The 240,946-nt window shown below is 41.0% G+C and overlaps 23 protein-coding genes and 2 non-coding genes across 44 annotated transcripts in view; 11 read left to right on the top strand and 14 right to left on the bottom strand.

Annotated features, from left to right (window-relative positions):
* LOC106649350 (protein Wnt-11b-2-like) overlaps positions 1-591 on the top strand; it is an 11,858-nt gene extending 11,267 nt beyond the window's left edge. Inside the window, exon 5 of the mRNA XM_014366713.2 lies at positions 401-591. Coding sequence (XP_014222199.1) covers positions 401-575 — 175 coding nt within the window. The 3' untranslated portion in view covers positions 576-591. The remainder of the gene's footprint in view (positions 1-400) is intronic.
* An 851-nt stretch (positions 592-1,442) lies between these two features.
* On the bottom strand, positions 1,443-10,362 carry LOC106649351 (EF-hand domain-containing family member C2-like). Its single transcript, XM_014366714.2, has 7 exons — positions 10,309-10,362; positions 8,981-10,239; positions 2,999-3,141; positions 2,659-2,855; positions 2,127-2,566; positions 1,958-2,060; positions 1,443-1,889 (listed from the first exon to the last, which is right to left on the bottom strand). The coding sequence occupies exons 1-7, from the start codon at positions 10,360-10,362 to the stop codon at positions 1,734-1,736; spliced, it is 2,352 nt and encodes a 783-aa protein (XP_014222200.1). The 3' UTR covers positions 1,443-1,733.
* A 329-nt stretch (positions 10,363-10,691) lies between these two features.
* LOC106649446 (extended synaptotagmin-1) lies at positions 10,692-18,806 on the bottom strand. 6 transcript variants are annotated; one of them, XM_014366876.2, is made up of 16 exons: positions 18,155-18,806; positions 16,140-16,591; positions 15,907-16,065; positions 15,763-15,839; positions 15,603-15,669; positions 15,380-15,525; positions 15,185-15,305; positions 14,949-15,119; positions 14,424-14,509; positions 12,860-12,908; positions 12,689-12,778; positions 12,530-12,616; positions 12,130-12,441; positions 11,936-12,044; positions 11,580-11,871; positions 10,692-11,510 (listed from the first exon to the last, which is right to left on the bottom strand). In XM_014366876.2, exons 2-16 carry the CDS (start codon positions 16,566-16,568, stop codon positions 11,183-11,185), a joined length of 2,523 nt encoding a protein of 840 aa, XP_014222362.1. In that variant the 5' UTR covers positions 16,569-16,591; positions 18,155-18,806; the 3' UTR covers positions 10,692-11,182. The 6 variants fall into 6 exon arrangements, with proteins under 6 accessions (XP_014222362.1, XP_014222355.1, XP_014222360.1 ...); XM_014366869.2 differs by lacking the exon at positions 14,424-14,509 and adding an exon at positions 13,953-14,050; XM_014366874.2 differs by lacking the exon at positions 14,424-14,509 and adding an exon at positions 13,357-13,448.
* Positions 18,807-18,929: 123 nt separating this feature from the next.
* LOC106649448 (transmembrane protein 256 homolog) lies at positions 18,930-20,085 on the bottom strand. Its single transcript, XM_014366877.2, has 4 exons — positions 19,664-20,085; positions 19,360-19,519; positions 19,168-19,286; positions 18,930-19,086 (listed from the first exon to the last, which is right to left on the bottom strand). Exons 1-4 carry the CDS (start codon positions 19,751-19,753, stop codon positions 18,943-18,945), a joined length of 513 nt encoding a protein of 170 aa, XP_014222363.1. The 5' UTR covers positions 19,754-20,085; the 3' UTR covers positions 18,930-18,942.
* A 197-nt stretch (positions 20,086-20,282) lies between these two features.
* Positions 20,283-31,622, bottom strand: LOC106649370 (sodium/potassium-transporting ATPase subunit beta-2-like). The gene is made up of 6 exons (XM_014366740.2): positions 31,103-31,622; positions 23,776-24,033; positions 23,509-23,690; positions 23,030-23,131; positions 22,443-22,614; positions 20,283-22,353 (listed from the first exon to the last, which is right to left on the bottom strand). The coding sequence occupies exons 1-6, from the start codon at positions 31,272-31,274 to the stop codon at positions 22,235-22,237; spliced, it is 1,005 nt and encodes a 334-aa protein (XP_014222226.1). The 5' UTR covers positions 31,275-31,622; the 3' UTR covers positions 20,283-22,234.
* A 4,802-nt stretch (positions 31,623-36,424) lies between these two features.
* Positions 36,425-54,529, bottom strand: LOC106649378 (sodium/potassium-transporting ATPase subunit beta-2-like). Its single transcript, XM_023459165.1, has 5 exons — positions 54,322-54,529; positions 53,899-54,245; positions 37,206-37,301; positions 36,724-36,889; positions 36,425-36,538 (listed from the first exon to the last, which is right to left on the bottom strand). Exons 1-5 carry the CDS (start codon positions 54,527-54,529, stop codon positions 36,447-36,449), a joined length of 909 nt encoding a protein of 302 aa, XP_023314933.1. The 3' UTR covers positions 36,425-36,446.
* Positions 54,530-56,856: 2,327 nt separating this feature from the next.
* On the top strand, positions 56,857-77,451 carry LOC106649427 (TBC1 domain family member 24). 12 transcript variants are annotated; one of them, XM_014366834.2, is made up of 11 exons: positions 56,857-57,917; positions 66,100-66,869; positions 66,982-67,170; positions 67,256-67,380; positions 67,450-67,731; positions 67,817-68,035; positions 68,681-68,710; positions 71,687-71,773; positions 73,630-73,788; positions 73,889-74,118; positions 74,246-77,451. In XM_014366834.2, exons 2-11 carry the CDS (start codon positions 66,416-66,418, stop codon positions 74,385-74,387), a joined length of 1,917 nt encoding a protein of 638 aa, XP_014222320.1. In that variant the 5' UTR covers positions 56,857-57,917; positions 66,100-66,415; the 3' UTR covers positions 74,388-77,451. The 12 variants fall into 12 exon arrangements, with proteins under 12 accessions (XP_014222320.1, XP_023314945.1, XP_014222321.1 ...); XM_023459177.1 differs by lacking the exon at positions 71,687-71,773 and adding an exon at positions 68,533-68,598 and having other exon boundaries at positions 56,858-57,917; positions 66,100-66,868; positions 66,972-67,170; positions 74,246-74,387; XM_023459178.1 differs by lacking the exon at positions 71,687-71,773 and adding an exon at positions 68,533-68,598 and having other exon boundaries at positions 56,860-57,917; positions 74,246-74,387.
* A 2,283-nt stretch (positions 77,452-79,734) lies between these two features.
* Positions 79,735-82,016, bottom strand: LOC106649352 (SET and MYND domain-containing protein 4-like). The gene is made up of 5 exons (XM_014366715.2): positions 80,942-82,016; positions 80,576-80,877; positions 80,317-80,487; positions 80,098-80,238; positions 79,735-80,004 (listed from the first exon to the last, which is right to left on the bottom strand). The coding sequence occupies exons 1-5, from the start codon at positions 82,014-82,016 to the stop codon at positions 79,735-79,737; spliced, it is 1,959 nt and encodes a 652-aa protein (XP_014222201.1).
* A 953-nt stretch (positions 82,017-82,969) lies between these two features.
* LOC111693712 (ankyrin-1-like) lies at positions 82,970-84,276 on the top strand. The gene is made up of 2 exons (XM_023459144.1): positions 82,970-84,024; positions 84,132-84,276. Exons 1-2 carry the CDS (start codon positions 83,072-83,074, stop codon positions 84,259-84,261), a joined length of 1,083 nt encoding a protein of 360 aa, XP_023314912.1. The 5' UTR covers positions 82,970-83,071; the 3' UTR covers positions 84,262-84,276.
* Positions 84,277-86,013: 1,737 nt separating this feature from the next.
* LOC106649353 (zinc finger protein 322-like) lies at positions 86,014-87,185 on the top strand. Its single transcript, XM_014366716.1, has 3 exons — positions 86,014-86,140; positions 86,513-86,719; positions 87,142-87,185. Exons 1-3 carry the CDS (start codon positions 86,014-86,016, stop codon positions 87,183-87,185), a joined length of 378 nt encoding a protein of 125 aa, XP_014222202.1.
* Positions 87,186-105,458: 18,273 nt separating this feature from the next.
* On the top strand, positions 105,459-105,651 carry LOC111693723. The gene has a single exon (XR_002763468.1). It is a non-coding gene; the product is annotated as a U2 spliceosomal RNA (small nuclear RNA).
* Positions 105,652-111,932: 6,281 nt separating this feature from the next.
* On the top strand, positions 111,933-122,294 carry LOC106649423. Of its 2 annotated transcripts, XM_014366821.2 has the most exons (5): positions 111,933-112,259; positions 112,377-112,510; positions 116,064-116,565; positions 120,439-120,948; positions 121,023-122,294. In XM_014366821.2, exons 2-5 carry the CDS (start codon positions 112,482-112,484, stop codon positions 121,164-121,166), a joined length of 1,185 nt encoding a protein of 394 aa, XP_014222307.1. In that variant the 5' UTR covers positions 111,933-112,259; positions 112,377-112,481; the 3' UTR covers positions 121,167-122,294. The 2 variants fall into 2 exon arrangements, with proteins under 2 accessions (XP_014222307.1, XP_014222308.1); XM_014366822.1 differs by lacking the exons at positions 111,933-112,259; positions 112,377-112,510 and adding an exon at positions 114,473-114,779.
* LOC106649422 (intraflagellar transport protein 80 homolog) lies at positions 122,183-133,225 on the bottom strand. The gene is made up of 11 exons (XM_014366820.1): positions 132,888-133,225; positions 132,634-132,815; positions 132,427-132,537; positions 132,160-132,338; positions 128,180-128,407; positions 127,963-128,087; positions 124,804-125,052; positions 124,566-124,729; positions 124,299-124,496; positions 122,743-123,482; positions 122,183-122,666 (listed from the first exon to the last, which is right to left on the bottom strand). Exons 1-11 carry the CDS (start codon positions 133,223-133,225, stop codon positions 122,331-122,333), a joined length of 2,850 nt encoding a protein of 949 aa, XP_014222306.1. The 3' UTR covers positions 122,183-122,330.
* Positions 128,930-130,474, bottom strand: LOC106649424 (signal recognition particle 9 kDa protein-like). The gene is made up of 3 exons (XM_014366823.2): positions 129,992-130,474; positions 129,825-129,893; positions 128,930-129,697 (listed from the first exon to the last, which is right to left on the bottom strand). Exons 1-3 carry the CDS (start codon positions 130,061-130,063, stop codon positions 129,602-129,604), a joined length of 237 nt encoding a protein of 78 aa, XP_014222309.1. The 5' UTR covers positions 130,064-130,474; the 3' UTR covers positions 128,930-129,601.
* On the bottom strand, positions 131,187-131,258 carry Trnad-guc. Its single transcript has one exon. It is a non-coding gene; the product is annotated as a tRNA-Asp (tRNA).
* Positions 133,215-148,025, bottom strand: LOC106649421 (multiple epidermal growth factor-like domains protein 8). Of its 2 annotated transcripts, XM_014366818.2 has the most exons (24): positions 147,693-148,025; positions 146,516-146,800; positions 146,261-146,424; positions 145,906-146,183; positions 145,628-145,812; positions 144,997-145,551; positions 144,685-144,918; positions 144,312-144,599; positions 144,090-144,227; positions 143,150-144,009; positions 140,924-143,071; positions 140,068-140,856; positions 139,359-139,783; positions 138,935-139,278; positions 138,658-138,863; positions 138,303-138,582; positions 137,985-138,225; positions 137,599-137,914; positions 137,338-137,513; positions 137,007-137,266; positions 136,890-136,898; positions 136,613-136,800; positions 135,937-136,533; positions 133,215-135,864 (listed from the first exon to the last, which is right to left on the bottom strand). In XM_014366818.2, the coding sequence occupies exons 2-24, from the start codon at positions 146,715-146,717 to the stop codon at positions 135,586-135,588; spliced, it is 9,162 nt and encodes a 3,053-aa protein (XP_014222304.1). In that variant the 5' UTR covers positions 146,718-146,800; positions 147,693-148,025; the 3' UTR covers positions 133,215-135,585. The 2 variants fall into 2 exon arrangements, with proteins under 2 accessions (XP_014222304.1, XP_023314938.1); XM_023459170.1 differs by lacking the exon at positions 136,890-136,898.
* Positions 148,026-151,166: 3,141 nt separating this feature from the next.
* On the top strand, positions 151,167-153,458 carry LOC106649354 (SET and MYND domain-containing protein 4-like). The gene is made up of 5 exons (XM_014366717.2): positions 151,167-152,241; positions 152,306-152,607; positions 152,697-152,867; positions 152,949-153,089; positions 153,189-153,458. Exons 1-5 carry the CDS (start codon positions 151,167-151,169, stop codon positions 153,456-153,458), a joined length of 1,959 nt encoding a protein of 652 aa, XP_014222203.2.
* A 50-nt stretch (positions 153,459-153,508) lies between these two features.
* Positions 153,509-207,396, bottom strand: LOC106649416 (myb-like protein U). Its single transcript, XM_023459132.1, has 7 exons — positions 207,290-207,396; positions 196,251-196,371; positions 160,136-160,443; positions 155,466-156,009; positions 155,168-155,382; positions 154,436-155,099; positions 153,509-154,353 (listed from the first exon to the last, which is right to left on the bottom strand). Exons 2-7 carry the CDS (start codon positions 196,315-196,317, stop codon positions 153,812-153,814), a joined length of 2,340 nt encoding a protein of 779 aa, XP_023314900.1. The 5' UTR covers positions 196,318-196,371; positions 207,290-207,396; the 3' UTR covers positions 153,509-153,811.
* Positions 170,588-172,789, bottom strand: LOC111693708 (zinc finger protein 227-like). 2 transcript variants are annotated; one of them, XM_023459135.1, is made up of 3 exons: positions 172,665-172,789; positions 172,477-172,588; positions 170,588-172,393 (listed from the first exon to the last, which is right to left on the bottom strand). In XM_023459135.1, the coding sequence occupies exons 1-3, from the start codon at positions 172,697-172,699 to the stop codon at positions 170,588-170,590; spliced, it is 1,953 nt and encodes a 650-aa protein (XP_023314903.1). In that variant the 5' UTR covers positions 172,700-172,789. The 2 variants fall into 2 exon arrangements, with proteins under 2 accessions (XP_023314903.1, XP_023314902.1); XM_023459134.1 differs by having other exon boundaries at positions 172,670-172,789.
* On the top strand, positions 187,165-189,373 carry LOC111693710 (zinc finger protein OZF-like). The gene is made up of 3 exons (XM_023459137.1): positions 187,165-187,622; positions 187,697-187,808; positions 187,894-189,373. Exons 1-3 carry the CDS (start codon positions 187,585-187,587, stop codon positions 188,977-188,979), a joined length of 1,236 nt encoding a protein of 411 aa, XP_023314905.1. The 5' UTR covers positions 187,165-187,584; the 3' UTR covers positions 188,980-189,373.
* Positions 197,635-199,616, top strand: LOC111693703 (zinc finger protein 845-like). The gene is made up of 3 exons (XM_023459126.1): positions 197,635-197,715; positions 197,789-197,900; positions 197,968-199,616. Exons 1-3 carry the CDS (start codon positions 197,672-197,674, stop codon positions 199,444-199,446), a joined length of 1,635 nt encoding a protein of 544 aa, XP_023314894.1. The 5' UTR covers positions 197,635-197,671; the 3' UTR covers positions 199,447-199,616.
* Positions 207,397-214,861: 7,465 nt separating the features above from the next.
* On the top strand, positions 214,862-215,961 carry LOC111693702 (protein roadkill-like). The gene has a single exon (XM_023459125.1). The coding sequence runs from the start codon at positions 214,915-214,917 to the stop codon at positions 215,959-215,961; it is 1,047 nt and encodes a 348-aa protein (XP_023314893.1). The 5' UTR covers positions 214,862-214,914.
* A 333-nt stretch (positions 215,962-216,294) lies between these two features.
* LOC111693709 (speckle-type POZ protein-like) lies at positions 216,295-218,113 on the top strand. The gene has a single exon (XM_023459136.1). The coding sequence runs from the start codon at positions 216,639-216,641 to the stop codon at positions 218,106-218,108; it is 1,470 nt and encodes a 489-aa protein (XP_023314904.1). The 5' UTR covers positions 216,295-216,638; the 3' UTR covers positions 218,109-218,113.
* A 5,042-nt stretch (positions 218,114-223,155) lies between these two features.
* Positions 223,156-228,656, bottom strand: LOC111693701. Its single transcript, XM_023459124.1, has 2 exons — positions 226,832-228,656; positions 223,156-226,754 (listed from the first exon to the last, which is right to left on the bottom strand). Exons 1-2 carry the CDS (start codon positions 228,654-228,656, stop codon positions 223,156-223,158), a joined length of 5,424 nt encoding a protein of 1,807 aa, XP_023314892.1.
* Positions 228,657-237,221: 8,565 nt separating this feature from the next.
* LOC106654585 (zinc finger protein 271-like) lies at positions 237,222-238,851 on the bottom strand. The gene is made up of 2 exons (XM_014374508.1): positions 238,800-238,851; positions 237,222-238,091 (listed from the first exon to the last, which is right to left on the bottom strand). Exons 1-2 carry the CDS (start codon positions 238,849-238,851, stop codon positions 237,259-237,261), a joined length of 885 nt encoding a protein of 294 aa, XP_014229994.1. The 3' UTR covers positions 237,222-237,258.
* Positions 238,852-240,946: the final 2,095 nt, after the last annotated feature.

The raw sequence follows: 240,946 nt of genomic DNA, 5'->3' as shown, positions 1-240,946 counted from the left end.
GGGGGGGGGGGGGGCGCGACGATCAGCACCGAGGGTGTGCGCCTGTATTTTAGCACATATTACAGCCTCTCTCTCTCTCTGAGTCGGACAATCGGTTTCTAGTGCATATTTACGGGACTGCGAGAGCCACTCCGCGTTAATTACAATCTGCGCGTGTGCTCTTTCTTCTCTCCTTCTCGTCCTGCATGCGTTGAAAAAGAAACCTGTTATTTTTTCTCTGCTTTGTTTGCATCGCTTCGGGGCTCTTACGGATAACTACATTTTTTTGAGCTTATACCTTCGTATTTCTTATTCCAAAATACAATAATTACCGTATCGAATCGTGATTCGGATTTTTGACGTTCGTTTGTTTGTTCTTTTCATTTCGCCACCCACTACTGTAACACACACACAACGAAAGGCAATGCAACGCGAGCAGCGCCGGCTACGACGGCTGCGAGCACCTCTGCTGCGGCCGCGGCTACAACACCCGGGCCGAGGAGGTCCTCGAGAGATGCGACTGCAAGTACTTCAGCTGCTGCTACGTCAAGTGCAAGACCTGCCGCAACGTCATCGTCACGCACGAGTGCAATTGAATATCGCGAGCGCGTCGAGGGATGGATGTATTTTTTGAGAGAGAAAAAAAAAATTGTTCACTTATTTAATCGATGAAATTTGAATACTCGAGCATTTTTTTTTTTTTTTTTTTTAGATATCTGAGCGGAGAGACTGACGATTTTATATATATTTTTTTGTGTTATTGTTAATGTATACCCGTGATCGTTGCCACGAACGAACGTAACAATATATATTTTGTAAATAATCGTTTGTTTTTATTGTCTACGAAGTATACAGTGGCACGCTCGATTGCACTGCGTACGGAAGTTGATGTATTTTTTTTTTAAATTCGACTATATAGGCGTTTATAGTAATATAAAATAATAGACTGATCCGCAATACGAATTATTACACTGATTAAATGTATAACAGTATTAGAAGAGAGTCGGAAAAGAAAACGGAAAAGCAATGATAAATGTTATTAGAAAGAGTAAGAATCTTCAACGAGATCGGAAGATTAAAACGAGATAAAATTGACAATAAGTAGTCTACATTTTTATCGAATACATTATAAAAAAAAAAAAAAAAGAAACTAGTATATCAACGAATTGCGTGTGAGACAGATTTTTATCCGAATCACTGTGGAGTAGCTTTAGTAGTACAGTGTGCGCGTAGCAAAAACGTGTATCCTCTAACTTAGCCGTATCACAATAAGCATAATTTATATAGCTAAAAAGTCATTTTTGTATTTCTTTTCGTCCCGGATAAATCAATTTTCATGGTAGCGCCAGCTTTAGACAATATAAAATATGAAAAAAAAAATATCAAACAAATGAATAAAAACAGTAATAATATTAGTAATCGTAATAAAAAAAACATTAACGCTCGAAAGTTATGGCTGAATAGTTATCATATAATTCGTAACTAAGCCTGTAGCGCTAGAATATTTGATACAATTGTGTAAGCATTTCCGTAAACATCGTACAACGTTGTGTGTAAATAGACTCCCACTGTCACTGGCAAATGTATTATTGCGATTATCGTATTGTAAGCTCGATTGATACATGTATATTATTATTATTATATTCGAAATAAAGCATCTCGTAATTGTAGCATAAACATCGAGTTCTCTTCCTTTGCTCGAACCCGCTGTATCGATTTCATCCCGATGTTCGAACTCTATGCGTATTCTCCTTTTAGTTGTCGTTGCAGTCGCACACGCCGTCCTGCATGAGCGGCGACTCGCTCCTGGGCTGCTGCTCCTTCTCCAGATCCAGATCGCGTATGAACCAGATCCAGTCGACGATCTGGCAGTCTTTGGCACGCTCGCCGCGGGACGAGCACTTGAGTACCTGAAATTCGCACGAGTTATATGTAAGTTCTCGAACGAGGCAAGGGAAAATCGATGGTATATGAATACCTTGACGTTGACCGGTACGACGGGCGTCGGTGGATCCAATTTGACGTCGAGAAATTTCAGCAAGTCGACGTAATCGATCTCACCCGCGCAGTTCCTCTCCAGTCTGTACGCGCGAGCAACGAAGTCGTCGATTAAAAATGAAATATAAAAAATAAGAAATAAGACTCACCTGTCGAACATCAGGTGAATCAATTCTTTCTCGAGCGGCAGCCTGTTGGCCCTGATAATCTGATACAGCCTCTCGCGGCCCAGATAACCGCTCTGGCCGCGATCGAAGTGTCTGAGATCCTCGGCGAGTCGCTCGAGGCCCGACCAGTTGTCGCGCAGCAGCTCGGCGTGCACCAGGGCGCGCACGTAGTCGCGCTCGCAGGCCGCCTCCTGCCTCGGCTCGCAGTACGAGTAGCGACGCCCCAGCGTGACGATCTCGTGATCGGTCAGCAGGTCGGGGGGCGAGGAGCCGAGATACTTCCTCAGGGCGGCTTTGAGATCGCCGAGCTCGATGACGTAGCTGCCGGACTGGGGCGCGTGCTCGGTCACGAATTCCCGATAGACCGGGCGCAGCTTGTCGCGTATCTTGTTCATGATCAGGGTCGCGTTGGCTTTCGGGAACTGCACGCAACGATTTTTTTTTTTTTTTGTTTTTTTTAGTGTACTCGAGAAGAAAAGGAAAAAATGTGTACACAATACACACGATATGATACCTGACTGCTGTGGCGCTCCATGTAATTGAGGGTGTACTCGTCGGCCGACTCGATGAAGAACTTGAAGCTGTTGAGCTCGACCACCGCGCCGAGATACAGATGCTCGGCGCCGTAATATTTCGGCTTCTCGCTGCTGAACGGATCCTGGCCCGGCAGACGCATCAACATGCGCTTTTGAAACAGACTCAACGTGTGGCCTGCTCGATCGAAATCATAAACGAAATAAAGTACAAAATAATAACGAGGACGCGAACGAATGAAAAAAAAAGAGAGAGAGAGCAGCAAATTGAACGCGATCGTTGTGCCGCGAGAGACGAAGAGAAAGAAAGAGATACGATACCTGTTTTTTTACAACTGACTTCGCTAATTGCGATCGTGCCGTCGAACAAGTACAGCGAAATGACGAAGCAGCGATCGTCGTTGGCGGCTACGTCGCTTATCATCTTGGCCCCGAATCGCAGGATGCGATTGTCGTTGGATTGACTGTGGAACGAGTATATTTTTTTTATATAATACATAATAATCAAGTAACAGGGGTAAGTGCGAGTAAGCGAAAACATTTGATTCAAGCAAGTCTAGTTTTTTTTTTTTTTAGTTCGAGACAAGTATTCAATTTTTTTTTACATCTTCCTAGAGGAGGCTTTGTGATAGGCTTCAAAACGATTTTTTAAATTTGTAAACTATAATATGGGAAAAAAGTGTCAAGAGGTGTACATCATCAAAGGAAGTCACCGTGCCGTCGTGAATGCGGTTGACGAAATCAATTATAGACTCGTTTGATAGTGTATGAGTAGTAGTCGTCGTCGCACAATTTTACATTTCAATCAACAATTAAATTCTACGTTCAGCGATCGTCTCGGCATTCGATTATTTCTGTATTTTTTAATACGAGGTACTAGATTAAGCGTGAAGAAAAAGATGAGCACCATACAATACTCGTTGAGCGAAAAAAGGGGAAAAGAAAGGAGAGGTAAATGCAGAAGATTTTTCAAAATGTTGCATCTAATATCTTGTTTAATCTAAAAAAGAAAAAAAGAATAAATGAAGAAAGATCAGATTCTTTACTAGATAAAACACCGATAATAGCCTGATGATTAAAAAATGACTATTCAAAATATTATAAAAACATTACATTTAATCAACTTAATTTTGGCGATTTTCTGATTTAAATGACTTGGAATTAACAGTTTAATTGTTTCAAACAATTTAGACCAGTTTTTAAGTAATTTCAATATTATAATACAACTTCGAGACTCTACCACTAGAGGGCGAGTAAATTAATTTTGTAAATCCGCAAGAGGCAAAGGCAAAAGAATGGTATAACTTATACCATCGATATACCTTATATATCTATAGTGTACTACTAATGGCAAAAAAGTGTAATATCAAATGCCTATGTAAAAAAACGTTACACTTTTATTTGGACAATGATGTATCCAATTCTACTAACTTTCTTATGTCTGAGAAACTTGTTTGTAGGCCAAAAAACTAGCCACAAAATGTCTATTATATCTGCGAAGGATGTGAAAACATATTTGTTAACCTGTTTAAATTTTAAATGAAATAAGTCACTACATAAACCGCAGGGTACGTATAACCTTTCAAGTTTGAATAAACGTAGTGAAAAATTTATGTTCCATACCGCATACATTTGCGTTGATTCAGAACATATGACGATGTTTTACACTGATATTATCAGATTCGGTGAAAATATAAATTTTATAGAAAATATTTTTCAATTCGGAGAAAGATAAACATGTCAGCTAAAGTTTGGATAGATATTAGCAGCAATAAAGATTATTTGAATTCAGCTAAAACTGTATGGGAAACAAATTTCACCTGGATTACTAGAATTATGAAGATTACCTTTTTATACCCTTTCCAAAAAAGAAGCATACAAATAATTGGGAATATTTTTCTTAGTTTGTATTTATTGATCACATTAGCTCTGCTGGTAAGTGTTTGAATGATTTCACTGATAGCATGATGTTTTAAATAAATCATATTTTATTTAGATCTTGAAAATTATCAAAATAATAAAAGAAAACCAAAAACTGAACACAACTATTATTGAATGTATATTTCAAGTAATATGTTTTTTTATCATAATATTTAGTTACTTGCGCATAGTAGTATGCAAAGAAAAGGTAATTAATATGTATGATGAATATAAAGCGAATAATTACATTCGAAGTCAATAAAAAAATTGAAATTTAATTTTTAATTTTAAGGTTCATATTTGGTCGGTAATGATAATTCGAATGTGTCACACAAATTCTCAAGTAACCCAAGCGATTATGTTCGAAACAATGAAGAGAGGATACCGTATTAGCACTTTTTTAGCAGGTTAACAACAAGATTTATCACATCGCGTTTTGGATAATTTATTTATTTACACATTTTCAGTGGTGATAATGATTTTATGCACTAGCTTTGGAGCATCACCCGTAGCTATTCCGTCCTTTTTGAACTGGGCACTACCAGGCAATAAGACTTATGAAAAATCGCTACCAATGCATACAGAATTTTTGAGCGAAGAAAAATTCTTTTATCAAAATTTCTCAGTCCAGCTTACAACATTATTTATTTATGGTTTATTAATGAGCGCGATAAATGCTTTTCAATGTATTGGTGTGGCATACGTCATTGGCGAAATTCGTGTATTGGAGTACGCGATAACTAGAAAAAATGGCCTTACGTTAAAGGGATCGTGTTAAAAGTTTAAATTCAAAAATTGCTATATAAATCGAAATAGTGGAACTTTTTTGTGATAGTAAAATATGTTCATTCTAAACCAAAAAATTTCTTGACCAAAAAAGCTTCTACCCAAGCTCTGGAATACCAATTAGATTACTTGAAAATCGTTAGAAAAGTACTTTCACCCACTTGAGCAGAGCAGAATTTAAAAAAAAGTTTGCATCTCTCCCAAGAGCTTAAATAAGGCATTTAGTGTTAATATAATATTGATTTCTTCCAAAATTGACTTGTACATAAAGTTGTACCCAATTTGTCCAAATTCAGCTCCTCCGCTCAAGTGGATGAGGGTACTTTTCTGAAGATATTCACACCCCATCGATCAATATTGATGAAGAACCCTTTTCAAGATCATGCCGCAAGTGATTTATAACACAAAATTTAGTATTATGAAAAAAGTGATGTAATTGGTATTTCAGAACTTCGGCAGAATTTGTTTTGTCCATCAGATGTAGAATAAACATATTTTACTATTACAAAAAAAAATTTCCACTATTTCAATTTATATAGGCTATCTTTAGCTGAAGCTGAATTTAAACTTTTAACACAGGTCAATCGCCTTAAATAAGATTTTAAAGATCGATAATTTTTTTATAGGTATCTATTACATAAAATGAAATTAGATTACAAATTCAAAATTTTTATTCATAAAAACGAAGAAAAAAAATGGATTTTTGAACAGCTCCAAAATTTTGTTGAAATACATCAAATTTGTATCGAGTAAGTGTAGTTAATTGCAAAGGCTTTTGTAAATTGATAACTCATATCCCCATGAATTCTAGATTATTCAATATGGTTCTAGATGTAAGTAACGTTATGATATTTGTTATATTAATTGGAGCAAGTTGTACTATTGTCTTGACGGCTACCTCGGTATGCTCGAAATCATTTGATAGATCATTGAATTATTGAATTACTAAAATAGAAAAAGAATATAAATTCCTGTTTTTAGATGGTAATATTAATGGAAACAGATATGTCAGCGGCAGTAAAAATGTTTTTTGCGTTTTGTATTATTATAAGTACTATAACTTTAACTTGTATACCAAGTCAACTGTTGAAGAATGCAAGTGACGATCTGTTTTATACCTGGTGACCTTTTCAAATAATTTTTTTTAATTTTATTTATTTTAACATTTCAATTCAATAAATAACTATTGCTTTCAAGCTACGAAACGAATCTACAAAGTTACCCTACGGAAGTGCGAAAGATGTTATTGTTCATAATGTTAAGGGTTATGAAACCTTTTGTTTTAACTGCTGGGCCAACCATAGAATTAAATTTAGAAAACTGCAGCACCGTGAGCTTTTTATTTATTCATTGTACATGATATTTTTTGAGCGATTTAATGATTGTACAAACTATTGTTTCCAGGTAATCAAAACTTCGATGTCTTATGCCGCAGCCTTCAGAACTTTTTACACTTCGTTATGACTTTTTTCTCTCTAACTCAATCTGTTTGTATTATTTGAATTTGATGTTCTTAGTTATGTATCACTTTAGTTTCTCAATATAAAAATTTTCATTCATTTTTTCATTGATGTTTCATCGGTTTAGTTAATTAATTTTTGGATCATAAGTGACAACTTCACTTATACCGTTTGAAATTTGATAATTTAAGCATTAAATTCATGTTTTCCCATTGGTATGAGTTTAAAAATCAGCACACAATCATGGGTTTTTCTGACATTATTACCATATCGATTTACACCAAAGGACACTAGGTACTCTTATGCCTAGCTAGTTAGAGACTCAATCTGTGCCAAACTATTATCTTTTTATAATGGCATAAATTAGAATATCAGCACACAAGGCCAACATTTTTTACAAATCTATTTGTACTTAAAAATACATCACCACGCTAAAACGGCGTAAAATTCCGTTTTTTGAGCTCGTTATCGATGTATCTTTCAGACTTTTGAAGGGCATAAGTTAGAAAATTAGCACCTATTATCGGTCACTACCTGTCGGTCTAATTACGAAGATCGAGAGTGATTCCGAACTTCTGGAAGAGATTATTATCAATTAAGTTTATTCGCGCCGACCGGTCCAAATTCGTTTTCCCCACCGTGGATCACTTCGAAGACGTACACGAATGCATGGCGAGATGTAATCTGTGGAGGCTTCCGAAATGCGCCATGGCGTGCAACGCTCCGATTGTCGTCGATCGACTGGAGAAGAGAGGCTACAAGCCGAACCGAAGCGACGTCATGACGATCATGAATTTTTTCGCCGAGCACTAGCTGTTTGAGAGATCGTTGGGTCTCGAGGAGTCCTCGTTGGACCATCGACCGAGCAAAAGCGGAAATGGTCGTTCCGGGGCTCTCTCTCTCTACGATCTGATCCGGCTGCGACCCGAGGAGGCGGCAAAATGACTCACGTTCGAGGACTACAAAAAGTTCGGCCTAGAAGGTTGGTTGTGCATTTACCCCAAAGAGTTCAGCAAAAATGGCGCTCTGAATCGGTGCGAAAAAATGTCGAAAGCATCGTCGAGGCTATACGAGACAAAGCTCATTGTGTGATTGAAAGTTCGTGTTCATTATTTTTAATATTTTATTCAAATAAATAAATTAAAAAAAAGAAAATAGTTTTGATTTCCTTATTGGCGAGCGCACGATCACTCGAAGCAAAAAAATCTTAAATTATGTATTCATTATTATATCCATGCACACAGCGCATCTGAAAACTTTCAAATGCTCGCGTTCTCTCGACTCGACTTCAACTCTATCGTCGAGCTTATAAAACTTGAAAAAAAATCATGGCACCCGCAGTGTCAAATTCGTATCATATAAATACATTCATTCCCCGACGGAAAAAAATCGTTCAAGAAAAAGTAAAAGTAGTAACTCAAACCATCATATTAAATTGTAAAATGTAATAAAATGTAATAAAATGTAAAAAAATGTAAAATTACTAGCTATTTCGGACAGTCAATGCATCAAAAAATGCATAATAAAATCACATGTTTTTACACTTTTTTACATTTTCCTCTTTATGCTATCTGCGTGTGGTCGCATCGACCGCAGCAAGTGATTTTCGTAAAAAAAAATGTATTAATTTTTATGAATAAATTAAGACAAATTATGACGGATATGAATATAAACCAAATTCCGTCATCTCAGTACTCCCCAGTACATCTATTATGATGTTATAAGGCTTTCTGCTGCATAAGAGTGAGTTCACTTTTTTCACGAGAATCACTTGCTGCGGTCAATTCGACCACATGCGGGCTTGACTGGAATTTTTAACTCATAAGTAAAAATTGTAACATTTAAAATTATTATTATAGAATTTTGTTTTTTCACACTTTTTTACTTTTTCCGTGTAACTTTAATGAGCTTGAATTCATAGGGTTTTCATCTTTCTTATTATAGGTAAACTAATGTAATAAACTGTAATAAAAGTATCACATGTCCGAAATCGTTAGTAATCTTACATTTTTTTACACTTTTTTACTTTTTATTACAGTTTACAACATTATTATGCACTTTATTAAAAAAAAAATTCCGCTGTAATTACATAAAATAACACCGTGAAAACGAAAGAAAAAAGGGGGAGAGCACTGACTTTTCGTATCTGTAGTACTTGTCGGTGCTGTACTTGGGCCTCTTGGGCACGGCCTTGAAGCAATTGCCCAGCGAGTCCTCGTACGTCCCGTAGCCGTTGTAGGGCGGTATGTACCACTCGCGCTCGCCGACGCATCCTCCCTTCCTCCCCTTTGCTTCGTCGTCGGGCCTCGGCTTGGGCGTGAAATCCTCCAGCCCGTACTTGACCCTGTAGTACTGCCTGGTGTAGTCGTCCATGTCCGTGAGCACGACGAGTCTGCCGTAGACGTTGAGCTGGGCGCCCAGCTGCAGATCGCACTCCTCGTAGTATCCCTCCAGAGCACCTTGGCAGGAATCGTTGGTCGACCAAGACTTGTCGGCCACGTAGTAGCTGCGTCGGGTGCTCTCGCCGAGGACGTTGAGCAGAGTGAGCTCCTCGTGATGGCCGATCGGCGGCATCTCGCGAAAGAAGCGAGGCACCTTGACGCGCTTGACGAGGAGGGAGCGGCCGCCGCCGCCGCCCGGCAGATTCTCGACTATCTCCATGGTGCCGTCGGCCAGGTAGAACAGTATCTCGAGGTCGTGCACGTAGCCGTAGAGACTGTCCCGGTCGTCCCAGTAGCCGTAGAAGCGCAGTATCTTGCCGTCGTACTTGAGAAAGTCGCCGAGCTTGTCGTGCTTCTTCGGGCAATTGGCAGCCGCTGCCGTTACTGCCGCCGCTGGTCGTGGCCTCGCCAAATCGTCGACCGGATTCTTGGGCGGCTCGAACGGATCCGGCACGGCTATGCCCATCCGATTGAGAAAACGCCTCGTGAACGGATCGCAGTCGTAGATCGTGTAGCGCCTGCCGTAGATCACCGGCTGCTCGCCGATATTGAGATCGAGTATGTCGTGGTAGCGATAGTGCACCGGATCCGGGAGTGGCACCCGCTGACGGCGCACGAGCACGCCCTGCTCGAGGCCGCTGTTGTCCGTCGAGGGCTCGCTTATTTTGAGGGTGCCGTCCTCGAGGAAGAAGCCGATCGTGACGTAGCGCACGCGACGCGCCGTGCGGCCCTCCCACAGCAGCTCCTCGAAGTAGGCCTTGAACTGGAGCCGCTGGCCGTCGAGCTCGAGCCAGGCGACCCTGGGCAGCTCCTCGCCCCAGGCGTATAATGCCGGATAGCGGCTGCTGCTGCCCGAGGCGGAGGAGGAGGATCGGTTGGGCTTGTCGGCGAGATAGTAGACGTCGCCGTGGATGCGGTCGAAGTGTTGCGCCCGGTGGAAGTGAGTTTTACCGATCTGATGATCGCGTTTGATTTATGATGAAAGCGGTTGGTGTGTATATCGATAGTTTTTGAATCAACTCACGTCATCGTTAAAGTTGAATCCCGGCAGGCAGGGCAGTTTCGGCTTCTTGTACATACTCGCGACGAGTGGGCGTTGGAAAAAAAATTAAATACAAAAAAAAGTCAAATCTACGATTCCACGTGCTCACATTGCGGCGTTATCTCCGCGCGCCCTATCATACACTGCACTTTACAAAAAAAACAACAACAACAACAAACGTCATAACCCAAGTTTGGACACTGACGAGAGAAAAGCTCTCCGATACACGCTTAGCTCCCCGCCGCATAGGGTCTATTTATCGAGGTTACCTTGGTTATCTTATTACGTATATGGGAAGTGCGCTCGATCGATAAGGCGCACTTGGTCGTGAGGGAGAAGGAATCAAAGATTAATAGAGAGTAAAATTACTTTTTGTGTCTCGAAGACAATTTATAAATAATTGAGCTTTACATTCCTTACGTACAATGTATTATACGTACATTTCTGTATAATATAACGTGAAAAAATCGGTATTACAGACATGATTAATGTAATAACTTTCATTTCGTTTCATTACATTAGTATATCGTTGAAATTTGTTCGCCCACAATACAGACTTTCTATGAAAGAGTAAATAAGCTATTTTTTAAATAAAAAATAAATGGCATCGTCGGTATCGTTGAGAAACAAAATGTAACAATGTTTAACAATCGGTAAACATCCTTTTTTTTCTTTTTAATTATCACACGCTTATCGAAACTCGTCGTTTCGATCCTAAATTTTTGTATAGCACCATATCGTGTTGCGCGTCGTCGAAGCAAACGAATCTCTCCGTCAGAATGTAGCATTAAACGGAGAGGAATATAAACAAAATCTCGAACGAGTCTTGTGAAGAAAAAAAAATGCACACAAGCATTTAATCCTTGGACTCCGGCTGCAGATCGTACCAGGCCGTGTTGGCCTGCGTGAAGTCCAGCTCGGACAGCTTGATAAGTACCTGGCCCATGCAGTTGCTGCCGGTCGACAGCCAACCCTTCTGCGTGCACACGGACAGCTCGAGGGTGCGCGTGTTGATGTCGCCCTGCGACACGATGTACTCGAACTGCTCGTCGAAGGTCGGACTGCAGTTGTCCTTCATCACGGCCGTCTTGCGCTTCGTCTCCTTGTGCTTGTCCGGCAGCAGGTAGAGCTTCACGTAGGGATCCGGTATGTTGGACGGATCGTGCGACGGCAGCGGTAGATTGCTGCGGCGGTGAAAGAAACGAGAAAATAATAACGCTGACAATGATCGACGCCCGTGTTTGCATACTCACGCGACTTTGTGAACGACGACGAAGAGCTTCTGCCTGGCGAGGCTGTACTTGAGCGTCAGCTGGACGCGGCCGAGCCTCGACTCGCCGGCGTACGACGTGACGCTGGGATTTCGCTTGAACACGCTGCTGGTTTGACTGCGCACGGACGATTGGCGCGGCATGGCCGACACGGACTCGGCGCTTTCGCGAAGCATGGGATCTTCGACTCCCAGGTCAGTCTCGGCTACGGCGCTGCTGATCGAGCTCTGTATCGAGTCCTTGGACTGTTGCCTCTTGAGCGGGCTGTCGGGTACTGAAGATCAAAGTTGGCAGGATTAAAACGTGGAGATCGAAAAAATTGAGAATGCAAAAATTACCATTGCTGGATATCGACGATTCTTGTCGTTCGATCTTTTTGTTGAGACTCTGTATGTCGTCGATATCCTCGTCGTCCGACGTTACTTCCGGCTGCTCGTACTTCAAAATCTATAAAACCCACAAAACGATCCCTCAAGCAACAAAGTCGACGAAAAACGATCATCGCTCGTAAAAAACATCATCCATCTTTTACCCTCAGCTTCATGGTGAGCAGCACCTTGCTGTCCACCCCGCTCATCTGCAGATCGAACGGCTGCATCTTCAGCTCCATGCTGTCCATGGCCAGCAGCGCCGACAGATTGTAGGTCATGCTGCCTATCGCCTGGGCGCTCTTCTCGTCGCTGACCTTGACGTGGAGCGTGGCGGTCTCGGGATTGCCGACGAGCAGCGTGAAGCCCTGCTCCCAGACGGGATTGCTGCTGCGCAACAGAGTGCCCGTGCGCTCGACCTTGCCGCCCACGCTCGCCTCGAGATACGAGTCGGGCTGCTTGCTGCCTTTGAGGCACTGCCGTTGGGGCGAAGATTTAGGCGGTTACGTATAGGTACTCGAAAAGAAAAAAAAATGTTCGAAGCAATGGTCGACTGTGACTTACGGGTAAATTTTTGGCGGAGTCGACGTAGAGAATGAGCAAGGCGGTGCTCATCGAGGTGACTCGCAACTCTTGTGTTTCTTTCAAAGCCTAAAAGCAAAAAAAAGTAGTTTAAATAACATCGAGACAATTTGTTTTTATGAAAATTATGCGTATACTTACGGCTGACAAATCGGCCGGATTCGTCGTGAGCTGAAGCCAAGTCAAGCGAAGATGGACCATACCGTGTTTAGCCAGCTCCAGCGATATCCACTGCAATCGCAATTATCCGATCAGCAATTTCGCGTAATGTACATATATAGGGGCTGAATTAAAAATTCTGTGTCAACTCACGGTATCGATCATTCCTTTCTTCTTTACGCGGCTCACCTCGATCGTGGCTCTGTTCGCAGATCATAAGTCAAAATTTTAGTGAATCGTGTAAAGATCTGAATCGTGATTGAGTGAATGGGTTACTCGATGAGAATAAAGTTATTAGAGTGGATGTGTGTTTCATTCGATTAACCCGGATATTCGTTAACGACAATAAGCTCTTTATTATTTTGTAAATTAATTGCATTAATGTAACAAATAAGCGACTACTTTAAAATCAAGCAATTTTCTATTAATCAACTATGAAACTCGTGCTCAAATAAAACTATTACATTAGAACAAATTAACAAAGCAATTAAAACAATAAAAAAAAAGGATTCATTAATAAATATCAGCGAGAAAGCTCGTTTTATTTTCAGCAACGGATGACTTTAAAAAAAAAAGAGATATAGACAAGGATCTAGATTATCAATGATTAATCGTTCGTGTTAATTGATTATTTATTATTTAATTAATACCTGCCGAGCGATTCGTCGTGTTTCGTGTTGTCTTTGTCATAGAGTTCAGCGACCAGCTCGTGGCGATACGAAACGCTCTGCTCCATTATGCACTGTCACCCCCATAATTATAATGCACACAGACAGATGGACGGAGAGAGGAGGAGAGAGAGATAGAGTAAGTAAAGTTAAGTATAAGTGAGCGAGTGAGTAGTTATTATACAAAGCCGCTTTACAGATTAGTCGATATAATAATGCGCACATATCAGGAGAGTATGTGTCACAAAGGGACTAGTATATTGGGTATAAGTTACTTTTTTTCTTCTTTTTTTTTTTTGTTGAATCGTTAAAAGGAATCGCTAATTCGTTATGCTCTTAAAAACGATTATTATTAAGCGCCTCCCCCCATCTCCTCGTGTTCTTTGACCGGGTTGCGGAAATGATATTATGTATACGTTGTTAGGGTATCGGCCGGGATTTTTCGTCAATAATTCAGTTACATGCTTTTACTCTCATTATGTCATTCGACGAGGATTATCGGCAAAAAGTTCAAACGCCACTCGAAATCACAGTTTTGTAGTTTTTTTTTTTTTTGTTTCATAATTTTTTATTACTACCTGCCCAGAAAGTCATCACCTTGCACGCCCGGCACGTTTGGGTCCCAATCCCAAATCGACAATTCGACCTCTTGTCTACAAACGCTATGAATATGAGCCTGCGTTCATGACGTAATAAAATTTTTTTTTGTTTTCGATCCACACATAATACATGTAAAGCTGTATTGAGCTTTTGAACCACTATTTTTTTGCTATCTTTTTTTTAAATTCAATATAATATTTAAAGCGTACCTACCCATTGATAAAATTAATAAGTATTGGTTTAAAAGTTATAACATAAAGTAAAAAAGTCAACCCACAACCATGACACGCATAAACACCGACAAAAAACAAGCATGCAAAGCAGCACTGCGAACATTGAATCGTTTGCAATATTTCTCTTAATTTAAAATGTAATAAAAATAAATTAAATAGACTATTATGAGCGAAAAAAAAAATTAATGAGAAGGGACATTGATAGCCATATCATACCTGCCAAGATTCTCATTTTTTTTGGTATCATCAAAGTCCCACAGATGAACTGTAAGCTGTTGAGCTATGGCCGATGAGATGACACTCTATATTAATGCAGACAACACAACACACATTCGTACGAAAAAAAGTTGAACTTGCTTTAGAGTTGTAAATTGTGAAATTTTTTTTTTATAATGAACTTAGTTTACCATAACTTCAACCAATAATTAATTTAGAATATTCAAATACTATAATGCGAAAAACTTGAAAGTTTTGTGCAAGAAAAAAAAACATTTAGATGATTAGATTGACTCAAGAAGAAAAAAATTAGTGAAGAGTACGAGAAAATGAATATTAAAAATTGTTTTGTTAATTAGTACTCTTCATTTGATATAATTTTCGAAGAATAAAACCCCATACGATTAAACATGAATTTTACCGAATCTTGTTCGATATTGATAAAATCATTATTAAAATTTAATTTAAATTTTCAAATTGAAAGCTCATGCATTAAAAACGCAGTTGAACTTAAAAGACTTTTACCTCGCACCAGTAATCCCATTTAGGATCTACTGTATTATCTATTGTCTTGGTTCTGAATTCCTGCGCTCCAACTGTGATCACGGCATAGGGATCAGATTTTCCTTTTCCCAACATTCCAATATCTTTTTTCATAAGGTGTTTGGCTTGAACTACGTGAATACGAAGAACACCCTTGAAAAGCAATTGGAAAATTTTAATTCTGTATGAGGCAGAAGAAAAAGGGTGATAAAACATACTTCAGGATCAGGGCATTTTATCATTTCTGCTGGTATTTCATCAGTAAGTGGCACTATAATTTTATTTGGCAAAACAGCAATAGCAGCAACTTGTTCAGTTATTATTTTACGAAGAATATCACTGTAAATTAAGAATATATGTTAAAGATTTATTTTAAAACAGGTTTTTAAAAGTAAAACGAAAAAAGTATAAACCTGAGTCCAGGAAGATCAAGAACATCAGCTACACCAACCAAATTGAAATCAACCACTGGCACATTTAAAAAAAAAGCTTGAACACCACCGACAATAGGCATGATTGGGATGAGTGGTTTCAAGGTAACACGTAGCATTCCTCGAAGCTAAAATTAACAATTATTAGTACATAATTTTGTTCGCAATAATAAAAATGTATAAAATTCATAGATTTTTAAATTACCTGAAAGTCTTTTATTCCTGCCTTAAAAGTTCCCATTGTAAAAGTTATGTCACAGTCTCCAGCGTACCTAGAAATTTTATTAAAGAGTTTTTAACATTATAAAGGATTTAACACTTGCAATAATGCCGAACTAACAAATAATTTAATGAATAAAACTTACATTACATCCATATCTAATACAATTTCATTTCTTGAAGTATGTTTGTCATAAACCTTGACTCCATTGATTTTGGGGGGCTAAAATTACAGAGCTTATAAGTAAATTGTGAACTTCTAAAATATTTATCAATTAATCAAAACTTACAATTCTACCCAATACTATCCTGTCAAAACGAAAATCTTTTCCTATGCCAGGAATTTTTTTCTGATAATCTACCAAACGCTCAGCTATGGCATCTTGGATGATAGTTTTACATAGATCCCTACCAAAATGATTGATGCTTGGCCACGCTTTGTACAAAATCTGAAATTGTTACATATTCAAATGTAAAAATAATGAATCTATAATAGCACCCATGTGTGAAGTAGAAAACTTACCCCGTTAAGCCATTCTGCTCTGTCATAATCAGGAAAATAAACCCACGTTGGTAAGTCATCGATCCTATTCTCTATTATTATTCTATCTTTACATAAAGCTGTAGCTTGAGCTGTCATTCTTTTCAAGTCTCCATCTTTCTTTCTTTCTCCTTTCAATACAGCGTAAGCGATTGGAGGAATGAGCCATGCAAAGTTCAATTGCATGTATCCCATTCCCCAAATGACTCCTACGGTTGCCAATTTGAAAAACAGAGATTTCGACAGCGAACCGAAGGTCATGTAAGGCCAAGAAGTTGGTTTCTCTTCCACCCCTTGATCTCCATTATTGTCTTGTTCGATTATACCAGTTGCCAGCGACATGAGAGCAGCAGTCGTCCAAGCTTTTGGGCTCGTACCGTTCTCCTGCTTAATACCATTCTCCTTTTCCATTTTCAATTTGAATCAAAGACAGTCTGAAATAAAGCACATTATAGCAGCATTACACGAGGCACGAAGGTCGAATAAATTTCAAGCGATGCATTTGCAAAATTCCAGCCAGCAACAGGATACCATAAATAACATTCAAATGAAGAATGGATCGTCCCGCGATCAAACGCCCTTCGATAATCGCCCAAAGCCATTCGTATTGTCAAGCGGGAATCGGGTCGAATCAATACGGCGGTGGCATCGCGTTGTTGTTGCGGCGTGTATTACAGTATTATGACAAATTGCGATAAACCGCGGCTCGCCAATAACGCGGCTGATAAGATCGTAATCGTTCATCGCGTAATAATATCGAAAATCCGCCTCGTTATCCAACTTGACCCATTATTAACTGTCGCGAATTTCATTGAAATTTCAATCGTATATCGATAAAAAGTTTTCCGTCGTCGCGGCCACCCGGCTACTGTCTCGCGGTATATAACTGTGTCAAACTCTCCCCAACTCTTGAGATAACGACAACACAGTAGCAGCACGGGAATCCTAAATTCGGTCCAGCTTCAAGCGCCGGCCAGTGCTGCGAAGCGCGTGGCGCGGGAATGACTCGAAGAACAGAGATCATTTCCAATTTTAGAATCGTCGCATCGACACAGCGAGACGCAAACGAGACGTAAATTCGTCTTTTAACAGAGCATTACAACATTCGTGCACAACATATGAATAAGCATAATAATGAGAATTAGCAATCACGTAATCGAAATCGAGTTATAGCTGTTGTAGCCGTGGAACGAGGCCTTGATCGCGCGTCACATTGCACGCGGCCGCGCGTATAGGTATAATAATATAAAAATATCGTAATAACAACGCATCGATCCCGATCTAAGTTAAAGAGAGAAATTCGAGAGTTTTCGTACGGTAAAAAAACACTCACTTTTATAACGAGTATAGGATACATTTCGTGCTTGCGCTGAATGTTTATATCGCGTTTTGCACGGTGCGTGTGTGTAAAGCGCCCGGCCTCACTCACTCTCTCTGCATCTACATGCTTTGTCGCGTGCGTAGGCGCGGTAATAATAGCCCGGTGTGCACAATGGCATACACACATATACGCACCGTTTGAAGCAGGAAAAAAGTACTTACGGCTAATGAAAAAAGTGTAGGTCTATACCTTATATATCGCACCGAATGATCTCCTTCGCGAAGGAATGACACACACAGAGTAAACAACAACGCGTGCAGCTATAGGAAGAATGGGATTTAAAACTCGGCGTTCATACTATATTTACGACCTTGGCGGCGAGAATTATGATGACCTCATATTGTAAAGCGCTATCCGCGAGTAGCTAGCTCCTCGTTGTCGTCGTCGTAGTATAATATTTGTCTATATATAGAGGAGAGTATTGCAATTTGTTGTTTTTTACGACTGCATATTATACGGATGTGTACTGTGCGGCCCCGCGCGACACGATGAATAATGCGCGATGCGTCGATTTTTCAAAACAGGCCTCGTGCTGCTGCTGCTGTGTTTGTGTCATTGACGAATTCCGAGCGCGTATAACAAATTCGAACGGTAAATATCGATGTGATGTACGTACCACATGCGAAATTTCGCAAGGTGCCGGCTGCTGCTGCTACTTCCGCGGTGCAGCTCGCCGATGTATCTGTATATAGGTATATAATAACGATGGAAAACTCAGATGCACAATGCCACAGTATACGCACACGCGAGTTTTGAAATACCGCTGGCCACTGATACACTTCTGCTGCGCGAAATCTCGATACTGTCGATTTTTTAAAGCCAACGAGTTGATAAACTCGAAGCTTTGTTCTCGAATCGCCGAGAGCGCGGAAAAAATGGCAAAAATTTTCTTACGCAGCGTCTTCTCGTCGTCCGTCGTGTGTTGCTGCTGCCGCCACTGCCGCTTTAGACCGCCGACGCCGCGCATCAGCGAATGTTTCATACATAGCATCTGGATATGTACAAAAGCTGCGGATTTGTACTGCGGTAAGTTTTTGCGATCGTGTATTGCGTGTATACCTATGTGTATAGCACTTGGCAATTGGAGCAGCAGATGTTCGGTCAGCTGATATGCTCGCTGCGTATACCGACCGAGTGATCGTAACGTAGAAAATGATCGTGTGCGGGTAGGGTACAACGTAAATTTTGCGAGACTGCTGGCAGATTTTTTTTTGTAACAAATAAAATCTTTTTATTTTGGCTTTGAAATCTTAAAATTTTTAAAATAAAAATATATTTTCATACTTCCATTCGTAAACTTCTTTTGTCGTAGATTAACCTTTTTTTTAATTGTCACAAACGTAACTTAAAACTGTACACATTAAATACATTTGATCTATCTCTAATTTTTCTTTTCTCGCTCTCTTACAGTATCATACCCAACCAGCCAAAGATGAGACATGTGCCACCGATGGGAGTCAGTTTACTGTAAGATTTATCACCGGTAAATGCGTAATAGTAGCAGGTACCACAGAATAATATTATTCCAGAAGTCATGAACGTGCCAGCCTGAAATTAAAGATTCATAATTACAAATGTTTCATGTCAGTCAGGCAGATTTTTCTTTATTTCCAGTGAATTAATCCTTACCACCAGTGGCATCCTGCTCATAGGCATACCGATGAAAGCCAATGTGTGAATAAAATGATACCTTGAAGCTGTCTCGAAAACCCTTCTCAGTTCGTGTCCATTTTCATTTTTATAAGTCTCTGTTGAATAAAACATTTCAATGAAAATCTCTTTCACTACTGTTAAATTTTAGCAGTTCAACGAAATACGTACTGTGAGATCCATACGCTCCCAAAATCACTGCTGCTGCACCACTCAGAGCAGCTATTCGAATGAAAGGTCCAGTGGAATGTGCCATTTGCCACAATGGTTCGGGTGGTAATATCTTGACTGTTTCAACAGGCTTTGGTCTTAATCCTAGATAATCTATCACCTGCAGAAATAACAATTAATGAGAAATCAATGATAGAATAGTATTTGTTATGCTTCAGTTTTTCCAAACATTGATTAGGCTATCAGCAGGTAGTCAATTATTCAACTTTAGGTGCAGACTTTCATAACATAAGCTTGTACTCACCCCATTAGTTACAGATTTACCCATGTGCAAGGTATTGGAGCTGATCGGATTTGTGAAAAGCACATAGTTCAACGCATCTTGAAATCCCATTTTGACCGATGAATCTGGGCAAACGTCAAGTATCTATACGATAACGAGGCTAACAGCTAGTGACTGTGTATAATTTTGGCTTATAAGGTAACTAGTGGTGAAACAAACTCGCGAACTTTTCGGTCGACTGTTTTTTTCTCTACGTCGAGCGCACGCTTTCAAACGTTATCATGTGAATGCTTGGAAACAAACGACGAGACCAGACAGCAGCATCCACTTCGCTGGCGAAGATTATCTTTTGTTTTGGACCAGCTTATAACGCATGCACACACGATTTCTCCCGAGCTGTCTGCCTATATTTATGACAATGTTTTGGTACAGCCTGGAATTGACCGCGCGCGCAGATCGATCAAGCAGAAAACTACGCAGATACCAGACGACGCAAGCGCAGATACAGACGGGATTCGCGATTCGCGAAAATTTCGCGCGCCCGATACGATTTCGATTTTTTTAAGCGCGAAAAATTCGCGCGCGTCGTCGTCGTTCGGAGACGAGAGGGAAGGAATGAGATTGAAATGATTTTTCGATAACCGTGATAATTGTTCAATATATTTTCACAACATATATTATATATTTACATTTACGTAAGGCGGCCATGTCTCAGTGAATGAATACATCGTCGGGTGCAGTTTTTCTTTTTTTTAAGAAAAAAAAAAATTCAATAAATAAATCGTACTCGATAATTTACAACCGCATCGACGATGACAGTTAATGAGGCAATATAAACTCTCACTTCTCCTACATATCATCTGGCATATATATCTTGCTTCTTTTTTCTTTCCGTTTGTTTTCGATTTATAAATCTAACAAACTCGTATATCAATATATATTATCATGCGATTAAAACTTTAAAATTATATATAATATATTATTATACACACAATAACTCGATATATAAATTAGGTTCGTTTTTTTCTCGATTTCGCTACGAATCCAGCCGTAGAAAATAATTCTCATGCATACGAGCATTTGTCTCTCTGTATCGTAATTACGATGCGTAGAATTTATCATTCTACATTATTTTAATAAACTTTCGTTGGCTTCTTTGTTTTTTTTTTGTATATTCTGTTAAGTTACGATCAAACATTTGCACTGCCTACGAGTATAAACATTTGTCCATGCAAAAAGAAAATCACATCCGCAGTGATGAATTTAGGAAATCGCGATTTACAATCGTCGCGCGAGAAAAAATAAAATACAACCTTTTCTTTGCGATTAACGGTGAAAAATATAAATGTAGCTTCGTAAAAGTTATTATCTTTTTTTTTTAAGTACGGCGAAGAAAAACAGAAGTTGATGCAGTCATTTTCCTTTCACATAAACGATCGGACAAAATGAAGAGAAAAAAAAAATTAATAATAAATCCGAGCACAATAAAGATTATCACATGATCTTTTTGCGTGTGAAAAATTCGCGCAATATTCGCGACTTATCTACATAAACGCACTTTGTTGCCCATTTTACAACAAATCGACAGGTACAATTATTCATTAATATAACTCGCGCGAGGAGAAACCGATACTTTTTTCACTTTTACTCGATTAATTTTCTTCGAAAATAAATGACAATATCGCGTCGACGACGGATACGTAGAAAGGACAATATTTTAAACAGACATAAAGTTATGCAGGTTCGATATCAGATACGGAAGCATTTAAAAATCTGCTTAAAAAGAATCTTAAACATTAATGAGATTCCATCGCAGTGTGTGTGTGTGTGTGATAGGATTGTTCGTATTAAAAAATAAAACGAAAAAAAATACACATATCAATTTCACTCTCGCCTGTTTAAATATTGTCTTAGAAAAAAAATAATAATAATAATAAAAATAATAAATAACAACGATATTATGCGTCCGAAATAAATTTTCTGCCTATCGGGAAGTAGATTCACATTAATATAAATAAATACGATATTTATACATGCCATCATCTAGTTTTCGTATCATCCGTTGATGCAATTATAATAATACTATAAAAAAAAACTCGCACTTCTTCGTCGATTACACTTCTTGCTCCCTTTTTTTTTCTCATGACACACTACTCATTTTGACTGTTTTTCAATGAGAGGCACACTCACACACGTGTCTGATTATTATGCTCTTCTGTATCTCGCAATTGTATACCGATAAATTTGATTATCGTACCTTTCATCGCGTCATTCATAACGTAACATTATTATAAATTCATACGTAATCTACATAGGATTTGCTTTACATTATCTATATTTCCTTTAATTTCTTCGTTTATAACGTTTTTCTTTCCTTCTTACTCTTTTTTCGCTAAAAATTTTGATGTACAAACGCCTTCTCTCTCTCTCTCTCCCGTGTTGCTGCGTTTATACGCTTTTGCCGATTTTTTTATTTTTCCTTTTTTTTTTTTTTTTACAGCGTGGCTATTTTCGTTGTCGTTGTTGGTACGTACGTACACACGCGTACAGTATAATAGGATATAATGCCACAGCGGGACGCGCGCAGACAATTTACGCTTTGTTATCGATCTGAAGCTCGAAATGAACGGCTCCGATCTTCTCGTTTCTCTTCGACTCGTACTTGATGTTTTTCGCCCAGGCGCGGCACTCGATGTAAATAATTTCGTCGTCTGTGACAAAAAGGAAAAGGAGAAAAAATTAGAGACTGTAAATTTTCGAAGAGACTACGGGTGAATGTGTTTTGTCTTTTATCTCTTACTCTTTGGACGCTTGAAGTGGACCGCGACCAGCGGGCTCAGGTACTCGTCGTCGTTGACGTATGGGTAATAGTAGCCGGGGAAGCCCCTGGATTTGGGATAATACTCGATTTCGCCGATGTGCTCCTTGTCGACCTGCTTCTCGCCGGCGCACGACACCCATATCGTGTTCAGCTGGAAAATTTTTTCGCACCGATTCAGTATGTTATTTCAATTTTTTTTACCTTTTACGCGCCCCGAAATAGCAATCAATTCATTAAGATCAATTCGGTAGTGGACGCTATACCCTCAAATTTGATACCTACGCAGACTAGGCCTGAATGCAGGATTATTTTTTATTAAAACCGCAAAAATATGACAATCATCGTTTAGATGCTCCGACTCAATTAGGTAAAATAATTTCTCGCGAGTTTTCCAAGAGAATACGTATGAAAGTTTCCAACAATCGCGGCTTTAATAAAAAAATGATTCTGCATTCAGGCCTAGCCTGCGTAGGTATCAAATTTAAGGGTATAGCGTACACCAGTATCTTATTATTGACTCGGAAACAGTGAGAAAATAGTCGAGGAAAAAAGTAATTGTCCAGTACCTGCTCTTTCGGTGCCTTCTTGATGTGCTCCTTGAGATCTTCGGGCATGTCCTCCGGCAATTCCGACGCGTTGTTGTAAAATTCCGGCTGCCAGTCGTAAATCTACGAGACACAGAAAGACAAATTCATTAATTTTGTGTCGTTAATGAAATAGAACACCCCCGTCTTTCGCGGATCAACAAGTGAATCAATACACGAACTTTCCAAATGGTTAAAATAACGAGTTTTCTTTTTTTGCGCCTTCCTTGCGTCAACGAAGGACTGAACGAAGTGAATAATTTAAAAAAAGAAGGAGAAAAAAAAACCCAAGTCTATAGCGTAATCTTTACGAGCGGGGCGGAGCTTAATTCCATACTACACCCTCGCCGTCGACATCGATTTTCCATCCGGGGTTAATAAAGAAAAGGAAAAGAAATAGGCAGGAGAGTGTCCTGCGGTGTGTCTCTTTTATTTATTTTTTTTTTTTTTTGCTCACTCACCCTATTGAGCTTGATGAAGATGCAGGGCGAGGAATTGTTGAAGCCGTAGCTGTTGGCCCGGGAGCAGGGGCCCCAGTCGTTGATGTCGACGGCGCAGACCTTGTTGGGCTCGGGCGGCCTCTGATAGTCGCAGATCATCTGCGTGCGGCCCTCGAACGGCAGCATCGACTTGTTGTGATACTCTGTACGAAGAAAAAAAAAAAAAAAAAGAAAATTAACGTCCGACGAAGAAAAACAGGGTCGAATCAACTACATGTACACGCGTACTTTCGAGGAAGTTATCGAGCGAGTCGACGTACTCCCTGATGGCCGTGGAGTTGTCCGATGCGTACCAGAGCAGCGATCTCTGCTCGGCGTCGTGGGGCATCGGTCGGAAGCCCAGGCCCGGATTCGTGCCTATTATGCTGTCTCTCAGAGTGTAGGTGGGCCGGTGCTTGTCGATGGACGCCATCAGTCCGCAGTAACAAATGCCGCAGAGCAGCGCCAGAACGCTGTAGAACACGAGGTAGAAGAGCCCGACGATACCTGCGCAAAAGGAAGAGAGAAATTAGCAAAAAAAAAAAAAAAAAGAGCTGACTAGATCTTTGCCAATTTTGCACACGCAACGGCGGTATAACAGTAGCGATTCTCTTCAAAGTGGAAAAAGGGATAATAGTTGGTACATCACAACGGATATAATAAACGTCGAATGTGTCGCTCACTATACGACAATTATAAAAGCGCATGTGTGCGTATCATATACAATCCGCAAGTTGTGGTGTCGTTACTCTTGATTAAAAACAATCAAATGGCAGAGCTGCTGCTATACTGCCACACATGCGTCGTGTCGGGCATAAAAGCCTACGACGGATGATTGAACCCGGGGGCAGATACGCAGCGCAACATCGTATTATTGAGATAATTCAATGGAGGCTTTAATAAAGCGCGCAACAAGTGTGATTCAATTTTCTCTCTCTAAAGCAAATCGCTTTAGTCGTTGTGTACCATCATTTTAGTGTTTGTGTGTGTGTCTGCACAATAATAAACAAAGAGTTGAATTGAAGCGATTCTTCGTGTTACCCTTTTTTTTCTAATTCGGATCGTTCGCAGCGATGAATCCGAGAGCTTAACAAGCGACTCGATCCGATGCTTGATATAATAGCATACGAAAGTTCTCTATTATACATGCCCCTGTTGTAATATCGCAATAATAATAAAAGTTAAAAAGCCGGGATCGTTTATACTTATTATAATGTTAAACCACGCGTGTGATTCGACAACGGAGATAAGGAGCCGAGAGCCTCGTTTATCACCTCCGATGTATATAGTGAAAAGAGTAATTTCTCGGAGGTGTAATGAGCTCACCCACGCACGAATCACAACCGGATCGAGATGCAGTTTCGTCCGGATTTTTTTTTACAGGTTTTTTTGTTTTTCGATCGTTCGGCATCGCTGTTATAATTGTTCGTGTACAACGATGTTTGCCAATTGGCGCGAGGCGTGCAATGCATCACGATGTATATCGCGTTTAACGTAGCGCGGCTCGTCTTTGGATGTCGCACGAGTCGCTCGTTACATCATCTATGTTAATATCGTGTACGACGATTGTGGGACATTTGTAAAAAAAAAAAAAAACTAATAATAAAGAGTCGAGCTCGTTAGCGGTTAATCATTGCGGAAGTCGTCTGCGTATTACAGAGATGCATTCGTGTATGCCGCCGACTTAACGTCTGTGTGTGCTTTGATAATCGACGTTTGTTTTCGTTGTTAAAAATCGGATTAGATGTGTAGTACGAGGCTCTTTTCGGAGCATTCGTGAGTGTATGAGTGACTTTCGGACATTTTTGAGAAATTTAGAAAACTAAATGGAAAGGTGTGTTTATGGGAGAAACATCTGCAACTGTGCTTCATAGCGTAAGCCCGAAGTATTGCCGGAATCTTCGTTGTGCTTTTATATTCCAATTATTCATTTTTGAACGTTCAAAGTTCCAAATCTTCCTATGATTTACAAGACTCAATGATGCCTTTAAAAAGAGTTGATTAAATGCTTCGAACGGACGTACGAAATGAAAGTTTTTACTTCGTTCAAGATGAAAATATTTTCACTCATTGCTTCTCGATCTAAAGTATCTATTTTGATACAAAATATTGCAATAGTTTTGGAATTTTTATTTTTGAGAAAAATGCAACGTTCACGATGATTGGCGTTTGTTATTAAAAAAAAAATAATATTTTTGTTTGTACAAGACATCGTTAAATAACTGTTGGGATTTATTCATTTCGACGCGCCGATGTGCGCTCAAACGATCGATCCTCAAACAAGCAAGTAAATTAATTTCAATTATTTAATACCAATTAAAAGCAGTTATTATTGTCCAAAATTATATCATCTCATACCTAATTAAGCATTTGACGAAGGAAAAAATGTATCGTACCCCATCGACTCTTTCACGCGCTTACGCTTTTTATTGCACGCGGGCCTCTCTACGTGTGTCTCTTATCCGATTTCCAAAACCGATCTCGATCGAGCCGGAGACCTCGCGTTCCATACCTATCCGCTATTTACCGGTGTAGCTTAGAAAAAACTAAAGCAAAAAAAAAAAGATGATCCGAATACCGTTGAATCATCGCGTACGGCACACACACACACACACACAGTTCTCCCAAAAATCACAACTCGCGAGCGCGACGTCGTCTCCTCCTTCGCGTTTCTAATCGCCGAAAGAAAAAAAAAAGATCGTTCGATACGATCGATTTCACGTACGTACATTTAGCTGGCAGGCTGGCAAAATTATATCGTACAGTTTTCTTTTCGAGCTTCGAGCCGAGCGAGCCCAACCTTGAGCAGACTAACTAATATACATGCGTAATTGAAACGTTCACGCTTTGCATTATCGCGAGCGAGCGAGCGCGTGCTTACGATATATATTAGATGCATATTGTATACGCGTGCACAGGCCAGCCGAGTGCTGCGAGTCTGCGTGTGTATTGACATCTCAATTTGCATTGTTTTACTGAAAAAAAAAGAGGATGAAGTAGACGAAGACGAAAGAAAACGTCATCTTTCGCGTTAGAAATTACACAAAATTGCATCGTACCCGTAAAGTCTCTCTCTCTCTTTCGAGCACATTGATAAAGTAAGATCGACGCTCGACACGCACCGACAAATGATCCGCGAGCACGTGCGTCGTCTCGTATGTACCTATATCCACACAACTCGATGCATTCTTTTCAAATTTCGCGCACTCTTATACTAGCACTCATATATAAGTGAAAAAAAATCGCGCTCGGCTTTTGCCGCGTTCAAGGTCGCGGTTGCAATGTGTAAATACACGAGTCAAGTTTTTCCATCCATAATAAAAGCGCGTGCGCATGTATGTATATCGGCAGCTCCTTAATGAGTTTGCTCTCTTCGCCTACGTATACACATACATTCATATACATATATGCAAGTGCACTTTCTATGATTATCGTACGTGTGGCACGAGTCGGGCGCGCAACGACGACGACGACGACGATGATTTGTTTTACATCGCGTTGCAATCGCGGTGCGGTTTTATTATCCTCTCCCGACAATTACAACTGATCATGCCGCGAACGGATGGCATTATAATTGATCTCTGTCTCTCTCCTATTAAGGCAAGAGATTTGCATGCCTTACACACGAGCGAGCGATAATCAATCGAGGAAAATGTAATAACGATTAGTTTCTTTTATTTTTTTTTTCGTCTCGTACGGAATCGCTAGTAGTGTTTAAAGTCGCTGCCGTTGCGCATACGCATCCAAATAGTACACACACACAATTGCAATGGGATTAAATGCGATCGTGCTCGCGCGCGAAGCTAACGAGCTCACGTGTCTATATAATCCATTATGTTACTCGCGTGCACTTATCATCGCGCAGACACACACAGGAAGCAGCAGCGCAGCGTTACACACAACCGAGGATTATTTTTTTTTTCTCTCTCCTTACGCGCGCTCGAAAAGTTGTATTGTATATATAGAAAAAAATAGAGGAAAAAAATAAATATTTAATCAAATAAACACGATCACGGCCGTATGTAAAGATAAAGCCTTCGATTCGTGTATACGTAAATGTGTGTGTGTCTATGTAATGAAAAAAAAAAAAAATCACTAAGCTCCGTGCCACTGGATCGTGTGTGTAGCAGCGCAAACCGCTAGGAATCCTCGTTCGTCTGTGTCTATACGATATTACGCGTGTCATTAAGAGCTCAAGAGTAGTTGTTTGCTCTCCTTTTTTTTTGCAGCAGTGGCGGCAAATTAATTAAGACGATCGAGTTATACACATTATGAATTCAATAAAGATGAAAAAAAAAAATGTATATAATAATTCCAGAATCTATCTTTTTTTTTTCTTCTCCTCCGTTTCCTCTTCTTCATCATTGTCGTCGTCGTCGTCGTGACTCTTTTGCGCAATCGGCTTTCAGGTGCGTGGAATATTTCGCTCGCCTCGCCAACTGCTCCAGCTTGTATCCGTGCGTAAAAAACTTTTTTTTCGCTCGAGCGATAGATTGCCGATTTCGGTGCCGTATACCGTACACGGAGCCCGAGTGTACAATAACGCGCGTGCGTGCGTTATACTTTTGGGTGCGATGTTTGAACGACACACCAACGTCATAGATACTAGTTCTTCTCTCGAGCAAATAATGTATTCCAATTTTTGCGCCAGCGATATATACGATACGCGATTATACGCGGAGACTATCGCGCGATGTATCGTATACGAATATTAAATAGGTAAATAGGAGCGCGCAAAAACGAAATAGCGGCTCTTCTCTCGAGAAATTCGATTCGCGATCGGTATTACAATATTACGATCTATATTAATACGAGCATATAGGCGTTGTGAGAATTAAAAATCATTTTACTCGGCGCGAATATATATATATATATATTGTCAGTCACTCAAGACAGCAAGAGCAGCAGCAGCAGAAACAGCAACGGCAGCAGTAACAGGTGTCATTGACACACTTATAATCTATTTACTTTTGTACATATTACACACTCGTACACACGAGCGCAACACACGGACACATATACTTAAATAATATATACTATAGAAAACCAGACAAAACTAGTCGGAGAGAGAGAGAGAGAGATGCACGACGACGACGGCGTGCAAAATACTTATATAGCGCGCACACGCGTGCTTAAAATGCTTTATGGTCCAAAATTGCCCCGCTCGAAGTACGGCTTGTTTCGTGCGTGTGTGTGTGGCTTATCGGATTCAAGCATCGGAGAGAGAGAGAGAAAAAAAACAGTCGAGCGGACGAGTAGAATAGAGTAGAGTAGAGTAGAGAGTAAGAGAGAGAAAGTGAGCCCCGGTAATTGAAACATAAAATCAGGCTTTGTGCTCCGATCAACGAAAATAACGAAAAAAAAAATAAATAACGATGATAAATAAAACGCATTGATGCGCTCGTCCTGTGAGAGGCGAGTAGTACATACAATCACGTCTAGATACGGCCCTTACTTATTTGTAATGTCGCATATATGTGTACACGTTTTAAAGCTATACAATACAGTAGTAAGGAAGGAATGCCCTATACATATAATACGCGCGATAGGATTCTATTTACCGATCGCGTGCGTACATGTATATACGTACGAATATATATATGTGCGCGCAAAGAGAGATAAAGAAAGGAGATAATAATGTATATAGTTTAATCTGCGCGAGATATTAGGCAAATAAGCCGCGCGCGTATGTGTGACTCGAGCCGTATATATATATATAATCGCGAGAGAGAAACGTGTTACGAGCCTATACTACTAATACTTAACGCTGCTCGCGCGATAGTTGCTGAATTTTTTTTTGCTTCTCTCCTTTTTTTTTCACGCCGATACGTGTATATTATGTACACCGAGGTAGAGTCGTCGTCGAGCCAAGCGAGAAAAAAAAATATTACTCATGTTATTATGCGCAGCGCGGCGAGGCTCGAGGACGAGGGACAGGAAAAATAATGAGTAACGAGAGGAGAGGAAGAAAATATCGGCGATGAAAATTGAATCAAGATCGAGTGCGGATTATAACTTTTTTTTCTTGCATCCGATTTATACCGGTCACGCGCGCGCATTATACGTAAATAATAACCAAAGTTGTATACCGGTGCACTTCGTACGTGCCGCCGTATTACATATAGTTACGAAGAAAATTAGCGAGAAATTCAACGATAAAACCGAGGCACAAACGCCGTGAATCGCGCACGGCGGGAGATCGGTGCGAAAAATAACACGAAGAAAAAGAAGAAGAAGAAGAAGGAAAAAAGCTCGTAACTAGGTGTCGCGCGTTGCTCGCTCGGACGACAAGAAGAAGAAGAAGAAAAAAACGAGGCAGAAAATGTCAATGCGACGATCCACTGCTAATTGTTCGCGACGACGATAACGCGTTTGTGCAGAAAAGAATGACACTTTTTTTTTGGTATATATGTGTGTGTGTGTGTGTGTGACCCCCCACCGGGGGGCGTGGGTTACCCACGTGCGCGCCTCGCACATATACACATTGCATTATTATTATTATTATTATTATTATCATATGCATGCGAGTAAACGCGTTCACGTAATGTACGTGTATTTACAAACGATCGCAGCCGCAGACGCGAGTCGAATCGAGAATACATTATGTATACTCATTATTTATGTCGCACAGATTGCACAAAAAAGGAAAGAAAAAAAAGGTAAATAAACAACGACGATTGCCATTGAACACGCGCGAATGCAAAAATAACCTGCGCAACCACTTTCTTCTTATTACTTCTCTTCTGTCGCACGCAAATTTTTACAAAAAAAAATCGGTATCGGTAAAATTCCACCGCGATAATCCGATCCGTGCAAATGTCATCGTCGGAACTGGATGCGACCGAAAAAAAATGAAATTTCAAAAAAAAAAAAAGAAAAAAAATTAATAACAAAACCGAAAAAACCTCGAGCTTCTCGCTCGCGCGCGTGCACGTATGATATACGAAAGAGCGAAACAGACAGAAACCGGGAGGAAATCAGTCGCGCGCTGTGTGTGCATTTGCGCTCGCGACGATATCTCGCACCGCAAATGCACACACGCGCGCGCGCAAGTATTACTGGTTCTCGCGGCGCTCTTTATCTCTCTCTCTCGCTGACTCGCACGCTGCTGCTGCTGCTCCCTTGCTCTTGAGAAATCCCAATTTTTTTTCGCGTCTTTAAAAAAAAAATCATAAAATAAAAGAGACAGAGAGACAAGAAAATATGTGTGTCTGTGTATCGGTGAAGGCTCCTCTCTCGGCACAATGAGCACGTGGTCATTTATTTCGTACGATACATATACAGCTCCGATTTTAACGCGTGTACACGACGCTGGTATTGCCAATCAGCTGTTTTCCTTTGAGAGTTTGCTCGTTTGCAAATACGCACACGGTATACATCGATGTATAGGTACGCGTGTGTACGTGAATTACGTGCAAAGCACAAACGTTTCGCTTTACAATAGACATCGGTATACACGAGCTAATATCATAAGTACACACAGACAGAGTCGGTTGACACGAATATACATAAAAAAAAAAAAAAAATGTGTACTACACGCACAATCACGATCACGATCGCGTATTGCTCTTCTTACCCCATCGTTTCTTCGTGTGGCCGAACACGGTGCCCTTCCGCGGATTGTAGAGCCAGTCCTGGACCATCTTCCAGCCCGTCCGCTCGTCGGGCTGCCGGTAATACTGATCGAACTCATAGGTATTGGTGCTGGTCTTCTTGCCCTTCTTGAAGCTCGTGATGCTGCTGCTCATGATGATGCCGTTGTTGTTATTTTATTAGTTGAAACTCTCCTAATCGATCGCACTGGCAGTTTTTTTTTTCTCTACTTATCTCTGATAATCACGCGCGAGCTATCCGGTTGTATTTATTATTTAGCACGCACACCGATGTATATATGTAAACACACGCGCGTATATGAAAAAAAAAATATGTTCAAGGGGAAAAGGGAGGGTTGGAATTTTTTTGTGGTCTAATTAATATATCGATCTATGTATATCGTTGGTAATAACGATGCCGATACGACGACGACGACGACGACGACTCACTCACTCGCGGGGCAGCACGACGCGTTGCGTGTGTGCTGTGTCATCGACGGCGAACGAGCGCGCACTGAACGCAGCGGCTAGTCGCTCGCGCGCCTATATATATCTATATACGGCATATGTATCAAAAACGTGTCTGTGTGTGTGTGCCGAGAGACGACGATATGCTTATAAGCAGCCAGTCAGGCGCTCGTGTATATGTATATGTATTCGGAGCGGCTTTTCGTCCCCGTGTATAAGAAAGCCGGGCGCGCATAAAGTGTGTGTGTGCGTGCGCGTAATAGAGAGCGAGAGAGAAGCTTTTTCTGCGTCTAATTCGTCACTCACGCAGATGCGAGAGAAGAAGAGGAAGACACCACCCCCACCGGAGCGCCGAGCGCGTGAACGGGGGCTCATATACAGAGAGTAGAAAGAATAGATTTCCAACCAAATCCAGCTAAATCAATCTAGTTCGATCTCGAATTCTTTTTTTTTGTCTTTTCTGCTCATCTGCTCTTTTTCACACGCGCAAGCGCGAATAACGTTCGATAGGCCTCGGAGTTTTGAAATGTGTCTATAATGTGTCAAAAGGCGTGAAATCGCTGGCAATTTTGCGCTACATATATATTATTTAATAATTCGCGCGCGCGAAGCGTGTAACAATACGAATACGGAGCCGACGAGGCTCCTTATCTCGATAAATTCTTTGGGTTTTCTTCGGCGCGCTGCTGCTGCCGTATTGTATTATGTAGGCGTAACGCGCAGGTATATCGATGTGTATTTTTTTTTCTCATTCGTCGCATCTCTTGTTTGACGTTATAACGTCAGCGATTGAAACGAAGACCCAACTAACTGTATCGAAAAAAACCCAACGCAAAACTGATAAATACAGGGATACGGTGTGACAATACCTGACCTGTTGAGAAGCATATAGTATTCGAACTTTTCATCTAAAATTATAAAAAATAATGACAAATTAAATTGTATATGTTGACAATGGAAGATTTGTAAAATTCCCTTAAAGATGTTTTGTACGTCTAAAGAGATTTTGAAAAAGATCCGCAGCCAATTTATCATATTGTGTAAATCATCATTTACGCACAATATTTTTAATAACTAAAATCATACATAAATAACAAAATTTAAAGGAAAATTTCTATTGGAAATTGAATCTAGTTTAAATTTGAAATTAAATATGAGGCCAGTAATTGGTCTATAGTCAGTTTGCGTTAATATCCGGTCACTTTTTAATACTATATCGACGCTGCCCTCAAAGAGCGGCACGTTTATATGTTAATTCAAAAGGAAACGGGCTACTTTTCATGGACAGCCTCGATATAATTTCGATTGTTTTATTTACAAAAAAAAAAACATTTTGTAATGCAAAAGTGCATTTATTTAATGACAATCAACTCGACTTTACGTATCGCATAAGTCAATTCTAAATACCTCTGAGCGTTCATAAGACTCAAATAAAAGTGTCCGAGTATCGGTACATTTATCGCATCCCTCGTCGATCGCACAAATATTCATCCACGCGATTGCTTTGAATACAGTCCCACGAAACTTCTCTTACACTGATCGCAGAAAATAAAAGTTGATTTTCTTCCTCTTCCTCTCGGCGCATCTCTCGTCGTCGATACTTAAATTTTTCACGCATTCGTTCTAGTCTGGCTCGTGTGTGTGAGCAACGTTAACGAACCACCCCCCGCAGACCACTGACTTCAGGGTGGTTTTTTTTTTTCGTCGCTGCGTAGCAAAAGTATTGATTTTCCCATAAACTTATATATGAAAATAATTCGCGCTATCTCTCGGTTAAGGTGGCCGTCCGTCGCGCCGTAAGGGTTTTTATATATCACGTGCGTGTATTACAGGACGATACGAGCTTGGCGACTCACGCGCACGCACTAAGACTCTATGGACTCGGGCAAAAAGGGAGAGGGACGCACGAGATTTCGATATATATACACCATTAACCAACGTCCGTTGTTTTCTCGCTCAAATTGTCGAGGAAACTCGTTCCTGCTGCTCCTCGTATGCTGTATATATCATTGCCGCCGATGGGGTGCGTATCCCATGCCCAGGATATTTTGCAGGGGGCGAGGGAGGACAGTTGGTTTTTCCCGCACCGCTCCTTTCTATCAGGAGAGACACAAAAGTAAGTCCAAAAGTTTGGGACTCGAGCTTGCATCTGCGATGCGACTAATTAAAACGAAGCTTCTCGATGTCTGTATAGAGCTTTTGCATATGTATGGTACTTTCGTCGCGGTTCGTCATTTCCATCCGATCTTACGCTCGTTTGCTGTGTGCGCCCGTTGCGATCGAGAGCTGCGGCTTATTAATACAAAGTTATAAATACGACAAAGACCGCCGAGCAATACGAGGAACGGAGGATAAACAATGGGGAAAAAGCTCCGCCCGCACTTGAAGCTTCTCGTGGCGCCTTGTACACAACTGTCGGCGCGAGCCATTACATAATGAAGCTTCGAGGTCCCCTCCTCTTCTCCCTCTCGTTTTCCCTCCTTGCATTATTACACAGCGGCGCAGGATTATACCCTACACTTATAACGTCGAACCGTCGAGTGCTCCTCGACGACGATCCGCACCCATGTGTGTATACTCGTGCATATCGTCGTGATACGAGCGTCGAGGTACGTACGCGCGAATAAAAACGTGACACACGGGGCCGCAGCGGCTATTGTAATTCATCCGCGCCGATGTGTGTGCGTATACACATACTGCTAAATTAGAGGCGAGTTTGCGATCGGTAGTAGCGTTATCGGCGTTCGATAGATATAAGCGTACGTGTGTGTGTGTGTGTGTGCGTACGTTTGACGTCACGCACCCGTGTACCTATATTACGCGCGTCTGTTAACATTGCGAAAGCCGCAAAAATCGCGTACAGTTTCTTTAGTCATTGAAAAACCGCAAAACCACCTGTAAGCCGCTCGAACCGGCCAAATATACGCGTCTCCGCTCGCGTTAATTTTTTAAAATGTTTATTAGCAAAGATTCGTTTATGCGTATATATTTTGACACGGAGCGCAGAGGCGGATCGGCATACGTGCATACGGTATAATATACTCGTGCGTATGCGATACTGCGAGCTTATGTGTGTGCGCATATACGCGTATCGTATACGGGCAATTCTACTACAAAAATATCGCAGCGAATCAGTCCACGAAATCAGTGATCGTTGTTTTTTCCGAATGTCCTAGTAGAGGCAGCAAGAAGTGTCTGATAGTACATTCGGAAAGGTGAAGATTGTTTCTATCTAGATGGATCCTGATAATAAAGAGAGTATAGTATGTGTTTTTTGGGCTGGTAATAACTACTCTGAACCATTTAAAACTATCTATCCTATACACATAAGTGGATTTTCGTTGCAATGATACAGAAAATAAAAAAGCATTCCTATTCGTGAAAATCGATTGGAACGATATCGCTGTAAAGACAGCCCAATTTTGTTTCATTTTTCTTCTTTTCAATTTATCCATCGATTAGAACTAATATAAAAGGTAATTTCATTTTACAGAGAAACTTTTCTCACTGACGTTGTAGATTTTAACACGATAAAAAGAACGTTGCACAGTTTTTATGTCTTATGAAATAACAACAAAACTCGAAACGATTGCCAAACCAAAGAAATAAAAAAACGAGCTTTTGATAAGTACATTCGATTTTCACGAGGATAACACCAATTTTTCTTCCAATTTACGAAAGGGGTTAAAAGGTGTCTCGACCTCTCGACGAAGCTGGAAAATATTTTCAAAAAAACAAAATTGTTTACATTTTTTTCTCTCTCTACTTCTCTTTCTCTCGACCTTTGATATTAGTCAACGCAGATTTTTTTATAGAATTGCTCATATACACCTTCTACCACTATTATCCGGATTGCACCGGTTCACCCGCCCGGTTCTCTCTCTCTAGCGCCTGCCTCTTCGATATGCATGTGTACGTGTGTATGTGTTTTATATATATACACATTACATTATTCGACTTATATATACGGCAGCGAGAGATAGAAAAAGAAAGAGAGAAAGAGAGAGAGAGAGAGAGAAGATATCGCCTCTCTGTATGTATGTCTTTCTATATACGGCCGTAAGATCGCGTTACGGAAACTCTAAGCGATTTTTCACATCTGTATGCTCGTCGTTTTCCAGCTTGCGTATATGTACGAGCGAAAAACAAAAATGCGACGCAGCTGTGTCACCTACAGCTACGAGAGATAACTTCTAATTTTTTTTCTCCTCTTTTTTTTTTTACACATCGGTTTTATCAATTAATAATATATCGCGTGGGAGAACTCAGAAGTGCATCCGCGCGCACGACGACGACGACGACGACGACGATCGAAAGCGTCGGATTTCGCCGAGACTTTGTGTACAGCGATCCGTTATCTCGCTTGTAAGCGCAGCACAAGCCGTTTGATATCGGAAACATTGCATAACTCTTTCGGTGTGCGGTTGCTCGTGTATATATAAAAAAAAATATATCATTATTATATCGTACACATTTTTTATGTATCGACGAACAGAAACAACGGAGGAGAGAAAAAGAATGCATCGTTGTCACAACGATCTCCATGTGGCGATATAAAAAAAAAATAAGACGAAGGAGAAAGATCTCCGCTTGAATTCATGATCATCGTGTGTACGTCGTCCTTAACTTTTGTTGACGTGCGATCGGAGATTCGGATTACAAGGAAACTGAGGATTGATATCAGTTAGTTTTGTTACTCATCTATTATATTAATTCAAACTGCAATGAAAATACACATTACTATTATAAATGATATTTTACGGATACGCATAATGCCGGGGGGTTCTTCATTCAAGTTCATACAACCCCCTGAAAAAAAAACCTCGTTGTTCCTGTAGTCGCGTCGTCTTCATGACCGCATCACACCTTGATGAGCATGCGGAAGCGAAATTTGAAACTCCTGTCGATGTTGTGCGCCCAGGTCGTGCAGTCGATGTTTATCAGCTCGTTCACTGAATGGGAGCGAAAGAAGCCAACGATTAGTATATGATAAATACTGTACAGGAGGAGGAGAGCTGCGAGGCGCAACAAATTTACAAACAACAAATGTTTTTTTTCAATTCAATTCGATAACGATCGAATGTATAAGATACTCGATCGGGTATCGGTCAATCGGTATTGTCGTCGAAAATTATACCTGCGGGCCGTCTGAACTTGAGCGCCACCATCGGCGACAGGTAGTCCGGATGGCCGTCGTACGGGAAGTACTGGACGGGGAATCCCGGCCCCGGCAGATACTCGATCTCGCCCATGTGCAGCATGTCCTCGAAGCTCGTGCCGTTGCACGACAGCCACACGTGCGGCTGCGGAGAAATGAAAAATAATAAAAATAAAAAAAAACAACAACGATGTATTACGCGTACCGATTGGATTTATCAAGGCCGAAATGCATAACGCGGCTTATTTTCTTAATAAAAAAGAGAGAGAGAAAAAAAAACTTTTTTATACGGTGAAAAATAAAGGCAGATCGGCTGCCACGGCCAATGCTCGGCAATCTTATCGCGTGTACGATACATACGTAACGCTGTTGCGCTGTTTACCGGCACACGCCGGTCAATGGAGAATTGCGCGCCGGTAAATAATTAATACATCATACACATGCGTGTATGTGCCCCGTACCTTATCGGATTTTCGTACGACTTGCTTGAGCCAATCGGGCATGTCGCTGGGCAGCTGTGAGGCTTGAGTGTAGAAGATCGGCACCCCCTTCAGGACCTGTGGAAGAATTGCCATGTTTTAAAAAAAAGGGATGAAGAAGCAACACTGTGCGGGAATCCGAAAAATTATTCGAGATTTAGACCCGCAGTTATAAACATTTATTAATGAGCGATTCTGTTAAAAAAAATCCAAGATTCGAGGATAAAATAGCGATTGTAATTTTTGCCACTCGACGCGTACAATGGAAGTTGACGATTATTCATTGAGATCACAGAAAAGGAAGAAAAAGTGAGAAAAATGAAAATTTGTATAGGTATTTTATAGGTATTCTATTCATAGCTATTTTTGCAGTCCAGAGAACGAAAAATTGCAATCGCCTGTTTTTAATGAACGAAATCAATTGAAACTTTTTTCTCACTTTCTCGTTGGGTTTAGGCATCAGATAACTGAAGAAAAATTTTCCTAGGGTTCGAAAAAAAAACCAATTAAATGGTATAATTTTTGACAAATGTTAAACTGCACTAATAAAAAATCCTTTTATAGAAAATTGACAAGCTAAATAGTGGTATAGCGTAATGGTGTCCAAGGTCGCGAAAAAAGGCCCAGGGTATGTGTAATTAGAGGCCAAGGCCGTTATTTATTGATAATTTAAAGCTGAAAAACATTATTTTTAATAACATTGGAGGAATTTGATGATATTATTTTAAATTAATGATTTTATTAATTATTAACAAATCCATATTGGGTTTTACGTCTTCACATTCAACAACTATTTCCACTTCGTTATCAAGTTTACTACTACTCTTAAAAGGGTTGTTGAACACTGAAAATCTTCAAAAGCAACATTACTTCAAGCGAAACTTTTTTTCCTCGCGTCACTCGTGATTGTTCGGCGTTCGACAGTGCCGAAAGTCTATTATAGTCTGCTCCGTCGTTTCAGCTGTTGCATACGCAAAGGAGTTTGACACACGTGACACGCGGCTAATGCTTACTCAACGCTACTGTCGTGCCAACTGTGTTTAGTTCCTTCTCTCCCACAGTCTCTTGCCTCGCTCTATCCACAGTGCGTGTTCACGAGAGTTTTTCGCGCGAACAACGACGCATCGTAGCTCGCCGATGTCGGAATAGAGGTTACGTATGTAAAAAGAAGGATCGACTTCGGTTAGTGATTCTCGCGAAAAAGTGACGAATACTGCGTATTTAATAAGCGACTGCGTGCGTTGCGTGTTAAAACTGTGTGAGTGCGTAGTAAAATGTACCATCTTATCGAAAGCGACGACGACGACTCCGAAGCAATAGACCAATATAGCTCGGTAAGATTGCAAAGCTTACGAGAAACGATAGATTGGGAGATCGAAGAGGAACGACGCGAATTTCTGCGTCAACTTTATCCCATAGTCAAAGATTGGGAAGGCCAACTTCCCGATCTTCGGGATATTTTTGGGCGCGACGAGATAGATTGGCTTCTCTCGGAGTCCGTCGAGTCCGAGTTGGGGCCACTCGTGCAATTTGTGATCAGGACCGGCTACAAGGACAAGCCCGACCTCGACAGATACGGCAAACCCGTGTCGCGTCGCACGACACCGATCCATCGCGCGGCCAGACTCGACTACGACCGCATGGTACGCGAACTGTTCAAGATATACGACAGATTCGACGCGAACCACGTCGACGAGTCCGGCTTCACCCACTTCCACGCGGCCTGCGGATCTTGCTCCGCCAGAGTCGTCAAGAGATTCCTCGGACGCGGCCAAGATCCCAACGGCGTTGTGCCCGAGACGGGCGACTCGCCGCTGCACTTGGCCCTGGATCGCGGCAACGAGGACGCGGCCGAGGCGCTGCTGTCGAACGGCGCCGAGCCGAACTCGACCAACCGTCTGGGATCGACGCCTATGCACCTCATTGCCAAGGGGACCTTTTACGACAGCTGCGTGGATCGATTCTTCGAGATCTGCGACGAGACGAAGCGGCAGGTGCGGATCGATGCCCGGGATAATCGAGGCAGGACACCGCTGTTCGTGGCCGTGTCGAATCTCATGCCGCGCACGGTCGACGTACTGTTGAAACGCGGAGCCGACGTGTCCGGCTTCGTTTTCCCCACCGAGAGCGACTTCGACGAGAGATCTCCACCGACTTTTCTCGATAATTGGGACGACTTTAGATTGAGACTGGCGTCCGGCGCGCTGTGCATCGTCGAGCTTCTCGAGAAAAGGGGATACGAGCCGAACCAGAGCGACGCTCTGATCGTCATGAAATTTTTCGCCAAACACAAGATGTTCGAGAAGCGGGAGGATATCGAGAAAAGTTGGTACGACGAGGAGTTCGCGGAAGAAGCGGAAGACATATTCATAGACTCGGACGTGTCGCTGGACGACCTGATACGGACGTCGCCCGAAGAGGCCACGAAACGAGTCAGACTCTTGGACTTGTTCGCGTTCGCCAGTGCCGGTGACTCTTGCTGCTTCCCCGACGAACAGCTTCACGAGGCTTGTCTCTTGCATCTGTGCGAAAAACTATCGAGGACATTTTTCCGACGATGGACGCTGGGTTTTTTTCTGGAGCTGACGCGGAACCTACTGCCGATTCTCTGCTGCGAGATGATCATCGACAATCTGATGAACGAGGATTTGTGTCATATTTGCTTGGCAACTGAAAGCCAAATTCATGAAGACAGTGTAAAAAAATGTCATAGCGAAAGACCTGCGGGGGCCAGGAAAGCTCCGAAAATGCTACAAATTGAACGGTGAAGATTGTGAATGTTCTTGTTCTGTTATGAAATTGATAAAAGGAGCGAACGAGTTGACAATTTATGACATATTTGCTTGGTTACTACAGTCCAAAGCTCATGATTGCCGGGCGCATATTATCGGGGATTTTCATGTCAGGTGTTATTTAATCTTGCAAACTTTCTATATCATTCAAATAAAAAATTTTAAAAAATGAATTCTTGAATTGCTTAGATTTTCATTTATTTTTTTACCAAAAAATAAATCTCAAATGGACCAAAATACCCCACATACTTTTATTTAACCTGTTTAATTTCTTGAAGAAAAAAATCATAATAAGCATTATTTATACCTTTGAACAATTTTCAATAGCAAGTAGAACGCTAGTGGACACCAACATTTTTTTTACACAGGATCAATTTACCCGATGTTTTTTCAGTGAGCTCGATGTTGCCTGATGAGAATTTATTTGGAAGTACTTGAATTGTTTCGAATATTATAAAGTGTTATATGAACAGATTAATCAGTAACTTGCTTGTAAACAATATGATCAAAAACAATTTTGACATTATCCCTCGAAAAACTGATCGCATTTATTGTAAAAACAAATGAGTTTAAATATTGTCTTCCTCGATGAAACAAGTCATAATATCAAACAGATAAATTTTGATCATTTAATTTCTGTAGTACCAAATAGAAAAATCCTTCGTTCAATTTAGGTTACAAAATGGATAAAAAGAAAAAGAAATCTGAAGTAGTTGTCTCGAAAGATAACTCAAGTGAACACGACATTGTTGTTTCGGACGACAAACAATACATTAGTGACATTTGTCATGAGGATCAGAAAAATTACGCATGTGATCAGTGTGACGAGAAATTCGAGTTCCGGACTCATTTGAGTAGACACCAAATATCAGTACACAATAGCTGCAAAGATTTTGCATGCGGCAATTGTGAGAAGAAATTTGTAAAACAATCGAGTTTGTTTACGCATCAAAAATTAGTACACAAGGATCGAAAAGATTTCTCATGTAAAAAATGCGAGAGGAAATTTGAAAATAAGTCAAATTTACTCAAGCATAGAAGGATATTCCACGAAGTTTTCAAAGATTATTTGTGTGAAATGTGTGCGAAGAGATTCGAAAATAAACGGAGTTTGCTCTGGCACATAAAGAGAGCACACGATGGTGGCAAAGATTTTGCATGTGGTAAGTGCGAGAAAGATTTTGGCACTCAAGGATATTTGATAAAACACCATAAAATAGTTCACGAAGGTCGCAAAGATCACGCTTGTGACAAATGCGAGAAGAAATTTGGGGATCAAAGCAATTTGAGAAAACACCAAAAAACAGTTCATGAGGGTCGTAGAGATTTTGTATGTGACAAATGCGATAAAACATTTGCACACAAATGGATTTTACTTTTACACCAAAAGATAGTACACGACGGCCACAAAGATTACGCATGCAATAAGTGCGAGAAGAAATTTGGATATAAATCAGATGCGATTATGCACCTAAGGACAGTTCACGAAGGTCGAAAAAATTACACATGTGACAAATGTGAGAAGAAATTTGGATATAAATCGGATTTGTCAAAGCATGTAAAGGCAGTCCACGAAGGTCGCAAAGATTTCGCATGTGACCATTGCGAAAAGAAATTTACACAAAAACCGAGTTTACTCAAACACCTAAAGACGATACATGAAAATCGGAAAGATTACGCATGTGAAAAATGCGAGAAGAAATTTGGGGAACGAGGCAATTTGATTAAGCACCAAAAAATAGTCCATGAAGGTCGTCGAGATTTCGCATGCAACCATTGCGAAAAGAAATTTACACAAAAACTGAGTTTACTCAAACACCTAAAGACGATACATGAAAATCGGAAAGATTACGCATGTGAAAAATGCGAGAAGAAATTTGGACGTAAAGAGCATTTGCTTCTCCACCAAAAAGCAGTCCACGAAGGTCGCAAAGATCACATATGCGACAAATGCGAGAAGGCATTTTCAACAAAATCACATTTTCTTTATCATCAAAGGTCATTTCACGAAGGTCGTAAAAATTACTCGTGTGACAAATGCGAGAAAAAATATGGGGATTTAAGCAATTTTAGAAGACACCAAAAAATAGTCCATGAAGGTCGGAAAGATTTTGCATGTGACAAGTGTGCAAAGAAATTTGGGCATAAACACAACTTGCGCATTCACGAAAAAACAGTCCATGAAAGTCGCAAGGATTATTCATGCGACAAATGCGAGAAGAAATTTGGACACAAATATAGTTTGCTTTTACACCAAAAGAAAGTACACGTGGGTCAAAATGATTACGCGTGTGTGAGAAAAAATGATGATTGACATTTGTAAATATGTATAGAAATTTATGTAGATGTTTTCCTGAAATTTAAATAAAAATTTTGCTTGAATGATTGTGTCACCGAACCTCCGGCGTTATTACACCTTTGTACATTTAGTGCTAATCAACAAACTTCGTGTCACTTTTTGGCTATTTGGTTCCTTTAGCTCTTCATGCAACGATCAGTCCGGGGTTTTTTTCACGTTTTGCTTGGAATAATAAATAGGGCGATTATTTAGTTGGCTATGGGACTTTTGATAAACTTTAAGGAATGACACGTGACCCTGAATCAATCAAACATGCGTTAGGGAAAGATTTTGATGAATTTACTGCCAGGCACTGATTATTTTTGCTCAGCGAGACGTGATCGGTTATAACAATAAATTTTTACCTAAAATACCAACGTGGAAACCTATTAATAATTTAATTAAAAATCAAAAAATTTATTTTTTTCTCGAAAATTAGTAAAAGCTCACGTAATCGTTTTTGGTTCGACTGTAACAATCAGAAGATTATTCTGGTATTATTATTATTGTGGAAATTGTTATTTTTTAGTTTTGTGAAAGTAATAAAGGAGCGAAAAAGTTTACAATTTATGATTTTTATTTGCTTGGCTGTTACGGACCAAAGTGCTTTATTGCAAGAAGAATATTACCGCGGATTTGCATGTCAGGTGTTATTCAATCTTGCAAATTTTCTATATCATTCAAATAAATAAATTTTTGTTGAGTTTGTTGTGTTTTTGGAAAGCTTAGTTTTTTGAAGAAAAAAATCATAATAACCATTATTTACACCATTGATTAATTTTTAATAAAAAAATGAATTCTTGAATTGCTTAGATTTTCATTTATTTTTTTACCAAATAATAAATCTCAAATAGCCCAAAACTCAATTTGAACTGAAAGAAAAACCCCGACCTGACCCAAAATTTTCGGGTATCCGCACATACTTTTATTTAACCTGTTTAATTTCTTGAAGGAGAAAATCATAATAAGCATAATTTATACCTTTGAACAATTTTCAGTACCAAGTAGAACGCTAGTAGACACCAACATTTGTTTACTAGGGTGGTTCGCTTTTGCAAAAATGTTCAAAATCGCGTATACGTCATGACGATTCTGAAAGTTCAAGTCTTTACGAAAAGAAAGCCGGGTTCAGAACCTAAAAAAAGTGTCGGGAACCGGTGTCGATCGATTTTTGAAGTTTAAAAACGTGGTCCAAAATAGGAGCAAAATCGGTCAACCATTCAATTTATTTCAAACTGTGTTTCGAGAGTAAAAATAATATCGACAATACATTTTCTTACGTATTTTTGTCTGTAGAATCGAATGCCGTAGTCAGTTTTGCTCTACGACTTCGTTTTCATCAGTAAAAATGTACTTTTTTGATTTTTTTTTTCGCTTAAAAATCCAAAAATCGACTTTGCAACGTTTAAAAATGAACAGAAAAAATCTTCGAAAATTTTTGACTCTACCAAAATTTAGGATTTTTTGTGACGAATCCAACCGTATAAATTAGTATATGCTTTAAAATTGTTTTCATTCATAAAAATGCAAATTTTCGATTTTTTTTGGCTGAATTTGACGAAAAATCTCGAAAACGCGCCCTTTTTGAGAGAAAGTGCTCTTAAAAAATCCCGCTGCAACATTTTTTTCGTATTTTTTGCTGTAAAATTGAATGACGTTGTGATTTTGGTCCTAAAACATTGTTTTAGAGAAAAACGATTTTTTTTCGAAAACATCTCGTTTTCGAGATTTTTCGTCAAATTCAGCCAAAAAAATCGAAAATTTGCATTTTTATGAATGAAAATAATTTTAAAGCATATACTAATTTATACGGTTGGATTCGTCACAAAAAATCCTAAATTTTGGTAGAGTCAAAAATTTTCGAAGATTTTTTCTGTTCATTTTTAAACGTTGCAAAGTCGATTTTTGGATTTTTAAGCGAAAAAAAAAATCAAAAAAGTACATTTTTACTGATGAAAACGAAGTCATAGAGCAAAACTGACTACGGCATTCGATTCTATTTTTACTCTCGAAACACATTTTGAAATAAATTGAATGGTTGACCGATTTTCCTCCTATTTTGGACCACGTTTTTAAACTTCAAAAATCGATCGACACCGGTTCCCGACACTTTTTTTAGGTTCTGAACCCGGCTTTCTTTTCGTAAAGACTTGAATTTTCAGAATCGCCATGACGTATACGCGATTTTGAACATTTTTGCAAAAGCGAACCACCCTATTGTTTACACAGGATCAATTTACCCGATGATTTTTCAGTGAGCTCGATGTTGCCTGATGAGAATTTATTTGGAAGTACTTGAATTGTTTCAAATATTATAATGTATTATATGAACCGATTAATCAGTAACTTGCTTGTAAACAATAATGATCAAAAACAATTTTGACATTATCCCTCGAAAAACTGATCGTATATATTGTAAAAACAAATTAGTTTAAATATTGTCTTCCTCGATGAAACAAGTCATAATATTAAACAGATGAATTTTTATCATTTAATTTCTGTAGTACCAAATAAAAAAATCCATCGTTCAATTAAGACTACAAAATGGATAAAAATGAAAAGATATCCGAAGAAATGGTCTCGAAAGATAACTCAAGTGAATACGAAATTGTTTTATCTGACAACAAACAACACGTTTGTGATATTAACCAGGAGGCATTCACACTAGAATCAAGTATGATAGCACACCGGGACACTATTCACAATAATCAGAAAAATTATAAATGTGACAAGTGCGAAAAGATATTCGAGTTTCGAAGTCATTTGAGTAGACACCAAATATTAGTATACAAAGGCCGCAACGATTTTGCATGTGACAGGTGTGAGAAAAAATTTGGGAAAAAATCTAGTTTGTTTACGCATCAAAAATTAGTACATAAAAATGGTGACGATTTAACGTGCAACAAGTGCGAGAAAAAATTTGAAAATAAATCAATTTTACTCAAGCACAAAAAAATATTCCACGAAGTTTTTAAAGATTACTTATGCGAAAAATGTGCGAAGAGATTCGAAAATAAACGTAGTTTGCTCTTGCACATAAAGAGAGCACACGATGGTGGCAAAGATTTTGCATGTGGTAAGAGCGAGAAAGATTGTGGGATTCAAGGACTTTTGATAAAACACCATAAAACAGTCCACGAAGGTCGCAAAGATTTTGCATGTGACAAGTACGAGAACAAATTAAGGAATGTATCGCATTTGCTGGAGCATCGAAAAACAGTCCTAAAAGGTCACAAAGATCACATATGCGACAAGTGTGAGAAGAAATTTGGAAGAAAATGGAATTTGGTTCAGCATCAAAAGGCTGTTCACGAAGGTCGACAAGATTTCGCATGCAACATGTGTGAGAAGAAATTTAGATACAAACATACTTTACTCTTGCACATAAAAATAATACACGAAGGACGCAAAGATTTTGCGTGCGACAAGTGTGAGAAAAAATATAGACAAAAATCGTATTTGATCGATCACCAAAATACAGTCCACGAAGGTCGAAAAGATTATGCATGCGAAAAGTGCGAGAAGAAATTTGGATATAGATCAGATGCGTTTATGCACCTCAGGACAGTTCACGAAGGTCGCAAAGATTACGGATGTCACAAATGTGAAAAGAAATTTGGATATAAATCGGATTTGTCAAAGCATGTAAAGGCAGTCCACGACGGTCGCAAAGATTTCGCATGTGACCATTGCGAAAAGAAATTTACACAAAAACCGAGTTTACTCAAACACCTAAAGACGATACATGAAAATCGGAAAGATTACGCATGTGAAAAATGCGAGAAGAAATTTGGGGAACGAGGCAATTTGATTAAGCACCAAAAAATAGTCCATGAAGGTCGTCGAGATTTCGCATGCAACCATTGCGAAAAGAAATTTACACAAAAACCGAGTTTACTCAAACACCTAAAGACGATACATGAAAATCGGAAAGATTACGCCTGTGACAAATGCGAGAAGAAATTTGGGGAACGAGGCAATTTGATCAAGCACCAAAAAATAGTCCATGAAGGTCGTCGAGATTTCGCATGTGATTGGTGCGAGAAGAAATTTGGACGTAAAGAGCATTTGCTTGTCCACCAAAGAACAGTACACGAAGGTTAGAAAGATTTCGCATGTGACAGGTGCGAGAAGAAATTTGGACACAAATATAGTTTGCTTTTACACCAAAAGAAAGTACACGTGGGTCAAAATGATTACGCGTGTGTGAGAAAAAATGATGATTGACATTTGCAAATATGTATAGAAACTTATATAGATGTTTCCCTAAAATTTTAATAAAAATTTTACTACAACAATTGTGTCACTGGACCTCCGGCGTTATTACACCTTTGTACAGTTACTGCTAATCACTAATCTTCGTGTCACTTTTTGGCTATTTAGTTACTTTAGCTCTTCACGCGATGATCAGTCCAGAGTTTTGTCACGTATTGCTTGGAATTGTAAATGGGGTTATCATTCAGTTGGCTATTGAACTTTTGATAAACTTTAAGGAATGACACGTGACCCTGAATCAATCAAACATGCGTTAGGGAAAGATTTTGATAAATTTACTGCCAGACACTGATTATTTCTGCTCAGCAAGACGTGATCGGTTTTTTCTTATAGGAGCCTACGTGGTAACCTATTAATAATTTAATTAATTAAAAATCAAAAAATATATGTTTTCTATTTTTCCAAAATTAGTCAAAGCTCTCGTAATCGTTTTCGATTCGTCTGGAACAGTCAGAAAATTATTCTGGTTTATTATTATGGTGGAAATTGTTATGTCTTAGTCTTGTGAAAGTAATCAAAGGAACAAAAAAGTTTATGATTTATAGTTTATATTTGCTTGGCTAATACGGACCAAAGCGTATAATTACGAGAAGAATATTACAAGGGAAGTTTATGTCTGGCGTTATTTTATTTTGCGAATTTTATAAATCATTCAAATAAATAAATCTTTGTTGAGTTTTTGGAAGAAAAAAATCATAATAAGCATTATTTACACCTTTGATTAATTTTTAATAGCAAGTGGATCATCAAAATTCTCTCCATCGGTCACCAAAATTTTTTATTATAAATGTGTATAAAGATCTTTTTACTCGACGTTTTATGTGTGAACTCGATATTGACTATTGGGATTTGGTTTGGAAGTTCGTTGTTTCAAATATCTTACAAATTTGTATAAATAGATTAATTGGTGCCTTAACTGTAAACAATATGATCATGAACGATTTGTACAATGTCTCTTGGCACTTTGATCATGTTTACAGTAAAAACAAATAAGTTGAAATGTTGTCTTTTCCGATCAAACTAGCCATGAAAACCAAATAGATAAATTTTACTCGTTCAATTTCTGTGGCAATAAATAGAAGGACCCGACATTGATATTAGGCACAAAAATGGACAAAGGTAAGAATAAATTTGAGCAAGTTGTCTCTAGCAACAATTTAAGTGATCGAGCCATTATTGTTTCAGACGACAAAAAATACGTTTGTGATATTTGCCACGAGGCATTTACACTAGAATCAAAAATGATAACACATCGAGACGCAATTCACAATGATCAAAAATATTATGCGTGTGATAAGTGCGAAGAGATATTCGAGTTCCGAAGTCATTTGAGTAGACACCAAATATCGGTACACAAAGGCCGCAAAGATTTTTCATGCGATCAGCGCGAGAAGAAATTTGAAAATAAATCGAGTTTGTTTACGCATCAAAAATTAGTACACAAAAGTCGCGAGGATTTGACGTGCAAAAAATGCGAGAAGAAATTTGAAAGTAAATCAACTTTACTCAAACACAATAAGATATTCCACGAAGTTTTTAAAGATTATTTATGCGAAAAATGTGCGAAGAGATTCGAAAGTAAACATACTTTGCTTTCACATATAAATGCAGTTCATGAGGCTTGCAAAGATCACATATGCGACAAATGCCAAAAGAAATTTACACTAAAAAAGAATCTATCCCAACACCAAAAGACAGTACACGAAGATCGCAGAGATTACGCATGTGACAAATGCCAGAAGAAGTTTGGAAAAAAATCGGATTTATTAAAGCACCAAAGGACGGTCCACGAAGGTCGTAAAGATTTTGCATGCGACAAGTGCGAAAAGAAGTTCGGGTGTAAACGGTATCTGCTAATTCACCAAAGGACGGTCCACGAAGGTCGCAAAGATTTCGCATGCGCCAATTGCGAGAAGGTATTTGGAATGAAATCGAATTTGCTAATCCATTTAAAGACTGTACACGAAGGTCTCAAAGATTTTGCATGTAATAAGTGTGAAAAATTATATGCACAAAGATCAGGTTTGTTCTACCACCAAAAGACAGTACACGAAGGACGAAGAGATTTTGCATGTGACAAATGCGAAAAGAAATTTAGACAAACATCGCATTTGCTTCGGCACCAAAAGACAGTACACGAAGGTCAGAAAGATTTTGCATGTGACAAGTGCGAAAAAAAATTTGGAGAAAAATGGATTATGATTCAGCACCAAAAAACAGTCCACGAAGGTCGCAAAGATTACACATGCGACAAGTGTGAGAAGAAATTTACACAAAAATCGACTCTGCTTTCCCACCAAAAGATAGTACACGATGGTTGCAAAGATTACTCATGTGACAAATGCGAGCTTAAATTTGGAGAAAAATCAAAATTAGCCAGACATCAAAAGACAGTCCACAAAGATCACAAAGGTCATATATGCGACAAGTGTGAGAAGAAGTTTGGACGAAAATGGATTTTGGTTCAGCATCAAAAGACTGTACACGATGGTCGAAAAGATTTTACATGTGACAGTTGTGAGAAAAAATTTGGGTGTAAATCCGCCTTGATCAGACACCAAAACACTTTCCATGAAGGTCGCAAAGATTACTCATGCGAAAAGTGTGAGAAGAAATTCGGACAAAAACATAATTTGCTAACCCACGTAAAGACAATACATGACGGTCGCAAAGATTTCTCATGCGACAAGTGCGAAAAGAAATTTACAGAAAAAAAGAGTTTGTTCGTACACGTAAAGACCATTCATGAGGGTCGTAAAGATTATGCATGTGACCAATGCGAAAAGAAATTTGGGATTCAAAGCAATTTGATAATACACCATAAAACAGTCCACGAAGGTCGGAAAGATTACGAATGCGACAAATGCGAGAAGAAATTTGGATACAAACCGCATTTGCACATTCACCAAAAAACAGTCCACGAGGGTCGTAAAGATTTCTCGTGTAGCAAGTGCGAAAAGAAATTTGGACAAAAATGGATTTTGGTTCAGCATCAAAAGACTGTCCACGACGGTCGACAGGATTTCGCATGTGACCATTGCGAAAAGAAATTTGGGCATAAACACAACTTGCGCGTTCACGAAAAAACGGTCCATGAAAGTCGCAAGGATTATGCATGCGACGAATGTGAGAAGAAATACGGACAAAAAATAGATTTGTTTCGGCACCAAAAGAGAGTACACATAGGTCAAAATGATAACGCGTGTGTGAGAAGAAATGATGAGTGACAATTTTAAATATGTATAGATACTTATATAGATGTTTCCCCACAATTTCTATAAAAATTTTTTCCCAATGATTGTGTCACCGAACCTCGGGACACTAATTATATTATTACAAGTTTGTTCGCTGAGTGCTAATCATTAATCTCTATGTCACCTTGTGTCTACTTAGTTCCTTTAGCTCTACATATTAAATTTAAATAAATTTACTGATGGACTCTAATTATTTCTACTAAGAATGACGCGACCGTTCGTAACATTACTTTTTTTTTACCTAAAATAGCAACGTGGAACATTTAAAATTATTTTCAACCAAAAAATTTTTTTCAAATTCTCCAAAGGTAGTAAAAACTCTAGTAATCGTTTTTCGATTCGACCGAAATAATCGCAAGGTTATTTTGGTATTATCATTGTGGATATTTATATTATTAGTCTTGTTATAAAAATAATAAGAAGAGCAAAAAAGTTCATGATTTATGGTTTATATTTAATAATAAGGATTTAATTACTCATTTTTTTTCTTTTTGTGAACTCGACGTTGTCTGATGAGAGTTTATTTAAAAGTACTCAAATTGTTTTAAATATAAGAAGTTGTGTAAACAGATTAATCGGTAACTTGCTTGTATACAATATGATCATAAATGATTTTGACATATCACCTTGTTACGCTGATCATATTTATTGTAAAACAAATTAATTTAACTGTAGCCTTTCTCGACGAAGCAAGCCACAACACCAAACAAATATATTTTACACAGTCATTTGAACAGAAAAATCCATCCGTAGAATTTAGGCTACAAAATGGATAAAAGTAAGAAAAAATTTGAGCAAGTTGTCTCTAGCAACAATTTAAGTGAACAAGATATGGTTTTTTCTGACGACAAACAACACGTTTGTGATATTTGCCAGGAGGAATTTACACAAGAATCAAGCATGATAGCACACCGAGACACAAATCACAATAATCAGAAAAATTATAAATGTGACAAGTGCGATGAGAAATTTGAGTTCCGATGTCATTTGATTAGGCACCAAATATTAGTACACAAAGGCCGCAACGATTTTGCATGTGACAGCTGTGAGAAGAAATTTGAAAATAAATCGAGTTTGTTTACGCATCAAAAATTTGTACACAAAAGTCGCGAAGATTTGACGTGCAAAAAATGCGAGAAGAAATTTAAAAATAAATCAACTTTACTCAAACACAATAAGATATTCCACGAAGTTTTTAGAGATTATTTGTGTGAAAGGTGCGCGAAGAGATTCGGAAGTAAATATACTTTGCTCTCACATATAAAAGCAGTTCATGAGGCTTGCAAAGATTACTTATGCGACAAGTGTGGAGAAAATTTTAGAAAAAAATCGAGTTTGCTCCTTCACCTAAAGACAGGACACAACGTCTTCAAAGATTACTTATGTGATCATTGCGGGAAGAAATTTGAAATTGAAAGAAATTTGCGCATGCACATAACAAAAGTCCATGAAGGTCGCCAAGATCACGCTTGTGACAAATGCGAGAAGAAATTCGGGCATAAACAGAACTTGCGCACTCACCAAAAAACAGTCCATGAGGGTCGCAGAGATTTTGTATGTGACAAATGCGAGCAGAAGTTTGAGAGTAAATCACATTTGTTCAAGCACCAAAAGACAGTCCACGAAAGTTGTAAAGATTACGTATGTGACAAGTGCCAGAAGAAATTTGGAAAAAAATCAAATTTGCTAATCCATTTAAAGATTGTACACGAAGGTCTCAAAGATTTTGCATGTAATAAGAGTGAAAAATTATATACACAAAGATCAGGTTTGTTTTACCACCAAAAGACAGTACACGAAGGACGAAGAGATTTTGCATGCGATAAGTGTGAGAAGAAATTTGGGGATGTGAGCAATTTCAGAAGACACCAAAGGACTCTACACGAAGGTCGAAGAGATTTTGCGTGCGACAGATGCGAGAAGAAATATGGACAAAAGGCACATTTGATTACGCACCAAAGGACAGTACACGACGGTTGCAAAGATTTTGCATGTGACAAGTGCCAAAAGAAATTAGGGAGTAAATCATATTTGTTCAAACATCAAAGGACAGTCCATGATGGTCGAAGAGATTTCGCGTGTGACAGATGTGAGAAGAAGTTTGGGTACAAATCATATTTGCTCATCCACCAAAAGACAACACACGAAGGTCGTAAAGATTTCGCATGTGATAAATGCGAGAAGAAATTTGGATATAAAAGTACTTTGCTTTTACACAAAAAATTATTTCACGAAGGTCGCAAAGATTATCCATGCGACAATTGCGAAAAGAAATTTGGAAGAAAATGGATTTTGGTTCAGCATCAAAAGACAGTGCATGAAGGTCGTGAAGATTACGCATGCGACAAGTGCGAGAAGAAATTTGGACAAAAAATGCAATTGATTAGGCACCTAAGAATAGTCCATGAAGGTCGTAAAGATTACGCATGCGACAAGTGCGAAAAGAAATTTACAGAAAAAAAGAGTTTGTTCGTACACGTAAAGACCATTCATGAGGGTCGTAAAGATTACGCATGTGATAAATGCGAAAAAAAATTTGGACAAAAAATACATTTGTTTCTCCACCAAAAAACCGTTCACGAAGGTCAGAAAGATTACGCGTGCGACAAATGTGAGAAAAAATTTGCACGAAAATCTTATTTGCTCTTACACCAAAAGACAGTGCACGAAGGATGCAAAGATTTGGCATGCGAGAAATGCGAGAAAATATTTATAAAAAAATCACATTTGCTTGTCCACCTAAAGACAGTACACGAAGGTCGTAAAGATTTTGCATGCGACAAGTGCAAAAAGAAGTTCGGGTGTAAACGGTATCTGCTAATCCACCAAAAAATAGTCCACGAAGGTCGCAAAGATTATGCATGCGACAATTGCGAGAAGAAATTCGGACGCAAATCGATTTTGATCATGCATCAAAAGGTAGTACACGAAGGTCGCAAAAATTTCGCATGTGACAAATGCCAGAAGAAGTTTGGAAAAAAATCGGATTTATTAAAGCACCAAAGGACGGTCCACGAAGGTCGTAAAGATTTTGCATGCGACAAGTGCGAAAAGAAGTTCGGGTGTAAACGGTATCTGCTAATCCACCAAAGGACGGTCCACGAAGGTCGCAAAGATTATGCATGCGACAATTGCGAGAAGAAATTCGGACGCAAATCGATTTTGATCGTGCATCAGATGAGAGTACACATAGGTAAAAATAATTATAGGTGCGAGAAAAAATGATAATTGACAATTGTAAATTTGCGTAGATACTTATTAGAAATGTTTCCCTAAAATTTCAATAAAAAATCATACGTTTTTACACTTAGTGCTAATCACTATCGCCGTGCCATTTTTTGGCTACTTGGTTCCTCTAGTTGTTCATACAACTACAGGCATGCAACAATCCAGGGTTTTTTCCATTTTTGCTTGGAACTGTAAATGGGGCGATCATTTAATTGGCTATTGGACTTTTGATAAACCTCACGAAATGACACGTTACCCCGAATCGATCAAACATGCGTTAGTGAAAGATTTTGATAAATTTATTGACGGACTCTAATTATATCTGCTAAGAGCTAACAATCAATTTTTATCTAAAAAAATACCAACGCGGAAACCAATTAATAATTCAATTTAAATCAAAACTTTTTTTAAAAATTCCTCCAAAATTAGTAAAATTTCTCGTAATCGTCTTCATATTGCGCGAGCGGCAAATGAAAGTTTGCGTGAGAGGCGGCACTTTTTCTAATCCGCCACTGCGGACAAACATTCAACTCCAGGTAGGTCGAAACTGACCCGAAAATTTTCAGATCCTAGTTTTCCCGGTTCAATCAATCATTTGCATGTAGTTAATCCAAATAGATCACATAAGGGGTATTCTCAATTGTTGTGTAAGCTCATTGAATTCTCACAAAAAAATCTTTGATCTGTTCAACATCTCGGTCAATACTTCTCTACCTCAAAGTCATCGCGAATGATTTTTTTCTCCTCGCGCGATCTTCGCAAAAAGTACGTAAAACGAATATAAATACTTTATTGAACTTGATGTAGACGCAGGGATCGACGATGGGCGGCGCGTATCCGTAGGGCGACTTGGAGCAGGCCCCGAGCTTGGCCAGATCGAAGTAGCACGGCTTGGTCGGCTCCTCCTGAATACTTCCACCACCAGCACTGTCCTTCTTCGCGGGGTCGCGCAGCACCCGCTCGTCGCACTCGAGCTCGTACTTATCCTTGGGCGCTTGGCGATACTCGCCGAGCATGTCCCTCACCGCGATTACGTAGCTCTTGGCCCTGCTCTTGCGCTGGGCCGTCGACTCGCTGACCAGGATCAGCGGCGGATTCGCACGGGCCATTATGTCGTCCGGCTTGACGCTGATGCCTGCGCGGGATACCGTGTGAATGATCCCACATATAGAAAAACAACGATCAACGTGTCGAGCTGGGGAATTACTCACTCGAGGACAGGTAATCGATCTCGTAGCCCGAGCCAAGCCAGAGCCTCGCCGTCGCCTTGTTGTAGGTGTAGACCGGGCCGTCGTACGACTGCACGTACTTGAGCGTCGCCCAGAGCTGCAGGAAGAAGGCGGCGAACAGCACGCCGTAGAAGCACAGGTAGAACAGGCCGACGTTGGCTGCTTTCGTCGTCGTCGTTGCAAAGGACATTTCGTGCGTAATCGATCGAGAAAGAGTGAAGAAAACGAAAAGAAAAGAAAAAAAATTTGCATCGTCGAGCGTCTCATACCCCACTCTCGGCCGGTGCGGTCGAGGAAAGCTCGCTGCTCGCGATCCCAGACGAAGACCTTGAAGCTCTCCCACCTGCCGAGCTCGGGCTTGGGCTTGCGGCTGCGATAGTACTCCGAGTCGTGTCTCAGCATCATTTTCCTGCGCTCTCGATAAAAAAACTTCCTCACTTAACCTATATATAACAAGATTTTGTTGATGAATTTTCGTGGTTAAATTTCGTGTTATTCTGGATCCACGTGATGTTTTATTTTGCCCAAAACGTTACGACGAAAGCTCCCGCACTCCGATCTCCGGCGACGGGGCAACGATCTCTGCTTTATTTACGAACTGTAATACGTACCGATTTTGCAGATGCGCGACTCTATAGTACTTTGCAGACGATCTCTACTTTATCGTTTACCGCCGTATTTGCAACGCGAAATAGAGAGAGGTCAGCACCTACCGGGATCGGCGAGCTCGATCAATTTTTAGGAAATAACACACGAAATTAACGAGACGATGCGTAATGATGAGTGTCTGGAAGTCGATGTTGACATAAGAGTTAAATTAAAAAAGTGTAATAACTCAATTCAACATTTTTGATAAGCTTGTTTGTCGATTAAAGAAAGAATACTTTTTTGTTGTTTCGATTGATTCATTTCGAATCTATTTCGAATTCGTTCTAATCGTGGGAACTCGAATCCATTATCAGGTGTTTATGATGTTTCAAATCGATTTCTAAAAGCAGCGTGAATCAAGTACGCCCGATTCGGGCTACCTCCTCGGTAATAATGCAGTCCTAGTCTCGAGTGTCGTTACGATTTTTTCACTTTTACGAGAAACGACGACGATAAGAAGGCAGCTTTACAACCGAATAATGTTGTTTTGACGCATGGATTTTCTCAAAATCGACCTCGAATCTCGACTCATATATATTTTTATTATCTTCGCAATTGCGCGATCCGGGCTTATCTATCGGACGCTCGAGTCTGTAATTTCGTCTACCGCGCGAGTCGTCTAGAAAATGAAATTTCGGAAAAATTAAGCGCAAAAAACGTTCTTCCCATCGAGAGCTTTATTTTTTTTTTCTCACACGCCGAATCGATCTTTGATCGATCGATTACCGAGTAATCAACGGGGGATCGTAGCTTTACTTTTTTTTTTTCGTTGTTTGTCCAATTAATTAAAAAGCTGTTCATGAAAAAAAAATCACGATTTATGCCGATGCACGCGCGACGGGTGTGCGCCGCGAGTAAATCAGAGATAAGAACCAAGCCGCTGGGTAATTAATAGACGACGAATACTCGTACCCATAAACCTCATTATCGCCTTGTTGCGGGGCCAGTTATTCAAACAGAAAAAAAAAAGATAAGTATTTGTACTCGAGTTGACGCATACGTCGAATCGAGATTTCACGTGTTTGTTCTCTCACGATTCTTTTCTTTCTTCCTCTTCGGGCGCGAAAACGAATCCAAAAAGTATTGTCCCTCCGCAAGTCGAGCTTTTCTCAGTCGCGCCCTCGCGACTTTATGCCGTTCTCTCTTTTATCGATGTATATAAACGCAGTACACAGAGAGAAAGCTATAGAGAGGGAAGGCGCACGCGCGAATCGTTAAGCTCGATTTGCAATGAAAACGCGCGCGAAATGCAGCTCTTTATTTACGTATACTTTTTCCACCCTTTGTTGCTTGCAAATTTTTTTCCTTTTCGTTTCGTAAATTCGAATTATTATTTTCCACAATATTTTTGATCGAGTAACGAAAGGGACAACGTCGTCAGCGTTCGCACGTGCATTTCGTCGATATAACGTTTCACGCCCTTATCCGCAAAAAAAAACACGCGCAGAGTGCGAACAGCTGTGCGTCACGTGCCTGTGTGTGTGTGTGTGTGTGTGTACGCGTTGTGTTGGGTCGTGCGTACATGGTCGACGAAAACAGAGTCATGCACACCGACTTGACGTTTTTTTTTTCTTCTTAGGTATTATTTACTGCTCCTGCCTCGGGCACTATAGGCACCCATATACTATTTCAGCAGAGTTTACTAATGCAGGCATAGCTCCCGCAGCGATATACCCTGGAGTTTCATACAGCTATTCAAGTTCGTTGATACTTTTCAACATTACGTATAGCAACGATGTAATAATCGCGGGTAGCAGCCGCAGAGCGAATCCGCCGCCGTGGGTGCGCGCACGAGAGCAGTAGTACATTACAGTCCAGCGCTCAGAGCAGCAGCACTGCGAGAAGAGAGAGAGCCTACAATATCGCACACACACATATACCTATACCTATATACAGCTCGACTCTGCGCCTATTAGAGCGAGTTTTCGCAGTAATAGCGCAGCAACGAACGCGACAAGAAGCTCTCGCTCGAGCCTCAGCAGCATACACATTACACATACGTATATAATATAAAGGAGTCGTGTGTCGTGCAGTCGAGTCGCGCGACCGAAAACACGAAATAACAGCAGCGTATATATAGCTTGATTCGAAGCCTATCGATAAAATACATAGCGCAGCACACACACACACACACTCGAGAGGAGCAACAACAACAATAATAATAATTGCTCGTGTGTGCATAGGCTGTGTATTAGCTCTCTGGTGCGCGCGTGCGTGTATGTGTCTCTCTCTCTCTCTCTCTCGTTTCTGCCCAGTGAGTGTGCGAGTGCGTGCGATCCCCGCCTGTGTCAGTGTGCGCGTGTGTATAATACATTGCAATAACTATATCGCGCCTATATATAGGCAAGTGGATATATAGAGCCCACTGCTCTCTTATATACAACACTCGGCTCCACAGTCAGCAGCAGCAGTTCTCTCACACTTTGGCTACACATACACACATCTACCTATATACTCATCGTCGTACACAGCAGCGATCGCGGGGCAGCAGCAGCAGCAGCAGCAGCTCTGAAAAGCGCGTGATACACATTATATACATATAGTAACACACACAGACATATACACGACAGAGAAGAGAATCACCACAGACCCATCGGTGTACTCTAACTCTTTTGGCACGCACAGTAGCAGTCGCATCACATTGTACAAATAGGCAGGCTATATAATACTAACGCACGCACACCACCACCACCACCAACCGCATCTTCGTGGAAAAACGGAAGAAAAAAAAGTTGCACGCGAGTTAAAGCAGCAAGTTTTGGAAGACGTGCGAGAGAAGAAGAAGTAAAAAAGAGTGCTAAAATATACAGTTTTTGAGCTCTCCGAGTTGCATCGATATAGATATATATATACCGTCGTCGTCGCGCAGACACACACACACATGCAAAAGTACGTGTGCGCGAGTCTTCATGTATAATTCCCAGCAAAAAGTGAGTAAGATTACGTTAATTTCTTTCTTTTCCTTTTTTTTCGTTGTAAAAAGTGGGTAGATTTAGATTCGGTGTGAATGCATCGTCGTCATCCACAAGTGCGAGTGCGTGCGTTATATACAGTGTGCGAATCTGTCGATCCCATATAGTCTCTCTCTCTTTCTCGAGTTGAGATCTGTACGTCTTTCTCTCTCTCTCTCTCTCTCTCTCTATCTTCGCAATTGTAAGCTGTGCTCGTGTGTGTGTGTGTGTGTGTGTGTTAGTGTGCAGAAAGAATCGTATCACGTACGTGCAGTAGATATATACATATATGCGCGCGAGAAACTCAGATGTGTGCTCTCATCTCTCTCCGTGTCCTGTACCAGTGTGTCTGTGTGTGTGTGTGTGTGTGTAATTCTGTTGTTGTCGCCTGTATACGATTGGCACATGTAGGATCATCGCGAGTGAGTGTGTGCGATAATACAGTGTCCACCGATGTGCCCATCGTCGGGTGATATTATTAGCAAGTGTATATGGCCTTTTAATTACGCAAACTAATAATCGCGCGTGTGCATGTGTGCGTGATACATGTCACGTCTATATATCGCACCATCGTGTATCAGCACACGAGTGTGATCGTCGCGCGAATATCAACGAAGAAAGCAGCAGTAGCAAGTATAAGCGTAGGGCCCTGCTGATGACGATGATGATGATGATCGCAAACGGAGCTCCTCCTATAATAATATCTCTCGCAGTTTTATAATACACATATATAGAGCAGTAGCAGTCGTCGTATATTTGCCTTTTGCCGAGGCAGCTATCCTATACCCAAGTGTGTGTGTGTTCGTGTGTGTTCGTGTGCACGCAGTTACAATGTATCGTCGTTTCGCTGCTCCGAGCGCAGAAAATACAGTAGTGTTAGTGCGTGGTAAGAACGTCTGCGTAAAATTTATTTTTTCCTTCTTTCTTTCGCGCGAAAGGTACCTTTATCGCGTTTAATTATTTCACGTCGCATCGTTGCGAAGAATTGAAAAAAAAATGGAGAAGAGTCAGTGTCAGTGATACGAGCGTCCATATATACCTTAACGCAGAGACGGTATATAGTGGCATTTTGCTCGTCGTCGTCGTCGTGTAGTGTGCGTGTGTTGCTAGTGGTGTGCCTCGTGCTGCTCCGGAGCTGCTTCTCGACGTTCTCCGATCCCCCCGCTTCGAGACGACAGAGACACGCACGTCCAAGACAACGACGACGAGTTTTTCCTCTTTTCCTTTTTGCGTATATATACGCGTAATACTCGCGCGAGATAGCGATCGGCAAATTTTCTATATGTATGAGTCGTGTGTGCGTATATAATATAAATAATATAAACGTAAGAGTCGCAACTTTGGTCAGGCGACGACGACTGCGGTGGCCTCTGATATACGAGTGCGATTATTCGTATAGACTTGTAACTCGCATATATAGAGCAACAATAATCGTGAATCTTGTCCGTGACTCTTGTCTCTCCGTGCGTGCGAGAGCGATTTTTCCCTCTCCGTATACACACACACGCGTATACTCGATGCTCGTTAATCTTGCGTTAATGTCCGATCGCCGTTACAGTCAGGTAAGAGAGACAATGAATTATAATATCATATCTCGCAATACGAGGGGGCGAGGCGCGCGGGCCCACTGTATAACCGAAAAAAAGGGGGGAAAAAACGAACGATACTCCAAAATTCGCGTGTCTTTTTTTTCTGCTAGCTACACTCGCACTACTATATTTACTAGTGCAATCTTCTTTGTTCTCTTCGGCTAGCCGCGCGCACGCGTTCGCCTCTCCGAATTCTACACTTTATGACTTATTTGTCGACCCGAAACGTCGATCGTCGTCAGCCGTATATTTACACGAAACGTTGCTCTGCTTCGAAAATTCCACTTGTTATGTGCTATATAGGGTACAGGTTGATTCCGATGTGCGTTTATAAGAAGAAAAATAAAGATGGTAAACTACGCAGACCTTCATGAATGTATGTACTTATATACAACTTGCGAGTGTCATGCGGCAAAGTTCAAATGTAGAAATGTCATCGTCGGCTCTATATATAATACATATGAATGATATAGGTGACGACGACTATAGGTGTCATCTGTTCGTATATATACATATAAGTAATGAAATATATCGAGCGAAAATAAGTCAAGTGGCTCGCTCCAAACGTGTATATGTACGTATACGCGCGAGTCTGTGTTACACGAGACGATACGTCAAACCCACGAAATCTCCGCGAGCCTTGATACACCCAACATTCGTTCTAAATTTTCTCCCTTTTACCCAATATATACCAAGGCTAGAAAACGAGCAGAGATCACACCTGACTGCAGTGCACCGCTCGCGAGTAAAAACGAACGTATGTATAGAGAGAAAAAAAAAAGATAGTCACGCGACTACGCGTGTCGTGTGTGTACGCATGGCGCACAAAATGACGTGTACGTATATATACGAGAGATAAAATATGCCATGCGCTGATACAGTACGCGATATAGCTCATGGAGCGAGAGGTGCAACGTTCGTGCGTCGTCTCGAGGTGAAAGCTAGACGGAGATAGCGAATGGAAAAAATGATGTATCTCAATTCGAATGGTACCAACGATATATGTATACATTTTCTGATTGTAATGTATATCCGTCGGCTAATGACGGATGTACAATTCAATCGATGTAACGAAAAGTAAATACGAGTCGTATCGTCGTCGCGTATTTAAAATAATGTTGCACTGCACCTGCGCGCAATCGTTTGTATGTGTGTGACACATAGCTTCTTCGTATAAAGCTTTATACATTATACGCGATGCACCCCCTGCGCGCCGCCTGTCTCTTTGGTAATCGATTATTAGGTTAAAGCGATTAAAAGCAAGTAAAAAAAAAGAGTGAGAGACATCAACGTTTACCCTCGGTCTAAACAACTCGTATTGTATATAAATTGTCTCTCACGGCGTTGGCGATGGAAGTAAAGGAGAGCGAATATACATAAGATCGCGCCCATTTACCATCGATTTTACGCTCGCTCGCGAGCCATTGTAAAAATCCTCGGAGTATACCCCGTGCCTATGTAGTACACACGTATAAATGTGAAATGTTACCATGATATAATGGACAGCACATAGCGGTACGAGCTCGTGCTTGACCCTCAGCCACCCCCCTCGCGTACATATACATATTATGTAGTTCACGTACGTCTGTCTATCTGCCTCGAGAAAGAAAGAGAATATCGTGTGTCAAATCTTGACCCCTTGTATATAGGGTTCCAATCTTCATTTTCCACGTCGTCGTCTTCTTCTTTTCTCTCTCATCTTTTTTTCCGAGTATTTATGCGAGTGATGGACGATATACATTTTCACGCTCATCACGCGCGCGCGCGTTTCGACGATCTTGTGCGGCGGCGACGGGGGCTGTATATAATACATCGTTGCGGAATTCCGGAACGATATCACGTCGTGTTCTCGTGGTTATATTATAGGCGCCTCCAGCCCTGTCATGCACGCGTCGGCGAGATCCGATCGCAAAATCGATCCCCCTGTCACCCCCTAGCTCCATGTATCTATAATATAGCCACGAGCCATCGCAAGTCCGAGAAGAGAGAGCTTTCCAGACGATCGACGAAAAATTGTGTTATCGGCTCGCGTTGTCGGATGCGAATCTCTAACTATCTCCGTATCTTCTCTCATCTGCGTACGTGCGTTCTCTCTCGCATACAGACTATAACTATACACGCTCGGGCGCGTGGCGCAATAATTAGGTAAAAATTCGTGACACGCGCTTCGTCTCATCTCTCTCGCATATATATCAACATCGTTATAATATAGTCTATATCGTCGGCCGATGCTCCAGAATTCGAAATTTTTCTGGAGCAGCGAGTTTATTATTACACTATAAGCAGCAGTAGCAGACGGTGTATACAATACAGGTTGTCGCGCGCGAGCTTCTGTATATGTATGTATATAACACATTCATTCGGTGACACCGCTGCTACTCTGCCCCTCGCGGAACACGCGGAGGAGAGTAGAGGGAGCGTCGCGCGCGAGTTTGCTTACATTCTGCCTACAGTGCGGGTATATGTATAGGTGGTGGTGAGCATAACGTTATATAGCACAAGTCGCTTGTCTGAGTGTGTGTGCCGAGCGCACATGACGATCGATTGACTCCTGTTAAACACACATTCGTTCTCGCGCGCGCGCGAGACACACACAGTAGAGGCGATCGAAAGTGTCACATGTGTGCGCGCGTGTGTGTGTGTGTGTGTGTGGAGTTATTATAACGCCGATGCACGCATGTGTATATACGCGATGAAAGCTACTGCTGCTTCGCCTTGCACGGGGGAGGTAAAATTTTCTTCTTTTTTTTTTCTTTTTTCTTCGTCATTATTATTATTATATACGAAGCTTGCGCGCCTCGACGACGACGACGAGTTGCAGCTATACAATACTACATACACGCGGCCGCGATGTTTATATATCGAGGAAAAATCAATCTCGTACCTATACAGGTACTTACTATATATACCGAAGATGATGTGTCTTCTTGACGTTCAGTTTAGCCGCTATATTGTATACCGACGTCGTGTGGAGCGTACGGGTCACACTGCACACAGCACATGTGCTTTTCGCGCGCGTCAACGTCGTCGTCGTCGTCGTCGTGCGAGATATCATAATGTCACTGTGTCATGATCTCTTTCTCTCTCTCTCTCTGTAAGGCGGCCGTGTGCCGTCTATATAGCATACGCTCGTATACACAGCATGAATAGAGAGGTATGAATCGAACGTATACCATTCGTATTGTGCGAAACGTTATTTTCGGAGTTTTTCTCGAATCGTCTACATACTACACGAGCCAATATTGCTAAACGTTTTTGCGCTTCGCTCGCTGTCCGCAGACGAGTCGAAGATGAACGATATATTAATACACGACTCCGTTTTTATATATACCTATATATATTTTGTGCGCTAATGTAGTAAACGTCGCGCGAGGATGCGCACATGTCTGCGCCTTTTCACATACTATACGAGGGGGGGTGGTGAACCTGTACGAACTCGCACGCGCTCGTCTCAGCTCTTCATTGGCTTTTTTGCTCTCCTCCGTTCTATCTCTCTCTCTCTCTCTCTCTCTCGCTCACCTTTTTTGCATTGTTGTGAGTCTATACACGCGACGACTTCGCAGACACACAATATTATACCTGTATCGGAGCACAAAGCTCACTTACTCTCGAGCAACGAACGCTTATTGTATACGCGAGCGGCTCTCCCGAGATATTATCGCTCTCCACTTTTAGCGCAACGCGTGAGTGTGTAAATGTTGATATCGTACACAATACGAGTGTTATTGTTATTATTATATACACATGTGCGCGGAGTGTGCGTGTGTGTACGTGTGTGTCATGACTACTGCAGCAGCAACACGCGAGAGCGAGACCGCTGACAAGTAACAAAACAATAACAACAAACGAGGTTTTTGAACCGAACGCGACGCTGGTATAATTCCTCGATATACCTATATATATACAATGTAAAATGTATTTCTGCTCGTTCGGAGTAGGTGATTTGTGTTTTCGACAAGCCAAGAAGAGATGATGCAATTTTTTCTTTTTGCATTATAATACAACACTGTGTGTGTGCGCGCGCGCGCGCCGCAATTAATTCCTCTCTTTCCGCTCTCTGCCGCTGAAAAATCGTGCCGTATTAATAATGCAACAACAAAAACGAAAAAAAAGGTGTACAGGCTTGTGTGTCGAGATACGATGCGCTCGCGTGTGTGTGTCTATGTGCGCGCGACTGTTGTTTGTGCACATGCTATTTTCGTCTCGTGTGAATAACTGCGGCGCGCGGGGTCAACGAATGCTTTAAACGCAAAATCATTAGTTAAACATAATAAACATCTATACGTGTGTGCTAATGTGTGTGTGTTGTGTGATTGTGTGCGGAGGTTTTCTTACAAGTCCACGAAGACACGTGTAAGTGTGAAATCGAGTTACCTGTCGTCGACAGGCGACGTTCTTTCTCGCTCGCACACACGTACGTACCACACGTTGACGTTGATGACGACGACGATTCGAGTTGCGACTTTTTTTTTCGCACGCGTTTATAGCTGGTAAACATTTTTCATCGACGTTGTAAAATAAATTGGCCGATGCTAAACAGACGCTTCGGTGGAAATTATTCGTGTTTCTCTCTCGGGTTTACATGGGAATTTTTGTATAATTAGCGTACAAAATGTAGTTGTGCAAAGAATCATCATCGCTTACCAAAGTAATGCAATTAGTACACGTAATTCTGCAAATTGTGATTCAGATGTCGAGCTTTTTACAAGGAAATTCGTTGATGTAGCATGCGATGCACTCTACCCAACATGCTCGTGTGGCATCATGTGATTTGGAAAGCTGCCATCTAAACATCTGATCTCTCTTGTGCGTCAAGTGAGGCATTACTCGAATGTTTTTGCTCCGTGTGTAAATTCACTGCAAAGTTTAGCATTTTGGAAAATACAAAGAGAGCTTCGGGAGTAATTCGAAAGAACCGATTCGAATGTATTGCTCTGTAAAAGCTCGAGTACGGTTGAATTCTTGTAGTTGGTAATGCTTAGCTCGCAACATGATTCTTCGATATTTTGTTTTGTGTAACGGTAAATAACTCTGCTAGAAATATTTATACTCTCGAGTGGTTCGAATGGTAACACTGTCGAGATAATATTATCTGGTAAGCGCATTGTGCACATTAAGACCGATCGCTCGTCTATAGCCTCGTAAAATAATTGTAAATCAGAGATCTAAAATCAGCGATTTAAAAGCTTTCGAGCAAAACAACGTTGAATTTCAAAATACAAAAACAATTGATTGAAATTATTGATCGATACTCGAGCACACTTTCGATGTGTCAATGTTTAATCTTCATTATCACAAAAGTTGATCTTTGCGCTCGCGTGAATGAAAAAGGTTAATGCGTCATCTGCACATTTTTATTAAAAATAGTCTTCTTTTAATTGTACGTGAAAATTCATCAATATTACTCATTTTCTAATGAATAATGATCGACTTTATCGAAAGAGTGTGTGGGTGCCTATACGTATACTATTGTGGACTCGAATAGCATTGTTATCACATTTTATTGCTCTCGCGCATGGGCAATAATACAAAAAAAAATGCGTTATCTCTTTCCTTGAAGGAAAACTACTATATAAGCGAGGCCAATGTCTCGAGAATAAATTGCATTGTTTACGGCTGCGTTGGGACGGTTTTAGACAAAACACGCGTGCTATACACGAATTATACACTTCCAAACGTGAATATTGACTCTTTTACAAAAAGAAAAGAAAGGCATAATTGTCGGCAAACACAAGAGAGAACATCGATGCTCGACGTTTGTATAAATACACGTATATGTACAGAGATGGCTTTGAACAGCTACGTAAATAATTGTAAGCATCGATCAATCAAGCGCAGCGATTTATCGCCGCTCCATAATTCGCCATTAATTAAGCCGTCGCGCCCCGCGGAGGAGAGCTTCCGTGCGCCGCTGTCAAATGGCGCGCGATTAGCAGCGCAAAAACTGCCGACTAACGTCGTCGTGCGTTCATATGGACAGCCCCCCTCGATGGTCTAGTCGCTCTTTCAGCATCCCAAAGTTTCGGCATCGTCGCAGAGGGATTATGTAGGCTCGAATACGTATAATTTATACAGCACTCGCGCGTCACTGTACCGCTACTACTACTGGCTATTACTGCTGCTGATGACGATGACGCGAGTCTCTGCCGTATATGTGTGTGCGTTAGGATATGATCTTTTTCGCGTTCGCCTCATCATCATCATCATCGTCGTCGTCGTCATAATCTGCGGGGGCACATTAATTCGATCGGAGATTGTAAGCGAGCGAGAACTGCTCTTCTAGGCTGCTACAACCTTGCTTCGCTCTTGATATTATGTAGCTTCGTCGTCGTCGTCGACGCCGCTTACAAAAGACGATTTATCACAATTCTTGGCGATTACGATAACGACGATAAACCCTATTTTTACATCAATGCGTTCACGTTGATGTGTCTGTGTCTGTGTCTGTCCGACCTATGTATATATTTACCGAATGCGTGTGTGTCTGTATGTGTGCTGCATGGGGGGAAAAACACAAACCGCCTATATATATTTATTCGCTAACTTTTTCCTTCTCGCTTTCTTTTTCGCAGATGTACGCTGAAAGTTCGAAGGAAATTACGTAAAGTATCTGTCGTCAAAATGCCTCCCGCCTGGAGCTTCGATAATCCAGGAGCAGCTCCCTAAAAGCTCGCTTCGGAGAGCTTCCAACAAATAAGCAAAAAAATAAAAGGCCAGTGCTGTATCGACCGAGCAAACACTTTGGACATCACACACACACACAGCTAGAGGAATCTTCATTTTAAAAAAAGCAAAAAATTAAACAAACAAAAAAAAATAGAAAAAAAAAACTTGAAAAAAAAAATCACTCAAAAAAAGTCAGTGCGACGCCGTGGCGTCGTTTGAAACATGCTCGTAACGCCGTTTCCCAGCTCGATAGACAATAATCAGCAGCAGCCGTCGCAGGAGAACAACGAGTTGATCGAAGGAGACGGCAGCATGATGAACAAGCAGCCACAGAACAAGACAGCCGGCGGCTTGGCTAACAACGAGGTCGGAGTCGGCGAGGACGACAAGCACCAGGAGCCGTTTCCGCCCCACGTCGACGTCGAGAACATCGTGATACTCTCCGAGTCGCCGAGCAGCAAGCGCCAGACCCTCAAGACGTTCGCCGAGGTGCAGGCGCTGCTGCAGGCGGACAAGGTGCGCGAGGTCAAGCTGATTCTACGAGAGAACGCCTGGCCGCTCAACAACGGCATCCGGCGGCAGCTCTGGCCCGCCCTCATCAGCCAGCACGCCAGCGTCAACAAGGCCATCGAGGGTTACTACTGGGAGATGGTCTGCCAGGTGCTGGGAACAAGTGGTAAGTATTTGATGCCGATGCGGGCAGTAAGGGGGGAGTAGGGGGGACGATGAGCTTTGCCATACTTTTTTTAAAAAATTACATCCAACTATGGACAAAAACGAACTCGCAGAGATACCGGAGAACTCGATCATGCTGCCGCCGTTCGTCGACAGCTCCCATTGCCTGTCCTACAATCTGACGCGCCGGGGCAGGAGCGTCGCCGACAGGATCGTCTCCATACTGGGATTCGCCTGCCCGGACATCACTTACAGCCCGTGGTTGTATCCCATAACCGCGATTTTATTGCATTTTTTGACGGGTAAGAGAGAGAGAGAGAGAAGAGAAGAAGCGAGAGCTTTTAATTCAGAAAACTAATGATTCGAATGATTTTTTTTTTTTTACAGAGGAGCAGTGTTACAATTGCATACAATATTTAATAGGATCTAAGAAGAAAATGTTTATCACACAAACCAAGCTCGTTTACGAATGCACATGGAAAACGGTCGAACAAATTACCAAAAAACATGTGGTACGTGTCAACGAAACAAGTTCAAGTTCTCGAGAAAACGTCTTTATTTTTTTTTCTCTCTCTATTTAGAAATCGGCTGCGATGCATTTGACCAGACACCTCTCGGGCTCTCGAGCCGAGAGAATCTACATGGACTGGATCTGGTGGATTCTGCAGCTGTTGCCGTTTCAACATCTAGTCAGAGTTATGGACTGTTTTTTGCACGAGGGCATCAAGGTCTTCTATAGGGTAGCGATGGCGATCATTTTGCTGTTTTACAAGTACTCGTCGAATCAGGATTCTGAGTGGATGGCCGAGATTAATAAGCACGGCGTGGATCAGGCCCTCTCAAAGTTCTGCCGGCAGATGCCTGTAAGTATACACGAATCGATATGGATACCTGTGCGGTTGGATTTTGTAACGAATCGTTCGCGCGTGTGTTTTTTTTTCCCAACAGGTATCGCCGGCAAAATTTCTGAAAACTGCATTCGGCATTCGGAATCTGACCTCGAATTACATATCGCGGGTGTTTATAAGCACCGAAATGAATCTCCGTAGCCGTTACGCCATGACCGGATCCAACTCGCTGGTCAAGTCGCGATCCACCGACACCCTGCCGACCAGCCAGTCGCAGATGAACATCCAGATGATGTCTCACACTCTCACGATTCGCGAGGTAAGTGAAGTCTCGCGTCTGGGGATTCTTATCCCTCTATATATATTTTTTTTTATTAAACTTCGTTCTGCCCTTGAAAAAGAGTTTTTTTTTATATATACATTGGTGAAAGAAAATACTACTAACGTAGAGAGCAGAACAATAACTACTTAGTTTGGCCAAACAAGAACTTTTTTTTGTATCATTTGTATTTAACTCCTAATTAGTTTCTATTTTTTTTTTTACACTCTTTGTACTTTTATTTTTTATCTTTACTTACCAAAGTGAATAATAACAATGGTGTAAGGTTATATATAAACGTGATTGACCTTCAAAGTATTTCACAGTTTTAACAAATTTATGGTTTCTATTTTATATACATGGTTGCTTCATACAAATCCGCACGTTTCTTTAAAAAAAAAACTAAGTAGACGACCGTAATAAGACCGAATTTGTTTTTTATTTTTTTTACTAACCTATTTTTTCCTTTTTCTTTTTATTTTGTTTTATATTCCAAGGCGAGAGAATTTATAGAATCTATGATGGAGAAGCCGAATCAGATTTTCTCGTATGCATCCATAAACGTATTTTTTTTATTCTTTATCTATTTTTTTTCAACTTTTTCAACGTCTACCACCGATTTTCAAATGTTCACTTATTTTTCAGCAAGAATGTGAAGACTCTTACAAAGACAGGGTATCGTATGATTATCTTTTTGGAAAATGTGCCGTTTCGTTTCATGTGCTATCACCTACTACTACTACTACTTACATTTTATTTCATTTTATTTTTTTACTTTTTGAATCCTTTTTACAAGTACATTCAAAAGAAAGGCAAAAAACATTTTACTTTTGCGCGTGTTTTCAAAACTCTCTGCCCGCATGGCAGCGTGTTACTTGCGTTGCTCCTTTTTTTTTAACTGTCTTACGGCTTCATTTTTACATCTATACTGTGCCATGGAAATGCGCTAAACATTAATACAAAAAAAAAAAAAAAAAACGCCGCGCTGTGCCTGCAGCTGCTACCATTTCACTTTTAAAATTAAAAAAGTGGTTTTATTCTTCGTGTGGCATTTTTTTGTCGATCGATATTCTCATGGCGACATTCGCTTTTTGGTACATATATATTTTTTTCACGACATTTCCCAACGAAATGACGAAGAAAATCATACTACGTGAAATATACGTGTCCCGAGAGGTAACAAAAAAAAAAAGAACGATTACATTTTCACACCTCATATCCCATCCGTCGCGCCGCATCATCGATATTTGTACACGTTTTGTATTTTGATTTCCAACAATTTCTATATGATATCTCATCGTCGTATCGCGTTCAAATATTAAATGTTTGCTCCGAACAAATGGCGAACGCGTGCGCGTGTACCATAATTCTTTATTCTTCTTCTTCTCTTTTATTTCTCTCTAAATTCGCGATATCAGTCGGGTTCGGAATGAACAACGATTTACGATTTGCTTTTCCGTCGCGTCCGGCTTTTGAGAATTTTTTTTCTCTCTCTCTCTCTCTCTCTCTCTTTCACGGTGACATCACACAAGACTTCATCCAACACGCACACGCTCTTTTTCACTCTCACTCCACTCATTCTACCTCTTTTTTTCTCTCTCTCTCTCTCTGTTGGCGTGCACGTCAACTCAGGCACATGAGATGCGGCGGCTCTCGCGTGAATCCGTCGCGCGAAATCTCGTGACCGCGCACGGCTGCTATATAATATAAAATACACACATTCGAAGTATATATATGTATACATACACGAGCACACGCGGCGCGCGGCATTAGCGAGAGAATGCAAGACTACTACCTACTACCACTACTATGCTACTAAACTAGAGATCTATTTTCGCCTCGTTGCGTGTGAATCAACCGCGCGCGCTCGTCGAATTGTGTCAACATTGGCACGACCGGCTTCTTCGGCTCGCGAGAGGGAATGTATAATTAAGAATTACGATGCGATTTTGTGTTTTCTACCTCTTTCTCTATCTTGCGTTGATGCTTTGTTGTTGTCATTTTTTTCTTTCTATTTAATTTTCGTCGATATCGCATGGACGAGATGCGAACGCGCGTGACAGCATTCGACGAGCGGTAGAGCTTTTTCGTTTGACTAATTTTTTTTTTTATATTTAAAAACAAATGGGTGAATAACTAACGAATAACTTTGATGTTTGGCTTCCGATTGCTAATATTGGTGATTAACTAAGCGTGTGTGTTTGTGTTTGTGTCCGTGCGAAGGTATTAACTCTTTTAACGCTTCCGTTGTATTGGCTCTCTCTCTTTCTCGCTATAATTTTTTTTCTTCTCTCCAAGGCAGAAGCTTGCAAAGCTCGGATAAATTTTTCAAATGTTTTTCTTCGGTTTGCAAAAGAAAAAAAGAAAAAAAATAAAAAAACGACGAGAAAAGTATCGAATCGCGTGCATGTATAATGTATATCTCTTCGCAAACATCGCGGTGGGCGTCTATTTTCGTTCTTACGTCGATCGCCGAGAAATCCCACATAAGTTCGTGTGCTGCTGTTGCTGCTGACCGAGTATATAATACAGAAATAGATTTTACACAAAGCAAAATGTATGTACGTATATATACCTGGCCTGTCTTATCGAAGGCAATGAATTTTCTTCGGCTCTCTGGACAAGCTCTCGCCTCTATGGCGAATCAAAGGGGTGTTGGGTTGGGCAGGGTTTACATTATGTTTTTTTTTTACTCCTCTCTCTTTTCGTATATACGCGCGCCTGCTGAGAATTTCAATTTCAAGCGCAGGTGAAAGAAAGACAGACAGCCTACTTGATGTTTTTTTTTTTTTTTTGCAAATACCGGTATAGCTTTTATTATTCTTGGTCAATTTGTTTTGAGCGCTCTTACGCAACCGAGTGTGCTCCTTCTATTTTTTTTGCCTTCTCTCTCGTTTGTTTTAACAAAATTTCGTGCAAATTTTTTCGAGTTGGTTGGCCCCTCAAGCTCTCGGGGGCCGCGAAATCATTGACCACTGAGTCATTCTTCATTTATTGTAACATCTCTACTTTCCCGAATCGTTTCCCGCTAATAATTCTTCGAACATGAATTTTACGTTTTAACCTTGAGCGATGGTTTTCACTTGTTATATATATATATATTTTTTCCTACATACATTATGAATTCGTCGCTTCTGAAAGTTGATGTACTCGATGTTTGTTTATTCTCCAATTATAAAATATAAAATAAATCCTCCGAGCGCTTATACCATGTGCGTATTTTGATATACATAAGTAAGCGAATCATAATTAATATTAAAAAGAAAAAAAAACTCTATGACTGAACTCAATTAACAATAGCTCATAAGAATATATGAAAATATATCTATTTTACAGTACTAAATTTTTTTTTAATATTTCTGTGTGTTTTGCTGCATTCCCGACAATTACCTAATGGATTACCAAAAAAAAAAAAAAAAAAACAAACCAAAATATATCAATCATGCAACCGAAAAATACCAATCGAAAAAACAAAAAAAAAAACAATGTAACGAATTATGTGTCTTCTTCGACTTCTTCTTGCATTGTTGTGTGTGTGCGCGCGCCTCCGCCTGCACCTCTACTCTTCTTCTCTGCGCTGCGCATAAACTACCCTCTGCGTCGCACAACAACTGTCGTTGTGTGTGTCTCTCGCATTGAATTGATAAACAGGGCGCCCACAGTCCCGGACCACGCGCCCAATCCCTGGGCGTTTATCCCATACAAAACATTAAATCGCAGATATGCGATCAGCCCGATGTAAGTATAAACGATCGATTATTAAAAAACCAAAAAAAAAAAAATTTAAACCACATTGTCCGCCAAAAATTGTGTACATACATTATATAGATTTTTTTTCCTCGTTCTTACTACCATAATCTATATATACACCTTAAACATTTATATTAGTATAATTGTGTTAGATCCCGAAATTATTTTTTAGTAGATTACCTACTTTATTATTTTCACGTTGTTATATTACTCATCTAGAATAGATAGGCCATTCGACCATATATATACAGCATTGACATTGTAGGCCTTTGAATTTTTGTGCCTGCGTTTGCATTTTAAAACAATTGTCAGCGTAGTTTTTTTGATTGTTTTGTACTTTTGCTGTTTTTGATTGCTCTCTCTCTCTCCCACAGCAGCTGTGTTTTCGCCTTCGAAAGACAATCGTATATAAGCTCGCTCGAAACGTTCGGTATCATCATCGTCGTCGTCATTATTATTTTTTTCCTTTCTTCTCTCTCTTAATTAAATATTAACTCGGTCGATATTGGCTCTCGACAAATAAGCCATCATCATCGAGTTTGGTCAATTTCAATAATTCGCCTCCGCGCGATGTTTATTTTCATTCGACATTCATCGTGTGCATCATCGTGCATCATCGTCGTCGTACGTACACCGGCGGCGTGCGGCCATCCTACCCTTTTCGTAGATTTGTATATTTATTGGAAATCATACGCACACGTATATATGTACGTTCTCGTTGATCGCGTAAGCAAACTTGTTTTTTATAAGGTAAAAAAACGATATCTCACTCTCTCTCTCTATTGCTCGCGCGTCACACGCTCGATTGGCTTTTACACGCACCGCATACGTGTAGCATTATTAATAATACTTTAACCATCGATTACATAACATTCGTCATCTCTCTCATCGGCGTGCTGCTATACATATTTACTGCATCGTTGCTTTTTTTTTGTTACCTTTTGGGCATGGTATTTTTTTTTTCTAATTATAAATAATAAATAATCTTGCACACACACACGCGCGTAGTACAGCGCACAGCTTTGGCATAATATTAATCGCAATTATAAACCAGTAGAATACACCTCTTATTTATATATAAATGTGTAACACAAATCTGTCTTTATTTTTATCATCGCACTCGCACACGCGTGTGTACATCATTTATACGTCGGATTTATTTCACGTTGCGTGTGTGTGCATATTATAACACACTCATCGAGTAGCTGCCGATTGATCAAAAAGCCGACTATACTACTCGATGATCTACTCGTATCATGCTAATGAGATCGCCGCCAGAGCGCTTAATAACAGATTACCCGCGAGCAATTTGCATTTATTAATACGAGTGTTAATTAATTGACGTTTATCGCGATACACGATCGCGGCGTTAGACGTCAACACACACTCTCTCTCTTTTTCTCGTGTATTTTGGATTTATTAGCTTGTATTTCCATTAATAACGTAAAAGAAAAAAAGTCTCTTTTGCTCTCACTCTGACTCTCTTGAACGAGCGAAAAATTTCACATTTTTCCACGCTCGTTCGGTCGTCGAACGACAATTTATTTTATTATTATTTATTTTTTTTTTTTTTTTGCTGAAATTCGCGCGCTTGGCTGTCGATCATTCTTATGGAGCTTTCAACGATAAAACATGAAATAAACATTTTTTTTTTTAAGTTTGACTCGTTTGTTAAGCTTCATCTCGTCTTTCTCTCTCTTTTTTTTTTTTTCTCTCTCTCTCTATCTCCATCTCTATCACACTATCTTTTGCGTGTACACCATCATCTTTGTCACGACGAAATATTAAAGAGAAAAAAAAAACTCGTTTTTGTCTGTTTTCCATTGGGGGATTCCGCCAAGCAGCTCTTCACCCTGTGGTCCTGGTTGCCCGTAAGAATTACCATGTACCAGCCGGTCCTTTTGTATACGACTGAAGAACACGGCTGTTCGCTGACAACGTTCTACGTTCGTGTAGAAAAATACGAGCCAACCCTCATGATGATCAAGACTTGTAACAATGAGGTGAGCAGCGGCAGCGACCTTGATTCAAGCTCTCGCGATGTGCAGCATTGTCTTATTTTAATTATTTTTTTTCTTTTTTTTTGCATTGCGTTTATTACAGGTTTTTGGTGCGTATTGTTCGACCCGCTGGTGCGAGAGAAATTTGAAGGACGACAAGGGCAACAGACAGGCCTACTTCGGCACGGGTGAGACATTCCTGTTCAGTCTATATCCCGAGAGAGCGAAGTACGCCTGGGTCGGCATGGACACGGCCCACAGCGATTCCAAAGTCGATCATTCGGCCGAGCTGTTCATGGCGGCCGACGCGAAGATGTTAACCATCGGCGGTGGGTGAGTGTCTCTCTCTCTCTCTCTTAATTTTCCACGTCACACGACGCACACGCGGTGTAATCGATACCCCGATCATCGTTATTATTCTATTTTTTTTTTAACTTTTTTTTCCACTTGCTTTTCGCAGCGAGGGTCAAGCAATATGGATGGACGAGAACATCAGGTACGGCAAAACGGATCGCTGCTCCACGTTCAACAATCCGCCGCTGTGTGCGAGCGGCGACTTTGAGATACGCGTCCTCGAGGTCTATGGTTTTCACGGCGCTTAAAATTGAGCGAGCGAAAAGATTTAAAGAAAAAAAACAAACAAACAAACTAAGCAGCAGTAGTAGAAACAATGAAGTTATAGGAACAAAAACAAAATAAATAGAAAACAAAAATGAACGGCAGCATTATTAATAATAATTAAAGAAAAAAAAAAGAGTAACGAGTATTCGATTTCCTTACTGCCATTACGAGCGTCTCTCTCTATATAATATACTGTATGTATCTATATGCGTGTATAACGAACATATAATCTATTTTTCTGCTCTCACTCAGCAATTTACATTTAGAAGATACACTCGAAAATATTGATAAATATATACATTTGTATATATTCCAATTGTCGTTAGGTTCGTTACGATTTTTTTTCATTAAACCAAATGTTGAACTTTCTCGTTATCGAAGAAAAAAAGAAAGAAAGAAAAAATCGATGAGAGAGAAACAATCCCTCGTTCGCCTAATGATTAGCTATTTTTTATTAAAACAAAAAACAAAACATATATATGATGTGTAAATGCCTTGCTATCAAAGCTATTGCCCATCGATTCGTGAGAATCTTCGATTATAAAAATTAGACGTATAGGTACTCGAAAGCAAAGAAAAAAACTTACACACGGTTTCGTTACAATTACAACACGAACGTAGAGAGACCAAGATTTGCACGAATGAGTAATTTTTATTGAATCGCCATTGTAATTATTTTACAATGACAAAGTTAAAAGAGCAACCAAATTTTGTTTTCTTCTGCGTAAAAAGAGAATACTTGATTGTTTTTCATCCGTTGAATAGAACGGCACGAGGCCTATATACAGATTCGAATGAACAAATATGTATTCATATAGTCTATTTTCTATAAATATATATTGTATATTACAATTGTGTTTGTCCTTGTTGACATATATTCGGAAAGAATACATGAATGAAAAAAAAATGCTTTATACAAATTAAATCAACAAAAATATGTGTACAGAGGCTAACGGCCGGTCGCTAGTACTCTGTGCCATGAAAAATATGTTGATAGTCGCGTAAAAAAATCTGTTATTATCGACATTAATTGTTTGTAATATCTGACAATAACAATTATAAAAATGACACAACAAAATAGATTTTTGATCAAAACACACGTAGTTGAATGATTCTTTGTGTATCTTTTTTGTACCCTCTACTTGAAAAAAATGAAAAACGAACGATATGATTCAATAGTGAGATTACTTAAAAAATTGTTGAATCAGAGATTTAAGATAATTCATTTAAAACCATTGTGTAAATATTATATTTAATCGTGTCTGTTTATAATTTATAAAAATGCATTGATATTTGTACAAACGCGAGTTGTTTCATAGCGATTTATTTATCATTTAGGCTTGTTATATTTATATTGTAGCTTTACGTCGATGTTAGTAAAAAAATGTTTAAGTTTGTTTTTTATATTGTAACAAGTCTCTCTTTCCTGTGTATATATTATAAATATTTTATCGTATTATGAACTAGGCGAACGTAAACTATCGGAAATAATGTAATTTGGTAGTTGGTGCTGGCGCACGCGAGTCTGTGAGAGAAAGAAAGAAAAAATGGAAGACTAGTCGAATGACATCTCATCAGTTTCATTCTATATATGATAAATTAATTAATTACGAACGATACATGTATTTTGCATACACGTTTCTATATATTGTCGTAGAGTTCAGACAAAATAAAGTGGCTGGCACCACCGCAAAGAAAAAGCGATCAAAATTTTCGTTTTAGAAAAAAAATATAAATATATATAAACATATATGTATTTTTTCAACAATTTTAAGCTTCGCAAAATAAGCATTATTACTATTTTTTCTCGCACATATAACTGAGCATATGAACATACAAAATACACACGGATATGATCAGATAAAGCGCATGTATATCTAACCATGAAAGTATTTCTAAACTATAAAAGATGTCGAATAAATTATCATGACCCCAAGTGTAGTATTATGTAGTAGCAAATGAGAGAGGACTGAAAATGTCACATGACTATTATATTTATATAAAACAACAAATCATCGATAATTCGTTTGCTTGAATGCTGTAAATTATATAAGAAAAGATATAGCAAACTTTTAGTTGTCTTCTATGATAAAAAAAATATGTTTTTACCAAAGTGTGCGTAAGACATGAGAGCTTACGTGTGCGCACTACACTCACAAAACGGTATTGTTGAATAAAAAGCACGTTATGCAGTATGATTGAACAATACGAATGATTTTATGTCTATAACAAACGCTGTATAGATTACAAATCGAATATCGAAAAGTTTTAAATAGTTGTTAAAGAAAAATCGAAAAAATGCATGAAAAAACCCAAATCAATTGTTGAAGCATTATTTAAACTTAGAGAAAAAAGATTAGATTGCATTAGAAATAGAGAGTGCACGAATAATCCTGTGCGCGTAACGATGCATATCATAACAGTCACGCCGAGCGTGAAACGAATCATTCGATGTTTTTGTGCAATTACAGTTCACATCCGAGAGCAAATTAACTGTAATAAATCTTTGTAGACTTATATAAAAAGTAGAGATGCAAATAAAAGTTGAATTTATAATGTCTGTTGAACACGTGAGATGCGTTTGTTTTTTTTCTTGCGAGGAAAAAAGCGCGTATTTAGCATAATACAAATACTTAGTTGGTACTCTTGTGTTATTACAATGGATCTCATGTTATAAAATATTAATTTACGAAAAAGAAACAGAATGCAGTTAAAATAATGCAATAGAATTTCAGTTTAGAGGAAAAATCCTTTTTTCAAGCAATACCTACTACTGCTACTACTACTACTACTACTACTACAACTATTACTACTACTATTTTTGAGATTGAAAGCGTCGATAAAAATAACGCAGAGTATCAACGCTTTCTTTTTTCGAAAAAACCTCTGTACAAATTCAAAGATAATTTAATTACTTTTACTGCGTGCAAGTGTAATTGCCTGATGTCAATTGTAAAAAGATTGAGTTTAAGTATGTATCAATTCATATTAATCGCAAATAACGAACTAGAACAATTAAAAGTGAGTCTTTTAAGCTATACTATACATTTATTGTTCGTTGATTAATTTTTTTTGTACAGTTTAGCATTTAATATTAGTTTTTGTACTGGAGTCAAGAGCTGATGCCGTTATTTTTTAATGGTATTTTTTGATAAAATTATGTTTTAGCTATTCATATAAAAGTATTAATGATACATTTATTTCTATGTGTTAAATGCAACTCCTCTTTTTCAACCAATCTCTGTATTATAATTTACAGTTCCATAAAGTTAAGTTTATTTTGTTCTCTAAGTGCAACATCATAAAAAATCATTAATATTTTTAAAAAATACGCGGTACTCAGTCTTGAAAATGTAAGATTTATTCTGTAGCCGTTGAAGCTTACTTTTTAAATTGATGTAAAACTTGACATCGTAAGCTTAATGAAAAAAAATTATGGAAGATTTCGATAAAACTTGAGCGTCGAAGTTATTTAAGTAAAAAAAATCAATGAATTTTATTATCATACAAGTCCAATCGTTTTTGTAAAAACTCTACATTTTAACGAAAGAAATTTAGAGAATAGTCGCCAATTCTAAACAATTCATTATAATCATTAAAACCAATTAATAGACTGCAATATTGTTTATTTAGTGAAGTCTTGATTGAGCAGTAAAAAAAGAAGAAATACCGTACACAGTTTTAACTGGTTTATATTTATACTGATGAAAGACAAATTGAACGAAATCAGACGATATTTTATATCAAGGCAATACATGTGACTAAAAAAAAGTTATAGAAGCTACGAATCATACATAAATCTTGCATTGTCAATTTGTATCTATATCGGATGAAAAAGAAAAATAACCGAAAATTAAACTGATTAACAATGCGCTCTAAGAAACCTTCTTGAGTGCATCGCGTTTGAAGGTTTCGAAAATGAAGAAAAAACAAGTAAATCAGTCGTACGTATCTTCACGAGCATGAAGTTGCTGTATGAGGCTTTAATTAAAAAGCCTAAAAAAATATATATATGTGAGTTATGAAAAATGTGACATACGCTGGAAGGTATTACATATATATTTATATTTAAACGAAACAAGATGTGAATATATACAAATATGACATTAAATATATACATTATATGAAAAGAAAATAAATATATGCTATGCGAATAAGAGAATACTTGAATGGAATGTTTCTCCGAGCTTTCCGTGTGTATAAAAAAAATGAAGAAAAATAAGAAAAAATAAGAAACTAAATGTTATAAAAAGAAAAACAATTGCATCGACAGTTGTGTACCTATACTGTTTCCTCAGATCAAAGTTGTTGCCTGATTATTAATATATTATTGTTTAATATTAATTGCCTACATGATATACACTACCGTCATATCATTGTCGTTGTCATAGATATTAGATAATTATTGAGCGATTAAAAAATACAAATCCTTGTTAAAACAATCGAATTCAAGTTATTTACTTCGTCATTTATTCCTTGACACTTCGTAATCCATCACAATATTGTTTTTCAAATTACATTTTCTCGTGATGCCACCATGTGTAGCAAAACGATACGATTAACTTACTTAATCGAATCAAATGTTTAAAGCTTTCCATTTTTTTTATTCTACGATTTGATTTACAGATTTCCTATGTCCCGGTAATGGGGAATCATTTGATATTTTGTCATTGACTTATCGTGTCCTCGAGCGTTCACACATACGTATTAAAATTGGGAGTGAGGCACGTTGGATATAAAGACTTCTTAGAGTCACAAACTTATTCATACGACCAGCGCTCTTGCCTTTGCATCAAGTCTTTGCAACGTGTAACCGGTGTAAATTTTTTCAGCTCGCACGTACAATATTCGTTTTGGATCGATTAAGTATTAGCGACAAATGTGAAGAAAATTTAATTTCAATGAAAGAGAGAAAAAAATCTCAGATAGTTATTGGGACAGGAGCTAATTGATACTGGCAGCAGCAGCAGCAGCAGTAAGACGCGGGCTCAGCGAGGTTCAAGCTTGCAATTAGTATGGGACAGGCGTTCGAAAAGGTGTCCCTCGCACGCAGGTAAGGTCGCCCCGCACACTTGACACTCTATATCTATTTATAAAGTGCACTGTGTCGCGTTGTGTATTTTAATACGAGCGAAATTATCCAACACGACTCGTAATGTAATTTTTCTGTCTCTTTTTTCTCGCTTTTGCGTTATTGGGCACATTGCGAGTAGTCGTCGGTGGCGTCGTTATGAGCGGTTATGCGATCGGCTTGTTTGTGTGTGTGTGAGTGGGTATGTGCAATATATGTGCATGGATTGGACTGATAGTACTAACTATTCATTTTTTTTATGTTAAGAATGGAATATAATCGAATTGATTTCCATAGGTGTACCAGAAACATTGGCGAAATTGCTCAAGCATGTCCGTTAGTTCTCTGCTGGGTTCTCGGGTTATCGCGTTCACTCTCGAGATTGAATCGATGTAAGTCTGCAGTATTTCCACCTTGTCATCGGTGTAATACTCCAGACCCAATTTCGTGATGGCCCGTTCCCATCTCTTGCTTCGGACAACGGCTCGAACGACCTCCAAACATTTATTCTTTTCAGGTACGAGCGACTGGAAAGATGAATGAAAAAATGTACCCATTCAATTGTTTATTTTCAAATTCAATGACAGGTAATTGAACAAATAATAAAGAAATAAACATACAATGATGGACGGTAGATCGTCGATCAGTGGCCAATTGCCTTCGCAGGCCTCGCATGTACAAGTGAAAAAGTAAGGCGCTAATTTTTTTCTTCTTTGTTCGATCGGTGTACCAGGAAAACGACAGCCGTAATCTTCAACCAACTATAATAAATTGTAATTAATTGAGGTAATAATCGAAAATTTTTTTTCTTTTTATAAGGGATTCATTCGTTATTATACCTCGACACCTTCGTCGATTGCTTTAAGTGCGTAAACAGCTTGATAAACTCGATTGTCCTTGATGAAGGAGCACCTGGCGACGTTGGGGTTGCAGCTGTGATTCAACAGGCTCACGACGGGCCCGAGCATTCCACCGATTGGAAAATACTCGAAATCTCGATACTCGTTGAACTGTGATAATTAACAAAAAACAGTCGATTTTAAAAACTCCGGTCACGTACAACCAAAAATATTTATGTCTACAAAATAGTTGTCCTACCAAAGCCCCGTTGACTTGAAGCTGCATGTAATGTTGGACGATGAGTTTACCGACGAACAGAGCCTCACGACTGTCGTACAGCTCAGCCACGATATCCTCATCCCCTTGGCGCATCGATCCTGAGCCGCCAAAAATCGGCGTCAGCTTGAGCAGATAATAGAGAATCAGTGCCGAGCTCAGTGACAATTGAACCCGCTCGTGGCGATCCCTCCTACGGTCCGAGTGGCTCAGCAGACTGTAGCAGGCCCGATATCGATCGCTCCGGTAAACGCCGTCCTTGGAGAAGCTCTTGGCCAGGTAGTCTGCAAAATTCCGGAATTTCATAGTTTCATTTAGCTTTAAAATATGAAAAAAAATAGTAATTACCTTCGCACTTGGCGATATTCTTTGTTTCTCTCCTCAACTTGATGACACCCCCAAACTCCTTCACAGCCTTGATGGTCAACTTGAGCGCGAATATCATCGTGTCGTTCATCGACATGGCCAACAGGTGAGCCCTGACTTGACACTCGTAGTCGTGGTACTCGAGCCAAGCTCGAGTTTTGCACTCGTCCGAGCAGTAGAGGGCCGAGACACACGAGTCGCAGGCCACACTATGCCACAATCTCGCGAGGCAATGGGAGCAGTGGCTGTAGATCCTCTTGGTGGCCAGACACGAGGCGTAGGGGGGCTCAAGCACCAAAAGCTCACCAGGTCGGATCGTCCTCGTGGCGACGAGATGTCGTCCCCTCGACGCTGCGTCGTATTCGAGATCGATGGCCGTCGAGCAGTTGTCCAGCTGGGGGTGTCTGTCCCCGTCTCCCAAGGCCAGATCCAGACGCTGCAGCTGTCGTTTGTGAGACTCTGGCGTCTCGTAGTCGGGATCTCGGGTCGCCGCGTCGATCCTCTCCTCCAGACGTCGCTTCTTGCGGTCCGTCAGCTGGACCTTCTCCAGCCACAGCCTCGCCTCCTCCGCCACTGCGTCGGCCTCCTCCGGTCTGCCCATCTTCTTCAGCTGTTTGGCCTTTCGGCGCAGCAGATTCGCCCTGAGATGCTCCGGGTAGCCGATCCCCAGAGCCAAATCGATGTCCTTGACGCAGTCCTGGGGTTTGTTCAGCCTCAGCAGTGCCGTCGATCGATTTCCGTAGGCTCGGGCGAGTTCGGGTGACTTGGGCGGGGCTCGGGCGACGCTTCGCTGATACATGTCCAGGGCGGCAAACCACTCCTCGTCTCGGCAACCGGCCCCGAGCATCAGTCGATCGGCCCGACGCCTCAGATTTTCGCTCGTCTCGGCCGACTTGGCCTCACTGTGGACGTGATCCAGTGGGATGCCGCCGAAATTGGCCTGTAGGCTTTTCAGCACTAGTCGCACTCGTTGATCGTAGCCACGGACATCGTCGAGGGCCTCCACCAGATCGTCGAGTTTCAGCAAGGAGCACAGATGCTGAGGTAGGAAGGCCATGATGATTTCTTGTCGATTATTCGCACAAACTCGAACGATATAAGGGTAAATAATTTAACGGACTAAACACTTTTGAGAATGACGGGTTACAAGTGTCGTACAGTAGGCGATGCGACTGCGAATCGACTGCTGCGATGTTAGTCGCGTTCGAAATTTCGCGGCCGACGTCAACGTACATTTTCAAAAATAGCCCGTTGGAACGTCCGTCCAACGATTCAGGTTTCACGCTGACTCGATGCTCATGATTTCCATTATTTGTGTACTTGAGTTTGTGATTTTGTCGTTCTAGCGTAAGCGCGATAATCTTAGAAGCATATAGGAGTGAGGACAAGACGGAGTCTTTGGTGCGTTTTGAGTGTCGAGATTCTGTTGTCTGCTCGTTCGCGTCTGCTGCCGGCGGAGTTTCAAATCATGCAGTTACTGCCTCGGCGCTCGTAGTCATGATATTGTAAGGCCTATTCCCGCCTACGGTGCAGTTGTCTCTGTCGCGCTTACTCATCTTGTTCTTATACGCTCATGCTGTCACCCGTGCCATGTGCGTGTTCATACGATTTGCTCGGCATCAAAGCAACGACACATCGTAGTTAGTAGTTAGCAGTTGGCAGCGATCATTAGTGTATCCGTACTTTGTAGTCAGTTCAGGTTATGTATCAATTTATATGATGTCTAGACTCATAATGCAAAATTTCATTTCGAATTAACAAAATTTCGAATTGCGATGTCGTTCGAATTATCGAAATAAATTAACATTAAATTTTCATCGAAAACGCGAATAACAGAGCTTGAACTCGAATCACCAAAGTTTTACTTGTATACGAAGCCGTGTGAGCTGGGCATGATATAACTTATAACACATAGATTGTCCCCTTCCCCGTGTCCCCCCCTTCCAATCCATGCTTCGTCCACGTGTTCAGTTTCTGCGTCGATCGATGTGCTGTCAGTCCAGGCGAAGGCGTCGCAAAGAGAGCAGTATACTAGAAAGCTAGTATCGACCGAACCGAGTGATTTTTGTGAAAAAAATCCCGTGTTCGCGCGCGGACAAACGAGAGATAGTCATGTCGTCCGACGACGTATCCGAAAAAAGTATCCACGTCGATGGAAAAAAATTGCAAGAACTCGAGAGCCTGCGCGAAACGATCGCTAATTGGCAGTCCCAGAGGCAGCGACGCCAATTCATCCGTCGACTTTGGCCTCTGATCGAGAATTGGAATAGCGGACTACCGGACCTCCGAAACGTCTTTCGAAGGGAAGAAGTGGATCTTCTTCTCCAGGACGCCGTGTACTGCATGGGCGGCAAACAGAGATATCGTCCAGGTGCCGGATTCATCGAGTTCGTGGCTCGCGCGGGCTACAAGGACGAGCCCGAGCTTGACAAAGACAGCGGCGAGCCAGTCAGGAATCGCACCACCGCGATACATCGCGCGTCTCTGCGCAGGTTGCCCAACAAGATCGTCGTGCTCCGCGAGCTCTTCAAAATATACGACAGCTACGATCACACGGACAAGTACGGTCTCACGCACTTCCACGCGGCCTGCAGGCACGGCCTCGTCGACGTGGTCGAGAAATTTCTGGAGCGCGGCCGCAACGCCGATTACCTCGGGCCAGGAACCAGGGATTCGCCGCTGCACTTGGCACTGAGACACGATCACAGGGACATGGTCGCGATGCTGCTGAGGTGGCGCGTGAATCCCAACGTAGTCGGCAATTGCCGAGCGACTCCTCTGCACGTCGTTGCCAAAAGTTGCTTCGACGCGGCGGACTTCGCGAGGGAATTCTTCGAGATCTACGACGGCACGGAGCAGAAGCTGCTGGTCGACATACGCGACGAGTTCGGCCGGACACCGTTGCACTTGGCTCTCCAGCGGAAGAACAGGCGGATGGCCAAATTGCTGCTGCGCAGAGGCGCCGATCCGTCTCTGGCCTCCAAGGCCGGAACCACGCCTCTGCACATCGTCTGCGTGAACAGCTACGACGACGACGGCTTCAGGGACGAATTCTTCGAGATCGTCGAGAACGAGCTCGGACTGGCGCTGCGTTGCGATACGGTGCTGCACGAGGCCCTTTATCGCGGCAGAATCGACTCGTTCGAGTTCCTGCCGAGCAGGGGCGCCTGCCCGAACGCGGCCAACCGCGACGGACGCACCGTTCTGCACGCGTTATGCGACGGGAATCGCGACGAGGTGGAACTGCTGGGTCGATTGTTCGAGCTCAGCCGCTACGGGGTGCGGATAGACGCCAGGGATAGGTTCGGCAATACGGCGCTTCACTTGGCCGCGAGGTCGCATCATCGAGGCTCGCTCGAGCTGCTGCTGGACAGAGGCGCCGATCCCAGTTTGGTCAACGAGGCCGGCTGGACGCTACTGCACCAGGTCTGCTGGTGGCACAGGGACGACGTCGAGCTGCTGAAAACGTTGCTCGAGCTCGAGGTGTTGCCCATCGACGCTCGGACGGCCGTGACCCGTAACACGGCCTTGCACATGGCGCTCGTGCAGTGCGGACGCTCGAACAATCGGAGGGTGCTCGAGTTGCTGCTTAGTTGGGGCGCCGATCCGAACGCCGCCAACGATAAAGGAGAGACCCCGCTGCACTTGATCTGCCGCAGACGACGCGACGACGATCTGGTGAAGTTCTTCTGCGAGATCAGCGAGACGATCGACGATCGGGCGGTGCGACTCGATGTCCGGGATGACACGGGCCGTACGCCGCTCGAAGAGGCCATGGCCAATACTCTGCCGCGCGCCGTCGAGTTTCTGCTGAACGAAGGCGCTCATCTGTCCGGCTTCGTGTTTCGACCGGTTTTCCGTCTGTCGGCTTTGAGCTATCTCGACGGGGACGCGGTGCCGAGATTCGACGAGAAGCGCCACGATTTCAAATTGAGACTGGCCTCCGGGACCATGATGGTCCTCGAGCGTCTCGAGAACGTCGGATACGAGCTGGACCGAAGCGACGCCCTCAAGATCATGGCGTTCTTCTCGAAGCACGGATTGTTGTTGTTGGACGAGTCGGAGGAGGAGGATTGGTACGACGACAAGAGATTCGAGCGCGACGCCAAAAGAATCGTCGTCCAGCCGAGCCTGTCGCTCTACGAGTTGACTCAATTACCGGCCGGAGAGGCGGAGAAACGACTCGACTTCGCGGACTACTTCGAACTGGCGCAATCGAAAAGATTGAACGAGCTCCGCCCGAGGCATGTCGATCCTTGCGCTCGGCATCTGTGCGAGAAACTGTCGAGACGATTTTTCTCGAGCTGGGCACTGGATGCTTTCGTGGAGCTGATACGCTGCAGACTGCCGATTCTTTGCTGCAGGATGATCGTTGAGAATTTGACGAATGAGGATTTGTGGCGTGTCTGCTTGGCGGCTACGGAACAAGATTCGTAATTGCAATGAGAGTTTTTGTCGTCGATTGTTTAAATATGTATAGTATTTTACATATAATTTAAATAAATGAAGTGGAAAAAATGAGCTTTAATATTTCCATTGATAAATACACAATCATTGGAATTAAAAGATGTTAAATTGTATATTCATTACCATGGCAACTCATTGAGACCAAAGTTGTCTATACACAGTATAAAGTACATGGGTGGCGAATTGTGGATTACGCCCATCTCGAATAATACATTATTTTATAATTTATGAAATATTGTATAAGGATCCACTATTGACTTGATATGAAAAGAATTGTTGTGAAGTATATTCGGTCTTAAAAGTTCAAAAAAATTCCTCAAAGCTATCGTCACCAAATGAGAGTTTTGAATTGTTTCAAATGTTAAAAGTATAATGTATGAACAGATAAATCGATAACTTAATAGTAAACAACATGATTATAAACAATTTTGACATCGTTCCTAGACACGCTGATTCTATTTATAGTGGAAATAAATTAGTTTGAATGTTGTCTTTCTCGATGAAGCTACACCATACAGATAGATTATACTCATTAAATTTACAAGGCACTAAATAGAAAGGATCCAACGTTTAATTTAAGCACCAAAATGGATAAAACTAAGAAATCCAAAGTAGTTATTTCGGAAAATAATTTAAGTGAACGCGACATCGTAGTTTCGAATGACAAACAACACATCTGTGATATTTGTCAGGAGGAATTTACCCTAGAATCAAGTATGATAACACACCGAGACACAAATCACAATAATCAGAAAAATTTCGCATGTGACGAGTGCGAAATGAAATTTGAATTCCGAAGTCATTTGAGTAGACACCAAATATCAATACACAAAGGCCACAACGATTTTGCATGTGATCAGTGCAAGAAGAAATTTGTGAAAAAATCGAGTTTATTTACGCATCAAAAATTAGTACACAAGAATCGCAAAAATTTCACATGTAACAAGTGCAACAGAAAATTTGAAAATAAATCAACTTTACTCAAGCACAATAAGGTATTCCACGAAGTTTTCAAAGATTATTTGTGTGAAAAGTGTGCCAAGAGATTTGGAAATAAACATAATTTGCTCTTGCATATAAAAACAGTCCATGAGCGTTGCAAGGATTACGACTTGAAAGTCTTCAAAAATTACTTATGTGACACCTGTGGAAAGAAATTTGCAAGTAAGCAAAGTTTAGTCTTGCACATGACAACAGTCCATGAGGGTCGCAAAGATTACATATGCAGCATTTGTGAAAAGAAATTTGGACGAAAATCAGATTTGCTAACCCACATAAAAACGGTCCATGAAAGTCAGAGAGATCACGCATGCGACAAATGCGAGAAAAAATTTGGACGAAAATCGGATTTGTTGAAGCACCAAAGGGTAGTCCACGAAGGTCGCAAAGATTACATATGCGACAATTGCGAGAAAAAATTTGGACAAAAACTAGATTTGTTTCGGCACCAACAGACAGTACACGAAGGTCGTAAAGATCATGCATGCAATAAGTGCATGAAAACATTTGGACAAAAATCGAATTTACTTTTACACCAAAGAACAGTTCACGAAGGTCGCAAAGATTACCCATGCAACAAGTGCGAGAAGAAATTTGGACACAAAATGCCATTGATTAGACACCAAAAGACAATACACGAGGGTCGCAGAGATTATGCTTGTGATAAGTGCGAGAGAAAATTTGGACAAACGATACATCTTTTGTATCACCAACAGGCGGTCCACGAGGCTCGCAAAGACTACGCATGCGACGAGTGTGAGCTTAAATTCGGAGAAAAATCAAGATTAACCAGACATCAAAAAACAGTCCACGACGGATGCCAAGATTTTGCGTGCGACAAGTGCGAGAAAAAATTCAGTCAAAAAGGAAATTTGCTTGTTCACCTTAAAGCAGTCCATGAAGGTCGGAAAGATTTCTCATGCGACAAGTGCGAAAAGAAATTTACAGAAAAAAAGAGTTTGTTCGTACACGTAAGGACCATTCATGAGGGTCGAAAAGATTACACATGCGACAAGTGCGAGAGGAAATTTGGACAAAAATCGAATTTACTTAGACACCAAGAAAAAGTTCACGAAGATCGTAAAGATTAGACATGGGACAAATTCAAGAAAAAGTTTGGACTTTTGCGAGAGAAAATTTGAATGTAAATCAGATTTTTGGAAGCACCAAATGACAGTTCAAGTTTAAATTGAAACCGAAAATTAGTCTTTAGAATTTTCAGAAAGTACCTATTGGACAGTTCTTGAAGTTTATTAATATTCTCAAGTGATAAATATGCGCATTTGCATCATTTTTACGTCAGATGATAATCCAGTTTTTATTAACAATTAGTTCATTATACAAATTTTTCGAACGCATTGCAGACATATGCTTGAAACACTTCCTTTTTAAATAGCTTGTAACCCATTAGTGAAATAATGAAAAATATTGATTTTTCTGAACAATTAATAAAAAAACTTTTATGGATGTCCGAGTATAAGCATTTTTAAAGTTGAAATAAAAATTGTGTCAATACAGTGTCTTTTTCGAACCTCGGGCTATCGACTATTATTACACCTTCGTTTAAATATGTAGTATTTTACAAATTATTCAAATAAATGACGTTGAAAAAATGAGCTTTAATATTTCTATAAATAAAAATACACAATCATTTTATTTAAATGATCTTAAATCGAGTATTCATTACCATGACACCTAATTGAGACCAAAGTTGTCTATACAGTACATTAGTCGATGGTGAATTGTGGATTACGCCAATCACGATATGGCGTGGAAGCAGCAGTGGATAAGGATGGTAAATTTCAGAATGAATAATAAATTATTTTATAATTTATGACATATTGTATTGAGATCTAGTATTGACATGATATGAAAAGAATTGTTGTGAAGTATATTCGGTTAAAAAATTCCTCAAAGTAATCATCACTAAATTAGGGTTCTAAATTGTTTCAAATGTTGTAAGAATATGGGAGAGCAGGGTGTGTCGGCATATGAGGTAAATTTACAAAATTGTGTATATCTCTTTATCAATGATTTGAACCGAGATGGTGCCATTACATAAAAATAGTACATATTATGGTGCTAGCACTACTGCTACTATTATCTCTATACAATTTAGTGATACAGAGAAATATGCATTTTTGCCAACTTACCTCACATGCCAACACACCCTTCTCTCCCCTAATGTATGAACAGATAAATCGATAACATAATAGGAATAAACAATATGATGATAAACAATTTTAAGCTACTAGTGATATATAATATGTACTATGATATGGTTTAAATTTTATGCTTAACAACTTATCACAAACAGCTGATAGCGTACGATCTAGTGCACCGACTTTTGCTGAAGTAAAATTTTAATTAACGACCACAAGTGATTATCATCAAGGCGAGCCTGTCGCTCACGGAAAAACAAAACGACTACCCTCGCGGAATACCTTGAACTGGCGCAATCGGAAAAATTGAACAAGATCCGCCCAGGGTAATTCGATCCGTGCGCTCGGCATCTGTGCGAGAAACTGTCGAGACGATTTTTTTTCGAGCTGGGCACTGGATGCTTTCGTGGAGTTGATACCCTGCAGACTGCCGCTTCTTTGCTGCAAGATGATCGTTGAGAATTTGACGAATGAGGATTTGTGGCGGGTTTGCTTGGCGGCTACGGAACAAGATTCGTAATTGCAATGAGAGTTTTTGTCGTCGATTTTTTAAATATGTATAGTATTTTACATATATTTTAAATAAATCAAGTGGGAAAAAATGAGCTTTGATATTTCCATTGATAAATACACAATCATTGGAATTAAAAGATGTTAAATTGTACATTCATTACCATGGCAACTCATTGAGACCAAAGTTGTCTATGCACAGTATAAAGTACATGGGTAGCGAATTGTGGATTACGATAATCTCGAATAATACATTTTTTTATAATTTATAACATATTGTATAAGGATCCACTATTGACTTGATATGAAAAGAATTGTTGTGAAGTATATTCGGTTTTAAAAGTTCAAAAAAATTTCTCAAAGCTATCGTCACCAAATTAGAGTTTTAAATTGTTTCAAATGTTAAAAGTATAATGTATGAACAGATAAATCGATAACTTAATAGTAAACAACATGATTATAAACAATTTTGACATCGTTCCTAGACACGCTGATTGTATTTATAGTGAAAATAAATTAGTTTGAATGTTGTCTTTCTCAATGAAGCTACACCATACAGATAGATTATACTCATTAAATTTCCAAGGCCCTAAATAGGAAGGATCCAACGTTTAATTTAAGCACCAAATTGGATAAAACTAAGAAATCCGAAGTAGTTACCTCGGAAAATAATTTAAGTGAACACGACATCGTAGTTTCGAATGACAAACAACACATCTGTGATATTTGTCAGGAGGAATTGACACTAGAATCAAGTATGATAGCACACCAAGACACAATTCACAATGATAAAAAAAATTTCGTATGTGACGAGTGCAAAATGAAATTTGAGTTCCGAAGTCATTTGAGTAGACATCAAATATCAGTACACAAGAGCCACAAAGATTTTGCATGCGACAATTGCGGGAAGAAATTTTTAAAAAAATCGAGTTTGTTTACGCATCAAAAATTAGTACATAAAGATCGCGAAGATTTGACGTGCAGAAAATGCGAGAAGAAATTTGAAAGTAAATCAACTTTACTCAAACACAATAAGATATTTCACGAAGTTTTCAAAGATTATTTGTGTGAAAAGTGTGCGAAGAGATTCGGAAATAAACAGAGCTTGCTCCTGCACATTAAGACAGTCCATGAGCATTGCAAGGATTACGACTTGAAAGTCTTCAAAAGTTACGCATGCGATAAGTGCGAAAAAAAATTTGGACGAAAAATGCCACTGATTAGGCACCAAAAGACAATACACGAGGGTCGAAAAGATTGCGTATGCGATAAGTGTGAACAGAAATTTACACAAAAACAGAGTCTGCTCTCCCACCAAAAGATAGTACACGGTGGTTGCATGATAGATTACTCATGTGACAAATGCGAGAAGAAATTTGGACGAAAATGGATTTTGGTTCAGCATCAAGAGACAGTCCACGAAGGTCAGAAAAATTACGAATGCGACAGTTGCGAGAAGAAATTTGGACGAAAATCGGATTTACTTTTACACCAAAAGATAGTCCATGAAGGTCGAAAAGATTACGCATGTGACAAATGTGAGAAGAAATTTGGAAAAAAATCGGATTTATTAAAGCACCAAAGGACGGTCCACGAAGGTCGTAAAGATTTTGCATGCAACATTTGCGAGAAGAAATTTGGCCGTAAATATCGTTTGCTCATCCATCAGAAGACAGTACACGAAGCTCGCAAAGATTACGTATGCGACGAGTGTAAGCATAAATTCGGAGAAAAATCAAAATTAACCACACATCAAAAAACAGTCCACGACGGATGCAAAGATTTCGTGTGCGACAAGTGCGAGAAAAAATTTAGTGATAAAGGAAATTTGCTTGTTCATCTTAAAACAGTCCACGAAGGTCGGAAAGATTTCTCATGCGGCAAGTGCGAAGGGAAATTTGGACGAAATTGGACTTTACTTAAACACCAAGAAACAGTTCACGAAGCTCGCAAAGATTTTGCATGCGACAAGTGCGAGAAAAAATTTGGGGAGCAAAGCAATTTGATGAGACACCAAAAAATAGTCCATGAAGGTCGAAAAGATTTCGCATGTGACCATTGCGAAAAGAAATTTGGACAAAGATCGCATTTGCTCAGACACCAAGAAACAGTTCACGAAGATCGTAAAGATTAGACATGGGAAAAATTCAAGAAAAAATTTAGATAAATATGGAATTTAATAAGAGCGAAAAGAAATGGGCGATTCAAGGCCAATTGAATCGACATCAATAAACGATGCTCCTCATCTGAAAAGACTACGAATGTGACCTTTGCGATAGAAAATTTGGATGAAAATCAGATTTTTCGAAGCACCAAATGACAGTCCAAGTTTAAATTGACACCGAAAATCAGTCTTTAGAAATTTCAGAAACTACCTACTGGACAGTTTTTGAAGTTTATTAAGATTCTTAAGCGATAAATATGCGCATTTGCATCATTTTTACGTCAGATGATAATCCAGTTTTTGCCAATAATTTGTTCATTATACAAATTTTTCGAACGCATTGCAGTCATATGCTTGAAACACTTCCTTTTTTAATAGCTTGTAAACCATCAGTGAAATAATGAAAAATATCGATTTTTTTGAACAATTATAAATTTATAAAGAAACTTTTATGGATGTTCGAGTATGAGTTTTTCAAAATTGGAGAAAAAATGTTGTCAATATGATTGTACCTTTTTTTTAACCTTCGGCTATCGACTATTATTGCACCTCCGTTCAGTGTTGCCGTACTTTATTTTTTAAGCCTTATAGGTCATATCATCAAACTGGCATAAAAGGTATCTTAAATCAATTCATTGATCATGGGCAAAGGGTCGATCAGGGAGTGCGCCAATATATTGGCTTTCCAGCCCTCTATAGGTTAACCAGACGACTGCTAATTGCTACTGTTCGGGCACTTTTTTGGTCATGCAACTATTACCTGATTTTTTCTCCGCCCTTAAGCTCCGCCCGAGGCATCTCGATCCGTGCACTTGGCATCTGTGCGGGAAACTTTCGAGACGATTTTTCTCGAGCTGGGCGCTGGATGCTTTCATGGAGCTGATACGCTGCAGACTGCCGATTCTTTGCTGCAAGATGATCGTTGAGAATTTGACGAATGAGGATTTGTGGCGTGTCTGCTTGGCGGCAAAGGAGCAAAATTCGTGATGGCAATGCGCATGTCTGTCGTCAATTTTTTGAATATGTATAGTATTTTACATATAATTTAAATTAATGATGTAGAAAAAATGAGCTTTAATATTTCTTATTTCTATAGATAAAAAACACAATCATTTGAATTAATAGATGTTAAATTGCATATTCATTACCATAACACCTCATTGAGACCAGAAGGGTCTATACCTAGTACATGAGTCGATGGCGAATTTAGATTACGCCAATCACGCTATGGCATGGAGGCAGCAGTGAATTGGGATGGTAACTTTCAGAATAAATAGTACATTAATAATACATTATTTTATAATTCATTAAAAACCTTTTTCAAAGTATATTAAGTTTTAAAAGTTTGAAAAATTTCTCGAAGAAATCATCAGCAAGTTAAAGTTAATATAATGTATTAAGTAAGAATAATGTGTAAACGGATAAATCGGTAAGTTAATTGTGAACAATATAATCATAAACGATTTTAAGCTATTCCCTCAACTTGCTGATCATGTATTTATAGTAAAAACCAATTAGTTTGAATGTTATTCTTTTCGGTGAGACACGTAATAACATTGAATGATAAAGTTTACTCATTCAACTTTCGTGTCATTAAATAGAAAAATCCAACGTTTTATTTAGGCACCAAAATGGATAGAAATGAGAAGATATCCAAAGAAGTTGTCTCAAAAGATAATTTAAATGATCACGAAATTGATTTCTTTGACAACAAACAACACGTTTGTGATATTTGCCAGCAGGCATTTACTCTAGAATCAAGTATGATAACACACCGAGACACAAATCACAGTGATAAAAAAAATTTCGCATGTGATCTGTTAAGAATAAACTGTTTTCCTTGTATATGTATAAGTCGATATCTGTGTATGTATGTAGTATAATTATTATTGTGTAACACGATGTGTATTTAAACGTAAGTTGTAAGCAGGCGAGTGTCTGTGCGTATTGATCAGCGGTGTCTCGCGGACACCAAGAGCGTATAGCGACAATAGCGATTTTAACCATTATTAAATCTAATTTATAAGCAAGCCTCGTGTACGTTTCAAGTATATTTTAAACCCTAATCAAATCATTTAACAGATCAGTGTGACGAGAAATTCGAGTTCCGAAGTCATTTGAGTAGACACTAAATATTAGAACACAAAGGCCGCATAGATTTTGCATGCGACAATTGTGAAAAGAAATTTGTGAAAAAATCGAGTTTATTTACGCATCAAAAATAAGTACATAAAAAAATTAGTACATTTGAAAACAAATCAACTTTACTTAAACACAAAAAAATATTCCACGAAGTTTTTAAAGAATATTTATGTGAAAGGTGCGCCAAAAGATTCGTAAGTAAACATAATATGCTCTTCCATATAAAAACAGTCCACGAGGGTCGCAAAGACTACGCATGCGACAAATGCGATAGAAAATTCGGACAAAAAGTACAATTGCTTTTTCACCAGCAAACAGTCCACGAAGGTCGCAAAGATTACATATGCATTATTTGTGAAAATAAATTTGGACAACAATCGGATCTGCTAAAACACCAAAGGGCAGTTCACGATGATCGAAAAGACTTTGCATGCGGTAAGTGCAAAAGAAAATTTGGATATAAATCAGATTTGTTGAAGCACCAAAAGATAGTACACGAAGGTCGCAGAGATTACCCATGCGACAAATGCGAGAAGAAATTTGGACAAAAAATACATTTGTTTCGGCACCAAGAGACAGTACACGAACGTCGCAAAGATTATGCATGTGATAAGTGCGAGAAGAAATTTGGATGGAAACCGAGTCTGCTCTTACACCAAAAGACAGCCCACGGCGGTTGCAAAGATTACTCATGTGACAAATGCGAGAAAAAATTTTGGGAACGAGGCAATTTTAGAAGACACCAGAGAATAGTCCATGAAGGTCGGAAAGATTACGAATGCGATCAGTGCGAGAAGAAGTTTGGGCATAAACAGAACTTGCGCACTCACCAAAAAACAGTCCATGAAGGCCACAAGGATTATGCATGTGACAAGTGTGAGAATAAGTTTTCACAAAAATCTTATTTGCTCTACCACCAACAGACAGTACACGACGGTCGTAAAGATTTTGCGTGCGACAAATGCGAGCAGAAATTTGGACGAAAACAGCATTTACACGTCCACCTTACACGGCACGATTGCGAAAAGTGATGATGAGTGACAATTGTAAATATGTTAATAGATCTAAGTACATACGCTATTCTTATATTACAATAAAAATTAAGTTGAAATAATTTTGTATTACCTGCACTTCGGACGTTTAATTATTATTGCACCTTTTTACTGTATCGATGTGTTGTGTTTTCAGATTTCGCGTAATACTGATTAATATACGATTTTCAATCATTTGCTTACATTTACGATCGTAAACAATTTCTATATAGTTCCTCGATACACACAGATCAGGTTTACAGTAAAAACAAGTTAGTTTGAATGTTGTCCTTCCCGATGAAACGAGCCATAATACGAAAAGATAAATTATAGTCGTTAAATTTTTCATAGTACTAAATAGAAAGGATCCAACGTTTAATTTAGTCACGAAAATGGATGAAATTAAGAAATCTGAAGAAGTTGTCTCAAGTGAACCCGACGTCGTAGTTTCGAACGACGAACAACACATTTCTGACATTTGTCAGATCGAATTTACACTAGAATCAAAAATGATAACACATCGAGACATGATTCACTATGATCAGAAAATTTACGCATGTGACAAATGCGAACAGAAATTTGAGTTCCGAAGTCATTTGAGTAGACACCAAATATCAGTACACAAAGGCCGCAAAGATTTTTCATGCGACCAATGCGAGAAGACATTTGTGAAAAAATCGAGTTTATTTACGCACCAAAAATTAGTTCATAAAGATCGCGAAAATTTGACGTGCAAAAAGTGCGAAAAGAAATTCGAGAATAAATCAACTTTAATCAAACACAATAAAATATTCCACGAAGTTTTTAAAGATTATTTATGTGAAAGGTGCGCCAAGAGATTTGGAAATAAACGTAATTTGCTCTTGCATATAAAAACAGTCCATGAGGCTTGCAAAGATCTCACTTCTGATCAGCTTAAGAAAAAATTTGGATTAAAATCGGATTTGATCAGACACCAAAAAACAGTTCATAAAGTTCGTAAAGATTTCGCACGTTATGAGTGTGAAAAATTATATGCTCAAAGATCAGGTTTGTTCTACCACCAAAAGACAGTACACGAAGCACGAAGAGATTTTGCATGTGACAAATGCGAAAAGAAATTTAGACAAACATCGCATTTGCTTCGGCACCAAAAAAAAGTACACGAAAGTCGCACAGATTACCCATGCGACAATTGCGAAAAGAAATTTGGAAGAAAATGGATTTTGGTTCAGCATCAAAAGACAGTCCACGAAGGTCGCAAAGATTACGCATGCGACAAGTGCGAGAAAAAATTTGGACTGAAACTCGATTTGATCAGACACCAAAAGACAGTACACGAAGGTCGCAGAGATTACGCATGCGATAAGTGTGAGAAGAAATTTACACAAAAATCGACTCTGCTTTCCCACCAAAAGATAGTACACGGTGGTTGCAAAGATTACTCATGTGACAAATGCGAGCTTAAATTTGGAGAAAAATCAAAATTAGCCAGACATCAAAAGACAGTCCACGACGGATGCAAAAATTTTGCGTGCGACAAGTGCGAGAAAAAATTTAGTCAGAAAGGAAATTTGCTAATTCACCAGAAAGCAGTCCATGAAGGTCGGAAAGATTTCTCATGTGAGAAGTGCGAAAGGAAGTTTGGACGAAAGTCGACTTTGCTTCGACACCAAGAAACAGTTCACGAAGGTCGCAAAGATTTTGCATGCGAAAAGTGTGCGAATAAGTTTTCACAAAAATTTAATTTGCTCTACCACCAAATGACAGTCCATGAGGGTCGGAAGGATTACGCTTGTGACAAATGCGACAAAACATTTGCATACAAATGGACTTTACTTTCACACCAAAATACAGTACACGGCGGTTGCAAAGATTACGCATGCGATAATTGCGAGAAGAAATTTGGACACAGGTCAAATTTGATCAGACATCAAGAAATAGTCCATGAAGGTCGTAAAGATTATGCATGCAACATTTGCGAAAAGAAATTTTCACAAAAAATTAAATTGCTCGACCACCAACAGATAGTACACGACGGTCGTAAAGATTTTGCGTGCGACAAATGCGAGCAGAAATTTGGACGAAAACAGCATTTACACGTCCACCTTACACGGCACGATCGCGAAAAGTAATGATGATTGACAATTGTAAATATGTATAGATATTAGTGCATAATATGTTATACTAATATTTCAATAAAAATTACGCTGAAATAATTATGTATTACCTGAACTTCGGACGTTTAATTATTATTGCACTTTTGTACTGTATCGATGTGTTGTGTTTTCAGATTTCGCGTACTACTAATTAATATACGATTTTCAATCATTTTTTAGATATTATATTCCTATATCTGTTCATGCAACCATCGGCCAAAAACTTTTATCACGTCTTGTTTGGAACTCTTGTTTGGATTTGGGAAAGGTTTCAGTTGGCTACTCGATTTTTGATAAACCTGATTATGTAATAATATCGCGACTCTGTATTTATCAAATACGCACTACTGGAAAATGTTGATTAATTTGCTGACGAATTTATTATTTTTGCTACTATAGACGTGACTGGAACCAGATCGAACAATATGGTTTATCTTAAAAAACCAATGTAGAACCATTTATCAATTTAATTATAACTAAAATAATGTTTTTTTAAATTTTTTGTGTGGTGCGGCCCTTTTTCTAATCCGACATTGGTCCTTATGCACATATTGGAACAATTCTCAGTCGTATCGAAAAAATCCAGCGTTGACAGAACCGAATGACTGCATTAATTGCGTGGTCGTTCAGCAAAATAATGAAAAAAGAGAAAAAAGGAAATAATGAACACCCTGCTGAAAGAGAGGAGGAAATTTTAGTAGTCCTTATCACTGGCGGCTTATGGAGCACGGCAATAACGCCATGATGTAGAGGCGGCAAATTTCGGAATAAATGTCTACATTTTTTATTATACACGTGTGTAAGGATCTATTTGATCGAGGGGTGTTTTTTGGAGTACTTGGTTTTGTAAAGCCAAAACCTCCTCGAAAAAGTCGTCGCCAAGTTTGATGGTTCGAATATTGTAAGGAAAATGTGTAAACAGATGAATCGGTACCAAAATTGTAAATATGATCATAAACGATTTCTATATAGTTCCTCGATACACATAGATCATGTTCACAGTAAAGACAAATTAGTTTGAATGTCGTCTTCCCAGATCAAACAAGCCATAATACGAAAAGATAAATTATAGTCGTTACATTTTTCGTAGTACTAAATAGAAAGGATCTAACGTTAAATTTAGTCACGAAAATGGATAAAATTAAGAAATCAGAAGAAGTTGTCTCAAGTGAACCCGACGTCGTTGTTTCGAACGACAAACAACACATTTCTGACATTTGTCAGATCGAATTTACACTAGAATCAAAAATGATAACACATCGAGACACGATTCACAATGATCAGAAAATTTACGCATGTGACAAGTGCGAAATGAAATTTGAGTTCCGAAGCCATTTGAGTAGACATCAAATATCAGTACACAAGAGCCACAAAGATTTTGTATGCGACAATTGCGGGAAGAAATTTGTAAAAAAATCGAGTTTGTTTACGCATCAAAAATTAGTACATAAAGATCGCGAAGATTTGACGTGCAGAAAATGCGAGAAGAAATTTGAAAGTAAATCAGCTTCACTCAAACACAATAAGATATTTCACGAAGTTTTCAAAGATTATTTATGCGAAAGGTGCGCGAAGAGATTTGGAAATAAACGAAGTTTGCTCTTACATGTAAAGACAGTGCACGATAAGGGCGATAAGAAATTCGAACGAAATTTGAAATTGATAAGACATCAAAGGACAGTCCACGAAGGTCAGAAAGATCTTGAATATGACAAGTGCGAACAGAAATTTACACAAAAACAGAGTCTGCCCTCCCACCAAAAGATAGTTCACGGTGGTTGCAAAGATTACTCATGTGACAAATGCGAGAGGAAATTTGGACATAACTTTAATTTACTCAGTCACCAAAAGATAGTTCATGAAGGTCGAAAAGATTACGCATGTGACAAATGTGAGAAGAAATTTGGATATAAATCGGATTTGTCAAAGCATGTAAAGGTAGTCCACGAAGGTTGCAAAGATTACTCATGTGACAAATGCGAGCTTAAATTTGGAGAAAAATCAAAATTAGCCAGACATCAAAAGACAGTCCACGACGGATGCAAAAATTTTGCGTGCGACAAGTGCGAGAAAAAATTTAGTCAGAAAGGAAATTTGCTAATTCACCAGAAAGCAGTCCATGAAGGTCGGAAAGATTTCTCATGTGAGAAGTGCGAAAGGATGTTTGGACGAAAGTCGACTTTGCTTCGACACCATGAAACAGTTCACGAAGGTCGCAAAGATTTTGCATGTGACAAGTGTGAGAATAAGTTTTCACAAAAATTTAATTTGCTCTACCACCAAATGACAGTCCATGAGGGTCGGAAGGATTACGCTTGTGACAAATGCGACAAAACATTTGCATACAAATGGACTTTACTTTCACACCAAAATACAGTACACGGCGGTTGCAAAGATTACGCATGCGATAATTGCGAGAAGAAATTTGGACACAGGTCAAATTTGATCAGACATCAAGAAATAGTCCATGAAGGTCGTAAAGATTATGCATGCAACATTTGCGAAAAGAAATTTTCACAAAAATCTTATTTGCTCTACCACCAACAGACAGTACACGACGGTCGTAAAGATTTTGCGTGCGACAAATGCGAGCAGAAATTTGGACGAAAACAGCATTTACACGTCCACCTTACACGGCACGATAGCGAAAAGTAATGATGAGTGACAATTGTATGTTATTAGATATGTTAAGGAGGTACCTGCGCGATTAGAATTACTGAAGAGATTTTGATAAAACTTCACCGATAGTTAGACATTTATACAATAATGATTCCCCGAAAATTTAAAAACGTTTAGTTAGTTATGAGAAAAGTTATGCGAGTTACAATTTTGCGTTTTTAACATGGGCCTTATGGGAAATTCAAGATATTTGAAAAATTACTGAAGAGATCTTGATGAAATTTTGCATGCTCGTAGAAATAATAATTTAATAATGTATGAAAAAAACTCTGATTAGTTTGGTTAGCTGTGAGCTGAGATATAAACAAATTAAGCATCATGTCTAGTGACTTTGATCGTCGAAAGCAAGCGCGCGCGATACACGTTCATAACCTCACTATTCAAATTTCGTAAAGTGCACGAAAATTACATAAGATTATTTACTGATTAGCTTTGTATTATTTAAATAATAAGATAAGATTATAAAGAGCCAAAAAAGAACATTTATTTTACTATACATATAATAAACATTTATTAAACATTTTCACATCGAAAAATCATCATCATCGCCTCTTGTCATAGCAGCGCAGCAGACGATGTGACTTAGGACAACTGTGTCGCTCAACACACTTTTGTCCCTAAAAAAAACCCTAGGCTAGCTCGACGCAGGTACCTCCTTAATAGATATAAGTACATACGCTATTCTTATATTACAATAAAAATTAAGTTGAAATAATTATGTATTACCTGAACTTCGGGCGTTTAATTATTATTGCACTTTTTTACTTTACCGATGTGTTGTGTTTTCAGATTTCGCATACTACTAATTAATGTACGATTTTCAATCATTTTTTGGATATTATATTCCTATATCTGTTCATGCAACCATCGGCCAAAAATTTTTATCACTTCTTGTTTGGAACTCTGATTTGGGAAAGGTTTCAGTTGGCTACTCGAATTTTGATAAACCTGATTATGTAATAATATCGCGACTCTGTATTTATCAAATACGCACTACTGGAAAATGTTGATTAATTTGCTGAAGAATTTATTATTTTTGCTACTATAGACGTGACTGGAACTAGATCGAACAATGTGGTTTATCTTAAAAAACCAATGAAGAACCATTTACTAATTTAATTTTAACCAAAATAATGTTTTTTAAATTTTTTGTGTGGTGCTGCCCTTTTTCTAATCTGACATTGGTCCTTATGCAAATATTGGAACAATTCTCAGTCGTATCGAAAAAATCCAGCGTTGACAGAACCGAATGACTGCATTAATTGCTTGGTCGTTCAGCAAAATAATGAAAAAAGGGGAAAAAGGAAATAATGAACACCCTGCTGAAAGAGAGGAGGAAATTTTAGTAGTCCTTATCACTGGCGGATTATGGAGCACGGCAATAACGCCATGATGTGGAGGCGGCAAATTTCGGAATAAATGTCTACATTTTTTATTATACACGTGTGTAAGGATCTATTTGATCGAGGGGTGTTTTTTGGAGTACTTGGTTTTGTAAAGCCAAAAATTCCTCGAAAAAGTCGTCGCCAAGTTTGATGGTTCGAATATTATAAGGAAAATGTGTAAACAGATGAATCGGTACCCCAATTGTAAATATGATCATAAACGATTTCTATATAGTTCCTCGATACACATAGATCAGGTTTACAGTAAAAACAAGTTAGTTTGAATGTCGTCTTCCCAGATCAAACAAGCTATAATACGAAAAGATAAATTATAGTCGTTAAATTTTTCGTAGAACTAAATAGAAAGGATTCAACGTTTAATTTAGTCACGAAAATGGATAAAATTAAGAAATCAGAAGAAGTTGTCTCAAGTGAACCCGACGTCGTAGTTTCGAACGACAAACAACACATTTCTGACATTTGTCAGATCGTATTTACACTAGAATCAAAAATGATAACACATCGAGACACGATTCACAATGATCAAAAAATTTACGGATGTGACAAGTGCGAAATGAAATTCGAGTTCCGAAGTCATTTAAGTAGACACCAAATATCAGTACACAAGAGCCACAAAGATTTTGTATGCGACAATTGCGGGAAGAAATTTGTAAAAAAATCGAGTTTGTTTACGCATCAAAAATTAGTACACAAAAGTCGCGAAGATTTGACGTGCAGAAAATGCGAGAAGAAATTTGAAAGTCAATCAACTTTACTCAAACACAATAAGATATTCCACGAAGTTTTTAAAGATTACTTATGCGAAAAATGTGCGAAGAGATTCGGAAGTAAACATACTTTGCTCTCACATATAAAAGCAGTTCATGAGGGTTGCAAAGATTACTTATGTGACAAGTGCGGAGAGAAATTTAGAAAAAAATCGAGTTTGTTCTTTCACCTAAAGACAGGACACAACGTCTTCAAAGATTACTTATGTGATCATTGCGGGAAGAAACTTGAAAATGAAAGAAATTTGCGCATGCACATAACAACAGTCCATGAAGGTCTCAAAGATTTTGCGTGCGACAAGTGTGAGAAAAAATATAGACAAAAATCGTATTTGATCGATCACCAAAATACAGTCCACGAAGGTCGCACAGATTACACATGCGATGAGTGTGAGAAGAAATTTACACAAAAATCGAATCTGCTTTCCCACCAAAAGACAGTACACGGCGGTTGCAAAGATTACTCATGTGACAAATGCGAAAAGAAATTTGGACGAAAATGGATTTTGTTTCAGCATCAAGAGACAGTCCACGAAGGTCGGAAAAATTACGAATGCGACAGTTGCGAGAAGAAATTTGGACGAAAATCGGATTTACTTTTACACCAAAAGATAGTCCATGAGGGTCGTAAAGATTTTGCATGCGACAAATGTGAGGAGAAATTTGGATATAAACAGCATTTGCTTGTCCACCAAAAGACAGTACACGAAGGTCGGAAAGATTACGCATGCGATAAATGCGAGAAGAAATACGGACTCAAATGGATTTTGCTTGTACATCAAAAGACTGTACACGAAGGTCGGAAAGATTTTGTATGTGACAAGTGTAAGAAAAAATTTGGACAAAAATCGCATTTGTTTCGGCACCAAAAGACAGTACACGAAGGTCGCACAGATTACGCATGCGATAAGTGTGAGAAGAAATTTTCACAAAACTCGAATCTGCTTTCTCACCAAAAGATAGTACACGCCGGTTGCAAAGATTACTCGTGTGACAAATGCGAGCATAAATTCGGAGAAAAATCAAAATTAGCCAAACATCAAAAGACAGTCCATGAAGGTCGGAAAGATTTCTCATGCGACAAGTGCGAAAAGAAATTTACAGAAAAAAAGAGTTTGTTCAAACACGTAAAGACCATTCATGAGGGTCGGAAAGATTACATATGCGACAAGTGTGAAAGCAAATTTGGACAAAAATCGAGTTTACTTAGACACCAAGAAGCAGTTCACGAAGATCGTAAAGATTAGACATGGGACAAATTCAAGAAAAAATTTGGATAAATATGGCATTTAATAAGAGCGAAAAGAAATGTGCGATTCAAGGCTAATTGAATCGACATCAATAAATGATGCTCCTTATATGAAAAGACTACGCATGTGACCTTTGGCGATATAAAATTTGGATGTAAATCAGATTTTTTGAAACACCAGTTGACAATCCAAGTTTAAGTTGACACCGAAAATCATTTATATAATTCTCAGGAACTACGTACCGGACAGTTCTCGAAGTTTATTAAGATTCTTTAGTGATAAATATTTGCACCATTTTCACGTCAAATGATAATCCAGTTTTTATTAATAATTTGTTCATTATACCAATTTTTCGAACGCATTGCAGTCATATGTTCCTTCACAATGTTCCTTCGAAAAAAAAAAAACAGAAAAAAAGTTATTCGTTTTGGTACGGAGGGATTTCATAACGCGCATGGAGCTCCGCTAAATATTTTTTCGACAAATTCGAGTGATCTCTCGCTGGTCCGTTTAAGTTACTTTCCAATTATATAATTTGTATATTTGCGCGATCGAATCGTCGTCAAAGCGTGTGTGTATGTGTATATAATCGTTTCTCACGATCCACCTTTAAAATCTATCGATCGAAATTTTATACTTGAATATAAGAAACGTTAAAGTGCGCTGTAACGAAACTGAATGCAAAATAAAATTATCGAAAACTTCGAAACTCGAGAGCGACTCAATGCATACACTGGAGGGCGCTTTGAGAGCGCATCGCTGCACAGTATACTATAGATACTGTATATGTAAGGTACAAACATTAAAGATCTTTCATAGAAACGTTTTCATCGGTTGGCAACGCGCAAGAAGCATGTCTTTGAATATAAAGCTCGTAATCGAAACCTTTCGAGCTGTATGTGCGCGCGCGGGTTAACGTAACTTCTTTGATCTCGCGAGCGAAAAATGTCGAGCTTCATCAATATTTAATATTTTTTCTTCATCTTAGTGAAAAAAAAAAAAATATTATTTATCGTGAAAGCTTCAGCGATAGCTAATAAGTATATACTAAGAGGTAATGTTTTTTTTTTCGGTTACAAATTATGCATCAACGAGCTTTTTCCGTAATTCGTATACGAGGTCGACTCCGAGAATTTGCTCTTTAAAAACAATTATCGACCGTTTCATCAAGTAAACAAATAAGTATCTTCGACTCGAGTAGATATAAAAATAAAAACGAGCGAAGAACGTTGCGCACGTGCAACCCAACTGTCACCGTTCCGCGACTGACTCGCATATCGGTCAATTTCGAATACCTAATCCATCTCGCGTAAAGCCCGCTTATAGCAATCGGTAAGTATACATCTTCCTGTTTAAGTCGTATTCAATGCGAGAAGTATACGTACGCATTTAAATATAAGAAAAAAAAAAACGGAGAGAAAGAGAGAAAGTAAGTAGTACCGTAAAGTGGGAAATGGAGTCGACGTCATTGGGGCGCATCTCTCTACCCTCGCGCTCGTGAGACTCGAGGATATCTTCCTTCGCGTGTATACAAACGAGCAATTCCACGATTTACCGGCCAAATTTTTTAATAGAAACGCGTCCAATTTTTTATTCAATTGGACCCTTGTAACCATCGTTGGTTGTTGTTCTTGCAGGGATAGAAAGTTATAAAAATGAGTCAATCATTACAATTCTATTAGGAAAAAGCACGTTTTTTTGACATTTAACAGTGTTTAATATGTCCGCAATCACTGCTCTCACTCTCTACTCGACTTAATCACTTAAAAATTTAAGGAAAAATCCTAGTAATACGAGCAAATAAATTACACTTGAAAGGTACTGCGCGCCAAAAATGAAGATTTTACATTTGAATTTTCTTTTAATTTTATACATAACATGAAGCAAACTTTTTCTTTAATGAATATTATTTGAAACATTTAAAGTTGAGTCATTCAATTTTATATTCCATATAAGTTCTCAAATGTTTCAGATAATGTTTTAGGTATCATAATATAACACGAGCCATTTGAAAATGATTCACTGAAACTTCAAAAAATAATATATTTTTCTCTTGAATTATAATTAAAATAATACATTTTTGTTAAACACAATTCAATACGTGGAGCAGGCATTCGAATATCGACATTTCCGCGGCTAATGAATCTTGAACTTGCCAAAGGCATGCGCGCGCACTAATGACCTCTTGCAGACTTTTTCAAAAGCAAAAATCTACTTTATCGATCTAAAAATGAAATAATATCCTGCAGTGACAAACATATATAGTAAGCTGAATTAACATTGTTACTTAACTTTATGAGTTATGAAAAATTCGAGAAGTGCATGGAAAATTCAAGTACTCGTGCGCACGAGTCGATTACACCGCTTTAACAATTTCAATAATTTAAAATGTAACTTTTTTATTGAAGTAATGAATTTAAAACTAAATAATAAATAAATGCACGAAGAAATGTAAGAACCATAGCAATACAGAGTCTTTAATGCGAGAAAGTTTATATCGCGTTTTTCGGTGACTCGCTACCGCTCGAGCGTTTAACGTGCGATTTATATCGTAGTATTTTTAATTCAAGAAATATATTTTATGTACGTGGCTGAATAACAGCAGCTGTAGCAGTACAGCAGACGTGTGTAGTGTGTACAGCAAGAAACAAGCAGCCGGAGAGAGGGAAACCCATACGCTCGCCGGCGCCGAGCTTCGGATTCCACCGCTAGAGGTCATAATTCAATCCAAACGTAAAAAATTAAAGTTCTGTAGTTAAATGTGACTAAAAACTAAGCATCAGCATCGCTTCTCGGCCTTTTGGCTAAGATCAAAGTGTAGTATCTGTTCTTATTAGCTTGATATCTAATACGAAGCCTATATGGCTTCTAGCATATCGAACTGATTTTTGAAACTCGGCATGGCGCCTGGGGCTTGCTCCGGCCTTGCCACGGGTCTTCTCTGCATTGCAGTACCGCAGAGTTAGGCCCAATAATCTCAATACAAACATAATTAACAGCTCTAGAAACTGTGTTAAACACAGGACTTTTCGAAATGTGTAAATAATTTACACCGGCGTCCGAAAAAAGTCGAAAAATCGACCGCACGAGGTCCACATCGACTTTACGCCTATACGTGTTTTTTGAACAAGTAAATGCCTGGTGTTAATGTCGTATAGTGTCTTTGGTAGATACATTATAACAGTCTTTTTTCAGATATTCACGAAGTCGTCACTTTACCCAAGAATTTATTTGCCTGCGTAGCATAACCGCGCGCCCGTATATACTCTACGTATTAAAGTTTATTAATACACCTGCTTCTAATTAGTTCACACTTTAGTGAAATAATAAATAAATAATATTACAATAAAACCCAAATACTCCTCTTTACAAATATTAAATAATACATTACACTTACGAATGCGCGAAGTGAGTGATTCTCAATGAATTCAGTTTGATGCCCGAGCGTAGCGAGGGTTCAAACTGGATTCGTTGACAATCACTCACTTCGCGCATTCGTAAGTGTAATGTATTATTTAATATTTGTAAAGAGGAGTATTTGGGTTTTATTGTAATATTATTTATTTATTATTTCACTAAAGTGTGAACTAATTAGAAGCAGGTGTATTAATAAACTTTAATACGTAGAGTATATACGGGCGCGCGCTTATGCTACGCAGGCAAATAAATTCTTGGGTAAAGTGGCTACTTCGTGACGATATGTAAAAAGCCCATTATAATTTCTCCTTATTCCTATTATAGTTTTTCAGAAAAATATAATGTAACGCGCGGACATATTCCGTACTACGCTTCATATAATATTTCCATGCGTACCCCTGGAATTTGCACGGCCCAAGATCTTGGGATTGACCGCGTGTGTTACCGCCGCCGCTGTTGCTGCCGCCGAAAAGCGTACAGCAACTACATGCTCGAGCATGCGACTGCATGATTGTGCCGCTACGTTTTTCGGCAGCAGCAGCAGTGGCGGGGGTAACGCACGCGGTCAATCCCAAGATCTTGTGCCGTGCAAATACCAGGGGTACGCAATACGCATGGAAATATTACATGAAGCGTAGTACGAAATATGTCCATGCGTAGCGCTTCGGAAACATTTTTCTCTCCGAGTAGAACCCTACACGCTTGTATCAATTTGTTTTGCTGCGTATCACGGGTCGATGTCAAAATTGTTTACGTTTGTACTGCTTACAAATAAGAGACGGATTCGTCTGTTTATATGTTGTCCTTCCTCTTTTAATAGCTTATAACCCATCAGTGAAAAAAATGAAAAATATTGATTTTTCTGAACAATTATAAATTTATAAAGAAACTTTTATGGATGTACGAGTGTAAGCTTTTTCAAAATTGAAATAAAAATTGTATCAATATGATTGTGTCTTTTTTGAACTTCGGGTTATCAACTGTTATTATACACCTTCTTTCACTTTTGTGCAGGTGCTTCATTTTTTAACCATACTATTGCTAATTACTACACTTCGTGCATTTATTTTATTTATTTAGTGATGCTTAGCTGATAGTTATTTTATGGCTCGTCTGCAACTTTGAATGGGGCAAGTGTTAATTGACTATTGTTTTTTTTTATAGACGTTGGGTAATGATGTGAGACCCCTAGACCTCTTGTTTTTTTTAAAAATAAGAATAATTTACGGACATTTGAATTTCAGATTGCCTCAACACAACTACACAGCTAGTTCAAAAACATCTTATTTTTTTGTACGCATAAAATTCAAACGAACGTTGTACTCTTATTAGATTGTCATCCATATAATCTATATAGATTCAGACCTTTTAAGGTGGCTAGTCAGTAATCATAACAATAGTACAGCGAGGCGTATATGTCTGTCTCTTTCTCGCATTAGACAGGCAACCGTTCGCACTATTCAAAATCAATGATTTTGCGCACATTTTGTTTAATTACTCATTAGTTAGTTCGATAAGGGGTAATTTTTAATACACGAATCGAAAGGTAGTGACTTGAAGCATAACATACTCGTTTTTAGTTAAGATCTGTTGTTTAACAAAAAAGTTATGGCATAAAATGTATGAAAATATGATGGCCTCCCATAAGAGCCCATGTTAAATTTGCTATTTTCAACGGCTTCGTTTTCAAAAATTAGTTCGAACCCATGCTGAAATTTCTACAGCATATCAAGGGCACTTTAAATGACATTTCTGCAAAGTTTCATAAACATCTGTTGTCGACCCATTTTACTGACTAGCCTCCTTAAATCCGAACGCAATTCTATAGCAAAGTCGAAATTCAGCCCGCTGCGAGTCTCCGCGCGAGCCACGCGATGATCTACACAATTAACACGAAGTCGCCGTTCCTACAGGATTCTCCCGACGGACAGAATTTTGTAATTTGTTTCGATATCGTCGAAAATTTTGTACTGACACTTGAAAATGTTATAGTGCATATCGATGTAGAATTTGCTCGGGAATTAAATGGCGTGAAACTGTGTGCTCCTTGCATTTAGGCGTACAGACGAACGGCGCATATAAATACACGAATATAAACATTATAAAATGCATTACACATGCGTCGAGTAATTGGGTATATCTAATTGCAACACAAATGCGATGCATTCGAACACCCGCGTGTGCTCCGACTCTCGCGGCCTGAGATTACGTCATGTTTTCTTCCTTCGCCACATACACCTACAAAACATTTCTCTTTTATCCGTCACGGCTATACTCGAAAATAAATGGAGACAAGGTAGTGACAATTCTTTGCGCTCGTGGCTTTTTGAGTCCTTAGTAACCATTATTATGGTCTGTTGAATGAAACTGTCACGGCAATGGGATATCCTTCGCGACAAAAATCGGTATGTAAAGTCAATTGACCGAGATTCGAAGGGTCCTCATCAGTGGCGGATTATGGAGCACGCAAATAACGACATGGTGTGGGGGTGGCAAATTTTGGAATAAGTATCTACATTTTTCATTATACATGTGTGTAAGAATTTATTTAATCGATTTTTTTCACGTGAACTCAATGTTGTCTGTGGGGTTTTTTTTGGAGTACTTCGTTTCGTTAAGCTAAAAATTACTCGAAAAAATCGTCACTAATTTATCGTTTTAAATTGTTTCAAATGTCGTAAGAATAATGAATATGAACAGATAAATTCGGTGCCTTAATTGTAAATAATAATATTATAATTGAAGACTAATACATAACTTATCATGTTTACATTAAAAACAAATTAGTTTGAACGTTGTCCTTCCTGGTGAAACACGTAATAACATCGAAAGATAAACTTTACTTATTCAATTTCCATTGTAATAAATAAAAACTAACTAAATTATTCAATTTAGGCAAAGAAATGGATAAAAGTGAGAAGAAATCCGAGAACCTTGTCCCTAAAGATAATTCAAGTGAACACGACATTGTTTTCTTTGACGACAAACGACACGTTTGTGACATTTGTCATGAGGAATTTACACTGGAATCGAGCATGATAACGCACCGAAACACAATTCACAATGGACAAAACAAGTACGTATGTGATCAGTGTGACGAGAAATTCGAGTTCCGAAGTCATTTGAGTAGACACCAAATATTAGTACACAAGAGCCGCAAAGATTTTTCATGCGACCAGTGTGAGAAGAAATTTGTGAAAAAATCGAGTTTATTTACGCACCAAAAATTAGTTCATAAAGATCGCGAAAATTTGACGTGCAAAAAGTGCGAAAAGAAATTTGAAAGTAAATCAACTTTACTCAAACACAATAAGATATTCCACGAAGTTTTTAAAGATTATTTGTGTGAAAAGTGCGCCAAAAGATTCGGAAGTAAACATAATTTGCTCTTGCATATAAAAACAGTTCATGAGGGATGCAAAGATTTCACTTCTGATCAGAATGAGAAGAAATTTAGATCAACACCGAATTTGATTAAGCACCAAAAAGCAGTTCATGATGGCTATAAAGAATATTCATGTGATAATCGCGCGAAAAAATTTGGATTAAAATCGGATTTGATCAGACACCAAAAAACAGTCAATGAAGTTCTGAAAGGTTTCGCAAGTAATAAGTGTGAAAAGGTAAATACACAAAAACCAGGTTTGTTGTGCCATCAAAAGACAGTTCTCGAAAGTCGCCGCGATTACCCATGCGATAAGTGCGAGAAGAAATTTGTACGAAAACAGCATTTGCTTTTGCACCGAAAGACAGTCCACGAGGGTCGTAAAGATTTTGCATGCGACAAATGCGAGAAGAAATTTGGACAAAAATCGCATTTGATTGACCACCAAAAGATAGTACACGAAGGTCGCAAAGATTATCCATGCGACAATTGCGAAAAGAAATTTGGACAAAAAACACATTTGTTTCGGCACCAAGAGACAGTACACGAAGGTTGCAAAAATTACGCATGCGATAAGTGCGAGAAGAAGTTTGGGCATAAACCGAATCTACTTTCCCACCAAAAGACAGTACACGGCGGTTGCAAAGATTACTCATGTGACGAATGCGAGAAAAAATTTGGGGATCGAAGCAATTTTAGAAAACACCAAAGAATAGTCCATGAAGGTCAGAAAGATTACGGATGCGATAAGTGTGAGAAGAAGTTTGGGCATAAACAGAACTTGCGTATTCACCAAATAACAGTCCATGAGGGTCAGAAAAATTACGAATGCGACAAGTGCGAGAATAAATTTGGAAGGAAATCACATTTGCTCAATCACCAAAAAATAGTCCACGAAGGTCAAAAAGATTACGCGTGCAATAAATGCGAGGAAAAATTTGGACAAATATCTTCCATGCTCTCCCACCAAAAAACAGTACACAAGCGCTGCAAAGATTACGCATGCGACGAATGCGAGAAGAAATTTACACATAAGTCATCTTTGCTTTTTCACAAAAGAACAATCCATGAAGGTCGGAAAAATTACGCATGTGACAATTGTGAGAAGAAATTTGGGAAAAAATCGAAATTACTTTTACACCAACAAACAGTCCACGAAGGCCGCAAAGATTATGTATGTTACAATTGCGAAAAGAAATTTGGACAAAAATCGGATTTCGTAAATCACCAGAGGACAATTCACGAACGTCGAAAAGATTTAGCGTGCGATAATTGTGAGAAGAAATATGGACGAATGTCGCATTTGCTTTTCCACCAACGAACAGTCCACGAAGGCCGCAAAGATTATGTATGTTATAATTGTGAAAAGAAATTTGGACAAAAATCGGATTTGGTAAGGCACCAAATGGCAGTCCACGGCGGTCGCAAAGATTACTCATGTGACAAATGCGAGAAAAAATATGGGGATTTAAGCAATTTTAGAAGACACCAAAAAATAGTCCATGAAGGTCGCAAAGATTACGGATGCGATAAGTGTGAGAAGAAATTTGGATATAAATGGACTTTGCTTTTACACAAAAAGGCAATACACGAAGGTCGCCTAGATTAAGCATGGCACAATTGCGAAAAGTAATGATGATTGACAATTGTAAATATGTATACATATTAGTACATAATATGTTATACTAATATTTCAATAAAAATTACGCTGAAATAATTATGTATTACCTGAACTTCGGACGTTCAATTATTATTGCACCTTTGTACTTTATCGATGTGGTGTGTTTTCAGATTTCGCGTACTACTAATTAATGTACGATTTCTAATCATTTTTTGGCTATTTGGTTTCTGTAGTTGTTCATGCAACCATCAGCCATTTAATAATTTAATTTAAACCAAAAAATGTTTTCTAAATATATGCTATTATATGTGCTATTAATAACTAATAGCTTGATCAAAAGAATTATAGAATATTTCAAAATGATTTTTGTAACGTTTCTGTAATACTCCAATTCATTATAATCAATTAATAGATGGCAGTATTGTTTCTTTAGTGAAGTCTTAATTGAGTAGCAAAAAAACGGAGAAATACTGTACACAGTTTTAACTGGTTTATATTTATACTGATGAAAGACAAATTGAACGAAATCAGTCGATATTTTGCATCAAGGCAATATATGTGACTATAAAAAATTTATAGGAGTTACGAATCATACATAAATCTTGTATTATCAATTTATATCTATATCGGATGAAAAAATAAACGAAAATTAAACTGATTAGAATGAGAAAATCAACTGAGAAGAGAAAAATACGAGAAGAATTGGAAATACTTGAATGAAAGCTTCGAGCTTTTTATTTGTACAAAATATATACAATTATTATAAAAAACAACAATTGCATCGCCGATTATGTACTGAAGCTGCTTCTTCAAACAAAAGTTGTTGTCTGATTATTTGCCAACATAATGTACGCTACTATAATATCATTGTCATTATCACAGATATTACATAATTATAGAGCTATTAAAAATCATAATCCTCGTTAATACAATCGAGTTTAAGAAAACTACTTCATCATTTATTTCTTCCCATTCAGGAATCCATTATATTGTCTTGCCATACGTATAACGACGCGAAGAAATAGCTATATACTATTTGGGCCATGCTTTTCATTTTTCTCATTTCACGACCGAACCAACAGATGTCCCGTGTCGGTGGTAACGAGAAATCGTCCGAATTTTGTTTACTATTGACTTATCGTCTCCTCGGCCGCTCGCACGCGTAAGTATCGTAAAAATTTGCAGATATCTATCATCCTAGCGTCGTTATACGCGTAAATGCATCTATAGATTCAACTTCTGTTTTTTTTGTTTGTTTCAATTTCATTGATTCTCGAAGGCCACACCCGCACACGTACCACAAGCCCCAGAGCTCGGACGACGTCGACCATCGTGACGGATTGAATAAGGGACACACGGTGTTTTTTTTCTGTTTTTGTTGGAAATGGATCATCGACGCTTGTTACTCGCACGGTAAAGATCATTATTTTCAATCAATCGAACTTTTTTCCAACTCTTCTGCTCGATGACTATAAACTCGTATAGCTGAGCGCTGATACACAGAGACTAATTTTGTTTACCTTATCACGTAAGTCCATCGAATAAGTCGTCTAATACGACCGCTCTGTATTACAGTCGATCGAACCGTCACGATATTCTCGCGATTTTGCAATGCATCTTGCGGTCGCGCGGATCTATTACAATGCACTTCGCTCGCTGCGTAAACGATCAATTAATTAGACACGCGTTATAGTTTCCGTAAACGGAGTAAATTACCGCCCTTGTCCCAGAAAAGATCCAACGTTCTCGAGGATGATTATTGTAATATTTCTTCATATCATCCCAGTCGTGGCCGGCTGTGACGGATTATACGGATCGACTTATCGAAAATCTCCCGCGAGCATCCAAAAATTCGAAAATCGTTGGCCTCGCGTATCATACTGACTATCGTATACGAGCGAATTTTTTTGCTAAACAGCGTATCGACGTCGCGCGCAACGACACGATCGTCAACGATCGGCGGCACTCGTCGCAAAAAAAGGAAAAAAGAAAAGAGAGGTGCCGAGTAAAAAAATGACAAGAGAAGCACACGTATCCATGCGTACATGCGAAGGCGATTAGAACGACGTCGATCACTCACTCATCTCCTCGCGTACATCTTTTTTCCCGTTCTGAATGTGATGTACTCGTCTCGCGAGTCAATTGACAATTGCGGGGAAAAAAGTCGCTCTTTTTTTTCATACTCTTCTCTCTCTCTCGTAGCTCGCGGTTGCATTACTGCGTCGCGCTGCGGAATTTGAAAATTCACACACACGATCGTATACGCGCTTTGATATTTCCGGGGACGCGTAACACACACACAGCGACGAGGAATTCATAAAATGCAGCGTTAAAAAAAAATTAAAGTAATGAAAAAAAACGACGAAGAAGAAATTTATCATCGTCGACGACGTGTATATACGCGCGACAATACGCGTTACGATATCGCGAGGTGCTTTGACCGTCGTCGTCGTCATCGCGGCTTTGTAATTTTCTTATGCTTCTTCTTTTTTTTTTTTAGAACTCTTACTCACTTTTCGCGGGCACTCGATAAAGAAAAGCAAGAGAGAGAGAGAGAGAGAGAATACAAGTATCAACATCGGCGATAATATGGTTTTTCGATGACGTTGGTTCGCAATATAACGTCATACAGTATAGGACACGAAGAAATTTTCGACCTCATTTTTCCGAGTAATACGTAATCCTGCAAAGTATTATCGCGCTCGCGCGCGCCCACCGCACACCACACACATATGCGACAGATGTTCTTCGGCACGCGCGCGTTAGATAATATTTGTTATGGATCGATTAATAATTATTAGCGAAAAGTAGGAAGGAAAAAAAATTGTGTGTGTGTGTGAGAGAGAAAGAGGAAAGAATATTTATTATATCGTTATCAGCCGCGCAGGGGCCGATCGATAATAATCGACGATAGCAGCAGCAGCAGCAGCAGCGAGACGCGGGCTCGTTGGCCGAGGTTCATCGAGCTCGAGCGAATTAGTATGGGACAGGCGTTAGAGAAGATGTCCCTCGCACGCAGGTAAGGTCGCGGCTATACTTGTATCAAAAGTGCACGCCGTGTGTGTCATTCAAAAAAAAAAAAAAAAACAAAGAATATATGCCAACCAAATTATCCAACACGACTCGCGATGTAATTTCTCTCTATCTCTCCTGTTTTTTTTCGCGTTTGCGTTATTAGGTTGCAAGTCGGCGGCGGCGGCAACGTGCATGAGTCGTACGCGCGGGGCAATGCGATCGGAGAGCTCGTTCGTGTACGTGTGTATGCAATATATGTAAGTGCGTGTGTGGCTTTGACTGCTTCTGCTGCTGCTGCTGCTGCTGCGGCGATCGCTTCCTATATGTAATACCTGTCCGCAGTCGCGCGCCAACTGTCAACTCGTTTAAATGCGCATCGATCCGCGCGATCGACGCGAGGCTAAATACATACGTATATAAATATACACATGCGTGTATCATATATATTGTTTGAAAATTAAACGAGCGGATCGTTGGAAAATTGCTCTTTGTGCTCGATTGATTTATATGTTGTGTATAGGATATATAATATTGTGCGTGTGTGTGCTTATTCGACTACTGTGCACTCGTGATTGTGTCTCTGTTATCAAGTTCATTTATGGCGAGTTAAAATGTTTCTGTGTAGTTTAAAGTGTCCCTTTCGACGAGACAAGTCGCTGTAATCAAGGTATTTTGCCGATCTTTTGTTCATCGATACTCGGCCCGCGATATTTTTTGTCTTTTTATTTTGTTCAAAACTTTGTTTTCTTTCCAATTTTCATTACCAATGAGCATTAAAGCTCGACGTTGTTGTGGTTTATTGTATCCATTACCGTACCGTCGAGCTTATTGCCAATAACGGTAGGAAAAAAAAAGGAAAATATGTGTTTCCGACGTATTTTTTACGCGCCGTAACACACACTCGATGCATGAGACCGTTTATAATAAGAGAATTACCGCGTGTGTGCGAGCGCACGTTAAACAGCGCTAGGTATAAATACAATAATAACTCGTGTACAGTAATAAAAACGACGATTAACATAAAATATTAGCGTCACGCCGCGCGTCTGTGTGCAGTAGTTACGATACTTTGTTGTCGCTATATATTTTTTCTACTTATTATTTGTATTTATTTTTCTACTTGTTACTCGCATCTTTTTCGCAGCACGTTTTGGTTCCGTCGGCCTTATAAGAACGAAAAGCGCGTTTAGACAAATTTACGATACGTCTGGCGATATATGTAGAGCAATGAATTTTAATTCAATCGCCTGGCTTATCTGGCATTGAACGATGGCTTTTGAAGAAAAGGCTTGTGCATTTTACGCATACGTGTAGCGTCTACCATATCAACATTTTATATATTTTAAAAAATTAGAACGGGAAAAATCATTATGTTCATAGTAATCAAAAAAATAGTCAGAAATTCAGAACAAAAATTATTCTTTCATAAAAAACTTTTAAGTACAGTCACCTCCCCAGTGATTGAAAACGCACCATCGAATGAAACTTTATTTATAAATTAATATAATTTAATTATACTGAACTAATTCATCGGTAGTGAAATTTTATAATATAATTGAGCATTAATACTAAATATTTCAATAGTTTTTAACAACTTTCTGAATACATTATCATTAATTAAATGACTCTGAAAATGGTTTCATTTACTGGTACATCGTGTATTTTTCCCTTTTTTTTATTAATGAAAGTTGAAAGTAAACATTCTGCAAAAATTCTATTTACTAGAGAAAGACATTTACTATTATAATCCATTTGAATAATAACCTTCGATTTATTAAAAACGTTTATTTGAGCTAAATTTAAGTAAACTTTTTTGAAACCTTTCATTTACTGGGTAGGTGACTCTATATCTTTTAAATTCACAGTACAAAATTATGATAACAACAATTACTCAAAAAAATAAAGTACTCAAAATTTCTCTTTATTTCCCTACGATCACCCCCAAAAAAAGGAGCTCCCGACGCCGCAGCACGATGTCTCTGATCGACGTGCAGGAGGGCGTCGTGCTGTCGTCGCGTCGCCAATCCTCGCAGATGATGATGAACGTCACGCCGTCGCCACCTCGCATCAACGTGATCTCGCCGAGCGGCGGCTCGCCCTCGCCCACCACACCGTCGCCGTCGCAACGTCAGCAACGCGATCGCAACGACTCGACGTCGAGCACGACCTCGATCCTGGCCTCGGCGAGCTCGGCGGCGGGCAAGGATAGCGGCGAGATGACGCCCTATCGGCTTACCCAGCGCATCGTCGAGGACAATTTCAGGCACGAGTCGTTGTTGTACGACACCCCGACGACGAGCGGCAACAACGGCGACGGTGGCAATAGACGCGGCAGCTTTCTCAATATCGACAGCGCGCGCAGACGGCTGAGCAACGTCGGCGACGCCGTCAGTCGCAAGATCTCGTGCACGATCGGCTGGAAGACATCCAACGTCGACACGATCGTCCAGGAGGTCAGTTTCTATTTATAATTGTAATAATGTAATAATATAATACACCCACTCGCGCGCGGCCTCGAGAGCGCACAAAAGTGACATTGGAGTGTAAAAAGAAAAAAAAACGTTCTTATCGAATTGGTATATGGGTGAATCCACTGAACGTGGACGCTTTTGTGATACTGCAATATTTCTATATGCTTCCATCGATGTTGCGCAACGGAATATAGGCACGGCAAGTGTCTTGGAATATTTTATTCACTTAGTTATTAGGAAACTTTTTATGAAAATTATCATTGAGAATATAATTATTATTAAGTACGTTGTAGTCAATGGCAGGTTTCGGCGCGGGGGCTACATTGTTCGGTATGAACATTGAAATATTTTATTATACGTGTGTATAAGGATCTATTCAAGGGATGTTTTTATGTGATCTCGATTTTGTCTGTCGGAAATTTATTTGAAAGTACTTAATTTTAAAATTTTCCAAATATTCCTTGAAGAAATTGTTACCGAGTTAAAATTTTAAACCGTTACAAATATTGCTAGAATAACTTATATTAACAGACAATTAGGTACCTTGGTTGTAAACAATACGATTATAATTGATGACTGATACGTAACTGATCATATTTACATTAAAAACAAATTAGTTTCAATTTGTCTTTCCCGATGAAACAAGGCATAATACCAAAAGATAAATTATACTCGTTCAATTTCCGTAGTACTAAATAGAAAGATCCATCGTTTAATTTAGACGTCAAAATGGATGAAATTAAGAAATCAGAAAAAGTTGTCTCAAAAGATAACTCAAGTGAACCCCACGTCGTTGTTTCGGACGACAAACAATACATCTGTGACATTTGTCATGAGGCATTTACACTAGAATCAAGTATGATGGCACACCGCGACACAACTCACAATTATCAAAAAAATTATAAATGTGACAAGTGCGATCAGAAATTCGAGTTCCGAAGTCATTTGAGTAGACACCACATATCAGTGCACAAAGGCCCTAAAAATTCAGCATGTGACCAGTGCGAGAAGAAATTTGTGAAAAAATCGAGTTTATTTACGCACCAAAAATTGGTCCACAAAAATAACAAAGATTTCACATGCAACAAGTGCGAGAAAAAATTTGAGAACAAATCCACTTTACTTAGGCACGAAAAAATATTCCACGAAGTTTTCAAAGATTACTTATGTGAAATCTGCGCGAAAAGATTTGATCGCAAAAAAAATTTGCTCTTGCACATAAAGGCAGTACATGACGGTCGCAAAGATTATGCATGCGAAAAGTGCGAAAAGAAATTTGGAAGAAAATGGAGTTTGATTCAGCATCAAGAGACAGTCCACGAAGATCGCAAAGATTACACATGTGACAAGTGCGAGAAGAAATTTGGACATCACTGTAATTTACTCAGTCACCAAAGGACAGTCCATGAAGGTCAGAAAGATTATGAATGCGACAAGTGCGAAAAGAAATTTGGACGTAAACTGCATTTGCTTTTGCACCAAAAGACAGTCCACGATGGTCGCAAAGATTATGCTTGTGATAAGTGTGAGAAGAAATTTGGAAGAAAATCAGATTTGTTGATGCACCAAAAGGTAGTCCATGAAGGTCGCAAAGATTACGCTTGTGACAAATGCGAGAAGAAATTTGGGCATAAACAGAACTGGCGCAATCACCAAAAAACAGTCCATGAGGGTCGCAGAGATTTTGTATGTGACAAATGCGATAAAACTTTTGCATACAAATGGATTTTACTTTCACACCGAAAGACATTACACGACGGTCGCAAAGATTACCCTTGCGACAATTGCAAGACAGTATTTGGAAATAAATTTAATTATCTTTTGCACCAAAAGACTGTCCACGAAGGTCGGAAAGATTACGCGTGCGACAAGTGCGTGAAGAAATTTGGACGAAAATCAGATTTGTCCAGGCACAAAAAGATAATACACGAAGGTCGAAAAGATTTCACATGCGACGAGTGTGAGCAAAAATTTTGGCTAAAAACAGATTTGCTCTTGCACACATCAACGGTCCATGAGGGTCGCAAAGATTACTCATGCGATAAGTGTGAGAAGAAATTTGGACACAGGTCAAATTTGATCAGACATCAAGAAATAGTCCATGAAGGTCGTAAAGATTATGCATGCGACAAGTGCGAGAAGAAATTTGCAGTAAAATCCAATTTGCTAACCCACACAAGGGCAGTACATGACGGTTGCAAAGATTACTCGTGTGACAAGTGCGAGAAGAAATTTAGATATAAACCGGGTTTGGTCAGCCACCAAAGGACTATCCATGAAGATCAGAAAAATTATGCGTGCGACAAGTGCGAGAAAAAATTTAGAACTAAATCAGCAGTGTCCAGGCATCAAACGATCATCCACGAAGGTCGCAAAGATTTTGCATGCGATCAATGCGAAAAAAAATTTGGACAAAAGGCACATTTGATTAAGCACCAAAGGACAATACACGAGGGTCGCAAAGATTACACATGCACGTAATGCAATATGACATTTGTAGTTAAATCAAATTTACTCTTGCACCTAACAATAGTCCACGAAGGTTGCAAAGATTCCGCATGCGACAAAAGCGAGAAAAAATTCTGACGAAAGGGACATTCACTCCTGCGCCAAAAGAAAATACACCAAGGCGATACAATTGCGAGAAGAAATGATGATTGACAATTGTTAATATTCATAGATACTCAAGTACAAAATTGCAATAAATATGCTGCTGAAATGATTGATTCTTTTCAAATCTCTTTTTCACATCCTATTTTGAGCTGTGAATGGCGTGATGATTGAAGGAGGCTAGTCAGTAAAATGGGTTGACAACAGATGTTTATGAAACTTTGCAGAAATGTCATTTAAAGTGCCCTTGATATGCTGTAGAAATTTCAGCATGGGTTATCGAACTAATTTTTGAGAACGAAGCCGTTGAAAATAGCAAATTTAACATAGGCTCTTATGAGAGGCCACCATAATTTCATACATTTTACGCCATAACTTTTTTATTAAACAACAGATCTTAACCAAAAACGAGTATGTTATGCTTCTAGTCACTACCTTTCGATTAGTATGTTAAAAATTACCCCTTATCGAAGTAACCAAAAAGTAATTAAACAAAATGTGCGCAAAATCATTGATTTCGAATAGTGCGAGCGGTTGCCTGCCTAATGCGAGAAAGAGACAGACATATACGTCTCGCTACACTATTGTTGTGATTACTGACTAGCCACCTTAATAAGCTATTAAATTTTTGATAAACCTTACGTTATAATATCGTGATCCTAAATTTATTAAACTTATGCAAAAGTGAAAGATTGTGATGAACTTGCTGACCGACTAATTATTATCGCTAAAAGAAGCGTGATCGATAGTAAAAATAAGTTTTTATCAAAAGTAATCAACGTAGAAACCATTTCATAAGTTAATTTAAACCAATAAATGTTGTCTAAATTTCTCGTCAAAATCAGTAAAAGTTCTAAGTACTTTTATCAACCCAAAATATTATATTGAAGTTCTTCTAATTGCGTTAGCGGCAATCGTATAAGTTAATATAAAACTGTCCCACAGTATCACAAAAGCGACCAAGTTCCGTGGATTTGCCCACGTATATTCCGAAAGAGTTAATCGAGGTCGTCGCGCGGTGCACACATCTCCTTTTTCAAGTATTAAATATAAATTAACGTTCGGCTGTGAATTTATGCTCTTCGCGCGCGAGTCGGTCGGTTCCTTCTTCTTCTCCTTTTTTATGCCCACGGTATAACTCGTTTTTTACACGCTCGAATCGATCGTCGCGGTCGAGTGTTCATTCAACTCTGAGATCGATCGAATCGAGAAAAATAATAATGATAGTAATGTGTCTCCACACAGGGCGTCGCTCTGTGCAAGTACTACGTGCGCAATCGGCTGAAGCGCTCGGGCCTGCTGACGCGCAAGATCGGCCTGCGACGCACGACCTCGTCCAAGCTCGTGGTCGAGTCCAATCACACAGCGGCCGCCTCGGCCGCCACGGGCAACGGCCACTCGGCCTCGACCATATGGTCCGCCCACCAGATGGTCCCCGAGCTCGCCGCTCTCGGCGCCGAGCTCGAGAAGATGTATCCGGAGCTGTACGACCGCGTCGGCCGACAGATCGGCTGCGTCCAATTCACCAGCAAGCAGCGAGTCGGGGACGCCCTGGGCGACGTGGTGCGCGAGCTCATGCAGCGCGCGGGCGGCTGCAACTGGTCCAAGATCGTGGCGATCTACGCGGTGGCCGGCGGACTGGCCTGCGACTGCGTCAGGCAGGGCAATCCGGACTTTCTCGACGCCATCTACGAGGCCATGGAGAACGTCATCGAGGAGTACATCGCGCCCTGGATACTGATACGAGGCGGATGGGTGAGTTATACACGAGAGAGTTTTATAACTTTATTTTCTGACATTTTTAATCTCGTTCGCTTCGATTATTACAGAGCGACTTGTCGGCCAAATGCAAAACCGAGCCCCACTGGGATCCCGAAAAGTCCACCTACGCGATAACGATCGGCTTGATGATAGTCTGCGTCACGCTCGTGATATTCATTCTGGTCTTGATCGTGAGACTGTTTTTTCTGTGATTTCCTTACTTCTTCGGTTTTTTTATTATTGTTGTTGTTGTAACGTATCGAAGAACGAAGCTATATTTTCTACAGGACGATAAACTTAAGATATCTATTTTGTAAGTCATGAAAAGTATTATACATTCTTGTAGTTGAAGAAAGATTTTTATGTGTCAGGCCACATATTATTTGCCAATACAATACGAGTATTTTCTTACGATATTTATTACATTTTTTCAACTCAGAAAAATGTAACATATACGTAATAAAATTCCACGATTCTTAACCATTGACGATCTTTGAAACAAAGTGCTAACGCTTACTCAACGATCTTTTAATTCTCTTAAGCCGAGCGAAATAAAAAATCTTGAGGTGTTGGAAGCTCCGAAATATATGTACCATTTGACAAATAAACGACGCCGAGTGTTGATAAATGTAAATAAAGAGAGTACTAATTTATAAGTTTAAATTTTATTCATTACAATCCCGAGCATGCGCAACCACAATATCCTCGAAAATTCATATAAATAAATACGCGTGTAAACAGCGAGCAACGCCTGAATCGGTCAGTCGGTCGATAGATCGCGAGCCGTCAACGTGCCATACGAAAAGCAGTCAAAATGAACAACACGATCAACCTCTCGCGGGTGTACCAGGAGCCCGCGGAGACGACGGCCGATCGGCTCCGCGAGAGCTTCATGGCGGAGGCCGATCACGACAACATACTGATGGGCCACTACAACGTCGACCGAGTGAACAAGTCCTCGTTCGGGCAGAGTTTGGAGGAGGGCGAGACTTGGACGCTCTACTACGTATTTTTCTCCCTGCTGATTACGTTCATCAGTGCGCTGCACACGCGCTGGGTGCGCGACGACGAGATAGAGAGAAGACGCGCGAGACGCGCGGAGCGCCAGAATTGATCGACGACGCCCCCCCACGATCGTGTGTAATTGTGATGGTGAATTTTTTATTTTATACTCGTGACCATGTGTAGCGTATTTTAAAATGTCAAATCCGAAATAAGACTCATCGGATATCGTTCGACTAATAGTGTATTATTTACATTTGCGTCTCTTACTTGTACATATTACAACTTGTAACTGTATATATGTTCTATATATATAAATTTTTATATACACACACAAACACACATGACTTTTGTATAATTTCTCTCCCTTTCTCTCAATCTTCGGGTGTGACGGATTTGCGTCTGGTCGGCTCTGCGTCGTGATGATTGTTCGTTGGCTTCTTGCTCGCTTCACCTTTCTTGTCTCGCGCTGCTCTCTCCTTCTTCGTCGTTCTCTCCTTTTCCGACTTGTTGTCGGTTTTCTCGCCGCTGCTGACCCTCTCCTCCTTGCTAACAGCGGCTCTCTCGCTGTCGATGATTTTTTCCTCCCTCGAGCTCTTCTCCCGTCTGGAGCTTCTCTCGGCCGGCGGCGGATTGGTCTCGGCTTTGTCGCCGTCGCCGCCGCCGCCCTTGGCCTTCTCGCGCTCGAGCTTTTCCTTCTCTCTAGCCTCCTTCAAAAAAATTTATAAATGAAAATTACATCTTGAACTTGAAAAAAAAAAAAAAAGAAAAGCTATAAAATCTTACTCTCTTGGCCGCGTGGGCCTTGGCTATGTTGGCTTGCACAGCCAGAAAGCTCTGATTGACCTCCTTCTTGTCCAGCGCCTCGAGGTAACGCTTCCTCGCCTCGAGCACCTCCGACAGCAGCTTCTTGTGCTTTATGGCCAGCTTCAGAGCTCTGCCCCAGTTGTACATCTCCACGTTGATCCTGATGGCCTCGGGCACCAATCCGTTCTGCAGCAGTATACCCTCGGCCGCGAGCAGATCCCCGGCCAACAGGGCCATCTCCGCCAGTCGCTCCATCTCGCCGGGTATCGCCTTGATGTAGCGTATGTAGTCGACCTTGTCGTAGCGCGAGATAGCGGCGCAGGCCTCCTCGGCGATGCTCAGCTGCTTGCCGTCGATGGCCATCACGGCCATGCACGTCCACAGGGTCTCGTTGTCCTGGACGAGGCGACACAGCGAGATGGCCTCCTCCCATTTGCCGCGGAGCACGTGGCCATGCAGCTGGCCGAAGAACCGATAGAACGAGCCCGAGACGAGGGCGCCGTCGCCCCGGCGCACCCTCACCTGGCCCTGCTGGGCCCCCACGATGGTCGCGTGCTTGCCGTACTCGGCGTTGTCGCGATCCAGCCGAGTCTTGCGTATGATCTTGCGATCGCTGTAGTGCACGCAGCTCGGGCAGAGCCAGACCGATAGGGTGGAGTCGAGCATGCCCGCGAGCACGTTGGCGTCCGTCGCCCAGGCTATGTTCTGGGCCATCACGGCTATACACACGTAGATCGATGGAAAAACGAGAAACGAATCTTGAATGTCTGAATTTTTTTTTAAATAAAGCGCACACCGAGAAAAAAAATTCATCGATTCAATGAAAATTTAATTGAATACAATCTATGAAATAATTTCATTGAAATAATGAATTTTTATTTCATCCAACAAAATATGAGATTGTTTAACGAAAGTTTCATGAAACGTTGGTAAAAACAATTAAATATTTTGTTGGATGAAATAAAAATTCATTATTTCAATGAAATTATTTCATAGATTGTATTCAATTAAATTTTCATTGAATCGATGAATTTTTTTTCTCAGTGTATAATAATGTTGTGGACTGTTATAAAAAGTAAAAAAGTGTAAAAAATTGTAAGATTACTAACGATTTCGGACGTGTGATACGTTTTTCTACACTTTTATACTTTTTATTACAGTTTATTACATTTGTTTACCTATAATTAGAGAGATGAAAACCCTATGAATTCAAGCTGATTACAGTTATATGGAGAAAGTAAAAAAGTGCGAGAAAACAAAATTCCATAACAATAATTTTAAATGTTACAATTTTTACTTATGAGTTAAAAATTCCAGTCAAGCCCGCATGTGATCGAATTGACCGCAGCAAGTGAAGACAGCAAAAAGTGTAATAAAGTGTAAAAAAAATGTGATTTTATGCTGCCTTTACATTTTTTTACATTTTATTACATTTTACAATTTAATACGATGATTTGAGTTGCTACTTTTACTTTTCCTTGAACGATTTTTTTCCATCGGGGATGTATTATACGTGAGAGAGCGAGAGAGCTTACCGATTTTACAAACTCGACCGAAGCCCGTGGCTCGGATCGAGATGAGAAACAGATCTCGATTGGCGTCGATCAAGGCCAGCTGACGATCGGCCACCTCGCCCACGTAGTTCAGCGCCAGCGCCAATACTTCCTGGCCGTGAGTGTAGGGCTGGCCCTCCGTTATCGGCTTCTTCGGCGTTATCTCGAGCACGTGCAGTACTAATTTTCGAGAGAAAAAATTTTCTTATTTTTCATTCAAAAACGATCGTCATCGATTGTTCTGCGTACGTTTGTAATTGCTCTGGTCGCGAACGACGATCGTGTCCGAGCAGACCGAGACGCTGGGCGCGTACAGAGGCTCCATCGTTTGGCCCTTCCACTTGGGCACGCCGACCTGTCTGCCCTGATAATTGTACAGGGTGATCGCGCTCCACTCGATCAGCAAAAAGTGCCTGCGAAGAAGAAGAAGAAAAAAAAGAGTAAAAATACGACAATGCAAAATTTTTCTAATTGGGCACGCACTCACTTATTGGACAGCACGACGGCCGAGACCGAGCCGTTCTTCAGCTCGAATATGATCGGCGTGTTCCAGTTCTTGACGGAGTAGACGTGGCACTGGCTGGGGGTGACGGCGACCAGATGCTCGAAGCCGAACTCCATCTGCACGACCCGGTCGCCGATGTCCAGCGTCTCGTCGATGTCCGTGCCCAGCTCCTGGATTCTGATGGCTTTGCGCTTGATCAGGGTGGCCTCGTAATTCTTGTACTCGAGCTTTCTACATTATTTGGATTGAGATTGATGTAAAAGTAATGTCTGTGTTTGCTTTTGCATGAATGTTTTTTTCCAGTTTGAGTATAAAAAAAAATAAATAAATAAACCGATGCTGACAAATTAATTTTCAACGTAGATCTCATGTGAAAGCACCTCAAAGGCTAGTTACAGAGCACGCCCATCATGCCTTGGTGTGGGGGCGGCAAATTTTGGCATGAATATTAAAATATTTTATTATACATGTGTATAAAGATCTATTCAGGAGATATATTTATGTGAGCTTTTTGTCCCCCTGAAGTTTTATTCTATTTGCAAGTACTTAATTTTAGAAGGTACGAAAATTCTTACTAGAATAATTTATAAATAGTAAATAAGTACCTTAGATGTAAATAATAAAATTATAATTCATGACTGATACATAACTGATCATGTTTACATTGAAAACAAATTAGTTTCAATTTTGTCTTTCCCGATGAAACAAGCCATACCAAAAGATAAATTATACTCGTCGTCCGTAGTACTAAATAGAAAGAATCCAACGTTTAATTTAGTCACGAAAATGGATAAAATTAAGAAATCAGAAGAAGTTGTCTCAAGTGAACCCGACGTCGTTGTTTCGAACGACAAACAACACATCTGTGACATTTGTCAGGATGAATTTACACTGGAATCGAGCTTGATAACACACCGAGACACAATTCACAATGGACAAAAAAATTTCGCATGTGACAAATGCGAACAGAAATTTGAGTTCCGAAGTCATTTGAGTAGACACCAAATATCAGTACACAAAGGCCGCAAAGATTTTTCATGCGACCAATGCGAGAAGACATTTGTGAAAAAATCGAGTTTATTTACGCACCAAAAACTAGTTCATAAAGATCGCGAAAATTTGACGTGCAAAAAGTGCGAAAAGAAATTCGAGAATAAATCAACTTTAATCAAGCACAAAAAAATATTCCACGAAGTTTTTAAAGATTATTTATGTGAAAGGTGCGCCAAAAGATTCGGCAGTAAACATAATTTGCTCTTGCATATAAAAACAGTCCATGATGGCTATAAAGAATACTCATGTGATAATCGCACGAAAAAATTTGGATTAAAATCGGATTTGATCGGACACCAAAAAAAAGGCCATGAAGGTCGCAAAGATTACATATGCAGCATTTGTGAAAAGAAATTTAGACAAAAATCGGATCTGCTAAAGCATCAAAGGGCAGTTCACGAAAATCGAAAAGACTTTGCATGCGGTAAGTGCGAAAGAAAATTTGGATATAAATCAGTTCTGTTGAAACACCAAAAGATAGTACACGAAGGTCGCAGAGATTACCTATGCGACAAGTGCGAGAAGAAATTTGGACAAAAATCGCATTTGATTGACCACCAAAAAATAGTACACGAATGTCGCAAAGATTATCCATGCGACAATTGCGAAAAGAAATTTGGACAAAAATCGGATTTATTAAAGCACCAAAGGATGGTCCACGAAAGTCGTGAATATTACGCATGTGACAAGTGCGAAAAGAAATTTACACAAAAAATGCCATTGATTAGGCATCAAACGAAAATACACGAGGGTCGCAGAGATTACCCATGCGGCAAATGCGAGAAGAAATTTGGTCAAAAAATACATTTGTTTCAGCACCAAAAGACAGTACACGAAGGTCGTAAAGATTATGCATGCGATAAGTGCGAAAAGAAATTTACACAAAAACCGAATCTGCTTTCCCACCAAAAGTTAGTTCACAAAGGTCAGAAAAATTATGCATGCGACAAGTGTGAAAAGAGATTTGGAATCAAACAAGATTTGGTCAGACATCAAAACATAATCCACGAGGGTCGAAAAGATTTCGCATGCGAGCTGTGCGAGAAGAAATTTGGACAAAAAAATCATTTACGCCTCCACCAAAAAACAGTACACGAAGGACGAAGAGATTTTGCGTGCGACAAATGCGAAAAAAAATTTGGGGATAGAAGCAATTTCACAAAGCATCAACAGATAATACACGAAGGTCGTAAAGATTTCGGATGTGACAAGTGCGAGAAGAAATTTGGACGAAAATCGACTTTACTTTTGCACCAAATGACAGTCCACGGCGGTCGCAAAGATTATGTATGTTACAATTGCGAAAAAAAATTTGGACGAAAATCGGATTTGGTAAATCACCACAAGACAATTCACGAACGTCGAAAAGATTTAGCGTGCGATAATTGTGAGAAGAAATATGGACGAATATCACATTTGCTTTTCCACCAACGAATAGTCCACGAAGGCCGCAAAGATTATGTATGTTATAATTGCGAAAAGAAATTTGGACAAAAATCGGATTTGGTAAGGCACCAAATGACAGTCCACGGCGGTCGCAAAGATTACTCATGTGACAAATGCGAGAAAAAATATGGGGATTTAAGCAATTTTAGAAGACACCAAAAAATAGTCCATGAAGGTCGCAAAGATTTCGGATGTGACAAGTGCGAGAAGAAATTTGGACGAAAATTTACTTTACTTTTGCACCAAAAGCTAGTTCACGATGGTCGCAAAGACTACTCGTGCGACAAATGCGAGAAAAAATTTGGACACAAGGCAAATTTTTTGAAGCACGATAGAACAATCCACAAAGATTGCAAAGATTAAGCATGCTGAAATTGCGAGAAGAAATGATGATTGGCAATTGTATATTGTGTGTTGCTTTTGCACGAATGTTTTTTGCAGTTTGAAAGAAAAATAAATAAATAAATAAACCAGTGATGACAAATTGGATCTCACGAGAGAGTACCTCAGATGAAATCCAGTATCGATTACTTTCATTTGCAATTTATGATTTAACATTGAATCTAGATTAAACTTAAAATTGTTTCGAACAGTGTACTACAGTGATTAAAATATATTACAATGAAAAATGGCTTTTCTTACTTCTGGATCGTGTGAGCGACGAGGATACTGCCGTTGCTGCAGGCCAATACCACCTGAGTGCCGTCGTTCGACCAGGCGATACTGTAAATGCTGCCGGCTTGAAGTTTTTCCGTCGAATGCGACCACTACGCGATAACACCGAAAAAAAGAAAAAAACAATCACAGATCGATTCCCCTGATTAATTAAGATTTCTTTCGAGCGGCATTACGAACTCACGCCAACTTTGTCGCAGAGCTTCAACGTGTTGAACGAGCCGACGGCGAAGTGACTGCCGGAGAAGCACCAGCTGACCGAGGTCACCGGGTGATCGCCGCCCATGCTGGTGTAAAGAAGATTTCCGCTCGGGTCCCAGAGCTTGTAGCGGCAGTCCTCGCCGCCCGAGACGATGAGACCGTGAAATTGATTCCAGCTCACGGCGATTATCAGGCCGTCGTGTCCCTGCCACTGTGAGAAAGATTCGGAACATTTACTTGGGATTTTTGGCTACCTTCCGTTGTAAAATATTTTGTAGTAAAGGAGACCTTTGAAATAAGTTATACAGATATTTAGACATGTATGTAAATACGGAGTCTATTCTATTTTCTAAATTTATTGATATTTTTCTTCATCTTGGCACTTGCGGGTAATAGATGTGCCATCTACAAGTAATTACGTAACTACAAAGGAATTAGTAGGTTCTTTAATTTTTGGGATTCTCATATATCATTAAAGTTGTATAACTTGAAAAAAAATCATACTCGCACAAAAAGTTATTCAAATATGTTAAATTAGAATGCACAAGTACATTTATTCAATTTCTACTAAAGCTTTTGACTTTCAATACGTATTAATCCAATAAACATCCCAATTTTTAATGTCAATTTGTTGTTTGGAGATTTGATAAATAAAATTTCCAAAATGTTAAGCTTATAAATATTTTTTATTTGTTTTCAACTTATTCTCATAAGAGAATTTCTAAAAACAAATTGTTCTATTAAATGATTTCAAGATGTTGCTATGATTATCATAGCAAGTACATTATTAATACATAATGACTTGGTGATACATCAAGTAATTTTTAATGAAATTTATAATAAATAAATAACAATATACCACAACAAAAAATCTAATGACAAAAAAACTAACAATATTTTCCTGAAATATCAGAAGTTTTAACATGTTCCACAATTTATAAAAAAAAAATATTCTCAAAGGCATTTAGCATCGCTATAAACTTTGTGAAATATTCAACAAAATAGGCTGAAGTATTGTACAGAGCCATTGTTTATAATTGACACATAAATTTTCTTGCAAAAGTATACATTTTTCTCTATTCTAATTTTACATCTATCGAATTGAAAGTATTCTTTTGTGACAATTTATCTGTAGAAAGAGATCTATCTACAATGGATGTTCTATGCAATATCTTCTATGAAGATCCTAATTGATACATACTGGATGTAAAATGACTTCATCGTATTGGTAACAAACTTCTAACATGACACAGATTCAACTTTCAAGTAGGATATTAGAAAAGTGTTTACACATCAGAAGAAGCATTACAGCGACACAACTTTTCTTTGCACAAAAAATGGATGATCATCAGTTTTTTATGTACAAAATTACACTTTATTTACACTTTATTTACAAATTGACACTTTAGTTGTCTTTGGATGCCATGTGTCGCATCAAGTTTTTAATAAACTTTTCCATTTTCTTCACGTCTTGGGCAACTTCAGTCTTGTATTGTAGACACTATAAAACCCAAATGATACATTTAAAAGATTACAAATATGTTATGACAAATAAAACAAACTTATTATGCTTGCAAAGATGTGCAAAGCAGTTTAGGTTATGCTCCAAATAAAGCGGGTATGCTTACCGTTTTGTCGTCGGTGATCTTGAAGTCGAGAACTCCTTTTTGATGGCAGTACTTCATCGTGTACCTCGTCTAAATAAACGACAAAAAAAAAAATGTTGAAAATTTAATTCATCAAAAGCAGCGGGTGTAAAAAATCACTTGCACTGTCACTTTTAGCATTTATTTACCTTCATCGGATTCTGCAAGTACAGGCGTTCGGCGACCTTTTCGAATTCCTCCCACGAGCTCGAGTAGGTCATTTTGTATCGGTAAGATTGGATTTATGCACCGTTAATTAGAAAATCTGCGCGGTGTGCAATCTGCTGAATGTGTACACGAATACGAGGCTCGCGTACGACTTGTCATGTTGTCTCGAAAATCGCCGAGCGGCGTGGATAACGAACACATCGTCTGCAGTATGTGGCGCCACGCGGTTGCCGCCGTAGTAGCGTGGATAAGCGCGCGATCTGCGTAAAATAAAATACGACTGCGAGCAAAAGTCACCGCTACCTAATTCTATTTAAACAATTGTGAAATGCTGTTTTGTCGAGGCAAATTTGTTTCAATCGTCATTCGAGGCTAGTGAATTCTATTTTCTTACTCATGGTGAAGTAAGCGCATGCAGTTCGTTGGATTGCTTTTCTGTACAACCGATAATGAAATAGTATATTTCTCAACGGGTGCACATATGGTTTTTTAGCAAAACGAGGGATTATAGCACGAGCCGAAGGCGAGTGCTGTAACGAGTTTTGTTAAAAAACCATATCTGCACCAGTTTGAGATACTATTTATACGAGAGCCTAAAATTAGCGGCAAAGTTGCGTATTTTAAGTTAGAGTGGGAAAAATTAAATTATAAAAATACATTTCGCACGCTACTACCTATCACAGAGATCTATTGAACTTACAAAAGTATCTCGTTATTTAGCGTGTCCTACGCGAAAGTTCGGTTTTACAATTAATTGTCGTATTAGATTTACCTCTGTTGAATTCAAATTAATGAAGCGAAATCATCTATCCATGCAAATGCTCATCTACTATGCAAAAAACCATATATGATATAGTCGTCGAAGCCTAATATACAATATCGGTACGAGAATATACAAGTCGTCGAAGTCTAATATACAATTTTTTCTTTATATTGCTACTTGCGGGTACTAGATGCGCTATCTATAGGTAATTTTGTAACTAAAAGCAATTTAGTCTTCTCAGTTCATGTGTCGGAGAGAAACCCCATAGCGTAACGATGGACTAAAATCTTGTTGACATCTCGTCTCGGATATACCAAGCGACCGGGTAAAGAGCTCTTAATCGTGGCTGTCGTCGCTCTAGGCGTTAGAAACGCCAAAACTAGGTAAAATGTGAAAATAAACGACAAAAAAATCTCTCCAGCGGGGAATCGAACCCCGGTCTCCCGCGTGACAGGCGGGGATACTGACCACTATACTACTGAAGATTCATATATTTTTTGGAGTCGTCAGACCATACATACTGTACAATTACGACTCCAAATTATTCGGAGCAAAAGCGACTCCGAAAAAACGGAGAAATCGCTTTTTCGAAAAATTCGGAGCAATTGCGGTTCAGCCAAATTTGGAGCAACTACGACTCCGAATTATTTGGAGTAAAAGAGACTTCGAAAAATCGGAGCAAACGGAGCCATTTCGTAAAATTCGGAGTAAAAGCGACCCCGAAAAAAACGGAGCAAACGGAGCAACTGCGACTCAGCTGAATTCAGAGCCACTACCGCTCCGTAGTCGAATTTTATACAAAATATATTGCTAATTGACTTTCAACAAGTATCTAATTATTACTTATATTTAGGAGTCATTTTACTAGATAAAGAATTAAAAATTTTCCAAAAATATGATAAATTATTGTTGAACAATTGATAAGAATATTGTATATTTTTAAAAACATTTTTGTGTCACAACGTTTTAATTATAGTCTAGAATTGAACATTTATCGTCTGACTAGATGACAAAACGTTCATTTTCTGAAAAACTTGTAGCACGAAATTTTATCGAGACACGTTGACCGATCTTTACCTTAAAAAATAGAAACAATCATGCATATTTTACCGGAAGTCTAATTCATTTTATCGTATAATATTTTCTTATTGTACACTAAAAAAAAATATCAAAATTATTGGGTTATATTTTGCTGCTAACTTTTAAAAATTCTTCTGCTTTAGCAACAAAATATCTTTTTCTGATTTTCAGATGTCCATTTTTTCTGGATCTACCCATAAGATTTTTTTCAGTGTGTAATTTTATTATTAACGTAAAAAGTTAAAAATGTGTCGGACTGATCTATCACTTTGTCCTCAAAGGTCAGGCAATACGATAATTACGTACTTTTAAAGGCTTCGAAGTCGACGTCAAAGATTGGATGAGCAGAAACGGGCCCTGGGCGTACAGAATCATGGAATTGTCGGGGCTCCAAGCGGCGGCCAGCACCGGCTGGTTGCCTCTCACCACCGTCGAGCGTAACATGCCGCTGCGCGACCATACCTTCAGCAAACCGTCTTCACCGGCTGTAATTTAAAAAAAAAAGTAGTCACGAATAAAGGCCTCGCACAGCTGGATAAATAAATAATATCGTAATCGTTGCCCCATACTGACCAGTTAGCAGAGCCGTGCCGTCGTAGCTCCATTTGCCGCAAATCGTCGCCCCCGCGTGAGCCGACACGGATTTCTCGATTTTGCCCGTTTTACTCACCAAGTGATATCTTCCTGTGTTCCGTGGGGAGAATAAAGAACCGCATCGATTAGATAATTAAAAATAAAATATTCCACTTCGAAAAGTAATTCGGATAGTGAAAACAATACCGTCGTCGGTGGTGATGAGTAGGACGTCCTGCGAGAGCTTTTTCAGCGCGCCCGAGCCCGGCTGCACGGGACGCGAGTGGCACTGCATGTCCGTGGGATAAAAATCGTCGGGCAGCTCGGCCACGACTCTCGAGGCGAGCATGCCGCCGTCGAATTTCCAGGAGACCAGCTGGTGATCGTCGCTGTGTCGTTCGACGCAATTAGCAATGAGAAAACGATACGGAGCAATGATTTGTATTTTGTATTGTACTAACCCGCAAGAAAATATTTCGTCCGACGCGTTCCACACGACGCAGGTGACCATCTTCGTGTGGCACTTGGGGCCCTTTTGCAGTATCTTGAAACGCATTTTATCGAATTTATTTTTTTGTGCAAGTTTAATTCGCTGATTGGGTCGAGTCGCTCGAGCGAATGCGTCTCGCGAGGTAAGAAATTTAATATACAACAATGAATGCAGCACAGTAGCAGCCGATGCTCGCTGATCTCCATGGCGACTCGTACCGCACAACAATTTGAATCGTTTGAATTTCTGTCGCGCGTGTGCGTGTGCGAGGTGAAAAATGATATGCGCAATCACAATGTATTTCTTCATTTTTTTTTCTTTATTGATTGTAGAATTTTTCAATTATCTCGTTCCTCGGTACAACGTGTGTAACTTATCGCAGTAAAAGTAAAAGATTTTTTTTTCGTTTTGCGTTACATATATAAGTCAAAAATAAATTTAACGTACTGTACAACTTTTCTTTAAAATTGTATACATATACATTTCATATATTTATATTCTTATACGACATGACATTTCTGTGCGCGAGTTAAAATTTCTTACATGTGATGTGTAAATTATTATGTACAACTCAATTGTGTTATTATTATTACCCATGCTAATGATAAACAGTTACATTTTTCTTGTAGTTGCTATACTGAAAGATTTATGGGTATTTGATTAAAAGAATAAAAGTATATTTCATAAATTACATATAGATATTCAATGTTGATATCCAAAAAATGTAATCACAATCGTTTGCTCTTGCTAATCTTATGCATGTAGATAATAAATCGTCCTGGAGTCTCGATAATATAAGATTATGTCTCTAACGATTGACACACAAAGATCATCATCGGTTAAAATCTTTCAACATTCGGAAAATATATCTCGCGTCTTACATGTTTGTCTCTTTCTCTCTAAAGCCCCTCGGGTCTCTACTTATACCTAATTATCGAATCAACATAACAGTTAAAAAAAATTATAATTCAGCCTTATATTTTTCATTCCTATAATATACATTTAATTGTATCATATAAAACTACAGCGAATTTCTTTCACATTTTGATGATGTAATTATTCGATCGAGACTCCTGGGTGTATATTTTAACGATTACAATTTTTTTTTTTTAATAACATCGCCGAATATTGTCGTTCATTTTCACACAATGCATAACATTGGACGTTTTGCGTAATTAATGATTATGTTTCTTTCGTGCAAACGTATTACCCGAGATATTGCTATAATCAAATAAATGCTATTCATAAAGCATTACTATTTTAATAGTAATTGTTATTCGAAAAGATCGTATATTATATGTACATAAAATAATTACAACAATTCATTATTTTAAAAGTGACATTACGGCGCTTCTAAAAATTCAAATTAAAAATGGTACTTGATACCAATTATATAAAACTTATCGACTTGTGAATACTCCTGATTACAATATATTTTACAATATAAATTTATTTTCTCTCCAAGTTTCGTAAGTTAGTTTCTTCAGAAGTTAGTAATTGATGGTTTGCAGTTACAGATTTATAGACAACTTTAAAAACATGCTATGACTAATTAGTGGAATGCGTTTTTTTTAAATAATGGCAGTCAGTCATATACAAGTTATTGACTTCTTGTAAGAAAAAGCGTTTTAATTATTGCACAATAGATCAATCAATAAGCCAACACATTTATTTAGCTATAGATATAGTATCTGGTAAGTTAGTTAGGAAAACGTATTTTTAAAATTGCATGAATACTTTACTAATACTGTTAGTTAAAGAACTATCGATATCATCACTGTACAAGCTCTTTTTGTCAGATTATGAATCACTTTTTTCCCAATTTTAATACTATGTAGTGTTTGGCTAATTTTTTCATGAACATGAATACCCTGTCTATGATGGGTCTCAGTCAGTGCTCGTTCATACATGGTTTGCATTGAGTGGTAACTACAAAGTAAAAATTTTTATTTAAATTAACAAAGAGAAGAGTGTTAGAGAAAAAAAAGTGAGAGGAACAACAATTCGCGAGAGAGCAGATTCACAAGTTGAATGGATGAAAACAAATCGAAAGATAAACGCCGAGTACATTTGTCTAAATTTTTTGTAAAATTATCTAACGTTTCAACAGTCTTGTCATGGAATGATGTGAGATGCTTTTAGCTCTAAATAAATTTTTAAATCTTATAGACGACGGGGACTACTTATATAAAATTTACATAAAAGTTCATTTACAGTTTTTTTCCCATTTCAAAAATAATTATTGTGCAAGTTCGATCAGCGAAAAATTACAATTGTATTATTCACAATTTATCTTTTGGATACACGGTACTACTTTCTTTTGTATTTATAAATTAATAATGACAAGTATCTTATCCCCAGTACATCTTAATCACAAAAAGTATCGATTTTAAACTTTACAAAAAAGTATTTCGTATTATATACAGATATGTTACAACTAATGTGCGATGAGAACAAATAAAATTTAAGCTTAATGCAAATTCCATAGCATACGCACCGACTCTTAGCACCAGCAAAACGTTTATACTTTTAACAAACTTTGCCTTGAATAATAGGAATTCATAAGTAATTCTTTTTTTCAAAAATAATTATAAATTTATAACTGCACATTTCGCTGACCAAACTTTAGCCTAATCATAGATAACACGCGTGTCAGCAAGGGTCATTTATTAGTTAAGCGCGTGACTATTTCGGCGACGTAGGAACACGCGGCTGTTGGCCGGATAGACCCTTGTGAGGAAAATGAGCGAGCTGCCGAGTGTCAACTTGACCGGTGCTCGAGCACCACCAGGTAACTTAATGAAGACCGTAGCGACAGCTGCAACTCCGTCGTCGGTCGGTTCCACTGCGACTGGCCGTACGTCGCTGTGGAAATTAACGATTTTATTTCGTCGGCCCTTGCGATGCGGTGAATTAGGACTACACTCGCTTTGGTTTGCCGATGATCCCTGAAAATAGACATTTAATAAGTTAGTAACAATTTTTTTTAAGAATTAAGAAAGATACCAAAGAATACGTACTTCTCTCTCATAAAGAATTGTTGCCGAGGCAAATGGTCTTTTGGCCATGTGCAACATCTCAACAACGTGCCTTCTTCTAGCTCTTCTAACATCGGCTGCTTGTTTCGTTTTCCAGGCAACTACGCAAGCTGCCAAGAATAAGAAGAAGCACGAGAAAAACACCGAGAAGAAGACAAAGAGATCTATGTGCAGCTGATCCTGACGGAAGAATATCATGCCGTACGCGGCACGTTTCGACGCATCAGTAGCCCAAGTGGGTTCGATAGCTCGTAATGCTATGTGAAATTTCGTTTGGCCAAGTTCGTGTTTGTCTTGCGGTAAAGTAAGTACGAGACGGTTGCTCAGATTTCGCACGAATAAAAACGTGTTGATTTCTTCGATCGTGATGTAAGTTGCAAAATCGTCTGCCCACCGTTCCATTACAGTGTACTCGAAACTTGGATTGCGCACGGATTCGCTGCCATTTGACATCAGATGATAGGAACTGTAAGGATAATAGTCGACCTTGCGATTTCGCATGCGTACGCCGCCAGGTCCGATATCGTCGGGCCAGTTATCGCGATCTTTGCGCCATTTGAATTTTTCGTCCAACTCGATCTAAAAAAAATTTTCCTTATAAATCACACCGAAACTCTAATGAGCAAAAGGTAATAAACATTTTTATAAGATTTATTACCTCTTGAAAACCAGTTGACGAATTCATTGTAACCACGAACGTATCGTCTCGTGGACTCAAAAAAAGATCTATTGCGCCTTGAGTAACATCGACCATTATTCGGATATCGACGTTCATAAATCGAGGTTGTATCATGTAAAATACCGATTGTCCTGGGTTCAATGGTTTTGGCTTTATTTTACACTCATCTAAAAGAAAAAAAATGTAACTTTAAAAATTGTATCGAAAAATTATTGAAACAACCATTTTCACATGTCTATTTTCAAAAGTTACAAACCATAGGGTCCTCCAGTTACAAAAACGCGGCATAAAGTTAATAATTAATAAGAATCATTTTTTTATAAGAAAAGATATCAATATGATCATAAATAAATTTAAAAAGTCAAATACATACCTATGAGCTTGGAATCGAAGCACATCTTGTTGTCGACAGTAACAGTTTTATAGCACTGATGACCCATCGTAGGCGTGCCGGCGTAATTTTCTTTGCACTTGCTGCATTGCACCATCCAACAAGGTGTAAAACCAGAATTTCCCCCTTTCGATGTTCCAGATGCACAAGCTGATTCAGTAAGACTTTCGGTATTATTTCTGCAATCGCAATTTTCTCCTGTCACTGGATCACACGTTGAACCGTGTCCATGGCATTCACACCTGAAATCAACGATTTATGTTATTTTCAACTTATTAGTTAAGAAAACATCAAATTTATTCAAGTAAATTACGGTCGGCAAACATCACGCAAATCTTCAGATCCCCTAAAGTAACCAGTGACACACTCGCCGCACTTATCACCTCGGGTATTATTCGCACAAATGATACATTTTGCCTTAGAAACAGGCCCTGCGCCAAGTTGCTTTTCCAGCAGTTCAATTGGCATTTTATCGAGAGAAGTTGGATCCTAAGAATTTAGCAAAAAAATATTACACAATTTTGTTGCAAAAAAGTTGATAAAACCTGTTGATGAAAATTTCTTGTAAACTAACCGGCACAGTTCTGTTCTCATCGATGCATATGTGAGTGTGTCCGTTGCAATATTCGAGGCAAGGCACACACTGCCCGTTGTCAGTGGGATTGCCAACGTAAAGTGGTTTACATTTATCACATTGAGGTCCTATCGTGTTGTTGTGGCATTCGATGCATTCGTCAAGTTTATCCGGCCCTTTGCAGTCGCTGTGACCGTTGCACTGGCACTGGATCGAACAGTTGCGTCCGACGTAGCCAAAATCGCATTGGCAAACGTCGGGCTCGACGCACGTGCCTCTGACGCAACCCTGAGTGCACATGGGGACGCAGGTCGTTCTGCAATAAAATTATAATCGGTAAGAAAACGATTCGATAATTTTCACTCTCGAAAATAGCATAAATTTACCTCGTGTATTTATCGTTCGAAGAATATATCTTTTCCGCTTTATATCCTTCACCACACATGCATTTAAAGCCTTTTTCCCAATCTTCGCATCTTTCGCTTTTCGGTGAGCAAGTATGATGGCCATTTTCACACTCGTTTTCAGGGGGGCAGCGCATGTAATTCCACGAGAATTTCAATGGTTCGCTTTGCAGTATGGTGGCATTGTTGTACGGCAAAGTTTCCATTGATGACGCTTTCGAGCCTTGAGTAGAATAATAAAAATTTATTAATGTCAGAACTATTATGTAAAAATTCATTTAAATTAATGTCGACTCTCACCATGCTCGATACGCGCAAACTGTTGTTGGTACAGCATTTCACAAGTACCACCAGCTGGATGCTCAGGGGGTTCTTCCTTCGAGCCTTCCGTACAAATGCCTTGTCCGGTGATGTTCGCCGAGTCCAGCGAACACCATCCGCAACGCGTTAGTTCCAAGCAAGTACTGCATTGTTTGAAGGTCGAGCAAGGTTCTGGACAATGGTCCATGTCGGTGTGTCGTAAAACAAGACCGCAAACTCCACCAGCACAGTATAATGGTTGATACGATGGGGATATACACTGAAAGTTAAGGTGTTTTTGTGAAAAATTGCAGTTATATTTAAATGAAATTCATATTTGCTTCTTATATCATACTTCATTGAGAGTCGTGGACCATCGGCATTCCTTCCAGCCGCCCTCAGCACCGGTTCCGGACAAGCAGCTTTTACAATCCTTGTGTTCAGAACACCTTTTCTCACACTGGCCACTTGTCATCTTTATGCTAGAGCGGGTAAAAATGTCTTCGGGTACGCAATTCCAATCGTAAACTGGTTCAGCGGTTAACTTTAAACCTAGCTCAGCTATAACAGAAATAAAAAAAAATTAATAATACTAATTTTAAAATTGTCGCATTGACATCAAGTTAACTTACGAGTTTTTAAAACTTGTCTCGTCCAAACGCAATTGTCGACGGTATTTTTGCATTTTTCGCAATCGCTAGCTGGACACAAGCGCTCGGTGCAGTCATTGACATCTTTGAAGCTCTTTTTCCAAGGCTTGCACTTGTTCGCCTCTTCGCAGCTTCGATCGGCTGGAATGCACTTGCCGTGACAGTCTATGCACCATTTGCAGACGGGCTCTCTCTCGTGATAGTAGGGCCACTCTGCCAAGCAATCGGTGCAGGTTTTGAAACTCTCGCACTTACGATTCATCATCCATTCTTGATTGCAGAAGATGCCGTTGGAGCGATGAGCTTTCGTCACGTTAACTTCGCACCTAAAGACAAACAGCAGTATTACATATCGGTATTCTTCGAATAGAAATGATTTTTTCCACGGTTCGTATTTCATTCTTACCTTTCGTCGCGACGCAGCGACTCTTCGTTCGAGAAGCAGTAAGCTAGGTTTTCACCGGATATCGTGGTGACAGAACAGAACGAGCAACCGTAGTACTTTCGACACGTGATCTTGTCCGTCCAGAGATTGCACAGATCCTCGGGTATGTGAATGAGCGTGACGTGACTCTTGATGCCGCCGTCGAAGCCACCCACGACGTAGACGGCGTTGCTCTCGGGTTCGGCGTGGGTCATGGCGTGCGCGTAAGCCGGCGGCGGTGGACTGCCGATGATTTCCATGTCCTTGGTGATCAGGCGTATCCACAGATTGCACGAGTACTTGTAAGCGATGAGCGAGTCCGTGGTGTTGTGAGGATTCTGACGACCGCCGAAAATCACCATGTACTCGTCCGTGGTTACGGCGGAATGGAGGAAACGCGCTTGAGGCTGCGTGGAAAAAGTAAAGCACATTTAGTAAACGATTGTGAAAATTAAAAAACTAAAAACATGAAAAAATGTTTAAAAATCTAGAAAAATTGTAGTTCAAGCAAGTCGAAAAGATTAAAAAAGTGATGCAAAAATTTGACAGCATCGCTGAATAAGATTTACGCGCGTACAGAATTTTCAAATCAAAACAAACGTAAAAAATTCCCAAAATGAAAATTCAACCGAAGATAAAGACTCTGAAGTTTCAATTCAAAAATGCATAGAAAAATTATAGAGGTACTCACGAGTGCCGTACTATCAAAGCCATCGTCGTCAAACGGTGGCAGCACCGACCACGTTTTGGTATCGAAGTTCAGAGCGTAAAGTTTGTTGGATATGAAAGTTCGGTTGATGGCGTAGGTGTAGCCACCGAAAACGTAGAAGCTGTTGGACTTGGCGTGGAACACGGTCGAGTGTCCGTAAACGCCCAGAGGGCCGTTGCCCGTGGTCGGCACCGTGTTCCAGCGCTCCTTCTCGAGATTGAACTGCCACACCGTGTCCAGATAGCCGTACTTCGGACTGAAGCCACCGATGAGCACCAAGCTCTCGGACTCGCTGCCGTCTCGGTACAGCGTGAGCGTGTGACCGGCCAGCGCGGGTGGCTCCCGCTTGTCGGACGACTCGTCGACTATCAGCGTCCAACGCTGATTCTGCAGGCCGAACTTCCAGAAGTCGCCGAGAGTGTTGTTTGTCAGACCCTGCACGCCCTCCTCTTTCATGGACAAGCCGCCGTAGACGTAGATCTGCTGGCGACTGTGAACGATCTCGGCGGCGTGGAAGTATCGGCCCTGGGGCATGGAGAACTCGGACGTCGATTCGACCGTCACCGGCATCCACGTGCTGTTTTTCGTGTCGAACAGTCGAATGTCGTTGAGAGGTCCGCGACTCAGCGAGTAGCCACCGAACATCCAGAGCGAGCCGCGCCGATCCGCTACCAGACTGTGCCCGAAACGCGGCAGAGTTTTGCGCAAGTGATCCATCTTATCGGTAAGATACTCGCTGTTGAAGAGTTCCGTAAAAACAAGCTGGTGTTCCTGCGAGAAGAAATTATATTCAATAGTAAAAATTTTATATTAAAAAAACGAAAGAAAATGAACATACTTTGATAGGTATAGAACAATCTCGGCCTCCGAAACCTGCAGTGCAGACGCAGTGTCCGTACTCTTTGTCGCATTCGCCTTGCTTCTTCGCGGACGAGCAGTTTTTCGGGCACAGCTCGATGTCGCAATCGATACCGACGAAGCCGGATCTGCATAAGCAATTACCGGCTCGACACTCGCGATTCGCCGGGCAATTGTCGCAGGTCAGTACGAGATAGCTGGCGTTAAAACCCTCGTGCTCGTAGAGCTGCTTGTAATGCACGGTGAGAAAGCCGGACTTGGCCTCGACCGTCACCGGATAGTCGGTGCTCTCGGTGCAGTAGACGCCGATCAGCTGGCTCTGATGGCCGTTGCTGCTCGACACGAAGCCCGGCAAACCGTCGTACACGTAGACGCTGTTTTCCTGGCAGCTGACGTTGATATCGTCGTGGATGGTGAACTGTATGACGCTCTGCGGCGCGCTCGGCGTCATCGACTTGCTCGACAGATCCGTCTTGGGCGTGACGATCCAGAGACACTCGCGAGTCGGCGCGCTGGCCAGATTGTTCTCCCAGATGTTGAAGCGCGAGTGCCGACTGCCGAGTCCCTGGCGGCGGCCGTTGCCCTCGCCCTCCAGCATGCTGCGCGACCTGCAGCCGTAGTAGCACATGCCGCCCAGCCGCGGATCGCCGTAGTAGCCCTTCTGGCAGAGCTCGCAGCGGTCACCCTCGGTGTTGTCGCGACAGAAGCAGACGCCGGTGCGCCGGTCGCAGGTGCCGAGCTCGACGTCGTCGTGCTCGTTGCAGTCGCACTTGCGGCAGCCGAGGCTGCTCGTGGCGTTGCCGTAGCTGCCGGCCTTGCACTCGTGGCAGAACTCGCCCTCGGTCCAGTTCTGGCACTCGTCGCAGTGGCCCGGGCCCCGCGCGCAGGTCGAGTGATTGTGACAGCCGCAATTGACGCTGCAGTCCGGCCCCGTCCAGCCGAGATCGCACTCGCACCTGTAGTCGGGCGCCTCGCTGCAGAAGCCGTGCACGCACTTCTCGTAGCAGGTCTTGACGCAGTTCTCCTTGCCGTCGCCGTTGAAGCCGCGCTTGCACTGGCAGCTGAAGCTGCCGTGGGTGTTGGTGCACTCGGCGTTCGCGTGGCAGTCGTGCAGCTCGAGCACGCACTCGTCCACGTCCGGGCACTGGGCGTAGGCCCAGCCGGCCTTGTCGCCCGCGATGCTCTTGTTCCAGTGGTCGTTGATGGCCTGGCTGCAGTTGCGCGCGTGATTGAAGTCGCCCTGCACGCAGGTGCCCGTGATCGGATTCTCGAGGCTGTAGCACCAGCCGCAGCTCAGCGACTGGATGCAGTTCGAGCAGTTGATGTGGCGGCTGCAGCTCTTGCACTGATCGGCGCTGCCGCCGATGGTGGTGGTGACGCCGTTGCGAGACGTGACCCCGACGAGGCCGGCTTGGTCGGTCCACTCGCGACACTGGCCGAACTGATACTCGGACGTGTAGACGGAAAAGGAGAAGCACTCCTGGGTCGCCTCGCACCAGACGCAGCGGCCGCGCTCGTCCAGGCACTGGGTGCAGTTGCTGCGCTGACGACAGGGTATCGGGCACTCCTGCAGGCTCACCACGGCCGTCTGCAGGCGACCTATGCGAGCGCATCTGGCCTCGTCCGTCCACCACTCGCAGATGCCGGTCTGCACGCAGGACTCGCACGATATGAAGTTCGAGCAATTGGCGCAGGTGAACGGCGTGATCGTGAGGTAGTGCCACTCCAGGGTGGTTTTGCCGCTCTCGTCGGACTCGACCTCGAACACGCAGCTCGCGGTCTCGTTGACCGTGCGCGACATGCACCGATTGTTGACCTCGCACCAGCCGCAGGCCGAATCGGTGAGGCAGTGCAAGCAATTCTTGTACTGCTCGCAGGAGCCGTTCTGATAGGGCTCGAGATATTCGAAGGTGAAAACTTTGGCGTTCTCGCCGGGTCGATTGTGGATGATTTCCATTTTTCTCGGATGCGAGTAGCTCGTAGTTGTGATCATTCGTTTGGATTCGAAATCCAAGAGGTAACGGCCACCAGAAAACGAAGTTACTTCCGCATCGTCGGAGTCTTCTGTTGTTGGCATTCTTACAGGAATACATTTTGGGGCTTCAGCTGACGAATTTGCAACCAAAATCTGTAAAAAAAATACATAAGTTATTATATTTAATATATTTAAAAATAGGAAAAATACATTATGAATCATAAAACCTACCAAATCACTGGTGTCGTTATTTCTCGAAATTTTCAACGTCGCGCTGTTGTAACTCACGCAGATCTTCAATTCCTCCCTGATACCCCAAATATTATGCGGCAGTCTGAGAAAACCAATCAGTCTCGCGATCATCTCTCCTCCCAACGACGTCTCGGTTTTCGGGCCCTGCATCGAGGGCACATTAAAGTCCACCGTGGTCGCGTTGACGATCGCGACCGAGTCCGGTTGGCTGAAATTCACGGGCGGCTTGTACTTGAGAAAAGTCAGTCCGGGTCTGCGATCCATCTCGCGACACTCGTTGACCCGCGTGACCTCCGTGCCTTTGGTGCCCCACCAGCCGGGTATCTGCGAGGGCGTGTCGTCGCGCAAGCCGCACACGCCGTAATTGTCGTCCTGATGGTGGCATCGGGCGTTCTGCACGCACCAGGTGCAGGTGCCGAGGCTGAATTTGTTGGATACGGACGAGCGGCCGCGCGAATTGGTGCCCCAGCCGCCGCCCGGTTGGCCGTGAATCAGACACGAGTGGCAGTCGCCGAGAGCGGGACAGACTCCGGGACATCGGCTGGTCTGCAAGTTCGTGGTGCAGTTGCTCACGACGGTGCGACCGTAGCAGCTCTCGTCGGTCGAGCACCAGCCGCATTCCGGATTGGCGGCGCACTCGAACAAGCTCTTGTGTCGAGAACAATATTGCTCCGGCTCGAGGGGATCGCTGTCGGCCGGTGCCAGCGTAGGCGGCAGCGTGTAAGCTAGTAAATCGGCATTGACGTTTCCGTGATATCCGCCGACGATCAATAAGGTATTACCGTCCCTGACATCTGCTGCGTGACCAAAGACTCCCTGCTGTTTTGGATATTGCGAATCTGAAGGAAAATCATTGAATCAAAGTCAATTGGCCAATTTCAAAATAATCCTCAATATATGACTTAAAAATGTTGCTTACCTCGATCGCTGGCATTCAGCACGTCTTGACTCACCCAAGCGTGACAGCCTAGATGATACAGATACATTTGATTATCGTAGCATATCTCTTCTTTATTGTGTCTGTGAGAATATCCTCCAAATACGACGAGATAATTGCCTGCAAGCGTTCATTGACAACATTGTAACGAGGAAAAAAGTATTTGTTTCTCTAATCATCGTTGAAGAGAAATGAGCGACTCACCAATTATGTTACAAGTATGAAATGCTCGCTCTCGCGGAACGTAAGTGTCGCGCGAGTGCCCCCGCGGATAATGGATTTCCGACCAGACCCGATGATCCAACTGAAAGGCGAACATGCGGTCGGAGAGTTTGCTGAAGCGAGCAACGCTCGCGATGACCCCGCCGTAAATAAGCAGCGAGTTCGTCGCTTTGTGATAGACAGTTGAATGAGCCACGAGCCTCACGTCTAATTGTTTTCCACCGCGAGGTCGAACTTCCTGCCATTTTTCTGTACTTGCCGTTGCGTCAGCTGCAGCGTTTCAATTTGCATTATGTAATACGCGCATTATCTCAATTGTTACAATAATTTTCTTTTCTTTTTTATTCATACTTACATAGGTTCAATTTGATTTTGTAAAGATTCGAAGAGAACACGCCGTCTTCTGTACTACCACCGAATAAATAAATATAATCTTCGGCTAATGTAAGCGTGTGCCTAGTCAATCTTGGCGGATAAAAAGGTGAATTTTTAGCGCGCAACGTCCACATAGATTTATTTACGTTGTAATACCACAGCTCGTTCGAGAGAATTCCCTCCTGTAATTTTCCGCCGTATATGACAAAACCACCTGATAAACATAAAATCATATTTATTCAAGCTCTTATCGACAGAGTCACAAGCGCGAATTTAATTACGACCAATTTACCTTTGTATTTACAAGCCGCATGCCCGTAGCGCGCGGCTGGTTTTGGAAGCTCCTCGAGGTTTGGCTCTGTCGATTCATCTTTTATTGGCAAGCGAGTACTGTATTCCAAGTCCAAGTTATCTTGAAGAAATGTGTTTTCATCTGGAGGACTTTCTCCGTCCCATTTTTCATTATTATTAATGCTGGAAATTGATTCTGATTGTTCGAAACGTTCATCTTTTTCCGAATCCCTTTTATGCCTACTATGCATTGGTCGAATTTTTCTTGTATGCTTTTTTCTTTCGAAAACATCATGAACATCAATATTGGCTTTTGATAATTGCGGTTTCTTTTCAGTTTCACTTTCTGAATTATGATTCAAGTCTTTCCATCCTGATTCGGATTCACCATTTATACTTTTATCTTTCAAAGAAGAAGTATTGTTTAAACTTAATAGAAGTTTCCAAAATATTGATGTAGGAGGGAGCCCATATTCTTTGTGGGCTCCAGTACCCATTTGTTCTAATTCTCTGGCAATTAACAATGGATCTAAATATTCATCAAAAGTTGTACCCTCTAAAATAAATAATATTTAACAGTGTTTCAATGTAATGAATAATTTTAAAATTAATTATAGAATTATTTTATGTACCTAACACATGACCATCTTCATCTTCCCAATGACTTTTGGAAAAACGATAAATTTCTAAATCACTCAATACATAATTGAGATTGTACCCTCCAAAAACATATAAAGAATCTACTTCACTAATATAGACAGCTGTGTGAGCAGCTCTAGGAGTCATACCACTTTCAGAATGAGCTAGCCAATGCCATCTAGAAAAAATTATTCAAAATTATTAAAATTTGAAAATATTTAATAAATATAATTGAACTTCTATTAGATGTATATTTAGAATTATTATTTACCTATTTCCTTCTGGGGTATATTTTTGTAGCGAACATGCCTGTCCAGAATAACCATTATGACATTCGCAATGCTTTGATCCACAAACACCACCAATTCCACAATTATTAGGGCAAAGTGGTCGAGAACAATCTCTACCTCCCCAATAATTTTCGCAAAAGCAAACATTTTTTATACATTTACCCCGATTTGTACAATTGTTTGGACAATCCGAAACAGAAAATTCTGCATTAAATCCATCCAAAACATAATTTGTATCACTGTACAATAAAATTAACATCTGCAAAAATACATAGTTTCAAATAAAAAAACCATAGTTTGACACATTTGAAATAACTATTTGAAACAGTTACTTACATATCCTGAAGAGGCTATAACTTGTTGCGGTTCTGTTTTACCACTAAAACTACCTAATAAAGGAGATTTAAAAGAATCTCCATCATAAACAAATATATAATCATAACTACATTCTGTACCCATTGTTCGAAAAGTTAATGTTATAAACTGATGAGTGTTTTTGGCTGAAAGCAATTAATTATTTTGATAAATAATTTTTTATGTACATATTAAAGATCAGAAATGAATAATGCAAGTTAAAATTACTAATGTTACCTTTGATGAGCCATTCGCAATGTGAATCCTGTGTGTAATTTAAGCCTTTGGGTCCATCGCTGATAACTCCCCAAGGCTCCGTAAAGATTTTTCTTGTTTTGTCGCATGGCACTAGCTTGGACGATTGAGGTACCAAATGCAGGCCCTTCAGCAAGCTGCTCCAGGTAGCAATCCATAATGCTGTCGTAATCACCCAACCCATCACACTGCCACCGAATTTACTAGACTACTTGACTGGATTATAATCATCACGACAGTTCACCTGCAAGTGCTTCACTGATTCACCTGTAAAGTATCGTTCAGAATTAAAGTTTGCACACGCTGTTCATTGATTAAAAGAATTCACTCGAGTAATGTTTCCAGCTGCTCGAACATCTTTTTTTAAACTCGAATACGCGAGTTTAAATTTTACATTTTTACATTCAGGTGTAAATCACGAGATAAAACATTTGTTTAACGAGCTGTGAAATTGCAGCTACGCGTCCGCGTGCACGCATGATATACATGTAAAATAAACAAGGCTGCAACAAAACAAGGACAGCACAACAAAAGCGTATACACAAATCAATGCTAGAACACCGACTATATATTGACAATGACAGCAGCTCTAGGTTCGTGTACCTCGGCTCGAGCTGTTGCGCGACAATCATAAACACTCATTTGTCGAACGCACACTTGAATATGTCACTCTCTCTCTCGGCGTACCTATACTACAACGTCGTATACAATCGTATCGATCAACGAAACTCCGCATTCTCTCCGTTTATAATGAGCATCGAGACGTCGAAAAAAAAACGAGGCGAGAGTGTTATACCAAGAATAAACACAGCTCCGTCTTATCTCGCGTTAATTTCTGAGGAACGATTTATCTCTGATCTATATGATCTTGGGCAAATGTTTGCCCCGCGTGTCATCGGAGCGCGCGTATCAGACGAAAATTATTAAGCCTCTCTACCTCGGTGGTGCGTTTATCAAGTGCACACACAGTGTTCGCGTATCACATAACCTTGAAATCTCCATAAAAATATCGAGTAACGCGGGGGACATGTATAAGAACTGCTGCGCCTGCCACTTGAGAGTCGCACTCGAATCAGCTGCTGCTACCGAATCCGTCACCCAGTAATATGCACTGTCTCATAAGAGTGACACATCGAAAAGATCACACAACAAAAATTACCACTGCGTATTCGATCATTCGTTTCTGCTGCGCTCATATCCGAACCCTCGTAAACAAACTCGTCAAATCACCGTGAAACGCATCCTCGCCGTGTAGAGACAGAGATATGATGCAGCTGCTGCTTCGGCGTCCGTCAGTGCACTGCACCCGCTGCTGCTGCTGCTGCTTCTCGAGGAGGAATAGCCGTGCAACGCTCCGCTCCGTTTTTTTTTTTTCGAATAAAATAATACAAAACAATGCAACTCGAGACACGCGTGCACTCGGTTCGATTCGCGACTTCGCTGCACTGCACACTTTTTATTGTTGTTGTTTCTTATATATCATTACGCTCTCGATAAGTCATAATCTCGCAGTGTTGTGGTGTGTTTGCCAGTGCGCGCGCTGCGCCTCTCGCTGAACCTCGGAGCTAACTCGAAGCGCGCAAGATTTTTCACACTGCATTCGTGAGTGTGTGTGTGTGTGTGTATGTGTGTGTGTGTGCACCACAAGGCAAGGAGCTGCTGCTGCCTCATGCAGCAGTCGGCGCGATATAGAGGAGGGAGAGAAAGAGAGCGATGTACTCTGCACGCTTGTTGTTGTGTATACACATCGACGACTCGCAGAGAGTTGCAGAATTTCAGCGATGAAATTTTGTCGAGCGTCACGATGATTACCCCTTTTTTTCGAGACAAAAATTTTTCTCGGATAACGGAGAATTTCCAGACCTTTCCATGTAACTATATAGCCGTAGACTGACTGAGAACCGTAGCGAAAATAGTATTTGGAGAACCGAAAATAATTATTTGTTCATGTATGGACCGCTGCAGCTATGAAGACGCCGTTTCACGTCAAAGCCGTCCATTGATTCGACTTTTTTTTCTTTTTCCTTTTTAACGTTTTTTTGTTTTTGTAGTGGTAAATTGCAAATGCCCCGAATTTTAAACAGATGATTTTGCCTAAAAAAAATGTAATAAATAAAAGAAAAAAAATTTGTTCATAAGTAAGTATAGCAGAAGAGAGCAAATGAAAGAAATTATTCGAATGGATTGAACAATCTGTAACTTTTAATAACACCAGCATTGTAAATAACAAAACAAATATTCATTATACCAACACTATTAGTCTAGTTTCTGCTTTTTTGAAGCTTTTCGAACCCTCGTGGTTCTCTTGTTATTACATTTTATTACATTGTCCTCATGAATTGTGCTTTCAGCTGCCAAGCAAATATTCCACAAGTCTTCATTCATTAGATTTTCAATGATTATCTCACAGCAAAGTATTGGCAGTCGGTTATGCGTCAGCTCCAAGAATGGCTCCAGTGCCCATTCCCGGAAAAACCTTTTTGACATTTTCTCGCATAGATGCAAAATACAAACCTCTTCATACTCTTCGTCGAGGTCGCACTCAAAATCACCCACTGCCCCGTGCTCAAAATAATCCTCAAATGTGAGTCGTTTTTCAGCCTCTTCGGGTCTTAAGTGAATCAGATCGTAGAGCGACAGGATCCGTTTTTCATCCCATGTCTTTTTTGCTTCTCTCGATACTTCGTCGTCTTCAGAATCACAGCCTAATTCGTCGGCGAGCCACATTCTTGGATATATCCATGGCTCTTTCGCTTCTTTCGCGAACTCCTCGTCGTTGAAACATTTTTCAACGTCCGTTGACTTTTCGAACATTTTGTACTTGACGAAAAATTTCATGATAGTCATGGCGTCACTTCGCTCCATTTGATATCCTCTTTTCTCAAGATGTTCGACGACGCCCAGAGCCCCGGACGCCAGTCTCAATCTAAAATCATCCCATCTCGTCTCCAGCCACGGTTTCGACCTGAAGTCATTCTCAGCTGGGAAAACGAATTTAGACAAATCAGCGCCACGATCTAAGAGCACGCCGACCATATGCGGCAGAAAATTCGACACAGCTATAAACAGAGGTGTCCGACCTCGATTGTCGAGAGGGTCGATCGGCACCAGATGATTTTTTTTTTCGCAGGTCTTGAAAAAGAAGTCCACCACGTTGTCATCGTCTAATTTGTTGGCAATCATGTGCAGAGGTGTCAATCCCTTTGCATTGACTAAATTGGGATCTGCGCCGTTTTTTAGTAGCATCTCAAACACCTCCTCTTGGTTGTAATCCAGAGCTAAGTGCAGAGGCGAATCACCTGTTTTTGGCACGACGCAATTGGGATCTTGCCCAAGCTTGAGAAATTTCTGGACGACTTGGCCACAGCCATACTTGCAGGCTGCGTGAAAATGTGAAAATCCAGATTCGTCGGTGTAGTTGACGTCGAACCTGTTATATATTTTGAAAAGTTTACTGGCGAAAAAACTACCTATTCCAAGGTGCAGGGCAGTGGTACGACGCAACAGTGGCTTGCTGTTTTCATCGAGCTCGGGCTCGTCTTGATAGTCGGTCCTGGTAAAAAAATCGATGAAACGATCTGCTCTGCGTCTACTCTTAACTGATTTGGTTGATGCGAACTCCTTGAGAATCAAATCAATTTCTTGATTTCGAAAAACTTCACGGAGATTTGGAAATTGTCCCTCCCAACGTTTGATTAAGGAATTTAGCGAACGGAGAAATTCACGTCGATTTTCCTTAATTTCCCAATTGACACTTTCTCGTAGGCTCTTCAATTTTGCCAAGTTAAGTTGACCCTGATGATCGAATTCGTCGTCAGACATTTTTCAGCTCGCTCACGGATCAAAAACACAACCACGCAGTTACACAATCGCTTATAATTTAAATTATTTTTCACTTTTTTTCTCGAGAATCACTAGATGCAAACGATCTCCTTTTTTAAGTAACTTGTACTGACTATAAGATGCACTACGATGTGATCTGTGTCAACTGCGAACTACAAGTTACGACGTGTCGTTGTTTTGATGGCGAGCAACTCATATGAACACGCACAAATAACAGAATAGGGCAAAACAATTAAGTGCAGTGACACGGTAGAAAGAACATACTCGATCTACGAACACATGACTGCGAGCGCTACTACAGTACAGCCGTGTGCGGCGTGTTGTGCAACTCTGCCGGCAGGCAGATGCGAAACAGAATCTGGACATCCATGAGCATCGACGAATTACGATTTACAATTCAAAACGCGCTAAAGATTCTGCCTCGCTCTCACTCCTCGTAGAGACCCTATATGCTTCTGAGATTATCGCGCTTAGGCTAAAAAAAGGGCACGACTTGACCTTGAACGACAAAATCACCAATTCAAGTACACAAATAATCGAAATTATGAGCATCGAATCAGCACGAATCCTGAATCGTTGGTCGGACGTTCCAACGAGCTATTTTTGAAAATGTACGTTGGTATCGGCCGCGAACTTTCGAACGCGACCAACATCGCAGCAGTCGATTCGCAGTCGCATCGCCTACTGTACGACACTTGTAACCCCCCGTCATTCTCAAAAGTGTTTAGTCCGTTAAATTATTTACCCTTATATCGTTCGAGTTTGTGCGAATAATCGACAAGAAATCATCATGGCCTTCCTACCTCAGCATCTGTGCTCCCTGCTGAAACTCGACGATCTGGTGGAGGCCCTCGACGATGTCCGTGGCTACGATCAACGAGTGCGACTAGTGCTGAAAAGCCTACAGGCCAATTTCGGCGGCATTCCACTGGATCACGTCCAGAGTGAGGCCAAGTCGGCCGAGACGAGCGAAAATCTGAGGCGTCGGGCCGATCGACTGATGCTCGGGGCCGGTTGCCGAGACGAGGAGTGGTTTGCCGCCCTGGACATGTATCAGCGAAGCGTCGCCCGAGCCCCGCCCAAGTCACCCGAACTCGCCCGAGCCTACGGAAATCGATCGACGGCACTGCTGAGACTGAACAAACCCCAGGACTGCGTCAAGGACATCGATCTGGCCCTGGGGATCGGCTACCCGGAGCATCTCAGGGCGAATCTGCTGCGCCGAAAGGCCAAACAGCTGAAGAAGATGGGCAGACGGGAGGAGGCCGACGCAGTGGCGGAGGAGGCGAGGCTGTGGCTGGACAAGGTCCAGCTGATGGACCGCAAGAAGCGACGTCTGGAGGAGAGAATCGACGCGGCGACCCGAGATCCCGACTACGAGACGCCAGAGTCTCACAAACGACAGCTGCAGCGTCTGGATCTGGCCTTGGACGACGGGGAGAGACACCCCCAGCTGGACAACTGCTCGACGGCCGTCGATCTCGATTACGACGCAGCCTCGAGGGGACGACATCTCGTCGCCACGAGGACGATTCGACCTGGTGAGCTTTTGGTTTTGGAGCCCGCCTACGCCTCGTGTCTGGCCACCAAGAGGATCTACAGCCACTGCTCCCATTGCCTCGCGAGATTGTGGCATAGCGTGGCCTGCGACTCGTGTGTCTCGGCCCTCTACTGCTCGGACGAGTGCAAAACTCGAGCTTGGCTCGAGTACCACGACTACGAGTGTCAAGTCAGGGCTCACCTGTTGGCCATGTCGATGAACGACACGATGATATTCGCGCTCAAGTTGACCATCAAAGCCGTGAAGGAGTTTGGGGGTGTCATCAAGTTAAGGCGAGAAACAAAGGATATCGCCAAGTGCGAAGGTAATTACTACTTTTTTTCATATTTTAAAGCCAAGTTGAACAATGAAATCTCGGAATTTTGCAGACTACCTGGCCAAGAGCTTCTCCAAGGACGGCGTTTACCGGAGCGATCGATATCGGGCTTGCTACAGTCTGCTGAGCCACTCGGACCGTAGGAGGGATCGCCACGAGCGGGTGCAATTATCACTGAGCTCGGCACTGATTCTCCATTATCTGCTCAAGCTGACGCCGATTTTTTGCGGCTTAGGATCGATGCGCCAAGGGGATGAGGATATCGTGGCTGAGCTGTACGACAGTCGTGAGGCTCTGTTCGTCGGTAGGCTCATCGTCCAGCATTACATGCAGCTTCAGATCAACGGGGCTTTGGTATGACAACTATTTTGTAGACATTAATATTTTTGGTTGTACGAGGCCGGAGTTTTTAAAATCGACTGTTTTTTTGTAAATTATCACAGTTCAACGAGTATCGAGACTTTGAGTACTTTCCAATAGGCGGAATGCTCGGGCCCGTCATGAGCCTGTTGAATCACAGCTGCAACCCCAACGTCGCCAGGTGCTCCTTCATCAAGGACAAACGAATTTATCAAGCTGTTTACGCACTTAAAGCAATCGACGAAGGTGTCGAGGTATAATAACGAATGAATCCCTTATAATAATAAGAAAAAAATTTTTCGATTATTACCTCAATTAATTACAATTTATTATAGTTGGTTGAAGATTACGGCTGTCGTTTTCCTGGTACACCGATCGAACAAAGAAGAAAAAAATTAGCGCCTTACTTTTTCACTTGTACATGCGAGGCCTGCGAAGGCAATTGGCCACTGATCGACGATCTACCGTCCATCATTGTATGTTTATTTCTTTATTATTTTTTCAATTACCTGTCATTAAATTTGAAAATAAACAAGAACATAAGAATAGTTACATTTTTTCATTCATTTCTATAGTCGCTCGTACCTGAAAAGAATAAATGTTTGGAGGTCGTTCGAGCCGTTGTTCGAAGCAAGAGATGGGAACGGGCTATTACGAAATTGGGTCTGGAGTATTACACCGATGACAAGATGGAAATACTGCAGACTTACATCGATTCAATCTCGAGAGTGAACGCGATAACCCGAGAACCCAGCAGAGAATTAACGGACATGCTTGAGCAATTTCGTCAATGTTTCTGGTACATCTATGGAAATCAATTCGATTATATTCCATTTTTATCGTGAAAATGAAAGACAAATAGTTACACAGATTATTTTGGATTTCTTGGAAATCGTAATGTATATTATTAGTCGGTGAATTCGATAAATACAATTAAATACTCTTTTTATATTTCAAATCGATGACAATCGATCACTATCTATCTAAGATATTCATTATTTGCATAACGTGGAACATTACATGCTCATCTTTATACATAATTCATTTAAGATAATTTAAAAATAACAATACGATCAAACGCAATTTGTACAATTTGATTACAACTACATACGATAGATTCAATAATACACGCGCACGCATTTGCAAAACTATAATATCTCACTCTCAGTTAATTGTTCATTTTATTATTTTCTCATGTTCACAAGAAACCGTGTGCAGCGACGGCCGCCGGTATGAAACCCTCGCGGCCGTCCTTGGCGCGCACTCGGTATCTGCCGTCGGCGTCGGGCCGATGCTCGCCCAGCAGCAGTACCACCTCGCCCTTGTTCACGCTCAAAGCGTCCGTTGCTGACGACACCTGATCGAATCGCGTGGGCTGCTGCTGCTGTTGCTGCTGCTGCTCGGCTTGGTAATTTTCTCGCACGAGCAGCAACGTGTGCAAGAGCCTCTTCTGTTGCTGTAGTTGCTGCTGGCTACCGCTGCTGGTGGCGATCTTTTTTTTCGATGCGCCGCTACTGCGGCTACCACTGCCGATTTCACTGGGGCATCGCGAGGCCGTTGTCGACGTGCTCGGTGTACCCGACGACGAGGACAGCGACGACGTAGTCGATGACGTCGACTTTGGATTCCGACTCGGTATGGCCGACTGCGGCCGGCGCTGTCGTAACGCCGACGAGGCCGATTTTCGCCCTCCGCACTCGGAACGCGTGTCCTGCAGCTTCTCCATGTCCGTTAGATTACCTACGAAAAAATTGAAGCAAACGCGTCATTATCGGTCGTTCCAACGATCAGCAAACGAGGAAGTTACAACGCAAATAATTACCCAACGGTCGTGGAAAAACGTCGGTAGGATCGTCCCAGCAGTGCTGTCTCCTGCTGGTGGCGCCCGACGTCGACGTCGAAGCGGACGACGACGCTGACGCCGACGCCGACGACTGGGGCAGTATGCCGAGCGGCAGGCAGGCCGTGTAATTGACGTAGCCCTCCTGGCCGTGGGCCGTCTGCACGTACAGCCAGGCCTGATTCTTGAAGACGGCGTTGACGACGCAGCCGAGCGGCAGCGCGAGCTCGGCCTGGGTGCCGCCCTGCGTCTGGTACAGGGTCGTCGGGAAGGTGAGCACCACGGGCACGTTGGCCGGCTGCTCGATCGACGCCTTGGTGAGGAACGAGTCGAGGTCGGCGATCGCGTAGCAGCCGAACTTGGACTTGGAGCGCTTTTTTCGCCGGTTGTGTCTACCGACGCTGCTGCTGCTGTTGCTGCTCGTCGACGCTGTCGTCGTCGTCGTCGTCTTCGTCGTTTTGTTGTTGATGTTACCGTTGTCGCGAGCATTGAGATTCGGCTCGGAAATCGCTCGCTTGACTTTGTCGTCGTGGCTGGCGATGGCTTCGTTGCCGCCCTTGGCAATGATTTCGTAGATGTTCTTGCTCGCGTTGGCGGCGGCCCGCTTCTCTAACTCGTAATCTTTGGCTGCGACGTTCTCGAAACACTATACGAAAAACAAGTTCAATTATACATTTCATAAATAAGATTCATTCTTTAATTCGTTGTGCTTACCGTTTCCACAACTTCGATGTTGTCTATCCTATTGAGCGCCGCCGCGTCGACAGCGTTCGGCATACGATTCTCCTTGTTGTCTCCGGCGTTGTTCCTCGCTCGCTCGGCCGCGGCGGCTTTCTTCGCGTTTTTCATACTCTTCAGGCTCTTGACGCTTTTCACGCTTTTCACGCTGCGTCGGAACATGCGCTCCTTCTCGACCTCGCGTTCCTTAACTACAAACAAATAAAAGTCGTCGAATGAAATTGTTGTCTCGATGCATTATTCATGAAATTTAATTATCGTTCTCTAAACTCACCAGCTGCTCGTTGACGATTGACCAGCTCCTTCTGCGTGTGAATCTCGGCGCGAACGTCCTGCACCCGTTGACTGTTGCTCAGAGAAAACTTGCACTCGGTGAGCTCCATCGAGTTCGCGTAGATCAAATCGTTGTTGTTGTTATTATTATTCTTGCTACTACTGTTGTTGTTGTCGTGATGATTGTGATAATGATTGTGAAAACTATGTTGATACTGCTGCTGATGCTGATGTTGTTGCTGAAGATGAGGCTGATCTCGCAGCACCCAAGTCAGCGATATCTTCGGCCTGAGAAGGCCAAGACTGCTCGATTTCTGTCCCATGCCGACGTTTTCGCGTATATTTTCCTCGTTATTCCGTTCACCGCTGCGGCAATTCTTGTCGCTACTTGTGTCGCTCGGTGAAATCGTTTCTGTATCTATCGGTGCTGCTGCCGATGCTGCAGCTGTCGCTGCTACGGGCAGAATCGTTACGTCGGCGTTGGCCGGCTCCGGGCAGTCCGCCACCAAGTCCACCGTCTGTACCGTACTCCCATCTTCCTGCAACTGTGTGAAAAAACAACAAAATATAATAATTATTAAAAAAATTCGGATTCGTTAAGGATCAAGCATCCGTGCAAGCGTTAATAAGAAAAGAGCCTCGGCGTATCGAGTTCCTTGGCAAAGTAACTGCGAAATCGCACCCCCGCACACGTATGCACGCGTACTACACGTGTAAACTGCATTCACATACGCGATGTATTTTACACGAGCTCGCGAAGTCACGCGAAGTATATAATAATCGCGAACGACGTGCGCGAGAGTCGGCGAACTGCAAATATGCGGCGAAACCGCAACGAAGAAAAGTAAAAAAAAAAACACGTTAATCGGGGTCGAGCACACGTCGGCTTCGTTACTTCTCAAAAACTTCGAAAAGTCGTATTACGGAAAGAAGAAAACGTCACAATAAATGCACTTCGTTCGTGTGTACATGTGACGTGTGCCGGAGATCTCTCTCTCATTCGAGAGAACTTGATTTTTCGAAGCACACATACCTTTCGCGAGCGAAAAAAGCCATTAAGTTTGAAGTCTCGCGCTCGCGATATTATGTTATGCACTTGGCAGTCGCTCGCGCGGTGCATTAATAATAATCGCGTTGCCCACGTGTGTTAAAGTATACACATATAAATGTACGAGTGAACGTTTTATTGTGGCTTTGATCGAGGCAAAGTACATATCGCGCGCGATACACACACACACACACACACACACGTGCTAATGTCTTCTTCTTCTTCTTATTTATTTATTTATTTTTTTTTTCGGCGAAAGGTAGAGAAGAAGAAAGAGAGTGAGATCTCAAAGTCGTACTTCGCGGCTCGCGCGATAAAAACTTAATTGCGTATTATCGCATACATCCGAATGCAGCAGCATCAGCATCAGCAATAATAACAATAATAATAATAATCATCACAATAACGTAAGTAAGCTCAGACAGACACGTGCTTGAATATGAAGTACGTATTCGATTTTTTTTCTTCTGACTTTGGCGAGATAATATGTATACGTGCTGTTAAGTTGCCATCTTTCTCTCTCTCTCTCTCTCTCTTACTGCCTCTGTCTCGCGCGTGCAAACTGCAAAGAAAGAGAAGTCGAGAGAGAAAGAGATGAAGTTTCGTTCTCTCGTCTCGTCTCGCGCGAGGCATTTAATGCGAAGTTTAAATTGGTGAAACGAATATAACGCGGAAGTTGTAATCTCTCCCTTCTCTCTGCATGTGTCATGCCGGGAAGAGAAGAGATATTTAAACTTGCCACTTGGCTCACGAGCAAAAAGTGAAGTTTTAACGAAGTATCTAATTATACGAGTGTAAAAAAGTTCGTATACAACTATACTTGGATTTTTCGTAATTGAAATTCAGAAAAATGAGCAAAACATAGATTTACCCCATTCATCCAAAGCTCGCTCGCGATTGTAATTATGAAAATGTTTAATGGTCGCACGAAATCACGTATATGCCAAGCTGCGTATAGTTGTGAATACAGCTCGCGCGCACGGGATAAACTAACGGGGCAAAACGGAAAAGGTAAGAAATGGCATACACAGAGATAGATATATGTATATGTGTACACGGCGGAGAGGGGTTTATCCGTGCTAATGAAATTCTCAAGATGGATATCGGGTGAAAAGTGAGCAGCGGCAGCCGAAGCTGAACTCGAAGCGCTGCACCGAGAGAAGATATACAGAAGCATTTGTATTATAAGCTCGTACACGATCCTCTCTCGTCGCGCATATATATATATGTATGTAGGTACGGGCTCGCGCTTGACGATCTTATCTGCAGATGCTGCTGCTGCTGTTGCCGCTGCACACTGCAGACAGACACAGAGAGAGAGAGTAGAGTCGTATTATTTTGCCCTCTCGCGAGACTCGTGGTATTATAGAATGCGACTCGAACCCTCTCGGTGTATGATAGATGCAGGGACAGCGCGCGCGAGAGTATACGAAACGGGATAATAATTCAAAAATTTTATTCTCGCGGATATTGTGTTGTGTATATAAATGTTGAACAGCTCACCCCCCTTAGATCTCCACGCGTTTATTAATTGTATCGTCGATGTATACTCGATCTTCTTCCTTATTTTTTCTCGCTTAACGGATGCTCGTGTTTTTTGCATAGGTACATACATTTTTCCATCTATCTCCATTCTATCGGAGCGAAGCGGATGTACTTTTGCCGTCAATAATACGCGACGATATAAGAAAAAGGTATAATATCGATCTTGCAATTAAGCCGGGCGCGAAAGACGATTGTTGCGACTTTTCTCAAGCGCTCGAGCCCTTATTATACACGATTGTCAGTCGGTAACGGGCGATTATCGGTAACCGGCTTGTGCGCAAGGGTGCGGATGATCCTCGAGGATAGCGACTCTTCCTTTTTTTTTTATTAATAAAATACTCGTGCGCGCGATTTGCCGATATTTTTAGAACTTTAGGTACACTCTTGGCGTTATTGGCGTCTCTCGTTTTAGTAGGACACTTGGAAAATATAATAAGCCGCGAGCTCGCGTCGATATTACTTATATATACGCGAACACATTTACGCGTTTTCATATCGCTGCACGGAGCGACGCGATGAAATTCTCCCTTTCGTTGGCGCGTAGATGCATATTATAATATGTATATATATAGCGCACGATTAAACGCGTTTTCTTTTCTCTCTCGCTCTGCGCTCCTCGAGTATTATAATATCTTATTAACACTCGGCGCGCGCGCGAGAGCAAAATCCCTTCGCTAAAAGCCCTCTCTTGTCGCGTCTTTAAGCAATATATATATACAATGTATATATAAATGCAACGTGTGTATGTATACGTTATAAGCATCTCCGATCGGCGGCGGCGGCGCGGAGCCAGACGATATCCTATTTTTTTATTTTTATTTTTATTTTTATTCTTCTTATCGACAACGGCGCTTGGATGTAATTCCGATTACGGCAGCTCGCAGACAAGTAGTTCATCGCTATATACAGTGAAGTGTACGCGTCTGAGTGTGTGTAAGTGTGCATTATATATATATATAGAAAAACATAATAATATATATCGTACAGACACACACGTACACATTCTTGCGAAGATGATGATGATGATGATGATGATGATGATGATGATGATGATGATGATGCAGAACCAGTTTTAACGCGAATTACCTCTGCCCTTTTCTCCGCGCGTATATATATTTTATATATTATAACACACATCCGCGTGTGCTCGAGCACACCGCACACGTGTATGTATACTATACGCCGCAGACACTCATGCACACTCACACAATCACAGGGAGCATCTCTAGAGAAAGAGAAAGAGCGAAAAAAAGAAGAAATACTGTGGGCGGCTTCAGCGAGCGAGAGACTCGCGAACTTCATATAACGTATACGCGCGCGGGATGATTTGTGCTTTTAACCGAGGGCCGACCCCGTGCATAAACACACACACATATACACACAGACAGACGTAAGAGAAAGAGCACATCGCGTGTTTTGCGCGTTATGTTACACGCGAGTGTACGGCTGCTCATATATAGCCACATACGTGTGTATTATATAGTACGCGTTGCATGATGCAGCATCGTGCCTATTCGCGTGCAGGTACAGAGCGCATAGAGTATCCTCGCGAGAAAGAAACATTCGTATGTATACGAACATAATATGCAGCATGACGATACACCGAACGCCCCCCCTGAGATGGGGTTCGAAAAATATTCCAATTTTTAACTGGCACTAGATTTTTTGGTTTAATAATTTATGAATATTTCCATATAGCACACAGCGTATTTGTTATCTGCCTCGTTGTTGTTGAATATCGTATACCGAGTGGATTTTTTTTTCTTCTCTTCGTCTTTCCAAGACGAGATTTTTATTAAAAGAGGCGCGAGCTGAGAGCAAAAAAAAATAATCCAGAGCAGCAGGGCAGGTGTCTGAGCCCGCGTCTGCATTATACATGTATATTGCAGCACGAAACTTTTTGTATACACGTATAGCCCTCTCGTCCGGCTATACGGTGCAGAATACGAGAAATTAGTTTTTGGCTTACACACACACACGCCCGTATACGCAGACAGCAAAGAATATTATATTCATCCTACGCGGCCGAGGCTCAAATTGAAAACTTTCCACGCGTCCGTTGCGTTGTTTAATAATACCTTGATATCGAGCCGATCGGCCTCGTTATTCGTCGTTGCGCCGCAGATAGAGGAGGAGGTGGTGGTGCTGCTCTGGTGGCTGTTGGCAGTCGGGCTGGTGCATAGGGCCGTTGGGTTCTGCTCGATGCCGCAGCCGTTGCCTTTGCCGTTGCCCTGCTGCAGCAGCAGCCGAGACAGTCCCAAGGCCGACGACGAGTCCTTATCGACTGCGGCGGTCGATCGTCTCGCGATGCCGCCGTTGGACGACGATGTGCTGCCGCCGGTCGCCGTCGTCGACTTTTGCCAAGAGTAGCGACGCTTCAGATCTCCTGCAATGCAATAAATGAAACAAATTAAATATACCATTTTTAGTGAGTTATGCAATTCGATTTCGTCGTTGACTGTACTATTATCGTGTTAAAGCGTAAAAACTAGCGCGAGGATCGAGTTCGCGGAGACGCGCGTTTTTTTCGCGCGCGAACCAAACGTTAATTGTTTATGCGTAGACGCGCGCACTTCTATTACGGTGAAACTGGTCACGCACGGCTGCAATTTTTTTTATAACTCTCCATCGCATTACGTACGTATCTTATATCGACAATTTCGAGCGCCCGAGTTCTTGCGTACGGATACACGTGGCAGCAGCATAGAACTGTCCTAAATTTTTTGCCCTCGATCCCCTGCTCTTTCCTCTCTCGGACGCGCGTCTCTGGCCTGCGTCATTACCGAAAAAAAAATTAGTCGCGTGGAGTTCGCATGCAGGAGATACCGAGAAACGCTCGTGGCGAAGAGAACGTTTAAAATTAAAGAATTTTCAACATCAGCCGTTGATGCGTAAGTATATTGTGAAGGATACGATTAAAATCAATTCAAGTCGATTAAATCAAAAAGTTCATGTTTTATTTATTAATAACAGTTTCAGGCAGATCTTTGCCGGCAGCCGCCAAGCAGATACGCCACAGATCCTCGTTCGGCAGATACTCGACGATCATCTCGCAGCAGAGACTCGGCAGTCGTTGACTCGTCGTCTGCAGCTCCAGGAAAGAATTCAGCGCCCATCGTCGACAAAATCTTCGCATGATGATCTCGCTCAGGCGCGTGGCACAAGCCTCGCTTGGCCATCCGGGAGCGTACCAATAGCTGATCAACTTATCTACGTTACTAATTATTTTGTCCAAGTACTCCTTGGGCATGGGTACTCTTGGCACCTCTTTCACTGGTAATCGTATCAGGTCGTAGAGCGTCAGATCCGGATTGATCATTATCTCTTTCGCTTCTTTCACGAACTCCTCGTCTTCGTACCACGAGGATCGTTCGGTATCCGATGACTTCTCGAAAAATCCGTGCTTGGCGAACGACGACATGATCGTCAGAGCGTCGCTTCGGTCCAGCTCGTATCCTCTTTTCTCCAGGCACTCGACGACACCCATAGCACCGGTCGCAAGTCTCAACTTGAATGCAAGAGATGCTCGTGGATATCCTTGATTAAATCTCTCGTCGAACTGACTCTCGGTGGGAAAGACGAATTTGGACAGATCGGCGCCACGATCCACGAGTAGATCTATCATACTCGGCGCGAAATTCGCCACGGCCAATCGCAGCGGTGTCCAACCCAACTTGTCCACGGCGTCGACTCGCACCTGCAGCCGTTTTTCGTCGCAGGTCTCGAAGAACAGCTTCAAGTTTACGTCGCCGCCGAGGAGCGTCACGCACAACGAGTGCAGCGGCGTCCGTCCTCGATCGTTGGCCAGATTTGGATTGGCGCCATTCTTCAGCATTACCTCGAACAAACCTCCGGAGTCTATGGCGACGTGCAGCGGCGCGTTGCCCATCCTGTCCTGGGCATCCATGTGCACCGACCGATTCGTTTCTGCGCTGACCTCGAAGAACGAGTACAGCGAGTCTTCGTCGCGGTGCTCGTAGCCGAGAACGTGCACGGGCGTCCATCCCTTGGCGTTGGCTAAGTTTGCATTCGCGCCGCGTCTCAGTAGCAATTCCATCACCTCCGTGTGGTCGTCTTCTAAGGCTAGATGCAGCGGCGAATCGCCCCTTATTAGCTCGACGCAATTGGGATTCTGGCCGTGTTCGAGAAATTTCTCGACGAGGTCGCGATAGCCGAACTCGCAGGCCACATGAAGATGCGTGAGTCCATTCTTGTCGGTGTAGTTCACGTCGCATCGGTCGTATATTTCGAACAGCATGCGGGTGAGGTCGTGGCGTTCGCCGTGACACAGGTGGACGGCCGTCTGGCGATTCACCAGTGGCTTGCCCGCCGCGTTGTCGACCTCGGGCTCGTCCTTGTATCCGCAAGCGAGCACGAAGCTGAGTACATCCCTCCCAGCTCTCCTGCTTGTCTCGGTGACGCACATCTTGAGCAGCCAGTCCATCTCTCCACGACGAAACATTCTTCGAAGATCCGGATAAGGTCCCGTCCAATCTCCGATCAAGGAACAAAGTCTAGGAATGAGTCCGCCTCGACTTTCATCAATCTCAGCAGTGACCATTTGACGGATATCCTTCATCTTTAGCAGGTTCAGGGCTATCTTATGGTGATACGCGTATTCGGAATCGTAGTCGTACAGGCCTTCGCCTCGGGCACTGGCGTCGCCGAAATATGCGTCGGACTCGTTGTTGGACATTTTTCGCGTTATCACTCACACGCACGCAACACAATACACAGACAGTCGAATTAATGAAGTATTGTTTTCTCTTGATAACTCGCTGCAGTCAATTAGATCTTGATTTTGGGTGTTCACGCTGCGGCGTCGGAAACTCGTGTGTGCGAGCTTCGACGCGTCGTTGTTTGATTCAATATAGCCGTTACAAATGTCCGTAGCAGAAGCGAATACGAACCGACTTCGAGCATCGGCCAATCACAGCGCACAACTATACGAAGTCTACGATCGTCGCGCTCCTCGCTTGTTCTTTTTCACGGAAATCACAACGCCTAACATCGTCCCACGCATGAAAAAGTTTTCACATAAAAAAAACAACTTAGCTTACAGCTAATCGTCGTCATCGCGCGGGACGAAATAACTTCATTCGCTATTAGATAGGACGCACGTCGCGGTCTTAATACCGCGTGCGTACACGTAAAATGTAAAACAACAACGACGCACCTACGCAAAAACGAAAACACGTAGAAAATGATAAGATCGCGCACGCGTGTGTGTGTTAGGGTACGTATGTTGTTGGGGCTGATGTAACGCTAAGCACACGGCAACGAACGACGACGACGACAAAAAAAGTTATCCATCGAAGCGAGAAAAGAATTTTAAAATGCAACACGCGCGGCTGATCTTTTTATTCTTTCTCTTCTCGTATAGCCTCGGCGTATATTATATATGTACCGTACGGACTATCTTCTCAATAATTCATAAATGAGAGAGAGAGAGAGAGAGAGAGAGAGAAGAGAGATGGCTGCGAGCGCGCGAGAGTAATATGGATGAGGGAAAAAGGGACTCGCTCGTCGACGGAGCAACAGCAGCAGCAGCATCACATCTTGCTCACCTGTTTTTATCCGCATTCGCTTGCATCGCAGCCGCCGCGACGAAGACGTCTTAACTTCGCGACTTCGACGACTGCCTATACATCATAATAATCTTATAAATGTGTGTTGTGGTGCGGTGCGCGTATATAGTAGTATATGTAGTACGCGTTGCAATTCAGCCTGCACTCACACATACGAACATCCTATGTGTGTGTGTGTGTATTGGCATCTTTGGAATGAAACACTCACGCGCGCGCGCGCACGCGTGTAAAGAAGAAGACGTCTGACTTGGTCATCTTCGCGTTTCAACGCGTCCGAGAGAGACGAGAAAAAAAATCGTATAGAGGGTATCGAAAGAAAAGAGTTTTCGCGAGAATTTACAGTTTGAAGAGCTACTTTTTTTTCTTACATTTCTACTTGTAATGCGCATCGAACGCCTACGCATTCGTTACACTCGACGATTACTCTCATATACACGTTTTGGATATTATCTTTTTTTATCTCAGTTCGTATATCTGCGGGCGCACTTCGGATATAGCTATATAGCGCGGGGGTGCCAATAAATAATGTCTAGTTACGGTTACGTTACATGCAATACGTCTCTTCGAGCGTTGAGATAATATACGACCTTTCGTAATTTATCGTACCACCAATTTATACATTTCAAAACGCATACACGCGTGTACGTGTATGTGTATTATATATTTGCTTCTGCAGCCAGTCGAAGATTTCGCGCGCTTCGAGAGCTTCGGGGTAGTTGGACAGAACGAAAAAGAAAGTCATCATCGTTGTTATTATTATTTCTTTCCGTAGCTGCTGCAGGTACACGCATATATACATGTAAAAAGGTATGCGTGCATACGTAAACGTTACTTTGAGGCTAAAAACGTTTTCGTACGGTAACCCCCCCCCCCCCCNCCCCCCCCCTGGAAAACGGTACAGACATAAAAGTTGATGCCGCTGCTGCAGGTATATAAACTGCAGCAGCAGTTACAACGTGTACTTTGGCGCGCACGAGCTGTTGCTGCCGCTGCTGCGAGCTTGAATAGGATCTCTAATGATAAAGTATCAACTATCCACCGTACACGGGAGGAGGAACTCGTTCGCGGGGTATTTCCAATAGCGATTCGCAAAAAAAAAAACGGAGAAAGATCCGCAGGGAAATATGAATGGATAATGAATATTTATCCGATTTCCGAGAGCTCGTTATCCCAATTAGACCCGAGAGAGGGAGGCTGAATAAATAAGTTTTCAGCGCGCGTTGTTGTCCGACTCGTATAACGTCCTGAAGCGCGCGAGTATAAGCACGAAATCGACGCGGACGGAATTTAATACGCGCGAGTTTATATGTATACAGTAGTTTATACGGAATTGAGATTCGGGCGAGAATGAGAGAGAGGCGAGACGAGACGCGGCAGGACCACCCCGGCCCTCGACGAGTTAAGGTTTTTCGGAAACAGAGAGAAAGACGGAGAGGGCCATTATGTTGTATATATAACGCGTTCATGTGTGTCTGTTTGTCCGCATGCGCGTGTGAGTGAGAATCACGACATCTGTCAAAGAGCAGCAGCAGCGATCCTTGAGCGGTATTATAAAGTTTTTCGGGGCCAAAATTTGCCTTGGGTGCTCATTAATCTTGGAAAAAGCGTCAGTGGGCCGCAACGATAATGACGACGGTGGTGGGGTTTGATCATCATACTTTTGCCGGCTCTTAATAGCCGTTTTGGATTGTTATTACTCCTTTTTCCCAGCCTTAATTTGTTTTTTTCGTCAACTCTTTCGGAGCGTAAACAAACTCGCGTAATCTCCGATTTATTCTCACGAATCATATTATAGCCTTGCGTAAAGAAAATCAAACTTACAAATCAAACTGTGTACTACACCCGTGGACTCCGTTCTAATATAATTTTATACACCAATTCACTCACTGCATCACAAGTACACTTTTATACGTATATCGTCGAAGCACTTCTAAACATATAATGGCAATACTGCTGCACACTTTGGAGGAAAACCTGTTGAGCTTGCGCTCACGATCTCTCTCTGTGCGTATATCACTCGCCGCTGTCTTGTATCACTCTGCTTATATATCCGATCGAACTTTAACACCGCGCAAGCCTCGAGTAAATGTTCATATCACCTCTTGTCGTCGGCTGCCCGAGTGTTTATCGTCTATGTACGATTCTGCTGATGCTGTGCACTGTATAGATCTCGACACACGACACAACGATTACACAAAAAATAAGGGGAGCAGAGCGACTTTGACGACGAGTTCGCAAATCGGCCACACGCGCACACAAACACACACTTTAGAAGAGCTGCTGCGAAACTAGAAAATGTTTGCCGCTGCTGCGGGAGAGAGAAAGGAGTATATTATACTGCACTTGTATACGAGTAAGATCTCCTCGGCTCTCAGCTGCGTGCAGCACCCAAGCAGTGCGCTGTGTTCCGTGCGGCCGGGCTGTTGTGCAGTGTGCGGCAGCAACCTGCCGGGCAGGTGCCGCGAGACTAGACTAAAGGTAAAATAACATTATGCGAGGAGGGTATCATGTGTATTGCGCGCACGACGGCCTTTTCTCTCTCTCTCTCTCTCTCTCTCTGCTGCTGCTGCTCTGCCTCTTTGCGCTTCGTCTCTTCCCTTCTTCTTCTTCTTCTTCTTCTTCTCGTCTCGAGCTCTCCTTTCTTATGTGTGTGTACGCAATATATATATATATATATATATATGTAACACGCACACATACAGAGAGGCCTAGGAGAGAAATCGGACATTGGTCGGCGCGGTGCAGCGCTTCCCGCGTAAAATCCCTTTACCCAGCGCCAATCTCTCCGTATAGCCTTTTATGTTGTATACGCAAAGAGAGGGCCAGCTCTGCTGCGGCTCTTTCCATCCCATCCCATCCCATCTCTCTCTTTCTTCCTTCGTGTCTGTGTGTAATTTTACTTCAAAAGAGCAATCCGCGCGCGCGCTCGCGCTTCAGCCGAGGCTTGACCCTGTTCTCTCGACTCTTTTCTGCGCAGCGCAGGGCAGCGCAGGGAGAGAATAAACGCAACGCGGAGAGAAGGAGGAGGATCGCGCGTCTCTTATCGCGCAACGTTTTTATACTTCGATTTTACCTTCTTCTTTACTCGCGCGCTGCAGCAGAGAATCCTCAATTACCCGCTAACTCTACGTCGTGTGCATACACACGTATATATACTGCACCGATTGACAATGAGTGAAGTTCGACGTCGTGTATATAAGCCGCGACTCCCCGTTTTTCGAGATTATATACATACGAAGACCTGCTACCATATAACTTCGAGTTAAAGAAGAAGCTTTTCCGACTCGTTCAACCGGTGCAGCGGCCGACGACGACGACGAGTGCAAATTATATTCCCTTTCGCGGCCGCGTTGTTGTTGAAGCGCTGTTTAATTTGTTTCTTCGAAGTTAACGTCCTGCTTGTGTGTGTGTGTGTGTGTGCGCCAGCTTATAACATATAAACACAATTTGCGCAAAGAAACTAATTTCACCGAGATCGTGGCGGCGGCGGTGGCTGGCTGGTTGGCTGGCTTCTTGAATGGCGTGCGAGAATGCCCATTAATTTTACGAGCGAAGAGAGTACTTTTTTATTTCAATTTCATCTACCCCCTGAGAGAGAGAGAGAGAGAGAGAGAGAGAGTCCATCAATTACAACTTCAAGTTTTTGACTCGCGCGTGAATCTTCGTTCTCGGCTGCACTTCAGCTGCTGATGCCTTTTGCTGCGTCACACAATATGCGTTCGTGTGTGTGTGTGTATACGAGACGAACTTCACAGCACGGCACACATCTATAAAAGGCTATAATCAAGATCGAATCTTCGAGCTTCTTTTTATGATTATTTATATTCTTTTTTTTCGCCTGTTACTTCTTTCGCTCTTGGCGTCCACGCGATCAGCTCCGCGCAGCTAACCGAAGAGTCGTCTAATCATTTCTCGCATCTGTCGTGTTTTTGTCCTCGTATAAAGAAAAAATGTGTAAAAACATGGCTGAAACTTGGACGAGTCGTGAACTCGGCGCTTCATTGCGGCAGATACGCATCGTGTGCGTTGCATATACACAAATGTTAATAAATGCGATTACGAGACGAATCCCGGAAACATCGACGATTTCCATTTTTTTTCTTTTTTTTATACTTCAACGTCGCATCGTTCACACACAAATTTATTATAAATGAGCAGCAGTAACGTACGTAACGTATATACGTGCGGGACGTTTTCGGAGCGATCCGCGACGATACAATAAGACGAGTAATAAACTAAACCAAAAAAATGTACAATAATAATCATAATGGTAATTGTAATCACGCGCGCGTGTGTGTATATACGGCAGAAAGATCCGAAACGAGATACTCTCCGCATTGCAGAAGTTGCAACTCGAGCAGCTTGTATATATACGCGCATGTATATATGCACGCCATACGTTGACGCTGAAATTTTGTCACAATATTCGAGAATCGTGAAAATCGATACTTTATGCAGTGGCGCGCGAACGGCATGTGTTTGCTTATATTATACGTTATATAGGATAAGTACAGCACAGACGAGTGCAGATTCAAAAACGAGCCTCGCACATATATAAACACGTACGTTATTATATTTATATTATTATTATTATATATATTATATTGTGTGTACGCGACGCGAATGTAAAATGTTCAATTTCCATGATAATTCGAGTCGAGGAAACGCATCGGATCTCCAGCTCTCGTCGTCCTCGTCGTCGTCGTTTACCCAGAACTCGTCAAAAATATAATAATGATAATCTCGAGCGTCGTTTGCAACTGCCGCCGCCGCCGCCGCCGCCGCCCTTGTGAAAGAATAGTAAACATTTGCGCTGTGGCGCAAAGATTACGCTCGGGCTTTTTAAAAAAACAAAAGGCCAACCCAAAAAAAACCGCCCATCTTAATGAATAATCTAACAAGCCGTGTTTTCTCTCTCTTCTTTATTTTTTTTTCTCTCTCTCTCTCTCTTTCTCGATTTATACTTGTGTTAAGCCGCGGCGAGAAATACAAGAGAGAGAGAGAGAGAGGTAGAAAGAGAGGCCGGGAGAAATCTTACTTACTTTTTTATTCCTCCTTCGACGTCGCGCTCGACAAAGCGTATATATATAGCAACAGGTAAATGAGAGAAGGCCGGTAAGTATATGAAGAAGGTCAAATAAAGAGAGAGAGAAGGTGGACCGTACGACCTTTAACCTTCCTGAGAACTTTTACGTTCGTATATATATAGATGCACACACACGGTATATATGCGCTTGCCTCGGGGCACACAATATAAAACAACAACGAAAAAAAAAAGAAAAGTTTTGAAAAAAAAAGAGGAACAAGCAAAGAAGATCGCAGAGGCGAAGGAAAGAAACTTTTTGAGGCCTGGCCCCGGAATTAAATTGCTATATACAATACACACGCGCGCACGGCTATATGGAAGGTCAGATCGATCGGTTCTTTTCGCACGCGTTAATCCTCGTGCGCGTATATATAATGCGCACACGGGCGCAGTCGGTGTGAATTTTTGGAGCAATATACCATATGATGGGTGTGGGCTCCCCGATCGCTCCGGCTCTTTTATAATACCTCGGAACGTCGTAATTGTGTGTCTGTGTCTATGTGTGTGTGTGTGTGTGTACGTTCGCGTGCGCTGCTGCGCTGCATCGCGCGCGAGAAGATGAGAAAAGAAACGCGGACTCTCTCGCGGGCGCGCATTCCTTCGCGCTCGGGTATACGTCGGCGCGCAGTTCGTTGAACGTCTCTATATATGTATACCTATACGTGTAAAAGCGCGGAAAAAAATGTACTTGTGCATTATAAATACACACACAGGAGGAAAAAAATGAACAATCGAACGAGAGAATAAAAATGTATCTCGCGGATTAAAGAGAGAGAGGAAAAAGATTTAAAAGTAAAATAAAATAAGGGCAGTGAGAGAGACGAGACGAAATGATGAAGTTTTTATACGGCACTCGTCAAAAAGGGACGTATTATGTACGGCGAAGTTTCGTTCCACATATATACATACATAATATATAAATTAATTAAATCCCCTTTTTGGAGCGTCGTATTATATAGTCGTCGTCGTCGTCGTCGCGTTGCTCGAAATTTCATCACTTCATAAAACGCTCAGACAAATTGGCGCCCCCCTTTTATAAGATGCTCACGGGCATTAATAAATATACCCGCGTTATACACACACACACACACATTTAACGTTCGCGCGCGTGTGTGTGTGTGTTTTATGCAATGTCGAAAAATGTTCCGGATACGTTTAATGACACCAGCAGGACGCGCGCGCCGCGAATATGTCAATGCGTTCCGCGTGCTCGATCGTCGTCCCTTCCTTGCACTTCTTCGTGGTCGTTGTTTTTTTTTCTTCGCTTCGCCGCTACGAGACCCCGCGGGTGGTCCTTTAATCTCTTCGCCGTTTCTCGACACTCTAATTATTGTCGCGGAGTATAAAGATCCTTAGAAAGCAGGCGGCACCGCGTGGAAGTGGCTAGTCCGTTCTCTCCTTTTTTTTTCTACGTTTGTTCGTTCGTTTCCTACTTCGTTCGAAAAAAAATTGTCCTCGTTGAGGCGCCTAGGATCGAGGATTCGGCTTTCGAGATTTTAAAAAGGTAAATGCGTCACTGCTGGCGAGACGGTTTTTCATAGACTCATTTATATCTTAGTTATTTGATAGATTAAAAAGTTTGGTAATGATTCAGTTCTCATGGACGAACACAGGTTACAGCAATTAGGGCTCATGAAGAGAGCTTAAAAGTTACTGTATAGCAACATAAAAATGATATCTACTTGTGGGTTTCAATGTTTTATTAGATTATTATAAATAAAAATTTTCTTTGTTTTCCTCTAGAAATTTATTGATATTTCACCAACTCAAACATCTTTTTTATGAACAATATAACAACAAATGAAAAAGTTTATATTAAATTAGTTTTCTGAATATGTTCATCAAATTTTGTAAGCTTATCGAGTTGAAATGAGTGAGTGATGCATCGAATCAACGTGGGCTTTAAGTTTACCCTTCTGTACATATTTCTTTCCGCATATATCGCACGAATTCATCATACCATTATGGATAGCAGTGATATGGATTTTGAGGTAACCTTTTTGTGAAAATATCTTTCCACATAAATCACATTCATGAGTGACACCGTTGTGCACTGCATCGAAATGGGTTTTCAGATTACCTGTGTATGCAAATGTCTTGCCGCATGTATCACATGAATGTCTGGCACAATTATGCGCTGATTGAATGTGCCTAGTAAGATTCCTCTTATGTTTAAACGTCTTTTTGCACACATAACACGCATGACTGATACCATTATGAACCGCATCGATGTGAACTTGGAGACTATACTTAGTCGTGAATTTCGATTCACACGTGTCACATGCATACGTGATACCTTTGTGTACCGAATCGGTGTGGATTTTGAGATTAAACTTTTGTTTGAACGTCTTTCCGCACGTATCACATGCATGTGTGGCCCCATTGTGCATCGTATCAATGTGCCTTTTGGCATTACTTTTATCTGAGAACTTCTTTCCGCATACATCACATTCATGAGTGACACCGTTGTGCACTGCATCGAAATGGGTTTTGAGACTATCCGTTTGTGCAAATGTCTTGCCGCATATATCACATCCATGTCTGATACGATTATGCTCTGATTGAACGTGCCTAGTCAGATTATTCTTATGTTTAAACGTCTTTTTGCACACATAACACGCATGACTGATACCATTATGAACCGCATCGATGTGAGCTTGGAGATTACTCTTAACGGTGAATTTCGATTCACATACTTCGCATGCATGTGTGACACCCTTGTGCATTGCATCGATGTGGATTTTAAGATAACCCCTGCTGTTGTAATCTTTTCCACAAATATCACATACGTGTCGTGTACCATTGTGCATCGAATCTATGTGGATTTGGAGATAACGTTTTTGTGAAAATGTCTTGCTGCAAATATCACATTCATGTACGATTTTATCATGCACCGTATCGATGTGAATTTTTAGATTACCGCTGGTGGAGAATTTCTTTTTACATACATCACAAGTATGTGTGACACCATTGTGCGCCACATCGGTGTGTCTCTTGAGATCACTCTTACCTGCGTACTTTTTTCCGCAAATATCGCATGAATATCTTAGACCATTGTGCGCGATATCGATGTGTTTCTTGAGATCACCCTTCTGTGAGTACTTCTTTTCGCAAATATCACATGGATACTTGATACCATTATGCACGGCATCAATGTGGACTTTAAGATTACTTTTGAATGAAAATTTCTTGCCGCATACATCACACTCATGTTTGATACCACTGTGCATCGAGTCGATATGTTTTTTGAGATTACTATTTGTTGAGCTCTTGTTTTCGCATACACCAAAAGTGGGCGAGGTATCACGATGAGCCGGATCGATGTGTTTTTTGAGGTTATGATCTTCGTTGAGTTTTTTTGTAATTCTTCTCTTTTTATTCTGTTCAACAGATTTACGGTCGAACTTCAAATTCGATTCTCCTACTACATTATCAACAAATTCTTGTTTAACTTCACCCTCGGGTTTTATTTTAATGTTGTCTTGAGTTGTATTACCATCGATATCTTTGACATTCCGCAAGTGATTTTGAAAATCATTCTCAGATTTTTTAACTTTTAATAAATTAATATTGGGCTTCACATCTTGACATTCAAAAACTATTTTCATTTTGTCATCAAGATCGCTTTCATAATTTTTGTCACATTTTCGAAAGGTGTGGGTCTGTTGAAAAAGTAAAGATAAGTGTAAGACATCTCATTGAAAAACAACTACAATACGAGAGACTTATAATTATCAACACTTACTGAATTTTGTTCAAGTAATGGCAAGAGTTGGAAATTTTTGAGATCTGGTTTCTCATCAGTTACGTCCCAATCATTCTCGATAAGCGACATATCAGTAGGTTCATCTTTCACTCTGAAATAACACACAATCAGATCAAGTGTTTTGTTGAAATATTTTTACGATTTCATTCTCATAAATCTAAAATTACCTGACATCACGATCAAGTGTATCACTGGATTCCATATTTGTTTCATTCAATTTCGTCAACAGTTAACCTCTCTGCGATGATCGAGCGAACTATGCACGCCTGATGCCACACGCGAAAACTGACGATGTACACCGAGATCTGCCGTAGTGCTCGTTCTGTTGTTTGCGTCGCGCGTCGACTGCTCGACCTCTCCGTGTATGCGTGTGTGTGTCCCTATAACACAGTGCTTTGCGCATAAGCTCGCGCTTTTGTCCTACAAGCGAACCCAGCTCTGCGCTCTTCGCACAGTTTTTTCGTGCGTATCTCAAATTTCGCATAATAAAATTTCGAATTAATCAACTTGAGTGAAGCAAAACTAAGTGAAAAATGGCGTCATGTACCTCATGCCTAATGAATATAGTAAACGTTTTTCCATCAATGATATATTATTATGGAAAAATGACATTAAAAAATGATTTCTAATGATTTTCGAAGCGCACCGAGGTATACAGCTGAAAAGTAATGAGATCCATTCGGATTTATACATCTCAGATACACGCGCTATACTTTTGATGGAGAGTTTGAAAGCCACGAGTGCAAGACCCCCATAATACGAACACACACACACATATACATTTACATTTACGCGAAAAGCCATCCGGCAAGTTGGCACGCGGTGTATTTATATCAGCGCGCGGCGGTGTTTTTTCGCCAAGTGGCGCGCGCTCCATAAGCGTATATATATACGTATGGTACTTGTCATTCGCGTACCGGTTTTTCGCTGCCGATATACCGCGATCGTTTACGTACATACATAGGTACGCGTATATACGCGATCGAGCTATATTTTCATTCAGAAATGGCCTTTTTGATTAATCGACTGCGTCGAAGCTTCGCGCGCGGCTAAGTAGCCTCGGCAATTTTTGCTCATTACCCTCCTCGGAGCGAGTGCGTCGATTTTTGTCCTCGATATATGTAAAAATAAAAAAAAAATTATCGCAGACTAGTTCGCCTATTTATCGAATGTCTCTCGTGATACGGCGGCAGCAGTAGCCGCGTGGACGTGTCCATGTGGCAAATGCGCTACAAGCGGGCGCGCGTCGATGGCAATCGATTATTCCTAATGCACCGATTAATAACGATACCACCGACTTTTTCTCGATTCGCGCATCGAGTCTTACGCAACGTAAACCGAGCAGCGGGACGCGAGTGAATATTAAATTTGTTTTTTTTCTCTGTCTCTCTCTTTCATATCTTTAAGTTTTTTTTCTTCCAAATTAAAAGCTTCGATACACTCGTACGCGTATAAGCAGGATCTCGATGAGTTGCAACTGATAAAGGCGCGTGAAAAAAAAAAAATATGTACAGTCGCGGTGCAGGGTTACGAAAAATGAAAGTGACCGATCAGCGGAGACCCGCAAAGAGAAAAACCCCAGGCAGAGGCTTGCTTGTATCGACGTGAATCATTTAATTACACGTACACACACACGTACACAAAGTATATGTGTGTGAGTCCGTTCACGAGAGAGCGAGATTTTAATTAAACAATATTTTTCCCTTTAACTCGCTACGCGCACACACACATGGTATTTAAATTCGCGCGAGAATCCAGATTCGAATTATAGATTAATTCGGATCCTTTACCCCTTCTTTTTCTTTTTTTCCTTCTTCGTCGTCGTCGTAATCAGGAGTCCCTTTTGGGCAGTGTATAAACGATAAATAATATACTTGATAGCCGTGTCGAGCTTGGGTTACGACACTCTGCCTCACGCTCGGCCGAGCTATAAATACATTATACAACACAACACGCATCAAACTCGGAAGTTGGTCAAGATCGTTGGTTAATTTTCTTCTTTTCAGTTTTTTTTTTTCATTTCATGGGCACTTGATTACCGAAAAAGGATCTTCAATTGAATTTTCAACCTTGAGAGTACCTAAAAAAATAAGCATACGTCGAACGCTGCACCTCTCGAATCGAAGAAATTTCACGAGCGCAACCACCGCCCACGCTCCTATGGGTGGTTTTTCGCAACTCTGCCGATTTCCATAAGTATAGGCTCGATCGCGATGCGCAAGGCAAAAACTGCAACTGCAAAAGATCGGAGACTCCGCGTGCATTATTGATGATGATCTCGAGAAAGAATATGCTATATGTAGCGATCGTTAATCGATCGGGTGAAAAGAAACTCGCGCAGGCGCGCATTTATTTATTTATTTTTTTCTTACCCCTTTTTGTTGCTCGAGTATCCGCGTGTCCAAAAGTGTATGTACATTACGCGCTGCATCGGAGCGAAGTCGAGCGAAGTTCGTGCACGATGATCGAGTGTGTATACGAGAGCGCGACAAAGAGTCGATCGTGAGATGAGATAGATGCGTGTAAGGACGTAACGAAAAGACTGCACGAGACAATTTGTTTTTTGTACATTTTTTAAAACTTATTATTGAGCTCGCGAGCTTCCTCTTTCGTTTCATCTATTTACAGTTTACATCGTGTTGATAATGTACAGGGGGGATAGGTTATACATACATCCAAAACTATACATGACTATGTATTGTTTCATCTATTTACAGTTTACATCGTGTTGATAATGTACAGGGGGGGATAGGTTATACATACATCCAAAACTATACATGACTATGTACCAATCGTACATAAAGCAGTTTCTTTGCAGACCACAGAGCCGCGCTCTTTCAAAGTAATCATAGCAATTCGCTTCCTCAGCTTTCGTATCAACGAACGCGAACACACGCCGAAGCGGTCGATACGAGTCGTCGACTTCTTCTTCGCTTCTTGAACCACCGGCTTCTCGTTCCGTTTGGGCTGCGGAATTACGGCGGAGTGGTCCATCCTCGGCGACGCCTCGTCGTTCTCGTAGTATCGCCTCCTCGTCGCGGATCCGTTCTCGATCCGCAGAGTAGTAGCGCGGAATAACGGCCTCGTCGCCTCTCGTAGCTCGCCCCGATCGGCCCGATCGAGGGCCAGGGCGATGGGCACCAGGCTGCCACGGAGGCGGCAGCCGAGCTCGAGTAAAATCTTACCCGCGCAATCGACGGAGCTCGCGTCGTACCAGTAACGAAGTCTCTGGGACTGGCGCAGCGCGCGACGATTCCTCCTGGCCGCGGCTAGGCTGCGCCGGAGGCTCGACAGCTGGCCCGGCGAGTGGCCCCAGGTGCCGCGGAAGGTGGTCCTCGGATACTCGGCCGACGACTCGATCTCGATCGTCGTCGGGCCTTTCTCCGTCTTCTCGAGGGCACCGCGATTCCGTCGCGAGTTCCAGAGCAGCTCCAGCACGTAGTCGGTGATCGCTTGATCGGCCGGTGCCAACGTCGTCTCCTCGCAGTCGCCGGAGCTCCACTTTGGATAACGGTCGCCGTCGACGATGATGTACTTCTCGTGGAGTACGACGCTTGGACTCGCTTCTTCTACGCTGCTCATGACTCGTTTTTTCTCGTTCGCCTGTTTTTCCTCTCTACTACTCGACGCGAATACTACGCGACCTACAGGCTTGGGCGAACTTTGCACGACTGGCGAGAGACTTCGACCGTTGCCCGTATAGCTATTGTTGATATTCGAGAATCGACGCTGATTGTTATTGTTCCCGTACGTACTCGTAAGTCGTTGATTTTGCGTTCAATTAAAAATCCAAGCCATAGATTTACCATCGGCAACATTTTCATTCGTTAATTTCTTCTGAAAATCGCCTTTCTCAAACGGATAACATCGATCGAAAATAAAATCAAAGCCAACGAAAAAGAGAGATCGAGGAAAGAAAGAAGGAAATTAGCGAGAGCACGTGTAATCGAGTAATCGAGTAAAAGGAGTAAAATACAGGAAACGGCCCCCTAAAGCCTCGTATATATATACTGCATAAGGGGCATAAAATGTATCGAGAGTCGATTTATATTCATTAGAAGATTAATTGATCGATTACACGGACTCGATGTGTGCGCGCGCGCTTATATGTGCATGCGCGACGCAGTCCGGTTAACGGCCGCGCGCACTAACTTATTATATTATTATATACACGTATGTATAATACGTAAACGCGCACAAAGTAATTAATGACGATTTTTGCACTTTTGCAATGAGCCACGCGCGCGCGCGCCGACTAATCGCTTCGTTTTAAAGATATTTTCGCTCGTTTTATATCGATATGCTTATAATAGTCTCTTTTTCTCGAATGTTAATGTATACAAATTCTCGCGCTCCTGATTTATGAAGGAAAAGAAAGAGTATACGTACGTACGCGAAAAAGCAGTAAACTTGGTTTTAATTCACGATTAAAAAAGAAAGAGAGAAGAAACGTCTCGATACAACGATTTTTCTTCCTATGCTCCTATCGGCGTATTATAAACGCGTGGGCATCGAAGTTTTACGCGTGAAATCTCCATCCGCGCGATATAATTTAAACGCTATTATATGCACACACGCGCGTTACGTCAGACGGAAAATTTTCTCTCCAAGCGAAATGCCTGGAATTCACGCCTGGGCCTTATGGCGCGCGTATTATAATATTATATACGCACGCGCACCTGTTTACAAATTTCGCGCTGCACGCGAGAGCTATACATATATAAAAGAGAGAGATATATTGTATACTCACACACTGCCGAGTGCAGCGCGGCCAATCGCAGTCCTTTTTCGTACCTTCTTTTTTTTTCATTGCTTTTATGCACACACTCACACATTCATCGAACACTTTCTCCGCGACGCGTTGGGTGCGCTGTATCTTATTATGTACACTCGAGTTGGCGATTCGTTTTCATCAACAGCTGGATGATACGCGCGCGAGAGAGGCTTTTGACGCGCGTCCCGCACGAGGTTCGCTGGCGGATTTTTTTTGCTTTTTTTTGTATACACCTATTTGGCCTCTTTTTTGTGCGCGCCTCTTATGTACGCGCGATATGGGCTTTGCAAATTATTGCATAGACGCGGAGCTGCTATTAATCGGTATATTTACAGCTTAGATAGAAACTTTATCGATAAAAATATAATTATCGAATATCGCATGGAACTTTCTCGTGTCCATGTAAAACCGAGATCGTTTATACGAGCCCGCGTACAAATATAAACTCGGTATTAATTTTATTGGTTGCGTCAAAAAAGTTTCAGTCGCTCTATTCATTCACGAGCTGTTGAATATAATATTTATATAGCCTTCGATATAATTCCCTAACTTCGTTACTTTGCATTGGGATTTCTCCGTAAATAGAATATAGCCATCTCGCGGTCGATCGCAGTATCTTATGAGTCGGTATTGTATACAATGAAGATAGAATTTTCGGTCAAATTCTTCTCGTTTTAACTGAAAAATTGCTCGTAAATTTAACTTTTAAGGCATCCAAACGATTCTGATTTGTTCGTTGCTTCCGAGCTTTCGTTTGCATATAGATTTCCATATGGAAAATCTATATGAATTCTCGTTTGGAAAATCTACACAGGTTTTGTTATATAAATATGCGCGCTTATTTTTCGCAAGTAAATCTTTTTCGTTTTTCACTCGGTTAATTAGAACCAAAATTTTGATTTTTACAATTGCCAATGACGAAACTTGAAACAAAATGCAAAGAAAATATGCGAGTATTATCGAGAAACGAAGATGACTAGTTTTATCTTGTAATACTTATACGCAATTATTTACTGAGAAGTCAGTCCAATACGTACGCAAAGTACCGCGAGATGGCTTCATTCTACTTTTCGAGAAATCCCAATACAAAGTAACCAAGTTTAAAAATTATATAGACGGAAGTTAGTACAGTAATATGATTATATAGCATCCTATTTCACACGCTGCCCGACAAAACGAGAAAATTCAGTCCATCGATAATTAAGACACGATTATAATATATGTAGCCGCACGGCGCGGCGAACTCGTAATATTTTACGCGCATTATTTCGAGCTCTCGCGGTCTTTCTTTTGCTTCCTCTCTCTCTCTCTCTCTCTTCGAGAACTCGAGAAATTATTTATAAACTCCGTGCGTATATAGTCTTAATCAGTGCGAGAAATCAGCAACCTTGCGCTTCGTATAATGTGTCCTGCGCCTTCATACATCATCGTACGGAACCTATATATATGCGTTTCAGGCCGGCGCACGGGTACCTACCTACATTTTTATATCTCACGTACGGCAGTGGTGTACCGTGAGTATATCAAGGAGGATTTGCCAGGGCGAGAGAGAGAAAAGAGAGAAAAGAGGAGTAAAATGAAAAACGATCGCGTGCCGAGCCTGTGACACTTTGCCTCTAATTCAACGTTGCCGTGCTGCGCTATACAAGAACGATATGTTGTTACACGTGTAGCAGGCAGCGCACATACCGATACGCGTACGTCATTCATTGTGATACACATTACGAGGATACGTATTTGCATGGTGTATGCACGAGTATACTGTAGCTGATAATTTTCCGGGGATTGTGGATTGCCGCGGGATGCGGTATAAAATTATTAGACTAGTTCTCCGAGTTGAGAATCCTCGAAATTACTGGCTAAGATGTCGATTGGTATCTTCGTCACTTGACGCGTAGAGTGTAATTGACGTTGATAATTTTAACAACGATATATTAAGTTATACAGATACATTATCCCCTCGTTTTGTGTATTTCAAACGATTCGTTTTAGGTCAATATTTGACAAAATCGTTTTATCCGCAAACCAATACGCAAATTTTTCTTCGTATCTCGCTTGGCAATACGCGCACGCAAAGGTCGTTTTCTTTCAAATTCATGTCCAGTTTACATGAATATACGTAGGAAAGTGAAGAAAAAAAATTTTCCTAACGTTGAAAGATATACAATAATTAAGACAACAATAGATTTGTCAATAAATCCACAACTATCAGAATTATCCAGAAACTTTGATTATGAACAAAGTAGAGCTATTAAAAGACGTTGACTGAGCAATATATAAATATAGAAATCTGTGTCTGACTGTAAACAATAGCAAGAAGCAATCATGATGTAGCCTTCTAATAACTGAAAATAATTGACTATTAAATTAGTTCAAGAGTTGCTTTTGTGCCCTACGTAATATCCTACGTACATTTGACTCATTGAATTTCATAGTATAGATGGAATGATCCTTCTTTCATATAAATGTAAAAAGAGATCTTAAATTGTGCAAATAAATCAAGTGAAGGCAAGAGACACTCTCGCATCATCGAAAAAAATACGTTTGCGTAATTTTTCAGGCAATTTCAAGATAAAGAGATAAAAAATGATTAGGTCCAGTGACACAATTAACGATGCACAAAAAGAATGTGAACGGAAGGAAGGTACTATAGATATCGCATCCAAAAGATACCAACGAAAATCTGGATATAAATTACGATTGCTCACCTATAAAAATACGGTACATTTAGTAAAAATTCGCATATGTTATAAAGACCCCAATAGTAAATATTTCGCATGTGACAAGTGTGAGAAAAAATTTGGGTTCAAATCAGATTTGTCCAGACACCAAAAAGAAGTCCACGAAAGTCCCAAAGATTATGTATGTGACCAATGTGAGAAGAAATTTGCAAATAAGCGAAGTTTAGTCTTGCACGTGACAACAATCCATGAGGGTCGCAAAGATTACGCGTGCGACAAATGCGAGAAGAAATTTGGGGATAAAAGCAATTTCATAAAGCATCAAAAGATAATACACGAAGGTCATAAAGATTACGCATGCGACAAGTGCGAGAAGAAATTTGGATCTAAACAGTATTTGCTTCTCCACCAAAAGACAGTACACGAAGGTCGGAAAGATTTTGCATGCCACCAATGCGAGAAGAAATTTACACAAAAACCGGGGTTACTCATCCACCTAAAGATAGTACATGAAGGTCGGAAAGATTACGCATGTGACAAATGCGAGAAGAAATTTGGATATAAATATCGTTTGCTCTCCCATCAAAAGATAGACCACGAAGGACGTAAAGATTACGCATGTGATAAGTGCGTGAAACAATTTAGACAAAAATCAAATTTGTTGAAGCACCAAAGGACAGTACACGAAGGTCGGAAAGATTACACATGCGACAAGTGCGAGAAAAAATTTGGACATAAAATCAGCTTATCTAGGCACCAAAGAACAGTTCACGAAGGTTGTAAAGATCATATATGCGATAAGTGCGAGAAGAAATTTGGGGAACGAGGCAATTTGATAAAACACCAAAAAGCAGTCCACCAAGGTCGTAAAGATTAGGCATGCGACAGATGCGAGAAAAAATTTACAGAAAAAAGGGCTTATTTAGACATATGAAGAAAATCCACGAAGGTCAAAAAGATTACGCATGCGAAAGGTGTGAAAAAAAAATTCGGACAAAAATCGCATTGATTATACCATCAAAGGATGATACACGAGGATCGCAAAGATTTTGCATGCGACAAATGCGAGAAAGAATTTGGACTCGACGATAATTCGCTTCTCCAACAAAAAAAAGTTCAAAAATGGGATCGAAAATAATCATAGATCAACTGTATAATTTGCATGAAAATTTAAATATAACAAGTGAATAAACTGACACAAAAGTATATGAAAATTATACCATTTGTTCGATTAATAATATTCCTGACATTCTCCATTTATCGAAACTTGGGATGCGGCAAAAAATTATTAGACGAGTTCTCCGAGTTGAGAATCCTCGAAATTACTGGCTAAGATGTCGATTGAAATCTTCGTCACTTGACGCTTAGAGTGTAATTGACGTTGATAATTTTAACAACGATATATTAAGTTATACTGATACATTATCCCTTCCTTTTGTGTATTTTAAACGATTCGTTTTAGGTCAATATTTGACAAAATCGTTTTATCCGCAAACCAATACGCAAATTTTTCTTCGTATCTCGCTTGGCAATACGCGCGCACGAAGGGCGGTCTCGAAGCGCCATTCAAATTCGTGTCCAGTTTACATCAATATACAAAGAAAAGTCGAGAAAGAAAATTTTTTAACGTTGTATTTATTACGTTGAAAGATGACATAATTGAGACAACAATCGATTTGTCAATCAATCCACGTCCATCAGAATCTTACAGAAAATTTACTTATGAACAAAGTAGGGCTGTTGAGAGATGATGATTGAGCAATATGTAAATAGAAAAATCAGTGTCTGACAGTAAACAATAGAAATAAGCAATGATATAGCCTTCTAATAACTGGAAATTTTAATTGACTATTAAATTAGTTCAAGAGTTGCTTTTGTGCCCTACGTAATATCCTACGTACATTTGACTCATTAAATTTCATAGTACGTTTGCGTAATTTTTCAGACGATATTCAAGAAAAAGAGATAAAAGATGATTAGGTCCAGTGATAAAATTAACGATGCACAAAAAGAATGTGAACGTGAAGAAGGTACCAAAGATATCGCATCCAAAAGATACCAACGAAAATCTGGATATAAATTACGATTGCTCACCTATAAAAATACGGTACATTTAGTAAAAATTCGCATATGTTATAAAGACCCCAATAGTAAATATTTCGCATGTGACAAGTGTGAGAAGAAATTCGGGTTCAAATCAGATTTGTCCAGACACCAAAAAGAAGTCCACGAAAGTCCCAAAGATTATGTATGTGACCAATGTGAGAAGAAATTCGTAAATAAGCGAAATTTAGTCTTGCACGTGACAACACTCCACGAGGGCCGCAAAGATTACCAATGCGATAAGTGCGAGAAGAAATTTAGATATAAACAGCATTTGCTTGTCCACCAAAGGACAGTTCACGAAGGTCGGAAAGATTTTGCATGCGATAAGTGCGAGAAGAAATTTGGACAAAAATCAGATTTGTTCAAGCACAAAAATACAGTACACGAAAATCGCAAAGATTTCGCTTGCGACAGGTGCGAGAAAAAATTTGGAAAAAAGTCAGATTTGTTCAGGCACGAAAAGGCAGTACACGAATGTCGTAAAGATTTCGGATGTGAAAGGTGCGAGAAGAAATGTACACTTAAATGTAATTTGATCGTTCACCAAAAGACAGTTCACGAAGGTCGAAAATATTTTGCATGCGACAAGTGCGAGAAGAAATTTGGATATAAATATGGTTTGTTCGTGCACCAAAGGACAGTTCACGAAGGTCGCAAAGATTACATATGCGACAAGTGCGAGAAAAAATTTGGACAAAAATCAAATTTGTTGAAGCACCAAAGGACAGTCCACAAAAATCGCAAAGATTTCGCTTGCGACAGGTGCGAGAAAAAATTTGGAAAAAAGGCAGATTTGTTCAGGCACGAAAAGGCAGTACACGAATGTCGTAAAGATTTCGGATGTGACAAGTGCGAAAAGAAATTTGGACTCAAATGGAATTTGCTTTTGCACCAAAAGACTGTACACGAAGGTCGCAAAGATTACCCATGCAACAAGTGTGAAAAGAAATTTGGATACCAATCGAAATTGGTTGGACACCAAAAGACAGTCCACGAAGGTCGTAAAGATTACGCATGCGACAAGTGCGAGAAAAAATTTGGACAAAGATCGAGTTTGCTCTACCACCACAGGACAGTCCACGAAGGCCGCAAAGATTATGTATGTTACAATTGCGAAAAGAAATTTGGGGAACGAGGCAATTTGATAAAACACCAAAAAGCAGTCCACGAAGGTCGTAAAGATTAGGCATGTACAGGTGCGTGAAGAAATTTACAGAAAAAAGGGTTTATTCAGACATATGAAGAAAATCCACGAAGGTCAAAAAGATTACGCATGTGACAGGTGTGAAAAAAAATTCGGACAATAATCGCATTGATTAAACCGTCAAAGGATGATACACGAGGGTCGCAAAGATTTTGCATGCGACAGATGCGAGAAAGAATTTGGACTCGACGATAATTCGCTTCTCCAACAAAAAAAAGTTCAAAAGTGGGATCGAAAATAATCATAGATCAACTGTATAATTTGCATGAAAATTTGAATTGAATAAACTGACACAAAAGTGTATGAAAATTATACCATTTGTTCGATTAATAATATTCCTGACATTCTCCATTTATCGAAACTTGGGATGCGGTATAAAATTATTAGACGAGTTCTCAGAGTTGAAAACCCTCGAAATTACAGGCTAAAATTTCGATTGAAATCTTCTTCACTTGACGCGTAGTGTGTAATTGACGTTGATAATTGTAAAACTAAGACGTGGTCGGGAAACAATCGACTGAAATATAAATATTAATTTTTTTGAATTGTTACGACAAGTGTGAAAAATGGCTCAACTACTTCAATATTTTTATCTTCGCGATTAAGTATTAGCCAAATGTAAAACTCCCGTTTCCTTTAAAACATAATTGATAAAAAAAAAATTAGCTAAGTAAGTTTCACGTTGTCTTCCTCTTTGCTCGTGTCAAACGTATTTGAATCTTCGCCTATTTCGGTCTGTCTTTTTCCTTCTCGTGCGCATGTGTGTCACGTGTACGTAGACAGCGATTAGAAAGTAAATTAGATCGTAGTAAATTAGAAAGTGAGCGTTTGGGTTTGAACACGTGCCAGGTATATAGTCAGACGGTGCTCGTTACAACGTCTTCGCGGTGTCAAGTGATTTTCGTTGAAAAAATTAATCACATCTCAAATCGTAAATGTGATAATTGTGCGCGAATGCCCAGAGAAATGTCCGACTTTTACGAAGCCTGTACCGAAGCTCTACATCGAGCATACCGTTATGGCACCACCGGAGATCCCGGTAAACGTACGGGAGATTTTCGAAATAAACTGAAGCTAATAGCATTGCGAGAAATGGTCAGTTGGGAGGTCGGAGAAAACCTGAATGGATTTTTCCGTCAACTTTTTGCCTCGATCGACGATTGGACGGACCAATTGCCGAATCTCCGGGACATTTTTCTGCCGAAAGAAATCGAGTACGTTCTTTTGGCTACCATGAAACACATGAGGCGGCGCTTTGGTTATCATCAACGATTACGATTGGTCAAGTTCGTGGCCGACAGCGGCTACAGGTACGAGCCGAACCTGGACGAAATCGGCAGGCCCGTGAAGTTTCACACCACACCGATACATCGCGTAGACAGGTTATTGACCTGCCCGGAGAGCACCCGGACGATGATACGCGAGCTATTGAGAATATACCAGTCGAACGTGAACTACACCAGCGAGGTGGACGACCTGAGCCACTTCCACGTGGTCTGCGAGTGGGGCTTGGAGGACGCGGTCGAGAAATTCCTCGACATCGGCTGCCATCCGAATTGTATCAGCGGAAAAGTCTGCCCGCGTTATCTGCCCCTGATCTTCGCCGTGTCTCGCGGCCAGCTGGGCGTAGCGGCGTTACTGCTGAGACGCGGCGCCCATCCGACTATGGCCACCGCGAACGGATGGACTGCGCTGCACCAGATCTGCGGCACGCGTCGCCGCAGTCGACCTTGCCAGGCTATCGAATTGGCGAAGATGTTGTTCGAAATCAGCGAGGAAAAGCAACTGAGGGTGGATGTCGACGCCCGGGACGTACGCGGCCGGACACCGCTCTTCCTGGCTGTGAGCCGGAAGAACTGGATGTTGGTGGAGTTGCTGCTGAAGAGAGGCGCCGATACGAGTTTACCTCTGTACGCGATTTGCAAAATACCCAGCTACGATGACGCGGGAACATTGTTGAGGAAATTCTTTATAAGATGCCTCAAAGTTAAACGAGAAGTGGAGATCGACGCCCGGAACGAGCACGGTGAAACACCGCTGCAGTTGGCCGTGGCGAATCTCATGTCGCAGGCGGTCGACGTACTTCTGGATCGCGGAGCCGATCTGACAAAATTGAGTTTTCCCACCGAGCACGACTTTTTCCACAATTTTAGACCTGATTCAGATATCGAGATGGGTTCGAACGTGATACTAGCGGCCAGGGCGATGGTCGTCCTCGATAGCCTCGAGGACAAAGGCTTCGTGCTGGAACTGAGCGAAGCGCTGGCGATCATGAAACTTTTCGCTCGTCACGAAATGTTCGAAGCAGCGCGGAACGTCGACGACGACAATTTGCCATACGATTCGGAAGAGTTCCGGAGCCAAGCGAGAGAGTTGATGATGGGCGAGGAGAGTGCAGTGTCGCTTTACTATGCGATGCACTCGCCACCCCGAGAGTCGGCGAGATTAATCGCAGCTTTGGATTACGACGCGCATCCGTACGACTTGTGGTGGCCATCCAAATGGCGTAGAGACGATTGTTTCAGGCATCTGTGCGAGAGACTGTCGAGACGATTTTTCCGCGACTGGGCCCTGGAGTGTTTTATGATACTTATACATTACCGACTGCCGCTCGAGTGCTGCGAATCGATCGTAGACGGGCTGATGAACGAAGATTTGTACCATATTTGCCTGGCAGTCGCAGGTCTTAAAGGACAGTAAAAAATATGTACTGTAAAAAAATTTATAAACAAAAGTTTCTTGAAGGCTAAAAGATTGTGAAGATTTTTTGTCAAAAATCAAAAGGAACAAAAATGAAATGTAAAAAGTCGAATACATTGATTTTCCTAGTATCAAATTTTTAGTGCTTTATTCATTTTAGGTTTTTTTTGAACCCTGAAATTTTTTCTTGTTAAAATCGTTGAAATTTAAAATATCAATCCACCTTTGATTAACTATTTAGCTGTGATATAGTAATGAAATCAAATATATTGCGACAACTATTCAACATAATTAAAATTTTTATTTTTCAAACTACAAATCCACGGTAAGTTTGTAATACAAAAATTAATAATATCATTGATAAGAATCATAGTAAACTCAACTTTACTCAAATTCAAAACTTTCGCCACGACATATTCTGATGAAAATTTACAATACAACTTAAATGAAAATATTTATAACTATTATTCGCTCAAAAAAATCTTGTGAAAATTATAGACTACATGATATTGTAAGGTTCGTATGAAATGTTATCGTCATGTACGAGGTAATCGATATCAACTTTAAGGCCTGTTTAAATTTATTTATCGCTATAACAACACGATTTAACTATTAACAGCGCTTGAAAATTCATTTGAATATGGTAGCACTCGAGAGCCCAAGGACCAATGCGCGCCATCCACTGTCTCACTGCGTAACGCACGTGTTGGAGGCTGACTCGTTCGGAAAATCTAATCTACTTTCTAAAATATAGCCCAGGATTATTGCGAGTATCTTTATGTTGTTATTGAGAGAAAAATCTACATGTAACAATTAAATCAACACACACACACATCAGCTCGATGCGCATCAAATCGATGATATCAAGTTGGCCGTGAGATCGTTTTTTTGTCAGGAATTTTTTTCTTCGTCACTCGTATTTAGTCAATATTGCATTTTTCGGGGACTACGAATAACACCATTTTCTGTCACTTTTTGCGAGAAATCGATCGACCGAGTCAGAGTTATCGTATCGTTTATAGATTTCAAACGATAACGTTAGCTCTTTTTGGCAGGTCCCCGAACGTGCCGCTGCTCTCGTCCATCATATAATACTTGCCATTCGAAGCGCGACACGCTGAGCGGTAAGGAAAATTGTTACCGTTCATTGGACACGAGTTACGTACAGTCAGAACGAATTTGTTTTGCTTCGTTCGCGTGGATACAACTTCGAAATTTCATAACAATAAAGTATCAATACCAATATTCGCGTTATCTAGTAATTACATTTGAACGATTTGTAATGATATATCTTTCATCGCAGAGCCGCGATGAAAAATCATTACTACCCTTTTGCAACGAATTAAATTAAAGCTACGCAAAAAGATTGGCGGGAAGCGATGTATCGTTCTCGCTAAATATTTTGTGTCCGCACGTCAGTTTGACGGTAAACAGTCGTCCGTGTAAGGTAGCGCTATTATACGGCACGCTGTGCGTTACATGCGCGCGGATAGCATCGAACGCGCGACGTAAACAACGCAACGCGGCACGAGCACAGTACACGTCTCAGTGTTCATCGTCGGTTCGTGATAGTTAGCTCGATCGTCGCGGAGAGGTTGTTCGTTTGTGAAATTCCAGGTGAAATGATGGATTCCCATCCACTATTGAACTGTTTTGACAGGTAATCTTCATCTTTTTGAGACTTGAATATCATAAACCGTAGCGATATATATAACCCTAATGAAAATATTTCAGTGTGATACAAGAGCCCAGCGATGTGTTACTCGGTGGAATTAATTACGAAATGATCGACGAAAAGTTCGATCTCGAAAACTTCCAACTCTCACCACATCTGCTGGACGATTCGGTAAGTGTTGATAAGTGACTCGTATTTTGTAATTTGTATGGTTGTTTTTTGTGCAAATTCTTACGTAGCTATGATTTTTCAACAGATGGATACGCTTCTAAGATGCGACGAAAATCTTGATTATGAACTTTTTAATGATATGGAAATCGTTTTCGAATGCGAAGACTTTAAATATAACGTGGGTTTATCAGCAGTTGAAAAAAGTGACGACGATTCTCTAAATCACTTGCGGAATGTGAAAGATAGCGATGCCAATACTGAAACTAAAAGCGTGATTCAAATAAAAACCCCGAGTGAAATAAATCAAGAATTCGTCAGTGACGGCCGTACAAAAGAATCGAATTTCAACTCGGCCAAAAAGACGAATGGCGAACTTAACCTCAAAACGCAAATCGGTTCGTTGCACCACAACGCCACAACGACCAACGAGTGCGAATTATGCGGGAGAAAATTCGCGAACAAGAGCAATCTGAACAAGCACGTGAAATCGCTGCATCGCGGCGTCACCCACGCGTGCGACACGTGCGGCAAGGAGTTCTCGCTGCGCGGCAATCTCAAGGCCCACGTGGACGGTGTGCACCGGGGCGTCACCCACGCCTGCGACATCTGCGGCAAGTCGTTCTCGCAGAGCACCAATCTCAAGAATCACATCGCGGCTGCGCACCAGGGCCGGCGCTACGTGTGCCAAGTCTGCGGCAAGGATTACAAGAGCCGGGGTTATCTCAAGACCCACGTGGAAACGGTGCACAGGGGCGTCCAGCACGCCTGCGATCGTTGCCCCAAGTCTTACTCGCTCAAGAGCAATCTCAAGAAGCACCAGGACTCGGTGCACGGCGGCGTCCGGCACGCGTGCCAAGTCTGCGGAAGGATGTTCTCGCGCAGGAGTTATCTCAAGGTCCACGTGGATACGGTGCACAGTGACGCCGCGCACGAGTGCGACGTTTGCGACAAGAGATTCACGACCAAGGGAAATCTCAAGAAGCACAGAGACGCGGCGCACAACGGCGTCAGCAGCGCGTGCGATCTGTGCGGAAAGACGTTTACGCAAAAAATTTCCCTCCAAGTACACGTGAAAGCGGTGCACAATGGTGTCAGTCACGCGTGCGATACTTGCGGCAAGAAATTCCCAACGAAGAATCATCTCAAATCCCACATCGATAGGATGCATTGATAAAATCACCCCCGTGCATAGGATCGTCAAAAAAATCATATTGATACGGTGCATCGCGATGTGTTGCACATGCATGCTATTACACGCTAAAAGATGTTTAAACGTAAGAAGCGGTGTGTAATTGTGTAAAAACTCATATCGATGCAGTGTAAAAAGAAACCAGATATACATGTGATATTCGCGGAGCGAAATACATAACGAAGAGGTATATTAATCTTAACTCAGAGCATCGCTCACGCTTTACAACTTCATGAACGTGAAAAATTTAATTAACACGTTCAGAAATCTAATTTGATACTTTTCATTTATAATAAATATAATCAGTTCCTACGATGACATTATGTAGAAAACAATGTTCAAGTGTGAAAAAAATAAATACATTTTTGGATCTTAATGGAGCGCATTATTGATTATAAAGCCAATAAAATGTTATACCCCTAAAGTTGATGCCGATTTCAAAATTGTAGTATTTTTCAAACTTGCTTTGTTCTGTAATTTATTGTTTCGTGTTTATTTATACATCCGTTTATACAAGAACCGAGTCGCTTCAAAATCTCTTACGCTATTTAACAAATCAATTCTTGACGTGGAATTTTTTACGACTGGGATGAATCCTTGATAAAAGAGCGGGAGCATTAAACACCTCAATTTTCCAAGTATTGATAAATGGAAAATGTTAGGATTGTATGGATTGATATTAATCGAAAAAATGGTAAAATTTTTATTTATTTCATGTCAGTTCATTTAATTGTTATATTTAGATTTTTGTACAAACTGTACAGTTGATTTTTAGCAATCTTATTTCCGTAAAAATTGATAATGATATACTTGAGTCAAAAGATTGAATAACACATAATAATTGATGCATTAACGCTAAATAAAGGTCAGAGTCTTTTCATTTTAAAATAGTCTTATCGCAATCAAAAACAAGAAATTCTTTGAGGTTTTCGCGAATAATATTTCGTTGCATATCATTCTCCGCAGTTGCGAATGATGAGGTGTTCTCACGAACTTCATGGACTATGTTTTGCTGTCCACTCAATTTTGTCGGAACCTCAGATTCATTTTTGCATTTTTCGTGTTCACAATCTTTTTGATCTTCGTGAACTGTTTTTTGGTGGAGAAGCGAATTACCGTCGAGTCCAAATTTTCTCTCGCACTTATCGGATTCGTAATCTTTCTGATCTTCGTGCAATGTTCTTTGGTGCCTAGATAAGCTGATTTTATGTAAAAATTTTTTCTCGCACTTGTCGCATGTGTAATCTTTCCAACCTTCGTGTACTGTCCTTTGGTGCTTTAACAAATTTGATTTTTGTCTAAATTTTTTCACGCACTTATCACATGCGTAATCTTTACGTCCTTCGTGGTCTATCTTTTGATGGGAGAGCAAATTAGATTTTTGTGCAAATTTCTTCTCGCACTTGTCGCATGCGTAATCTTTACGACGTTCATGTACTGTCTTTTGGTGCCGAAACAAATCTGTTTTTTGTCCAAATTTCTTCTCGCACTTGTCGCATTGGTAATCTTTGCGACCTTCGTGGATTGTCTCTATATGTCTGAATAAACCCTTTTTTTCTGTAAATTTTTTCTCGCACCTGTCGCATGCAAAATCTTTACGACATTCGTGTACTGCCTTTTTGTGCCTGAACAAATCTGACTTTTGTCCAAATTTTTTCTCGCACCGGTTGCAAGCGAAATCTTTGCGATTTTCGTGGACTGTTTTTTGGTGCTGAATCAAATGTGCCTTTTGTCCAAATTTATTTTCGCAATTGTAACATACATAATCTTTGCGGCCTTCGTGGACTGTCCTGTGGTGGTAGAGCAAACTCGATCTTTGTCCAAATTTCTTTTCACACTTGTCGCATGGGTAATCTTTGCGACCTTCGTGGACTGTCCTGTGGTGGTAAAACAAATATGATTTTCGTCCAAATTTCTTCTCGCACTCGTCGCACGCATAATCTTTGCGACCCTCATGGATTGTTGTCACGTGCAAGACTAAACTTAGCTTATTTGCAAATTTCTTCTCACATTGGTCACATACATAATCTTTGGGACTTTCGTGGACTTCTTTTTGGTGTCTGGACAAATCTGATTTGAACCCGAATTTCTTCTCACACTTGTCACATGCGAAATATTTACTATTGGGGTCTTTATAACATATGCGAATTTTTACTAAATGTACCGTATTTTTATAGGTGAGCAATCGTAATTTATATCCAGATTTTCGTTGGTATCTTTTGGATGCGATATCTATAGTACCTTCCTCCCGTTCACAATCTTTTCGTGCATCGTTAATTGTGTCACTGGACCTAATCATCTTTTATCTCTTTTTCTTGAATATCGTCTGAAATATTACGCAAACGTACTATGAAATTCAATGAGTCAAATGTACGTAGGATAATACGTAGGGCACAAAAGCAACTCTTGAACTAATTTAATAGACAATTATTTTCAGTTATTAGAAGGCTACATCATGATTGCTTATTTCTATTGTTTACTGTCAGACACAGATTTCTCTATTTACATATTGCTCAATCATCATCTCTCAACAGCCCTACTTTGTTCATAAGTAAATTTTCTGTAAGATTCTGATGGTCGTGGATTTGTTGGCAAATCGATTGTTGTCTCAATTATGTCATCTTTCCACGTAATAAATACAACGTAAGAAAAAATTTTCTCTCTCGACTTTTCGTCGTATACTCAAGTAAACTTGATACGAATTTGAAGGAGAACAGCCTTTGCGCGCGCGTATTGCCAAGCGAGATACGAAGAAAAATAAGCGCATTTGTTTGCGAATAAAAACCATATTTACGTTTTTCTCCCTATGAAAACTTTTTTTCAATACACGATCGCTTCGGAACGCAATACTCGTACATACACATTGTATCGCGAGAAAGAGAGACTGGGCTGGCAAGAGGAAAAAAAAATCGCGTAAACATCGAGGAGGTTGGCACCGGAATATGGCGCATGCGTTTATATATATACGGGAATCGACGCCGAGCGCACTTACAATGTAGTATACATTGTAACGAGAGCTCGCGCGCGCAAAGAGTTTATAAGCGAGGCATCCTCTCCTCCTCCCTCTCGAGAGCATGTATGTACACGGTATGTCCGCAGCGCGCACTCGATAATAAGTCACAGGATAGGAAAATAATTTCTATAATCAAGTCCTATGGAAGCTCACTTCATTACTCTTACGTGCATTATAGTTCGCGAAAAGTGTACACACACACACACACGGACAATACATAAGTGCACTGCAGCAGCAGCATCCCGTGCGGTGTACATAATACAGCTACTCGCGCGCAATTTGCTCCTCGAGAGTAAATAGCAGCAAATAGGGGGATTGCTCTTGAGGTCTTCTCTGCCCGCGTGTGTGTGTGTGTGTGTGTGTGTGTGCGTTTTATAATATACTCGCTGCCTCGCGAGCTCGCTGCGCGCGCGATTAATCGTACATTATGTTGTATACATATATAGAAGCGGGAGCAGGCTAACGCATCCAACACGTGTAACGCAGATATAAACTATTTTCACCGTCATTATCAAATACGAGAAGAGCTGCGAGAATAATAATAACGACGGCAGTGAAAAAGGACGAAGGAATAGAAGACGCGACGCACAGGCGCATACCACCGTGCCCCGCGCGAGATCGCGTAATCATGGGGCCTCGCGCACGAGTGTATAGTAGGTATGTACGTGTAAACTCGCTCGAGAACTCGGTACGGGGAGCAGTATAATAATCGAATATAATAACGTTTCGGGATTTTCTTTTTTCCATTTTTGCCGTATCGCGGCCGCGAAAATGTATCGCGCACTGCAAACACGATACTACATTATAGCGCAGTTGTCGCGCGGAAGCTGTTTGAGATAACTGCGGCAGTTGCAACGATCGCGTAAATCATTGGCTTTTGAATGCGACAATTCTTTTTTCTTCACGGAAAAATAGAAGATACGCGATCTTTGGGTGTGTGTGTCTGTGTGCGTTGCGATGGTGCAGTATATACGTACTTAAAAACCTCCCTATTTGCGAATCGAGAAAAGGGGCAATAAAACTGTTAATTTGTATGGCGCTGCAGCGGCGCAGCACACATGTTCCCACGGCGCTGGGCGCTATACATATAGCAGCGGGCAGCAGCAGCAGCAGCAGCAGCTGAGAGTGACCTCCACTCTCGGGCAGGTATAAGAGCATATAAGAGGAGATGTACCACCTTAGCCACACGCTCTTATACATGTGTAGTATACCTATGTATGCGTACGCCCCAGAGAATACATCCTCGCGTCGTTGCAACTTGCAGCAGGCCCCGTACGTTGCGCTGTTAATGCGGTGCGCTCAGAAACGAGCCGAAACTGTATTATTTAGAAGTAAAAAGGAGAGAAAAAAAAATCGAGCGAATAACGCGAGAGTTGATAAAGATAATTACGTGGGGTGGTAAAAGAAAGATGAAGCAGGGGAGAGGGGGAGGGGACGGTTTCGAAATTTTTGAGAATTCGAAAGGCCCAATTTATATCGCGTTTATTTATACCCGTCTGTCTGTGTGCGCGTGCGCGCATATAAGCACGCGGCGAATCGGTGCTTCTCGGATAATCGGTTAATTAGCCGATTTCTAATGAGATTAATTGAAGAAATTGATACCGGTTTTGCGCGCGCGTACTACGGGCGATATACAGCTAAACCCGTGTAAATCTAGATTCTTCGAATGTGCGTTTCCTTTCTTTTTTTTTCTCCCCTTCGGCACGCGATGCGGTTTTGCCGAGGCGCAATACTTATATACGATGGTATTAATAGGAGCAAAATCGGTGCGATCCGTATATACACGACCCAATTAAGCGAGTTATGAGTTTTGAGGCCGTTTCGGTGAGAAGCTACTATTATTGTATTATAATGCGACGAAAATACTTCGTGTCGAAGTGTCGATACGCGTATATGGACGTAAAAATTTGTAAAAGGAACGGAAAGGGGAAGCCTATGTATGTATCGATTGCTCCGTGAATGGTATTGGTATGCGTTCGTATATTGACGCCCGACACGATACATCCGTGGACACGGCATATAGTGAAACGCATCTTTTGAAATTGTTTTCTGGCAGCTGCTGCTGCACACCCCCGAATTACATGCAGAATGCAGAGAAGAATGAAACTTTTAACATAAATACAGTCGAGCAACGGAAAAAAGGGATTAGAGCGGCAGAGGAAATGTATATAATGTACATGCCAGTACACAAATACGTAATAACGAGTTTGTAATAAGAGAAAATTGCGAATGCGCGGCGCGGCGGTGTGCAGGCTACTGTTTGGCTCGCGCGAGCGAGCGTGTGCGAAAAAGCTCAATTGCGGAATTTCAAATATTCGAGTCCGAGACGTGGCGCGCGTCGACTATTATTGTGTGTGTATGTATAGCTATATAGGAAAGAGCGGCAAATGTGCGCCAGGTATTTCAACGACGTGCCACTGCCGTTGCTGCTGCTGCAGCTAGCTGCAGCTACACTATTGCCATAGTTGCGCGCAGTTTTAAAGCAGAGAAACACCCGAGAAACGCTCATATACGCGGGATACGCGAGGCATCAGCAGCAGCGCATATTAAAAAAAAAATATGTATATAATATCCAACTTATTTAATCGGGCGATAAAGCCGCGATGTATCTTGGCGGGAGGGCTGCGCGCAAAAAAATAAAATAAAATGAATTGAACGCGCCGTATTCAACGGTATCGTAATACGTATATTACGCCGAGCTAGAGAGCATTAATACAAATAAATTATGACGTGCGTAGTGTAATTTTGCGAGACGTTTATAAAGGTATATATACAAAACGATCCTAATTATCGCGCAGTTTGTTTCCTTTCGCGCGATGATCGTTACTGTTACTATTATGTATATAAAGAGACGAATCTATATACACGGGAGTCTTCCGCTGTGCGTTTGATAATTAAAGAAACATTACGAAACGCATCCGAATCGGTGTACGATCTTGATTATTTGTATATATTATACACGTACACGGCGCGAGGCGTAAATTTTTCCCCCCTCGACTCTATATACTACTTATATGCCACTCCGTCTTCGTCGTCCCTTTTGGCGCGGGTGATATATCGAAAAAGGGGAGAAAAGAGAAAAAGAAAAGTTCTAGAGTTAAAAAAATAAAACAAACAAACAAATGAACAAACGATCTCTCGAAAAACGGATGTGTAAGCTCAGCGGCGCGTTACGGAAAAAAAAGTCACTGCAGTTCCAGCAACACACAACTATTGTATACAAACACATCGCGCTAATTGCTATCTCGCACCCATCTCGTCGTCGTCGTCGTCGCCGCGAAGTGACGACACCAGGCCACGCATGCAGCTGACAACGACTGTACGACGACGATGGCGTTTTCGGATAAGAATCGAATTAGTTCGAGAAAAAAAAGGGCAAACACATGAACAAAAGGCTCTTCACTTCGGGAAGTTGTCGCTTCGTCGCCCGTATTATAATGATCATAATAAATTATTTCGTCGTATATAAGCTATGTATGTATATTGTATATATCCGCAGTACGTCCCTTAAAGCTGCGCACCGTTAAGGAATTTCTTTCGTCGATTTTTGTATTAAACTCCTATATAAATGCCATACACACACGTATAATGGCACACAGGAACCGCATGACCGACAGTCCGCGCTACATAATACGGACGTATATCTATATAGAGGACTTTGACTGACAGCCCGGCGGCGGCAGCTATGCGACTGTATATAAACACGAGCGCGGAGACTTGAACGAGCGGCGTATCGCGCGAGCTTTCTATGTATAAAGCCCGCGAAATATATCAGGTATAAAAGTGTGTGTGCGCTTTGCTCATACGATACGTGAGCCCGGCGCGAGCTCGCTTATATACCTTTTCTCTCTAATAGAATTGTATGTAAACCCACACACACAGACACGTCGCTTGTGTAGAACCAAATGTGTGTGTGTGTGTGTGTGTGTGTGTGTGTGGGTATGCGCATGGATCCGTATTCAATCTTCTCGCGGCCTGTATATACTAACGGTTCTTACGATAGGTGCAACGCGCACACGTGTGTATCCGAGAGACTTTATATAAACGGCGATTCCGTATACCGATCGCGATCTCTTTGATGAATTCAAACGAGCCTCGAATAATCGACACACATCCTTTCGTGGTATAGTTATCGCGAGTTATCTTCCACGAAGAAAAGCTGCGCTTATCCTTTGATATAATAATAATATAGAAGTTCAGCCGCGATATTATTATTACGACGATATATATATTTACGTACCATTCGGAGCGACTTGCTTGAAAAATCTGATGAACATGGCTGCGAAGTTGTGTGTGTGTATCCCCATACGCGTGATCGACGAGATGCGTGTGCGCCAACTTCGTCTCTGTCTATCCTCGACCTGCGAAACACGTATATATACACCAATATAATATGAGAACACGTGTAAAAACTTCGTTTTTAGTACCGTCGTAAAATATGTATATGCGCAGCTGTATAATCTACTTCTGTTTCGTGCGTAAATCAAAGAGACTAAGATCCTCGCACACCTCGGACACGACTACTACTACTGCTATATTGACTATGCTCGAAACCGAAGGATATAAGAGAGCTGAAAGAACAAAGCTGCAGGTATATGTATGCGAGGAGGATCGTGAAAAATGATCGGCTGTCGTTGCCTATTAGTAAAATAAAAAAAAAAGAAATGAAAGAATACGAGAGAGAGCGAGAAGGCGAGGGCCGTGCGATATATATATACATCGAGCGTAATTATCAGGGCCAAAAGATTAGTTATGTGTGCCACGGTCAGGAGCAGTCAACGAACAGCTCATAATTCAATGTCCTGTTAGGCACCTTTTTTTTTACCTCCTTTCCTTCCTTTTTTTATTTTTACTCATCTCTCTTCTCTTCTCTCTCTCTCTCTCTCGAACTACATCGAAGGACACGATTTCGTTGATTTTTATCACGCACAGGGCCCCATGCGCGCTACACATATATCGTATGAGCGTAGCGGCGTTTCGCACGTTGTAAATTTTCGTCCCTCTCTCGCTCTCTCTCGTCCCCGTGAATGCGCCCGTGTCCGCGTATATATACGTTTGCGGTAACATCGAACTCTCGTCGCTGCTCCGAACGAGAGAGCCGTGTGTGTGTCACCCGTATAAGCATTGTACACACGTCGTCGGGCGTTAAAGGCTTCCTTCGTTATTTTCACGCGACTCGTGTGTGTGTGTGCGCGCGCTGCACCAAACATGTGGCGAGACGGGATTTTGCACTTTGTGCGCAGCGGTACATAAAAATTTTTCGTCCTCGCTCGGCCCCCGGGTAATTGTATACATTAGTATATATTTAAATAATTGATTGTGCTGCGCTGCGGCGCTCGAGATGCGCAGCAGAAGAAGAGAGAGCGAGCTTAAAGAGGCTTATTAATGACACATTATGCGCCCGAGCGCATTTGTAGCCGCCCGCGTGAGGTAGCATGATTATTTGTATAGTTACTATAGTTTTATTTCATTTTTGGTTTTTAAATTTTAAAATTTAAAATTATAATTATTCATTCGGTAGATCTGTAAAGTTATTTCTTCGACTTGCTGTCGCTTTGTTTACATCTAGTTTGTACTAAACATAAATAATATTGATTTCAATTCATTGGCTTGATGTGTGTAACACTGTTACAGAACGATCAATCGCCAATAAAACTCTAAATGAGAAGCATGGATTCCCGTAGTATTTTCAATAGTGCCTTGAGGTAATTTTCCATTTTACGAGAATGGAATTATAAAAATATTATAACGGAATACTCAATCATAAAATTATTTCAGAATAAAAAAGGAACCCATCGACGAGTGGCTTCCCGAAAATAATTATGATATAATTGACAAGAAACCCAATGTCAACGGTGGTCAGCACGTCGGATTTCCGTTAAATGATTCGGTAAGTAATGAGAATTACATATTATTCATACGATGAACATTTCGCATAACGTAAAATTTTATTACAGGAGTTTCGAAAATATGACGATAACAATAAAATTAAGCATGACGAAGTGCATATCGAGTTTGAGTGTAAAGTCGAGAAGCTCGACACGGATTCATTAGCATTGAAGAAAATTGAAGATTATTCTCCAAATAATTTGCAAGATGTAAAATATGATTTTGAACCCCAGAAAGTAATAAAAATAGAAAATGTGTCAAGAGTGAAGGAAGAAATGAATTTGAATTTCGATCGTGAATTCGGCGAGCCAAATGAAAAAGAAAGCGATAGAAAAGATTCTAACTACAAACACGGGACCCATTCATGTAACACACGTGGCCAAACATTTTCACGCCGAAATAGCCTCAAAATCCACACCGATTCTGTGCACAAAGGTATCACGTATGCATGTGACATGTGTGAATCGAAATTCACGGCTAAGCATAATCTCCAAGCTCACATCGATGCGGTTCATAATGGTATCAGTCATGCGTGTTATGTGTGCAAAAAGACGTTTAAACATAAGAATAATCTGACTAGGCACGTTCAATCAGAGCATAATCGTGTCAGACATTCATGTGACATATGCGGCAAGACATTTGCACAAACGGGTAGTCTCAAAACCCATTTCGATGCAGTGCACAACGGTGTCACTCATGAATGTGATATATGCGGAAAATCGTTTGCCCAGAAAGGTCGTCTCAAAATCCATATCACTGCTATCCATAATGGTATGATGAATTCGTGCGATATATGCGGAAATAAGTACTCAGAAAAGGGCCATCTCAAGAGACACATCGATTTTGCGCATCATAAAATCTTACATGAATGTGATCGTTGTGGAAAGAAATTTTCAGCCAAGAATAGTCTAAAAATACACGTCGATACCGCGCACAATGGTCTTAAATATGAATGCGATATTTGCAGAAAAAAGTACTCAGGTAAGAGTGATCTCAAGAAACACATCGATGTGGCGCACAATGGTGTCACACATACTTGTGATATATGTAAAAAGAAATTCTCCACCACCAGTAATCTAAAAAAACACATCGATGCGGTGCACAACGGTGTCAGACATGCATGCGATATATGTGGTAAGACATTTTCACAAAAACAACGTCTCCAAATCCACATCGATTCGGTGCACAACGGCGTCACCTACTCATGTGGTATTTGCGGGAAGAAATTCTCAAAGAAAAGTAACCTCTGCTGCCACGTCAATGCGTTTCATAAAGGTACTAGATATACATGTGATACATGTGAATTAAAATTTACAAGCAAGAGTAATCTAAGAGTCCACATCAGGGCAAAGCATATTGGTTCCAACTATGCATGTCAATTCTGTGAAAGAAAATATAAATATCGATCTACTCTAAATAAACACGTCAAATCGGCGCACAATCATAATACCTTTGAATGCGAGAAATGTGGGAAGACATTCGGACGAAAAGGAAATCTCGAAGCTCACATCGGCATGGCGCACCGCTCAAGCTTCATGACCAAATAAATTCATAAAACTTATACTCAATTGTGTAAAAATTGTACTTGCTTATGACTTATTTGAAAATTTTCATTTATAATAATTTTATCTTTTTTTACGCTACGTTATCTCAATACATAAACGCAATTTCTAATCGAGTTTGTGAAAGAAATCAATAAATTGTGGTCGACTAAAAACACGAGCTACCTACTTATAAATCAATCTAAATATACAATTTTTTCAATGTAACCCCGGAGGAATACGCTGTGCGAACCGCATAAAAATTTGTCGCCTACAACGCCATTTCTCCATTACGAAAATTACGCAATTACGATGGACGCTCGCATACAATATAGCGTACGGACGATATCGTCGAGAACGTGCGAGACGCGCCAAAGTCCGAGCGACGTATGTTAATTTTCGCGCGCTCGAACTTCCGTCAAGATGTAAAATTAGTTTACTCATTAGTATCATCCCACACTACGCGTGAACTCGCGCGGCAGCGCCGGTATGTATATATCTCGCGCACACGCATGCACATTTTGCACGTATAATACCCGCAACATACACACATGCAGCTGCCATCTCTTTTCTCTCGGCGCGAGCGCGCGCGGCAACTAATTAACGCAAGAAGAAGCTGTGCGCGTGTGTGTATGTTATATAGCTCCTCTATACCGTACGTTCGAGTAGTGTTGGAAGACATAAAAAAGGGAGAAAGAAAGAATGAAAAAAAAAAACAACAAAAAGTCGAATGGATGTATACTTAGGCGCTCCGCGGTACCGGGTAACGAGAAAAATTTAAGGGCACGTCGAACGCATCCGTCCGTCTGCTGTAAACGCGGACGATGATAGGGAAAATATCAGCGACGAATAAACACGTACGCAGACACCCACTACTACGATCGCCGTGTAATTACTCGATGCCGTATAATCTAGCGGGTGAAATGCGTCTGTGCGTGTGCGTAAAGGCACTTTGCAACTGCGCGGCGATATCGCTCGTGATTTATATACGGACTGGCTCGCTGACGATTTTCCCTTTACATTATACGGGTGTCTATGTACTCGCGTACACGCGTACAGCTCGAGCATCTACACGAATGCATTTGTATTTCAATTTTTCTTCTTTCGCGAGATGGAGAGCACATAATATACTTGATCGAATGTATTACGTAAACCTTTGATAATCGCTCGATGTACCGCGGGGTAATAGAGCGATGATGTTGCACATCGCTCTCGGTAAAGGGCAGAAGATAGAGAGATAGAAAAGAAAATAAAAAGCTGAAAAAAAAAACAATAAACGAGCTCGCTCTAGATTAATCGGACGCGATAAGTAAACCTCGTACATGAGCGCGTTTACACGCGCGGATACATACACATAGGTATGGCGAGTAGCGGATGAAATTTTATTTTCCGATTGTTGTGATTTTATTTCGCTCGTGCACACGCATATACACGTGTGTGAAACACGCGTAGAGCCGCGTGTACACCGCTTCGAAATGAAAACGCGCTTAATACCATACTCGCGTAAGTATATATCCGGAACAAAAAGGAGAACAATTTTTTACTTAATTGCAAATTTTCACAGAGAGAGAGAGAGATAGCTGCAGGTATACGCGCGATCTAGATCGATGCTTGTACAGTTAAATGGCAATTACTTGCCGATCGCTTCGCGCATAATGTGGCATTATAAATGAACTGGTAATTTATAAGATATTAAATAGAAACGACGTGTCACCTTCGTTTTCGATCCCCCGAACGACGATATAAACGAGAGAAAGAGGCAACGACAACGAATGTTTATAAAGAATCGACGACGCCGCGGCTAATCGACTATATAACGGCACTTGACGCGCGCAACGAAACCGAAAAATCGGTCGTACAGGTATCTCCGACATTGTGTGAGAAATGCGGGCAGTGAATCGCGACGTTATGTTATACAGTTGGGTTCCACATTGTACATCGACGACGACGACAGGCGTGTGACAGGTTATCGCCGGCACTTATCCTCTTTTTCGAGTCGAATGAGAGAAAAAAAGGACTGATTTCTCAATAAATGCTGCTACATCTGCCTATCGTAAGTCAGCATACGGCGAAGCGTAAAAAAAAATTCTACTACGATTGATTCCTTAAAAATATCTTGAATTTTTCTCCCATATTATCCCTTTGTTTTGTGTATCTTGAAGGATTCGCTGTAGGTAAATATTTGACCGAATCGTTTTATCCGTAAATAAACACGCTTTTATTTCTTCGCATCTCGCTTGGCAATACGCGCGCGCAAAGGTCGTTTTCTTTCAAATTCATGTCCAGTTTACATGAATATACGTAGGAAAGTGAAGAAAGAAAATTTTCCTAACGTTGAAAGATATACAATAATTAAGACAACAATAGATTTGTCAACAAATCCACAACTATCAGAATTTTCCAGAAACTTTGATTATGATCAAAGTAGAGCTATTAAAAGACGTTGACTGAGCAATATATAAATATAGAAATCTGTGTCTGACTGTAAACAATAGCAATAAGCAATCATGATGTAGCCTTCCAATAACTGAAAATAATTGACTATCAAATTAGTTCAAGAGTTGCTTTTGTGCCCTACGTATTATCCTACGTACATTTGATTCATTGAATTTCATAGTACGTTTGCGTAATTTTTCAGACGATATTCAAGAAAAAGAGATAAAAGATGATTAGATCCAGTGACGCAATTAACGATGCACAAAAAGAATGTGAACGTGAAGAAGGTACCAAAGATATCGCATCCAAAAGATACCAACGAAAATCTGGATATAAATTACGATTGCTCACCTATAAAAATACGGTACATTTAGTAAAAATTCGCATATGTTATAAAGATCCCAATAGTAAATATTTCGCATGTGACAAGTGTGAGAAGAAATTCGGGTTCAAATCAGATTTGTCCAGACACCAAAAAGAAGTCCACGAAAGTCCCAAAGATTATGTATGTGACCAATGTGAGAAGAAATTTGTAAATAAGCGAAATTTAGTCTTGCACGTGACAACAATCCATGAGGGTCGCAAAGATTATGCGTGCGACGAGTGCGAGAAGAAATTTGGACGAAAATCATATTTGTTTTACCACCACAGGACAGTCCACGAAGGCCGTAAAGATTACGCATGCGGCAAGTGCGAGAAGAAATTTGGACAAAGATCGGGTTTGCTTTACCATCAAAGAACAGTACACGAAGATCGCAAAGATTACGCGTGTGACAAGTGCGATAAGAAATATGGACTAAAACATGTACTGAACAGACATCAAAAAACTGTCCACGAAGGTCCCAAAGATTATGCATGCGACCAATGTGAGAAGAAATTTGCAAATAAACAAAATTTAGTCTTGCACGTGACAACAATCCATGAGGGTCGCAAAGATTATGCGTGCGACAAATGCGAGAAGAAATTTGGACAAAAATCACATTTGTTTTACCACCAAAGGACAGTCCACGAAGCTCGCAAAGATTTCGCATGCAACAAGTGCGAAAAGAAATTTGGACAAAAATCATATTTAATAAAGCACCAAAAGGTAGTACACGAAGGTCGCAAAAATCTTGCATGCGACCAATGTGAGAAGAACTATGCAAGTAAGCAAAATTTAGACTGGCACATGACAACAATCCATGAGGGTCGCAAAAATTATGCGTGCGACAAATGCGATGAAAAATATGGACTAAAACGTATATTGCTCAAACACCAAAAGACAGTCCACGAATGTCGCAAAGATTACACATGCGACAGGTGCGAAAAGAAATTTACAGAAAAAACGGGTTTGTTCGTACACATAAAGACCATTCATGAGGGTCGGAAAGATTACACATGCGACAAGTGCGAGAAAAAATTTGGACAAAAATCAAATTTGTTGAAGCACCAAAGGACAGTACACGAAGGGCACAAAGATTATGTATGCAGCAAGTGTGAAAAGAAATTTGTGCACAAACGAAACTTGCGCATTCACGAAAAGACAGTCCATGTGGGTTGTAAGGTTTATACATGCGACGATTGTGAGAAGAAATTTGGGCATAAAATCAACTTATCTAGGCACTATAGATCAGTGCACAAAAGTCAGGAAGATTACAAATTCGACAAGTGCGAGAGAAAATTTGAACTCGATGATAATTCGCTTCTCCGCCACAACAAAGGTCATGAAGGTCAAAAAGATTGTGAACACAAAAAGTGCAAAAATGAATCTGAGGTTCCGACAAAATTGAGTGGACAGCAAAACATAGTCCACGAAAACCTCAAAGAATTTCTTATTTTTGATTGCGATAAAACTATTTTAAAATGAAAAGACTTTGACTTTTACTGAGAGTTAGTTGATCAATTATTACATGTAATTCCAACTGTCAAAATCGATTTTCAAGCCCTTGACTCAAGAATACAATTATCAATTTTTACCAAAGTGGGATTGAAAATAATCATAGGTAAACTGTAAATTTTGCGAAAAATATAATTATAACAATTCAATAAACTGACACAAAAGTGTATGAAAATTATACCATTTTTTCGATTAATATCATTCCTGACATCTCCATAAATAGAAACTTAAAAAATGAAGTTTTTCTTTACTATAATAACCAATCACTTAGAAGACATACATACATAAATGTACCAAGACTTGTCAGCCTATTATTCTTTGTAGAATCAGCATACAAAAAATATCTAGGACTCTCGTGTCATTAATATATTAATCTGGTATATATTTTGAACTATCAGTAATCTCTTGCTTCTTATTGATACTTTAAGGGGACACATACACCTTAAACTCAAAAATTTTGATTTTGATTTTGTACTGAGATACAGCTGTTTCCGTGAGCCTTTTTCCTATACTTTAAGTGCTAAATTTTTTCTTCTTTTGCCTTTTCTGGCGAGTAATGTTTTTGGTCATCTATCGTAACTTTCAGAGGGTACCGATTAAGCTTCAGCACCAGGGTTGCGTAAACTTCTTTAGAACATCAATGTTTACGGTTACTACCTCGGATGAGACCATTGATGTTCTGGTGCTGAAGCTTGATCGGTACCCTCTAAAAGTTACGATAGATGACCAAAAACACTACTCGCCAGAAAACGCAAAAGAAGAAAAAATTTAACACGTAAAGTATAGGAAAAAGGCTCATGGCAACAGCTGTAACTCAATGCAAAATCAAAATTTTTTTGAGTTTAACCCATTAACGACCAAAATGCTTGATTTTTTTGTTGGTTTTCGCAGCGATTTTTTTTGTAGTTTTAGACCTTAAAAAAATTTCGCAGGACCTATATCGATGTAAAATTTAATGCCCTTTCAGAAACTGAGCGCAAAATTTTGATTTTTTGCGTAATAAAAAAGTTATAGCTACTTAAACAAAAAAAAACGTAAAAATTTTTGCAAAAAATCGAGTTTTCGATTTTTTTTCGCCATGTTACCGGTAAGGAATCACGATATAAATATGATCAGGGGTGATCACGACTATCAAAGTATCTCAGAGAATTTTTATGGAATTTTCGAACCATTACTTCAAACAAAAAATAACTCATATTCATATAAAACATGACCCATTTTTACTCGAAAACTATTGAATTTAGAGAAAAAGTGCACAGAACGAAGATTTGAAAAGTGGTTCAAAAATTCCACAAAAAATCTCTGAGATACTTTGATAGTCGTGATCACCCCTGATCATATTTATATCGTGATTCCTTACCGGTAACATGGCGAAAAAAAATCGAAAACTCGATTTTTTGCAAAAATTTTTACGTTTTTTTTTGTTTAAGTAGCTATAACTTTTTTATTACGCAAAAAATCAAAATTTTGCGCTCAGTTTCTGAAAGGGCATTAAATTTTACATCGAAATAGGTCCCTGCGAAATTTTTTTAAGGTCTAAAACTACAAAAAAAATCGCAGCGAAAACCAACAAAAAAATCAAGCATTTTGGTCGTTAATGGGTTAAGGTGTATTCGTCCCCTTAACGTCTGAATTGAACGTTCTCCGACAAATTTTTTAATAATGTACATCAACTTAAAATTGTTCAAAATTTTTTCACATGTCATCTCTTTCGTAAAGTTGTACGTACTGACGAACACGTGGTCAGAATTGTCAAAAAATTAACATATCTAACGAATATATATTCGATCAAAGCCATAATTGTAAATTCGAAGAAAAAGTAATCAGATCCGAACAATGTGCTAAATTCATTTCTCCAGGATTTCGGTAGCGCTGTTTGCGCTAAAGTTTTAAAAACTTCCTCACAAATAACTCTTGCACCGACCGCGAAAATCATCTTCTAATCTCTCTTTTCCTCTATACAAAATCTGTGTAATAAATCGCGATCTCGTGTATATTGCACATCGGCACATCTTATACAGGCCGAGGCGTAACGAGAACTATTTAAGTTAACATTATTACGTATTTATATATATACCCTCGCGCGATGAATAATTCAACGACGGAGAATGATAAAAAAAAAAAATTAATCTTCCTCGTCGAAATTATATCACAGCCACTTAACGGACGGATCGAATAATCTTTCGCAGCTCGTATACGTATCGTATAATAACGCGCGCGTGTACATGTGTCACGCATGTACCTCTCTCTACATATATATACACACGTACTCTCGGTGCATCGCGCGGAGGCCTCATTATAACTAAATATTATTATCCCGCGCTCGCGATTTAATAAGTTCAACGTATTCCGCGCACCGGATAATTTTCCCTCTGTGCGTACCGTATATATACGCACTATACGTACGCGCCATATAATACGGGGCATAAATTAACGTTTAAGCGTTTGTTTATCTTGTGTGTGCGTGTACACACATACGAGCGCCTCGCGCAACACCTAATACGTTTTATTTGTCACTACATATATATGCATAGCTCGAGCGAATAACGTACAGAAAAAAAAAGGAGAAGTCTGGATCGTTGACTGTCTATTATATAAAAAATCCCTCGAACGACCTGTGATCCTCGAAAAAAAATAATAAAAAAATCATAATAACGAGGATATAACCGAGAGAGCTCGTTATTGGATGTATGTATAATTGCAGGCCAGTACTTGGGCATACCTTCACGCTCGCGCTCGCTTCGCGGAGTATAATATGTCCTGCGCGCCGATTAATAGACTACTATACATATAGCGTACAGCATAACATTTACCGAAGACGAAGCTCTCGTATCACGAGAAAATTTCGATTAAGAATTTTCCAGGTATATACAGCACGTGAAGACCTGTGTTGCGTGGGAGGGAGGATCGCGATCGGAGCTATAATATACGCTATACGCGCGGCTAAACGTATACGCGGCGAGATTAAATTGAATCCGAGAGTCGTTTACTCGGGTCGAATGGAAAATTGCGCGCGCACATATATGTGCCGAGTGCGCGGATACAACGTATCATTATACGAGCTTAATATTTAACGCGTGTGCCTGTACGATCAGGTACGCCCATTTATTGGCTATTTTCATTAGGAGCATTAGATTGAAACATCAGTTTGGCGGCGGTGCCAACGGGACGCGATAAATATGAATCATTCCGCTGATTATGCGGACCTTTTTTCTCCCCGGCGTTAAATTGAAAAATTATTTTAGGATCGCGAGTCGTAATTGATTGCAGTGTGCGCGCGGCTGCGTACTAAGATCGGACCCAGCGCAACACATTTTTTATATATTATTATTATTTATATTTTGTAAAGCTCGCGAGTGCGTAACCGGTAGAGCGAGCGCATTGTAAAAATTAGAATGAAGTGTCTCGACGAGGCGGTAAATTTCGTCAATTTACTTCGCCGATTCGTTCGATGGAAATATGGCGTTTTGGTCGAGTCCTTAAAAAAAATATCAAAGAAAAGATAAAAGATCAAAGAAAATAATGAAACTAAAAAACCTTCTTCCTTGACGTTGTTCTTCTCGCTTGCCTCCTATTTCTCCATAAAATTTAGCTCGTATTTGAGTACATAATGCGCATCGAAATAAAATCATTTTCGTTACCGTTACTATATACACACACAACACACACACACACACAGGCGCTTGTGGACGAGAGCTTATATTATAGCTCCGGCATGCCATTGAATTTTACGCTGCGCTACTGCACACAGGCCGGTAACCCTCATTAAAGTCACAAAAAAATACGCGGAGCCTGGGAGAGAAAGAGAGAAAAAGAGGCAAAAATAAAACAATTTGCAGCTTCATTCGACATTATGTGCATTATATATATTTTTTATATTATACATGGGTAGATCTAGAAATAAAATGCAGTTTCGTTAACTAAAAAAGGTGAATTTTTTTTTTGCTTTTTTAATGATATTTTACCATATAAGAAACTTTTAACGTCAGCTTTTTTAAATTCATTAAATTAAAAATATTGGTATAATACACAATATAAAATAGAATACAAAAAATTACACATACGTGCACAATCGATTGAGGTTTTTGGAATGAAAAAGAATAATTAATTAATGAAAAAAGCTAACAAGAAGCCGGTAAATAAGATACTAGATTTGTCGTCCTCTCAAACAAAAAAGTGATAAAAAAATATCTATCTTCAAATTTCATGTTCACGTGTTTTTTTTTCATCCCTAGGACTCCTAGGAACAAATTTGCGGGGGTCCGGGCACCTGGGCGAGCAAAAAAAATTTCACCTTTTTTTGTTAACGAAACTACATTGTTTATTTTAAATTTGTCCATATACGGGTATACGCGTGAGTGTGTATAAACTCGGAGTGTGTATATGGAGGAAAAAGAGAGCTCCATAATCGAGCGAACGAATCGTCTTCCGAAGCGTTAAGCGAAACGCCATGCAAAACGTCGACCCCGGCCGCGTGTACAGCCAGAAAAAAAAACAAATGAAAAAAAATAAAATAAAATAAAAAGATCGCCGAAAAGAAAAAAAGAAGGGAAAAGAACTGCCAGGCGGGCGCGAGAAGACGAATGTCGAAGATCGAATTTTCAGTGTCTGGCGGTGTACACAAGGTGTGCGTATATGCGCGTGCGTCTGTGTAAAAGAGAGAGAGAGAGAGAGAGAAAGAGTCTCGATTTCGAGAGACGCGCGAGCGAGGCGCACATGCAACTCGATATCTTTCGGGATTTTTGTTGCTCGGCTGGTGTGTAAGTGTTGTTGTATGTATACACACGTACACACGCGCATACACAGACACGTATTATATAGAGTTCGCGCGGAAACCGACGAGTCTGCGGTCTCAATCCGCTCGAAGGTCTGTTGTTGCTGTTAAAAGAAACTATGTACCTTTCAAGCCGGTACATCGTATCTATTTTTATGCGATTTTTTGTTGTTGTTGTTGCAGCAACCTTTCGTTTGTTTTCCCTCTTTCTTATCTTTCTTTTTGTTGTAATTTATCGAAATGAATAGGAAATCGTTACTTCAAAGTCTGCTACAAGATCGACCATTTCATGAATTATTTTTTCTAATGCAACATTTCTTTTTAACTAAGCAATATGATACCTTCCCCCGTTTGCTACTCTAGACTTTTCAAATAAATACAAACAAAGATGCTTTGTACCCAAACATTAATTATTAAATTCTATATCAAGTAATGTAATAAAGAGTCATCGTAAAATTTATGTTGTAAAGCAAGATTAAACTATGTAATATAAATTTTATATTTTTCAGTAGGACGATTTGCAGCAATAATATTCAAATAATAAAAAAGAAGTTAACTTATATTTTATGTAGTAATTTGCTACTTAGGTTTATAGAAATCTAGCGCGCTCGTTGCATTCGATAAAACAAAGCCAAAAGTTTATAAATGCGAAAAAAAAAACGCAAAAAAATTATGGCAGACTACTGAACTGTAGTGCCGGTGGTCTGGGAACCATGGGAAATGAACCTCGGCCCGACCCCCCTTTAATTTGGAAAGCGCGGAAGTCGAGGACGGTACGATTTAAAGGGCATCGACCGAGCGGACCCCGACGCGGACACCCCTCGGTGAAGAGGGGGCCGCGCGGGGCGCATACGGGAGCCGATTAATGTGCCGGTTTTATTCACTCCATATGTAAAGTTACAACGTATATGTTTTTCGGCGATATCATCGATCGAGCCTACACGAGGCGGTCGAAAACACTTACTACGCATACACGCTCAAGACAACAGTCCCGATGGTGGAGGCGCGAGCCCGGCTTATATAGTAAGCTTGGCAATTTTCTCGCCACTTGCGGGTACCGGCTCGACGACATCTGGCGGTGGAGGCGCGCGGAGGTAACGTCGGTATCGTACGATACTACGTATGCAGCGTGCAGCTGAGCTGCGCGTCGTCTGCTCGACGCGCGACGCCTATGTAGCAGTCTGTCATGCGCACGACGCAGCGCGCACGAAAAATTCAACTCGTCTGTGTGTATACCGCGTGCAATCGATGCGGTCGCGATTGTACGTTAAAAGTTTTTATGTTTTCATCGAGCGAGAGAACATCGTTCGCGACTTCTCGAAACGATAATTCGTTTGTTCCGAGGCTGATACATGAATAGAGATTAAAAAAATTTAAGTGTCTTTTGCGCTCGATATTGAAACGCACGACGACGCGCGCATGCGAGCACGAACGAGCTGGAAAAAAAAGCTAGAGGAGGAGCCGAGTAGTTATCTTATCGAAAAAATAAATTGTTTATCGTTTTAAGCTTTTGATTATACACACGTATAGCTTCTTCTTTCTCTCTTTCTCTTGGCTTCTACATCGACATTATTATTTTATATATAACGTACCTTGTCCAGCGCGTGCAATAATTTAATAGCGCCGCGCAAAAGCCGAGCTCTAGCTTATATCGTTATATTCGTTATTATTATATAAAGTATAAAACGCGCTGCTCCATGAGGTAAGACTCTGCGTGGAGTCATAAAAAGTCTCCGCTATATATACAGAGGCCTGTGTACGATCGTTTTACCTCGGAATCGTGGAAAATTCATCTCCGGCGATTCGCTCGTAACGAGCACAACGACGGAAAGAGAATATAGGTAGAAGGAGAAGGAGAAAAAAAACAAAAAACTGTTGCACCTCTTTCCGATGCAATAAATTCGCAATAAATAAATTTCCAGGAGGAAACGATGGTGACCGCGAGATCGAGCCGCCTGAACTCTGAGAAAAATTCTTCGGTAGCGTGGTGAAAAAAAAACAACAATAACGAAACACAGCGTATACGTTCGCGCGTACAATGGTGAATGCGGCCTTTTCGGGGGAGCGAGCGGCAATGATAAATCGTGTCGATCCGCGTGCATACGTAATAATACAAGCCTGCAGCGACATCATGGTACGTGCGCATGAATCGCAAATGTGTCCTGACTGCGTGCACGTATACGATCGGTTCAGTCGCAAAACGTTGGTTTTCGTGTACTACGTGGTGGACAATTTTTTTTTCTTCCTCATTTTTGTGTGTTTTTTCGGGGTGACGGACGCGCCAAGCGTCGTCGTCGTCGTCGTCTTGCCGTCACGCCGTGTTACATGTATAGCGCGGGTGAACCGGTAAATTTTTGTGTGCCGATGGGCATTGGACACATATAACAGAGACAGCAGTACACACGCGTGTCACTCGCGATCAGCCACAGCTCTTGTGGTTAACGTATTTTTTTATACGCTATAAGAATCGAGAGAAATATTCAAGAGGGGAAAAAAAAGAGTCGACTACATTTTTCTCTCTCTCTTTCGAACGAGCGAACGGAGAAATTGTCACGCATCGACATTACACAAATTTAATGTAAAGGTTCGAAAATATAAACAACAACATACATCTTACTAGAGACGTCTAATATCGTGTGTTTATTATGTAAATATACAGCTACCGTCGGTCAGTGCAGATCGTCGTATGTTTAGGTCTGTTACTGCTGCTGCTCTGCACGCGAGCCGAAGCTCGTTTTCTCGCGCTCCTCGGCACTTCTCTTATCTCTCGACATATAGTTGTGCATAGGTCTATACGGCAACCACTGCATATATACAGCAGTAATCGTAGTTATATTAGCGGGCTCGTGTCCGCGTCTTGTGTGTGTGTGGGTATATAAATGGCATACATATATCGCAGCTGGCCAGTACACGTAACACAGCTCAGCCAGCAGCAGCCGGTCTATATGAAAACTCAATTCTGTCGAGCGACTTGCATAGTATATAAGGCACGGGTTAGATTTGTAGGTGGTTGTGTGCGCGCAATGCACACATTTATAAAACCGAGATCGTGACTGGCGTCTGTGTGTATATGTAAGTGTGCACAGAGGGACATTCTCACGCGTACACCACATAATATAACACACGTCCGTACGAAGTCGACGCGCGATTTTTCACATATCCGAGCCCGCGCGTATCCTATATAATACGTCTGAGCCGGGCACGCGGTTGAAGTTGGATTAATTAGCTCTCAAAGGTGACGCGCTGATTAAAGTCGAGAGCTATACGTATACACGCGCTTATGAGGCAGCAATAGAATATGCATGCGCGGCGTTGAATACTTGCTTAATGCGATATGCTATTTGCGGGCACAAAAATCGCCTATAAACGAATAATGTAATTGGAATGTGCCTCAGTTTAGAACAATATGATGCTGCTGCTATGCGCATATAATATGCAAGCTAAACAAAGCGGCCAACCTATATACAAGTCGCCCGATCGCGTCTATTAATTTCGGATCCTATTGTTATTGTCGATCGTCTGTATGAAAAAAATTCTTCACATAATAAATACAGTGAAGCTTCCCGCTAACAACCAATACTGGTCATTAAATTGCTCATACATAGTCCCGGCAAAGCTATCATATTGGAAAGTAAAAGATTTCGCAGGGCGCAGCACCTATCGTTCGATGCGTGTGCGTCCGGTCCGCGATTTACGAATGACCTTACAGTCTCGCGTGTAGCGGCTGTGTACCTTTTGGCGCACTTTAGCCACGGATCGTTGCTGCGTTCAGCCGCTAACTCTTGAACTTATCTCAGTCTCAGTGTCGTGCAAAACTAAAACATACGTGCGTGTCTCCTTTGTGTTGAATATCGCTAAAAGTTTCAGTTGATCAAGCTGTAATTAGATTCTACTACAAGCTGTCACGTATTCAAGTCAAAATGGCATCAAAAAAACGTGTGAGGGCTTCTACTACAGTCGTTTCGGATACGTGCGTTTATACATGGACGATTAAGAATTATACTTTGATAAAATCAAAAGTTGGAGAAAAAATAGAATCCCCGAGATTTAGCGTTGGTAACGATGAAAAAAAATACTTCAATTTGGAATTATACCCTGCAGGTGATCGTGCGGAAAAGACGGGATCGTTTATCGTTGGTCTTATTTTCAAAGGAACTAATTCAAAAAATAAACCGGATTAACTCATATGTAGGGCCACGATATCAGTTATTACAGATAAAAAAGTCGCCATTCAGCATACGATACATGAAGAATTTGAGAGAAATTCAGGCTGGAATGCGAACTTTCATGAAGTGAAAAATATTAATAAATTGATTTCTTCCAAGAATACTCTGACTATTGAATGTGAATTAGAAGTTTTCAAGCAATGTTTTTACAATGAGATTGAGTCTTATGATGAATCTGACGCACAGAAAGATGAGAATTTTGATAAAGCGAGACTTAACTTGTCATATCCCAGTGAAGAATTCAGTGATGTCAAGTTATCAACTTCTAATGGAAAAACTATCAAAGCACACAAAATAATACTTGCATCTGCCAGTCCAGTATTTAAGGCCATGTTTACCCATGACATGTTGGAAAATAAAAACAATACCATCAAGATAACTGACATTTCTCACAATATTTTAGTTGAATTGATGCGATACATCTACACAGGTCAAATTGAAGTTAACAAAACAGATATGGTTCTTCAGCTTTTAGCAGTGGCAGAAAAGTACCAAATATCTCATTTGAAAATTAAGTGTGAAAAAGTATTATGTGCTGTATTATCTACTGAAGATGCAGTTGAGTTTCTAGCATATGCTCATAAATATAATGCAAAGCATTTAGAAAAGGCAGTATTAAAGTTTGTCAATGCTCACCCACGATCACTTGACTCAGAGCAACTTAATAGAATATCTGATCCTGACGTACTAATCAAAATAACACATTCATTAAGAGAATCAATAACAAGATGGAAACATTGATTAAAATCAGTGTAGATACACATAGGATTGTGTGGAAGAGTTTAGCTAATTAATTTGATTTTTTGCAACTTCATTATTTCTAAAATATGATTTATAGAATCATAAAAAAACTGTTTAATTTGCAAAAATCCATGAATGATAATTTGAAAAGCGTTCCTAATATATTTGTTTCGTTAAGCTAAAAACATTTTTAAGCTGTATAGCCTTTGCAATTTAATCACAAATTTTTCTACATTTTATATATTTCAATATATGGTTCATTGCATAGAAAGTACTTGATAAAGAATTTTCTGTAATGCTAGTATGATTTAATAATAACACTACTTTGAATGTAATTTGAAATTTTGTCATTATATAAATAATGTACATCAATAAATATTCTCAAATTGCTGTTTAAACTAATTTTCTGGTTCCATTTATCATTTCATTCAAGTTCAACCAATGATATGATTTGTGAGAGCTTATTTAATATTAGTAATAATCTGAGAAAAAATTATGAGTAGTTTTTCATGCTGGTCTACTTCGCTGGTTTTATCATCACAATTATATAGATAGAATATTAAATCGATTAATTAAGCTTTTTGATGCTTTTTCTCATCCAAATAGGTCTAACCTGCCAATACTGTATCATATTATCTCAATTTAATACCGATATATAGATAAACAAGTCTGCAGCCGCATCCAAGTTCAGTTATATCCTATCCTATCATTCGCCCTAAAATTTAGACTCGGAAATATCATTCTACATGTTGTGACGCGTATAATTTTATGCTTCTCTTACACCGATGCTACTTGCGTAGATACACATACGCGTCTAAATACAGAAAAATTGCCTAAACGATTATACGAATATTATGTAATTGAAATGTGCCCCTGTTAAATAATACGATGCTGCTGCTACACGCGTGCATACAATACAATGCAGTATATTTTGGACTATACGTATGATATAATGCTGTGCGTTTTGACGTCTCTTCCGCATGCAAGTCCCGAGCGAGTCACGCTTCAAAACGTGAAAAATTAAAGGCATGCGAGACGCGCCGCAAAACATAAAGTAACGATGATATGTTTCATGGATCATGATTATTGCCGAAAAGTATCATATACTTTCGTCACTCGAGCCAAACTGTCGCTTCTTACACGAAAACAAAGGCAAATCTAACCACACTCCCACGCGAGTGGCGACTAGCGAGCCGATATCATTTTAAGCGAGATACACATACCGTATCTCGCAATATAGATTCACATACCGTATAAGCTATACTTTTGAGCGCTCTGTACTTTTTACCGCGTAAGTGTCCTCAATTCCCGTATAGACACGTAAGTACGTAACGTCGCTTAGTTCGGCCACTGGAAAGTGGCATCAACTCGTGTTCTTTTTCAAGTAATAAGATTCTATAAGCCATCACGTATTTATTAAAATGTCATCAAAACAACATATGAAGGCTTCTACGACAGTCGCTTCGGCTGAGACCGTTTATACATGGACGATTAAGAATTATCGTTTAATAAAATGTAAAGTTGGAGAAAACATAGAATCCCCAAAATTTAGTGTTGGAAGTGATAATAAAGTATATTTCAATTTGGAATTATTCCCTGAAGGTCAATGTGCGGAAGTTGAAGGATTATTCAATTCTCTTTATCTTACTTATCTGAAAACTGATTCAACGAAGATACTAGATAAACTCATATGTAAAAGTACAATATCAGTTATTAGAGATAAAAAAGTTGTTACTGAACTGAAAGTACATGAAGATTATCTGAAAACTAATTCCTGGGGTAGAACGAAATTTTATGATCTTAATAAGATTGACGATTTAATTTCCCTGAAGAACACTGTAACTTTTCGATGTGAACTAGAAATTTTTACTGAATATATTAACAATGAAAATGAGACTGATAACGAGACTGAAGATGAGAATTTTGAAGAAAAGAAATTCAACTTGCCATTTCCCAGTGAAGAACTCAGTGATATTGAGTTGTCAACTTCTGATAAAAAAACTATAAGGGCACACAAATTTGTACTCGCTATGATCAGCCCAGTATTTAGAGCGATGTTTACCCATGACATGTTGGAAACTAAAAACAATACCATCAAGATAATTGATACTTCTCACAATATTCTAGTTGAAATGTTGCGATTCATGTATACAGGTGAGATTGAAATTAACGAAACAGATATGATTCTGCAGCTTTTAGCAGTGGCTGATAAATACCAAATTGATAATTTGAAAATCAAGTGTGGAAAATTGTTATATGCTGAATTATCTACTGAAAATGCAATTGAGTTTTTAACATCTGCTAACAAATATAATGCGATGCACTTGGAAAATAAAGTATTGAAGTTTGTTACTGCTCATCCGCAATTACTTGATTCAGAACAACTAAAGATAGCTGATCCTGCTTTACTACTCAAAATAGTATATTCATTGAGAGAAGCATTATTAACAAAACAGAAGAAACCTTGATCAGACTGTGTATAGGACCAAATATAGGATTAAGTGTAAGAAGCATTTAGCTAATAAATTTGAAATTTTACCACTTTGTTATTTCTGAGGTACAATTTATAAAATCATGCTGAAACTGTTTAATTTTCAAGAAGTAATTAACAGGGATATAAGAAGCATTTTGTAATATATTCATTTTGTTGAACTAAATATTCTATAAGCACTAAGTTTTATTCCACATATAATTTTGTAATTTTGCCAATCATTAATCAAAACTTCTTTTATAGTTGATATATTATAATATTCTTATATAGTTGATTCAATACATGGTTTATTGCATAGTAAGCGTTTGATAAAGAATTTGTTTGTTACACTAAACTTATAAGTTTATATTTTCAATTTAATTTGTAATATTGTCATCATATAAATGAAGTACATCAATAAATATTTTCAAATCACTGTTGAAACTAATTTTCTAATTTGATTCATCATTTCATTCTAGTCGAACCAATGATCTGATGTGTGAGTACATATTAATATTAGCTACCCCCCTAGATTAATGATGATATGTTCCATGGACCATGATTATTGCTGACTGCTGAGAAGTATCACATACTTTCGTTATTTGAGCTGAGCTGTTGTTTCTTACAAACACAAAGGCAAATTTAAATCCCATCCCTACGAGAGTGGCGAGTCCGATGTTATTTGCACTTTTTAGCAAGAGACAATATGTAAACTCAGAGTCGCGATTAAACGTATTCGTAATTAGAGTAGCTATATTTGTGGGAGCTGTTGCTGTAATTTTTGGGGCGCTAAAGGTGTTTACTTCCGGTTTAGCCACGGAACAGCTTCGCTTAGTTTCGTCTGTAGCCACTAATATTTTTACTCTCTTAGTGCATAGGCTGGCTGCAAGAGAACTGGCGCTAGCAACATGCTCTTTTATGAAGTTGTCCAAACATTACGCCGTGGCGGCCACGCAAGAAGTAGCAATATTTTCTTTCCGAACTTTCGTGAGTGCACGTGTGGCATCTCTTGATGTGAAATCTATAACAGTTTTAGTTGATCAAGTAATAAAATTATATAAGTTATCACGTGTTCAAGCCAATATGCCATCAACTCAACGAATAAAGAGCACTACTATAGTTCATACGGACAAGTGCATTTATACATGGACAATAAAGAATTACAGTTTGTTAGAACTGGAGGTAGGAGAACCAATATTATCCAATGATTTTATCGTTGGAAGTGATTATGGTAAACATTGCTTCAATTTGGAATTATACCCTAATGGCAATAGTGAAAATCAGGGATTTGTTACTATATATCTTTGTTACATAGGAAGTGACTTAGAAGCAAAACAAGAAGAATTAATGTGTAAATACAAGCTAACAGCTATCAGAAATGGAAAAGTCATCAAAACTTTCATCTACGATGTAGATTTTGCAAAGATGACAAGCATGGGCCTAAGAATTCTTGAAGAGAAAAATATTGACAGATTAATTACTTCTAAGGATACTGTAACTTTTAAATGTGAGTTAGACATTTTCAAGGGCTTTTTACATAATGGCAATGAAACTGACAATGAAACTGACCATGAAACTGACAATGAAACTGAAGATGAGATTATTGATAAAAAGAAATTCAAGTTGGCATTTCCTTGTGAAGAATTCAGTGATGTCAAATTGAGAACTTCTGATAAATTTATCATACCTGCACACAAATTTGTACTTGCTACGGTCAGTCCAGTATTTAGAGCCATGTTTACCCATGACATGTTGGAAACTAAAAACAATACCATTGAGATAACTGAAACTTCTCACAATATTTTAATTGAAATGTTGAGATACATTTACACAGGTGAGATTGAAATTGACAAAACAGATATGATTCAGCAGCTATTAATAGCAGCTGATAAGTATGAAATTGATGATTTAAAAATTGAGTGTGGAAAACTATTATATGCTAAATTAACAACTGAAAATGCAATTGAGTTTCTAATATTAGCTTATACATGTAATGCAGAACGTTTAGAAAATAAACTATTGAGGTTTCTTACTACAAACACAAAGTTACTTGATTCAGAACTACTAAAGACAGCTGATCCTGCTCTACTACTCAAAATAACACATTCATTAAGAGAAAAATTAACAGGGCAGACGACACTTTGACAGAAACCAGACTAATTAGATGTAGGAAATAATACTGAAATTGTTGAATTTGTAAAAAGTAATCAATGTTGATATAAGAAGTATTTTATATTATATTAATTTTGTTGAACTAAAATCGTTTTAAGCAGTTGCATGTATTTGATTTCAGATATTGTTTGTAATCTTACAAACTGATCATCACAACTTTTTTATTGTTGATGATTAAATACATGGTTTATTGAAAAAAAGCTTTTAATAAAGAATTTTCTTTGTAACGCTAAATGTATAAGCTTATTTAAACATTATTTTCAATTTAATTTGTAATATTGTCATCATGCAAATGAAATATATCAATAAATGTTTTCAAATCACTACTGAAGCTAACTTTCTGATTTGATTTATCATTTCATTCTGATAAAAATGTTCAATCAGTAATCCTTTGCGTATGAGCGTGTATTAGTTAAACTAAGAAAAACTATGAGTAGTTCTTTGTGTTAGCCTATTTCAGCGGTGATAAATATAATTATGAAACATCATAAGGAACAAAAAAAATTAATCAGTCCATAAAGAAAGTGAAAGATGATCTGTCGAGTGTTCATCATATACTGCAATTGTCCATAATCTAGCTTATGTACAATAGCCGTGGAAGGGTAACATTAGAGAGCCAATTAATAGTGGCACAATATCACAGAGTTGAAATCTAGGGTGGTATACGATCTCTCCCATACCTAACGCTCTATGCATGTGACTATCTCTCTTGCTGCGGTAACGCATCCGTAAAACAATAATTACACCTGTACTGCAGGTATGTACATGGTCTACTCGTATATTTAAGCTTATTACGAGCGTGTACACAAACGATATATATTTATGTATGCATGTGTGTATGTGTGTGTGTGTGTGTGTGTGTATAACAGCAATAAATTTCGAGAGCGATCGCTCGCGCGCTGCTATATTAAAACAAACAAACAACCACCTAAGAGAGTACGCATATACATTTACATATTGGCCTACGAACGTGTCAACAATATTCACAGCCTTCATGACGTCCCAGGATATATATTAATATAATATACCTCGCTCTTGCCTAATATTAATCTTCATTATGAGCGAATTCGATTTGCTCTCTCTCTCTCTCGCTGCTTTGCGCGACGTCGCCACGCTTACCCCGTGCTACACGAATAAAAAAAAATAATAATGAAATTGCCACAATTGTCGTCGCGCGCATTTATGCGTTGTATACATTTACTGCGCGCCCGAGAGAGAGAGAGAGAGAGAGAGATGCGTGAAAATTTATAATTTATTATTAGTATATCCTCGGACCTCGACGTAATGCATTGCGCACACACACAAGTGCGTGAGAGACACTCGTTACATAGGCAGCTGTGGACAGCAGCAGGTAGACGCACATATACACACACACACGTATATCTGATTGGAATCGCCGATTTATGCCTTTTACCGCGCGGGTTTGTTATAATACAAAAGTATCGTATCCTATACCTAAATACCTCCGGTGTTTCGACGCATCTCGTGTCTTTGTGCCATTTCGACGAGCGGGAGGAGACAGCGGCTCTTATCCGCGCGCGAGCCATATAATTTAGTACTTATTTGGATCTTACACACACACATACACACCGGCATACGTATAGCATGAAGTTCGCACGAATTCGAGAATGCATTAATTATCGTGCGTATAGCGAAACAAAGAATCCGGCAGCGTATAACGATCGGTAATGATCGTTACGCGAATTCAATGCTACGCGTATAAATATATATATGATCGGTATATACGTGAGTGCAGAATAAAATAATATAATTGCCGATCTCTCGCTCGCGCGATCGCAGGCGAAAATTAATGTCATTATAACGTTGAATGCTTTATGGATCGTGTGCGCTCGAGACTGCGATGTTACACACATTGTGATTGCGGCCGCATACACAAGCTTGAGAGAGAATCCGATCTGTTGTATATACGCGCTCGACTTGTATCGTACGATGATACGCGAGCCGAGTGCGCAGCTGCCGAGTCGAGGCAGCAGCAGCAGCAGCAGTGCCCAAGGGCTGATCGAAGTTTATATTCTTTATTCGCGCCCCTGCACGTGTACGCGCGGCGCATCGATTTATAAACACACACAATATATATTCGCACATCTCAACGGATCCCTGAAGTTTTACGTATTATATATGAGCTATTCTATGAAAAATCTTGCGAATTCGAGGCTATATTTTCGATTGAAATTGTTGCCCCTTGTAGCGTGTAATTGAAATTTCCAAAATAATTCGACATTATTCTCTTACTTTCTTCGTGACTTTGGTAAATGATCTAATTCCGATGGAATAAGAAAAATTAGAGCGAGCGAAGCGCGCTAAAAAGTGACTGACATTTTTGCATTGACATTAACTTAAATGATTTAAAATTTTATTGATGCTGCATGTTCTTACAAAAATTTATTGATTTTTTCAAAATTTGAATAATATTTTTACATAATAAGATAAGATTGGAGGAACTTATGATACTTATCATGTATGAAAATGTTTAAATCAATCTTCCGAGCATGTTACCGATATCATCAAGTTGTAATGTGCGAGTAATGCATTATGAGTCAATGTTGGCTATAATACTCTCTACTTGTGCTTGAACGTCTTTCCGCACATATCACGATTGGATTATACCATTATGCATTGCATTCATGTGGAATTTGAGATTATACTTTTTTGAGAATTTCTTTCCGCAAAGATCACACGTGTAAATTGGCAATATTATGTACTGATTTAATGTGAGTTTTAAGATGGCCCTTTGTTGAGAATTTTTTTCCGCATGTATTGCATGTATGTCTGATACCATTATGATTCGCCCTGATGTGAACTTGGAGACTACTCTTAGTTGTGAATTTTTTCCCGCAGTTTCCACATGTATTATAACGGGATGTTGATCCTTAGGATCCGTGGGACGTAGGAGCAGATTAGGTTCAGCTGAGGGAATAGTCGTGCTTGTTCATTTTATTATAAATCGATTTATTTACTATTACAGCTAAGGACACACAAAATAATTAAAATGAAATCAGGCAATGGCCTGTGCGAATAGACAAAGCAATAGATCAAGTTGGCTCATACCAAAGATATAATACGCGTGCACGACTATGATCTCGGCGAGCCGCCGCTCCGCTGAGTGCGCGAAGAGAGAGAGATTGCTTTTTAAGTCGAACAGGTACTTACAATTGGCAGCCGGCCTCTCGGGATGGCTCGCTTGGCACCCTCGTATCGTAAGGCACTTGCACAAAAAACCGTGTCTCGACTTGTACTTCAATTTGCAATCGCGAATTTACAATCAATTAATCAGGCCAGCGTATGCCTATTAACATGGTACGCGGTATCACAGCTCGTAACAGTCTCCGCTCGCGGCCCTTCAATCATCGGCGCGAGCCTCGAAAATCTCTCTCCCCTCTCTCATCGCACACCAACGGCGCCGCGACCCGTCGATCGACGATCCGTCGTGCTAAAATAACATCATATAATATTTATCTTTATTATACTTAATAACAATTGCTGAGAGAGAGTCTAACGAATAATATATTCGTTACACCCCCCCTCCAGACGCAGGGTAGCCTCGGCGTACCTGCTCGACCATGACCTCTCTCTCGTGGCAATTGCACTTCGTGGTGTTATCGCCTTTTATTTGTATAGGCTAATGCCCTACTATCCTACTCGCTACGAAAGGGGAACTACAAAAGGCGTGACAAACCCTATCTTTCATTAATGATCTCTTTATTAAACATAGGTTCTTAAATTACAACAAAAAATATTTTCGTGCCTATTACATTCGGCAATCTCGCTTAAAAAAAAAAAAGGAACAGGGTTAGGTTGTCTTTGTTTTTCTCTTTCCTGATTACACACCTAGCCAATATTACATAATGTTAAATATTACTTTTATCAAAACAACAAAAAACTAAAGAAATAGAATAAATTAAATTATGAGGCTAATAGCCCAAGAAAAAACAAAAAGGTTTACAAAAAAAACACAGATTATTTTCAGGCTTCAGCCTACTCTTCTTCCTCTTCTTTTTCTCGCTTTTCCTTCTTCGGCCCAGTCGGACCTCCAGCCGCTACTTCACGCTTCCGCTGTGGCTCGAAGTAGTGCACTTCTTTGCGGGGGCACTCTGCTGCTCTTCTTACTCCTAGGCAGCCGCATACCGAGCACACGTATAAATTCCCGTGCAAAGAGTGCGTCGGCTTACGGGTCGCCACTTCAGCGAAACTAACCTCTTTGAGTGAATCCTCATAGGCCCTTGTAGCCGCCAACAGCGCCGCCCTGGCTTTGGCCGAGGTCTCCTCCAATTTCCTCTTCGCCTGTTCGGCCCTGATCTGCTTTCTTTTTAGCTCGGCGATCTGGGACTCACGCGTCTCCCGCTCCTCTCTTCGGCGTACGATGACTCGCCACGCTGCATCGCGTTCTTGTTTGTATGAGTCCGTCTTCCATGACCACTCACCGGCCAATTTCAGGCCTTCTTCTCCAAAGCGTTGTAGGAAATTGTCGAATTCGGCCAATGCGTTCTTTTCTTCGGCACGAACGTCCAGGTAACGGGCTCGGGCCGAGACCAATTTCTTCTCCACTTCGGTCCACGCCTCTGCAATGTCTGAATCGGCTCCGGGCTCTTGTTTTACTCCCAACTGCACAAAGGCTTGGCTTACTGCCTCGACATTTCCAGTTTCTTCGGCCTTTCCGCCTCCTTCGTTTGCTGCCGCCTGGCTTTCTGCCACCTTGCCGTCGGCCTGATCGCTTACATCGTCGTTTGGGCTTTCTTGCCCAATGAGTTCTGGGACCTCGACGTTATCTACGTCACTTTGGACGTCGGCCTTCTTTTCCGCCATTGTCCCTTGTCCGTTTGACTTGTTGTCCGACATAGCTTATCCTCTGCCTTTTTTTTTCCACTGTTACTTTTCACCGTTACGTGTGTCGAGCGTCACTGCTGCGATGAGACTGCCTACCGCCACCGCATGCACGCCGCTCGCCGGCTCGTTGTAGAGTTCTTTTTTTCCTCTACGGTGGCGCTGCGTTGCGTCGCTCTCACAGCTGTGCCACTGTGTCGCCTTCGCTGGCTACTGCACATTCTTTGGCTGTTGCCTTTTTTCTCGCGGCCGCACGTGTGATTCGCCGATTCGTCATCTCGTCGCCTTGATGCTTGCCAGGCTCACTATCGCTATCTTCGGCTGTCTCGCTCTGTTCGCTCGACATCTTCGTGCCTTCGCCTGCTTTCGTAATTGGTTTACGGCCGGTTATCTTGTTCGGCTCTTTTTGCCTCACAACCAATGCACGTGTTATCCGCGACCTAGGCCCTTTTTCAATTTGGCTTTCTTGCGGTCTCGCTATCTGCTTTTCTTCTTCTGCTTGTTCTTGAAGTCTTGCATCTTGATGCATTTCTTCTGGGCTCTCCTGAATTTCGGCCTGTTCGTCCTCGTCATCGGACGCGATCTCACCATCATCTTGCTCGAACTCCTCGCTGCTTCCGTGAAATCGCTTCAAATCTTTCACATGCGTCGGGCCTACTGGTACTCCTTGACGATCAGCCAATTCATATACGTTCGTGCCAACTTTGGCCGTGATAATTAAAGGGCCATAAAACTTCGGCGCAAGCTTCGCAGCTATTTGATTTGCGGCGCTCGACAAAATTCTGTTTCGGCGTAATACTAATTCTCCGACCTGCAAATCAACTTCTCTATGCTTTTTATTGTAGTATTTTGCCTGCTTCTCTTGAGCTCTTTTGATCCTTTCATTTATGGTGTTGTAAAACTCATGTACTTTGGCCAGATGATCTTTCCATTTGTCTTGTGCCTCTTCATCGATATTTTCGGCTCCTTCTTGTTCCTCACGGAAACGTAGACTGTTTGCGATTCTCGGCTGTCGGCCAAAGTTCAGGAAAGCTGGGCTTGCACCCGTCGAATCTTGGACCGCAGTATTATACGCAAACGTAATTTCGGCAACATTTTCGTCCCAGTTCGAATGTTTATCTTCAAGATACGATACTATCATCGTTTTAACTGTTCGATTGACCCTTTCGACGCTATTGCTCTGTGGATGATATGCGGGTACAAAGAGTTGTTTGACCCCGTTCTTTTCTAAGAATTGGGTCATGACCTCGTTCTTGAACTCGGTTCCATTATCTGTGAGTAGTATCTCTGGGGCCCCGAACCTCATAAAGATTCGGCCGTAAAGCTTCTGCGTAATTGTCGGTCCGTTGGCCTTTTTGATGGCGATGCATTCGATATACCTCGTGAACATGTCCATGAAAATCAACAAATATTTATTTCCTTTTCGACTGCGTGGGAACGGGCCTGTAATATCGGCCGCGACCATCTCCCACGGTCGAGTAATTCGGCGTTGGCCCATAAGACCTCCTGGAACTAACTGCTCAACTTTACATTGCTGGCAGATAAAACATTCCTTTACATAGTTTTCGACGTCTTTTTGCATACTCGGCCAATAATACAAGGCAGCCACCCGCAAGTACGTTTTTCGTCGGCCAAGATGCCCTGCCGTAAGTTCTTCATGTGCTTCAAATAAGGCCTCAGCCCTTTTCTCTCGTGGCAGGACAAGTTTCCACGTCTCTTCTTCGTCGATCAAAGGTTCCAGTGCTTTGTCGGCATTATACTTGTATAACTTTCGGCCCACGATTTTCCAGTTTGGATATGATTCAGGCTCCTTTTCAACGGCCTCGTACATTTTATTGTACCACTTATCTTCGCTTTCGCTTTTCACCTCGAACGCAGCAATCTCCGCGGCTGGCTCTTCATGCATTCTTGACAGTGCATCCGGCACGTGATTCAAAGCTCCAGGCCTATATTCTACCTGTATGTCGTGATCTTGCAATTCGAGTGACCATCTGGCTAGTCGGCCTGATGGATTCTGAAGTTTCTGCAGCCATTTCAAGCTCTGATGATCGGTTAATACCTTGAATCTATATCCTTCGATATACGGCCTAAATTTTCTTACGGCCCACAATACCGCTAAACATTCGCGCTCCGTCACCGAATAATTTCTTTCCGCAGGTGACATCGTGCGACTGGCGAATTCGAGCACTCGCTCCTCGCCCTCGAGTACTTGCGTCAACACGGCGCCGATCCCTGTGTCGCTTGCGTCCGTGTGTATCGTAAATACATCATCTCCAGGCACTGGCCGTGCAAGCATTGGAGCTGAAGCGATCATCGTCTTCAATTTTTCAAATGCTTCAATTTGCTCTTCGGCCCAAGTAAATTTTGTCTCTTTCCGCGTCAACCCAGTCAGCGGCTCCGCGATCGTAGCAAAGTTGTCAATGAATTTCCTGTACCAAGAAGCTGCTCCGAGGAACGTTCGGAGTTGCTTCAATGTTTTAGGCGTTGGAAAATTAATAATCGGCTCAATTTTCTCTGGATCGGGCCGATACCCATCTCGATCGACCAACACGCCGAGGTATTTGACTTCTTGGCAGCAAAAATGGCTTTTCTCTCTGTTGATAGTGAGTCCTGCCTGGGTAAGTCTTGTGAGCACGTCTGCTAGTACCTCTTTGTGCTGTTCAAACGTATCTGTTGCGATGATGATATCGTCCAGATACGCAAATGCGTATGGCTCAAGATCTGGGCCGATTATACTGTCCATCAACGATTGGAACGTCGCTGGGGCCCCGGCAAGGCCGAATGCCATCCTCACCCACTCGTACAGGCCACGGCCTGGTACTGCAAACGCGGTGAGATGCCTATGTTCTTCTTTAATTCGAACTTGGTGATACGCCTGTGACAAATCCAAAGTCGTAATGTACCTTGCTGTACGTAATTTTCGCAAGATGCTATCCATATTCGGTATTGGCCTCGCGCTTACTTTCGTCACAGCGTTAAGTTTGCGATAATCAACGCAAAATCTATATTTGCCATTTGCCTTCTTCACCATTACAACTGGGCTCGCCCAGCTGCTTTTCGAGGGCTTGACAATGCCTTGCCTTATCATGTTGTCCAGCTGCTCGTACATGATATCTTCGAGCTTTTTCGACACTGGGTAACATCTCTGTTTTATAGGCCGTTGGCACGTTACTTCAATTTCATGCTCTATCAGATCCGTACATCCAATCAGCGAGCTCTCGTCGTTGACTGGTAGGCATCGAGCTAGAATTTCTTCTAATTCTTTTTCTTCGTCGGGCGTCGGGCCTTCTAAACCAATGGCCGTCAGCCCCGCTGTACTCGAATTATTGCAATCAAACTCAACATTACAGACTTTTACCTTATTGAAATATAATTCATGCGTTCGCGGGTCAACCATCGCGTAAAACAATACGTGCCAGTCAGCACCAAGCACGCAGTCGTAGTCCAACGAGTTGGCCATGAACACTACTAGTTCTCTCGTCTTATTGGCTACCTTGATTCGTATCTTAGCTTGTGCTGTCAATCTGATTAATTGGCCGTCAGCTCCTGTGATTGACGTCCCAGAACATGGCACAACTTCGATGCCCATGTGTGTCGCCACTTGTAGGCCGACCGGCCCAAAACACGTACGCGATGCTCCGCTATCGATGAGGGCTCTTATCTTAAATTCTCCAACTTCTGCTACCGTCCACCAGCGTGGGTGAGGTGGCAGTGGTGCTCTATGGTCTAAATTTTCGCCTTGAAACGACGAACACTCGCTTAAAGAATCCTCTTGGCCTACGATAAATTTCGTCGGTTCGGCCTTCTGGTTCGAGGTCTCTGCGAGAGGGGCAATAGCGACCTCGCCTACTTGCTCCCCTTCTCGTTTCCCGAGCACGCTGGGCAGGTGGCCCAAATGTAGCCTGGCCAGGCACAACCGTGACAATATGCTTTTGCCGACGGCCCTGGCTCTCTGTCCTTATTTTCCTCCGATTTCGGCTTGATTCTGTTGGCGAACGATTTCAGCTTGGCATAACTTTTATTTCCTCTGTTCGGATTTCTGGCTTCAGTCGACGGCTCTCTCTGCGTGTCTCTGGCACTTTCTTCTTTCGATGTATTCGAGCCCTTGGCCTCCAAGGCTTCAAGCCTCTGTGTGATCTTCTCCAGGATGTCTAGGCTTCTGTCATTTATTTCCGGCGTTGGCTGTTTCTGAGCCATTGCCGCTACAGCGATCTTTTTGCTTGGCGCGCTATCTTCTTTCTTACGTGCCTTGCATGCAAATTCACTCCAGAAAACTTCCTCTGGTGGCGGCGGTTCTTTGTACGACTGTTCGTCTTTCAGAATCCTCTCCTGGGTTCTGGCCAATTCGACCAGTCTGTCAACGCTTGTCACTCGCTCACGTGGTACTAATTTCTTTAGCTCCGGCCGCATATTTTGGTATAGCTGCTCCAATTGTTGTTCCGGCGTCCATTTGCCTTCAATTTGGTTCATGAGGCCGTGGGCACAAATAATGTACTCAGCCACCGGCTCTGCGCTTCCTTGTGTGCGAGTGGACACTTCTGTCTGTAAGCGTTCTTGAAAATATTGCGTGACACCAAAGAATCTTCGGGCGCTCGCGCAAAACGCTGGCCAGTCTTGCCAAGAGTTTTTATAATTTCTATACCATCGCAACGCTGTCCCTGTGAGCAGCTCGGACATTGATCCCAGCACTTCCGCTTCCGACAGCCTGGCTGAATCCATACACTCTTTTATTCGACGTAGAAATTCCTCGACGTCCATGCCGCTCGAGCCATTGAACTTGACATTCCACGACCTTACCGTCTTTCCGAGGTCCGCCGATGTATACGTATTACTAGGCCTCCGGCCGTCTGCAGCGTTCTGTATTGGCCTGTCTTGCCGCTCTACGTGCATCGGATTATGCGGGAGGTCTTCCTGATCTTGCCGAATGCCGACTTTGCTGGTATCTGCACTATGGACGGTTGACTCCATCGACGGTTGAAAATACTCATGGATATCGTATGTGTCGTTCAAATGTACTCTTCTATTGTTTGCGTTGCAGTTGCCAGTTGATGACAGTATTCCCGTCTTACCCGGTGCCGGATTCGAGTTTATCCGCGTGCTGCTGGCTACTTCATTCATCTGCCTATGCAACATTTCTTTCACTTCCATGCATTCGATTGCAGTTTTGCGGATCTCTTTCAGTTCCTTGGCCGTGGCCGATATCATGCTGTCTAGGTACGTCGTTGCCTCTCGAGGTAAATAAATTATCTGCCCATCTGGTTTTGTCCAGGGCTCCAGTGCCATGTCTTCTGCGCCTTCTGGAGGAGATTGAGTTGCCGTCGAGTTCTTCTTTGCTTCAGCCTCTTGCTTGGCCGCTTCAGCCAACCTAGTTCTTTCTTGTTCGCCGACTCGTGCGACGAATGCGTCGCGCTTATTCATCCTCATGGCTTTCAATTCTTCTTTATCTAAGGTTTCGTAGCCCTCCTTCATAATAAAATCTGATTCGGTGTATTCACCTGCTACATGCTTCAAAAACCTACAATAATTATCGATCGCGTGGCCCGCATCTTTCAGCTCGAGTTCATCATACGCCTCCATCATTTGGGACGTTGATAACGTTCTTAAATACTCGGTTAAGTCGTATGACACGTCGGCTACTGTGATGTTTGCCAGAGTCTCATTCATTGACTTCGAGGCCATTTTAAATAAAAAAATAATAAAAGAATTTACAAGACCCAGGAAAAACAAGTCGACCTTTACACTACGGCTCGAGCCGAGGAAGGCACCGGCCCCACGATCTTACAATTTTCCAAATTCGTAGATTAATAATAACATTAGGGGTAGATATTACTACTAGCCGCTTTGCCAACTCGTTCAAATTTGCCGCTTACTAGATCGTTGTCAATTTCGATACCCTAGGCCGCAGCCGCGTATTTTCGATCGTCTGCCGAAATCAGAGTCTTTCGGACAATAACCCGAAGTATACATATACTATCATATACGGCCCGAATAAACACTCTTTGCCGCGACAATGTTTACGTTTTTCGGTGCTTTAACTCGTATATGGGAGAACTGTTACCGCTGCTCGCTACCTATCTCGCGCGTCTGTTTACACCTCGATCTCGGACTATTCCAAATTTCGCGCTCGCTTTTTCACAGTCGCTCGCTTCAATGACCGTTACCATTAATTTTTATGCCTATAAACTATCCTCAACCTATCTACTAATCACGTATTAACGTTTTTCTAGTTGGGCGCCATTTTATAACGGGATGTTGATCCTTTGGATCCGTGGGACGTAGGAGCAGATTAGGTTCAGCTGAGGGAATAGTCGTGCTTGTTCATTTTATTATAAATCGATTTATTTAATGTTACAGCTAAGGACACACAAAATAATTAAAATGAAATCAGGCAATGGCCTGTGCGAATAGATAAAGCAATAGATCAAGTTGGCTCATGCCAAATATAATACGCGTGCACGACTATGATCTCGGCGAGCCGCCGCTCCGCTGAGTGCGCGAAGAGAGAGAGATTGCTTTTTAAGTCGAACAGGTACTTACAATTGGCAGTCGGCCTCTCGGGATGGCTCGCTTGGCACCCTCGTATCGTAAGGCACTTGCACAAAAAAACCGTGTCTCGACTTGTACTTCAATTTGCAATCGCGAATTTACAATTAATTAATCAGGCCAGCGTATGCCTATTAACAAGGTACGCGGTATCACAGCTCGTAACAGTCTCCGCTCGCGGCCCTTCAATCCTCGGCGCGAGCCTCGAAAATCCCTCTCCCCTCTCTCATCGCACACCAACGGCGCCGCGACTCGCCGATCGACGATCCGTCGTGCTAAAATAACATCATATAATATTTATCATTACTATACTTAATAACAATTGCTGAGAGAGAGTCTAACGAATAATATATTCGTTACAATATTATAAGCGCTCGTGAATCTATATCAGCCGGGGCGCCATGAGCTCTTTGGGTATATATATGTTGCTCGTCGTTTTATGCGTTATATACATATACATCAGTAATATTGACGTTACACATTGAAGAACTTGCGAGCTTGCGGTGCTTGATGTGTTGGGGGGAGAGAGAGAGAGAATCGACTTATGAAAGTCAAGTATCTGCATGATGCTGTGTAATAATATAGGTACTCGCGTGAAAGTGTCAAAAGCTCTAGAGTGAGCGTGGAAGAGCTAAGCTAAGTAATCGAAGAATACGAAAGTAAATCGTTTAGCCGATGAAATGAGTTGCATCGTTCAAAGGTCTGTGTATAGTTATCGAGCGAAGGTTAATTAAATTAAAACACGAGAAGATTCGGTTCTTTACAAATTAATGAATTTGTATTTCGAATTTATTTATTTGCATAATATTGAAAATATGCAATGCTGAACGACACCAGAGGTAAAAAAAAATACTGCAAATACGCGTATCGGTATCACGAGCTTTCGCCACACATCTTGGGTCTTTCATTTTCCTCGCCGTCCTCGTGACTCGGATCTTCGATCGCCAAGCAAATATTGGCCAAATCTCGGTTCGCCAACGAGTCGTCGTCGATGATCATTTCGCAGCAGAGAACGGGCAGCCGGTAGCGCGTCAGCTGCGTAAAAAATTCCAGCGCGCAGACCCGAAAGAATCCTCTCGACATTATCTCGTTGAGGCGCGCCGTGCACGTCATCTCGAATTTTGGAAAGAGTCTCGGCAGCTTGCGCGACAGAAAGAACTTGAAGTAGTCCCGGCAGGTGAGCAGTTTCGCCGCCCTGCTCGGCTGCGTACGGACCAGGTCGTAGAGCGACAAGTCGCCGCGTATCGTCGTCTCCTTGGCTCTGCTCCTGAATTCCTCGTCGTTGTCGAGGAGCTCGAGATGACGCCGACTCGTCGACTCGAACACTCGGTGCTTGGCGAACAGCTTGACGATCGTCAGGGCGTCCGAGAGGTAGAGCGCGTAGCCGCCTTTCTGCGCCAGGCACTCGATGCAGGCCAGTGCGCCCGACACCAGTCTCAATTTCAGATGAGCCGACGAGGCCGTGGAGCGCCACACTCGCAAGCTCTCGTCGAAGTGATTCTCGCTGGGAAAAACGAAATTATCCAGATCAGCGCCGCGAGTCAAGAGATCGTCGACCAATCGCGGCTGGAGTCTGGACACGGCCCGGTGCATCGGGCTCAATCCCTCGGCGTCGGCCAAATTCGGATCGGCGTCTCTCTTCAACAGCAGTCGTACCACCGAGTCCTGATCGCCGATCAGAGCCAAGTGCAGCGGCGGATCGACACTGCCTCGAACCGGAAGGCAGCAATTGGGATCCTGGCCGAGCTCGAGAAATCGCTTGACGACGTCGACGTAGCCCAACTTGCAGGCCGCGTGGAAATGCGTGAAGCCGGACTCCGCGACGTAATTCACGTCGAATTTGTCGTATATCTTGAAAAGCTCGCGGATCACGTTTATAGGCACTACTTTCTTGATGAGAAAATCGCGTCCGGCTGCGATGTGCACAGCTGTGGTTCGACGCAATATTGGCTTGCCATTGTCTCTGTCTGTGTCGGGCTCGTCCCTGTAGCCCGTCCTGATTATAAAATTGACTAGTGGAACTAGCTCTGTGAAATAGGAACAGGAGGTGGATATGGACTTTACGGACTCCGCGAGAAGCCAATCGATCTTTTCCTTTCCAAAAATGTCACGAAGATTGGGTAGTGGACCGTTCCAATATCTGATCAGAGGGTAAAGTTGACGGAGTAAGCTGTGTCGATCCTCTTCGATCGTCCAGATCAAGCGGTTCATTAAATCCGTCAAACGTGTCGCGTCGTTGGCCATAGTTTCACACACTTTCCACGCAATTAATGTGGTTTATGCAAGTTAAAATACTCGTTTTTCCTCGCGAGAATCACCGAGTCTCAAAGTCGACGGAACTTTCTATCATTATTCTGTGGTGTCGTAACGTCTACTGACTCTATTCACTGATAACGGGGGTACACCATGATTTATGTATGGGTATAAACAAACACGTGCGCGTCGTTTGACCGAGAAATCCGAACGGACGAACACACACACACACACACAAACACAGTCCGAGCGAAGAAATTTCGAGCTCGCAAGAGAGAAGCAGAATTACCCGTGGTTACTTTGAACGTCGGAAAATTAGAATGATAAAATAAGTATGTAAGCCATCAAGCTCTTATAATAAAAGTGAAGAAATCATTTAATTTTGTTTGCTCCAAATTATTATTTCTAGAAATGAGCGTCCAGTGTCGCGTACGCGCTACGCACTTCGGTACGCAGAAGTCACTGTCGCTGCAAAGAATGTCATTGTTTTGCTCGTTTGGTTAATCATCTTCATTGCTTTTATTCAATTGTAGAAATGGTTAAAATACGAATTAAAACACAAGAAAATTTAAGTTTGAGCAGATTCATTAATTCAATGTTTGTTAATTATGTGTGTTAGTAACATGGAAAATCCGCGAACATTTTATAACACCAATCGGAAAAATAAAATATTACAAATATAGGATTATCGCTATCGCGATCTTTGGCCTGCAGTCGCTGAGAAAATATACAACAAATCAACATATTTCTTTTATAAATTTCATAAACTTTCATACATTTCATATAAGCTTTTGGGAGCTTTCTTTTATAAATTTCATCAACTTTCATACAGTTCATAGAAGCTTTTTCGAGCTTCTTTGGCCTTCTTAGGTCTTCTCCTAAAAAATTCTATACCGATTGTTGGTACCTTTTTACTAACGTCCTCTTGATTTCGTCCCGCGGCCGCCAAGCAAATGTGCCACAAGTCCTCGTTCACCAGGCTCTCGACGATTATATCGCAGCAAAGAATCGGCAGCCGGTAGTGCGTCAGCACCAGAAAAGAATCCAAGGCCCAGCGCCGAAAAAATCCTCTCGACACCTGCTCGCACAGATGCCTCTCGTACGTTTCTTTGGTCCTGTCGTACCTCCAATCGATGGATTTGGCGATCCTCGAGTAGTCCATGTAAGTGACCAGTTTCTCGGCCTGTTTGGGTCGCAACTGGACCAGGTCGTAGAGCGACAGATTCTGGTTTGTCGTTGCTGCCGCTTCTTCTTTCGCTTCGCTCTTCGATTTTTCGATCTTCGGAAAGATCTTGATCTTTGCCGCTTCTCTCGCGAACGGCTCGTCGTCGTACCAGAATTCGTCGAAGTACGCCGACTTCTCGAACCATCCGTACTCGGCGAATATCGTCATTATCGTCAGTGCGTCGTTACGGTTCAGCTCGTATCCTCGCTTCTCGAGACGTTCGACGGCGGCCAAAGCCCTGCAAGCTAGTCCAAATTTATAGCCAACTTCTTCGCGTTGGCTCACTTTTACGCAACTATCGAAGTGTTCCTTGGAGGGAAAAACGAACGTAGACAGATCGGCGCCATGATCCACGAGCAAGTCGACCAATCGCGGCAAGAGTCTCGCCACGGCGAATTGCAGCGGTGTCCAACCCCACCTGTCCTCGGCGTCGATCAGCACCGGCTGATTTTTCTCGTCGTTGATCTTGAAAAATAGCTCCACCAATCCGAGGACGTCGTCCCTCATGCAAACGATGTGCAGAGGAGTGTATCCCCTCGAATCGACCGCGTTCGAATCCGCCCCGTGTCTCAGCAGTAGCTCGGACGCCCCCCTGAAGCCGTAGTCCAGAGCTAAGTGTAGGGGCGTGTTACCTCTGCTGTCCCGGGCATCGATCCGGAGCGGCTGCTCGAGCTCGTCGACGATCTCGAAGAATAACTTCGCCGAGCAACTGTCGTCGTCTCTCTTACAAACGACGTGCAAAAGCGTCGATCCGTCTTTTTTGATCACCAGGTCTGGATCGGCGCCGTTTTGCAACAGCAATCGTACCACCGACTCGTGATGACCGAACAACGCCAACTGCAGCGGCGAATCGACGACCGAGCTCGAGCTCGACTCTGCCGATGGGTGGCAGTTCGGGTCCTGGCCGTGCTCGAGAAATTTCTGGACGATCTCGACGTAGCCGAATTTGCAGGCCACATGAAAATGTGTGAATCCGTACTCGTCGCTGTAGTTCAAGTCGAACCGGTCGTATATCTTGAAAAACTCGAGGACCGAAACACGAATGTCACGCGCGTTGCGTCTGGACGCCCGATGCAGCGGTGTGGTGCGACGCAATGTTAACTCGCCGTATTCGTCCTCGGGCTCGTCTTTGTAGCCCGTCTTGATGATAAACTCGACGAGCGGAGTGAACTCCATCAGGTAGTCGTTGCGATTCGTGAACTTTACCGACTCCGCGAGAAGCCATTCGATCTCCTCCTTTTCGAAGATGTCACGAAGGTTAGGTAGTCGACCCTTCCAATGTCTGATCAGCGGGTACATCTGACGAAGTAACCTGTATCGATCCTCTTCGATCGTCCAGTTGGCGTTGTCTCGCAGATTTCTCAATTTCATCAGACATTTCGTGTCGTCGGCCATTTTTTCACACTCATAAATACAAACTTTTTGCGAGATTCACTAGATGCGGTTGACACGATTTTTCTTTGTTATTCACTACGTGTTTATCTCAACGTAAATAAACTATTCACTGTAACGCACCATGATATATTATTATGGGAACAAAATAAAAAAAAACGAGAGCTCCGTGTTGCAGTTTGCACGAACTCGGCAGCGCGAATAGACGTTACAGTATGAATCGCGCGTTCTATCTCGCGAGCCAACGGCCAATCACTGCTGGGTCTTCTTTGGCTTGCTCCAAACTGACACCACAACAAAACTCCGTCACTGCAGAGAACATAATAATGTATACGAGTTTTTCACGGAAACGAACGCTTAGCAAGCGCCGCGACTTTATGTTTACACGTCTCGTGCATTGACCTATATATAGGCGGTCGGTGGCGTCGAACGAGAAATTCGGAGCATAGTAATTTAGAGAAACGAACGAATAAAATTAAAACATAAGAAAATGAATGAAATCAATGATTTTTTTTTATTTATTTGATCAGTATGGCAGATCTGCTACATTTTATTACACCAAACCAAAAAAAAGAAGGAAATATTCTCATCTCCGTCGACGCTTGCATTCGGCCGCCAAGCAAATGCGATACAGATCTTGATTAATCAGCGGCTCGATGATCATCTCGCAGCAGAGCACCGGCAGCCGGTAGCTCGTCAGTTCCATAAAAGTATCCAGCGCCCACCTCTTGAAAAATCGCCTCGACATCTTCTCGCACAGATGCACGAACAGATCCTCGCACTGTTTACGGGGAAGCTTGTGAAATTTGGCCGTGCGCGCGAGCTCGTGATAATCCCGGCAGGTCAGCCGCATTTTGGCGGCCAGTTGCCTCGGTCGCAGCTGAATCAGGTCGTGCAGCGACAGGCCGGCGCGTACCCGGATCGCCTTGGATTTGTTCATCAGCATCTTGTAGCGCTGAACGTGCTTGCAGGGAACCTCGAACAGTCCGTGGGCGGGGAACAGCTTCATGAGGATCAGGGCGTTGCCACGGTCCAGCTCGTAGCCTCTCTTCTCGAGGCTCTCGAGGATGCTCAGAACGCTGGACGCCAGCAGCAATTTGAAGTGAAACAGATGCTTGCTCTCGTACGATTTGACGGACTCGACGATTTGGCTCTCGGTCGGAAACTCGAAGCTGGACAGATCGGCGCCGTGATCCAGGAGCGCCTCGACGGTGTTCACCAGGAGCCTCGCCACGGCCCATCGCAGCGGCGTCCGGCCCATCTCGTCCCTCGCGTCGACCAGCACCGGCTCCCGCCTCTCGTCGCAGATCTCGAAGAACAGCCGCGCGAAGTCGTCCGCGTCGGCCCTCATGCAGACGATGTGCAGCGGAGTGTATCCCAGCGGGTCGGCCAAATTGGGATCGGCGCCGTGTCTCAGCAGCAGCTCGGTCGTGGCCCTCATGCCGTAATCCAGGGCGAGGTGCAGCGGCGTGTTACCTCTGTTGTCCGCAGCGTCGAGCGTCACCTCCCGGCCAACCTCGTCGTTGATCTTGAAGAACAGTTTGGCCAAGTGGTCGCCGTCGTCTCTCTTGCAAATGCTGTGCAAGAGCGTCGATCCGTCCGCGTCGGTGAAGTTCGGCTCGGCGCCGTGCATCAGCAGCAATCGCGTCAAGTTCTCGTCGCCGTTGAACAGAGCCAACCGCAGCGGCGGATGGATCGAGAAATTGGGATCTTGGCCGAGCTCGAGATATCGCTGAACGATCTCGACGAAGCCAGCCATGCAGGCCACGTGAAAATGCGTCAATCCGGATTCGTCCGTGTAGTTCACGTCGAATCTGTCGTATATCTTGAACAACTCTCGAACCAAAGTATGTTTGTTACGTAGATTGCGTCTGGCCGCGAGATGCACCGGTGTGGTACAACGCAACAGCGGCTTCCCGTCTTTGTCTACGTTTGGCTCGTCCTTGTAGCCCGTTTTCACCAAAAACTCGACGAGTGGAAGCAGCTCGTTCTTGTGGTCGATACCATGGGCCTTCAAGGACTCCGCGAGAAGCCAATCGATCTCGTCCTTTTCGAAAATGTCACGAAGGTTAGGTAATCGACCCCTCCAATGTCTGATCAGCGGGTACATTTGACGACGTAACCTGTGTCGATCCTCTTCGATCCTCCAGTTGACGTTATCTCGCCAAATTTTCAATTTCGTCAAACACTTGGTGTCGTTGGACATGGTTTTACGCACTTTATACACGGCACGCACAAAATTAACAGTTGCCTTTGGTCACGCGCGCGAACCACTTGCTACAGCCGACGCGATCGTTCTTTGTTTACTGGCTGAGTAACGTGGACTGACTATTCACGACACATATACGCACTGCAGAGCCTTAAAACAAACATGTGCACGCGCGAGCTAATACCGTTGATCGAGAGCGCAACCCGTTCGAAAATCGAACACGCCAGCGCGAGAGAGACAGACAACGTATAGGGCGAGCTACGTATGTGTGTATGTATCTGTGTGTATGTGCGTAGACTTTCATACCGCGCTGCTGCGTGCAACTTGCCGAGTGAGTAACGTAAAAAATTATTCAGTATTAAAATATTCAATTTAGATTAAAGTGTTGAATGTTTAGTGCAGAATGGGATCTTTTTTGTTTTTTGTTACTTTTGATTTTTTGTAGTTTTTTTTTTATTTAAAAAAAGGAAATTAGTAATGATGTATTAATTTGAGATACAAGGTTGTATGACAGCAATAAGTTCAAAACATTTGTATAAACAATTAGTTATATATTTTAAAAAATTGGATAATCTTCTGATATGAGACTTTTTGCATCTTAAAGAACCTATAGAATCGCCCGACAGTGATCTTACATGCACTGGCCATTTGGTAACTGATCAAATGAATTTTTTACCAAATTTCTTTTCACGAGCGCCGCATGAATTATCCTTGCGACTTTCGTGTACTGTCTCTTGGTGGTAGATTAAATTCGATTTTTGTGTAAATTTCTTCTCACATTTGTCGCATGCATAATCTTTACGACCTTCGTGAACTGTTTTTTGGTGAGTGATCATATTTCCTCGCTCTGCAAATTTCTTTTCACACTTGTCGCAAGTGTAATCTCTCTGTCCATCGTGGACCGTCTTTTGGTGCCTGATTAATTGCATTTTTTGTGCAAATTCTTTCTCGCACTTGTCGCATGCGTAATCTTTGTGACCCTCGTGGATTGTCCTTTGATGCACAAGCAAACTCGATTTCAACCCAAATATCTTCTTGCACTCATCGCAAACGAAATCTTTACGACCGTCGTGGACTAGTTTTTGATGTTGTTTTAAATTGCTTCGATTCCCGAATTTCTTCTCGCATTTGTCGCATCCATAATCTTTGCGACGTTCGTGGACTGACCTTTGATGCAAATGCAAAGTCCATTTTAACCCAAATATCTTCTCGCACTTGTCGCATGAGAAATCTTTGCGACCCTCATGGACTGTTTGTTGGTGGATGATCAAATCTGATTTTTGTCCGAATTTTTTCTCGCACTTGTCGCATGCGTAGTCTTTGCGACCTTCATGGATTGTTTTTGTGTGTCTGATCAAAGTGCTTGGATCTCCAAATTTCTTATCACAATTTTTACATGCATAATCTCTCCGACCTTCGTGGACGGAGTTTTGGTGAATGAGCAAATTCGATTTCTTTACGAATATCTTGTCGCATTTGTCACATAAGTAATCTTTGCGACCCTCATGGACTGTTTGTTGGTGGATGATCAAATCTGATTTTTGTCCGAATTTTTTCTCGCACTTGTCGCATTCGTGATCTTTATGATTCCCGTGGATTATCCTTCGGTGTCTAGTCAGTTTCGATTTTTCTCCAAATTTCCTCTCGCACTTGTCACATGTGAAATCTTTCGGACCTTCGTGGACTATCTTCTGGTGGAAGAGCAAATGTGATTTTTGTCTCAATGTCAAATTTTTACGACCTTCGTGGACTGTTTTTATGTGCACAAGCAAAGTCTTTTTATTTACAAATCTCTTGGCGCACTTTTCACATAAGTAATCTTTTAAAACTTCGTGGAATATCTTTTTGTGCTTGAGTAAAGTCGATTTATTTTCAAATTTTCTCTCGCACTTGTTGCATAAGTAATCTTCGAGATTTTTATGTGCCAATTTTTGGTGCGTAAATAAACTCGATTTTTTCACAAATTTCTTCTCACACTGGTCGCATGCAAAATCATTACGGCTTTTGTGTTCTGATATTTGGTGTCTACTCAAATGACACCGGAACTCAAATTTTTTTTCGCACTTGTCACAAGCGTACTCTTTTCGTTCATTGTGAATCGTGTCACGGTGTGCTATCATACTTAACTCTAGTGCAAATGCCTCCTGACAAATATCACAAACGTATTTTTTATCGTCTGAAACAACATCGTCGTGTTCACTTGAATTATTTTCCAAGACACCTTCTTCGATTTTGTTCTCACTTTTATCCATTTTGCTTAAATTAAACGTTGGATCTTTCTATTTAGTTCTACGGAAATTGAATGAGTAAAATTTATATTTTGGTATTGTGGCTTGATTTTCAAACTAATTCGATCTAATTATAAATATGATCAGGGCTTAAGAAACGATGCCAAAATCGTTTATGATATTATTGTTTACTATTAAATTATCTGTTTATCCATTGTCTGTACAATACTTGAAAAACTCCCTGTAATACTGATTAAAAGCAAGGAACCAATGAATTTAATTAATCATGCTTCGACTTACAATATATTATACAAATATTTTCACTTAGTCACTTGCAGATTTTCTGATTAAGGTACTGGCCATCTAGCGGCGGAGGCTGAACTCAATTATATTTGAATTTTCATAATTTTTTCGAATACTTAACAAAAAAATGAATCAGCATTAAAACATTAAACGTTAAGATTGCAACATTTAATTTTCAGTATAGAGTGAAATCTTTTTCGTTGATTTTTACTTTAAATTTGTACGCCATTGAATTTCCATGTATTTTTTGTACAGTTTTATTTAAAAAAAAAAAAAAAAAAATTAGTAATCGATGTATTAATTTTCAAAGTACCTGTCCCTCTTATTTACGAAATTGATCTTTTCAACGGCGCCACTTATATCGAACGCTCGAATAGGTATCAAGAAGATTCGCTTTGCTAAAAAAACAGCCGGCGGCTAGCTACTTCGTTGCAAATATTCTATATAATAGAAGTAGGGGGGCCTTTATCATTCGTATATCGCACTGCTGCGGAGCTATTTTCTGCAAAGTGCGTACACAGAACAATTAGCCGCGCGGCGGCGGCAGATATTATATATCGAGCAGCCCGAGCTATGCGCGGAATTAGCTGAGAATGGCATTCGAAGAAACTCGTCTGTTTCTCCGACGCGATCGCTTTTACGTACGTCTGTGTGCATGTGCGATATATATACGTCGAGAAAGAAAGAATAGGATCGCTGCTACATTACTACCATGGCTCGAGGCATATTTGCGAGTAGTCGTCGTCGTCGTCGTCGTCGTCGTCGCAAAAGCCGCACACACCAAGCCGGAAGTAATTATCTGCCCTCCCGAGAGAAAGAGAGATAGATATTGCTTACTGCTGTGTGTGCAGAAGACTGTATACTATAGATATCGACCGGATGCAAGGGCGACACGTACACACGTCGACGCGATCATGACGATCCGCACAAGGGTTGGCTTGGAAGATCTGCGCGCACACGTATATATAAATAAACGTTTCTCGACTCGGACAATTAAGCTCGAGGCGTATGTCGGCTTCGGACATGCGGTCAATCTGTAGACGAGCTTTTATACTCGAATGATATACACGATGCGATCCGTATTCGATTCGAGTGCGCATCGGTCCGAAAACTCAAAGCTCTCGACGTCGAATTGGTTACGAATTTTAAATCGTTTCATAAAAACCTACCTTACGCCATAGGAAAAAGTACAATGTACAATTGGATCGGATGGTGTAGATAACGACCACTGTATATACGCGCATGAACTTGCGATAGTACAATATGCACGCGTGTACATTGCAATACCGTCGTTTTTCGGAGCGGGCTTAAGTGCTTTTTTCAAAAGTGAAAAAGATGACGCGCCGCCGCGCCCACGCTAATCCACTTTAGTCCTCGCGGCACAGTAAAGAGAGAGAGAGAAAAAAAAGTAACAAAATGTCTACACGTGTATACGAAATCGCTGCGGGGGCAACTGCTGCTTCTGTCGCTCGTATATATACGTATATAGTACACGAAGAAGACGGAACACGCCTTTGCGCGCGTGCAGCAAACGCGAGGCAATATAATCGCGAGCAATGCCCAGCGATGTTGTATATAAATCCTTTCGCGCGGGTATAGTAGAACTTTTGCCAGCAGCGAAATCTTCTTAAAAGCCTCGAACTCGCCCGCGCGCGCCGATAAATATAAATTCGCGTGGGGCGCAACTATAACCACTGCAACCGCAGTTTTCGCGCTTTAAAACTAATGATGAACGACGATCATGCCGCACGTACTACTCGTTCATCCTCGTTGTATCGAGGCATTAACCGTGTTATATGTATAGGCTTTTTCGAGC

The sequence above is a fragment of the Trichogramma pretiosum genome, unplaced genomic scaffold (assembly GCF_000599845.2).
Source record: "Trichogramma pretiosum strain Unisexual culture from Peru unplaced genomic scaffold, Tpre_2.0 scaffold23, whole genome shotgun sequence".
Taxonomy (NCBI): Eukaryota; Metazoa; Arthropoda; class Insecta; order Hymenoptera; family Trichogrammatidae; genus Trichogramma; species Trichogramma pretiosum.
The sequence above is the reverse complement of the archived record's forward strand: the minus strand, read 5'-3'. Positions and strand labels throughout refer to the sequence as shown.

Coding starts and splice junctions, on each gene's coding strand:
- LOC106649351 (XM_014366714.2), bottom strand. CDS start 10,362: ATGTACAAGAAGCCGAAACTGCCCTGCCTGCCGGGATTCAACTTTAAC. Junction 2,061..2,126: donor ATTCACCTGATGTTCGACAG/GTGAGTCTTATT, acceptor TCGCGCGTACAG/ACTGGAGAGGAACTGCGCGG. Junction 1,890..1,957: donor TCGTACCGGTCAACGTCAAG/GTATTCATATAC, acceptor TGCGAATTTCAG/GTACTCAAGTGCTCGTCCCG.
- LOC106649446 (XM_014366869.2), bottom strand. CDS start 16,568: ATGGAAAAGGAGAATGGTATTAAGCAGGAGAACGGTACGAGCCCAAAA. Junction 15,670..15,762: donor GTATTAGATATGGATGTAAT/GTAAGTTTTATT, acceptor TAAAATTTCTAG/GTACGCTGGAGACTGTGACA. Junction 12,779..12,859: donor AGAAAGGAATGATCGATACC/GTGAGTTGACAC, acceptor TTGCGATTGCAG/TGGATATCGCTGGAGCTGGC.
- LOC106649448 (XM_014366877.2), bottom strand. CDS start 19,753: ATGGGATTTCAAGATGCGTTGAACTATGTGCTTTTCACAAATCCGATC. Junction 19,287..19,359: donor GGGAGCGTATGGATCTCACA/GTACGTATTTCG, acceptor TTTATTCAACAG/AGACTTATAAAAATGAAAAT. Junction 19,087..19,167: donor TGAGCAGGATGCCACTGGTG/GTAAGGATTAAT, acceptor CTTTAATTTCAG/GCTGGCACGTTCATGACTTC.
- LOC106649370 (XM_014366740.2), bottom strand. CDS start 31,274: ATGAGCAGCAGCATCACGAGCTTCAAGAAGGGCAAGAAGACCAGCACC. Junction 24,034..31,102: donor CCACACGAAGAAACGATGGG/GTAAGAAGAGCA, acceptor CCTTTTGCGCAG/GTATCGTCGGGCTCTTCTAC. Junction 22,615..23,029: donor AGAAGGCACCGAAAGAGCAG/GTACTGGACAAT, acceptor AAAATTTTCCAG/CTGAACACGATATGGGTGTC.
- LOC106649378 (XM_023459165.1), bottom strand. CDS start 54,529: ATGTCCTTTGCAACGACGACGACGAAAGCAGCCAACGTCGGCCTGTTC. Junction 37,302..53,898: donor TCTACATCAAGTTCAATAAA/GTATTTATATTC, acceptor ATTCTTCCACAG/GTCCTGAAGGGGGTGCCGAT. Junction 36,539..36,723: donor CAAGTTCAGACGGCCCGCAG/GTATAATTTTCG, acceptor GCTCCCATTCAG/TGAACGAGCTGATAAACATC.
- LOC106649427 (XM_014366834.2), top strand. CDS start 66,416: ATGCTCGTAACGCCGTTTCCCAGCTCGATAGACAATAATCAGCAGCAG. Junction 67,171..67,255: donor TTTATTGCATTTTTTGACGG/GTAAGAGAGAGA, acceptor TTTTTTTTACAG/AGGAGCAGTGTTACAATTGC. Junction 71,774..73,629: donor AGATATGCGATCAGCCCGAT/GTAAGTATAAAC, acceptor TCCGCCAAGCAG/CTCTTCACCCTGTGGTCCTG.
- LOC106649352 (XM_014366715.2), bottom strand. CDS start 82,016: ATGGCCTTCCTACCTCAGCATCTGTGCTCCTTGCTGAAACTCGACGAT. Junction 80,488..80,575: donor TTCAAGTCAACGGGGCTTTG/GTAGGACAACTA, acceptor TAATTATCACAG/TTCAACGAGTATCGAGATTT. Junction 80,239..80,316: donor CAATCGACGAAGGTGTCGAG/GTATAATAACGA, acceptor AATTTATTATAG/TTGGTTGAAGATTACGGCTG.
- LOC111693712 (XM_023459144.1), top strand. CDS start 83,072: ATGTCGTCCGACGACGTATCCGAAAAAAGTATCCACGTCGATGGAAAA. Junction 84,025..84,131: donor GACGAATTCTTCGAGATCGT/CGAGAACGAGCT, acceptor GGGGCGCCTGCC/CGAACGCGGCCAACCGCGAC.
- LOC106649353 (XM_014366716.1), top strand. CDS start 86,014: ATGGATAAAACTAAGAAATCCAAAGTAGTTATTTCGGAAAATAATTTA. Junction 86,141..86,512: donor GGAATTTACCCTAGAATCAA/GTATGATAACAC, acceptor ATATAAAAACAG/TCCATGAGCGTTGCAAGGAT. Junction 86,720..87,141: donor CATAAAAACGGTCCATGAAA/GTCAGAGAGATC, acceptor TATCACCAACAG/GCGGTCCACGAGGCTCGCAA.
- LOC106649423 (XM_014366821.2), top strand. CDS start 112,482: ATGGATCATCGACGCTTGTTACTCGCACG. Junction 116,566..120,438: donor TCGACACGATCGTCCAGGAG/GTCAGTTTCTAT, acceptor GTCTCCACACAG/GGCGTCGCTCTGTGCAAGTA. Junction 120,949..121,022: donor TACTGATACGAGGCGGATGG/GTGAGTTATACA, acceptor CGATTATTACAG/AGCGACTTGTCGGCCAAATG.
- LOC106649424 (XM_014366823.2), bottom strand. CDS start 130,063: ATGACCTACTCGAGCTCGTGGGAGGAATTCGAAAAGGTCGCCGAACGC. Junction 129,894..129,991: donor ACTTGCAGAATCCGATGAAG/GTAAATAAATGC, acceptor TCGTTTATTTAG/ACGAGGTACACGATGAAGTA. Junction 129,698..129,824: donor AGATCACCGACGACAAAACG/GTAAGCATACCC, acceptor TGGGTTTTATAG/TGTCTACAATACAAGACTGA.
- LOC106649422 (XM_014366820.1), bottom strand. CDS start 133,225: ATGAAGAAATACATTGTGATTGCGCATATCATTTTTCACCTCGCACAC. Junction 124,730..124,803: donor GCCGTCGTGCTGTCCAATAA/GTGAGTGCGTGC, acceptor TCTTCTTCGCAG/GCACTTTTTGCTGATCGAGT. Junction 123,483..124,298: donor CGGTCGAGTTTGTAAAATCG/GTAAGCTCTCTC, acceptor ACGTGTGTATAG/CCGTGATGGCCCAGAACATA.
- LOC106649421 (XM_014366818.2), bottom strand. CDS start 146,717: ATGGGTTGGGTGATTACGACAGCATTATGGATTGCTACCTGGAGCAGC. Junction 140,857..140,923: donor ATTGTTCTATACCTATCAAA/GTATGTTCATTT, acceptor TTCTTCTCGCAG/GAACACCAGCTTGTTTTTAC. Junction 139,279..139,358: donor TCGCTGCGTCGCGACGAAAG/GTAAGAATGAAA, acceptor GTTTGTCTTTAG/GTGCGAAGTTAACGTGACGA.
- LOC106649354 (XM_014366717.2), top strand. CDS start 151,167: ATGGCCTTCCTACCTCAGCATCTGTGCTCCCTGCTGAAACTCGACGAT. Junction 152,868..152,948: donor CAATCGACGAAGGTGTCGAG/GTATAATAACGA, acceptor AATTTATTATAG/TTGGTTGAAGATTACGGCTG. Junction 153,090..153,188: donor ACGATCTACCGTCCATCATT/GTATGTTTATTT, acceptor TCATTTCTATAG/TCGCTCGTACCTGAAAAGAA.
- LOC111693708 (XM_023459134.1), bottom strand. CDS start 172,710: ATGAAACAAATATGGAATCCAGTGATACACTTGATCGTGAT. Junction 172,589..172,669: donor GTGATACACTTGATCGTGAT/GTCAGGTAATTT, acceptor GTGTTATTTCAG/AGTGAAAGATGAACCTACTG. Junction 172,394..172,476: donor CATTACTTGAACAAAATTCA/GTAAGTGTTGAT, acceptor CTTTTTCAACAG/ACCCACACCTTTCGAAAATG.
- LOC111693710 (XM_023459137.1), top strand. CDS start 187,585: ATGATGGATTCCCATCCACTATTGAACTGTTTTGACAG. Junction 187,623..187,696: donor CTATTGAACTGTTTTGACAG/GTAATCTTCATC, acceptor AAAATATTTCAG/TGTGATACAAGAGCCCAGCG. Junction 187,809..187,893: donor CACATCTGCTGGACGATTCG/GTAAGTGTTGAT, acceptor ATTTTTCAACAG/ATGGATACGCTTCTAAGATG.
- LOC106649416 (XM_023459132.1), bottom strand. CDS start 196,317: ATGGGGATACACACACACAACTTCGCAGCCATGTTCATCAGATTTTTC. Junction 160,444..196,250: donor CAAGCAAGTCGCTCCGAATG/GTACGTAAATAT, acceptor ATTGCATTGCAG/GAGATCTGAAGCGTCGCTAC. Junction 155,100..155,167: donor ACATCGAAGTTGTGGAAACG/GTAAGCACAACG, acceptor TTTTTCGTATAG/TGTTTCGAGAACGTCGCAGC.
- LOC111693703 (XM_023459126.1), top strand. CDS start 197,672: ATGAGAAGCATGGATTCCCGTAGTATTTTCAATAGTGCCTTGAG. Junction 197,716..197,788: donor ATTTTCAATAGTGCCTTGAG/GTAATTTTCCAT, acceptor AAATTATTTCAG/AATAAAAAAGGAACCCATCG. Junction 197,901..197,967: donor GATTTCCGTTAAATGATTCG/GTAAGTAATGAG, acceptor ATTTTATTACAG/GAGTTTCGAAAATATGACGA.
- LOC111693702 (XM_023459125.1), top strand. CDS start 214,915: ATGTCATCAAAACAACATATGAAGGCTTCTACGACAGTCGCTTCGGCT.
- LOC111693709 (XM_023459136.1), top strand. CDS start 216,639: ATGTTATTTGCACTTTTTAGCAAGAGACAATATGTAAACTCAGAGTCG.
- LOC111693701 (XM_023459124.1), bottom strand. CDS start 228,656: ATGGCCTCGAAGTCAATGAATGAGACTCTGGCAAACATCACAGTAGCC. Junction 226,755..226,831: donor CTCGGGAAACGAGAAGGGGA/GCAAGTAGGCGA, acceptor AATTTATCGTAG/GCCAAGAGGATTCTTTAAGC.
- LOC106654585 (XM_014374508.1), bottom strand. CDS start 238,851: ATGGATAAAAGTGAGAACAAAATCGAAGAAGGTGTCTTGGAAAATAAT. Junction 238,092..238,799: donor TGTCTTGGAAAATAATTCAA/GTGAACACGACG, acceptor AGGGTCGCAAAG/ATTACTTATGTGACAAATGC.